The sequence below is a fragment of the Equus przewalskii genome, chromosome 2 (assembly GCF_037783145.1).
Source record: "Equus przewalskii isolate Varuska chromosome 2, EquPr2, whole genome shotgun sequence".
In the NCBI taxonomy this organism is placed as follows: domain Eukaryota; kingdom Metazoa; phylum Chordata; class Mammalia; order Perissodactyla; family Equidae; genus Equus; species Equus przewalskii.
Window position 1 is genome coordinate 119,423,452 of NC_091832.1, and position 288,358 is coordinate 119,711,809.

The following is a 288,358-nucleotide window of genomic DNA, read 5'->3' on the forward strand; positions in this document are numbered from 1 at the left end:
TGCTTTTTTAAAAATAATAAAAAAGACTTGGAAAAAATGATGGTACACAATGCTATAAGCTTCCAACCTCAGTTCAATATCCTATTGCCACACTAGTGTTGAGGTATATGACAAGTAGGAGCATCACTCAAACCTTTACGAATTCTTAGCTCACATTATGATATATTTGTCGCAGGCTGAGTAGCACCATCATGATGTGAATTCTGTTTCAAATCCATATATATATATATTTATATATATATTTAAATTTTTTACAGTACTAAAATACTAAAACATTGCGTTAAAAAAGTTTTGTTTACAATTTAATTTACTTACTATACATCTCTTTCACTTCTTTATACAAATTAATGATTTAAAACCACCACAGCAAACCAGCTGCCTTTTTTTTAATTAACAGATTCACATGGAACTAACCCTGTTTATTCCTCTTATGCGGGCATCCGTCTGCTCAATCTTCCTGGTAAAGAGGACACTTAAGCTAAGAAATGACAACATCACAATGTACAATTACCAACACAAAGGCAGACTGCCACTCGGTTCGCTGACGAGCATACAGATCCAAAAAATAGCATCAGCTGAAGTGAACTAGCTTTGCTGAGTCTGTAGCATGCGGTTGATTATTACCTGCAGTTAACAGAAAATTCTTGAACCTCTACGTATTTGAGCAATGAACTTGTCATACAATTTTGTATAAAACCATTTTACAGTATAGCATGTGAGATGAGCACCAGAGAACGTGTGTTTTGTGGACTAATGTATTCCCTTGAATCCAGTAAGCCCCGTTTTGGATGTAACTGGCTGTATTAAAAATGGACATATTGCTCATCAGCAGATGCATGGCTAAAAGCAAAAATATTTTAAAAGCTTTCCTTGTTTCCTTAAAAAAAATCAACTTTGCATTCTAAAATGAAAGTAAACTTTTCTTTTAAACGTCTCAGTACCTTAGCATTGTTCAAGTTGTCCAAGCTTAGGTAGACAAAGTGCTTCTAAAACACCATTTAAGATATCTATACATACACGTGTGTGCACATATACATATGTGTGTGTAGATATGTACATAGATATGTTTAATGTCCTACGAGGACTGCACTGGATGAGCAAAATCCAGAGGCCTTTGCAATGTCCACATTTTAAAAACTAAGCTTGTGTAAGAATAGGTAATTATGATAAAAACTTGGATGAAAAGATACCCTATTATCAAGGGCATTGCAGTACACTGATAGCATCTTGATGATATAAAGGCATTAAATTTTCAACTGTTAAAGACACCATTTTCTTAGCACCATTTCTTAGAACATCCAAACAAATTCAGTGTTTTGCTGTCTATTCATTTATGCTTCCTGTAGCTATTTTGATAAATAAAAGTTAATATTAAGATTACAGTAAAAACTGCATGTTAAAAAGCCATAATTCCAGTATTTCAATACATCATATGTTCAGCACCAGATGGTATGTTAAAATTCCTGCCACTGTAATACTACAGTACTTGTTTGATTTGTGTTCCATGACTATGCAAACTTGTATTATTAAAAGTGGTCACAGATGTGTGGAGCTGTAGGGGGAAGAAAGTCACCTTCACACATCACCTTGTCGGATAATAGAACCAGTGTTTAGAAGCGTAAATTGTGCAACACTTTCTTCCCCACCTTCTTCTGGCATAGAATGCTTTGGTCTTTTACCCAGATGCCACCTGTGGCCACTCAGGACTCAGTGGAAATAAGTGCTATGGTAAGATGACCTCTGTTTTTGCTGGTGAGCTGAGGTTCTTCCCACCACATTTGTCGTGAACACCGTGTCCTTCCCCCACTGCCCATGTCATGAGAAGTACACTACGGACAGGCTGGTTGTGGTCTTTTCACATGAGGTAACCAACACAAGGGGCGACGTCATATGTATCTGTTGTACGGCCCTGTGACCCGAGTGAAGGCATATGGAGATGTGGTTACGGTGGAGTCTGTGGTCACGGACATGGTCCTCTCCGTGAGGGACTTGATGAAGCGCAGGTAAGTGGGCTCGGAAGATTCATGCGGCTCAGAGGGCTCCCGTTTCACTTTTTTGCCATGGGTTTTCTGAGGCACGTAGTCTGGGCCATACTTCTCACACTCTTCCTCTTTCTCGCGGGCTTTTTCGGCCATTTTGGCTTCCCAGAGCGCCAAGCCATGCTTTGGCTCATTCATGCTCTTGTGCTGGTAAAAGACAAGTGAGATCCTGGTGGGGTGGTTCCTGTTGGGGTTCTTTAAAGGGGTCGTGGCATGAAGCTCTCGCTTCGCACACTCGATGAGAATTGACCCGTGAGTTGGAGCCACTGCCACTCCCCCGATGTCAGGATCCAAAAAGCTCTGCTCGCTGTCTGACCAGACCTCGTCATTGTCCTCGGCGGCAGAAGGCTGCTTTTCTTGACTGCTGTCATCCGGTAATTTGTGTAAGCCTTCTTGGACAGAGGCAGTCCTATCATGGTTAAGAGCTGGAAGCATCTTAGATAACCCAAGAGCTGTGTGGGCAAGCATGTGGTTCTCCTGGTTCTGGAGATGCAGGGCATGAAGAGAGCTGTTGAACAAGCTCGGAGCTGCACTGTAGTTATGGATGATGTGAGAAGATGGGTTGTGTTCATCGTTTGTATAGTCTATGCTTGGATTGCTCAGATTGGGCGGCAATCTGGCAGCAGCTCCCATGCAGTGGCCATCCATCTCAGGAGTGGAATAAGGAGGGAACGTCCCCGCATGGTGTGTGTTCGCTCTAATCGTACAATTGCTGAAGGCGCCTCCCTGCACGCTTTGGTTTCCATTACCTAAGTACTTAGAAGTAAAACTCTGGCTACTTCCCAACCTCGGCTGGTAAAGTGTATGGATGGGTGGTAGATTCAGCTTAGAGAGAGGGTCTTGGTTTGGATACCTATACAGATCCATGGGCTGAGACTGGGAAGAATAGGAACCCAGATACAGGGAGCAGGTGTCCATTGATACGTTTCCATTGCATTGATATGATGGATGCTGGTTATTCTGATTCAAAAGCCCAGGATAAGGGTTCATGGGACTAGAGGAATTCAAATATGAAGCTGCAGCTTGGGAGGAGGTGGAATAGAGGTTGAGAGGGTTGGTGCCTCCATAAAGATCTGAAGTGTGCGACGAGCTTGGATAAGGACTAACTGGATGGGACCGTCTTATGTACAGATTGGAGGATCCAGAAGAGTAAGAGTTGACAGGCTCTGACTGAGGGTCAGTGGTCAAGGGGTGATGCAGTGGCTGCAGGGGCTGCTGGGGTCGCTGCGGCTGCGGGGGCTGCGGCTGCGGGGGCTGCTTCTGTAGTTGCTGGGGTTGGGAGTGGGGCGGGGGCTGCTGGGGCTGCTGGGGCTGCTGCATGACTGGTCCTGAAAGTCGCAAAAGTTCTGTGGACAGGACAAGAGAGAGCAGGGACAAACACGCCTGATGAGCATTTTATGAAAGCTGGTGAGATGCTTAAATGTACATGAGGACCACCACCAGGATTACACAACCCATCAGAAAAGGACAAGAGCAAAGTCAGGGTTCTGATTGCTGTCTGGCAAAATTTTTTGTGCCTACAGCATTAGAAATAAAATGACGGAGCTTATAGTAGTACAATCTGGTAAGTGAAGAAACATGTAAGAACATCCAGAAGCCATTTCATCGTGAGCATCACATCCTCTGGAGCTTCTGTGCTTTGAGTGTGCTCCACTGCCTGCCTGAAGGGCCCTCCTCCCTCCACCCCATCCCCTGCCCTGCCTGGGCACAGTGGTCCCTTCCTGACCTCGTCTTCCAGTGCGTTGTGATACCCACTGCAAACCTAAGTCGGATAAGTGACAGTCATAATGTACTGTAAGTATCCATTTTTGTCCCCTCCTCAGCCCACTGCAAAGTAGTTCCTGAGGGAAGGAACCATGGCTTGTTTCACCTCATTTCTCCATTGCCTGGCATGCCATAAAGTTTGTTAAATAGTTAAAATAAAGCAGGATGAAATTTGTTATGGAAGATTCAGCAATGCTATGAGAAAAAGAATGACATTCATTTAAACACCCAAAGCATCTTAGATAATTGGCAAGCCCTATTTCATTAGCACACTTACCTGAAAGGAAGTTTATACAGTTGCCAATAAAACTTGAAAGAAAATTTCAGCTTTGTAAGTGAAACTGTTAAAAGTCATACTTCTGTTTCATGACCTCACTTAAAAAAAAAAGTAATATGAGATAAGAATAAATGGAGCTGCCTTGGCAGTCCTGAGAATCGGAACGGTTATTGCGGACACCAGTTAGATGGGGCCAGAGGCAAAGTTCCATCCGATTTCACTTTACGGCCCGCTCAAAGGAGCTGCCGGGGAGAGAACAGGGTTTACCTCTCTTAGTGTGAGTCAACCAGTCAACAAATATTGATTAACCATCTTTAGCATATTATTCTAAATTAGTTTCTCTGAGCTTTGAAAAATCAGTAGGGGAATTTGACTTTGTGAAGCAAAGATGGTTGGTTGTAAGCAAATTGGTGCACTAAACTTAAAAGATATACATTTTTCTTTTGATAATGACCTGGCCAATACCAGCTCTAAAATTTGGATACAGACATTACATTGTATGATTTTTTTACAGTATTAACTGCAGACATAAAGCAAGGGATTTGCAAAGAAAACATCAACTTAGTATTGATAAATAATGCCCTCCTGCTCCTGCTGTAGATGTGATCTATTTTGATGGCTACAAGCTTGTGAGATAACTACATGTGGATCCCCTTGCTAAACCTGAGACTCAGTATCAATGAGGAAAGAAATCGTGTTCTCGCCTCTGCCCCCATAAATCCTATTTCAAACTTCTTATTTCAATAAATAGTACTGTTTTGATTATCTAGGCTTAAAACTTTGTTGTCATCCTTAAATTTTTATTCTCCTTCATTCCAAAGTTTTGTCACCAATGTATTGATATTTATTTTGGAAGAATTCTCTTCTACCTTTTTTGCTAACTCTTCATTGCTACCACCTCCTTCAAGCTCTCGTGACCTCACTCTCGGTGTATCGCAGCTGTGTCTCTTCTGCATCTCCTCTAGCTCTAATCTGGCTTAACCACTATTGCTAGATTAACACTAGTTCCACCATATCACTCACCACCTATCACAAAACTTTGCCATTCATTACAGAATAAAATCAAAACTTCTCCATCAAGCTGGGGTCGATGGTGCAATGTCTCATTGTCACCTCCAAGAGCAAAGCCTGGCCCCTGCTACTGGAGAGAAGGTTCTGGTACAGAACTAAGACCGTGATTGAATGTAACCTTCCAAAATTAATGCCTTTCGTTTTTAACATAAGTGTCATATGGCACGCGTCTCCACAACGCGTCCCGTTAAGTTTACCTGCCAACTGTTTAGTCTGGCTTCCATTTTCAGTCTGCTTAGTACGAGGTAAGGCTGGCTTTTCCTTCTCGTTCTTGTTTGCGCTGCTCTCCAGAGAGGAAAGCTTCTCAGCTGCAGCTTTCTTGGCTTCTAGTTTCCTTTGTCGGCACGTCTTGACTGGCTCCGGTAACATCCTGACTTTCCGCCGAAAAGAACTCAGTACCTGGATGGCACCATTCCGTTTTTTCTCCTCCTGCGCCTCCACACTCCCAAACTCATCCACATCAGAGACTTTGTAGAGAGGCAGAACGTGGAGCTGCTCGTCCTCGGGCTTGCCTCCAATTTCTCGATTGTCTTCCCTAGTGAGGGTGCACACCTGGTAGGGAAGGGAGACAGGACAGCCTCAGTTTCTGTCCAGAGGAAGAGTGGGTGTGTTCCTCTGTGTGTGTGTGTGTGTGTGTCTTTCTCCCTCTCAGGATTTAGATTTGTAGTGGTGGCAACTGGACCAGATTAGTGACGTGCCTGTCACCATAAAACCACTCCTGCCCATGGTTAACGAAGGTTGTGTCAACACGGTACTGGGGGATAGACGAGTTCATGTTGACGTTTCTGAGTCTGTCAGGAACTGTGACCTGCGGTGACTCTCTTCTTCACAGACATTTCTGACCCTGAGGGAAGGAGTCTCCCCCTCCTTACACTTCAAACGCACCTGCGAAGCTCTTCAACATGAGGCCAAGAGTTTCTTCCACCAAATGGCTGCCTCTGTTTGGTAACATCACGCTCACCTGGTCTTGTACTTTTGTACACAGAGAAATTTCACACCTTTCCTCGTGCCTAACTCTCATTCAGTGTGCTTAGGAAACTTCCACAAGATCCCAAAGTGAAATCTCAATAACGGGACATTGAAGACTCAGCTGGCACAGGTCACATGTAACCTGACCCTGTTTCTCCCCTCCCCCTCCTTCTCCGTGCTCTGTTAGATCTAGCTGACTTGTGTCTCTTCTCTCTCATTTCTCCTCTGAAATATCCCTCCTTACGAGGCAGTATCCTGAAAAGGGAAGAAAGCTCCTTCTGTTGCTTTGATAATTTAAGGGCACTTTTTTCTCTTGTTAGCCAAAATCATATTGGTTTTGATGAAAGATTATTTGTTGGTTTTAAAATACTAGCCTTTAGTATTTAGTATTTTTGATTAACGGAGAAAATGTGACCATGGTTATTTAAAACCTAAGGTAATATAAAATCACTGGAAGATACTCTTGAAAGGAATGTGTTTGTGATTATAACAGACTTACCTTTATAAATAAGTTTAACATGAGATGGCATTAAAACGAGTTTTCACTTCTTACACATAAGAGTCTTCCAAATCCTCGTCTCTGAGCACGTTACCTCTTCCCACGCCAATTCACCCCTACGCGGTCGTCCTCATCCAGCGCTGCTCTCCCTGTCACCTCACAGCACCCGTGACCCATCGGGGCAAACTCCCCTCCGTTCGAGTCATCCTTCTCACCCTCTGCCCTCTCTCCATCACCTTGCTGGAGTGAAACGTGGTCATCCTCAGGACCTGCAAGAGCGCCAGCTACCTTCTACTTCCCAGAATCTAGCAGAGCCCTCCTAATGATGAGCAGGGCTCCATCCACGATGAGTGACAGGTTTAGATCTTGCGGATGACAACCCTGGATCAGAAGTCAGCAAGCTAAGACGCGAGGCCAACCTGCCTCACAGCCTGGTTTTGTATGGCTGAGAACTAAAAATGGCTTTTCCATTTTTAAAGAATTTCTTATTAAAAAACCCCAAACAATGTGACAGAGACCCTACGCAGACTGCAAAGCCTAAAATATTTACTATCTTGCCTTTAATAGAGAACTTTTCCGGCCCTGGTCTAGACCATTAAACCAATACCTTCTGATTCTCAACAAACACTTCACAGCAGCTTCAAATCACTTCCACTACTGTCTACTGCCTCCTCAAATTGTTTTCTGCCCTAGAACATCACTTTAGTGTCTGTCTTCTAGCCTTCATCTTAAGTCTTATTGATCATCTTCCTCAACTCACCTACATCCATGTTGATGACTCATTAGGTTATTAACTTATAGTTTCCTCAAGTGAACTTTTTGATTCTTTATCTCCCTTTGGAGCATCCCTCTGTACACAAAGCCTCACCCTAGGATCCGTCAGTGTGGGATGTTGCTCCACCCTGGGACCAGATCCCTTTTCTCCCTTTACCAGCCTCCAATTCTAAGGCCCAGTCCATTTCACCCACTGTCATATGCTGTCACAATGGGCTTTTTCGCACTTGGAACATTTTACAGTGGTGACTCTGACAATGACGATGCATTTTTCATTTATACTTGTCTCTGGAAGGTGAGTTGGCATCTTGGCTTGTATATGGCCTTGTGCTTAACTGACTATAACCTACCAGATATCTGATACTGAATTTTGAAGGGTTTTTTGGGCAGCTAATTGTCGCTGGCAATGCATAGTCACTGGTTTAGACTAGCACCAGGAATTTCCATGATTTTCATGTGCTTGTCAACACAGTTTTCCACTAACGTGCCAACCTTTTATGAGAATACTAGTTCTGCCAAACAAGGTCACGTTGCAACAGCACTTCATTCATGAAAACACCGTCGGGCACGACACCTGCAGAGAACATGCTGCTCCAACCAGATGCTGTAACTTGCAGCCCGCCACTCTTCAACAACACGTGCTGCCAATCTGCCCTCGGCCCACTTACCAAGGTGCTGCCGTTCTGCATGTTGTGCAGGTCTCTGTGGGCGTGGGCACAGAAGTCCAGACAGGCAGTGACCCCTGAGAATGGACGGCCCTCCTTCAGACCCAGACGGCACTCTGGTGCTCTGTGTTCATATTCGATCTGAAAAATAAAAGTGTGCGCTAGTGGTAAGAACTTAGGCATTTGAGATTCTCAAAGAAGTATAAGGCCTGTGCGTTGAAGGTCAAAAAGACTCCTTAGTATTTAGGCTATTAGGACTTTAAAAAACACTGCAGGGGGTGGTCGAGTGGCACAGCAGTTAAGTTCGCACGTTCCACTTCGGAAGCCTGGGGTTCGCTGTCTCTGATCCCAGGTGTGGACATGGCACCACTTGGCACGCCATGCTGTGGTAGGCGTCCCACATATAAAGTAGAGGAAGATGGGCACGGATGTTAGCTCAGGGCCAGTCTTCCTCAGCAAAAAGAGGAGGATTGGCAGCAGTTAGCTCAGGGCTAATCTTCCTCAAAAAAAAAAAAAAAAAACCTGTATATTTTCTATCCAGAAATACAGCAGAGTGACACAAAATAGAACATGTACCTTGACATGGTAGAGTTTTCATTTTAGAGTGTTATTGAGGTCTAACTGACTTACATTAAATACATACCATTTAATGCATTTTGACATATGTATACATCAAACCATTGCCACAATCAAAATAATGTATATATCCATCACTCCCAGAAGTTTTCCCATACTCCTTTATAATTCATGCCTCTCCTTTGTTCCCAGGCAACTACTGATCTGCTTTCTGTCGCTACCGATTACTTTGCATTTTCTAGAATTTTATATAAATGGATCCATTTTGAGTTAATTCTTACGTGTGGTGTGAGGTTAGGAGTCACAGTTAATTTTTTTCCATATGGCTATCCAGCAGTTCAAACACTATGGGGTAAAAAGATTATTCTTTCCTCATTGAATTGTCTTTGTTGAAAATCAATTGACCATACATACTGGATCTATTTCTGGACTCTCTATTTTGATCTTTTGGTATATTATGGTGTGTTGGTGTGCGCCTGTATGTATGTATATATATGCCAATACCAGCTGTCTTGATTACGAGTAAATACAGATTTTTAGTAAATCTTAAAATCAGGGAGTATAAATCATCAAATTCTGCTCTTTTTTTAAAAAAACTATTTGACTATTCCAGGTCCTTTGCATTTCTTTCTATATATTTTAGAATTGCCTTGTTAATTCCTTTAAAACATCTGGTAAGATTCTGATATGTCATTATTGAATCCATTGATTAATTTGGGGAATACTGACATCTTAGCAATATATAGTCTTTTGATCCATGAACGTGGTATAGCTCTCCAGATATTTAGGTCTTCTAGAATTTCTCTCAGCAATGTTTTGCAGTTTTCAGTGCACAGGTCTTGTACATTCTTGTCAAACGTATGCCTAAGAATTCCATATTTCTGATGCTATTTTAATTGCTCTTCATTTTCATTTCAATTTTAATTGTTTACTGTTAGTATATAGAAATACAATTGATTTTTGTATTTTGCAACTTTGCTAAACCATTTATTAGTTCAAAGATATTTTTGTATATTTTTTGGGACTTTCTATGTAGACAAGCATGTTGTCTGCAACTAAGTTTTATTTCTTCCTATCCACTCTGTATGCTTTTCATCTCTTTTTCTTGCCTACTGCACTAAAATTTCCAGTTAGATGTTAAATAGCAGTGGTGAGAATGGACATCCTTGTCTTGTTCCTAATCTTAGGAGTAAAGTATTCAGTCTTTCACCATTAAGTATGATGGTAGCTTTAGGTTTTTCATCTATGCTCTTTATCAGGCTGAGAAAGTTCCCTTCTATGGATGTTGAATTTTGTCAAATGCTTTTCTCTATCTATTGAGATAATCAAATATTTTCCCCGTTATGCTGGTTAATATGGTGATTGATTTTTGATGTTAAATGAACCAAGCATTCCTGAAATAAATTCCATCTGGTCATGATATATTATCCATTTTACACACTGTCCCATCTAATTTGCTAAAATTTTGTTAAGAAGTTTCACATTAATATTTATGAAGACCATTGGACTATAGTTTTCTTTTTCTTTAATGCCTTTGTCTGGTTCTAGTATCAGGATATTTCCAGCCTCAAAGAATGGGTTGGTAAGTGTTTACTCATTTTCTATTTTCTAGAAGAGTTTCCATTGAATTGTTATTATTTCTTCCTTAAATAATGGGTCAAATTTGGCAGGAAAATCATCTGGCTTGGAATTTTCTTTTTGGTAAAGCTTTTAACTACAAATCAATTTCTTTAATAGTATAGGACTATTCATGTTATTTATCTTTTTCTTTAGAAAACTGTGGTAATTTGTGTTTTTTCAAGGACTCTGCCCATTTCATCTAAGTTGTTGAATTTACTGGCATAAGGTTTTAATAATATGTCTTTATTTTTCTTTTAATGTCTGTAGGATCTGTAGTGATGTCTCATCTCTAATTCTTGACATTGGTGATTTGTCTTCTCTTTTTTCCTGTTGGAATTGACTCAAAGTACCAGATTTTGGTTTCATTGATTTATTCTCTTGTTTTCTGTATTCTATTTCATTGGTTTATTTGCTTATTTTTATTTATCTTCCTTCTGCCTTTCAGGGCTAAAATTGCTCTCCTTTCCCAAGTTCCTTAGGTTAGAAGCATAGATCATTGATTTGAGCCTTTATATTTTTCTACTATAAGTGTTCAATGCTTTAAGTGTCTCTCTAAGCAAGGCTTTATAGCTCCATCCCACTAATTTCAATGTTATGTCTTCATTTTCATTCAGTGTGAAATACCTTCTAATTTCCCTTGTGATTTATTCTTTGGCCAATAGGTCATTAGAAATACGTTGATCAGTTTCCAGATATTTAAGGATTTTGTAGGTATCCTTCTGGTACAGATTTTTGATTTAATTTGATTTCATTGTGGTCACAGAACATACTTTAAAGCTTTTACATTTATTGATACTAGTTTAATGACCCAGAATATAATCTATCTTGGTAATTCATCCTTGTACCCTTGAAAATGTTAATTCTGTTGGGTGGCGAGTTCTGGACATGCCAATAAGGTCAAGTTGGATAAAAGTGTTGTTCAAATCTCCTCTCTCCTTACTGCTTTTTTGTCTGCTTGTTCCAACAGTTATTGAGAGAGATGTATTGAAATCTCTGACTATAATTGTGGATGCATTAATTTGTTTGGTTCTATCAGTTTTTGTTTAATAAAATTTGAAGCTCTGCATAGTTAGATGCATGCATAGTTAGGATTATCATGTTCTCTTGAATTGACCCTTTTATCTTTATTATCATATTAAAGGATCCTCTTTATACTTTATAATATTCTTTGCTATGAAATCTACTTTGTCTGTTGTTAATATAATCATTCCAGCTTTCTTTTGATTTATATTAGCATGATATTTCTTGGTTCTTGCTTTTTTCAACATCACAATTGTTCAGTATCGATGTGATTATTCAGTATCACAAGCTCTCCCTTTTAATTGGGAGTGTTAAAAACCATTTCCATTTAATGGGGTTTTTGATATGGTTGGGATTAAATATACCATCTTGCTATTTGTTTTATATTTGTCTTATCTTTTTTATGGTTCCATATTTTTAAAAATTTTTTTGGTTGATTCCATTTTCATCTTTTTACTGGTGCATTAGCTATACACTGTTTTTTAGTGGCTGCTTGCTTTAAGATCTACAGCGTACTCTTTAACTTTTCACAGTCTACACATCCAAGTAGTATTCCACCACTCTCTGCGCAAGAACCTTACAACAGTATTCTTCCAATCCCCCAGCCTCTGTGCTATTTCATTATTACATTACTATTACATTAGAAACCTCAAAGTACATTGCTAATATATTTTTTAAAATAGCATTATTACATTACTATTACATTAGAAACCTCAAAGTACATTGTTAATATATTTTTTAAAATAGCAAATTATCTTTTAAAGAAATTTTTAGATAAAGAAAGTCTTTTTACTCACATACCTAGTATTTATGATGTTTTCCTTCCTTTTAGTCAATCCAGATTTCTATCTGATGTCATTTTCTTTCTACTGGAGCGCTTTCTTTAACATGTTTGAAGTGTTAGTCGCTGGTGGTAAATTATTTCAGCTTTTGTATATGTGAAAATAAATCTTTCAATACTTTAAATATGTTTCTCCTCTATCCTCTTTCTTGTATTTTCCTCTGACATGAAGTCTCTTGTGTTTATTATCGTTTTCTTCACTATATGTACTATGCCATTTTTTTCTCCATCTGCTTTTTGCATTTTCTCTTTATCACTGACTTTAAGCAAACTGATTTCAATGTGCCTTTATCTGGTTTTCTTCAAGTCTTCCCCTACCCCCCTGGTTGGGGCTTGATGAGTTTCTGGGATCAATGGGTTGACAGTTTTGAACAAATTTGAAAAAATTGTGACCATTTCTTTAAATACTTTTCAGTACCCTACCTCCTTCTGGGACTCCAATTACACATATATTAGTGTAATAATATTGTCTCAGAGGCCTTTGATCTATTCATTTTTTTCATTTTGCCTTTTCTCTTTATTGCACATTGGAACATTTCTACTGCTATGTATTCAAGTCCACTAATCTTCTGGAATTAATTCCAACTAGCATATTTTTTATCCAGACATATATTTTTCATCTCTATAAATTCAATGTGGGTCTTCTTGATATCTTCTTAGCTTTCTTTATCATGCTCATACTTCCTCTGTTGTCCTGAATAAATGGAATATATGTATGAGAACTATTTTAATGTCCTTGTCTCCATATTCTTATCACATGTCATTTCTGGAACTATTTCTATTGGTTGTTTTTTTCCTCCTTCTTCATGATGGGTCACAGTTTCTTATTTCTTTGTATGCTTGGTGAGTTTTGATGGGATGCTAGACATTGTAAATTTTACCTTGTTGTCTGTGGGATTTTAAAAAAAATTTTGTTTTGGGATGCTGTTAAGTTATTGGAATCAGCTTGATCCTTTCAAGTCTTGACTGTAACCATTTCTAGTTTGGACCAGAACAGCCTAATCTACTTCTGTACCAAGGCCGTAAAATTCTGAATACCCTACTTGATATCTTGTCTGCTAGGAGGTCTTTTCCTTCTGCATGTTATTAACAAGAACTAGTCCAGTTGTGTATGGAATCAAGGGGTTGTTCCTCCTGTTCCTCTTTTTTTTTCTTTTTTTTTTTTAAGGTATGTTTTTTGGTGAAGAAGAGTGGCCCTGAGCTAACATCTGTTGCCAATCTTTCTCTTTTTTTTCCTCCTCAAAGCCCCAGCATGTAGTTGTATATCCTAGTTGTAAGTGGTTCTAGTTCTATGGGGGATGCTGCCATGGCATGGCTTGATGAGTGGTGTGTTGGTCCGTGCCCAGGATCCAGACTGGAGAATCTCAGGCTGCTGAAGCAGAGCGTGTGAACTTAACCACTTGGCCACGGGGCCAGCCCCTGCCTATTCCTTTTGATGGCTCCTTCCACAGCCTTGGTGATCTCTTCACATGCACGCACTGTTCAGTACTCAGCTGACGACGCAAGCAGAACCCTCTACAGATCTCTGAAGCTCTTCTCAATGAAGCGCTCTCCTCTCTGGTACTCTGAATGGTGAATTCTAGCACCTTGGCTTCCCCAAATTCTGAACTTAGTCTCCTTCACACGGAGATAACCCTGGGGTCTGTTTGGGTTCCCCCTCCCTGCCCTGAGCCTATCGTGCTCTTCATTTTTTGGAAGTAAGCTCAGGTAATCATAGGTTCACCTTTTTCATTTCCTTCCTCCAAGACAGTGTTACTATCTTGTGGTTCTTATTGTCCTATGTCTAAAAGCCATTGTTTCATATATTCTGTTGTTGTTTTTTTTTAATATGTGAAAGTAAATCCAGTCCCTGTTAATCTGTCATGGCTAGAAGCTGAACTCACAACTTGATAAAGTTTTTGATGACTTGAATATTATTTACCATCAGGTTCACATAGCATATTTATATACTGAAACTTATAAGACTCTGGTCAAAAGAAAGTGATGGTGTTGACCACTGTATGACCACATAGCTGTGTGGTTTGTGACTGTTTAGTCCATGCCGTGTTCTAGATCACTTCATTCTGTTCCTTGAATAAAAATGTGTACAAAATCTAGTTGATCATTAGACAGACTTAGGCTATCTCACAAGAAACACCATGAAGGGGTTTGTGAATGGATTACTGGAGAGACATCTCCATGTCTGGAAGACAATCTAAGTGCATGGCTTTCTGAGGGTGTAAAGCTGTGCTGTTCAATATGGTAGCCACTAGCCACATGTGGCTAATTAAATCTATTAAATTAAAATAAAAATTCATTAACTTGATTACACTGGCCACATATCGAGCACTCGATAACCACGTGTGGCTGGCAGCTGTTGTGCTGCACAGTGTAGACAGAGAATATTTCCACTGTCATAGGAAGTTTTCTTGGACAGCATTGGTCTAAAAATGTCATCTCCACATCTGATGCAAGCACATGATTTTGAGATCTGAACCTGCTAATTCAGCCCTAAAGTTTAATGGTAAGATGATAATAGAAAAAGCAGAGCAAAAATGAGTCTACTGGATAGATATAAAGAAAAAAACGTTTAAATTGAGAAAACCTATGTTCTAAGTCCACGGGGTTGACAGAAGATATACTATGAAGACCCAATGAAGCTTAACTTTAGCAATAAGACTTTGACTATGAAATCAAGAAGTAAAGCAAGGAAGAACATTCAGATATGAGACATAAAGATATTTTATTCAGTTGAGGGAAGGAGGCAAAGATCAAATGGTAGGTTTTGACAGCACCTATAACCTCAAAAGGTCTTCCCATATATTGTGTGGAAAGATCACATGGCTGTTTTTTGGATTTTTAAACTCTATCAAGACATATGGATGAACATTACCAATAGTACCTACCATGCAATATAAAAAACACCACATCCATTCATAGCCATTAGTTGATTTAATTTATATAGACATTACACCTATTTTATTTTTTAAATTATTTTTTTTTTGAGGAAGATCAGCCCTGAGCTAACATCTGAGGCCAATCCTCCTGTTTTTGCTGAGGAAGACGGGCCCTGAGCTAACATTCATGCTCATCTTCCTCTACTTTATGTGTGGGATTCCTACCACAGCATGACTTGCCAAGCAGTGCCATGTCCGCATCCGGGATCTGAACCAGTGAACCTTGGGATGCTGAAGCAGAACGTGTGAACTTAACCACTGCACCACCAGGCCGGCCCCATTACACCTATTTTTAATGTATGAATGTATGTATATATTTAATTTATTGTGGTAAGAACACTTAACTTGAGACCTACCCTTTTAACAAGTTTTTAAGTGTCTGATACGTTATTGTCGACTACAGGTACAGACGCTGTGCAGCAGATCTCCAGAGCTTGTTCACTTTGCTTAGCCGAAACTTTGCGCCCATTGATTAGTACACCTACACATTTATGCTCGTATAAACACTGAAACACACCTAAGAAATTATACCTAATCATCCTGTTATAACTTAGAAATTTTGGGCATTTCAGATTTGGGAAATGCATGAAACACTCCAAACAAAATCTACTAAGTAGAATATAAATGCTTAGAAAACCAGGTGTGTATGAGACAGTCTATAATAAGAATAACAGGATTAAAAAGAAGATCAATGCTTTGTTGTTCTGTCCCTTTCCCCAGCTAAGCCCATTTGATTAATATACCTATAAAAAAATTCAGTCAACAGAAAATGGCCAAAGTTGAAATCTAGTGACATTTAATATCTTCAATTCATTTTCTTATCTTCATCGCTTGATTTATTGTGTTTCTCACCTAGAATTATTTTACAACAGTACCAAAGCATTCTTTATACTTTTCTGTGATAGTAAAATAGGTAAGGTTGTAAAATAGCTATTAATCCCACTATTATTAACAGCATTTAAAATAACTTTTATAGACATTCACATATATTTCTAAAACCCTAAGTTGTGACATAAAACAACTTATAAACAGACCATCATTATTAAATTTGGCTCCTTTGCTCCCAATAAAAATATATATATTGAGGTTTGGGTGGGGAAAGTATTGAAGCCCACAATGGAAACAAGAGGAGCTAAATCATTGATTAGGATTGGTCCCCTGTCCGTCTCTGTCACGTACACTGATCTAATCCCACTGGAGTCTTCCATGTTATTAAGCCAGCGACAATGTCTGCAAATGCAGTGCCCTTCACAAGTCCATGTGCCCTGCTGCTGTGCACTCTGCCCTGCATGACTTCTCGTCGCCTCCAGCTTTCCCCCACCTGTCAGTTTCCCTCTTCCCTTAAATCTTTAACCGCTTCTACCCAGCACTTGCTTCACTGGTTTCTCTTCCTATACGCACCCCCAAAATGTGGCTGTGATCCAGAGTGCATCATTTAGCCCTCCTCCTCTTTAGAATCTCCACTCTGAAAAACTGCATTCACTTCTATGTATTCAACTTCAACTACTTCCTGCATTTTGATAACTCCCAAATCTACAGCGCTAGTCTGGATTTTTCTCCTGACTTTCCATCTAATTATCCTAGAAATAGGTCAAACCAGCATATCCAAAATGAAATTTATCATCTTCCCCTTCTCTCCCCCAAACTTACTTTCCCTTACTGATTCCTGTCACCAGTTAACAGAACCACCTGTCCAAACCAGAAATTTGGTGGATCCTCAAATTCTGTCTTTCGCTCATCCTTAAATCCAACACTGAGTTCTGTAAGTTCCACCTCAAATATTTCACATTCTTATTTCCTTTTCTCCATCACTACTGACATTTCTTTAATTTAGGACTTTATATCTCTTGCCCAAAGACTACAATAGCTTACTTCTTCTTTAATTTAATCTTACACTAATCTAAGCTATGTTTCATTTATTTGGCTTGTTGAGTGACCTTTTAAATTAAATCACTTCACCCTCCCCCACCCCCAACATACACTAAAAGCCCCCCGTGGCAGTGCTCTCACCTACAGGAGAAAGTCCACAGCTCTTTGCATGGCCTCCAAGGCCGTCTCTGACCTTACATTTATACTCTACACTCAGGAAGAATCTTTCTCTTCCCTCAGAGATGTGTGCACACCTCTACCGTAGCTGTTACTGTGTTCTTCTGTAATGGTATTTTACATATCCGTGTCTCCTCTACAGAAGGAATTCCTGAAGACAGAGAGGCTACACTGTTCCTCTTTATGTCCGCAGAGATTAAACACAGCATCTGGTTCAGATCAGGTTTTCATGTAATGCTGTTATGTTGACACTACTGAAGCAGAGGAGACTCTACGCTCTTTTGCCTGCTTCCTGAGCACTTCTGAACCAGCTACTCAGCCTTCTAGACAGGCACAGTCTAGAACACACTGTTAAAACAGGGAAGAAATAGTTTTGCTTAGTTCATGGAGCCAAGGCCAAGAATAGAGAAAAGGATCCAGCCAGATCGGTCATATCTGGACTCAGGTATGTGCACTTAACAAATTAGTACACCCATAGCTGTATACGTATAGACTTTCTGTGGAAACAGTTGTAGATAATTAGAACCTATAGTTTGGGCCACATAATTTTAATTAATTCCTGGATTCTGCTTATAGAGACAAAATTATCTATAGGAGAACAAGATTAATAGATAGAAACAGCTTGTGAGCCTTAAAAGCTCATTATCTTTACAGATTTAAAAGACCAAAACTATGCTCTTTTGGATGGTGTAACTTTCATATCCCAGAAACAGAACACTGCAGTGGCTTCGACAATTCGGGAGAGACAAAGTTAGACAAATAAAGGAGGAGCATTTCTTCAAAAATAGTTTTGGAAGTAGGTAGGTCGGTCATCAATAATGAGCAAGTGAACTGTTTCGATCATTGTCAATAATTATTTAAACTTACCTGATTATTATATGCATCAGGTGCAAGTTTCTTGTACGTTGGTGCCATAAGAGTGGATAAGTTTTGTAAATGAGACTCCAGTTTCTCTTCCTGTATAAAACGAATAATTCTACATATTAAATTCTAAATCAATTATCTCTGTATGTGAGAGAGGCTGTCAGTTAGACATTTTCCCCCTACATCTTGGATCCAAAACATAATGTATAGTGTCTTTCTTATTAAATAACTAAAGCATCTTAACATGACTATTTCTAAGTGAAAATTATAGACCATATATCACCTATATTTGTATGTGCTATTAAATATCTAGCTCTTTGGTATTTCATCAGATTAATCAATTTTCTACTTTGCATGCAAATATTTGACAGTTTATGAATATAAGCCCATGCTAATAGCAGGGTTAGGAGAATGAAGCCATCTGGTCTTAAAGAGGTCACATTCTCCACTCCCTCTCCAATGAGCTTCCAAGGAAGATGAGCTATTGAAAGGATTCATTTGGCTTAATTGGTCTATTTGCAATCTTTATATTTTTAAATGTTTATAAAAATAGTACTTCAAAATTTGAAATGATCTCTCCACTTACTAGATGCTTCAAATATAGATAAAATTCTCAGACCTAGAATGTGGTATATACAAAGAACTTTGTAAGGCTTACTTGAAAGGAAAAATGTTCAGTTGCACTGCCTTCTTCCCATAAGGAACAGATTTTCCAAGTAATATTGCTTTTTAAAATGGTAGGTGATAATACCCAGTTGCTGTTCATACTTAGAAGCTCTCATTTCATATTACTATTTCTCTAAAAATCTTAGGAGACAGAATCGCCGGCAGAGATGTACTGGTTCGTAGTTTAGGAGGTAAGGTTTCTGAGTGCAGTCCTCCTGCCCACCTGAGGGGAGACGGCACTAGCCATCCCCCGGATCTGGTTTACATGAAACATGGTTGGAATGGTAAACATTTATGAAATAGCAGTGAGAAAGCTCTCCAGTGTGGAAAATTAAAGTGGCTGACAGCATGCAAAGGTGCTAGTCTTCATTAGGTTTACTAAATATTTGTGTTTTTTCCCGATGAAAAGAGGACATCTAGCATGTTTAAGTAATATAGTTTATTAACAATACTGTAATCCTATGAAAAAAATTTATATTGTGATTTCAAGAGTTTTTGCACTTTATTAAACTGCTAGTTACTATTATAGTCACAAACAACAAAGCTAACAAGTTTTATTTAGAGGGACATATCAATATTATAATATCCACAGTATAACTGTATATTTCAATTGCATTTAAAATTTGAAAGATAATTATAAGATGCATAGTCACTAAAAATTTGGTCATATCTAAATGCTGAATATACTGAGGTTTTCTGATTATTCAATTAGTACACTCTAGAACACATGCTACCTAAAAGTTTTAAATTTGATACCAATCTGTAAGTTATATTTTGAGAAATATGTATTCTAGAGAAAAGACAAAAAACCAGTGAATTCAATGAGAAATCAATGTTCATTTATTTCCATTACACTTTTATGTTAAAATCTAAATATATTTTGATTACTTGAATGTGTTCATTACGGTAACTTTAAACTATCAAATCTCATGGTATGAAAATGTGACTAGAAATGGTCTTTTCTGATCATTGCAGTAATGAACATGACTTCTATAATTCAAGTTCAAAAGATGATAATTTTAACACATAAGCGTTAACATTTAGTTTTAATACTGAAGTGACAGCTGTTTAAAACTCTGGAATTAACATAAAAATGAATAAATATGAAAGGCCATAGGTATGAAGAACTTATGTTGTTCAAACTTTATCTATTACTTTGTTATCACATGATTATTATGTTAACTTTATAAAATATTATAATGTGACTCCAGTTTAGGCAAAATTTTGTTGACTCATCTGTAATCTTGTTAATGAAAGTGTGACGGAGTACGTCATATTGTTCACTTCATCTATGCTCATTAATTCTCCATGAAAAATAAAGAGATTATACATCAGGAAGTAAACAAACCTCTTTTGGGTCATCCACAAGCAGCTTAAATTTTCTTGGGATCTTGCTTCTGGCAAACTTACATCCATTGTAGTACATGCTCCAAGAACAACCAAAGGAGAAGGAGGCACCACACGTGTCTGGGTCCAGCCCTTGACAGGCACAGGTTCTCCTGAGAAATCAAAGGACCGAATTCATGGCTATGGCTGGCATTATCTAGGCTACCAATCGCAAACTCTGGCATCCGCATGTAAAAATGAGCACAAATTAGTTTTAAAAGAAGTCTACTCTAACTCTATATCAAGCTGTGCCGTAACCACATCAGAAAGGAACTAGTTCAACTGACTTTAAATCACAATTTAAACAAACTTTTCATTATAGTATAATACATACATAGAAAAGTGCACATAATTGTACAGCTTGCAAATGCTGATATATGAAGCATGCCTGAGTAAGTAGCATCCAAACTAAGAAACAAAACACATGTCTGTGCCCAAATCTCCTCTTGTACCTCCTCCCAGGCATTTCCCCCCAACAGTCACTTCTACCAGAGGAGATGAGTTTTGTATATTTATATAGACAGATAGATTTGCCTACTTTGATACTATATATAATAGAATGCACACACACACACTATACTAAACACACTCATACATGTATTTGGAATCATACCATATAAGCTTATTTGGGTCTTGCTGTTTTTCTTCAACACTGTTTGGGACACCCACTCATATGGTTGCGTGTAGCTGTACGTTATTCATCAAGTACAGTTTTCCATCATACGAATATGCCAGAAATTAACCCTTCTCCCACTGATGGGCCTTTCAGTGCTTTCTAGTTTTTGGCTAAAATACAGTATTGAGACTTTACAGCTCAAGTCAGATATATCCTAAGGGCAATAAACAAAGTAACAAAGAAACCAAAAAACAAAACACGATAAAACAACCTACTAGGAAAACAATATTCAGTAGGTATTTTTTCAGCTTTATTGAGGTACAACTGACAAATAAAATGGTAAGATATTTAAAGTGTACAACGCGATGATGTGATACATGCATCCATTGTGAAAGGATGCCCCCAGGCAGTTAATGAACACAGCCATCACCTCACATAGGTATCTTTTTTTGGGAAAGAACATTTAAGTTCCACTCTTTTAGCAAATTTCTATTGTACGATACAATGTTAGGAACTAGAGTCACCATGTTATACACTAGATCCTCAGATCTTATTCATCTTGTAACTGAAAGAGTGTACCCTTCCACCAACCTCTTTTCATTTCCCCGACACCCCGCCCCCCGCCTCTCACAACCACTTTTCTATTCTAAGTGCTCAACTTTTGTTTGTTTTCGATTCCACATATAAGTGACTCCGTGCAGTATTTGTCTTTCTCTGTCTTACTTATTTCACTTAATAAGTCACTTATTTCACGTAATACCCTCCAGGTTCATCTTGTGTTGTTGCAAATGGGAGGATTTCCTTTGTGTAAGGTTGAATAATATTCTTGGGTGTGTGTGTGAATATACACATAGCACATCATCTTTACTCTTCATCTGTTGATGGACACTTTGGTTGTCTCCACACCTTGGTTATTGTGAATAACGCTGCAATGAAACTGGAGTGCAGATATCTCTTCGAGATCCTGATTTCAATTCCTTTGGTTATATACCCTGAAGTGGAATTGCTGGATCATATGGTAGTCATATTTTAAATTTTTTGAAGAACTGCCATACTGTTTTCCTTAACAGCTGTGTCAGTTTACGTTCTCACCAACAGTGCACAAGGGTTCCCTTTTCTCCACATTCTCGCCGGCATTTGTTACCTCTTGTCTTTTTGATAGCAGACGACCTAACAGGTGTGAGATGATACCTCATTGTGGTTTTGATTTGCATTTCCCTGATGATCAGTGACGCTGAGCACCCTTCACGTACCTGTTTGCTCTTTGTAAAAATGTCTATTCAAGTCCTTTGCCCAATTTAATTGGGTTATTTGCTTTCTTGCTATTCAGTTGTATGAGTTCCTTGTATATTTTGGATACTAACCTCTTATTGGATACGTGGTTTGCAAATATTTTCTCCCATTCCATAGGTTGTCTTTTCATTTTGTTGATGGTTTCCTTTGCTGCGCAGAAATTTTTCAATTTGATGCAGTCACATTTGTTTATTTCGCTTTTGTTGCCTTTGCTTTTGGTGTCAAATTCAAAAAATCATTGTCAAGACCAACATCAAGAAGCTTACCTCCTATGTTTTCTTCTAGGAGTTTTATAGTTTTGGGCCTTATGTTCAAGACGTTAACCTATTTTGAGCTGATTTTTGTGTGTGGTGTAAGAGTGTGCCAGTTTCATTCTTCTGCATGTGATATGCAGATTTCCTATCACCATTTGTTGAAGAGGTGGTCCTTCCCCCATTGTATAGTATTGGCTCCTTTGTGAAAAATTAATTGAACATATTTGCATGGGTTTATTTCCGGGCTCTGTATTTTGTTCCATTGATCTATGTGTCTGTTCTGACATCAGTACCATACTGTTTTGATTACTACAGCTTTGCAATATAGTTTGCAATCAGAAATTGTGATGACTCTAGCTTTGTTCTTCATTCTTGAGATTGCTTTGACTATTTGGGGTCTTTTGTGTTTCCATATGAATTTTAGGATTGTTTTTCTATTACTGTGAAAAATGCCATTGGAAATTTGATAGGGATTGCATTAATCTGTAGATTGCTTTGGGTAATGTGGATATTTTTAACAATATTAATTCTCCCAGGCTATGTACATGTAATATCTTTCCATTTATTTGCGTCTTCTTCAATATCTTTTCATCAATGTCTTACAGTTTTCCACATACAGATCTTTTACCTCCTTAGTTAAATTTATTCCTAGAGGTTTTATTCTTTTTGATGCTATTGTGAATAGGATTGTTTTCTTAATTTCTGTTAGTTCATTGTTAGTGTACAGAAATGCAACTGATTTTTGTATATTAATGTCGTATCCTGCAACTTTACTGAATTTGTTTATTGGTTCTAACAGATTTTTGGTGAAGTCTTTAGGGTTTTCTATATTTAACACCATGTCATCTGCAAATAGTGGTGGTTTTACTTCTCTCTTTCCAATTTGGATGCTGCTTCTTTTTTTTTCTTGCCTCATTGCTCTGGCTGGGATTTCCAGTAGAATGTTGCATAAAAGTGGTGAGTGGGCATCCTCGTCTTGTTCCTGATCTTAGAGGAAAAGCTTTCAGCTTTTGATTGTTGAGTATGATGTCAGTTTTGGCCTTCTCATATATGGCTGTTATTATGTTGAGGTACATTCTTCCATACTCAGTTTTTTGAGAAGTTTCATCATGAAAGGATGTTGAACTTTGTCAAATGTTTTTTCTGCACGTACTGAGACAATCCTATGATTTTTATCCTTTATTTTGTTAAAGTGAAGTATTACAATGATTGATTGTGTATGTTGAACCATCCTTGTATCCCTGGAATAAATCCCACTTGATCATGGTGTATGATCTTTTTAATGTACTGTTGAATTTGATTTGCTAATATTTTGTTGAGAATTTTTACATCTATGTTTATCAGGGATATTGGCCAGTAATTTTCATTTCTTGTACCGTCCTTGTCTGGTTTTGATATCAGGGAAGTGCTGGTCTCCTAAAATGAGTGTGGAAGTGATTACTTCTTTTCAATTTTTTGGAAGAGTTTAAGAAGGCTTGCTATTAATTCATCTTCGAATGTTTCGTAGAATTCACCATTGAAGCCATCTGGTCCTGGACTTTTGTTTCTTGGGAGGATTTTGATTACTGATTCAATCCTCTTACCAGTAATTTGTTCAGATTTTCTAATCTTCATGATTCAGTCTTGCTTAAGTCATATGTTTCTAAAAATTTATCCTTCTTCCTGGCTGTTCAATTTGCTGCTGTACAGTTGTTCATAGTATTCTCTTATGATCCTTTGTACTTATGTAGTATCAATTGAAATGTCTTCTCTTTCACCTATAATTCTATTTCTTTGAGTCCTCTCTCTTTTTCTTGGTAAGTGGAGTTAAAGGTTTGCCTATTTTGTTTATATTTTCAAAAAAAAGGCTCAGTTTCAGTCATCTTTTCCATTGTCTTTTTAGTCTCTATTTCACTTATTTATCCTCTGATGCTTGTCATTTCCTTCCTTCTGCTAAGTTTGGGCTTAGTTTGTTCTTCCTTATCAGGTTCCTTGAGGTATAAAGTTAGGTTGTTTATTTGAGATCTTTATTTTTTCTTACTTTGGTGTTTATCACTATGAAGTTTCCTCTTAGAATTGCTTTTGTTGCATCCTATAAGTTTTGGTATGTTTTTCTCAACATATTTTTCCTTGAATAAGCTTTCTGCCCCTTTCTCCTCTCTCCTCCTAGGACCCCTATAAAGTGTATATTGGTCTTTTTATGGTACCCTATAAATCCCTTAAGCTATCTTCACTCCTTTTCATTATTTTTTCTTTTTGCTCCTTTGATTGGATGAATTCCCCTGCCGTGGAATTCACTAATCCTTTTTCCCACTTGGTGTAGTTTGCTGTTGACCCTCTCCAGTGAATTTTTCAGTTTAATTACATATTCTTCAGCTCTTATTTCTGTGGTACTTTTTAATATTTTCTATCTCTTTGTTGAAATGCTCATTTTGTTCATGCATTGCTCTTCTGACCTCATTGAACATCAGGAGTCTTATTAGCAGTAATGATATTATTTTATACTTATGTATATTGTGACATGAATAAATCATTGTTAATGTCAAAAAACAAGAATTTCAGTGTAAAAGATAAGTAAATATCCTGTAATCCTAACTACGAATAGGAAATAACAGTATGAACCCATGATTTGAGTTAAATAGCTCAAATTTTCAATTATGAAATATACAAAAGAAACAAGAAAGTATGGTCAACATAGAGAAAGAAAAGCCATCAATAGAAGCTATAACTGAGTAAGTCCAGACGTCAGACCACTAGACAAAGACTTTGAGTTACTACTTCAAGTATGTTCAAAGAACTAAAGGAAACTAGGCTTAAAGAACTAAGAGCAAGAAGATAATGTCTTATCCAATAGTTGCAATAAAAGAGATAGAAACTATGATAGGAAACAAGGGACAATTCTGGAATGGAAAAGTACAAGAACTGAAATAAAAAATTCATTAGAAGAGTTCAACAGTAGATGTGAGCAGGAGGGAGGAAAAAAGGGGGGAAGAGAAGTTGAAGATAGGTCAATTGGGATTATCCAGTCTGAGAAACAAAAAGAAAAAAGAATGAAGAAAGATGAAATCTCAGAGACCTGTGGGATACTATCAAGCATACCAACATATGCATAATGGGAGTCCCCAAAGTAGAGGAGGAAGAGTAAGAGAGTGTGAAGCAGAAAGACTACTTGAAAAATTAATGGCCCAAAACTCCCCAAATTTGGTGAACATTAATCTACACATTCAAGAAGCTCAACTGACTCCAACTAGCATAAACTCAAAGTGCCCTATATCTAGAAATATCATAATCAAACTTGAAATCCAAAGAGAAAAAGAGAGTCTTGAAAGCAGCAAGAAAGAAAAGTAACCCATCATTTACAGGAGATTTTCAGTAAGATCAACTGATGACTCACCAGAAACAACGGAGGCCACTAGGCGCTGGGGTGATGTATTAAAGTGCTACAAGAAAGGCTGCCAACTGAGACAGTCTGTACTACCTAGTAAAACTACCCTTCAGAAACGAGTCCTAAGTTAAACTATTCCCTGATAAATAAACTGAGAGTGTTTACTGCTATTAGGCCTGCCCTACAGGAAATACTAAATGGAGTCCTTCAGGCCGAAAGGAAAGGACACTAGACAGGAGCCTGAATCCACATGAAAACATAAAGAACACCAGTAAAAGTAAATATATAGGTAAATAGAAAAGACCTTACATATGAAGTTTTTGTTTTTAACTTCTTTTTCTCCTATCTGATTTAAAGGTAACTGCATAAAGCAATACTTATAAATCTATGTTAATGCACATACAATGCATAAAATGTAACTTCTATGACAATAACAGAAAGGAAAAGGAGGGAATGGAGCTATATAAGAAAAAGGTTTCTGTACACTATTGTAATTAAATTAGTATTACATGCAAACAGTGATCAAAAGAGAACTGGAGTGGCTACACTAATATCAGACAAAATAGAAATTAAGACAATATTATTACCAGAGACAAACAAGTACATTTTATAATAACAAAAGTGCCAATCCATTAAGAAGATGTAAAAATTATAAACACATATGAACCTAAGAACAGAGCACAAAAATACATGAAGTAAAAAATGAACGAATTAAAAGGAAAAATAGATAATTCAATACTACAGTTTCAATAATGGATAGAACAACTAGACAGAAAATTAAAGAGGAAACAGAAGACATGAAAAACACTGAAAATCAACCAGAGCTGACAGACACCTAGAGAACACGCCACCAAATTACAGCAGAACACACACTCTTGAGTGCACATGGAGTATTCTCCAGGAGGGACTGTGTGTCAGATCATAAAACAAGTCTAATTAAATTTAAAATAATCAAAATCATGCAAAGTATGTGCTCTGAAATCATAAATGAATGAGAAGCAAAGTTGGGTAATTAATAAACATGTGGAAATAACACACTCCCAAATAATCAGTAAATCAAATAACAAATCATAAGGGAAATTAGAAAGTACTTTTTGATAAATGAAAATGAAAAATCAACACACCAAAACTTTATGGCATGCAGCTAAAGCAGGCTTAGAGGGAAATTTATAACTTTATATACCTATGTTAAAAAAAAGTTCTCAAATCAATAAACCTTCCATCTTAAAAAACCAGAAAAAGAATAAGCTAAATCCAAAACAAGCAGAATGAAGGAAATACTAAAGATTAGAGTAGAAATTAATTAAACAGAGATAGAAAAGCAATATAGAAAATCAAAGAAATCAGATGTTAGTTCTTTGAGATGAACAAAATTGGCAGAACTAGCTAAACTGACTAAGGAAAAGAGAGCAGACTCAAATTACTAAAATTAGGAATGAAAATGAGGACATTACTACTAACCTTATAAAAAGCATTATAAGGGAAAACTATAAAAATGATATATCAACAAATTAGATAACCTGGATAAAATGGACAAATTCCTAGAAGGACACAAACTATTGAAACTAACTCAAGAAGAAACAGAAAATCTGAATAAATCTACAACAAATAAAAAGATTGAATGAGTAATCAAAACACTTCCCACAAAGACAAGCCCAGGAGTACTTTGCTGGTGACTTGCACCTAACATTTAAAGAATTAGCCCCAATCCTTTACAAATTGTTTCACAAAAAAGAGGAAGCACTTCTCAATTCATTCTATGAAGCCAATATTACCCAATACTAAAAACAAAGATGCCACAAAAAAACCCCACTATAGACCAATATCCCTTATCAACATAGATGCAAAAATCCTCAATAAAATATCAGCAAATGGAATTCAGCAACATACAAAAAAATTATACACTGTGGCCAAGTGAGATTTATCCCAGAATGCAATGTTGGTCCAATGTCCAAAAATCAATCAATATAATATACCACATTAACAAAATGAAAGAAAAAAACCACATCATCATCTTCTTAGATGCAGAAAAAACATTTGAGAAAAGTCCCATACCCTTTCATGATAAAAATACTCCACACACTAGGAATAGAAAAAAAACTTCCTCAACCTGATAAAGAGTATCTACCAAAAACCTACAGCCAGCAACATACTTAATGGTGAAAAAATGAAAGTTTTCTCCCTAAGATGAGGAACAAGACAAAGACATTTTCTGTTGCCAACTCTGTTCAATATCTACTGTTAAGTTCTAGCCAGGGAAACTAGGCAAGAAAAAGAAATAAAGGCACCCAGATTGGAAGGAAAGGGATCAAACTATCTCTATTTGTAAGTGACATGATCTTGTGTATAGTAAATCCTAAGGAATCTTTAAAAAAAAATTCGCACTAATAAACTGGTTCAGTAAGTTTGCATATACAACGTTAATATATAAAAATCAATTGTATGAATGTATACTAGCAACAAACAATCCAAAAATGAAATCAAAATAATTCCATTTAAAATAGCAACAAAAAGAATAAAATACTTAGAGATTTAACAAAAGAAGTGTAGAGCTTGTACACTGAAAACCATAAAACATCACCGAAAGAAATTAAAGTCCTAAATAAATGCAAAGATGTCCTGTGTTAATAAATTGGAAAACTTAACGTTGTTAAGACGTCAAAACTCCCCAAATTATTCTACTGATTCAAAACCCCAGGTGGGGAAATAACTTGGTCCTAAAATTCATAGGGACATGAAAAGGACCCAGAGTGACAAAACAGTCTTGTGAAAAGAAAAGCTGGAGGACTTACATGTCCTGATTTCAAAACTTACTATAAAACCATGGTTATCAACGCCATGTAGTGTTGGCCCAAGGATAGATATGTAGATTAATAGGACAGAAGTAAGAGTCCCAAAATAACCCATACATTTCTGTCAATTAATTTTCAACAAGGGTGACAAGACCATGCAATGGAGAAAACATAGTCTCCTCAAGTGGATAAGCTCAAGAAAAAGAATGAAGTCGGACTCTGATCTCACGTCATAAAATTAACTCGACAGTGATCAAAGACCTAAATGTAAGAGCTAAAAAATAATACTCTGGGAAGAAGACATAGGTATAAATCTTCAAGTCCTTGGATTAGGCAATGGTTTCTTAGATATGTTGCTAAAAGTACAAGCAACTAAAAACAGATAAATTCAATTTGATTAGAATTGAAAACCTTTGTGCTTCAAGGACGTTCGTTATCCAGAGCATGAGGAGACAACTTACAGAATGAAGAAAATATCTGCAAACCGTGTATCTGATAAAGTTCTAGCATGCAGAATATATAAAGTACTCTTACAACTCAAAAAACAATTAACACAATTTAAAAGTGAACAAAGATTTAAGTATTTCCACTTAAGAAGGAGGCATTTCTACAAATAAGATACATGGATGGTCAATAGCACATGAAATAATGCCTAACATTATCAGTCATTAGGGAAATGCAAATCAAAACATGAGCTCCACCTCACACTCACTGGGGGGGGCGATAATAAAAAAGACAGACAATGACTCTTTTGGGGAGGATGTGGAGACACTGGAAGCTCCATATACACTGGTAGGAATGAAAAATGGTGCGGCTGGAAAGCTATTTGGCAGTTCCTCAAAAAGTGAAACATAGAATGACCATGTGACCAACAATGTCACTCCTAGGTATACATCCAGGAAAGCATACGTCCACCCAAAAACTTGCACACAGATTTTCATGGCCCCATTATTTATAATAGCCAAAAAGTGAAAACCACCCAAAAGTCCATTAACTGAAGGATGGATAAAGAAAAGGTGGTATATATACACAATGGAATATTATTCAGCCACAAAAGGGATAAAGTACTGATTAATGTTATGATGCGGATGAACCTTTAAAACATTATACTAAGTGAAAGAGGCCAGACAGGCCGGATGTTGTATGACTCCACTCATACGAAACGCCCAGAACAGGCAGATCTACAGAGACAGCAAGTTGATTAGGGGTTGCCATTTAGGGGAGAGGAGAATGGGCGGTGGCTGCTTAAGGGGCTGGGGGTTCCTTTCGGGAATGATAAAAGTGTTGCACAACTTTGTGAATAGACTAAACCACTGAGTTATAGAGTTTAAAAGGGTGAATTTTACGGTATGTGAATTATGCTTAAAAAAAATCCCTACATCACAAGGTGGAGTGACTTCAAGGTGATTTCCTATATGAAGTGGCTATGAAAAGGCGTTTTTATTTCTATATGGGCCTTTCAAATATTGGTAGAGTATTAGCACACGGCAGCCTCATTTTAACATGACTCAGAATTTTGCTCATGTTTAAATGATGAATCAGTGGAACAACTACAAAAAACATTCATCTATAGAACGGATTTAAAAAATAGTCTCAACCTTTAAGTTACCATTTGGACATCTAACTGTAAAAAAAAATTAAACTAAAAGATCAGATATTCAAATTTACGCAAGTATAGAAAAACTAGCAAAATTAATTTAAATGAATATAACAAATTCATACATCAAAAAATGAGAAAATTATCAATTTGCAAACTACAACAAAATGACTGAAACATTGATCATCAATGGAGGCAATGATCATCAATGGATGCACTAAACCATTAGGTGAAAGTTTTCTGGAAACTTCAGAACGATGGACCAAGCTGACAATGTCTGACTCACTGAGCGCTCTGAGCACCACTATAAATAGGGCCGAGCAGGTATCATGTCCCTCCTGAGGGACAGGAAGAACTAAGCTTATTTCATGACCACTTACGGAGCATTTTAGCCAGTATATTCATACACATACACATACACCACTTATTCAAGGCTCTAACAACCAGTGTGCAGGAGACACTGGGGAGAGAGGAACAAGCTAAACAAAACAACAAGGATGCAGTCAGCCAATCCAGAATGTGGGAATTGTACAGAGCAAATCCTACAGTCCCTTTAACAAATAAAGTCATAGAGAAGAGAGGGGGAACTGTTATAGGTAAAAAGAGGACTGTGAATCATGTCATTTACCTTCCAGACTGGAACAGGTGTGAGGGAAAGGAAGTTCTACACTCTTTATGCTGGACAGTGGCACGAATGGGACCTTTCTGCTCAATGCCTGAATCGAAAGCACGGTGTGGGCTGGCTTTTTCTCAGTACATTTTTACTTTTGATTCTTTCTTTTGGAAACAGGGTCCAATTAGGGAATTTTACCATGGTGTGAACACTAAATGATATTAAAGAATCACTGTCAATTTTGAGATGAATGATAATGACACCGTGACTAGGTTTTGTAAAAATCCTTATCTGTTAAGAGAGACAAATTCAAGTGTTACCGGGTAAGATGATAAAAGTCTCTGAGTTTTTCTTTAAAACAATAGTGGGGGTGGGGGTAGGAAGTATGGGGAGAATCTACAGGACAGTGTTGATAAAAGGTGGATAAACATTGAAGCTGTGTGATGGGTCCTTGGGGATTCATTATACTGCACTCCTCCATTTATGAATGTTTGAAAATTTTTATAATATAAAGTTTCTTTAAAAGTTTTGCATCACCCAGCATGGCAGAAGGCATTTCTGGCTTTGACTTTCCTATCCTGACAGATACACTCCCACAACTCTTGCTTGCCAAAAAAATACTGGTTAGGCTTAGACATAAAATAGAAATCTCAAAGGGAAATCTTTAAAGGAAAAACAGCTGGTTTGGCTCAAAGGAAATGTAAAATTTCATTTTTGACTTTCCCACAGAAAGATGCTCTCAGAGGTCTTTCCTGGCCTCCCAGGGAGTGGTTATGGGGCACGTGGGCACCGGGATTTCAAGGACTCCGTGATGAGGTTCACACAGCTTTGAACATTAAAGTGAGTCACTGGCCCCAATTTGAGATTATCCTGTTCTTGGCAAAAAGTCATAGTTTTAATTTCTGCCAGACGTAAAATAAAACTTATTTTAAGGGGTAGAAGAAACTTCAAAAGCTGTCTTGGAATGAAGTCTCTGTTGCCATTGGTTAAGTGTCTATGTTATCAGGTATCTCAAGTATAGTTTTTGTTTTGGGGGACTTTTTCCAAGTATGAGTAGCACAAACCTAAAACTTCCTGTAAATAACTACTCATCTTTGCCTTGAAATTCTAGACAAATATAAGCAAAAGTGTGCAGGTTGGCCTTTAAAATGTCTTAATATTTGAAGAACGTCTTTTAATAGTTTTGTACTTGCCTTCTATTTAGACCAGTTAAACAAAATATAACTTTTCTTAGATCCTAGCCCAATTATTGTTCAAATTATGGTTTTCAAATGCAAAATGATACAATTTAGGAAAGTTCTTTACATAGAATTTCTTCCTATATGTCAGATTCCATTCCAGGCAATGGCGTAATAGGAATTAAAGAAAAGCTTTCAGGGGAAAAGTACCAGAGATGTATAATATTAGAATTAAATCAATTATAAGAATGTAAAATATAAACTTCAAGAAATTTAAAGCAGCAACTGTCATTTTCACAAGAAATTCTTCAGTGGTTTAGAAGTTCAAGCCATCAAATCTAAGAGGAAGTCAGCTTTAAAAACAAGGCAGTCTTACTGAGTTCCTGAGAAAAATGCTATCACCAACATCAGCTCAATGTGCCTTAACTTTCATTTTCTTTCTGATTAGAGACACCGAATGCCTTTTTCTAAGAAGGAACAAGGGAACTTAGGGTAAACCAAATAGTATTTTATACCTAGAGCAGTCCATCGTAAGATTATGAGTCATGTGTTATGAATCAGCAACTTCTACCTTCCAACATATTCGTAAAAGTGGGCTTATGGCAGTGACGTACACACCGTGACATTTTTGGGTCATAATTATGGTAGAAAGCCAACTCACACTTTCATATAGGAAAAGTGACTTTCCCAGTAGGTTATGGTTGACTTGTACCCCTCATGACCCAGGGAGTGAACCTATGTTAACATACAGCTGGTGAAACCATGCCAGTTAGAGTAGCAGTCAGCAAAAACCAAAGTTGGTTAGCAGTAGCCTGTTGCAACGAGCAGTACAGTATTTCCACAAGTGCAGTAAACTACCGTGTAGACTGGAGGACGGAGAGGAAAGCAGATTAAAGGAGGAAGTGCAGAATTAAAAATACTGTGAGCAAAACAACTACCATAGGCTTTCAGTGTAGCACTGTGAATTTTCCTGTACTCTTTTAATATTGTACAGGAATAACACATCGGGGGAAGAATAAATATGAAGCTTTCTCCAAGCGAAGATTTAAACTTCCTGCAAGTGAATGACGTTAAAGAAGTAAAAAACACAAACAAAATCATACTAGCACTGACGCACTAAATCTGTTTATCCTCACACCACTGCTCTCCTATTCCAAATTTTTATATTCCTGGAAAATAATGCATATTCATAACCACTCATTTCTCCATTATCTGGGATTAGTAAAAACGGAAGCAAGTTTGATGACTATCGTCACTGTGACTATTATGGAAATAATGAACTGGATTGGACTGAAGTCAAGATCAGTTTGTTTCTACAGAACATTTACAAACCCTGTGTTCCACATTTGCTACACATATACGAAGGTCTTTGACCTGGGAATCCTACGCTTAAAGGGTTCTCATCAAACTCACTTTCTGTTTCAGATACTGCAACACAGACACGGTGTCAATACTTACTAACGTGGTGGCCAAGCACACAAAGAGCTGTCACCTGTAGCAAGTGGGTACACAGATACTTTCAAGATTAAGTGCCTGTGGGTACAGACGCTCAGACTTCCAGCGAGCTGCTCCCAACTAATGGCTATACTGTCTGAAGGTACAAAATATTAAAGAAATCACCTCAAATTATCCACATCAGCAAATCCGACTTCCCATTGCGGGACTGTGAAGCAGGCATTTGACCCCCATTTTACAACTGCAGAAACGCGCGTTCCACTCTCCTCCCTGACACCCACGCCCCGCTCTCCGGCGGGAGCGGCGAGGGCCCGCGCGCTTCACTTACTCTTCGTTGTGGGCGCAGCGGCGATTGGTGAGCGCGCCGTACTTGCGCAGCGTCTCCGTGAGCTCCGAGTACAGCCTGTCGGCCAGGGACAGCGGGATCCCTTCCCACACCAGGATCAGGATCACAATCACGGCAGCCTCACAGGTGTGGCCGGCTCGCTCCCGCACCAGACACAGCAGCTTCTCCTCACTGCAGCTTCTGCGGACCACCTGTGCGGGTCACCATTCCACCCCAACACCCCCCACCCCAACCAAAACAAAACACGGTCACTTGCAGCAGATGAGAGCACTGACTATGCACTTTTCACGTCTGGGTCACGATTAGCGCGACATCTGCCAGCACCCGCAACTTGCCTTTGGCCGCCCATCCATCACGTGGGGGCATACCCAGGGGTCAGAGCCCGGAGAGGGGACCAGACCACACCCAGCCAGTGGGGGCAATGCCCCTGCGTTAAAGCAGAGCCGGATGGAAGACATGCGGGCCTCTCATAAAGTTCAAGGTTTCCGTAAATGACAAGATAAAGATTAACTGAAGGTCGTTGAAGGATGATGGACCACTTCTTCCCATTCCAGGGAGAATTACACTTTTAGCAGGCACTGAATGGACCTTCTCCTCACCATTACATTCTCTCAGTTAAATACAGTTTGCACGTGATTTTTAAAGCTAATCTGCCTTTTTAACAGAGAACACATGATAAAATAAATATAAGCAATGTTTCTTTCAACTGACATAAATGACCCTTTGATGTGGGAAACCCAGTTCTCAGGGTTAAAGTATCAAAATGCCCCAGAGTGAAGCCCAAAGGCCCTGTCAGGTCACACTTACCCATTTAGCAATCGGACATCCCTGAGAACTTTTCCCTTCTTTCCCAGTATAGACGACTCTCTCAATCCTAATAGCTTTACCCTTTTGTCCAAACCTTAAAGAAATCCACAGAAACACACACACACAAAATTAGCAAGTGAATATAAGAGGCAACCAAGATATTGAACATTTGAGCATAATTTTATTCTATGACCACATCCTGAGAAATGAATGGTTTAGTTTATTTTTTCGGAAACAGGACTAAGCTAAGCAAAGTGGGTGATAGACTTTAAGCCTTGTATTTTTTCAGTATCAAAAGATACTGATAATTGCGATGAACTATGTTGAAATTATATGCTGGGTGTGAGTAATGGGAAACTATTTTTATCCATCATTCCACAAAGCACAAAGTTTTTTAAATTTGCTAAATTCAGTCTTCTAAGATATATTACTATTTGATTTTTGTCCTTTTGTAATTTAGCTGTTTTAAAACTTGGGGACTCATACCAGATTTTCGTTAGAACGGTTCCTCAAAGAATCTGTCATACTTTTAAAAGGAAGCTGGCAAATAACTAGTATCTAGCAATCTTGAAAATATAGGATAGCATTAGAATGTATTTTACCTTATGATTAATGCACTACTCACCACTTGCTAATAAAAAAAAGTCACTTAGGGAATTCGTGATTTCTGCCAGGCTACTAGATGATTATTTAGTGAATTTCTACATACTTATTGGACATGGGGCAAGAATGATACAGAATATGTCCTTGCTGCCTACCACTGCCTGCCTCTTAGAGAAAAGGCAGCCAGCACGGCAACAGCTCAGGGCTGCAAACAGCTATCTGAGAGTGTCTCTCTGCACTGATTATCTCGCTCGTAACAGTCTTCTACACGCAGGAGTAACTGTGTGGATTCAGGTAAATACTTGCGTGTGTGTGCTTAACAGTAAAAAAAAAAAAAAAAAAAAAAAAAAAAATTGCAGCTATAAATAGAATCTGTCTCTATTTCTGTTCAGTATATGGCACTTGCCCCTGCTCATACTCAGGGACAACTTCTTAAAGTTGACTGCTCACTTACGACCCTGGGTGAACCTGACTCAGTGGCTCCCTTCTTACACCACAGCCCCCCCGTTTCCTCTTTGACGCCCTCCCATCAAGCAGGAAAGCCAGGGCGGGGCCTCTCCCTGCAGTCTGGGCCACACCCCGTGCCTGGCAGGCTGGCTGGCTGGTTCCTGTTGGTGCCTGGGTTTTCTGGCATTCGCCTCCCAGTGGGCAGCCTGTGCCAGCTCACAGACCATCAGTCCTGTCAAGTCTGGTGACTCCCTGGTGAATAGCACAGTGTGTAGTATTGGCAACCTGGGATAGCTAAGCCTACCAATAATTACTCAATTTACAAGTGTTTACTGCGTTGTATGTGAAAGCTGGAGAAACTCTGACATATACAAAAGGATAAACGTTAGTCTGCCCTGTGCCTTTGCGTTAATTACCTTTCTTCCATGATTTCTCTAATAGCTGCCACATTAGGACCTGCTCCTAGATGGGTATAAAAAGGACCTTCATCTTTTTCAATAATTTGCTCTGTTGAGATAATAGAAGATTATTATTTTAGACCTCAATTCTACTAAATATAAAGGCTACATCCACAAAGCTTATCCCCCACTGCACAGTAAGGGCCCTAAATGTGACTGTAAACATTTTCTTTCCTTTAAAATGAGTAAATTGATGGACTAATGTATTAGAAATTGTGCCAAATAATTAAGTATATGTACATGCTAGCTGTTGGATAAAAATATATTAAATTACATTTCAGATATGGGATAAGAAATTATTTCTTTTAAATCAAGTAAGTGGAACTAAACAAAGAAAGCAGTAAGGGAATTAGAATATATTATATGTAATAGCAACTACAATCCAATTTTTTAAACTGAAAATTTTTTTTACAGCCAAGTAGAAGCCTGCCTGCTACCTGGATGAGGAGAAAAAACGTCAAACTTCCTGTCTTACCTCACCTGCAGGACACTGCTCTGTGTCAAGACACATTTTTCTCCTCGTTTCCCCACAACATGTAACTACTGTTTTGAAATAACAATACTGAATCCAGACCCATATTTGTACATACTTTAGAATAATTTATGATGAGAGGAAATGCCAGGGAGAGGGCCCAGTGCAAGAAAGAGGCTGCTGCACACTGTCAGAGACGAAGAGTGGGAACAAAGGCGAGGGTGATGGGACGAGGACTGGAGGCGAGTCTCGCTCACCCATCACTGTCCATGACATGGTGACACACTGGCCCGGAGGGGAACCCAACTTTAACCACATACAGGGCAGTACAGCTCCTCCCTCCACTCCTCTAACATGTGGGGTGTCCGTTGTAGGAGGAATAACGTGGGCGGGTGGACCATCAGCCACATTAGTTTAACATCTGTTTTTCCAAATGTCTTCCACTGCATCCAAGCTGACTGGCTATGATTAAGATCTTCATACATCTCTCTCTCTCTGCATCCATCAGCAAAATGTGTCCCTATTCCAACAGATCTATCACGTACCTTGAATTTTAACTAAAAAGTGTTTGTCTAAAAAAAGAAATACCATAATTTCTATTTAAAAAAAATGAAACTTTAAAGAGAAAATGGAATCCAAATGAACATGTCACAATATTTCAAGTTTATACATGAAGAAAGGGCAACCTTATGAGTCTTCAGAGCTTGAGCATCACCATTTGCCCCAGCTCTCCAAGACTGGAGAAAATAATTCCCCTTCTCTAGAAATCAATCTTGTAGAGCCACTAACACATTCAACCTTGAATTAAAAAATATTTAAAGTTCCTATAATTAGTTTGCACAGGGCAGTTATTCTCTCGTTTCAATAGATGCTTTTACTGCCTGGCTTTCTCTGCAGAAGACGACATACAAAGAGTTACATAGATTGATTAACTTATAACAGATAACTTGATAGTTTAAAGGGTTTGAATAGAAGGGAAAATGAGCATGCACAATTGTTTGAATTTTTTGGAAAAAATTGAATGTGAGTGAAGTTCTCTCTTGCGCAGCATAAGCATCTGTAACTTAAAGACAAGAAATGTAAGCTTCAGGTTTTTATGAGCCTTTAAAAATTGCTGCCAGACTCAAGATTAAAAACAGAAAGAAAAATCCCATATCTGAAGATAAATTTGCTAATTCTGGATAAGCACTGTGTGTCTCAGTACGTTCCTGGCACTTACCTACACATCTGCATGATGGGAAATCATACTGAGTCTTGACAGGTGTATCCAATAAATTTTTTATAGGCGTATCTAGTAATTTGGAAGGTGACTCTAAGAAATTATTGAGAACAGAACCAGCTGTTCTCTTGGTTGGCGTCTTTTCTGAAGGAGCTGCCTGCTGCTCTACAGCTGGGGTGTGGCTATCAAGTTCCGCCGCAGTGGTTTGTCTAGTTAAAACTGTGACTGGCCCTGACATTTCAACTTTTACTTGCTTCTGTGATTTGAGAGTAAGTGCCTTATGGTCAAATAATGATTTGACCTGAAACTGCTTCAGGTTTTGCTCCATAGTCTCGAGGATGCTCCTTGGCTGCACGTTGTCGCAGCTTGGAGGTGGGATCTCTTGCTTCGTTATCTTTTGCCACGTTTTGTTTTCTGGCTGTGATGACGTGGGGCGCATACAGGCATGGGGCTTGGATCCGGGTTCAACTTTAATTGGCCTGTGCATCTGATTCTGGCAAGATTCAGTTTGGGGGTGCTGCGTTTGCTGCTGCTCTTGCTTCTGTAAGAGGTGCCACCTTAGAGCAGCGTGCTTCTGAATGTCCTTCTGGGGAGGGGTCTGACTGTGACTTCCTCCCTGGTCAGGCACAGGAAAAGCATTTGCTTGGTTTTGCATCAGGTACCTTTGCTGAGCAAGTTGTGCAGCTTGGTGACCAGACACATCCTGGCTTCTGCTTTTGTATCCCTGTAGAACTGGAGCTTGTTGAGGCTTCCGCTCTTGTTCTTGAAAGCACCTGTGAGGAATATCTTGCTTTGGGGTCACATTATTTGGAAAATATTGCATGTGATGCAAGTTTTGGGTCTTGTTTCCTGCAAAGAGTTCAGAATTTATAGACTGTTCTTTTTTCCCTGGAACTAGGTGTATACTGTTTGAACAAGAAATGTGCACTTTGCTTGCATTTGATTTCAAGATCTGACCATAGGGGGAATTTCTACTATTCATATTCTGCACTTGCTCCAATCCCATTTGGGTATTATGAGTCTGGAACTCACTTGATTTTGAATACTGATTTTCACCACGAAAACATTCTTCCACTTTAACCTGGCTAAAGAATGATCCTTCTCTTTGCTGATCATTGTTGCCTTGGGGATGAGGAAAAGTCTGGGACCCTTGTTCTTTGTTCTTCATTTGTAATTTCTGCTGCTGCTGCTGGTTTTGGGAGAGAAGCGAATTCTGGGATGGTTGCGTTTGTGCTGCCTGTTTATGAGGCTTCTGGTGCAAAAGGTGTGAGTTTGAGAACGGCTCAGTCTCTGAAGCCTGTGAATTCAAGTGCTGTTTTAATGTCAGGGGCATGAGTTTCTCAGTTTGGGGAGCTGGTCTTTGTTGAAAGTGAAATCTAGGGGTGCACAATGACTGCACGTGAGCTTCAGGTGAAGGGTCTGTCTTGGAGAAGCGCACCTGGAGTGAGGGTTTTTGGAACAGGAGATGCTGGTCCACTGCACCTTGAGACTGCCCTTGATTCATGTCAGCTTGGTACCTCTGTGGCCTCTGCTCCGGCTGCATTATTTTCTGGATGTACGCTTGCCCTGAGAGCCCCCCAGGCAGGCTGGGATTTCCAGTGTATTGTTTGGAGGTTATTTGATGGGAGGGGTTGGACTGATACTGAAGAATTGACCGCAGTGATGCCTCATTACATTTTGGATGGGATTCTGCTTTGTGAAAGTAAGGGGCCTTCAGTTCAATCCATCCTGGCTTCAGATAGGGCTGTATTGAGAGCACAAGATCTCGTGTTTGTTCCTTGTCTCGACCCTTCAGAATTTCTTGCTCTTTGTGTCCCATCAACTGCTGGCAGTGGTTCTGTGGATCTCCACTGCTACCAAGAATTGGCGGGTTATGTTTGAGATGTTCTGATATTTGTCTTGTTTTCTCAGCACACAATGGAACAGTCATTGTCCCTGGAGTCCATATGTCATTCTTGTCAACACAATTATTCTGAGGCCTTTCTGGAAGCATCAGAGAGGGGCTGGGAACATGTGTAGGTGGATTTGGACTCTGGGATGGTGGTGCCTTGGTTTGACCCTCTATTTTCACTTCTCTTAAAAGAGTTGTGTTACTTTGGTTGGGGTAGCGATGGTGTTCTTCCAAAACTCCATCATTCAGAGTGCTTTTTCCTTCTGAAGGAAGCTGAGGAACTTGTGGAAGAGGAGGAGGGGGAGGAAGAAGCAGTTGTGATGGTGGTGGTGTGGTAGTGGCAGAAAAGGAATCCTTGGTGAACACTGAGCTTTGCTTGAAGTAAGCACCATTCATTTCATTTTGCTGTAAATACCGTTCAGAGCTGCCACCAGGAGCCTGCAAATTGCTGCTAGAACCTGAACAGAATTCTTCACCAGATACTAGCTTTGTGGTTCCTTGGATGTTATCGTTTTCTGCAGGAGCTGGGCATAGCTCAAAAACCGGTTTTTGTTGTTCTGGTTTCTGAAAGGGACAGGTACCTATTAGCACCGCAGCTGGTTTACTGGCATTATCAGCATCACGGGCCTCAGGTGCAGCTGCAGCTGGCTCTGGAGGCAGCTCAGAGTTCGAGGTCTGTGGAAAATTGATCTGCCCTGAGGTATGCGATGGGTGAGTGATCTCACAGGACGACTCATTAGTAGCCTGACTGTTAATGGCATGTATGTGAGATGTGGTTTTCTGCACCGCAATGGAAACACAATCTGGATAATATTGAGACAGTGTTTTTTCCAGGAGTTCACCACGTGTGTTTTCCATGGAAGAGGCAGAAACTGTAGCACCATTAGGCATTAGCACTGCGTTGTTACTAAGAAGTAATACAATGTTCTTGTCACGGGAGTTAGCACGTTTCTCCTCCTGCTCATTCGTTATCTGAAGCTCTGGATTTTCAGACCCACTGCAGTTGTGTGTTGAAAAACCGGTGATATCTTTAACTGCATTTTCTTGGGCTACAGAGCTCACAGATTCTCTCTTGTCACTCAAATCGGAGACATTTGGTTGACTGCTGCCTTGGCCTGGATTTCTTTCTTGGCTTTCCCCGAAGTTATTTCTTTCTCCGTTAGCCTGTTGGTCTTGTTTCAATTTCTTATTCTGATGGAGCCCAGAGAGAGAAGGCTCACTAACTGTGCGTTTTATTCCTCCATTTTGCAAACACTTGGAATACCCTCTGCCTTCTTGTATAAAGTCTGGACTCACACGACTTTTCTTGCTTCCTTTCATATGGGGTATTCCATAATAACTTTCGAAAGACTGCCACTTGGTATCTCCATTCACTTCTGGATACAGTCTCTCAGTTAATGGGCTCCCATTCTGTAGCTTTATAGCCAGAGGTTCCGTCTGGCCAATGGGAGACGGAGATGGTGTCAGGAATGGACTCAGTCTGTTGCCCTCAACATGGTTGGTTCTGTCCTGTTCCATCAGGCTTGCTTCGGGGCCATCCACAAGGCTGCCCTCTGAATGAATTCTAAAGAACATGGAAACAAAAATTAAAGTGCATTAATTTACATCTAACACTAATCATACATTTTAGAGAATAATCGTGGCATTAATAATATTGGAATTCCCAGACATAGCAAACTGTGATATTCATTTTCACGTTTCAGAGTGACAACCAATAGCTACTCAGAAAATGATTATTCTTGTCTTCCCAGCAGCTCTCAAATATTTATGGTCACGGAGAACAAAGATGATGAAAATGATCAGCTAATGCGGCAGTTCATACCATATCGGTAAAGAGAGTATCAACTTCCTTCCCAAACGATTCTTTGTCAAAATGCTAAGAACAGCACAGGAAGACTACCTCCTGTCCTTCTCCTCTAGCACCTTACGTATCCAATCACTTGCTAGGTTCTACCAATTCCATTTCTTATATATGCCTTGAATTATCTTCTCTGCTACTTGGTAGCCAGATATATGTGATCTTGCATCATTATCCATTACAGTAGCTTTTAAAGGGCTTCTCCCTAGCCCAGCCTGTCCCCTCCCCAGGCCCTCAAGGCTCCTTCAAATCGTTATCAGAGGGAATGTGGTAAAATGCAAATCTGGTGTCATTCCTCCTTGAGACACTTTACTGGCTCCATGTTGCCTGGTTAGTAGTTCTCAAACTCTTTCACCCAAACGCACCTGAAAGACAAGGCACGCTCCCTTTAGCATTAACATCCTAGGAGTGTCAGAGGGCTGAAAAGTGTAGTTTAAAAAATTCCTTTTCTAGGGGCTGGCCCCGTGGCGGAGTGGTTAAGTTCGCGCTCTCTGCTGCAGGCGGCCCAGTGTTTCGTTGGTTCGAATCCTGGGTGAGGACATGGCACTGCTCATCAAACCACGCTGAGGCAGCGTCCCACATGCCACAACTAGAAGGACCCACAATGAAGAATATACAACTATGTACCAGGGGGCTTTGGGGAGAAAAAGGAAAAAAATAAAATCTTTAAAAAAAAAAATTCCTTTTCTAGATGATTCTATGTTTATCTCTCCCAGGTCGGGCTGCCCACTTCTATTGAGAATTCTTGCTTTATATAAATGATTTTTCATATGCAGGTTTCTATTTTTCTTTCCTTCTACTTCCTCTCTCAGTTTATATTCCAACTATAATAACGGCTGTTAGACACCCAAACACGGTAACCTGTGTCGGACCTCCACGCTGCTGTCCTTTGTCTGCCCAGATGCCTTCTCAGGCCCCTTATTTGCCCAGTGACTCGTATGCATCCCTTTAAAACTCTCAGACGTCACTTCCCCTAGGATTCCTTCTTTGATTTTCCAAGAGAATTAATCACTCCCATTTCTATGCTGCTTCCATATCTTGCATATGATCTATTGCACTCCACTGTGTTTTATTTATTGTCTTACTGGACTGTGAACTCCTTAAGAATACTCTACTCTTTTCATTTTTGTGCTTAGTATAGAGCGAGCATCCGATCAGTTCCACTAAATTGATGTAAATTTGCTCATCTTATGATCATTTCTTCACTCATTTATTCTTACATTTTTGAGACCAATCCAGATGGAGATTTCCAAGTTCAAATGACAGGGAAAGCAGGAAGAAATGGGCACTAACAATGTAAATAATCCATTCTATGAAGTGAATGCTGCCCCATTCATGCTATAGTCGTGCTTTATTTTCCCACAGTTTTTCTCATTACAATTATTTTAAGGATGTAAGTAGAAAAAAATCAAGATGAGTTTCCTTTCAGGCTATAAAAAAGCTCTATTAAAATAGCCATTGCTCACATAAGCAAGACAAATGAAGCAGAGGAAGAAATAAGATATGACATTGGACAGCAACACTGAAGTTATCCTCTGCAGACAATAAGACTGTATACTGGCCAACCAAGAGATTCAAATGACAAACTGGGACAGTTGATGAGAATTTAGTAAAGTAGCTGAAGAAAAAAATCAACAGCCTTCATACATTAAAAAAAAAAAAAGACAGTCAGAAGCTTTAGTGGAATAAAATACTGTACTAGAAAATATATTTTTAGAACACTAGGAATAAATTTAAAAAGAAACTTGGAAAACCTATTTGAATAAAACTTTAAAACAATACTGGGGCATACATAAACACAAAAGCAAAGCAAGTAGAAGGGCATAATATGTTCCCAGATAGTTGTCTGATTAATCTGGTCATTTAAGGTGCTCTCAATAAAAATACCAGTGGGATGTTTTGAGGAATTAAAGAAGCTGACTCTAAAGTTCATGGGGAAAAATAAGCAAATTGGATAGTCAGCAGGAATCTAACAAAGCTTTGTAAAGGAGGCTGGACAGGGCAGCAGCCAAATTAAAAGAGACTAAAAACCAACAAAAGCTATGACACTTAAAACGGCCTGTCATTGCACGCCAATAGACAATAGGGTGTTAAGAAGACCAATGGACTAGAAGGGGATGTCCAGAAATAGGCCCAAACACACACAGAAATATGGTGTGAGGCAATGACAGCCTCTTGAATAAATACGATATTGGAACAACTGGATGTTCTTCTGAAGAAATGATAAAGTTGGATCTATCCCTTGCATCTTAAACCAAAATGCCTTCTGGATGGATTTAACATTTGAATATGAAAAATAAAACCTTAAAAAAAATTGTAAAAGGTCTGAGAAAACTTAAAAAAAAACAAATCTAATTACTGGGTAAGTTCTTTGTGACAAAAAATCCAGAAGCCATAAAAGATGAGAAAGTTCACAAAAATTTATGCATGCAAAAATAAACCCCTAAGCAAACTTAAAAGTCACATAAAGCCTTTCTTGATATATAGGACTCACACAAATTGACAAGGAAAAGACCAACCACTGAATAGAAAAATGAGCCAAGTGTATGAATGGTTCACAGAAAATTAAATGCAAATGGTTCTGAAATATTGAAAAAGATGTCCCGTACCATTCATAAAAAGAAATGCAAATTAAAACTACAACAAGAACAGAACAGATTTTTCTCAAATTGGGAAAGATCAAGAAGTTTGAAAATACGCTATGTTGGCAAGTATGTGAGGAAGAGACACTCCCTTGCCTGGTTCTTGGGAGTCAAAATGAGTGCAAATATGATGGGGGACAATTCAGCAATACCTACAGAATTTCACAGAAACTTTCTTTGACCCTTCAGTTTAAGAACTTATCTAACAAATATACTCATGTTTATGTTAAATGATGTATGTACAACTTTTTGCAATAGTAAAAGGTTAGAAACAACATATATTTTCAGATAGAATTATTTCCAAGTAATTAAATGAAATAAAGTAAGCTGTAGAACAGTATGCATCAGAATGTCACAACCTGAGCATTTATAAAAATAAACATAAAATTGGGATTGAATTGGAAAGGAAGAAGTAAAACTACCACTATGTGAAGATGACACAATTTTATATATATAGAAAACTCCAAAGAATCCACTCAAGAACTATTAGAAATAATAAGCGAATACAGTAAAGTTGCAGGGTACAAAATCAGCATACAAAAATCAGTTGCATGTCTATACTCTAACAACAAAATAGCAGAAAGAGAAATTAAGAATACAATTCTTACAATCACAACAAAAAGAATAAAATACCTAGGAATAAATTTAACCAAGGAGATGAAAGACCTGTACACTGAAAACTATAAAACATTGATGAAATTGATGAAAGAAATCAAAGAAGACACAAAGAAATGCAAAGATATTCCATGCTCATGGATTGGAAGAATAAACATAGTCAAAATATCCACACTACCTAAAGTAATCTGCAGATTTAATGAAATCCCTGTCAAAGTCCCAATGACACTTTTCACAGAGAGAGAACAAAGAATCATAAAATTTATATGGAACAACAAAAAGCCATGAATAGCTAAAGCAATCCTGACAAAAAGAACAAAGCTGGAGGCAGTGTACTTCCTGATTTCAAACTATATTACAAAGCTATAGTAATCAAAATAGCATGGTACTGGCAGAAAAACAGACACACAGATCAAAGGAATAGAAATGGTGTTGGGAAAACTGCACAGCCACATGCAAAAGAATGAAAATAGACCAGTATCTTACACAATACACAAAAATGAGCTCAAAATACATTGAAAACTTGAATGTAAGACCTGAAACCATAGAACTCCTAGAAGAAAACATAGGCAGTACACTCTTTGATATCAGTCTTAGTATCTTTTTAAATATCATGTCTCCCCAGGCAAGGAAAACAAAAGAAAAAATAAACAAATGGGACTACCATCAGACTAAAAAGCTTCCGCACAGCAAATGAAACCATCAACAAAACGAAAAGACAAGCTACCAATTGGGAGAAGATATTTGCAAATCACACATCTGATAAAGGGTTATATCTAAAATATATAAAGAACTCATACAACTCAATAACAACAAAAAATCAACCCTATTAAAAAATAGGCAGAGGATCTGAACAGACATTTTTCCAAAGAAGATATACAGGTGGCCAACAAGCACATGAAAAGATGTTGAACATGACTAATTATCAGGGAAATGCAAATCAAAACCATAATGAGATATCACCTCATGCCCATCAGAATGGCTATAATCAACGAGCAAGAAATAACAGATGTTAGGGAAGATGTGGAGAAAAGGTAACTCTCATACACTGCTGGTGGGAATGCAAACTGGTGCAGCCACTATGGAAAACAGTATGGAGATTCCTCAAAAACTTAAAAAAAGAACTACCATGTGATCTAGCTATTCCACTTCTGGGTATTTATCAAAAGAACACGAAAACACTAATTTGAAAAGATATATGCACCCCTATGTTCAATGCAGTGTTAATCATAATAGTCAAGACTTGGAAACAATGTAAGTGACCATCAACAGATAAATGGATAAAGATGTGATATGTATATCTTCTTGTGATATATATATATATACATATATATAATGGAATACTACTAAGCCATAAATAAGATGAAATCTTGCCATTTGTGACAACATGGATGGACGTTGAGGGCATTATGCTAAGTGAAGTAAGTCAGACGGCGAAAGACAGATACCGTCTGATCTCACTTATATACAGAAGATAAAACAACAACAACAAACAAATGCACAGACACAGAGAGCAGACTGGTGGTCACCAGAGGGGAAGGGAGGTGGGGGGGAGGGTGAAAGGGGTGAAGGGGGTCATTTGTATGGCAACCGACAGAAACTAGAGTTTGGGTGGTGAGCACTATAGTCTATACAGGAGTCTAAATACATTGATGTACACGTGAAATTCACACAATGCTGTAAACCTCTGTCCCCTCAATCAGAAAGGAAGAAATAAAAATTAGCTCTGGGAGAATCTACCACAAACTGGTAATAAAGGAATGGGGAGGCTGGAGAATGGGAGCAAGATTGCTTTTAACTGTTTGTGGTTTTTGTAACTTTTAAGCATGTGTATTACCTAACAAAATAAAACAAATTTAAAAGTCATAATTCCTTTTGGACAAAGAAAAACAATGGAGCAAAGGGGTGTCTTCATTTCTGCTAGACCCACTTCCTCCCAAATGTTAAGAGACGGGCAGAATATGAGAGGCTTGAGTCATCTGTGGACACCGAGCCCTTGAAATGTGGTTGGTCCAGATGAGATGTGCTGTAAGTGTAAATACGCACCGGAGTTCAAAGACCTTAGTGGGGACAAAAAAGAACATAAAACAACTCAATTTTCAAAAATATTTCATACATGCTGAAATAATAATATTTTGGATATATTAAGTAAAGTATATCATTAAATTAGTTTCAAATTTAGGGAAAAAGGGAAAATTTTTCCAAAGTTAAACTAAGTGTTTTTCAAAGGATCGTAAATTTTTGCTTTTGAGATATTTTTATGTGACATTCAATTTGCTTCTCAGAGATTATGAACAGAAATAGTTTTTTTATTCATATCTGCTCTTATAGGTGACTGATATCAGAAATATTTTGAGTTCTTATAATCAATTTCTTCTAGATTGAATATCCTTTATTTTTCCCTGCACCGGAGAACATTTAGTTAATACATTGTGCAGTGCCCTCAGGACACTATTCCCTTGCGCAGCTGAATATTCAAACGCTTTGTGAAGTAACGCCAGCTTTTGGAGGTTTGTGCATGGTAATTTATACCAAGCAAAACTGAATCTATAAAAAATCAGGAGAGAGAATTTTCACTTTAGAACGAGACTCAGTTTTACAATAGGGACAATGACTCACCTAGGAGGACATTGGCCAATCGAAATTAAGGCAGCACTTTTTTCTTAAAGCTGTTCACAAGAGCACAGGCAGAAGAGCCTTTGAGAAACCTGGAAAGCGTGATTGGTTCAGCCTTCTCAGAGATGTTTTTCCTGGCATCAACATGTCATGCACAGCATTTAGCTACAATTTCAAAATGAATAGTGAGCTTTTAACATATTCCTTAAGAGAGGCTCCTTGGGTCCTGCTGATTTCCAGCTATCCAACTCCAGCTCATGAAATTCCTGAAAATTTCAGAATCTGCTCTTGTAAACTGTTAAGAGCTGGTTCTAAGCACACTACTGTGACAGGTACCAAAAATTAACAACTCATGTTATTTTTTGGGGGAGGGGAATAGAAGGAAAGTTCCCTGAATCAAATATGTGCCATACTACTTTGGGAGTCTTCCTTTTTTCCAGAATAGGACTGGACCAAGAGCTCTTGCTCAGAGAATTACTGAACAGCATTTTAAGCTTTTGGAAGGTTAAGAAATTTTAAAGTGACACATTCAAAATGAGGGATAACAAGTGATGATGATGGCCCTAACAATGTGTAAAACATTTCAGAGTGTAAGAACGGCTCTCGTTCCATTCTTTCATTGGACAGACGTACAAACTGAGCCATTTTCTCAAGGTTGGGCATCAAAATAACCCCTCCCACAGGGCGAGTGCAGCCCCCAGCAGCCCTTCCTGCCACCTACATGAAGAAAAGTGCACAATGCAGGGACTAGGTTTCACTTGGTTATAAATTCACACTTTGCCAACATTTGAGTTTTTTTCAGGCTTAGGATGAAAAAAAAACATTCTTGTTACATATCTGTAGCCCTGTACTATCGTGATAAGGGCATTTTCCATGTATTTCATCAACGCTTCATTTCTTTGTGTGCATGGGATAGAATAAAAACAAAATGTGATCATTTAGCATGTGGAACTTGAAGTTGCCACAGTTGTTCTGATCCATTCTTTGCTACATTTCTAGATTACCTCTTCCACCAACACTGGGCTGCTGATGATTTTTCTCTAATATATTTGAGGACAACTTACAATCTCCCCTGGTAATGTCACTGAGAGAACTGGAGCCTAATGCTCATCAGTGAGTTGGTGTATTCAGTCAAGCATTAGCTGAATCCCCACTCCACACAGGTGCTGCAGGGTGGTGCTAACACCGAGCTGTAGCGTCCTGCAGCGCCCTGGACTGCTACGGTAAGGGGGTAACCTTCCCGCCTTGTGACTGCTCAGGAGCCAGGGAGGACAGGAGAGGGCAAGGGCACCCTGGAGCTCCAGGGTCTGCAGACCATCAGCCCCCATGAAATCTAACTTCATTCCCTCTTGCCTCAGTGAGAGAGAAAATATATGCCCCACTAAGTCAAAGACAGTTTTAAAAGGATGGCAGTGGATGCTCATCAAACATATCTATCACCATCCCTGAGGCAGAAGAACTAGTGTCATCACGTACAGAGGCGACCATGTGAAAACTCAATGGAGTGCATTTCTTTAAAAACTAGTAATAGTCAACAAATGACTTAGGGAAATTTTTCTGACTATTGAACCCTTAACCTGGAAAAAGACACGGTGTATGTTTATCCACTCTGCTCTGAGTTATCTTTACTAATCAAAACATAATAAATAGTTCATTATTTAAATTGTACACACACACGTACAGGGTTTCTGATTACATACAGCACGAGGTTTCTTCATAGGTTTACCAAAAAGGCAACAAAGTGACTTACACTTCAAGAATGGACAAAATATAACACAAATTCTAAAAGCAGCTTTGGCAATTTTTTAAAGCCTAAAGAGGCTGTTTAAGAAATTATTCACCTAAATGACAGGTGCTAATTAAATCACAATTTAAAATGTTAGAATTTAGATCTTACTAGTCACATTATTTACATTTATCTCTTTATTCTATTAGACTAATATTCCCTATAAAGTATGGCCTTCTAAGAAACCAAAAAGACTAGTTCTATCAGCTATAATTACCACAATTTCTTGGGGGGGAAATTCTAAATATCAAATTTGTAATGTAGTAATATAAACAGGAACGTGCAAGAATATGTTATGGCCACTCTATGATTCCAGCTAAGCTCCAGAACAATTTTTCATAGGCTATGAGGGGAGGCGTTAAGAAAGAGAAAGAGATTGAGAACTTGAAGTAAGAATGCCAAGGACGTCAAGCTTCCCCCTGTGTGTCAGAGGCACACGTCGATGAAGCGTGTTTATCTCAGGTGCAGGTATCGGCCTTTCGACCAGCTGCTGACATCTAGATTCCCTCCCACCAAACAGGTTTCAGCCACAGCGGCTCTCCTTGGGCGTTTGATTCAGCTCCTTCTCCCGCCTCTCTGACAATAATTTATTATGAATTCAAGTCACACTGGCAGCATCTGTGAGACAATTACTGCATCCAGGACTGACTCTGCAGTCTAATCCATCATAATTATGACAGGCTTCTTTGAAGATGCTATGATGCATGACTCAAAAATAGCACATTAGTGTGCAAATGGATCTGCATCTCATTTCACCAGGATGCATTTAGGGTTGTAATTTAGCTCAACACCATTTGACTCTTTGAATCACTCAGAAATGGTGGCTGTATCTCTCACCGCAGAAAGCTGTAGGTGACGCTCAAAATTTGTGAAGAGGGCTTTCTGTTTTTGCTTTTATTTGTTGGTTTATTGATTCTATTGGTGGTGTGTCTTTTATTGCACTAAGAGGAAAAAAATACACATCATTTAAATCTCACGTCAGCTTTTTCAAGGAGACAAAAGAGTCAATTTACAGATCTGTATAGTTGTCATGCTATAAGGCAACACATTTTTTTTCTATAAAAAACCTTTGACTTCATGCTCTAGTATTAAAAGTATATAAAATACTCTCCATCATCGGATGAGTCCTGTTTATTGATATATGCAAATTATTGGGGGTAAATTCTTAAGATGATCCCTTGCAGGGATGGCATCTCCTCAAGTCCATGAGTCTCACCATCAGCCTTGGGAGATGACTGCAACATCTCTGTCACCTCTCCCGACAGGATTGGCCCCACTGGCATTTCAGGGGTTAGGAATTAATTACTTCTTGACATGGAAACAGTGAGTCAAGATGACACATTTGACCACACCTCCTGTGTAGATGGCACTATTCTCCAAAACTATTTTAGATTCTTCCTACCAAAATGGGACAAAATTTGTGTCAATTATACATTTATTTCAAGATACATGTATGATGTGGGCCTCAGTATTCTCTATTGAATGTCCCTGTGGACAGTGGTCTAAGATCTTGACCAAAACATCGGTTTTAATCCCTATCTTCTATATCCATCAAATTCCCTCCGTTCACATTGATTTCTTTCTTAATTAACGTATAAGATTAGCATGGTTGTTATTTAAGCCCCACTCTGGTAGTAAGCCACGTGTTTTTTTATAGGGCATTACTTATGAAATTAAAAACTATTCTTCATTAATATTAAAGCTAAAATTTTGAAGGAAAACAGGCAATCCAGAACATATATTTTCAACAGCAAAACTAATGTATCCAAGCTACATGTTAAGCCAGGAATATAATGCTCCGTCGATGCATTCAGTATGGGGAATATGAGATAAATTAGCAGTTTATAGCAAAACTGACGTTTATATTTCTCACATTGTAAGAACTTTTCATCTTAATATTAAGAAATCTGTGAAGATGTGCCTCACAGCTCTTGAGAAAGGACCAGTGAACACACAAACATGTCAAAATCTCAGAGGAAGTCCCTGCATTTCCAGAAGAGCATTAGCTTGCGAGGAGCTGCACACGCGGGACGCACACTCGGCTGCTCTCACAGAGTGTCACATCCTTACGGGGAGCTGCACACGCAGGATGCACACTCGGCTGCTCCCACGGAGTGTCACATCCTTAGGGGGAGGCCTTGTCAAATGCTGCGTGACCCTCAGGAGATACCATCTAATTCCAATGTTTGAAGTTTTAAAATTTGTTTCTTATCTTAGAGTAACAGTATAGACGCAATTTAATAACATGGATTATCAGAGGGAGGAGAGTGAGAAGGAATGTCGCTGAGGATTAGAGGCGAGGTTTACACACAGAAGTCTGCGTGTACAACGTGGAGACACCGGCAGTTCAGAAACAAGTCTGCGACTCTAGTCAACCACTTTCCCAGCCAGTAAGACGGGAATGGTCGTTTGTGGGTTCTCAGCTATCCACATGTCTGTTTATCCCGGGACTGTTTCTTGAATTTGGGCTCAGTCTAGGTCTCTCTCGAACTCTCACCAAACTAACAAGTGCTGAGGGAAGAGATCATCAAACACAACTAGAAACGCAATCTGTCACAAGCACTGTTTGTTTCTCATAAGGCATAAACACGATTCGGATTTTTCTGTTTCAGTCCACTCCCATCATCAGAATGGCTAGTTGTGAGCTGGTTGTTCTCCCTGGGATACGCCTATTAGGACACACTCTATCCAATGCTTGAAATTTTCAACTCAAAAAATGTACTGCAGAAACTATAGTCGTTTGGGTCTGATCTTGCTGATACCCTATCTGAGAGTCTGTCCAGAGGGCAAGCTGACCCCAGCAGAAAGAGACTGCAGGGTGGACTCTGGGCAAAGCTGAAGTGGGTGTGGTGGTGGAGGGGAGGAAGAGGAGACAGATGCCCACCAGGGAGCTGGGCAGGAAGAGCCCTGCAGGCCATTTGGAACACCCCATGTGGCCGAGAGGCAGCCAGTATTTTGATGCCTGCCCCATACAGGGCATCCAATGGCCCGTCAAGGTCAGCCACCAAAATAGCAACATCCAAAGTCTTGCAGCCTTGTTCAGGCGAATAAGGAGCCCTAAGCTTTTTCCATCCTTCCTTAGCCCTGCCCAAGTTCCTAGTGGCTGGTGCTTAAAAGACACGGGCTGGGAGGAGACACTCAGCGTGAGACCCTCCGACTCTCAACTCCAAGTGCTGGAGCCAGAGGGCAAGCCTGTGCTGGGGGAAGAAGAGGATTTAATCACGCTCGACTTGGGAGTTTTAAGGGAGAATAGGACTGAGTTTCAAAGACTGGAGTGAAATAGTTCTAAAAACCAAAAGATGCTGCAAAAATTATGGAATCTAGTCAAGAAGATACCGTAAACACAGTGGGGTTCGGGGGAGACTATCATAGTATATTTGAGGCGCAATTATAAGGAATAAATGCTTTCGTTTTTATACCTTGAGGTATGATTTTTCTAATAAAACTGTTACATGAATACAATAAAATGGTTTCTAGTAATACATAAGAACTTTACGTAATTTCTGGCAGGGTTCATAGTCATTCAATGTTTTCACATAATGACAGCGGTAGCACCATAAAAATAACCTGTCTATGCATTCATTCTTTCATTCAACAAATGTTTACTGAACATATCTTATGTGCTGGGCACAGGTGTAGCCAACAGCATATATCATTGAACAAATGAGACATACTCCCTGCCTGACGGGACCTGATATTCTCGTGGGGAGAGAAGCAGTAAACATAACAAGGGAGACATTGTACGGTATAGTAGGATGATGCCGAGTGCTAGAAAAATACAGAGATACCAGGGATGGGGGATCTGGGGAACCAGGGAGGGGCTTCAGGTTGCAGTACTAAACACCACAGTCAGAAGAGGTCTCATTGAGATAGTGAGATCCGAACAAAGAGCCAAATTATATAATAATCACCCAATTCACCACATGATCCTGATTAATCAATGTGTTAATTCTGTATTATTGGATACATTGTCCACGTCTCAGCCCTAAAATCAAGAATGGAAAAGGGAACAAAACTATCAAGATGTAGAAGATAATTATATTAGAGTCAACTAAACTGTCACATCCCCAGGGGACTCTAAAATATTAATGTGAAACAAACCAATAACATACTGAACATTTTATTGAAATATTCCATTCTAGGGATCCTTGTGGGACAAGCATTTTGGCAATTATGCCCTGTACTGTATTCATGGAATCTGATCCTTCTCAAAGGTGTTTTGTTCCCTCTGATTGCCTCAAAAGGCACACCATCTGCGTTTCTGAGAAGTTTTGTACAACCTTGAACAGCTCCGTCTTCGTACCGGTCTAGTCCTAATCTGCTTCAGTTACTATGACAACCCAATCATTCTTCTTCCTCCTTTTTTGGAGCAATTAATGGTTATTGTGTTTCAGTCAACTTGTAGGGTGTTACAAAGTTCTTCTTGAGGGTAAAATGGATATCCTACTCAAAGATTAATAATGGAGATGCTGTTAAACCCATTACCTATCAATGGCTATCAACGTAAGATGCTTCAATATGTGTCAGCCCTAAAGAAAACTGCCAACATTATTTCATAATATAAATAAAATAATTTTAGTCCATCCAGAAGAAAAAAAAGAAAGAAATTTTCTAATGGGTAGGGCATTGGGAAAATGAGAAATATCAACTATGTAGATGTTTTAAAAGAAGATCATATAACCACGTATTCATCAGAAACAAGCTCCCATATATTATGAAGATTACTCTCATCTTCTCTCATCATCTGTGTTTTGTTAAAAGATCTGATGAACACCTTAGATTACCCAAAATTGTAGTGCACATTTTAAATGGTGTCAAAATAGAAACAGAAGGACTATAAAATTTTTTTTCCTCAAAAAGTTTCTTACCTCTGGAACCACAATCTATGGGATCCAGAAGTACTATCAAATATGGTCTCTATCTTTAAGGATTTTTAAGTATTTAACTGGCAAGACAAGACATATACATACAAGAACAGCTATTCAGAACAAGAAAGCTGGTTTCTAGTTCTGGATATGGATTTTTGACCAAGTCACAACCTCCACAAATAACAATTAAAAAAAAAATCTAAATTGTATGTGAGGGAAATGAACAATATGACGTCTAAAGTCTTTTTGAGTTCTAAGATGCTAGGATTCTCAAAAATTGGCAATGATAAATATCTACAGGAGTCTCCTTGAAACAAGTCATCACAAAGACTATTTTTGGTCTGGAAAGTATAATTTTCATCTGATTTTACATATAAGTAAATAGAAGCTAAAAGAGTAGCCTGGCATTGCTGAGACAAGGCAGAGGCAGATGTGAAATGCAGGCCTGCCCAACTTCTGAGCCAAAATGTAGACAGATGGGGAGCGGTCGGTTCAGAGCCCAGTAGCAGACCTGGCGCTCCTTGTGTCGCTCCTCATCCACAGAGAAGCGCTCCTTACACTGTCCTGGGAAGAGAAACTCTGGATTGGCCGATATGAGTACAGTCATTAGGCAAGCAAATTCTACAGACAGGGATGACTATGAAGCTTTCTTCACTGAGGTCTAGATAATAAATACCCCTGGGGCCAGCCCTGGGGCCCAGTGGTTAAAGTTCTGTGAACTCTGCTTCAGCGGCCCTTGTTTGTGGGTTTGGATCCCAGGCGTGGACCTACTCCACTCATCAGCCATGCTGTGGAGACCTCCCACATACAAAGTGGAGGAAGACTGGCACAGACATCAGCTCAGGGGTAATCTTCCTCAAGCAAAAAAAAAAAAAAAAAAAAAAAAGAGGAAGATTGGCAATAGATGTTAGCTCTGGGTGAATCTTCCTCACAAAAATAAGCAAATAAACACCCCTTAAAATCCTCCACCTCCAAAAACATTGGGTTTCCTTAATGCAAGTACTTTGGACAAGAGACATAAATCATATTTTGATCACTGGAAATGTGAGTTTCTGGTTATGAATTGATAAATGTATACATTTATTTAAACACCAACTTCACGTGAGTTTGAGTAAAACAAATCACTTTCCCTCAACCCAGTCAACTCTGAGGGAAGACAACATTGGGTTTCCGGATTTTCCAATTAAAGGACACATCCTAGAGAGGGTATCCCCCCGCACTACTATCATCTTGACACCTCTATCAAGTCTTTTTACAAGTGCGTTGCTAATAAGCTTGGGATGAGTTTGTATGCACAGGTGCATGAACACAAATATGCACCACACTATCGGAACAGCCACATCTCATGTGAGGCTTCAAACACCAGATATTACTACACTAGTAGTAATATCTACTGGATATTAATGTGTACTTTTTAAAAGGAAGGGCAGGGCTGAGGGAGAATAAGTAAGGGAAACTTGGTTAAAAATAAATTTAAAGCTTTAATGAAAGGCCTCAAAGTCTTCAATGTCATCATGGGGTCTCTAAAATGGGGCTGTGATGTGTAGCATTTCCCAGGTGTAGCTCGGGTGCAGAATCACTGTTTACAGAGGATCCTCCAAAACCAGTATCCCATGGACTACCGCTTGCTGGAAAACCTGAATTCAGGTGGCATGCGAATTTGTGCAGTGTTAGCATGGCAGTGATGAGAACTTGTGGCCTAGGAGAATATGAATTCCCATCACCACCCCTAACCCTGTAAAGAGCCCTGAGTCCACCTCCAAGACCAGGGACATGCACATACGCGAGTCATGCTTTAACCTCCAACTGATCACGTAGCAAGTGAACTATTGTCCTCGTCTTATTTCTCCCAATTATATTACCATTCTAACTATCCAAACTCTTCCTTACAAAAGGCTCTTGCCTCTAGCTCAGAATCTCTTCTGTCCTGGTGAAAATATTCAGAAATAGTTACAAAATCTCACACTGAAATACGAGTTTTGAAACAGTAACTCATAACTCTGTAATTAATAGTAACAAACTTTTTATGATAACTTTAAGAGTAGCAGTCATTTAAGTAACGCCAAAAGGGATTTTCCTCACTTATACATATTTTAAGAGACAAATGAGTGCTTAGTTTTAAGATTAAATCTTGTAAACACAGTCTTTGTGATCTCTACATTCCCACCTGCCACATCAAGAAAGCCACACCTAAGTGTTCAATATCAGGTCACGGAAAAATGTAATGGAAGCACGAGGACTGACATAAGGTAAGCTTTCATATACTAAGTATAAGTAATAGAAATAAAATCAGATTAGAGTTGAGAAACTACAGTAATATAAAGAATCCAATTAAGGGTGATATTGAATAAACAGGGACAGAAAACTTAGCTTTTTATAATTATTTTCTAAATATCAGAAATGCCAGTGTGTTCGTATATTAAAAAGAAATAATTTTCCTATCAAAGACTTCTTCAGCCTTGAATTAACAATTAAACTTTTGATAATATGACCACAAAAGCTCTGTTTTCTCCAAATCCTTCCAAATATGCCATGTATTAGATAGATCAGTCTTTAGTACTAGGGTTTAATGCAATATAAAACAAGCCTGAAGCATGATTTTAAAAATGAAACAAAGAGAAATAGGGAAAGTCATATTGCCAGAATAAATTTTATTTATACTAAACACTCCTGTGTAATTCTTAACTTGGCCCAAATACACAGAAAATCATTAAATTTTTTTTGTATGAGTTGAACAGGCCATTTAAGTGATGTCTTTAAAGTTAAGAGAATGGTCTGCTCTCAGGGTATAGTCTGGGTGGCTGTGCCCTTAACACAACATCGTACTGATCTATGTCTGCTTAGGGCTGGCCGGGAAGGACAAGAAGAGAAAAAGAATATTAAAAAAAGAAAAGGATTCTAAACTCAATAAATCTAAGCATTGAGAAAAACTAAAAATATACTTCTACATATGTCTGTATTAAAAATACCATTTGAATTCAAAATAACACTAATTACCTACAAAGTAATTTCCATATAACCATAGCACTATTTAGGGGGTATTGCAAATCCACGCGTCTCCATGGATGATGGACAATGCATTTAAGACTGATGTGGCCAATGGTTTGCCCAACACACATAGCTATGCATCTGTTATCATGACTGTAACTAAATCTGCTAAGAGATGAATGAGCTTTTTGTTTGAAAATAGCTCCAAATTAATAGATCAGCGAATGAGCCAAGCTTATGGCATTTGTCATAGAATCAAAGTAGAATTTTCTAGAGAAAAAAACAATAGAAAATAGCATATAAATTTTCTGTCTTGCGTCAAATCATTACTTTTATACTTTAAGTATATTTGAACATAGTATAAACAATGTAAATCTGAAGCAATGTGCACTAAAATGTCACCAATCCCCTAAAAGCTGTAGCTTTCCCTGGTTCCTCCTCTTTCTTTTCCATCTTTCAGTGGGTATAAGAACTATGATTTTAATTGCCATCTTATAAATATGGCACCATAATTTCAGTCCACCAGTCAAAATAGCACTGAATTAGGATGAAGAAAAAGAACCTCTCAGATTAACTCAACAAGTTACAGAACTGTAGTAACCAGAAGTGACAACGTTTCCATGAAAGGACTTTGTTAAAATTCAAAACAATATTTCCTTTGAATTCTCCTCCCCCTCACCTGTTGCAAAGAATTACGAAGAAATAAACACATTTGAAACATTCATTTGTGTTAGTCTCTGGCTTTAAAAATATTAATTTCTACTTTACTTATCCTCTTCCAACTCCCGCAGAAATTCCAACCAAATTCCAAGTCTACTCACTCTGATATTCAGTGTGGGGATGCTTTACACTGTCGTCTAAACCCACGCTTAGCAAAGGACATAAAATGCTCTGAAGCTAAATTCATTTTGTTTGAGGGGAGAACATTGGTAGAAGGAAATGGTGGTTAGTCTCGGTTGCTTTAGTCACACATGGAGAAAACAGAACTAGGAATTATCAGACTTTTCTATTCAAAGGTATCGACTTGCAGTTAAAGTGTTACTGAGGCCACCCATTTATGCTATTGCAGGAAAATGCAACAGTGCTCAGCTGACAGATGAGACAGGGCAGAATCCCAGAACTGAGCTGGCATGTGGTCCCCTTTCAGTTTCCTACAACCCAGGGCAAATGCTTTCCCATGTTTAAATGTTCTCTTTGAGGCAAGATGCAGCATGAAGAGATGGCAGAACCACTGCAGCCAAGAAAACTGGCTGACCTCATCTGAATTGCAGTTCACGCTTTGAGAAGATGCTTCATGTGGCATCACGTAAGCAATGCTGGGGAAACGCCATGTCCCTTTCTGTGTCTATTCAAAATGCTTTCAAAACTCAAGTCTTTCCTTAGAAGCGACTGTGGCATTTCCGGCTTTGGAAGGCTGCTGCAGAGCTACCAATCGCATAAAGATTTAGAGCACCTCCTAGCCAGTTTAAGTTTTGAATAATTGAAATGATCATGTGCTGAATAAGAATTCAGGCTTTTGGGTAATAAATATAAGTCAAATGTCACAAAGTTTAAAAAGCTCTTTCAGTAATTTTCTTGAACATATATTTCATGATCTGGCAAGTGATCACAAGATGTTACTATAGAGAGACACTGAAATAACCCATTCTTCTCAGTTTAAATGCTACTTAGTTGAAGAAAATTAGATTTCATAAAAAGGTCTCATGGCATTTTCTGTGAAAGTAGGCATTAAATCTTTACTACTATACATGGCAAACTTCTATGGTATGCTTTCTGACGCATATTTTCAAATCTGTAGTTCGGCTCATTGTTTATTGTGCTGGGAGCTGAGTTCTGTGCTCGGTGGCCACGGTGCTCTCCAGGAGCTTCTCCTGAATTCAGAGGTAGATTGTGGAGTTATAAGAAGATAAGTGCCACCAGCTCACACACCCTGGAATGATGGGGACACACTTCAAAATGGAGATGATTTTGGTAGAGGGCCTTAAGAATTTTTAGGATTTCTTCAGCTGCAGCAAAAGAAGAGCATCCTAGACAAAGAGAAATTCTTTGAAAATTTATAGACAGAAGACAAAACAGACATCTTAAAATAACAGGAAGTGCACTTGGTCAACATAGGAACATGTCTAAACCTTACCGTGACACAGTGCAGGTGTGACAGGAACAAGGGCATCATTCTGAGTAAGGCTATTTGTGATTGCCTCTACAAGCTTTGCTGCATAATCACTCAAATTGATTAAAACTGGCTTAAAAAAATTTAGTATGCTTGTTACAGATTTTACTTCTTCTGAATATATTTGAAAAGCTGAGAATCTTCCTAAATTCGACATTTACAACCTTATGATAACCAAGTAAACATACTGTTGAATTTCAGCAGGTTATGTCAGTATTCTTACAGACATGGAGTTCCAGACCTAAGAACAGTCACTGTGGACTGCTTCACATGGCAGCTGGACAATTCCATGTCAGAAGGAGGGCTGAGTTGAGTCAAGATTTAAACTCAGATTTGATGTAATTAAAAAGAAAATACAGGCTGGACCCACGGCTGAGTGGTTAAGTTTGTGTTCTCTGCTTTGGTGGCCCAGGGTTGTCTGGTTTGGATCCTGCATGCTGACCTAGCACCACTAATCAAGCCATGCTGTGGTGGCATCCCACATAGAAGAACTAGAATGATCTGTAACTAGGATATACAACTATGTGCTGGGGCTTTGGGGAGAAAAAAAAAAGAGGAAGATTGGCAATAGATGTGAGCTCAGGGCCAATCTTCCTCAGCCCAAAAAAGTGCACCTTTAAAAAAATAATAGATGAGCACATGCATTTGTAAAACACGAATTCCATGGAGTCTTTTGGTGGGGGCTGGGGGGTGGGAGGAGAGGAGAATGAATGCATTTCCTTTTAATAATGGAAAGTTAGAAAATTGGGACTAATAACATTAATTCCATTTTTATCTAAGCTGGAAAGAACACTAGAAAATATAGACAGCCTTCACAATTTCAATTTCTAAAATTTTGGGACCCCTACTTTGATTTAGGGTACACAAATGGATAATTTCACTCTAGTTTAAAGTATAGCTGTGCAAACGAAACTCAAAGCAGAAGGAAGGAAATAATAAGATTAGAGAAGAAATAAACGAAATAGAGAACCAAAAAGAAAAAAACAGAAAAGATTTAAAAAACTAAGAGTTGGTTCTTTGAAAAGCTAAAAAAATTGACAAATTTTGGCTAGGTTAACCAAGAAAAAAGAGAGAGGACTAAAATTTTATTAAATAAATAAAATTACAAATGAAAGAAGAGACATTACAATTGATACCACAGAAATACATACTATGAACAACTATACACCAACAAACTGGACACCCTAGAAGAAATGGATAAATTCCTAGAAACATGCAAACTACCAAGACTGAATCATGAAGAAATAGAAAATTTGAACAGACCAATAATGATTAAGGAGATTGAATCAGTAACCAAAAACTTCTCAACAAAGAAAGGCCTGGACCAGATGGTTTCGCTGGTGTATTTTACTAAACATTTAAAGAAGAATTAATGTCAATTCTTCTCAAACTCTTCCAGAGAATTGAAAAGGAAGGAACATTCCCCAAATGAGGCCAGCATTACCCTGACACCAAAGCTAGATGAAGATACTACAAAAAAAGAAAACTACAGGCCAATAACCCTAATGAATATACATGTGAAAACTCTGAAGAAAATAATAGCAAACCAAATTCAGCAGCACATTAAAAGGATCATACACCACGATCAAGAGGGATTCATCTCTGAGATGCGAAGATGGGTCAACATACCCAAATCAATAAATGTGATACATCACATTAATAAAATGAAAGATAAAAATCATACGACCATCTCAGTAGATGCAGAAAAAGTATCTGACAAAATTCCACATCTGTTCATGATAAAAAACTCAACAAACTGAGTATAGAAGGAATGTACCTCAACCTAATAAAGGCCATGTCTGACAAGCCCAAGGCTGACATCATACTCAATGGTGAAAGGTTGAAGCTTTTCCTCTAAGATCAGGAACAAGACAAGGATGCCCACTCTCGTCGCTTTTATTCAGCATAGTGTTGGAAGTTCTACCCAGAGAAATCAGGCAAAAAAGAAATAAAAGGCATCGGAATTGGTAAGGAAGAGGTAAAATTGTCTCTATTTGCAGATGACATGATTTAATATATAGAAAAATCCTAAAGACTCCACCAAAAAACTATTAGATCTAATCAACGAATTCAGTAAAACTGCAGGACACAAAACTAACGGACAAAAATAAGTAGCATTTCTATATACGAACAACGAATTAGGTGAAAAAGAAACAAATAAAATAATCCCACTTGCAATTGCATCAAAAACAATAAAATATTTAGGAATAAATTTAATCAAGGAGGTGAAAGATCTCCACAGTGAAAGCTATAAAACGTTAATGAAAGAAATCAAAGAAGATGCAAATAAATGGAAAGTTCACGGACTGGAGAAATTAATAATGTTAAACTTTCCACACTACCCAAATCCGTCTATAGGTGCAATGCAATCCCTATCGATTCCAATGGAAGTTTTTTACAGAAGAAGAAAAAACCATCCTAAAATTTATAAGCAACCACAAAAGACCTCAAACAGCCAAAGCAATCCCGAGAAAGAAGAACAAAGCTAGAGGTATCACACTTCCTGACTTCAAGCTATCCTATAAATGTGTATTAATCAAAACAGTATGATACTGGCATAAAAACAGACATGCAGATAAATGGAACAGAATCGAGAGTCCAGAAATAAACCTATGCATATATGGTCAATTAATTTTACAAGGGAGCCAAGAACACTCAATGGAGAACAAGACAGTGTTCAATAAATGGTGCTGGGAAAACTGGGTATTCACACGCAAAAGAACCAAAATAGACCCCTATCTTACACCATCCACAAAAACTAATTCAAAATGGATTAAAGACTTGAACATAAGACCTGAAGCCATAAAACTCCTAGAGGAAAACATAGCTCCTTAACACAGGTCTTGGCAATGATATTTTGGATATGACACCTAAAGCACAAACAACAAAATCAAAAATGGCCAAGTGGGACTATATCAAACTAAAAAGCTTCTGAACAACAAAAGAAACAATCAACAAAATGTAAAACAACCTGCAGAATGGGAAACAATATTTGAAAATCATACATCTGATCAGAGGTTAATATCCAAAATATATAAAGAATTTATATAACTCTATAGTAAAGAAAAACAAATAATCCAATTAAAAAATGGACAAGGGATCAGAATAGATATTTTTCTGAAGAAGATATACAAATGGCCAACAGGTACATCAGAAGGTGTTCAACATCACTAATCAATAGGGAAATGCAAACCAAATCACTATGAGATATCACCTCACTGCCTGTTAGAATGGTTATCATCTGAAAGACAGAGATAACAAATGCTGGCGAAGATGTGGAGAAAAGGCCACACTTGCACACTGTTGGTATGTAAACTGGTGCAGCCACTTTGGAAAACAGTATGGAGGTTCTTCAAAAAATTTAAAATAGAACTACCATAAGATCCAGCAATTCTACTTCTGGTTTTATATCTGAAGGAAACAAAAACACTATGTTGAAGAGATGTCTGCACCTCCATGCTCATGGGAGTATTATTCACAGTAGCCAAGATATGGAAACGACCTAAGTGTCCATCAATGGATGAACAGATAAAGAAAATGTGATGTGTGTGTGTGTACTGGAATATTATTCAGCCATAAAAAATAAGGAAATCCTGCCATTTGCAACAACATGGATGGACCCTGAGGGCACTATGCTAAGTGAAATAAGTCAGAGAAAGACAAATACCATATGCTCTCACTTACATGGAATCTAAAACAAACAAACACACCTGAACTCACAGATACACAGCACAGGTTGGTGGTCACTAGAGGTGGGGGTGGCGGGTGGCGAGGTGGCAAAATGAGTGAACGTGGTCAAAAGATAGAATATAATGTACTGCATGATGACTATATTTAACAATACCATATTGTATAATTGAAAGTTGCTAAGAGTACATCTTAAAAGTTATCACACACACAGAGAAACTGTAACTATATGAGGTGATAGACATTAAGCAATCTTATTGTGTGATCATTTTGCAATATATGCACATACAATGGGGTCCCACATTAGTGAAGTTTATTTAGATAAACAAGTAAATAAGACAACCGCAGATTGATAAGTGCTGTGAAGGAAAGAAATCTAAACAGTAGGATAGAGAGGGACTGCAATGGGACTGCTAAGATAGAGAAGTTAGAAGACTCTGAGTTGCTGACATCTATCTGAGGTGAATGACAAAGCCAGTGGTAGATGAGCTCGGGGGAGAATGGTCCAGTCAGAAGGAAAGGAAAGTACAAAGCCACCGAAGCATAAATGATCTTGGCAGATCTGAGGAACAGAGAAATTGGTCTGGTTGGTTCTCAGTGAGCAAGAGAGAGAATGAGAGGTTTCAAGATGAGGTTACAGGTATGTAAGGGCCAGGTAGGGATACAGTGCTTCCATTGCTACTGAAATCCTATGGGAAGCCATCAGAGCATTACATGTAGAATAGTTGCATGATCTGATCTGGAGTCTTCAAAGATCACTCTGGCAGTTTGTGAAGAATGAATTAAAGGCATTGAGTAGATGCGTCAAGTTGGGAGACTGCAATAACCCAGAGAAAGGATACGACATCCTGGACTAGGGTGACAGCAATGGAAATACAGAGAAGTGGGGGATTTAGGATATATTTTGGAGGCAGAAACAAAGCAACCTGGTAATGGATTGGATGTGAGGGAGTAAACGAAAGGGAAGACACCAGGATGATATGTTGAGTTTTGGCTTAAGACACAAGGTTGGTGATGGTGCCTGCCACTCACTGAGGCAGAGGTGAATGGGAGTAACAAGATTGATGGGAAAATTATGAGTTCCTTCTGGAAAAAGCTAAGCTTGAAATGCACATTATCATTCAACTGGGTGTATCAGGCAGGCGGTTGAGTATAAATGTCAAGAACTAAGAGCTCTAGGCAGGAGACACCTTTGAGCTGCGCCAGCCTACCAACGGTGTTTAAAGCCATCGGAATGGATGAGCTCACTCCCAGAGAGAGAAGAGAGAAGACGGCCTGAGACTGGGGCCAAGAAAACTCCAGAATTTAGAGAATGCAAAGAGAAAGAAAAGTCAGCAAGGTGACTCAAGAGATGGCCACAAAGACAGTGGGGATGATTTGCTGGCTGACCTATTTAACTCCCATGAGCTCAAGTTGGAGATCAATCCCCGATCTCCTTCGAGTCCTCACTAGAGTCCTCAATTTGAATTTGCAATTATCCCCTAGTCATCTGTATATCCAAAACAGAACTCAGTGTCTTTCACTCCAAACTTACCCTCTCTTGGATATTCCCTATCAGAGTGAGCGGTAATGTCATCTACCCGGTTACTTAGGAAGAAACCCTGGATGTTTGATTCTTTCTTCCATCTTGCAAACATCCCATCAAATACCAAGTATTATTGGTTCTACCTTCTCCTTGTCTCTGGAATCCATAACTCGTCCACATCCTCACCCTTACTACCAGAGCTCCTGCCGCCCCCATCTTGTTCCTGGATTACCACAACAGTCCATTAAACGGACTTCTTGCCTCTAGTCTTGCTCATCTTCTACCTATTGTCCATACTAAAGCCCAATGCTGAATACCATCATTCTCTACGTACCTCCCACCCTTCAGTAGATTCTCTTAGCCTTCCATACCCTTTAACATGACCATAACGCTATCAGGATCTAGCCCTGGCCCTCTCTGCCACCTTTTCTCTCATGCCCATTTGCCCCAGCCTCTTGTTGATATATTTGTAATTTATAGTTTCAGCACACCACATTCTCTCTTGCCTCTGTGCCTTTGCCATGTGGTCCTTCTCACTGCAACACATCTTCCCTATCTCTCTCCCTTTCACCCTTCCCACTCTGAGCAAATTAACTCTCGCTAATTCTATTCAGGTCTTAGTATAGACAATACTTCCTCTAGGAAACCTTGAACGACTTCCCAAGAGGGTGTTAGATGCTCCCCGGGATGTTCTAAGAACACTGGATATTCTTCCGCATCATAGCACTTAACACAGTGTCCTGTAGCTGCCTTTCCTTATCTGTCTGGGCTTCAGTTCTCACAGAGTACGAGCTGTGTCTATTGGCTTCTTAGTCACAACCTTACCACTTAACTCAGTACCTGGCAGAAAGTAGACACTCAATATTTGTTGAATGAATGAATGACTTTGTATACATATCCTCTCTCCTACTGGTTTATAGGAATTTTAAGATGTACATTTAAAAATTATGCCTTTTAACATAGAAATTTATTTTAGTGACTAAGTGCATTAAGAAATGGATCACACAACACTTCCATAAAGAGAAAAAGTACTATGAGGTACAGATAAAAAACTACCTAGTCATTGAACTAGCAATTGAGGAAAATAAGTTTAAAGTCTCTTCCTGTACATGTTTATTTTTAACCCAGGTCCCAGCACACAAAAAATAAATCCTCAAAAACTACTTTGACTACAACAAAAATGATTTGTTTATTTTTTAGCACATAGATAAAAGTGAAGGACCTCTCATAGAGATTTGGAGCCCTAGGTTGCCTTGGTGACCCCCTCTGCTTATCAACAAAGTTTGTCCTTCTTTGACTCAGTTATTTCTGAACTCCCTATGGGCAAATTCCATGTCTTATCTACCTTCCCTCCCCATCTTAAAGCCTCACACAGGTATGTGCCTGTGGAGTGAATGAAAAGAGAATAGATATGCTTATTCTTGATAGGCTCCACTGTAAACAAACAAACCTGATGTGTCTATAACTAAATATTTGTAGCTAAATATTTTCTGCCAATCACATGGGGGGAATCTTAGCATTTTGGTGTCCCCAATGGTTAGAAATAAATTCTGACTTATCTGTTTCTGTTTAAAATAGCTACATCACAGCTAGCTACAAGGTTAACACTTCTGAATTTTCTTAAAGACATCTTTTATTAACAAACTATCTTCACTGTGGAAAAGTAAAACTACTATTTAATTCCATTAAGAAACACAAACAAATATGGAAAAAATCTGCTGTCAGATTTCTGTTCTGTTCTGTTCCCACTGTGACAAACCAACCTGGCATACGTACTATTTTAGTTAAAAGAAAGTCACTGAAAGCACATCATATTGGCCGTGGACCTGAGTCACTGGCACAGAGCACTTAGACCTCCAACCGTGGACGTCAGCTCAGCTGTCTGTCTAATGGGGAGATCCACAGTCAGCGTGTTCTGTGTCCAGGATCATCCAGAGCAGCTCAGGGAAGAACAGATACTTCAAATTTCTTTCCAGATAAGGTTGAAGACGTGTTTTGCTCCAGAAACCTGTTATTACACTTGACTCATCAGAGAAAAAATTCAAACTTCAAACTTCAAATATTGCTAATCATATGTAAACTTATTTTGGAGTTATACTGGTACAAACGTAATCACCCTGGCTGAATAACTCAGAACTGGAATGAAAGCAAAGGTGAGCGTATAAACAACATTCATCCCAGTGTACTGAGTTTTGTTGGAAGCGGCTGCCATCCAAACATATACACCATGCATTAGGCGTAGATTTGTATTTCTGCTCTGCAAGTTGTAACTTACTAAATACCAAACTTAACTAAACTGGCATGAGTTTTAATCATTTTCCAGCAGATGTTAAAATTTAATATCTCTGTCCCTTTATTCCTGTTTCACTCTAAAACACTTATCACTACTTGAATTTGAGATTCCATTTGCTGACACTTCAGTTCTTGGTGGAAGGAGACTGGTTTTAATTGGTACCAAGTTTCCTGCTGTTTCCTCTTTGTTATGGCAGGTCACCATGTCAAAAAAACAGGAAGACACCAAAAAATAGAATTAATGCTAAATTAATCCCAAACTTCAAGATTAATGGGAAACACCACTTACTCACACTACTATTCTTCCTCTTCATCCTATAAGCTAGGAAGCCAAGCTGGGCACATTCAGCACATTTTCTGTGATTGGAAAAGAGTCAAAAAATATGAAAGGGTTAAGTGGTAAAACAAAGATGCCCTAATTACATTTTTTAGCTTGTTGCACATAAAAATAAATCAAGTCTCTCTGTGTCCCTTATACTTAATGGCAAGTGAAATAATTAGATGATAAAAATAAATGAGAAAACCAGAGTTTCCCAGTTGAGGAAAGTGACTCCCGAGAGGTCTCAAAATGTAATTTGGAGGAATATGTAGGGCAGTCCTGCTCAACGCTGGCCAGTTGGATTGTTCACAAACTGAACAATCTGTTCAATTTTTGTAGGAAATTGTTCTATCAGTTCCCACCAAACAAAAAAGCTTATGAGAAAATTCGGCTACGTCAGAAGAGCAAGCCTTATTTATTCCGCTAATGCCTAGCTGCATAATGAAATATTTATAGCGTCTTCGACAGCACAAAAGGCTGTGTTAAGAGGGAAGTGTCCCCTTTGAAACCATCAAAGTATGGAGTGGCCACCATGGCCAATCCTTTCTGGTCCTCCCATGTTCCCTTAATACATCACCGAAACTGAAGCCACAGCCAAGACAAGCTGAATGTGCTCTCCACTCGTCTTTTAAAACTCCCTCCTCCTTCCTCTCGAGCACACCAGAGAACTATGCAATACAGGGTCCTGGTTAAAATCTGTGGGTTATTCTGGATACACTTGGAATTACTGCAAATCCAGTTTCAGTAAAAGGAGAGTTTCCATGCTTAAAGTCCTCATGTTTGTGCTAAAGCCACCTCTTGTGGAATCAAGTTCATCATCCAAACTAGAAACTCATAAGATGATGAATTCTTGCCTAAGTTTTCTTACACGTTTACAGCATCAGTCCTGCAGCTTTGAGATCCTGTTGAGAACCTTATGAAAACAGCTGGTTCCCTCTTCTACCAAAATTTATGTAAAATTTCCAGTGAGCTTATAGATTCCCATAAATTAATGCTTAGAATCCTTATTAGTTGAAGGTTTTAGCTCTTCAGTTTCATTTGAAGAGTTCAAATTGAATTAGAAATGTAAAAAAAGTTTACTCCAGAATCTGTTCTGTAAGATTTGGCTTATTTTTGTCTTTGTAAGACTGGCTGACAATTGATTCTCTCTTCTGGAAAGCTTGCTTTTTACTTGGAATTTCCTTGACAGTGGCATCCAATATTAAATCCATTTAAGGAGCTAATTTTCATTGTGTTCATGAACAAAATTAGGCTGGAGAACTTGTAGAGAAGCAGTGACGTCAGAGCAGACATCCAAGCCCTCTTCCCAGTAAACAACTGAAATAATCAGAGAAAAACAAAAATTGGAAGATATCCTGCATCAGCAGCAAGATACCAGGGAATAGTGCCAGCTGGGAGGTAGAGAGTTTGAGGACTTTCTGGATAAAATGCAGGCAAATCCATGTCAGAGGACGTCACTGAGAGTCCAAGCACGGCCCCCTTGCGAAGCTGGTCATGGAACGCTGCAGAAAACGACTGAACAAACCCAAGCCCACTGCCTCGGCGCCCTCACTGGGAGGGCAGGGCTGGGGTGGAAGCACCAACAGGAGGGAGGGAGACGTGGCCCCCGAGCCCTCCGCCCCCGAGCCGCAGCGGAGGGGGAACTGGAAACATCACGGAAACCCAACTCTGCGCGCCGTGTGCTGGTGCAGGAGGCTCACCCTGACGTGGGAGGCTGTCTCCCCACCCCAAGGCGCCCTGCTCCTGTCCAGCAGCAAGAGAGAGGGCGAGGGAGCTCTGGAGAAACAGGTATTTACGTCTCATTTAACCAGCAAGCAGCCAAAGGCAGCAGCCCCGGGGAAGGAAAGATGCACAATCTCAGCGAACAGCACCTGTGGGCGGCAGGTGTGTCTCCGGTCTGGCCTCTCACTCCGAGCGGCTCACTGGACAAGTGCTCCAGTCCCTGAGCCGGTAGGGGGAGGGGGGCGCCCGGGACAGAGCTCTTCCTCAACCAAAAAGGAAAATCAGACACAACCAAATTACGACCTGGACTAGAGGCCAGGGCAAGTCAGGGAGAGACCCGGGGGGGGGGGGGGGGGGGGGGTGGGTCTCTTGAGCAATATTTTCAACAAACAGAAACAAGCTTTGCAGTGATAATGTTCTAAATGTCCCACTGAAAGAATGTTTGGAACAGAGATCCTATCACGCTTTGTGGTACTGGGTGACTCAGCCCGCCTTGAGGATGTGCGAATAGACTGGTACCTATAATGGCACCAGATGGTATCCACTGTACCTATGAAAAAAAGAACTTCAACCAAAAGAAGAAGAAACATATGACTGAACAGAGAACAGCATGCCTTCAGAAGTGATTTGCTTCGTGTGCAAGAAATAAATCTTAGACCTCATGTGCCTTGTCCTGGCAAGTAAAGTTCTCAACTCTTCAAGACAACAGATTGATGATTAAGTTAGGAAATAGACTGAAACTAAGAAGTAAAGGAAAATAATGCCAGGGAACATAATTCCATAGCAAAATATAAGACCGAATGAAAAGAGGCAAAACAACAGAATTAATAACAGTAGTCAAGTGGAAAAAAGCTTTAATGCTGCAAATAATAATACTAGTCAAGTGGAGAATAAGCTGAAGAGATTTTTGTTTCTTTCTTTCTCTAAACAACTTTTTGCTGAAAGAAGAAATGAAAACTTTAAATATAAGAAATTTTGAAAAAATGGTAATGAATACAGCACATCTCAAAATGCATGACTGCAGCCAAATTATAACCAGACCCTTAAAATCCTTTTATTGACAACAGAATAAAAATAAATGACACAAGCATTCTAACCCAATAATATAGGGAAACAAAATAAAACAAACTTCAGCAAAGAAGGGAAAATTAATAATAATGAATTAATTAATAATAATGAGAGAATTAATTACTAACAAAAACCTACATAGTAGGCTTAATAAATAAATCCAAGAGTAAATGCTCTGAAAAGGAATACAGTGGATAGAAAAATCACTAACTAAGGCAATGAAGAAAGCTCACATAAAGTAGCGTGGACAGAGGTGCTGTATCCACAGGCACAGGGAACATGAAGAGAATAATAAAATGCCATGTACTTTAGACCAATAAACTAGAAAACCTAGATAGAGTGAATGGTGTTACGGGGAAATATATATTACTAAAATCAGCTCAAAGGAGTTGTAAAGCCTAAATAAGTTTATTCCTTTGGAATACTATCTTTAAACTCTTCAAATTGTTATCCTGCAATGAGACTCAGAGCTTAAGTGTTCCCTCACTTTCAATTTTCCAAGAAACATGTAACTTTTAGATTATTTAAACTTTACAAAGCACAGAAAAAGGGATCCGTCCATTCGTAAATTATTCTGAATAACTGAGAGCAATTTTTCTATTGACCACATGCCTGACATTACATGGGGTCTACACTTTTAGGCAACAGTAGCAGCCCATGATTCATTTGAGTATCTTACATAGTGCCTGGTATGTACTAAGGATTCAACATTCTTCTTGTCCCTTAGGAGGAGAGACACTGTAAACATCCTGAAGAAACAGTGTGATTAGTTTTCTAATAGATTATATATAACACGCTTTGGAGACATAGAAAAGAAAGGCGCTAAACTGGCCTAAGTGTGTCGGGGATGACTTCACAGAGGTTGTGTGTTCCTCATTGTAATTAAAACCTACTCAGATGTTGCCCAAGACACTTCCTCAACATCCCTCACCACGGCTCTGCTTCTCCTTGGTATCGCCTACTGCTGCGCAGCATCAGTCCTGCAAGTGAGAGTTGAGGGAGGGTGCTTCCCAGGCCAGGCACCGTGTCCACGTGATGAAATACCCTGATAGACACATAAAGATCTTTCTCGGATACAAAGCACATTCACTTCCCAGCTGCTCACAGTATTGCTTAAGATATTTTAAAAGTTGGAAATATGATTATTTTCCAGTAAATCCATAGCTTAAAACCCTCTCCTACCACATCATTTTCCAATCATCTTCTAAACTAATTGGGTGCTTTGTGTATTCTGGAGAAATTATATGGGCCAAATACAAATTTATTTGGTCTACGTAAGAATGGAAGTAGTTCTTGCCTTATAATCATACAGCACTATTTTTTCTCTCACGTCTTATATAAAACGTTTCAAAGTAACTGACTTGATATTGATAGCACTTTCCCAACTCTCTTCTTTGTCCAGTAAATCAATGATAATCATTATCATTTTCAGTTTACATAGATGACCAAGCAATTCAAATGTTTCCAGTGACATTTCTTATGACATTCATAAATATCAGGTGGCCAGGTATCCAGTTACATTTGGTACCTTTATTTACTCACGTTCTGCTTGGTTTCAGAAAATGTTTGTATTTCCTATCTCCATTTTGCCTGCTCTAGTTAACAGTCATTCCATGTCTTCACAATCAAATCTTCATGGTGTGTTAACAGAGTCCACTACTTTGTCGAAGGTAATCTTACTACAAAACTATGGGACCTACAGGCTGGCACTTCCTCTTCAATAAATTATAAATAATAATAATAATAATGAAAACCCAAGCCTCGTTACAAAAAGTAAGTAGAAATATGTTTCAAAATAAGGGCTTAATGTAGCCATTGATTAAAGTTATGATGTTATTAAAAATACTAAATGTCATTTAGAAGAGGCCAAAAAGCTACTGCCTTTGAGGAAAACAGAACTTCAGAGAAGAAAAACAAGCACTAATGTGTCTGAGAACAATGAGTAATTAGGAAAATCTTTCCTGTATTCCTTTAATAATAATGTAGTAGTTTATGAGAAAGATTAAAAAGAAAAACTGAATTACAGATTCTTTAGCGGCCATACAGAGCGGTGGGATGAGAAATACAGAGAACTGGAGAGGCGGACTCAGCACCACCCAGAAATCACGCTGCACCCTGAGTCACCTCACCTCACAGAGGACTCAGTCTTCCCAAAGATAAGGGCTGGGAAAAACAGAATTCATTTGATTCTCATCTTGTTTTCAGCATCAGCTGTCCATTAAGTAAGGTTAGTGTATGTTATTTATCCACAGTTTTTACAAGCTTTCTGTAGTAATAACATTTGAAGAGGTAGCTATGTAGGGACGTATTTATATATATTCGTAACTCATGGAACCGGTTCATTGGATATATACCTGTGTTCATACTGTGTCAAGGAATGAAGATGCTGGGGACGGGTGCTATCTCACAAATATGCAGTAATTTCCATGGCCACTCGAACCTGGAGGGCAGGAGTTAGTCAGGCAGAGATCTGGATGAAGATGCTCTGTTAACAAAACCACATTGGACTACACGGGCAGGAATTCAACCCCAGCCCCAACTGGGAGGTGACCTTCTGTTGCTCTATACTTTGCTTCCTAAAATCTGTAGTAAGTAGTCCTGAAACCCTCTAGGTAAAATTAAATTTTTAAAAAACCCTCACAAATAAGCAATATCTCCATTTACTAAAGTGTCTGGCTTACATGTTATCAATTGATAATTTTATTTACTAAAATCTATTGAACACTGCAATGGAACAAAAATAAGCATATCACCAATATACTCACAAGTTATCATTTTTTAAATCTTTTCTTTTTTTGCCTCACATCTATTGTGTTATTTACTATCAACGCATGAAAAGAGAGACTTACACTTTCTGTAAAACTTTTAGGAAATACCTTGCATTAAATAACAGGGCAAATAAGATGTATAAATATGAACCACTTCAACAGGAAAAGATTTCTTCTCAATTATGTAATTGGGAAAAAATGGCAACTTTTTTGAAGAAGAGATGATTTTGTTATAAAGAGCAATTCATCCAACTTTTAAAAATATACCAAATGTAATGTTTCTAAATTAAACTCTTGATTTGCAAGTATTTAAACGTTCAGCTAAATAACTGAATTTAAAGAGAATTCTTCCTAGTCTTTCAAGGGTGGAAGGGTTCAACAGTGGGGATTTCAATTATAGTATTATCAAGTGTCTCTGGACATAACTATCTTATGAACATAGAACTTGGAGCTTGAACATGAGAAAAGCAAAACATAGCACCCCAGTGAAGTCAACCTTCTTTCTCATTTTGATTAGATGTATGATGTGGGTACTGAAACTGTGTATGCACTCCTATCAGACACGCGGCTGCTGATGTGCTGAGCAGCAGGAAGCAGTGTTCCTGGAAAGGGAAGAAAATGAGCACAGTTCAAGGGTGGAAGGGAGTAAAGGAGAACTCAGTGAAAAGGTAATTAGGTCGTGGTGGAGTGAACATATAAAGAGGAGGGATGCAGCAGAAATTTTTCATAAATATGCCTTTTCCTATGTTCACAAAACAAAATTCTTGAAGGAATTTCCCAAATAGAAATAATTGATGAACAGGGCTTAGGGAAACAGAAAACTTAGGGAAGTTTAAAGATTATTAACATTTTTTTCCTCTAACATTCTCTAAAAATAAATTCCCAGCTCTTCCTGTCAGTGTCAGCTGTGCTTATTGTATCATTCTGACCCTCAGATTCTAGTGTGACTTAGACCAGTCTCAGATTTCCATAATCTATGATCAAGTGTATAGCTGCCATTCCTGAGGAACTGGTTATATGGAAAATAAGTCTGTCAAAGGGTCAGAGATGAGAAATGCATTATCTGCAGAACCAATGAGACAGCACTCTTTCTCCCTGAGTAAAGGCAAAAGTCGCCACAAACTCAGAAGCGAGACCACTGCTGCTGCGTGCTCAAGGCAACCTTCTAATACGTCCTTAAGTTCTCAATTCCTCATTGTGCCCAACTCGCTGAACAAACGCCCTAAAGTACTTCCAGTGAGGCCAGGCCGTTTCAGGGTTGCCCCTTTGGGTGGGCTTGTGGGGGGAGTGCCTCTTAACCTTCCTCAGCTCCTGCCCTGATGCGGAACCTCCCGTCTGTGGCATGCATCTGATTACGCTGCCAGCTGCAAATACAAAGCTGACTCTTAAGGTTTGAAAAGTATGGTGTTACATCATGAAAGTCGATCCTTTTCTCCTGTGAAGTAAGAGGGACAAGCCCTCTACTTTGCAGAGGAGAGAGTTAAAAATAGAGAAGATGAAGGACGTCAGGAGTGAGAGCTGTTCTAAGTTTTAGGTAAGATTTTAATTTAAAAAAAAAGTATGAATTGTTCTCTCAATGATTACTTTTAAAGAGAAATTATATAGACATTTTAATCAGTAATATCAAAGAAAACAGAAGTCATGATTATAAAATTTATAGAGGAAATGAGAATGAGAGGGAATAAAGAGACAGCCTGTGTATATAACAATTCATGAACTGGAGAAAGATTTTTACAAATTTGCCTAGGCTTAGAGGAGGGTCCAGAGTAGCAAGGTGGATTTTAACAAATTACATGTTAAATCCTCAGCGCTTCTTTAAAGAATCGCAGTCACAAAGCAAGAATGGAAGAGCTTTGGTTTATCAGCTGCTTGTGTGAAAAGAAGACAAAGTGCGTGTGCAAACCGCCCGTGATGGAGCCGCGCGTTCTCGGGGCGCAGAGCTGAGCGCGCCCGCGGACCGTGTTACCAAACCGCCCGTGATGGAGCCGCGCGTTCTGGGGGCGCAGAGCTGAGCGGCCCGCGGACCGTGTCAATAGACCGCCCGTGATGGAGCCGTGCGTTCTGGGGGCGCAGAGCTGAGCGGCCCGCGGACCGTGTTACCAAAGCGCCCGTGATGGAGCCGTGCGTTCTGGGGGCGCAGAGCTGAGCGGCCCGCGGACCGTGTCAATAGACCGCCCGTGATGGAGCCGTGCGTTCTGGGGGCGCAGAGCTGAGCGCGCCCGCGGACCGTGTCAACAGACCGCCCGTGATGGAGCCGTGCGTTCTGGGGGCGCAGAGCTGAGCGGCCCGCGGACCGTGTTACCAAAGCGCCCGTGATGGAGCCGTGCGTTCTGGGGGCGCAGAGCTGAGCGCGCCCGCGGACCGTGTCAACAGACCGCCCGTGATGGAGCCGTGCGTTCTGGGGGCGCAGAGCTGAGCGGCCCGCGGACCGTGTCAATAGACCGCCCGTGATGGAGCCGTGCGTTCTGGGGGCGCAGAGCTGAGCGGCCCGCGGACCGTGTCAATAGACCGCCCGTGATGGAGCCGTGCGTTCTGGGGGCGCAGAGCTGAGCGCGCCCGCGGACCGTGTCAATAGACCGCCCGTGATGGAGCCGTGCGTTCTCGGGGCGCAGAGCTGAGCGTGCCCGCGGACCGTGTCAACAGACCGCCCGTGATGGAGCCGTGCGTTCTCGGGGCGCAGAGCTGAGCGCGCCCGCGGACCGTGTCAACAAACGTGTGACGTCTGGAGGACCGGGGTAGGGGAGCCCTATGATGGTCTGATCGTTTCTGAAATACCGAATACCAAACAGATATTTAAGGGACCTTTACGTAATAAAGGGATTCAACATTCTTCAATATACGCAGATTCTAGCGCAGCATGATACTGAACAATAAGAACTTTGTAAACATGTACTAACGCAGTGCATCTCCCATTACTGAAGAGTCCAGTCAGGTGGGAGATTAGCCATTTGTAGGAAGGCAGGAAAGAAGATTCCTGCATGGCATGGGAAAGGAATACCATTTTCTTTAAGCTTTAAAATATATAAATTGGGGCCGACCCCATGGCAGAGTGGTTAAGTTCGTGGGCTCTGCTTCAGTGGCCCAAGGTTTCGCTGGTTTGGATCTTGGGTATGGACCTGGCACCACTCATCAAGCTGTGTTGAGGGGGCGTCTCACATGCCACAACCAGAGGCACTCACAACTAGAATATACAACTATGTACTGGGGGGCTTTGGGGAGAAGAAGAAGGAAAAAAGAAAAAAAAAGAAGATTGGCAACAGATGTTAGCTTAGGGCCAATTTTAAAAAACATAAAAACAAAAAGTAAAAATAACAAAATAAAATATATAAATTTTCTCTCAGCTGATAGCAGTAGCAATTTCATAAACATTTTGAGTCTCACAAATTTAGGAAACTGTCCTTTGTTATCTCCTGGCCACTTCTCTCCCCATCTCTCCCCTTTCTGCGTTCTCTGACTGGCGCCAACAGAGGTTTGAAGCAGGCATTTTATGATGTATTCCAGTTGTACAACCCATGTTAATGAAGAGACACGAGTCTCTGCTACATCATTAATAAAGACATTTTGATCTGAACTCATCTTCTTTCCTATAGGATGATAACCCCATCACCCAATCAAAAACCACTGATTCAACACTGAATACATGCCGTGCACATTCAGACAAGCTTTTCTACCTTTCTACTCTAGGAGGACTTACTAACAGCATAAGCATCATAGTAATTTCAATTTCTAAAATGTCTGGAAAGTAATTCACTCTAAGAAGGTAGAACTTTTTGAAAAAGGACAAATAAAATACAAATTATACAAACAAAACTACTCTCTCTTACCTTAAAAGGAAAGTATGAAACTTAATAAGAGAAAAAAATCTTTTTTGAGACCATCTGCTTTTATACTTTCAATAAATATATGACAGAAGGCTATAAATTTTTGTTCTAAATGAAATACATTTAAAATGCCTGAGTATTCAATTCTGCATTTGATGTGGGATGTTTATTGACTCTCTTCTAAAGCTATGGATTTTAATAATCACGCTACTGTTTGGTTAGGGAGCCTGGAGCTCAGAAGTCTTCCTAAATGCCCTCTAGAGGTCCCGCCTGCTGATTTAGCCCTGTGTCCTCGTAACATCACGGAGCCCCAGGACAGCAACCCCAAACACTGGCCAGCGCCTGCATTCCAGAGCACCCGACCGCCCCCCTCCTTCCACCTGAGGAGGTACTGCTGGAAAAGAAACCCTACCATCAACTAAACTTTCTGGAATTTGCAAAACATTTCCTACGTTCACATCTCACTACACAGGTATTGGGGGTGTTTAGTCATCAAAATTATCACCAATAGACATCAACTATCATCCACCATAGCTTTCAAACTTCTCTTCCTATCATGAAACATTTATGCTCATCAATACTCCTGAATGCATCCCTGAGGTCTCCCCAAATAGCCAGCAAAAGCACAAATCCCAACTTTAATAAATCTAATTTGAGTAGGACACTTTAGGAAAAGAAAATCACAAGTATCAAATGTAACTTATCCAAGTGTTGGTTCCAGTTGAGTATCTCTGAGGTTCCAGCTCTGAAATAACGTAACTTTGGACATGAGATCACCATGCCTAGACCCTTGAAGTTCTAACCACCTACCCTCCACAGCCCCTCACCTCCATCCCTTAAGGGGTAGGTGCTGTATCTATTTTAAGAAGGAGCCAGAAGTGACAAAGAAAAATAAAGATATGAAAAGGATCACAGAGTGAATTTGTTCTTTTGAAGAGTATGAATAAGTGCCTACTATGTGACCAGACACTGTGCAAGATGTTAGGAACAAGAAGATGAGACACAGCCTTTGACCTAGGGACTCTAGAGTTTGTCGAGAATACAGGCACAAAGGACTACAGGAGGTGCGATGTTTGAGGAACAACCGAGCCACAGACACGAGGCCTTGCTGATGAGAAACCTGAGCTGAGTCTTGACGGCAACAGGGCAGTTAACTGGGAGAGGACAGCACGCACAAAGGCTTGGATGTGTGAACTATGATGCTATGTTCAATACCTATAAAGAGCTGGGAATAATTACATCAGAGAGTCTGGGGGACACTATGGTGACCAGGAGGTGGAAGAGTAGTCAGGAGCCAGATGAGGAACAGCAAGCACAGAGTTTGATCTACTTCCTGTAGGCCAATGGCTTTCCACACTAAGTTCTTCCGATACCAAAGGTTCGAGGAGCTGCTCAGGGTCACGCTGGCTGAAGAGGCGGGTAGGTGAGGGGCCCTAAGAGCCCCCATGTTGCACCCATCTCTGCACTGACCAGATGAGCTCCATTTTAATGGCAAAAACTTTGCACAGTGGGGGTGGGGGTGTCTTCTACTGCCTTAACAAAGTTTGGCAATGGGTATCCATCGAAGGTATCAAGAAGGGGTGCACTTGGTCAGATGTGCATTTAAGAACAAGCACGCTGCGGCACTTTAAAATGACCACAGAAAAACACAGAACTGAAGCAGAGGGAAGAATTAGGAAATGATTACCTCATGGAGAAAGGAAATTCTGAAGAGTGCTAAGAATAGGCAGAGGTGGGGATAAGCTGGATTTGGGGGTGTAGGTGGAAAAGAAAGTGGTTGAAGTTCTTGCCTAGCAAGTTCAATGTTCTCAACAAAGCAGGAGCAAGTTGGTTGGGAGGATTTTAGGAAGGATGTTGTTTGCATGTGTTTGTGCGTGTGCACATGTGTATGCACATGTGTGAGTGTGGAGAGGGATTCAAAATCTTGAGAACATAGCCAAGGTTTTTTTTTGAAAGCCCTTCCAAGATTCCCACCAAGATTTAAGGACTGTCCGTGCCCTTGGTTGAGGATTACAGAAGTGTTATACACATATGCAATGTCAACTACATGACCGCAGACTCTCCAGAAACCCATCACTTGTTCTGTCAATCTTTCAACATAAAAAAGGCCAAGATAACACAGTAATTTCACATCTTGAGGAAAAGGTTTGGTCAGGTCAACATCTGCAAAGGTGGGTACACATTTATAGTGCCCTTATTTGCATGCACCTTTCTTTCAGAATACGAAGTGTTTTCATCAAGACTCTTTCATTTCTGCTTAAAATATCCTGTGAGATCAATGGAGGCAACTGACACTTCATCTTTTGATGGGGAAACCGAAACACGAATGACGAAGATAACTTTCATAGAGTGCAGTCTGTTTTAGCGTGGCTCACTGGTTCTAAACTCAAAGTACGTGTCATACGCGCATAGGCATTCGTGCCCAAAATACCACAGTGCTATGTGTGAATTTATGAATTGCCAACGTTTGCAGCAGAGTCCCATGAGAACCTCAAGTCCTCCACAATTCATTCTCTTGGGACATAGAGGCTATGAGACCAATGTGGGCCTTAAAATGTACACCAGACACCACATATACCAAAGGTTTTACTTTCACACAGTTCAGTCATGACTTGTATCATGGTGGGCATGTGTAATGGGGAGAGTAGAAAAATACATAAAGAAAGAATTGTAGCACTCTTGTAAATAGTAAAATAAACACTTTCTCTTTTAAATAGATTTCTACTCACTTGCAAGATAAATATATTTTATTAAATATAAGAAACATTTAATAACAAACAGATGGGCTACAGAAGAATAGTCTGAGGAGACCACATTGGAAGAGCTCCAGAGTCTCTGTTTGAAGTCTTATGACTCCAAGGATAAACGGACCAGGCTTGTTGGGACAATGATGATGGATTTCAGTTTATAAGGTTGGTCTGTACGGAGGGGACACTTGAAGCCTTAATTTTAAAGTCTAAGTGGTGATTTAAATTTGAGATAACAAAAGTCATTTTTCTTCTAAAAGATAAACAGAAAAAAAGTACAATGATAGAAATAACTATTCCATCTCAAACTATTGAAGAGATAGATGACTTATTTTAGCTCAGGAAACATCAACCATGACCAGAGGTGGGAGAATCTAAGCATATTCAGACAAGGACCCTCTTCTCATCTTGCCAAGGCTTCTGTGACCCTTTCTAAACCAAGTAGAACTGTTTCATGAGAGAGGGTGAAAATGTCCCCATTAATTAAATAGCTACAAGCCAATGCTAACAGGTGAATCCAAACCTTCTAACTCTGCTCTCCACAAGCAGCTGGCATAACACTCATCACCAACACTTCTCAAAGACAGCATGGGTTGGGGGGGGGCGGTTCTCAACATGGAGACTGGGGCCAGGCCAGGCTGATGATGGGACCTTAGGGAGGTCGCACAGCATCTCGGGCACCCTGACTCCCTCTGTCCTTTAACACCAACACTTAACTGGTCATTTTCAAAGTGGAAGAGAAAACTTTATGTTCTATCTGCAGTTAGCGAGTCAACTCTCATGATTTTTCCTTAAAAGATATGAAATCTATCTTCCTTTTTCTTATCTCTATGATCATAACCCATATTCTCGACTTCACTCCTAAACCACTCCAACCACTTCCTTCATCTCCTGACTCTTCTAAACTTGTCAGAATAATAATATTGCTGAAGACTTGAATTCAGCTGGTTACTTGCCTGCTTCAATTGTTCCTCAATATTTGTAGGATGGCATGTAATAATCTTTAGCTTAGCCTTACGGTTTTACAGAACTTGGTGTCACCTGATTTTCCATCTTCTCCCCCATACCTGCCACTCCACACAGGGTCACCTTCCTCTGCCTCTCCCCCCCCCCCCCCACTCCTTTGCCCAGCACCCCAGCCCTCAAAGCCAACATCCTCATTTCACTCCATCTCATGCTCTTTCTCCTCCACTTCTCTCCACTGGGATGCCATTCCTTGTATTCTGTTTGTTTGTTTGTTTTATGGCTGACAGTGTGTGGGCTATGCAACTGTGATGCATATAAAACTAACTTTAATTAGAGCTTTTTCTTTGGAGGTCTTTTTTTTCAGCTTCATTGAGGTATAAACGACAAATAAAACTGTAGGATATGTAAAGCATACAATATGATGATTCGTTATACATACACATTGTGAAAGAATTTCTCCCATCAAGTTAACTAACACATCCATCACCTCAAATATTTAGTTTTATTTATTTATTTTTTTCAGAATACTTAAGTTCTATTCTTTAAGCAAATTTCAATTTTACAATACGTTATCAACTATGTCACCATGTTACACATTAGATCCTCAGACTTCATTCATCTTATAACTTAAAGTTTGTACCCTTTTACCAACTATCCAAATTCTTCCTCTCCGTCAGGACCCAGGCCACAGCCTGCCGCCTATCTCTGCAGTTTCCTTTTAGTCTGGGTGGACCTCACCATTCCTTGAACTTGCGCGGTTCTTACCTGCATCCCTTCTCGGGTTTGTGTGTAAATCATCACTGGTGGCACGTGACCAGCTGCCTAAGAGGTTCGGGTTCTCTCTGAACCACTCTGGATAGCCTCCTCCTGCCCTGCTGGCGGCTTTTCTCCTCCGCCTGGAACATCCCACCCCGCCCCCTGTAACTTCAGGGTATGCTGGGATTCCTTTTTCACATTTTCACTCAAAATATAATCTTCTCATGAGGCCCTTCCTGACTACTTCACCTTCAATTACCACCTCATCATGCCCCCAATTTCCTTTGTCTGCTTTACATTTTCATGCTCAGCACTTCATGGCATTCAACACACTAGACATTTTTATTATTTATCTTGTTTATGTCAGTCTCACACTCTAGATCCTAAGCTGAACAAGGAGAGGGCCTCCAGCTCCTACACAGAACCTGGTATTTGATAAGTGCTCAAAAAATACAATTTGAATGAATTCACCATTAAAAACAGAAGGCAATATTAATAATGGTGATGAATAATAATAAACAAATGCTAATATAAAATTGAGAACATGCTATGTGCCAGGCCCTGCACATATTATCCATATAATACTATATGATCCCATTACTATTGACTATGACCTATTTTCCTTCTTGCCAGATAAAATGAGCCTTAAAGAGGTTTAAAATTTTTCTCAAGAACACACAACAAATAAATATTACTAAAAATAAGTCCTAGGCTTATTTTTCTCTGAAAATACATCTAGGCTGAGCTTATCCAACCGTAAAAAACTAAATGCAAAATAAGATTCATTTTGGACATGAACATGGGAAGAACTCCTCTGAGACTTACTTGTAACGTTTTTTTTAACTAACAGCTAATATTTTAATTTCCTGTCCTCTCTTCTTAGTAATTTATCTTACACTTTTCCCTCAACTTGTACTTCCTTACCCACCCCTCACCTCCAAGAAGAGAAAATCTTTTGACTAGCGTTATGACTTTACTGAAGAGATAAAAATCCCATCTTAAAAACACGCCTCAATCCTCCTGGTCAGGCCAGGAACAGAATGAGTAGCCTGTCCCCACAGTGAGGGCGAAGCATCCAGGGAGGGAGGGGGGAGAGCACAGAATGCTTCATTCATAATTACCTAAGATTTTCCAGCAAGAGAGGGGAAAGAGGAAGTCTATTTTCAGTGACAATGATTACTCTAAAAACATTAGCATGCAAGGGGAAAATTTTCATTCTGAGAGTCACTGCTGTGCTGAGCGCTTTCCCTTACCGGGTGACCTAAAACACCCAGGGCAGGGCCGTAATCTAGACAGATGCACTCGCCCCGGATCTGCGAAACGGCAACACCCAGGAGTCCTGGGAGTTTACCCGAGGACGTGCCGGGAAGGACTTCTCAGCAACAGCCAGGCTCTGAGAGGTATCGAGTGGCAGAGCAGACACTTACACCCTGGGCGTCTGCAGCGGATGCAAGTGTCCACTCTGCACGGGATTTTTAGGAAACATGTTATGCTGAATGCATGAACAAGACTCAGTGAAACTGAAGCTGAATTACCTGCTAAAAGGAAAAAAAGGCTCATTCTTCCTTTCCTCTACCTAATCGCCATTTCTTTCCTATGATAAGAAAGTTATTACACCCATAACTTTGACTGGTTTATAGCACAGGCAAAGGTATATGCAGAAGAGTTCATTCCAGTGCTCACTTGCAATATTTTGGAAACAAAATACCTCAGTTCCTACTTCTATAGATCCATATAAATGACAATGATACGATAAATGAGCCCTAGGCTGGGACAGTCACTAGCAGGTGAGTAGCATTCAGAACAAATTGATCTTTATTGAGATCAACTATAAGAACATGATGCAAAGTATTTGGTATCTGCCTGTCAAGACCTCTATTTGTATTTTCAGAAAAATCATGGGAAAAATGGCTTTCCCGAGATCCTTCATTTAAACTTTAGTTCTCTGCTAGTTTTATGGGGCCAAACAGTGATGGCACCCATGCCTAGACTCAGAAGGTACTCACTTTTCAGATCAGCAAATAACCACAAGTATCACCTTTTTGGTCCTCAGCAAGATGGAGACGAAGCGGCCATAAGTGAGGTAAAAATGGAGGAGAGAAACACCGTGACCAGGGGTTACGGCGAGCACATTCTCTATGCTTATAGTCATATTTGAATGGTTCTTATCTCTCTCTGTTTTTTAATGCACAGACATCAAGAATCTGATGAAAATCTTCCTTCTCTCCAGGCAGAGATGCATACACAAATAGTCGGCACACGACTTAGGGGATTCATACGTCTTACACTCTAGCCCACGTGTTCTGAGCATAGATGCTAAAAGTATTTGAGAGGGTAGGGAGTAACTGAGAGCTAAAGTCGGGAAGAGAGACTGGCTGGTAAACCGGGACCAAGCACTTAACTGGCACAGTGAGCACCCGGTGTCCCACGGTCTTACCAGCGGCTCTGTCCCTCACTGCTCCTGCTGGATCATGACCTGCTGGCTGCTGCTGGGCCCATCTCCTGCTTCCAAGCGTGGTCACCTGACAGGAGCAAGGGCAATGGACAATCTTGAGAGGGTCTGCTGTTGAATGTTGGTCGGCCTGTAAGAGACACAGAGTTCGAACATTTTTAAGTTAGCAAAAAGAACAAGGCACCTACATCTGTTACGAAAGCTATTACGTAGAGTTTAAAAGAGTTTTGATGCCCATAATTGGATATTTCCACTACACCTGCTAAAAAATTCAGGGGTAGAGGATCTTTCTCAAAGCAATGAAAGTCCCAAATGCAGCATAACAACACTGTCTGATATTTGTGGAGCTCTTGGCCATGCCCGGGCATCTCTGCCTGCATCAGGTCCTCATGTCTCAACCGTGGTGGTCAATCAGCTGGGACCTGCCGGCTTATACTACTCCACCTGCTGCACCCGACGGTCCTCAAACTTGGTTGTATCAGGACGGCCGGGGTGTGAAGTGGAGGCCTCGTGCTCAGAGATTCTGATTTGTGGGCTGAAATGAAACCTTATTCCCCAGGGGACTCTAAGGTGTGGCCAGGATTGAGAATAATTAGCTTAAGCCCTTGCGTTTGTTGACGTGTAGCACTAATGACTCATAGATAGTGAAGGTTTCCTTAGAACATATTGTATCAAGGCGATTGCCAAGTGCTATGGAAAAGGTAAAGCCTCATAACATGTGGGGCTGTGTTGGGGCTTTCATTTAGCTGGCGAGACTGGACACATCCCTTAAAAAGATCTAGGAGATACATACTTTATAATAAATAACCAAAGTAAGGCTTCACCAAAGATGCAGTGAAAATCTTGGAGGCTACAAAAAGTAGAGATGACCATGCACTGAAATAAGGGAGAAAGTTTCATGCATGAGGAGCTCAGAAGACTGAGCTCTAAGGGCAAGGTGAAATTCAGAGGGAGGGGAAGGGGAGGGAGCACTCTTTTCAGGCAAAGACAGCTGCAGGAGCATCACGGCAAACAGAGGGAGGCTAACAAGCCCTTTCTGACTGAAGGATTTCTATAAAGGAGCATGAGGAGAAGAGGCAGATTTGAGCCAGAATGTAAAGAGCAGAGCATTGGTCAAATGCAAATGAGTTGGGCCGTTTTCGGGAATATCTGGAAATAGTATCTGGAATAGTGTTGGAAGCTGTTGAGGACTCACGTCCCGAGGGGTCTCAGTAAATCTACTGGTTTCTTAGTAAATGCCAGACACTGCGCCACACGCTCTATGTATGCTACCTCATTTAATACAAACATCTGGTGAGATGATTATTATTATTCACATTTTGCAGAGTTGGAAGGGGGGTCACTTAATTTTCTCAAAGTTACAGAGCTAGAAATAGTAAGCTGAGCCTAGGGCATGCTGTTTCATGAGCATGGCATCCTAAAAGTCATGTCTGAAGATTCGGGGTTTTTAAAAATTAAGATATAATTCACACATCATAAAATCCATTCTTTCAAAGTATACAATTCTGTGGGTCTCTGTATATTAAACTTGTGCTATTATTGCCACTATCAAATTTCAGAGCAATTTCATCACTCCCAAAATAAATCCAGTACCCATTAGGAGTCAGTGCCTCATGCATCTTTCTTTCAGAGAATTCCTTTCTACCTCTATGGATTTGCCTAGTCTGGATATTTCAAATAAATGAAACCATGCAAAATTTGGCTTTTCTTGTCTGCTTTCTTTCATTTAGCATGTTGTCAAGCTTCATCTATGTTTTCGTGTGTATCAGTAGTCCGTTCCTCTTTTTACAGCTGAGTAATATTCCACTGTATAGATACATAAAACTTTCGTCATCTATTGTGATGGATATTTGGGTTATTTTTACTTTTTGGCTATTATAAATAATGCTGCTATGAACATTCATTTATAAGTCTTTTTACATTGTGGTGAAATATATGTAACATAAAATTTACCATTTTAACCATATTTTAAGTGTACAGTTCTGTGGCATTAAGCACATCCATACTGCTGTGTAACCATCACCACCACCCATCTCTAAAACTTTTTCATCTTTTCAGACTGAAACTCTGTGCCCATTAAACAGTAACTCCCCATTCTCCCCTCCCCCAGGTCTCCGGCAAACACTCTTCTACTTTTTGTCTCTACGAATTTGACTATTCTAGCTAACTCATATAAACAGAATCATATAATATTTGTCCTTTTGTGTCTGTCTTATTTCACTCAGCATATGTCTTCCAGCTTCATCCATGTTGAAACATGTGTCACAATTTCCTTCCTTTTCAAGGCTGAGTAGTATTCCATTGTATGTATACACCACACTTTGTTTATCCGTTCATTGATTGATGGACACGTGGGTTGCTTCTACCTTTAGGCTATTGTGAATAAAGCTGTTTTGAACATGAGTGTTCATTATGTATAAGTTTTTGTGTGGACATATGTTTTCAATTCTCCTGGGAATGGAATTCCTAGGAGGTGAATTGCTGAGTCAAATGGTAATTCTGTTTAATCTTTTGAGAAACTGCCAAAACTGTTGTGCAAAGTGGCTATGCTCTTTTACATTTCCATCAGTAATATATGAGGGTTCCAATTTTTCCACATCCTCGACAACACTTGTTATTGTCTGTTTTTTATTGTACAGCCATCATAAGAAGTATGAAGTAACAGAAGTTTTGGTGTGACAAATTATGACTTGCAAGTTATTGGCTTATTGCAGTAGTTCAGAAGGAAAGTGAGAAGAGTCTGAACAGGAGGGTGGCAGAGGAAATGAAGTAAAATGATCAGGCAGGGAAATATCACCGATTGAGAAATGGGAGATACTAATAACCCTCTCGATGTAGAGAGAAAAGAAAGACTCAATTATAGTAATAAAGCTTTGCATCTGGTTGCCTGGAAGAATGATAGTTATTAATCAGAGAAATAGACAATTCTAGGAAGGAATCTGAAATGACAAAATAAATTCTTGACATGATGTATTTGAGGAATCTATGTATTCCAAATGAATAGTTATCAGGCAGGCAAAGTTCAGGAGGTCGGGGTTGGAGACAATGAAAGATCTCGTGTGTTTAGAAGCATTGGTAAGACTAGAAGAGGGTCAGTGTCCGGATACACTTGGAGTCCTAAGCCTGGGTTAGCATCTTAGGGACACACTGAGGAAGGCAGACCAGCAGAACTGTACACTCACCTTCCTGTCTTCCCTCCAAAACAGTAAAACAAAACTTGAATAGTGAAAACATATTCTTTCCACTCAGAGTTTTAAGAGAATGTTGGCTGTAAGGCCCTTGATTGGTAGCAGATCTTTAGACTTTGGGACGACCAGGAGAGTGGCGCCGATGCCTCACTGTGGTCTGAGCAGGCTTAGAGGGACTGCCCTGGAAGCTGGCCCAGGACGGGGAGTCCGGAGGAAACGGTGTCACCTCAGGCAGATATCTGGTCGGCTGGGAACCAAGCTGGCAGACTACTCAGGAGAAAGACAAACTTCCAGTTTTCTATCACTCAAGCAGCCCCGCAACGAGAAGAAGCCATCCCCAGCCAATAACTTGTACACCCGCAAGAGACCGCCGTCTCCTGTTAGAACACAGCTCCTCAGTGGTCAGTGACCCTGGCTTTGTTCAGTTTGGGAAAATCCTCAATCTGATAACATTCAGGAATCAGTACAACGATAACTCATGTGCTTGCTACCTGCTTTGGAAGAGAAGCTTAATGATACTAGGAACTAGAATGAAAGCTTAGGAGCACATTTAAATATTCTCACTCGCACATACATCTACATTTTTAACTGAATGAAATAAACCTCACGGTCAAAGCTGCAATCTTTCTGAGGATAATGTGATGCCAACATAGATTTTTCTTTGTTTCCCTAAATTGAAGCCTTTTCTGGTAATATTTTATCTTCTTCAACTATTCATTGTGCTTTAATAGGATAGTATCCACATTCTGCAATATTTTCCAGATTGTAGATGAAAAAATAACACTAACAACAAAAATGGCTAAGATTTATTAAATGCTTTCTTGGCCATTCTATCTTCAAACACTACCAGTCATGACCTTGGCACACCTTGTGGGCACAGGGCTGCCTGAGCCCATGGTTCCTCCAACATACATCAGGGCTCCACTGGTCCACGGGAGACTCAGTGAAGAAAAAAATCCCACTTTAGTGAAGGTAGATTATTCTATATTTCAAACCCTAGAAGATGACACTTTCTCTCAAAGACAAAACTTCTCTCTACAGCCAGTCACTCCTCCTATAAGCATGTGTTCATAAATCCAGGCTGTGTATCGTACATAGAAATCTTTCTTTGGGGCCTTAAATAAATTCTGCTCTCAGTGGATGGATCCATCACTGATCAGAAGTCACTGAATACTTCTGGCCCAAACGGGACCATGTTCCTCCTGCGGGATCTGGTCCTTCCTCCCCCTCCGTGCGGCTGGCCCACCCTCCCTGAGCCCCTCTCCACAGCTCCCCAGCAGGAGGTGCCTCCTGGCAGCCCGGCTGCAGCCTCGGCTGCCTCCCTGCTTCGTGTGCTCCTCCTCCAGGTCCAAATGGGGTCAGGCTGCAGTTCACACAACAGCAGGTTCCTGACCTCAGCGAGACATGCCCACAAATTAGCTCTCCTCCCACTTCTCTCTGTCCCTCTCTCTCTCTCTCACGTACACACACAAGACCTGTTTCTGCAAGTAAATGCTCCCAGCTGCCCGGTGCCCGAAGGCAAGTGCTGTTTCAGAACGTCAGCTACCTGGCAGCAACGGCCGTCCTACTAGTACTCAAAAAAGTCTGTACACAGGAGTTAAAGCTCTAAGAAGAAAACTAAAGGACGTCCCCTGTGTATTTACTCCCCGCTTTTCCTGACACAGACCAAGTGGAGACTCCAAAGAAAATTCAGTAAGTGTGTACAGAACAAATTCCACTAAGAGAAAAACAAATATACGCCAAACCAGGTTGTTTCTAATCAACAATCTTTATAGAACGAGAGCTGCCAAGCAAAGCTGAAGTACCAGGCAGCAGTTACAAGCCATTTGGCAGAGTATGCCCACTGCACAAAGAAATTATTTAAGAACTACACACAGGAATGAGGAGGTGCAGGTATAAATTCACTGGGCATTGTGTGTGGATTATCAAACCAAATTACATACCTTCCAGAAACAAACAAACAAAAAATTATGAGGGAATATTTTTAAAAACCAAGACAGAAAACCCACATTAGAAAAAACATTGAGTAAAAATAAAGCAGAAAAACCATATATAAGCTCCTGCGTCTGAAACACAAGGCATTTCTCTGACTCTCCGAGGCTGTGAGCACTTGACCTCTTTGCTCAGAGGCTGGGCTGTTACAAAGCAAAGGAGGTGTGCCCAACACTCAACTCCAAACAGCCAGCAGACGATATGGTTTATTTTCATCCATGAAAACAGGAAACAAAATTCTCTACAACAGAATCGCCATTCCTAATGCCCAGACACTTTGGGGATCCCTTCTAGAAACTCCACCTAGTAGAGGAGAGGACAGGCTGAAGAAGAGTACATGCACTGACATTAATGGTACATCTGCTTTTTCCTTTTTCTCCACACAAGGAATTGTAGGTATGGACGATTACATTTATAAGGTTGACTGCAGGACAGAAATTCTACTGGGAGCTAGGTTTTGAGTTGAACCTCAGAAGAAACTGCTCTCCCATAACTCTCATAAACCCATGAGCAAACTAAGGAAGCAGGCAGGTAGAGAAGATAACCAAGCTACAAGCCCACCTCAGGCTCTAATTCTGACGCTAACCCTCCATAACAGTGTGATGTGGAGCTGCTCACGAAGGGTTCTGAGGACTGCAGCAGTCTACCAAATGTGGGGCTGTGCCATCTCTGTTCCAAATGAGGCTTAAGCCTTTATGATCCTATGACTTAGATACCGTTCAATTTGATACAGATGGAACAAATACATACATAGGAAAAAGAAGTATTGTACAAATGAACAAGGTGTAAAACATGAGCAAAAACGTATTGGTAGAATTATCCCAATTTAAATACACTTACATGATGATAAAACTTTATGATGAGTAATCCTTCAATTGCAATACGTAACTGTAACTGATAGTCACAATGCTCACTATTGATTCCAAAGAAATTTTTACAGCATATATTCTACTCCTTTAGATTTGGAATTTCCTCTTATAAAGTAGTGTAATGGATTTTTCAGAGTAATGAGGCTCCTCCATGGTTCATTTAGACTGAATTGCTAATTACATCCATTTGTGACAGCCATAGGTTGAGGATCAATAACCTGGTAGACTGTAAGTGCTTTTTAAAAAACTGCTTCAGATCTCAAGATTAACCTAGATATTTTAAAAATGAGTCATTTTTTCCTACTTTTTAGGAAAATTATTAGGTATATATTAAGCCCACCTTGCCATTTCTTTAAGACAGATGGAAGGTAAAAAGAATGCATTTTTAATCATTAATTATGATATAAATTATTCATAGCCCTAAGAACATCTTCACGCGAGGATGCTGTAAGTCACATGAGGTATGTGAGCTGAGGTTTAAAGCCATTAAATTAATAACATCAGTACAAACACCAAAGGATCAATGAGAAAAGTTCTGATGCTTGATGAGATGGCAAACTGCCGATAAAATGAAATCTTATCCTATACTATAAAACTGCTAACACTTGATCTATCACTATTTTTAAAAAGCAACATTACTTCAGTTATAATACTGTCTACATTTTTCATTCTAAAAATCTAAATAAGAAAATTTCATCAAATCTTATTTCCAATAAAAAGGCAAAGGAAAGAGAGTGGAAAACTCCACAAGTTTTCCCAAAATCCTAATTTTATCTTGTTCCTTAAAATGGAATATTACACTGAAAATATTTCAGAAGATATAGGAAAACTCCAGTTATATTTACCTGGATTGTTAAAGAAAAATTATCTATTTTGTAAAATTGGAAGTGTCATTAACGTGACATAAAATACTTCTATCATGAGATATTCTTAAAAACAGGTTAGTAAATATCAAGACAAAATATTGATGGTCCTCTTGCCGTACACACAAGTGATAAGCAAAATACTTAACAGCTGGCAAGAGAAAGCACGGGTCCTGGTGCTGGAGGGGGGTCCCGGAGGCCACCGCCAGGCCAGGCTCTGTTGTTTCAGCTGCAGGATTGCAGGGAGGTCCAGTGTGTCTTGGGCAGGTAGCCTTGGCTTAGGGCAGCAGAATTCTCTGGCCCCTTGGAAACATTTTAGTAAGCATCAGCATGGCCACACTCACCCACACCTGCCACGCCTCAGCTCTGGCTGTTCGTGTGATTCCTGAATAAGGGCTAAATAAAGGCATTGAGTAATTGCTAAACGTCTTTGCAAATCTGTCACTTGCTATTGGAGAAAATGTAACTATTAACATTGGCAGTAGCTGGAAAGCAACATCATGGGTGAAATTTGATGGAAGAAATAAAAATGTAAGTAGGAAAGATTCTTTTAAATTTTCAAAATTATACATGAAAATTGTATTAAAATTTTTTATATTATTAAAATTATTTAAAAATTAAAATATGAGGCTAAACCTTCAAGTGAACTCAAGAATGAAAAATTTAAATCTATTTCTCCCTAAATAAAAAAGACATTAAGTATAAAAAGCTGTAAATTCAATCACACTCAAGACCAGAGAGTCACAAATAAATGAGAAATCCAAAAGATATTGTAATAACAAAATTTTGACACATTTTTCATAAAATTATCATTTTCATATTAAACTAGACTTTCATATGATAAATTTCCTGGAGATGGTGTACAAGTATTGCTACTTAGAAGCTGATTTCTTATGAACAAGCAAATCATAACATTGAAAAAATGGCAGCATAATTTAAAAATATTTGCTGGCATGTTACAGAGATGTAGGAGGTGGTCTACACAGAACCGCACATTAAAAAATGTTTTCAGTCGTTTTCTATGTGCTAGATCTTCTAGGCGGAACATACAAATCTATAGAGAGCAGGACTTCGCTGTTGTTGTTGACTGTCCTCTTGTTGAAAGAGATTAAAGTCACCTAGCAACCCCTGTGTTGTAGAGACCAAAATAAAAGAGCTGATCATCTCCACCAGTCCTCCTAAAACGGAAGAATTCAAGCAAATGGAAAACACTATTTGTGCTGTGGCGCTTGACACACAGCGTTCATCACATGACCCAGCAAAAACCATCAAGAAATTCCCAAGAAAAAGAAACTTCTCTAAAAGCATATATATTGTGACTAAATCAAGAGTTTACAAACACAGCCACACAGAAAGACAGACAGAGACAGAAAACATACACACTCCAAAAAAGAAAATAACAAAAGTCTTGGCAAAGAGTATGCAGATCGTAGCTTGGAGAGGGGCTGAATAATGGAAGCTTTGTTAAGGGTTTTAAAACATCGTAGGCAGAAATACAAATAAGCATAATAACGATGACTTACAGAACCAGAGGCTTTATTTTTAAACTTACTTTTGTAGAGGCAAACGAGGAATGAAAATTAAAGTAGGACAGGAGGTAGTTAAGAAAGCAGTTTCAATATGGAGGCGTAAATATGAGGAATTGAGTTATAAAGAATGATAAAAGGGAAACATCAATTAGAATGTAAAACACTTTGTGACAGTGGGATAGAGAGAAGTAAGTGGTAGCAAATATTGATATTTCAGAAAGGTAAAGGACTTTTTTCTATGTCACGATATTCCGGAGTGCAAAGAATAAGCTCTGAAATAAACACACATAACTTAGCTCCCTAATAAAACAAAGAAACTATATATTTTAAAACAAAAGAGCTCAATAATTATAGAACATGTGTGCATACATTTTATACATGTGCAAGTATCAGTAGAAAAAACAGGTATGTGAAAATATGCATTTCCTCTACGCATTAACGACTGACGTTTTGGAATGTGGTGCAGTATCTTAAGACAGCGAAAGACTAAAATCACCTTTTCCAGGTCATCATTGAGCAAAATGAAGTTTGAGGAAGAAAAGGAGCCACTGATTCTGCCTTATGAGAAGGATGTCTGGGGGAAAACCCTTCATGCCAAGCTGAGTAGGGTTCACGGGCCATGGAAATCAACGCCGAGCATCCTGATTCTTCACTGACTGAGGGGACGAGAAGCTAAGTGGAAACTAACTCTTACACTCAGAGATGTGAAAGTGTCATTTCTAAGAAAGGTCAACTGTCAGCTGACCAGAGAGGCATAACCACTCTGACCTCCAAGGATGAACCAGTAACAGAGGAGGCAGGAAGCGAACAAATGCACAACCGTTCATACACGCAAGTTATTTCAGCTCAGTAGCCGTTAAAAGCCAGATACTCTGCATGGCAGAAAAATCTTTCCTTTTGGGAAAGATGAGTAACACAGAAGAACCTAATAGTGGGATAAACTTAGTCCTCACTAGGAATGCAGCTGCTTGACACCGTAGACAGTCTTAAAGTGGGACGTCAATCTTCCTCGAACAAGTGCCACTCGAATGACTCAACACTCTAGGTTTACGCCAGGTCAGTGTACACAGGTCATCCCCGGAGCCATGAATGAAGTCATGCTTTATCAGAAAGCAGGTCAGAGGTGATGTAAATCACCTAAGTGGAACAGCTGACTGAAAATAAGTTTCTATTATAAGCAGACATTTCCTAAATGAAGAGGACATACACCTTCATTTTTGAGGAGTGATGAGGGGAGACATCTTGCATAAACCAAGCAAGACTTTTTCATCCTGAACTCTGAGAAGAGGCATGGAGTCTGCAGGTACATGAATTCGGCTTGTAGCTTTTGACATCCCATGGGCACAAGTCAATTAAATTGTGCCCATTGACTGCCCTCTGGACATCTCCTATGCCCTCCTCCACTCATCTTTTTATGAAGAACCAGTGCTAAGTGTTCACCGCAAATAAGGTTGTGGGTCAATTAAGGAAGAGATTAGGTTATTTTTCCTTAACCTCAGGTTGGAAAACCAGGCGTCAAAGAGGACTTGAATCGAGAGCACTATAGCTGCTGCCCATCAGAAAGAGAAGACAGGCTTTTAATACCTAGTTTATTTTCTTTGTATAAATGTAAGGGTTTTTTTCAGGTCTCCTTACATGTTTTTTAATGAATAAACTTTATATTTTATAGCAGATTTAGGTTCACTCTAAATTTTAGGGGAAAGTACAGGGATTTGTCATACACTTCCGTCCACACACATGCACAACCTCTTCCATTATCTTCCATTATCCCCACCAGCATGTGCATTTCTTTCCACTGATGAACCTGCATCCACATCATCACCCAGAGTGCGGAGTTTATATTAGGGCTCACTCTGGGGGCTGCACATCCTATGAATTTGACAGATGTAGGAAGTGGATCCATCATTGTAGTATATTACAGATTCGTTTCACTGCCCTAAAAATCCTCTGTATGCTGCCTATTCATCCCTTCCTACCCTGTAATCCCTGGAAGCCACTGATCTTTTTTGCTTTCTCCAGAGTTTTGCCTTTTCCAGAATGTCATACAATTGGAATAAAACAGTGTGTAGCTTTTACAGAATGGCTTATTTCACTTAGTAATATGCATTTAAGGTTCCACCATGTCTTTTCATAGTTTATTTCTTTTTAGTGCTGAATAATATTCCATTGTCTGAATACCGTAGTTTATCCATCCATTCACCTACTGAAAGGTATCTTGGTGGCTGCCAAGTTTTGGCAATTATGAAGAAAGCTGCTATAAAACATCCCTGTGCAGGTTTTCGTGTGGACATAAGTCTTCGGCTCCTTTGGGTAAATACAAGGAGTGTGATTGCTGGATTGTATGGTAAGAGTCAGTTTACTTTTGTGAGAAACTGCCAAACTTTCTTCCAAAGTGATTGTACCATTTTGCATTCCCACCAGTAACGAATGAAGAGTTTCTGCTGCCCCACATGCTCACTAACATTTGGTGTGCCAGTGTTTTAGCTTTTGGCCATTCTAATGGGTGTGTAGTGGAAACTCACTGTTGCTTTAATTTGCAATTCCCTAATGACATATGATATTGAATATCTTTTCATATGCTTAATTGCCATCTGAATATCTTTTTTGGTGAGGTATCTGTTTAAGTCTTTTGCCCATTTTTTAAATCAGGTTTTTCATTTTTTTATTCTTTTATGAGTTTGAAGAGTTCTTGGCATATTTTGGACAACAGCCCTTTATCAGATGTGTCTTTTGCAAATATTTTCTCCCAGTCTGTGGCTTATATTTTCATTCTATTGACATTGACTTTAGCAGAGCAGAGGTTTTTAATTTTCATTATTGCTTTCAAGGATCATGTCTTTAGTGTTGTACCTAAAGAGTCATCTTCATACCCAAGGTCACTTGGGTTTTCTCCTACATTGTCTTCTAGGAGTTTTATAGTTTTGCATTTTACATTTAGTTCTATGATCCATTTTGAGTTAATTTTTGTAAAGAGCATAAGGTCTGTGTCCAGATCCATTTTGTTGCATATGGATGTCTAATTGTCTCAGCACTATTTGTTGAAAAGATTGTCTTTGCTCCATTGTATTGCCTTCAGCCTTTGTCAAAGGTCAGTTCATGATATTTTGTGGGTCTAGTTCTGGGCTCTCTATTCTGTTCCACTGATTTGTCTATCCCTTCACCAATACCACACTATGTTGACTGTTGCAGCTTTACACTAAGATGTGAAGTTGGGTTGTGTCAGTCCTCCAACTTTGTTCTTCTCTTTGAATATTGTGTTTGGATATCGGGTTTTCTGCCCCTCCATATAAACTTTAGAATCCATCTGTCAATATTCACAAGATAACTTGCTGGGATTTTGATTGAAATTGTGTTGGATTTATAGATCAATTTGGGAAGAACTGACATCTTCACAATATTGAGTCCTCCTATCCATGAACATGGACTATCTTTCATTTTTTAGTTCTTTTTTGATATCTTACATCAGAGTTTTGTAGTTTTCCTCCTATAGACCTTGTACATATTTTGTTAGATCTATACCTAAGTATCTTATTTTGGTAGACACTAATGTAAATGGCAATGTGTTTTCGATCTCAAATTCCACTTGTTCATTGCTGGTATATAGGAAAGTGATTGACTCATATATTAACCTTGTATCCTGCAACCTTGCTATAACTGCTTCTTAGTTGTAGGAGTTTTTTTGTGGATTGTTTCAGATTTTGTACATAGAACATCATGTCACCTGAGAGAAAAGACAGTTTTATTTCTTCCTCCTAATCTGTATACCTTTTATTGCCTTACCGCAGTAGCTGGGACTTCCAGTTCTGTGTTGAAAAGCAGTGGTGAGAGGAGACATCCTTGCCTTGATCCCGATCTTGGGGGGAAAACTTCAGGTTTCTTACCATTAAGCATGATGTTAGCTGTAGGTGTAAGTGTGCATTCACTGTATAAATCCCACTTGGTCGTAGTGTATAATTCTTTATGCATTGTGGGATTCGATTTGCTAATACTTTGTTGAGGAGTTCTGCATCTATGTTCATGAGAGAGATTGGTTTACAGTTTTCTTTTCTTGTAATGTCTTTGTCTCGTTTTGGTCTTAGGGAAATGCTGGCCTTGTAGAGTGAGTTAGAGAGTATTCCCTCCCCTTCTCTTCTCTGAGAGAGATTGTAGAGAACTGGTATAATTTCTTCCTTAAATGTTTGGTAGAATTCACCAGTGAACCAATACGGTTATTCATATATGTTCTAAAGTTATAGAACAAATTCAGGTCCTGGGTGAAAACAGAATTAGCATGTAAAGCTCATGTTTATAATAATTTTGTCAATGTGTATGTTGACAAGGAGATGTATGATCTTTTGAAGTCATTGCTACCTACTATTAAGAAACGATATACACTATTTTTATAGGTGTGAGTAAAAAGTTTTATATTTCCATGTATACATCTACCCTCAGTCAATATTTTGTTAAACTGAAATGCTGAAGAAGTCTCAAGGTTTTTCCTCACCAGTATTAATATCTGTTGAATTATAATCCTGTTTATACTTCAGTCTGTTAAGAAGAGTTCTCCTAAGGATATGAGCCTGATTTCAAAGATGTTTTAATTTAACACGTAATTATTATCTGAATAAATGGGCTTTTACATTCACTAAAGAGTAGAGAAAATAAATCAGTGAGTCTTTTGAATTTCCTAGTCTCATCAACTTGTCTTGTAGCGGATCCGTCATTTTCAAAACTAGACTTTATTTCCTTTACTTAGTAAAATGACTCATTATTATCTCAAGTTTTTCAATAAGCATGAACTTTTCATACAAGATTATTCCAGGAACTTATGACTTTAGTAAATTGTACACAGTAAATAGCAATTTTATGCACATTTCCTTTAGGGATTAAAGATAGGTAGACTTTTCATCCTTTGTATTGGCACACAGGAGTGAACTTCCTCTTAAGAATAAAATCTATATTCTTAAGTGGTCTGAGAAGCAGGATTCTTTTTCACATCGCCTATTCTCTGAAGGGATATTTAAAGTTTGGTTTATGGAAATAAGAACAAAGTAACTTTGCTCTCTGCTCTGTCAGATAAGCAATATTATTGCATAACAAGATAACAGCAGCATAGCCAACTTAGAAAAAAGTGTTAATTGCCCCTATCAATTTCATTACCAAAAATGTATCATCTACTAGAACACCTTTTTTTTTTTTTTTGAGGAAGATTAGCCCTGAGCTAACTACTGCCTATCCTCCTCTTTTTGCTGAGGAAGACTGCTGAGCTAACATCTATGCCCATCTTCCTCTACTTTATATGTGGGACGCTTACTACAGCATGGCTTTTGCCAAGCTGTGCCATGTCCACACCCGGGATCCGAACCGGTGAACCCTGGGCTGCCGAACAGTGGAACATGCGAACTTAACCGCCGCGCCACCAGGCCAGCCCCTACTAGAACACTTCTGATGAATACACCTTCCCTCACTGAAAGATTTTCAAGTTTTGCAGATGTCAATCAGTTTCACATCTTAAGACCACTAATATTCTCACATTATGAGAAATATTGGAGAAAGTGTAAAGACAATCTGTAAGAAACCCTGAATTCAGTCTTCATAGTTCTGAAATGTTTCTCACAAACACACAGGCATTTGGATGTAATACTATTATTTTTCCTTAAAAGGAAATAACAAGTTTACTTACAAAATGCAATGAAACAAATATTTATTTAACATCTGTGATATGCTACAAATAGTAATATATAATATATATATATATAACTATGCTGAATTTGAAGTTCAGTGAAATTTCAGAAAATGTTATCTTGTCCAAGTCTTTCATTTTGCAGATGAGGAAATAGTAAGCCTCCTGCCCAGCATCACATGAAAAAGTCACAGATCTCGTTTAAAGTCAATAATGCCCTTTTGCAAATATGCTCTAATCCTGTTTGGCCTGTCTGAGAAATGCATGCTACGGTCATATGAAGGAAATGATAAGACTTGGAAGAAGATTAGAAAACAGACTTCTGAAACAGGGAAAGACAAGCATATGAAAATGAATAACACAATCTGGAAGAAAGAGCCTAATCTATTTCTGTAGGTCTCTCCCCGGGTATGAATGCTGCCTTACCTTTTTCAACATCCCAGGTAGCACACTGTCTTTTCCACTGTAAATGGGCAGACATAACACTGGCAGCAAAGATGAGCATCGTTTATCAAGAAACAAGGCAGCGGAAGAGTTCACCTTGGTAGCACCAGCATAGAATATAAGGATATCAGAAGATGCCTCGGTAAGTTATACTGTTTATTTGAAGAAGATTTATTATTATTATTATTCTCATAGTCCTGCCATTTTTAAAGAATAAAGGACTACTGGCTTCTGTTACTTGGTTATAATGGTTACATATTATTAGGTCAATAAAAGATATTAAAACTCATAAGTCAATTCTTCTCAGATTTCAGAAAGTTCTCTATATTTGGAAGAAAAGTAAAGAAAGAACTACTTTATCAATGTACTCCATTTCACCGGTATCGAGTAGAGTATTCATCATCATGGGTTTTTTATGCTACTGAATCTTTGGAATGAGAATTTTCTGAAAGTGTTGGTCACCATTCAACAAATACGGATTGTGGGTTTACAGTGTCCCAGGCACTGGGCTAGACATTGGAGATTACACTTTGAACAAAACAGAAATAGAGCTCCCATCATGGAGCTTACAAATCAAACCCAAATTCTGCTGGATTTTGAGACTTTAACAATAAAAACAATAGGAGCAGCAATAAAAATGCACTCAAAATACTATGGAGTTATTTTACCCAGTTTTAAACTGAATAAAGAAGGTATTTCAAAACCAGTGGAAAACTTGCGTATGAAGAATCATCTACTGTTTTTCACTATGAAATAAATGCCAAGGACATTCGAACTCAGAACTAAGGAACTAGTCGAATGATATTATCTCATCATGATCGTAGATACTAAGAGATACTGGAAACACTGCTCTTTCTCCTGCCCAGGAGGAAGTCGGAAGCCACACAACTGAAGAGAGGAAGCAGAAGGAAGAGCACAGGCGTGTCCATCTTTCAGGAGACCCGAGCTCCAAAAGCATATTTATAAAGCAGTTGTTTAAAACTCAAAGTAATTTTGCAAATCATGTTTACATTCTGAAGTAGCCACAAGTCTTTTAAACACACAACACAACTGAAATACTATCCTATTATAATAACATCAGAAAAGAGTACAGTTGCCAATATGCATGGTATTTTGGCTACAAATGTTTCCTCGGCCCCAGAAACTCCTGGGAGGTCGTCTCAGCTACACCATGTGGATCTGAAAGCATTATTCACCTCTGTGTGCTCAATGAATATCAATCAACATTTCTGATATTTCTGATGGGGAGAAATAAGGAGAGAAACACTGGTAGCCTTACAGAGAAAAGCAGTAAAAGTAAAATTATATCATTGCCTCCCTTTTTTCTTTTTTTCCCCATTTTCATTTGCTCATACGTTTGCCAGATATTTACTGAGGGCTACCATGTGCAGCTGCCGTTCCATGTGCTGAGCCACACGTCAGTGACCAAGCAACATCCCCTTCTCAGAGAACTCACATCGACTGGGGGAACAGACAATAAACAAATCTTTTTAAAAAGCAGCAAAAAAAAAAAAAAAAAACCCAAGTAAATACTCTACCAGGTGATGATAAACCTTATGGAAGAAAACAAGGCGAGGTAAAGAGTGGCAGCTCCATGAGGTAGAGCAGTTAGGGACACACTCCTGAAAGAGCAAACCTCCCAGAGAGAGCAGAGGAAGGGAAGAAACAACACAGGAGGATGTCTGCAGGAAGAGCATTCCCGGAAGACGAAGCAGCAACTGCAGACCCTGGAGGAGAGGGGATGCTCATCTTGGTGCCAGGACAGCAAGAAAGCCGTGGGGATCAGCGAGAGTGGAATCAGAAGTGGGAACAGTGGCCAGATCACCTGAGACCCTGTAGACCATGGAAAGAACTTTGGCTTTTAGTCCAAGTTAAACGGGGATCCATAGATGATTTTAAGCAGAGGAGGGGCGTGATCTGACTTAATTTGTAAATGACCACTTGAATTTCTGGGTAAGAAGACCATGGTGAGGTGAGGGAGGTAAAGCAAAGCCAGAAGCCGGAGACCCCCTAGGAGCGTATCGCAAATTCAAGGGGGACACGAGGGTGGCGTGGAAGAGTGTGGACCTGTGGGGTGCTGGGAAGCGGTGCCATTGTGGACATATTTCAAAGGCAGAGTGAATATACTTTTTGCAGAGATGGAATATTCTTGTCTATCTGCTATTTCTACTGCTCCCTCCACTCCCTGAAGTTAGAGACGTGGGGCTCTCAGAAAAAGATTACATGCTTATGGATTCTGCTTTTATTTTTAGATTGCTGGGCAATGCAAAATGATGAACTTTAAGTTTTACCTCATTTTCTTACTTTCTAGTACCTGTTACTGAGCAGCAAAATAGGTAAAAGATAGGAAGATGAACAAAGTATCTTCAAAAGTCCAGAAATCAGACAGTCAGTCAACCCTGGCTCTGACAGGATGCACCTCTGCCCTTGGGTCTGACAACCACAGTCAGTGATGATGCTGTGGACTGTAGGACTGATGCTGAGAGGGGGATACTGAGGGCTGGGCAAACAGCCACACACACCAAGCTTTGAAAACTGGTCAGTAATGGACTCCAGCTCTACTGCCAGTATTTTTTAAAGGAGTACAAATAAAGTACCAGTGAAATACCAGTATAAATTTACCAGTATAACTCCATGTATACATTATCTATGTACATATAACATACATGGTGTACACACACACACATTTTTTTAAGGTTGGTTGCCTTATTTCTTACAGACAGTTAAGATAAAACTTGACTTTTTCTTTGTTTCTCTAATTTTCCTACAAAAGTTAATAAATTCCATAGGATTTGAGCTGCAAAACATGTTGCCATTAAAAAGAATCAATCAGGGGACATAAGACATTTTGGAAATTAAAATTCAATTGTTAACACAAAAAAATCATGAGAGTGGGGAGAACAAAATACAGAGAGAAAACAGATGGAAAATATGAGGGAATTTAATACACAAGAAAAATAAATTGAAGAGGTCAACTGTACAATTAACATGAGTTCCATAAAGAGAGAAAATTAAAAAATGGAGGAGAAGAAATAGTCGTGGTCAGAATAGAAGGACGGTCCCTACAGTGGAATACGGCGCTTGTTTCCAGCTCCTTTGGGCTCACTCAGTGCGAGAAGGTGCATTTAGAACCAGCCTTGTCTAGACACGCTGGACTGAGAGTTTCCTGTAAGCTTTTAATTTTCTGGTGGGATTTCAGAGCTGAAAAAAGATCCTAATAAACATTTAAATAAGAAAAAAGTTATCTAAAAAAGATGGAATCAAATTTGTATCGGATATCTCATAAACAACACTAGATGAAAGATAGCAATATATTAATGTCTCCCAAGTTTTGAGGGAAAATTACTTTGACCCCAGGATTATGTACACAATAATTTACAATTAACTCTGAGAAAAAATTTAAGGCATTTTGGACATGCAAGGACTCAGTTTGCCTCCTACACACCATTTCTAAAACAAACAAACAAACAAAAAGACCTTGGGATGTTTGCCAGTAAAAAGATTTAAATACAGAGAAAGACATGGGGCTACGGTAATAGTGGGCCTAATCAGGAGAATAATGAAAAGAAGAAAAGAATCAGAGAGCACAGAGAAGAGCGACTTTAAGAAGAAGGTACATTTCATTCGCCAAAGGGCATAACTGACAAATTTGAAAAATCACCGTGAAATGATGAAAACATATGTTTCTTCTACCAAGAAGAACAAAAGAGATTAGAATTGTCAAGAAAAATTAAAAGTTCACAGGAAAGTCTAAATCCAAATGTGAAAGAAGCTAAAATATGGCACAATTTTGAAGAATTAAAGGAATTTAAGAAAACAGAATCCATTTTACCTTGATGCTTAAAATATTATCCTTGGAACAAACCAAGTTTCAGTGCTATGGGATCATTTTTTCCTCCTCTGTATGTTCAACCGTACCACTTGGTATCATAGTTGATTCTATTTATTATAACCACAACATTGTAAATGCTGCTTTGTGTTTTCAATTAGCCTTGAGCAACAAACACAGGAGAAATAGCTCTAGATACAGAACAGAATATAAATATTATAAACTGAGCAATACAGAATAATGGTATGGAATACAGAAGTTGGCAGAAGGCAGGGGAGAAAAAGTAGATGGAAATGAGGAACACTAATTTTCGCATCTTACATGGTGGGGACTCAGGAAGGTATGGTCTGACATGGATAATTTTGAAAATTGAATGTGTTATTGAAGGAGAGAAAAATAAAGACATACCTCTGATTGTATTATTTTAAATCATTTTTTTTCCGTTGTTACCATGTACCTGTAGTTTTTGAAAAGTCCCTGTAGAAACTAACCAATCAAACATCTCCCTTTTGCGTTTCTTATTTCCCAGAAATGATGGTTCAGACTTAGGATGGTACTCAAGAATAATTCCAACCTATATATGGCAACCAGCCTATCAGGAAGCAAGTATGTATGTATGCTGAGGGTCTCCTACTCACTGGGTTGCATGCTAATTATTGTGGGGTATTAAACAGACACATAAGATGTGATCCTGGCTCTCAAAGAAACTTCAATCTTGATGAATGAAAGTTACTGATACATACATAGCTGATAATATTTTAAACTGTCAACTAAGTGGGAGACACTCCAAACCCTCTTTCACATGGGCCCTAAACCCATGACACCACCATGTAAGGAATTTTCATTCTCATGGGAAGCTCCCGGGATTAGTACCACAAGACTATCATCTATCTTTAAGTATCTGTTCCTGTTCCTAAAAATGGGATATGAAACAGAGTAAGAATAAGTAACATCTACAATCAGTAGTAGTTTTTAAATCATACATGCTATCATTTTGTATTTCCATGGACAAGCTTGTATCCTTTCAGTGTACTTAATAAAGATAGCAAAACATGATTATGAAGAGATGACACTATGGGCTCATAATTTATATCCTCGTTGACACAATAAAAGGGATGGAAAAAATCTTTCATCTCTTCTCCCTGGAGGCATTCTTCAGAGACTATGCTGCCAGTCCCGTGTAGTCTCTGTCAGGCCCGCCTTGAGAACGCTATGCCAACTCCGGCGCTAGGGTCATGCAGGCAATTGAGGAATCCCACCTTTGGGCAGAGGGCTGGAAGCACCCTGGGAAATTCCTCACGTGACCAGTCTGTGAATCCTACAATTTCCATCTCCTTAGGATTTCCTTGATGCTTTCCTATGAGCCTCTACACTCCACAAGGGCAAGGACAATGGCTCTCTTCTTTCCTAAGACATAGATGCTCAACATCTGGTTGAGGAGTGAATAAATACTCACCCAGTCATTTCAATTTTGCCAAGAAATATGCTACATGTTTTACTGATGTTAAGTCATCTGACCCTCTCAGCAGCACACAAGATAAGAATGATTAGCTGCTCCCATTTTACAGATGGGGAAGGAGATGAAGAGGCTAAAGCTGCTACACTGAGGAAGAACATCCACAGCGTAAAAGAAGCAAAGTCAGGATTCAAAACCAGATCCTTCTGACTCCAAAGACCAGACTGTCCAAAGACATCTAGCTGTTTAGGAATGGACTTTGATCCATTAGATATAAGGAGCCAACGCAGATTCCTTTGGGGAAAAAATATGGCGAAATGCAGAAATAAATGGAAGAGGATGTGAAAAAAAGCATAGAAGTGAGAACACCCAGGAGTACAGGAGGTGGGCATCCAGGTGGTGGTATCTCATAAGCAGTTGGAAACATCTCTAGTTTGTACAGCTAGGTCTAGAATATAAAAGCACACACATATATGCATACACATACATGCACACACATATAGGCACACACATATACACACGTACATGTGCGCACACATACACATGCCCGCATGTACACGCACACATGAACACATACATACATACACAGAATTAAACCCACAGTCCAGAAAAAAACTGTCAAAAATTCAAAGGAAAGTGGGTGAAAAAGTCTTTGATAATTTGTTACAAGTAGGAAAGAGAGTTCGAAACAGATCTTTAAAATGCTCATAATTTGTGATAGGGCATTTATTCACTGAAAACTCTTTATATTCTCCTTCTTTTTTTAAACATGTTTTCCTTTCACTGTTTTAGGCTCTTTTCCATGTTAAACACAGTTGCTGGTATTTACTTGAGTGAATACCACCACTTCAATATTACATATTTTCCAAAATTATCTCTTACCTTTTCTTTTCCTTTCTCATGAGTCTACCAGAGCAGACGGGTTTTTTTTCCCATATTGTTGCAAACATAGGCTCTTAAACAGATTATAATGTTAAGCAAAGTAGTTCTATACAAACATATTTAGAGATTTTGGAAAGCATTTCTATATATAGTAGGCATGGCATATTTTAAAAAATGAAACAGAAATGATGAGTGAGAAACAATTCTAAAACAAGAGAAAATGGCAGCTCTACCTCAACTGAGAGTTCCCACACAGGTACATAGTAACATTGCTGTGATGGTTACAAGGCCATAATAGCTTCCCCAACAGCTGAGTCAGCTTGGTTACGACAGGCAGTGACACTCTCAAGAGCTTCGTCAGCCAGTCCTTGGTTACTAAAGCGCTTACTCACTTGTCCTGGTTAAAAGCTACTATTTTAAGTTCAAAGTAGAAAGCTCCTTTTGGGTGGTAACGACAGTTTAAAATAAACAGTGCGGGGGTTGGGGGCCGCCTCGTTCCTGCACGGCCATGTTCCCCCCAGCTACGTTTCACTACAATCAGTGCTTTCTTATTCCGTATCAAGACCCGTGACCCAGGGCATCAAAATGAGATACAGACGGCTCCTTCTCCCCCCACGGTTACATCATGGGTGTTCAGGATTCTGGAGCAGTGTGTGTAAACACTCCAACCACGTGTGCTTGACCACATGGGAAGGCATCTGGGTGACCTGGATCCTACGCAGGAGGGAACACGCTGGCGCCAAACTTCACATCACTGAGCGGCTGTGTGTTTTTGTGTGTCACTCCTATCTGATATGGCAGCTGTCTTCTAAAAGGACCATCTAAAAGCAGTTTATACAAAGGACCCCGATGATTTTGTGCAACTTCATGATGTTTGGAAAGATGCAGGACATCAGTATTTTTTCATTTTATATTCATAGACAGAGATTTTTGCTATGGTTTGTTTAATTAACCATTTCTACCAATGAGGACTTAACTCATATATCAAGAGTCCAAAACACATGTGAGCAAGCACGCCCACGTGCACACAAACACACACACACACACACTCAGTAGTAACTGAAAAGGGATAAACAACCTAAATTTCCACATTGCTTCTTGGTATATATCTCCCATATTCAATCTACCATCTTGATATTTTATAATGCAGACACAATTGCCACTCAGTCTCATCTCTAAGAAGGCAGCCCAGCCATCGAAGAAATCAATCTTTATTGCATGCTTACCACTTCAAGTGAAACTAAAGTGCAGTCAAATGAAAGTTATATTTAAATCCCTCTCTTAGCTGAAATGCATTAACTTGTAGCCTTTATCAAATTCTCAGCACTTTCAGCTTATAACCATATATGATTTACTGTCCAATAAAGGTAAAAGAAGAGGGTAAAATATTAATTTTCTAGTATGGGATAAGATGATTCTTGTGAAAACCCAAGAGTGTTCAGACATCACACTGCTCTTAATAGGAAACTATACTCATAAGAAATTTCACACAGAATTTCACTATTCGGGTCTAGGGTGATTAAGACAAACACATCATCTTCAGGCCAAAACAATGAAAAGCAAGCAAACGAAAAGAATCTTTTCAAGCCTATAATCTACTTTCACCACATCTTAATTCAATGTATTAGAAATGTACAATACCTTATAACTGATAAACCCTGAACAAGTTATATCTTTTCAAATCCAGAAGGAACTTTTACTCAGCAACAGAGAGGAAAAACGTCCATCCTTAGATTTCATTGTGTTGGTTAAATGAGTCACTCTTCTGACAATTTCTTCCAAATGCCAGTAGATTCAGATGTTAAACAGCTAAACTTAATTTCTAAGTCTCATAAGTAAATAATGGGTTTGGACAGATAATCTCAAAATTATTCAAGATCTAAACTTGTCTTACACCAAACATTACTTAAACCAAAATAGATTTGGTGCTTGGTTCATCTCTTGGAAAAAGTTCCTTTATTTTTAAAAGTTAAACAAATTCCTTTCATTTATAGTACCAGATTTCAAAGGTTCTGATCTTTCCTCTCTTTTAGAAAGGTAGTGTAATTACAAAAGTATATATATTCTATGAAGGAAGAGTTCAAACAGGCCAACTTTTTAATTAGCTGCAAGTTCATTTTTTGATGATCTAATTTCAATTCTCTGTTGGGCGAGAAGGTTTCTATTTTTGGGTAATAGGTGATGACATCCATCTAAAACGATCCTTAGGTGTGATACAAAAAGAACTCAAAATTTACTCATATTTTAAACATTCCAACTGGTCAGCTTACAAGTTACAATGAAAAGCACCAGGAAATAGATACCAGATACACAGGATTAGACACTTGAATTCTTGGCACTTTAATTTTTTAAAACTCAAGGTTTTCTTTTTATTGATAAATATAAATGAAAAACTTAATATCTAATCTTGGAAAGGAAGAACAATTCCCTAAGTATAGAAACCAATTTTCCCTTTGACCCCAGGTCTTGACGCGGAATTAGACATAGTGGAGGGGTGAGGGGGGAGTGTGGCTGGGGGACGGACGGAAGGGAGGTGGGAACAGGATGGAATGAGGAAGATGATCAAATAATCTTCTTCCGTGTTCTGCGGCCGGAGTGTCTAGTCCGGCAAGTCAGATTATGAATTCCCTTGCATCTGAAGATGCTTACAAACATGAAAATGCATTCTTTTAGAAGAGGCGCTGCGAGGCTGGGCGGCAGGCTGCGCTTCAGCCACAGTGGCCCTGTCAATCACAGCAGACCCGAGGCACGACCTGCCTGCACCGCCCAGAGTCACAGCAAAGTTTGGTGCAACTGGTGCCGTTTGCTGCAGGAGAGGAACAAGGATTACTCCTGAGGAAGGCACAGCCTTTGAGGCTTGGGTAGGAAAAGCGCACACTGGGCGGATCCTGACGGAGACACCTTGATCTGGGGCTCGGGCTCGGGAACAGCACTGCTCTCCGCCCACTCTCAGGGCTACACGTCTCAGCCGGCACGTGTTTGTAAACAGCGCGGCCATGCGCACCGCGCCACGTGTCCACTGCTGACCGACCACCGAGGCCACAAGGGCAACCAGCTCCGGACAGAAAACTACTTCTTTGGCCCTAAAAATGGAGCATGTGGGCGAGAAGGAATTATTTCTAAGGCTGATTTACTTTTCTCTTCTTTTCTTTTTCTTTCCTCCCCCCACCCCTACAACAAAGAGAAAAATTAGTGGAAGGTAGGACTGGAGGAAATGACCAAGCTCCACTGCGCTCCTCTCCTCCTCTAAGAGCTCCTGACCCGAGGACAGGATCAGAAGGAACGGCCGCGCTAATTAAATTGAGGGCAACGCCTGCAATCTCGTCCATGCATTCTGAATGCACTCAACCTCCTCCCACCCTGACACTTCTTGCTTTTCTTTCCTCATTTACTTCAGTGTGAACTGAAATATTACGAGAGGTGCGATTATGCAATCACTAGATACACCAAGTAGCAAAGGGTTTGCAAAGTAACAATTTACATGCACACAGAATTACAGCATGAAGCTTTTAGTAAAAAGTATCCCGTGGCTTTGTTTGGGTGAGGAGAAACAATTTAGTATTTTACCTGTCTTATTATACATCTCATCCTCACCTACATTCACTGTATCTTTTACAATGGGGTTGTGAACAGAAATCAAGCAAACTCCATTCCTTAAGGAGGCTGACTTCTTACCATTAGAGAAAAATGACAATGTCAATAACTAAGTTTTTTACCCCTAAATATGACACACCATAACTTTTAAGATTATTTAAAGTATGAAAAATTATAACAAAGCAAAAAAAAAAAAAAAAAACCAACCTGAAGGAGAACTGTCAGTAGTAAATTATGCTGGTGTTTTTAAAAATACTCTGACTAACAAAATCTCATGCATGGTTTTTTAGTCATTGAAAATGCCACATGCCATATCTTTTATACACTTGATAAAAATGTTTTTAAATTATATATTAAAAATTAGTTGAAGTCTATAAAATTTCCTACTTGAAATAAGAATCACATTTGAGTAAACAGGTTAAGTTTCAAAATATTGAAAATTTAGTGTCCAAAGTTAATAATAACCTTTTGAATTTTGATTTTCAGTAGACACATATAATTGAATCATAGCCACTAAAAAGGTAAGCCATTAGCAAAATGTCTACTAGCTTTGTTTTCTGCCAATATGTTTTTCTCCAAGCTATAATGTGGTAGACATTCCAAAATTAAATACAACTTTGTCTTAATTTCAATTATATATATATATATATATACACATATATACATATGTATATATATAACTTTGTAGGAGAAAAAGTAACCATTTAAAGTGGCTGGATTGGAATAAAGGTAGATTAAATCTAGAGTACAATGTTTAAAATATGTGCTTTCCTTCTAAAATGTACCTGCTTCTCTTTTTACCAAAACAAGTAATTTATATGATATTTTTAGATTGGAAGATTTGCTCTTCCCTCATGTTTGGAAAGTATCCATATATGATTTTTTTCTTTCACCAATTATGTTTGGTACATTAAAATGTGAATGTAAATGAATTAATGTTTTATAACTGAATTTACTTTTTAAGAAGTTCACTCTAATTTTATGATCGATCAGACACTTTATTTGCAGAAATGATTTCTTGTTCTGTTATGATATATGCAGTAAAACAAACAAAAAGCTAATAATCACCCAAAGTAATTAGAGGGTGTCTATAAGTAATCCTTTTAATGCAAAAATCATGAAAGGTTATAAAAGAGCTGAGAGACTTTATAGCTAATGGCAAATATGAAAATTCTATAACTTCAAAGTAAGAAACTTCAAACAAAAATGAGAAAAGTGCTGAAAGAACAAACAGATTAAAAAATAAATTAATAGGAAGAAGACAGTATGTTAGGGGTGGAATCTGGGTGTGGCACCAATTGTACTATTTTCAGATTCTAGTGCCTTATTTTGGAAGCAGCACAACTAATAATTAAGATATTTTTTAATGAGTGCCCTTGTTTCTGAGTGCAGACAGGGAAGAAAACAGGAGGAATAACTCAGAAACAGGTCGTGTCATATCCTCTGGGTTTCACTATCAGTCTTTAAGCCTTTTTTCTTCTATATTGCAAGATGAAAAATACCGCAATTTGAGGAGAAATACTATAATAAAAACCCATCTTGAGAGTTGTGTGAATAGTTTCCATTAAAGTATAATCCAGACATAGATTTAATTCTCTATCAAGAACATAAGCGAGTCAATAAGGCAGGTTTTCTGTAATGGCTAATGGGACATGACAATAGTAATTAAAACTATCATTCAATTAGACCATTAGCATCCACAGAACAAACTGTGACAAATTTCAAAATAGTAAAAGTAGCAAATGTAAAACATTGACACTCTGTTTGGCGTACCCTAACAGGAGATCTGCTGTGTCTGCCTGACCACACGCAATTCTGCCCCTGGAGAACAGACCACCAGCAAAAATTCACAACCCAGTGTTTGTCTTTTGAATATAGTATATCCTCAACAGTAATTATTTATAAAAAGCAAAGCTGAAAATACAAACAAATCAAAATATCCCATTCTCTATATTTCTAATTTGTTCGAAAAGATTTACAATTTTTGGAAATACATTTAAAAAGCAAAGATGGAGTACTACACTCAAACTTAGTGAGCAACTTTTCAAATATTATGGCGATACTACTATAAAAATCTATTATCAGCTGAAGTGATTCACAAAGTGTTAAGAGAAACAGGAAAGGGTAAAAACAAGCCAGCTACTCGATTCTCCTGTGAGGACAACCAGACCTTTATTCTATCTTATTGCTTTCTATGACAACCACATGTCCACGGCTGGATGGGGTGAAGGTTCTACCACGAGTGTCTAACTTGTGTCTCTTGCAAATACCATATAGCAAGTGCTGTAATCAGACTCCTACAAAGTAGAATTCTGGGTCATTTCTACAGTTATTGCTTGAGTCCAATAGCATGTGTACATTATTAAAGCTGAATGCTTCCAGATCACCGAATCTCCTCCACCTGGTGATCAGCCATGGTCCCGAGCTATGGGGTCTGGTTGGCAGCAACCAACATTCTCATCAGAATAAAAAGGAAGAGAACCATTGCTCAACAAGAATGTCTGATGTCTAGAACTATGTAAAGTTAGAAATTCAAATAAAATTCAAATAAAACCAACCCCAAATAATTCACCCTGTGTGTCCAAAATTACAAATCCTAAATTCATAGGGACTAATGCTAAAAATCTGCCCTCATTTTACCATTAATAAGTCTGTAAAAATTCTGCTGGTGTTTGTAAAGACTGCAGCCACTTGTAGTACAAGGAGAGCCACCAACATTGTGACCCTAACTTTCCCACTTTTCTGGGCATCATAAAGACTGCTGAAGACCAATTTCTTTCTCAACCTTATTTTACATCTATAATGTACTACAATATCAGCACACAGAGACACAATTCTTTGCTTTATCCCAATGAGATGCTTTGTCATTTCAATTTTAAAAACTGAGACATGATAACAACAATGGAGATATAAAATTAACAAAATCAAAGTTTGGAAGCTTACTCTATATATCCTCCAATGTCCTTCTGCTTCCACACAGACAAGAAATTTTAATGAAAAAAAAAATAAATAAAAAGGATAATTTAGCAATTTATGTCATTGAATTGGAATCTAGAGATTTGTCCTCATTTCTAGATTAAACTATATATTTGACAGCAGTTTAATCAAGAATGGAAATTTTTATAAACATTCCTTTTAACGCTTGGGTTATATCTTCTGAATTAATTGGAAAATGGCTGAGTAACTGAATATATTTGAGAAAGCGTCTTGCAATTATACATTGAGCCCTGTTCGCCAAGTCCCTTGACCTATCACCTGTCAAATGAATCATCTTGTAGAAGTCCTGAAGGCTCTTTTCACCACTAAACACCAAAGTGAACTTTTGTCTAATTAAGTGTCCTCATCTATGAGAGAAAGGCAACCACACAGAATGCACCGGCGTCATATTTCCAGAAAGATATGCTCAGCCCCATACAATTCAATTCAAACAACACCTACATTTCTTTGCATGAGACATGAGATACTTTCGGAAAGCCAAATATCTTGTCAATTGTATGTAATTTTAAAACTTTATTGAGATATAATTCACATACATTAAAATTCACCCTTTTAAACCCTTTTTTTTTAAAGCTGGCACTTGAGCTGACAACTGTTGCCAATCTTTTCTTCTCCTTCTTCTTCTCCCCAAAGCCCCCCAGTACATAGTTGTATATTCTAGTTGTGACTGCCTCTGGCTGTGCTATGTGGGACGCCGCCTCAGCATGGCTTGATGAGCAGTGCCATGTCTGCTTCCAGGATCCGAACCGGTGAAACCCTGGGCCACCGAAGCAGAGCGTGAGAACTTCACCACTCGGCCATGGGGCTGGCCCCAAAATTCACCCTTTTAAAGTGTACAATTCAGTGTTTTTTAAAAAAGAGTTGTGCAACCATTACTATCTAATTATAGAACATTTTCATCACCCCCCAAAGAAATCCCATATCTATTAGCAGTCAGTCCCCCAGCCCCTAGCAATGACTACTCTACTTTCTGTCTCTTTAGATTTGCCTATTCTGGACATTTTATATATGTGGAATCATACTATTTGGATATGTGACCTTTTGTTATTTACTTCTTTCAAGGTTCACCTCTGTTATAGCATGTATCAGAACTTAATTCCTTTTTTCTGCTAATATTCCACTTATGAATATACTACCATTTACGTATTTATGAGTTACTGGACATTTGGGTTGTTACAATTATTGACAATTATCAGTAATACTTCTATGAATATTCAGGTGCATGTTTCTGTGCAGACAATTGTATGCAGTTAGGTCTCCTTTTATGACTTGCCTTACACAGCCTACATTAACTTATTATTAATGGTATGAGGCAGTGGAGCATAGTGGCTACAAGATTAGGCTCTTGAGACAGACTGCCTAAATTCAGGCCCTTGCTCAGCCACGGACTGGCTGTGTGACCATGGACAAGTCACTTAGCCTCACTGAGCTTCAGCATCCTCACCAAAGACGGGATGATAGTAATACCTCCTTTTCTGGAGTAGTGATGAGAAAGAAGGGCATAACTTACAGGGTCATAAAACATTAAAACAACTTAAAATATTTTGAACACAAGGCCATTTGATGCAGAAAACTTTTAAGTAAAAAAAAATATTCTGAGAATATTGTGATAGGAATTGTGTTAAACTTTCCTGTTTTCAGGAAAAAAAGGCTTTAAAATACCTGATCATGTCATAATATGGTATAGAGCTAAATATACACACACCCAATGTGCAAGTCAAACTGGAGAAACCTGAATAAGATTAGCGGACTATCGCAATGTCAGTACCCTGGTTGTGATGTTATACTATAGTTTTGCAAAATGGTACCACTGGGGGAAATTTGGCAGAATGCTTGCCAAATTATTATTTTCATACAACTGCATATGAATTTACAATTATGTCAATAAAAATTTCAGCCAAAAAGTGTGTGATCCCAGTATAAATTTACTAAAAGCCATGAAACTGTATGCTTCCAATGGATGGCTTTTATGGGGTGATTGCCACAGCCTGTAGAAGTTACATTCAAGGAAGAAGTGCCGTCATTACTACAATCATCACCATCACCAAGATCTTTTACATTATTTTTCTCTTATGCATTGAGAATAGATTACACATTTTCTAATTAAATAACATTGTGTTTTGCTAGTTCTATGTCATTCATTAGATCTTTTTCTCCCCCTGCATTCATTGAGATGTAACTGACATATAACATTGTGTAAGTTTAAGGTGTACAAAGTAATGATTTGATATATGTATATATTGGGAAATTATTACCACAAGATTAGTTAACACATCCATCACCTCACATAGTTATGATTTTTTTTTAAGATCTGCCCTCTTGGCAACTTTGAAATATACAATACAGCATTGTGAGTACAGTTGCCATGCTGTCCGTTCCATCCAGAGCTGACTCGTTTCATAACTGGAAGTTTGTACACTTTGACCACCTTCACCCCCAACACCCCTACTCATTAGATCCTGACTGCGTACGACGCCACTAGGTTCTATCAGGGGATAAAAAGACATAGAAATCAGTGCCTCTTTTCCAGCAGACATAAATCTAACTTAAAAGAAACATTTATAGTGTTTTTAGTGAAGCAACCAGTTCATTTTATATTCTAAATTGTCCTTCAAAACCAGTTAATCCCTATTTATTCATCTCTTAATTTAATTCTCAGACTATGTGAAGCTTGATTTTAAGTCAGTTTGAGTAACCACCCTTTGTATGTATAAAATATTGATTTCCAAATTCTTAAAACTGCAGGTAGCTTGACATTATCAGTGAATTTATTTTTACACAAAATATTGAAAATCTACCTACTATCTATTTCTACTTCCTGAAGCCTGCCACATTTAACTGTGTATGACAAGTGGAGAAAGCATAAATCAAAGCTGATAGAATCTACTATTTTGGAATGGGCAAGCAAAATCTGTTTTATTGAGAGAAGATCGTATACCTATCTTAAGTGAGGGATTTTCTGCAATGTGCAATCTAGGATCAGAACAACCAGGAAATAAGCAGATCCATACAGTTCTTTTTGGCTTGCAGCCACAATGAGGCACATGCTCTCACGTCACCCTCTCTTCTTCTGGAACTCTTCTCTCCTACTAGATATCAAACCAACAGATGTACTATATAACCTCCTTAAATAATGTCACAGTGTTCACTGAGTTTGGGCAGTGAGTCAAATAGAAATTGGAGATCTAGACCAAGTAAATACTGTATATTTGGCAAAATCATGTGTGGTTGTGTTCTTTTGCACAGTTTCCAAGATAACCACCAGCTCAACTTGGCAATCCTACTCTCCCACAGTTAAGGCTCCAATTGTAAAGCTGGCTGGTGAGGGATTTTCCTGCTACTGGCTTTGGTGCCATTACAACTCTTAAGAATTTCTGTGCAATGGTGGCATAATCATTGAGAAAAATGTTATTTTGATGAACCAACACTGGCAGTTGGTCCAAAGTTTTAACCCATCCCCATAACAGGAAACAATTATAGCTAGACTGTCTACATGGATGTTTACAAAACAAAGAAGACCCCCTCTAGCAATTAGAGATGGCCTGGTAAGACTATTAAATTCTATTAAACAACAACAACTGAACTTGTAACAGAAGCAATCAGACCATAAAAAAGCAGATCTAATATTTTCTAAGTATAAGACATTGTAAAATGTCAAACATCCATGGGTTTTGAAGACATTTTATTTCAAGATAATGTCATAAGAAGTAATAAGAATTTACTAACTTGGATTTGGGGCAGGATGGAAAATAGAGTTTTTGTTAGGTGTGTCTGTGAATCATAAGAAGGGTTTCTTAATGAGGTCAGCAAACAAGGAAATACATTTCAATAGTGACATTTGGCTTACAACATTGCGTATGGGTGGAGCCTTGGGGGCATTGATAGAGAGACTCTAATTTCAGCAAGTGAAACCAAAACATTAACTCCAGTTTTTGTTACCTAATACCAGTCCAGTGCCCAAACAGGACTTTGGAAGTCTGTCATAACAACTCCTCAGCAGGTGCATTTCACTTGTTCTGGAAGGCATGTCGACTTGCCAACGTCTAGGTCCACATGTCACTGCATCAAAATCATATCAACCACCCTGGCTCCTGGCATGGACCAGCACAATGCCAGACGTAATTAAAGCCTTAAGAAGAGTGTGGTAAATGTGTGAATTTAAACAAAACAAGGACTTCTCTCATTCTAAGTGAATTTCTTACTAGCCATTAGTTCAATAAGAAAATAAGCAAGCAATACTGGAGTCTAAGAAAAACTATCTATCTTGTTATGGTCCACTATCACTCCCATAAAATTCAATTACCCAAGAGAGTTCTATCTTGGAAATTTTTGGAGCACGCAGGAGGTACCGACTATCACCAATATGGTAAATGAAGAACTGAGGTTATGTCTTTTTTAACTACTCATTGTCTACTGATTCAAGTAATTCCTCTGTTCTAATAAAGGAGAAAGTGGTATTTTTACTCATATTGGTGGATAATATGCATATCTCCTTATAATTATTGAAGCCCCTCATATGAGATTAATTAGCAGCTATTTTTGGCACACAAATAGGATGCATAAAATAACAAAAGAATCATAAAATAATAAAAGAATCTTTCCTATGATGATAGGAAAGAACAAGACTTCATGGTCACATTCAAAATCATTAACCAATGTAGGTATTCTTATTTATCAATGTGAGTGGAAAATAACATATCTACTGTTAGTTGAACAGCTTGAAGACAGTATATAATACAACATTTGAAAAGTCTCCCCAAAGTAGTTAGATACTAGTCTGTTAGCAAAAGGAACTGCTTATTTTTAATTCTGAGTTGCTGGAATAATTAAGCATAGTTTTCATAACAAATAGCAAGCATTTACGCTATACTCAAGTATTTTCTTTATTATTTTAGGACAAATAAAAAGTAACCAAATGAGCTGTTTCTATTTCACAGAGATGAGTAATACTTCTCCCTCGTAATCATGTGAAATAACCTCTAGCATCAATGAGTAAAGTAAACTTAACTGCTTTTCCAGAGATCAAAATAGAAAGAGTTACAAAGTGAACTACTGAGGACAGACAGTTTTGGAAATCTGATTCATGGAGTAGTGCCCATTATGATGATATTCCTTCTGACCATCTTTTAATCACATACATGCCTTCTAAACTTAGCTTTGACTTTCTAATCCTTCATTAACACTTCTCTGCTTAATAACATAAAAAAATCAATATTTGTGGTGTTGAAATTTATATTCTACTTCAAACCTATTATGAAGCACACATGCAAACATGTAAAAGAATGTAACTCCCCTCTAGTGTTTCAACTTTCCATTAAAATGCAAATATAATGATTTCATTAGCCAAGCAACAATACCCACAGTCTTAACCAAACCAAAGCAAGCCGAGTCAATATCTTTCCTCTGTAGATCCCAACTTCCCCTAAGGTACACTTAGTTGGATCATTTGTTGATGAATATTTTTGGATTTGGATTTGCCATTTACCCCTGTTTGGAGAGGGAAAAGCACAATGTGCGATTTGAAATTTTAAATTTATGGATGTATCTTTCTCCCTGGACAGGCAAATATAAAAATATTTAACTAAATTTTAAGCAAGCAACCGGAAAATAACCCTTTTTTTCAATTCCTAAACACTAGATGAAGAGGCCGGGAAATCGCTCAGTGTAATTAAAAGTGTGTCATGAGCGCGACAGCCAGCCAAGAACACATACTCCATTCTCGACCTGCCCCGGAGTCTACCCAGGCCACACTTGATTTCACCGTAGCGACGTAGGGAACTCGCCATACAAACTCTGTTAGCCAAATACAGTAGACAAGTAGCCCAAGGGAAAAGCTTCGGCAAGATTCGAGAGAGTGTGTGTGTGTGAAGAGAAAGGCAGAGAGATAAAAGACCAAAGAAAAGAGAGCAGCCGAGAGAGAGAGATTTGGATGGGACTGTTAGAAACCCGCTCTCTCCGTCTCGGTCCTGGGCTGGGATTGGGTTTCACTTCTTGGGCGCCCCTGACCTTGCAGTCTGCGCTCGCAGGCCCCTCCGCCGCCCGCCCCCTCCCCGGCCTGTGCCTGCCTTTGTGTCTGCCTGTCACTTACCGGGGACAAACGAAGCTGGTCGCGAGCACAAAGCCCGGACACAGATTTGCCCACAAATTCTCTTACACATACTCCCCGGGCTGGAGGGCATAGCCCATCGTAGGGCTGATGTACCTTGAGAAAAGTGGGTTCTGGTCCTGTCTCGGCGACCGGAGTAACTACTCTTTCCTCTCGCGCTGCGCACCCCTAACAAAACGTGCGGACTTCAGGGAAAACATAGCCCCACCGGTGGACCCCAGTCCCACTCCCCGTGACACCCGCTTTGGACACCCCCAAAGGGGACAGGGGGCTGGGAAGCGGCGGACGCCAACGCAGACCCAAACCCAGACCCCACAGCAGCTAAAAGGGGGGAAGATCCTGGGCCGCACTCTTTCCGGGGGGTCGGGGGAGACGAGAGGCTCTCGCCCGCACCAAGGAAGGGGGTGGGGGGAATAAAGGGAAAAGCAGTGCCCCCCAAAGCGGCATTACTGGAGAAAGGAAAGGCAAGAAAATTCACTTTCCTGAGGGTGAAAGGCCGCGAAACCGGCCGGTCGGAGTCACAAAGGTAAGTTTTCCGGGCAAGGAGGGGACGAGCATTAGCGGAGACACAGAACTCCAGGTTTAAAGGGGAATTAAACTATTTGTCAGCCATGTTGAAGAGGCTCCAGTAATTCGCGAGCTTCCCTCTCCCGGGCATCCGTGGGTGACACGCGGGGCGCCTGGGCCGGGGCCGCGGGGGGGACAGGGAAGGGGGCCCGCGGCGCGGGAGGAGCGCTCTGACCTCGTCTGTCCCGCAGCCTCGCAGCGATCCGGCGCTCGCGGTCGGTCCTTCTAACAAATCCTAAAGGGCAGCCATCTTGCTTCCTTCTGCTCCTCTACGACAGCAGCCTAGCCTCCGCATCAATATTCATAAGGCACTTTGACGTCTGTCCTCATCGCTGGCGGGGCCGGCGTCCCAGGGCGGCGCGCGAGGGGGCGGACGTGACTCGCATGCGGGCGGGCCGGGCGCGCGGCGCGGCGCGGGGGTCGGCCTCCTCCGGCTCCCGCTGCTCCTCCCGCTCCTCCTCTGCCTCCTCCCGCTTCTCCTCCTCCTCTGCTCCCGCTCCCCCTCCTCCTCCCGCTTCTCCTCTGCCTGCTCCCGCTCCTCCTCTGCTCCCGCTCCTCCTCCTGCTTCTCCTCCCACTCCTCCTCTTCCTCCTCCTCCTGTTCCTCCTCCTCCTGCTCCTCCTGCTCCTCCTCCTCCCGCTCCTGCTCCTCCTCCCGCTCCTCCTCCCGCTCCTCCTCCTCCCTCTCCTCCTGCTCCTCCTAAGCCTCCTCCTCTTGCTCCTCTTTGGCCTCCTCTCCACCTGGCCTCCTCCTCCTCTACCTAACCTCCTCCTCTCCAGCCTCCCCTACCCCCCGCCTCCTCCTCCGCCCAACCTACCCTGCCCTCCTGGGCCCCTCACCCCTGGCTCCCAGGGTATCAGCCGCCCCCACCCCCCACCCCGCCCGGGGTTCCTGCACAGAGGCCAGCGGCACCTGGGGGCTCCAAATTGAGGCCCAGCTGCCCTCTCCTGTGGAGTGGAGCAGGAGCTGTGTGCTGGTACGAACGTGGGGAAGGGCCAGCCCTTGGGCACCCTGGGGACCCCCGGACGGGTCTCTAGCTCCGTGATGGAGGTGGGGCAGGCTTGAATGGGGAGGTGGTCTGGGTGCCTGGCACAAGGATGCGAGACCCCAGATTTTTTTAACCTTTATAACCTAGTTAACCTTTTAAACATTTCGTTGGTACCGCACTCCACCGCTTCCTTAGAGATATCTGCGCACCACCCCACCTGCGCTCACCCTCCCCGCCCCTGCCCCCTACCCCACTAGCCCTTACTGCCCCTCCCCCGCACCCCACCCCCGCGCACCCCTGCACCAGCCCCTACTTCCACCCCCTGCAGGAACCCCTGCACTCCCATCCCCGCCCGCAGAGGCCCACATCCCCACCTCCTGGTAGGTCCACCGTCCCCGCCTAACCCTTGGTGTCCCCTCCACACGTCGCTCTAATCTCGGTCAGCAGAAGCAGTCCCCACTTTCGCTGAGGGCATGCCCTTAGTGCTTAGAGACCTGTAGTTTAAAGACTCCGCAAATTAGGAAGCTGACGGATCCTGCCTCTCCCCGCCCCGCCCCCCTCCTGTTTACTTTGGCCACGTGGGCGGGCAGGAGAGGATTCTCACGATCCTCCACGACAGGACGCTGCTTCTCCTGGGTTTGCTTGTAGGAAATGAACCTGCGCTTTCAAATGCTTGGGTTTTCTTCCGTAATAACCTCTATTTTGAAAAAAAAATCCATTCTTATAATTAAGTAATGAAGAAATCGACCCACAAACAACTAAATTCGGAGTGACGGACACTCGATTTTCCCGGACGCTCGGGGTCTGTCACTGCGCCCTTTCATTGACAGTTTTTCCACCGCCCAGGAGTTTTACTGCTCTTTTTAATGCCCCTTTTTCTAATCACACATTTTTTATTTGAAGATGAGAAGAACAAAGCCCGTATGAATCACTATATCAAATAGTAGTTTTGGGATTCACCTTTTCTGTGTCAGAAGTTCTCCCTTGCTGACGCTCACGCTTTCAATAGATACCTTGAGCACAGCTCTTACGCAGCACTCAGGGCGACCACAATACACTGAAGCCATCGCGAGTTATTTCGTGTAGCCCACTTTTTTTGTGTCTGTATTTTCTTTAGAAGTGAAGTCTTCCCTAGTTTTATGAAATCGGAATATTTCCTCTTTGAAAAAGGTTAAAAAAGGGAACTCCTTCTATGTGTCACGTTGTTACTAAGAACGCTTACAGTATCTTTTAATGAAACATTGTTTATTCCATGCTGAAACAAAGTTGACTCAGATGTCCGACTGTGCGTAGGCTAAGCAAAATCGTTCGTTTTTCCCTAAGAATTTCATGTGAGAATGAATTTCTGTCTTTTCTAATGTGCAGTGTACATTTATTCTGTACACTAATGTGTCATCGAAGTCTTGGCAATTGCGAACGGGCTTGAATCTGTTTGGGAGGTTCTTTGTAATTTGTTTTTCAAGTCTGAAAGGAATCTGAGGCTGTGACATACATCTATGTCGCGCCCGGTGCCGCGGAACTGCGGAAAGCAGCGGCTTTGGAGCCCAACAGGCCCGAGAGCATCTTGACTCCATCCCGTGTGACCTGGTGCACCCTCCCAACTCTGTGCACCAGTTGCCTTATCTGTTAAACACCCCCTAAAACAACAAGGTTGCTGTGAGGATTAAAGACGACACAGGTAAATGCCCAGGTGGTCATTACTATTACCAACCATAAGCCATCTGCTTCCAGGAGTTTTTCTTGATTGACTAGAAATATAGAAGTAATTATATGTCTTCTTACATTGAGTAACATGTGGCAAATATTGTGTTCACATGCGTTTGATATAAACATCTGCATGTCCCTTAGTTATTTATGCGATAGTTGGGAAAAGGATCTTTAAGGTCACCTCCTCCTCATTTCATCTTTTACACCCCTCTCTCTGTTGTAGCAGGTGGTTCTTGTCTGTCTGGAGTCATACTTGGCTCACAGTTGGTTTTGCAACAGGGCCTGAACCTTTTCTTGCCAACTTCTTTCTCTGCACCCCCACCCCAGCCTTAACCACCAAGACATTTGTTAATTTAAAAGAAAATACATTACTCCTCTTGGCTATTGTGACTTTTCAACAGCAAAAGGAAATAAAATTCTGAGGGTCTCCAAGTGTAAAATATTTTAGTGTAAATTTTTTAGTAAGATATTTAGAGATATTTTAGTGAGTATTCTTGATTTAAAAGACATCTTTCTTGGTTGCTATTTCTGGGAAAGAAAAGAAACAGTGCACATCATGAGTTGTTTACTGGACATTAGTGCACGTTTGTGTGAGTGCAGAGCCAGCTTTTATTAATTGTGTGCATTCTTGAGATTCCTCCTCCTATAGGTGTGGATAATCTATTTTTTAAAAATAATTTGCTGTTTTAACAGTCAATTGTTATCAAATTCCTTGATGTTTTCTCTCAAACTAGAAATAGCTGCACAGCTTCCACACAGAGAAATTCTTGCTTCCTTAACAGAGAAAAGAGATGAAGAGAATGAGTTCCACAACACGCTGTTCTGGGTTAGAAAACTGGCTTGATCAGCCCGGGCACCTGCTGTCTAACTCAGTTGCTGGGTCTCTAAGCCTCTTAGGGTGGAGGCAGCTTCCTGTCTGCTCTGCCCATTGAAGAGCTGGCAACAGCAGCTTGCTTTACAATGCAAATTTCTTGTATTGTACTAACAAAAAAAATAATAGGTGATTCTTAACTTCCTCCCCACCTGCAGCATAGGAAATTTTCTTTAAGGACTTGATTTTCTCTTTAACAGAGAGAAACAGTTGTGACGCATTTTGCTTTGAAAGAATTATAGTGGTTTAACAAAAACATTAAATCATAGCCTGTTGTTTCCCATCTCTGCAAACATATTTCTGAAGTATGACATGATGAAGATTCTCTGCATACTCAGAAGACAGTTGACCTTCAAACAGCACAGCCGTCATGGCTGTGAGGGGGCTGGACTGTTTCCTTTTGTCTGGTGACATTACTGCACACCACACGAAGGCACATATTTAACATAGGTAGAATGCTAACTTTAAAAATCTCCAATAGATGAACCGTTCAGCTCTAACACTTTAACTTATTGATATAAATTATTATGACTAATAAAAAAATTATTATCTAAAGCCAGGGGTCACAATAGCATCTGGGTCTTGATAGATTCTCTTTTATTAGTATGATTTCTATGTACTTTTTTTCTGACCTTATTTCATATGGTTAATTTCTCTTTCTATAATTTGGAAATTTTAAAGACATAGATACAAATGATACAATCCTAATTTACTCAAATCATGAGCTATCCAATGTGTGTACTAATTTCATGGGGGCAAAATGAAATGTCAGATGAAACTCAAGAGTCTAATCCTGTTAAAATATTGCCAAAAGCATTATAAAAAAAAAAAAAAAACATTAGGATCATTAGTGGGACAAACGTCATGGAAATGCCTCCAGAAGTATTGCAAATATGTTGCTAGTATCCATCTCTTTTCTTCTCATAAATCCAGTAAGACTCTTCTTATTCTCATCCAAATTTGGTAACTCACTTAATATCCCACTTTCTTTTGAGAGAATATTTTTTCAACTTTAATGATGAACTTCAATCATGAATAAATTTTAACTAGAAGTAATTACCTCAGCACCACTTTACATTCATATAGGATTTTATAGTTTTTAATGCATTTTTGTACACTATTATGTTTTATATGGTGAAGTGTACATATTCTGTTTAATATTCAAAGTCATATGCCATACCCAAAATGGCATTAATTTAATTCCTGTCTTATCAATATGAAAAGTGAGGCGAGATGGTTCTCCCAAGCCCATGCAGCCTGTGAGTAGAGGGGCCCCTCTCAGACCTGAGTCTTGTGAACCCAAGATCAGGCCTTGTCATTACACCAAAACGACCCTCATAGCTTTTCCTGCTCATCCTCCTCTAAATGTATTAATACTGATTGATATAGGAATTTTCCCTTCAAAACTTACAATGATTTTCCATTATTCTCTGTTAATTTGAAAAAAATATCAGCAACTACATTTACTTATTCTTAATACTCCAAAGGTAATACTATGTGTTAAATGCTGGCTGTGGACCAAGTGTTGGGATAGTTATTTTGCATGTATTATCTTTTAATTTAATGCCCATTACAACCAAACAAGGTAGGTCATATCTGACTGAGGATTAAGGGTTGAGTAACTTGGTTGGGATGAAAGAGCTGGAACCAAGGTCTAAATCTATGTTTATCTGATTCTAAAGCTCATGGCTGTGCAAGCAATACTGTGCCGTCTCCCCAGTTAATGCATGTAGAGATCTATCTTTATGCCGGGTTAAGTTTTTCATACAGTTAGTAGGGTTTTTATTTGTTGTTTGTTTGTTTTAGCAATAACATCAGTGTTCCCCATCTCTTCCTCATATATATATGTATACATACATATATATATATAAAACTCTTCTGTCTAAATTTCTACTTGATTTTTCTTATCATTTGCTTTCTACTCTGTTTCTTTAGTTTCAAACTTTATGCTCAGACTTTGGCATACTTGAACTCTTTGGGACAATGATACATTTGTGTAGTAAACAAATTGATACCACATCCCTGCCCACCTCCACCGCTTTAACATATGTCTTACCCCACTAACAAATTGTTTAGAAGGATAAATTCTGGTCTCTGTTTTCGGTATTTGTGTGGTGAGAGGGAATTGCAGCCTTGACCCACTTCTGACTTCCTTGAATGACTTAGAGTTTATTCCCTCCAAACAAGGAAGCTGGCAGGCAGAAAGAGCGCCACCTACTGAAACCGTAAATAGGACGTGGGTCTTTGAGGATAAAAAGGGATCAGAATGGACAGCACCAAATCTTTCCATTGGGAAAACGAATGCGAATCCCCTATGGAACTTTTGAAAAATAACTAGGTTATTTTTCCACTGGGTTCCACTGCTCTACCCCCACCAGCCTCTTGGAGATTCTGATTAGTGAAGTATGGGCTGGGGCTGGAGTAGCAATATTGTTCAAAACATTCATGGACAATCAGATGTACAACTCTGCTTAAAAATTATTGGTATAGCTTATGTGTAAAAATACAATAAAAATTAATGTTTACATCTAGTATTGATAGTTAATAGGCACACAATGTTTTCATTCATGGGGCGCCCTGTGAGCAAGAGTGAATGGCGTGCATCTCCCTAGAGTCTGGTGGAGCCGTCACACCTTTGCAAAGATCCAGCAAAGCGGCCTGTGACTTGCTTTCTGTATTTCAGGTTGGTTACATCCTTCTGAGTTCTCTTGTGAGAGGTAAACAATAAATCTCCACTGAGGAAGAGATAAATAATTACAGCCAAGAACAACCCAGATTATCAGTAGAGAAAAGGAAGGAGCTGGAGAAAATGTGAGCAGTAGTGCTGATACCATGCAGTGGGGAGAAAGACGTGATGGAAGTTGCCTGAGTTCAATTTGTGAAGAATATTTTGGGATTTTTGTTCTCATGGGAAAATTCTATTGGTTGAGTTTTGTCACATTTTTCCAAAAATATTTAAACCATTCTTTAATCCAGGCAATTAGACAAACTGATTCTGATTTGTTTCTTTTCCCAAAATAATGGCCATGCAATAGTTTATGAGTGTATTTTATAGCATCCTGCGAATGATTAGTGCAACTCTTCCTGGAAGAAAGAGCTGTAGAGATTAACCTAATTTTAGCCCCCTGTGAGTTAAATTATTCCCTTTCTGATAGATATTCCATATGGAAAAGAAAGAAAAAATAAAAAAGAAGTAGGGTAGCCATTATCTAACATCCAATTTCTTCAAATATTCTAAAGTGTGTTTTCATGCTTTCTAGAGATGCGCGAGGAAACCTAATGAGATCTGACTCAGAGCCGACTCAGCGCCTGTGGGAGCGTCAGGGGCACAGTCGTTTCCTGCAGGCTTTGCACTACCAACCCGTGTGTAATTGTTTTCCCATTTTATATCTTAGAGTACACGATTCTCACTATTTGGCAGAAAACCTCCTCGACCTGTCAGTAATTAGGCATGCCTCTAAGTCGGACATGGGTTGATTGCCAAGCAATTGTTCTGCATTTCACAATGACTTTTATCCCCAAGAGAATAAATTACATCCAAGCAGTGACCACAAAATAGGGGTTCCTGAAAAAAAGGTTGGAGTAGAAGGTGAAAAGAAACCAACCCACACACACGCACAACTCAGAATATCAAAAACAAATCCTAAAGGAGCATTTCTTTGGGAGTCCTAATTTTTATTTCTCTGAAGTCTTATGATCACTGCTCCTAGTTAGACTGGTAGGACAGGTAAGGAAGTGAGACTGTTGGAAGAGGGTGTGTTTAGCAGGTGTGTGTGTGAGGTGGGTATAATCCTGGTGGTGATAGGGGTATATTTTGATGAAGGAAACTTTCCTGAATCTCCTTAAATGGTAAAATGTCAATAGCCACTGTCTACTCGTGGACAAAAACTAGAAAAGTCTCTCTCTCTCTAACTTTAAAACCCAAGAAAGAATAAAGTCATAAATTTGAGGGGTGAGGCCTGCTGGTAAAGCTAGAGTAGTATGAACTCACAAAATAGATGTCCAGAAAAATTTAGAAAGAGAAACTAGTAAAAGCATACTTACTGGAAGTGTTAACCTCAGTCTCATATAAGTAAATGAGCTGGTCCAGGATTGTAGTCTAGACTCTGCTACTGAAAACCTACCAAAAATTTTAATATTCCAGATGTCATTTAGTATTTACAATAATCTTGAAAATAGGTAAGACTTATGAATACCATTTTATTTTTTTAACACTGAGGAACATGTGTTTAACATATGACGGGACATGTCAGAGAGATTAAGTAACTTGTCCAGGGTCACACAGCAGGTGATAAATTCTCAGACCTAAGTCTTCTTTAATATTATTTCCACACACCAAAAGGAAACAAATAAACTGACTTCAATTCCTTCTTGGGGGCAGAAAACACGCTCTGATCAACTTGTGACATTGTATCTTGGGCTGATCCATTTTCCTTCCTTGCCTGTGCTCGCACAGACAGTGGAGAATGCTACAGTAACACAAGCATTTAGGAAAAGTGTGCTTAGCGTATTTTTTTTTTTTTTTAAATATGGGCCATCCACTGTGGTAGGAATTCTGTTTATTCCAAATGTGAGGTTAAAGTGAGCCTATTCCCTAAAAACATTTCTAAGGGAACAAAACAACAAGTTACTCAAAGGTATGAAAGGTAAAATATTGGCACCCTTCCTCGCCCTCTCTCTTCTCAAGCCACAGAGAAAGATGTCTGGGTATGAGTGAGCGTGCGTTTGTGCATTTAATGAAGCAAAATTGTTGGATAAGAAGACATACACTTACATTTCCATGAAAAGCAGATAATTTTTAAAACTATCTGATATTAATTGGTGCAATGCCCCTTTTACTGAGTAGGGCTGGAGAGGGTGGGGTTTGGTGGATTTAGATTAAGTCAGAGTTTCAAACTCACAGATTTTCGAATGAAACCAAAACTCAGAATGAAACTCCTTACAGACAATCTGAAATGAGTGAAATGTTTTGCTCTAAACTTTTTCATGAAAAGAGAAGTTTCATACAATTCTAGTAAATGACAATGCTATCCAGCAAGGCTGCCTACCAAGTAATAACGCTTTATCACGTGTCCTATATTTTTAGGAAAAGAGCTAATGTAGAATACATTTATTATTGAATTGTTAATTCTTGGTGACAATAATTATTTTACTTGGTAGCATAAATTTTTACTTTTTTTTTTTTATGCTGAGAAAGAGTCACCCTGAGCTAACACCTGTTGTCAATCCTCCTTTTTATTTGGCTTGAGGAAGATTGTCCCTGAGCTAACATCTGTGCCAGTCTTCCTCTGTTTTGTATGTGGGTTGCTGCCTCATCATGGGTAATGCATGGTGTAGGTCCATGCCTGGATCCGAACCTGTGAACCTGGGCCACCAAAGTGCAGCATGCCAAACTTAACCACTCATTTTTACTTTTAAATTTTTAGATTTCATGCATGGCAGTCTTTCTGGAGGGTGTTGATTTTGGGAGTAATGCATAAAATTCAAAAGAATAGCTTTGAGTGGCAAAAGAAATAATTAGAGGTCTCACTTTTTGGTTGGGACCTTTTGAATTGCTTTGCTTATCAAAGGGTTGTGCTATGAATTCAGAGGTTGGGGAGAAACTTACCAAAGGATTTGAGATGATTGAAAACTAACCTAGTCAGTTCACCTTCTCAGAAATGTTTTCAAAAAAACTTTAGAAATGAAGGACTGTTAGTCTCATTTTCCATCGCAAAACGGTTTGTCTGAAGTTTCTAATCTATCATAGTTTATGGTGGTGCTCGAGAGACCGATGTGTCATTTGTGTTTCCATTTTCACATTCTTGAGAGGCAGTTTAATCAGTGCGTGACCATAACCAAACCAAGTCGGACTGTGTCGTTGTGGGGGTCTGCTCGGGAAATCCTCAAAACTCAGAAGGGTCAGAAGTGGAAAGAAATACCACCATGGAACATCCCTGCAGAGGCATGATAACCATGATGGATCTGGTCACTCGTGTCTCACGTTAGTGGTGGCATCTCACAGCTCTGCTTTTCCAGCCCTGTTCTGAGCTTAAAACGAAACGTCCGTGGTCATGGCTCACTGCAGTATTCTCACTTCAATATTCTCCTCATTTCTTCTCTCATTCGGTGATGTAGCAGTGGACAAGAGGTGGCCCCTGACCTCACAGAGCCTACGGTCAAGTGGGAAAACAGGCATGTGGGTGGGCGATGATGGAACGCTGCAAGTCGTGTGGAGACAGTGTGCCTGTGCAGCAGGAAGGGCGCAGGCTCAGAGGAAACTCCCGTGAGAGTCACATTTAAGCTGAGATCTTCAGGATGAAAGAGAATCCTTCAACCCAAGTAGGAAGTCAGAGAGGGGTGCTTGGTGCAGATAAACGAGGATATGAAGGACGGGGCTTGAGGGAGCGTGACGTGTTTGAAGGAACAAAGCACATTCCAGATGATGTGCATGGAAGTGAAGAGGGAGAGTGGGCCTCTCAGGCTGCAGTGGGGTGTGGGGACCACATCCCGAGGGGGAGTGTAAGTCGTGGTGGGGGTTTGGAGTATGGCCTCAGTGCAATGGGAACTGAAGAATGGTCTTGGAAGAGAAGGTAATGATCAGATGCGGACAGCGGAGAGATCTCTGTAGGGCAGCGGGGAGCACGCATTGAGAGAGCTCAGCAGCGGAGGCTGGGACCCCAGTGGTCCGGATGAGAGATTAGGTACCGGGGAGCAGGGAAATGGAGAGACTCCCAGATGTCCTCAAGCAAGAAGGAGCGGGGAGCAGCAACTGCTCTGAAGCAAGGGTGGGGCAGAGGCAAGGCTCCAGGGTGTCCCCGGGTTTCTGACCTGGCCAACAAGGGGACTGGCCGCGACCTTCACTGGGGACACAAATAACAGGAAGAGAAGAGGACCTGGAACAGGAGTGGTGGGAGTTGTGGGAGAAAAGATGTCAGGGATGAAAAAGTTAAGTTTGAGGCCTCTGAGGGACATCCGTGAGGAGATGTGCAACAGGCAGTTGAGTATCTGAGCCTGAAACCTGGAAAAAGACTCAGACTGGAGTTACAAATGGTGAATCATCTGCATAAAGATGGCGGTTGAGGACGATGGCCTTACGCTCCGAGCGAGAAGAAAAGTGGAGCTCCAGGACAGAAACAGGAGCCCCACCTCAAGGTTTGAGAGGACGGAGAGCAGCCCCAGAAGGAGGAACGCAGGGGTGTGTGGTGTCGTGGGAGCCCCGGTGAGGACGAGCTTCACGAAGGAGGGCTGACCTGTTAGCAGTGCCGCATGCTACCTGGCTGTCCCCTGAGACGGGTCATGAGGGGGCCCCTCGGCTGCAACGCAGGCGCATTCGCTCCAGCCTTTGGCACAGTGAACTCCAGCCAAGGCGCAGTGGTGACAGAGGCCAGACTGCCTGAGGCTGAAGGATCACCAGGAAGTGAGGCTGTGGAGATGGGAGTGCAGAGGGCGACGTGAGGAAGGTTTGCCAAAGAGAGGAGGAAGGAGATAGCCAAGTAGCACAGCGGGATGCGGGACTGAGGCAGACGTGAGCATGTTTTCCAACAGGAGAGAGCCAACTGAGGTGGTGGGTAAAGATACAGGAAAGAAAAGAAAACCTATAGAAGAAGGGCCCTGAATGGTGGGTGCTTTAAGGATGATTCTGCTGACCAGCTGAGGCAGAGGGTGGGCCTTGCGGAGGAGCGGGCCAACTTGTTCGAGTCGAGTTTTCTTCACAGTCCCTGTGGCTCACGTGGGGGAAGCCCACGGTCACTGACACAGGCTGGGAGTTCATCTCATTGTGCCCTCCCTCCATCTCTCTCCTCGAATGGGCCCTGTAGACTTTTCTCACAAGGGTTACCATTGCCTTAGAGAGAGAGGAATGGGTCTGTGAAACATATTATGAATTAAATGCTGATGTTTTGGACAAGGCTGAGGTGGTGACTGTAACAGAAAATTCCAAAAGTCAGAGCTTCCTTGAAAGCCCAAGGGTGTGTTATAAAATGCTCGAGGTAGCGAACAGATGCAGGTATCCTGCACGCAGGAGAGTCTCCTTCTGGGTGTTGTGCCGTGACGGCCGTGGTTTCTAATCCCTGCTTTTTACTATAGTGATGGTTCTGTGATCCAAGGGTAAGCATAAGCATACATACCAGAGGCCGGCCCCGTGGCTGAGTGGTTAAGTTCACACACTCTGCTTCAGTGGCCCAGGGCTTTGCTGGTTCAGATCCTGGGTGTGGACACGGCACCGCTCATTAGGCCACACTGAGGCAGGGTTCCACAGGCCACAACTAGAAAGACCTACAACTACATACTGGGGGGCGTTGGGGAGAAGAAGAAGAAAAAAAGAAGATTGGTGATAGATGTTAGCTCAGGGCCAATCTTTAAAAAAAAAAGAATACACACCAAATGTTGATTGCCTGCTGAGTGCTAGGCACAAAGTGTATTATTTTTATTATCTTACCAGAATCCTGCAAGGTAGGTATTCCTATTTTTAGTTTACAGATAAGTAAAGACTCAGTGAATAAGTAAATTTCTACCATCAAAGAGCTGGTAAATGCTGAACTAACACTAGAACCCAGGTTTGTCTGTTTCAGGGCTACTCACACTGAGTACCATGGCGGATCCTTCAGATACATCTAACTGAAAATCACTTCGGCTCCAAATGTCCCCCATCATCGTGTGTTGTTAGACATCTAAATATCTCCTCTGTTAGACTGTAGTACGACCAGCAGAGGGGAAGAGTGGCATTGGAGTACAAAGGAGAGGGGGTTGGACGAGAACCAGATCCAGAAATAGAGAGCTTCCTGGGGGAAAAACCTCATTCTCTCCAGCATCACATATTCCCTCAGCTCACCTGTTTGTTCCTGCACTTCATTTACCCAGTCAACGAATAATATTTTAAAATTTACAGACTAAAATTACTATAAGTAATCATACAATTAAATACTGAACTGCGATTATGACAAGCACGTCACAGGAGGGGTTTGGGGGCTGTGGGGTGAGATAAAAGAAGGATGAACCCAGTTCAGAAGTCGACTTCAGCTTTCCTGGAGGCAGTGGGAATGGAGCTGACCTTTGGAAAACAGGTGGAAGTGCATCAGTCAAATGACGCATGAGGAGAGGAGGCTCTTCAGGCAGAGGGAGTTGCACATGGGAAGATCTGAAAGCAAAAAGGGACATGGCTGAAGGCCAGTGAGGCTGAGGCCCAAGGAGCAACTGGGAGAATGCGGTCAGGTGGGCTGGTGAGGCGGGCAGGCCTGTAGGTCACAGTAAGGAGTGAGTCTTTTTCTGTCATTATCCATTGATTGCACCGCTCGGGTCCCATCCTCCTTTGTCAGGTAATGACACTCTGATTTATCCTTGGAGATCCAGCCTTCAAACCCTGAGGCTCAGGGAGAGCTAGACCGCCTCCAGCTTCAAGGTGGGCACGTGTTAAACCAGCCTTGACAACCAGAGAATAACCTCTTCTCCCCACAGCGACTGTCGAGAGGGAAACAGCCCAGCCGGGCCAGTCAGAACCAGACTCCGGGCCTTTGCTCGTGCTCGGACTGACAGGCTGTGGGATGTGGACCCAAAGCCACGGCAACCAGAAAGGAAAGCTCGATTCTCTCACAGGAAGTCGGCTGGAGGGCAGTGGAGCTGCGAGGGGAGGAATCGGCCGGCTGATTCTGGGGCAGGTCCACCGTGAACAGGTCAGCTCCTCTCACCAAGCAAGCCTGTATGAGACACATTCTAGTCACTTAGACCTGGAAGAGTCCTGATTTATTTTTTAAAAAGTAGTAAAGAATTGAAATGTGGAAAGTAACAGACTCTGAAATGTGGAATTAGCCGAATCCAGGCAGGACGGAGTGACGAGAACCTCTCTTTCTTTATCTGAGAAATTCACGCGATCGTTGGTTGACTAGCCATCTGCGGTGTCCTGGGACTCAGAGCATGAGCCGTCTGAGACTGGAGATTACAGGATGTGTTTGAAAAGACCAGGAAGGTATCGGTCCCTTCTTGCGAGGTTTGGTGAGGTCCTTTATGAAAAGGACAAACTGCAGTTAAAGCTGCTTTGTCTGGAAGCAGTGAAAACACTCAGAAAAGCTCTTTAGATCTGATCCCGAAATCTGAAACAGCCAAGAGTCAGAAGCATTTTAGCTGGAGTTCCAAAAGTCATCCTCTGCTCCCATGTAAATTTAATGCTAGCAAAGGTGTGGAGGGTACAATGAAATTGGAAAATAAGATTGAAACCAAGAGCCGGACCCCTCCCTGTTGACAGACCATCAATGCCAATTTCTCGAAAACAGAAACAACGCATTAGAATCTAGAATCAAGGATTAGGCCTCAATACTAACTCAGGCTTTTGTTGCTAATTCACTGGAAACAAATAGATTGTAAGCTTACTAACCTTTTAAGGAACTTGGGTTTCCAGAGAAAGTCAAACACCCATAAACTCAGGGCTATGATTGCTCAACACCAAGCCAATACTCAGGATCCTGAACCCACACTAACAGAAACAGCACTATTAGTCGGGTACGAAAACCGGAAAGTAAGACTCCCCAGTGCCTTTCTCAGCCGTAGCCACAGAGGACAAGTTACAAGAGAAACCATCCCTATGACAGTCCAAGGGCAGACGGAGGGCTCCCCCAGAATTCCACTCCAAAGCCAAGACAAGGGGTCCCTGTCCTCCTGTCCAGCAGGATAATAATGTAAACGCTGACAGCGTATCACGTGCCTCCCTGACTCCCATTTCCCCTTTTTCAAGTAGAAGTTTTTATGGTAGTTACTTTGTTTCCTCTTCATAAATGTATATTACATTTGTTGAAAATAGTTAAATGTATCATTTTGCACTGGTTTCTGAATCATGAGGAATACACATTAACAAGAGAATCTGGACTCAGGCTGGGTGCAGTAACTGGACAGAACTTGCGTGGTGCTGGTACATGTATATATATATATATATATTTTTTCTTTTTTGAGGAAGATTAGCCCTGAACTAACATCTGTGCCCATCTTCCTCTATTTTGTATGTGGGATGCCACCACAGCATGGCTTGATGAGTGGTGCGTAGGTCTACACCCAGGATCAAAACCCGTGAACCCCTGGGCCACCAAAGCGGAGCGTGCAAACTTAACCGCTACACCAACAGGCCAGCCTCAGCTGGTACATATATTTTTGATTCAATATGATATTATTGCTTAACGTAGACATGGGGAATTTTGAATTTTTAGATATACGAAAAAGATATGTGGATGTTGTGCAGCCAAGAGTTGAGCTGTGATGAACATCTGTGCTTTGGCTGATCCAGAGTCCATTTCTCCCAGGTCCACTCCCTGATTTTCCCAGGGGGACCACACTCCCCTCCTCTTTCACTACATGTAACTGGGTGCATCTGACTTCACTTTCAGCTTCAGAAGGCCGAAGTCGACCAGACCCACCTGTCAGAACACTGTGAACCTGACCTTACTGATTGATTCTGGACATCTGAACCACATTGTCACTTCTAGGCCAGTTTGGTCAAAAGCAAGGAGAGAGTTCTGGGGCTGGGGAAGGGGTGTGTCCTTTCTGCCGGGATTGCTGCAAACGCAGAATAGAAGCCTGGGGTTTCTAGCACCTGTCGTAAACAAGGAGGCTGCCTGACCATGGAGCTGAAACAGACAAAGTGAGAACAGAGACACTGAGTGCGCGACCTAGTCCTGGTGACGTCGTTTGCACTGCTTCATCTAGCTCAACTTAGAGATAATCTGTCCTTGAAATTTTTCATTAAGTGAGTCAATCCCCCCACTTCCCACTTTTTTGGGGGCAATCTAGTTAATGTTGGGTTTGTTTCCTCCCAAGTGAAAGGGTCTTTAACCCAAGAGCAATAGGACGTCATGGCATGAATTTAATCAGCGGAGGGATGTGACCAGATTTGAGATTTTTGAAGAGCGAGTTTTGACTGAGTAACTCTTCTTGAAGGAACACCACTAAAACCTTTCCCATTTTACCCCCAAAAAGTAATAAAGAAGAAGAATGAGCTGGCTGACTGGTTGTACTTATGTTTGTACCCAGTGCTTATAGCAAGACCAGGTGTCGTTGTGGCTAGGGGTCATCACGGCGGACAAGGTAGAAGAATATTGTGTGCCCTCACTTTCTCTGCTGTTTACTGTCTACTGTTTGATCCCCTTCACTTTGCACAGAGTTCTATCCATGCATGCTTTACACATTTACAGAGCCAGTGAGCATTTCACAGATGAAATGCCTAAATTTCTGGCTCATTCTCTGGTTGCAAATTAAAACTTGAGAAGACAGCAGTAGAACTCCTTTTTCTTTTTCAAGATAGGAATACCTTAAGCATTTTTCACAAAAAGATGGAAGAGAATAGGCCCACAGTTGCTATAATTATCTATAGCAAGACTAGGAATTATTTACTAGCATTGGTTATGTCACATATGCATACATATATTAATTGAGACTAAGAAGAAATGTTGAGAATTTTATAACGAAGTTAGAAGTGTTCTGGCTGTCTTCTGGTATATCATATAAACTACTCTTTTTCTTTTTTAAATCTTCTTTTAATTTTAGCCCGTGGGTAAAACTGAAGTACACCACTTGTGGATCCCATTTTAAAGGAATTTAATTGCTTTATCTGCTTCCCCACTGCCGGATTGTGGACATGATGGAATGAGTCGGTGTTGACTGTGGGCTGTGCAGATGAGGCCGACACTTTAGAGAAGGCAGAGCAATAGGGTGGAAGTAACTTGGGTCCCTAGATGCCCTCCTGGGTTGGGGCTGCCTCCCTACCTTGGACCATAGGTGAGAAATAAGTAAAACTCTGTTTTATCTGAAGCATGCTGTCATGTCAGTTTAGCTTGTACGCTGACTACCCATCCATCAAACACAATGGATTAGGGTTTCCAAATGATCAGTTGTGTGCGTGTGTGTGTAGAAGATTAGGTGACCAAAAACTGAGCAAAATCCAACTTTTCCTTCATTCTCATGATACGTACAGAGGATCCTCTCTGGCGATGGTTGTCAAACTTCAGAATGCATAAGAGTTTCCCAGGAAGCTTATTTAAAATGACAATTTCTGATTCTACTCTGAGAGCATCTCATGGACTAGGGCTGGATTTTGGTCCAGGAGTTTGCGTTTTTAAACAACGTCCCAAACAGCCTTGATGTCAACGGTCTGAGAAGCTTCATGTCTAGAAAGTCTGTCGACACTGTCCATGAAAAATTGTGTATGCTCTATTAAAAGTAGAAATAGTAACAGAATAACGAGAATTGTTTCTAAATTCACAATTTTTGACAGAAAAATTTGAATTTGCTTGGTTAGTTTATAAGTAATGATCTTATAAACAGTTACTTTTAAAATTATTTTGAGTTTAATTCTATCTAAGATATACACAGAACTTGAAACATTTAATCTGCATGTTCTAAAAATGGTCTTGAAATATGCTAAGATTATAAATAATGATTGAATTATATAGTGTCTGAGAATCTGAAATTTGTATTAGAAAGACATAAAGCAAGATATAGATTTTTTTGCTGCAATATTCAGTTCTGGATGGAAGAAATAGAAGTTCTAAACTTTAAATTTAAGCAAATATACATTTAAGGATAGAATGACAAGCGTAGTACTTGTTTCTTGGATATTTTCATAACTTTCTGAAGCAGTAAGAGGTAAGAAAACAGATAAGAAAAAGGAAAGGAAAGACTCTAGTCATCAGGGAAATGCAAATCAAACCCACAATCAGATATCACCTCACATCTGTTAGAATGGCTATCCTCAGGAAGACAAGAGACAACAGGTGCTGTCGAGGCTATGGTGAAACGGGAACCCTTATACACTGTTGGTGGGAATGTAAATTGGTCCAAGCACTATGGAAAACAATATGGAGGCTCCTCAAAAAATGAAAGTAGATCAACCATACGATCCAGCAATTCCACTTCTGGTTGTATACCCAAAGGAAAGGAAAACAGAATTTTGATGTGATATATGCACTCTCATATTTATTGCAGCATTATTCACGATACCCAAGATATGGAAACAACCCAAAGGCCCATTACCAGATGAGTGGATAAAAATGATGTGGTATATATACACAATGGAATATTTTTCAGCCGTGAGAAAGGAGGATATCCTTCCATTTGCAACAACATGGATGGAGCTTAAGCACATTGTGCTAAGTAGGATGTCAGACAGAGAAAGACAAGTACTGCATGATATCACTTACGTGTGGAATCTAAAAAAAGTCAAACTGATAAAAAACAGAGGGTAAAATGGTGCCTACCAGATGGATGGGGGAGGTGGTAAGGGTGATGGTGTTGAAGGGTACAATGAGTAGTAAATAAGCCATAGAGATCTGTGCACGGTATAATGAATATAGACAACAATATTGTGCTATAATGATGCAATGTGATAAACATCGCCTCAATGGCATGTCACATATTACAATATTGTAATCATATTACAATATGTAAATGCATCAGAGTAACACACTGCATGCCTTAAACTTACGCAATGTCACAGGTCATATTCATTCAGTATAAACACCCCTCAAACTCTAGACTTTTAAACTCCTTCCTTCATTTTTGTTGAATTATGTCTTCTACCTCTAGTAAATATTTGCTGTGAAGAAAAAAGGGCCTATTTTTCAGCTAAGGATTTATTCTACTTTCTCAGATGCAAGAAAAATACAAAAAGAGGAAAGTTATGGCTTAACGCAAATTTCCCCTCAAGGTAGCTGTGCTCATTTCACGGCGGGAAGTGGTGGACACAGCCAGGCCTGGGCTGCGGCAGAGAAGCATATTTCTCTCCCAGACAAATGGCTTTAAATGCCTCTCTCGCTCAAAGGAGGAAACAAGTTACACTTCACATTTATGCAACTTGGAAATAAAGAGGTGAAATTTTTCACACATTAGTTTTTTCGGTGGGTTGTTCAAATGGTTAAGCAGTTTGCCTGTAATGAACATTTTAAAACATTCTCCTTAGGTGTTTTCATTCCAGGGGAAAGAATGAACTTTACACTGTTATATTAACATTATTACTGAGTATAAAACCTTCTCCCCAAGAGACTCAAGAATTACTGTGTATAAACAGATTTCTAGAGCCTGAAGTCTTATTTGGTATAAATATAAATTTAAAACGTAACAACCAATTGACAATATCAAATTTCTGGACAACCTGCTATGTATCGGGATTTGGGTAAAATACTATTATCTACTTTTTATTGCAAAGCAAAAATTGAAAATTAAGTGTTTACAGAAAGATCCTCATAGTGCCACACCACACCACTATGAGGAATAATTGTGTAACACAATGCCAACAATGTACTATGTTTCTTATTGAAGACCTTTGGGAAAGATAATTTTGAGAAAAGGAGACAGCTTTTTTCTGTATTGTATTGGTTTTCTGTATTGGAATGGCTTTCTGTATTATTTTAAAATAAATGCTATTGATATAATTTTTTACTTTAAAATTAAGTAGCATCTTTTCCCTCATTCAATGTTACCACCACATTACTATCTTCTAGTTGTGAAATCTCATAACCTCATTGTCATTAGAAAAATTTAGAAAGTTCTAATGGTATAATGCCTGCCTTGGCTTCCCATTGTTGTCTCCCTGTGTTAAGATACTAACCTGTGCATATATTTTGGTTTATTACCTTCCATCTCACAATGCTTTTGAGCCACAAGATGTTCTTTTTCCTTTCTACTTCTCATATTTGACTGAGGAAGAGTGACCTAAAATCCTAGATCACTGAATTTTGTAGGTGAAATTTTGCTTAATCATTGACTAAAAGATATTTGCGTTAACAAGTTTGAGAATATTTTGGGTTATTCATTGGACCCATTCCCAGAAAAGAAAATATCTTCTTGAGACTATGTATTCAACAAGTTCACCTCTTAGCCTTCTAAAGTTTCCCTTTGAGCAGAAGATGGTGAGCATGAAGCCTAATTTGCTGTTTGACAAAGTTTGTTATTCAAAACCAGGCTTCTGTGGCCACGTCTAAGTGGCCGAGGTTTGGGGTAACCCTCTTGTGGTTTTACAAGTGATTGTCCTGAAAATCTCAGATTCTTCAGATGAATCCACATATGCATCAGTGAAGACCACAGCTTAAGAGTAACCTCCCCATCCCTCATTCTGTTCTAACCAATAGCTAAGTGTAAGTGTAGCCACAAGAACATCCGCTGCTCCCATGATGTTATGGCTCCAGGGACCCCTGCCAACTATTCCAGAACACGCAGGGTGTGGGCTGGCAGCAGTGAGCAAGTGGGGTTTAGCTTCCAAAACTCATTTTTAAGTGCTTTCATTTCTACTATGCTTCCTGGAATCTGATTCAAATGCATTTTACAATAGTGTGGTTACTACCTATTGATCTCTGAAAAAAAGACAAACACTTTACTTTTTAGAGAAGGAAATGTTCTCACTGCATTAGGTTAAGGTCAATTTATGAACTCCAAGTACTTTTCATTTCAACTTAGATTTTTCTGTCCGTCTCATGAACAACTTGTTTGGCCAAGAAGAACATCTACAAAAGCAAATATTTTATTAAAATGTATGGATTTCTTTAGAAAGAATAAATAATTGAATTTTCTGAAGTTGTGATCATGGTTTGTGATAAAAGAGACATCCGTTTCCAAGGATTGTCCAGAAACCGTCCCCAAACACCTTAAGTGAGAGACTGCGCTGCACGATTGAACAGACTTGTTCCGTAAAGGGGTACAGAGTAAGTTTTCTTATTAAAAACATGTGCTAAGGATTTTTTCTCCATCTCTGTATATTGTTACCTCTTGGAAAGATATGTGTGTATAATTTCCTTCTTGGAACTGCTTAACAGTCCTTCTCAGCCAAGATAAACCTTAGAAATCAATAATATAAAGCTAACAAAGTCAATATCTATGTTACGTAAGTGGATCTTTTTATTTTATTTGTTTGTCACATTCTTTTTTGAAAGAGGATATTTTGATCCATAAAACGTAAGACCTGTCAGGACTTTCAGAATTTTTATTCTTGCTAGAATTCTTTCGCATAAGTCCTAGAACATGGGAAAATATTGACATTTAAAGTTTTTAGATTGTTTCAACTTTTAAACACCTAGCAACTTTTCTATGATGCTAATTTTTTATTGAACAATAGTTATTGGATACAGAAGGCATGCCCCTGTTAGGCCCCTTTGTAATTACATGAAGGGATTTTTAGTTTATGAAATTCCAATGAATTCTTATGCTTATTAGTCTACTTCTTAGGTATACCACCCTATCATTTGATAGGTACATGCTCAGAATTATCATTCCTGAAATAATGCTTCCAGGAACATAGTCCTTAACTTTTTAGAAAAATCCTAATGAAAGAGCTGTGAGTCAGAAAGGGTCCCAGCAGGAAACAGAAGGAGGATTTGAGAAGTGTTTAACAAAGAGAAGTTACAGACATTTGGAGAAGGTTTATGGACATCACAAAGGAGAGCACTGTTGTCTTCTTTCAGCTTGAAAAACCAGGTGAAGGAATGGCTCCCAGGGAGCCGTGCGCAGAGGAAGACTCCTTGAGAGGAGCTGTGACCTTGGGATGAAGGGCAAAGCCAGTGCAAGGGGACCCCACAGGGAAGGAGTCAGGAAAAAATATCCCAAACTTCCTGTTTGCCCTCTCTGTGATCCATTGCAAGGGCTTCTCATGGGCTCGACTGTACTGCTTACTATGGTCGCCTGGTCACAGATGGCTACTGAGCACTGTAAATGTATTTGTACCTGGAAAACACACACCAAGTTTTTAAAACTTACTATAGAAAAGAATGTAAAATAGCACGTTAATAATTTTACACTGACAAAAATAAGAAAGATGATATTTTGGACATACATATTCAATGAATATATTGTTAAATACTAACATATATTATTAAATATAAATTTATATATAGTGTTATGTATAAATAATAAAGATGTATTCTTAATACTAATTTCACTTGTTTCTTTTTAATTTTTAAAATGTGCTACCAGAAAACCTAAAATGTTTAGAAAATTATTAAAATTTACAAATACATTTATACATTATCATGTTGTATCATACATCAAATCATTTCTCCTGGAAAGCACTGGGATAACCCCCCAGAGCTTCGAGGACAAGGAGCCTGTGATGCAGTCAGTCACAGACCTGCCTCCTAGGACAGAAAGTGGGATGGAGAAGGAGGGAGAGTGGATCTGGATGGGCCAACAGAGATGTCTGGCTTAGGCTGTTATAATAAAAAAAATTAACATAAAAAGATTGACCCTAAGTAAGAGGGTATTTTTCTTGGTGATTTGTATTGTTGGCTTGTGGAATAATCTGTTAGCCAACTTGTTGGGACATTCCACATCGGTCAAGACCAGCATACAGAAATCCCTGAAGTGGAAGTATCCTTTGGTCTTTAAGGGACAGCCACAGTGGTCCCGACAAGTGGCAGACGTAATTTAATGTGGTTTTGCAGGATGTTGTTTTCGTAAAAACATTTGATAAAAAATTTGATTAAACAATTTTGATAAAACTTTTTGATTAAAGAAGATCTGACAAAAAAAGTTTTGATGAAAACTTTCGTTTAATTTTAGGTATTTATCTATTTATTCAACAAATAATAAGTTTGAGCACCTTTTATATCCCCCATTGGGCTTACCGTCTAATATTAGGAGAGAGAGGTTTAGCAGGTAAGCAAGAAAATAAATAGTATTAATTTCATAGAGTTTTAAACATTATGAAGGAGGAAGAATGGGCTAGCGTATAACGATGACTGGACGGTGACTTTTTTCAGACGAGGATAGTGAATTAGTTTTCCATTGCTGTGCAATGAGTCACCCTGACTTATCAGTTTCAGCATCACCGTTAATGGTCTGGGGCTCTGTGGGGAGGAGTCTGGCACTGTGTGACTAGGGCTCTGCTCGGGGTCTCACAGGACGAAACCTAGGTGTTGGCTGGGCTCTCTCTCGACTGGAGGCTCTGTGGAAAAATACGTGTCCACACTCATGGCCGTCGTCGGCAGAACTCAGTTCCTCGAAGCCGTAGGACTGACGTCCCTGCTTCCCAGCAGCCTATCTGCAGGCGGCTACACCCACCTCCCTCAGTTTGCCCGCAGTCTTTGACTTCCTCCATCTTCAAGTCAGCAATGGCACGAGAAAGCCTTCTCGTACTTTGAATCTGTGACTCATGTCAGCAGCCAGAGAAAATTATCTATTTTTAAGAAGCTCATATGATTAGGTAAGGCCCACTCCGTTCATCTCCCTGTTGTAAAGACCTTGATTCCACCTCCAAAATCCCTTCACAGAGAGAGCCAGATTAGTGTTTGACTGAGTAACTGAGAGAAGACATGCGTGTGCCACAGGTCCAGTCTTAGAAGTCTGCCTACCACAGATGGTTGGGAAAGAAAATGCCTCTCTGAGGAGTTTCCATTTGAACTAAGATAAGACCTGAATGAGGAGAAAGAAACAGTCATACAAAGATCTGGGGAGAAAACTTTCTAGACAGAGAAAAGCCGAGACCCCGAGGCAGAGCAGAGGTTTACAGATTCAAGAACAGAAAGAGCCGGTAGGCCTGGCCTGTGGTTAGGGAAGTATCAAGAGATGAGGTCAGAAAGCAAGCTGAGTTGAGGCCTAGGGAAGGCACGTAGAATTTGTCCTAATTGCAATGGAAAGCTATTAAAGAGTTTAAGTAACTGGGGGACATTTTCAAGTGATTTAAGATCTTTTCTGTAGTGCTCTCAATAAAATGCATGTTTGGCCAAATTCTGGTGTGCGGATTCTTTCCTGGTATGCCCAGACTTTTTCCTGGTGGTTTCTCACACAGAAATGAGATTATTGTGTCCTTGTCTTAATGAGTGCGAGACATATTTGAAAGACATTCCCTTAAATTTGTTTTTATAGTTTTCAGTGCTATGATACACTACTGATTATAGTTCTGCAAAGTGGATAAAAATAAATATTGTAAAGAGAACATTAAAAATTAGTCTTTAATTTCCCAATTGTATAGTCTTTGATTAAAATGAAGTTCAGTCCAATTAATATTGGAAAGATTATTCTTTAAAATCTCTTACCTTATATAAGCTTGAGGGAAAAAATGGGATTTTCTCTTGCATGAGAAATGCATCTGCTTTATCTAGATTTTGAAATTCATTGATGCAAGAGGCTACTTCACTTGACTTCTGCCATTGGGCAATTTTCTGCATGCAACGTGCTGGATCATCTGCGGGGTATACCAACAGCTCTGATATTTGAGATGATGTGCATCTCAAACTGGGAAATCCTCAAAAAATTGTAAGAAGAATACCATTTCAAAAACTCTCAGAGCCTCTGGAAGCCTACAGACCATCAAATTGTAGAAGTCAACAATTGCTATGTACATACGTCTATCGTGCAAATTGATTTTAAGTATTAGCCTTTACTAGAGAAGGATCAACAGTGAACAACCTCTTTAGGGGGCTATGCTTTCCATACTTCCCCAAATTTCTACTCTCTTCCTCTTTTTTTAGGCTCCAACCTTTGGTTTACATTCCTCATGTATCTTCTAGTTCCATCTTCCTCTTCCTTTTCTGTCGCCTAGACTTCATCACCATGTTAGGTCTCTGCATGATCTTTCAAGTAATCCCACATATCTAGAAAAATTTTATTTTTTATCAACACTGTACCATTAAGCCAGAGGCCAGCTCTAGGCAAAATTAGGGAAAAGTATCCTTCACGGTCCCTAATTTGTTGCTTTCAGTCCTTGCTGACCTCTTTTTAGTACATCTGCTCTATCAAGCATCCACAGGTCTCAGGCCTTCTCTTCCTTCTCCAACATTAAAGCTCAGATTCAGTGAGATCATAGTGGAAACCTCTCATATGTATTGAAGTTTAAACAATTGCTGAGTAGTTTCCTCTGTGTTGGGAGTGTCTGCATTCTTACATGGGGTCATTGGTTAATTCAAAGGACTGAGGACTTAATCATGAACTGCTCAGAACAATCAGGTTGGGTGCTGGCTGTGCCCAGTGTTCCTGTGAGCTGCTCTGATCAGGGAACCAGCGCCAGACCCTTTGTGCGTCCTTTGTGCAGAGTCGGACACTGATTTGACCAGAGTGGGCACCTGGCCAGCGAAGGCCCAGCCATAAGAATGTCAATAAACTATAAGATTGATTGGTAGAAAAGGTTCTGCCCAGGAAGGGTGAGATAATTTGCTAAGCTGATTAGCCTATCTCCTTCCAGAGTTTTGTCTGGGGATTTCGGGAATTTCCCAGGAAGGGTGCAAGAGCAGAACGAGCAGGCGAGCAGGAACACAGATGCCAGAGGAGAACGACCAACATAATAGAAGAGAAAATAATGGTCCCCCAGTGCTTTGGTTATCGATTGTTCTACGACAAATGACCCCCAGACTTCATGCTTTCAACAACAACTTTATTTGCTCATGATTCTGTGGGTCAGGAATTGAGGCAGAGTTTGGTTGGGTAGTTTTTCTACCCCTCGTGGCATGGGCTGTCTTGTTCACTCATTTGCACTCACCTGGTGGTTGGGCTGGACTGGAAGGTCCAAGCGACCTTTGCTCACACATGGCACTTCGGTCTGCTCCACACCGACTCTCCACCTTGGGGTTTGCTCAGGCTTCCTGTAGCACGGTGGTCGCTGGGTAGCTGTACTTCTGACACAGTGGCTGGCTTCTTAGAGAGAGCATTCCAGGAGGGCAAAAGCAGAGTCTGCAGATCTCTGGAGACCCAGCCCCGAAGGCGACACCGTCACTCTGCCGCGTTCTCTCTGTCAGACTGTGCTCGTCCCGATCTGCCGGGAGTAAGCAGACCTCACCTCTTCACGGGAGGGGTGGTGACAGTTTGATGACACCTTCGAGTTACCGTAGCAAGGTTGTCTTAGAGACACATGGCTTTCCAGTTCCGAGTCTTTGTACTGTGCAAATGGAAGGTCCCAACAGACGGTAGACTTGACGTGGTGGTGACAGCTGCTTGCTGTTCAATGGCACTTAAGTCATAACTCATGATAATCACTATGCTTGTTAGTAAAGTTTTGGTTAAACTGTGTCATATATACAATCTCCCTCTAGTCTAGGGATATAAGTAAGAACTTTAACTTTCCTTAAAGCTCTGTTAGCAATTATTTTCCATGGGATCCTCTTTAAATGTACTGAAAAAGTCTTATTAAGTTAATAGAACAGTAAAAATATAAAACTGAAAAATGTAAAACAGATCTTTATGGAAGGTTTCCTTAAAAATTTGTGCAGGGGAGAAAAATAACCTCGAGGCTTACGGTATGAAGTGTAAGAGGAGTGAATGTGTGATGCAGAGGAGATCTTACCAGATCAGGCAGACTTTATTGTGCCCCATTAATCAACTGAGGGTACATGTAACACACGTGAGTAAACTCTTTCCTGATTTATCTTAAATGACAAGGGCTTTTCGGAATAAATGCTGCTTTTACACTTCATGGGCTGGACATATATTCAGAGAGCACATGGCATTTGTCTCAGGCACCTGGGTGGGGCGTGGGGACAGGAGGCACACTGGTGGCCAAATTGGAATGCTCAGGGGAAAGATGTGCTTCTGTTAATTTGTGGGGAAAACCCAAGGCACTTGAGGACCAGAGAAGGTCACAGTAGGGCTAGAAGACTTCAGTTTTGGACTTTTCATTTTTACAAATAATTCTAAGACAGGTTCAGGAACTTACCCAGCTCACTTGGGCACAGCCATTTGACTTCCTGTAGCCACCACACCACGCATGCAAGTCACATTTTGGACCGTCCAAACCTCACCTCTGGTTCTGTCAGCCTTTGTGAGCTGCTTCCCTGTGTTTCCTGTCAAGGCAGGCTTTGATGTTAATTTTAAAATGATTTCGCCTGTTTTAAATTAGGTTTTCAAACTTTAATGCGAAGACTGATTCGTTAGTCTGAGATTGTGTAGTTCTCACAAGCTCCCAGGTGATATTATGATGCTTGTCTATGGGCCACACTTTGAATAGCAAGGAATTAGGTTATTAGGGTTTCAAAACACATCCCTGAAAGACCAGTGGAAATCACCAGGAAATTAATATTAGGTTTAAACCCTACTTTCCCAGGCTAGCCAAAGATTTTTTCAATTATTCAAGAAATATTAAAAGTTTATAATATGCTAGGCCTTGTTCTGGGCAGAGAAAAGATGAAATTTTTACTGTCATTCCTATTATCATAATAAAACAAAGCACCAAACTGTGCTTCCCTAGAAGTCACTTTGGATGTGCCTGAGCAGAGTTACTTTCTAATGCGTTTTGGATATAGGTTATATCTATTGAAAGGCCTTTTCCAGGAATAGACTCTTTTACTCTCTTAGTATAGTATTGTTTGAATTCCTAGAATTTAGAAATACTTTTGGTGACTACTTGCAGTGAAATGTTGCTTCAAAATAAAACATTTCACCAATTACACAAGAGGAAAAACACGTTTACTTTTAGTCCACAGGGGGAGACCAGCTTGTGTCGTATGGTACTTGAACTTGAGAAATGTGCACAGACGCTTGTGTGACCCTCATGCTAGGATGGCTAATTTGCTCCACAGCTGCCCCAGGTGGTCTTTTGTGACATAATCCAGGTCAGGTTGACCTGCCAAATAACTAACACTGCAGAGTGCCAACCAAAAAGAGCAAGCTGAATTATTTGGTACTGCCTTCCCTCATTGCAAGGGCAACAACCTCAGCATTTATTAATCTGACAAGTTGCTCACTTTATAATTAGCCTAGGAGCTACATCAAATGTCTAATTGCACCCCTGACAGCAAGAGGGGGAGCTTTGCAGAGCCTTGGAGCTCTCTCCTCGCGTCCTTAGGAGGTGCAGCTTTGTAGCTATCAGTTGGTGGCTGTGCAAGTGAAAACCAGCAGTCATGCTATTGCAACAGTGATTGCCCCAGCCTCTTTTTCAGTTAATGAAGTGTTGACAGTTCAAAACCTGTTATTGGTGGAACTAAAAAGAACCAAAGAAATACTACTTGCTCGAATGAAGGCTTTGGGATTTAAAGCTTACTCACAGTCATGCTATCAGGACCATATTTTGTTTGCATTTACTAGTTCCCTCTAATTTATTTACTCATGCATATCTTTTTATCACATGAAGTGTAAGCTGCCTGTGAGCAACGATGGTGCCAGCTGCTTCTCTACCACGCTGAGTAGAACCTTGTTCAACATAAGTGCTCAGAACTGCCTGGCGAATAATGACAGGGTATGGTCTGCATACTTGTCTTCCTTATTAGCATCAAATCTTCTCTGCTTGTTCCAAAGAGGTTTTCTGCCCTCTTCTTGCCTTTCTGATAATGGCTGGAGTTGAAAATTAGACTAGTCCCTCAACACAGTTCGACGAATACCCACTTTCCACAGTTGACTTTTCTAAAAGAACAGAGAAGTGCAGGTTACCTAACAAGTCTGAGTGTCTTCTGAGGTAGTCCAACCCTGAGTGTTGGCATTGGGAATACAGCAGGAGCCCTCAGAGAAGTGGACTACTTTCAGCACTGGTTTCAAGAGGAGCAAAATTTACTTTTCACTTTCCCCACAATCATATATGTTCTATGGGACTCAAGAAGTGACATATCTGGATATAACTTTGAAAAGCTTTTCCTGAAAAACCTCTCACACCCCTGTTGTTATATTACTTAATACGATATCCTATATGGCGGTAGAACTAGGGCACCGAAGATGTCTTCAAGGGATCTTACCCATGAATATTCTGGCTGTAATAGAAATGATTCTAAATATAGGAGCAAGGCCTACAGTATGAAAAGATGTGCCCTCTTCTGACCATCCTCATACCCCACTGCTTGTTGTGTCACAGAGGCAGATTACAGAGAAGCAAGAGCAATCCTGATGTTCACCTAGCGCCACGCCACGCTGGCACTGTGCCGAGAGCTTCGTATGCTTCAACTCACTCAATCTTCGTGACAACCCTTTGAGTAGATATACTTTTTGTACTTCTTTGCAGATGGGGAAGCAGAAGTACATAGAGATGTTAAGGAATTTGCCCAAGGATACTCAACTGGTATGCACAAAAAGGATTCAAACCCAGATTTATCTAATCTTAGAGCCTCATTCTAACCTCTAGTGTACTGTGTGTCTCCTTTAAACCAACTTCCTCTAAGTGACAAATAGAAATAGAAGGGTTGCCAGTTCTAAAACCACACTGTAAAGGTGAAAACCTAAAATAAATGCTCTCGTCAAACCAGCATAAACAGTTTTTCTAATCTGTTTTCATGTCTTGAAAAGATGTTTTTATAGCAGAATAGGCTAAGAATAACATGTTTAAGCAGAATACGTTAATAGGGATTTAACATAATTTCATATGGACAGAGGTGAAGAGAGAATTTATGTTTATTGACATCCCAAAAGACACATCCAATAGGGTAGACTTTGCTGCATGCATGTCCTGTCCTATTTAGAGAGCCATCAACATGAGTCCACTCTCATAACAATGGCAATGGGGAGTTTGAAGGATAAACCCTACACCCAACCTGACTTTAGTCCAGCACATCAGCTTCTCCTTGTGCTTCATGACTTCACAAAGCGGAATGATAATTTTTAATTCTATACACTTCACGTGGCACTGTCTACTAGCATTTTCCCTCTTCTTGTGTAGTCTTACGGTTTGCAAAATATTTTCTGTGCTGAACGTTGATGTGCATTATGCAACATTTCACCATTGTTGAGCATTTTCTTTCTCTTTTCCTCTCTTTCTTTTAGTATAAATATCTGAAATGACTATCTTACTATATATAGCTCATCTTTTCTTCCTTCCTTCCTTACCCCCTCCCTTCTCTCTTACTCCTTCTCTCTCTCTCTCTCTTTCTTGAGATAAATTGTGAGAAGTGGTCAAAGAAAGAGAATATTTTTGCAACTCTTGAAACCTCTTGCAAAATTATTTATGAAAAATGTTGTCCCAATTTATGCTGAAATCAGAAATATATGTACTATTTCTTTTCATCCTTACCAGAATTGTTCATTATAATTTTAAATAACAGGATGCTTCCTCATTAGTGAAAATTCCCCCATTTGGGAGGGTTTCTTTTAAAGATTTTCATCTTTCACATTGTTAGAGAAGCTGATGTTTTAATAATTAAAACGTGCTCAATGTACTTCTCATTTTCGAGGTAGACAACCAAAGTAGGTCTGTTCTCCACCATCTATAGCTGCCCCGAGACAGACACGTGGCTGCGTCGGTCACATTAACCACCTCGTTTGTCCTCGCAGGACTTTACGCTTCAACCTTGTCTAGGAAAAGCAATCCCTCTGGGCTAGCTTTTTTTTTTTTTTTTTTCCTTTTCACCACAGGCTGAATTTGCATTGAGGGTCGCATTTTCTTTCCCTCTCTGTTACCCAATAGAGGCCACAGAGTAACCGGCCACAGAGAACTCTGGCAGCTCTAGTTACAAGAGGACGACAGCATTCTTCAGGGCAGAAGTCATCAGCGCCAGTCCTGACTCGGTTCCACGCCATGTCCCCCTTGAGGAAGGCCTGGGGAGGAGGAGGATGGAGGGGGGGAGCATGGCTGAAAACTCATCTTTTATAAACAGCATCAACTTATTTATTCAAAGGTTATGTGTGAATAATGATTTTTTTTAATTTGAGAAAATTTTTTACTTTTAAAGATTGGCACCTGAGCTAACAACTGTGGCCAATCTTTTGGGGTTTTTTTCTGCTTTATCTTCCTAAATCCCCCCTGGTACATAATTGTATATCTTAGTTGCAGGTCCTTCTAGTTGTGGCATTTGGGACGCCACCTCAACGTGGCCTGATGAGCGGTGCCATGTCCACGCCCAGGATCTGAACCAGCGAAACCCTGGGCCGCCGCAGCAGAGCGTGCGAACTTAACCACTCGGCCACGGGGCTGGCCCCAAGTTTTTACTTTTAAAAAAGGTCAAATCTACAGCCAAATTACAGGAATAATAAATACAATGAACACTCGTAGTTTGTGTGTCTGCTTTCACCGCTTGTCAGTATTCTGCCATATTTACTCTGTCTCCTTTTCCTTGAATTGTATTTTTTCCCCTGAACCAGTTGAGAGTAAGTTGCATCTTATCACTTTACTTACCCTTAAATACTTTACGTGTATCTCCTAATAATAAGACATTCCCCCACACAACCACAATACAATTACCACTCAGAAAATTTATCACTGACGTAACCTTGTTGTCTAACATGCAGCCCATACCCAAGTTCCCCTATTGTCCCAATGCCTTTGTAACTGTTTTTTTTTAAATCTAGGATTCTGTCAAGGATCATATATTTTTTCATCTCCTTTAATCTAGAACAGTTTCCCAGTCTTTTTTTTTTCCCAGTTTTTCATGATATTGACATTTTTGAATATTCTAGGCCTCCCCCCACTCTGTTTTTTGGAATATGGGAGGTATCTTTCTGACTGTCACGTCAATCTACTTTTGGCATCATTTCTCTTGTATGTCTTTTTTTTTCCTATGTCTCTGTACTGTCCCTCTATTTATCTAGAAAACCCCTTTCTTCTTGTTCATCAGTTTGGGGCACTTTTTTTGTTTTATGTTTATTTTTTCTCTTTCCTTTTCTTAACCAACTTTCCCTCCCCTGTAGGCGCTCATCTGTTTCCTTGAGATAATACTATTTTTAAAAATTGTAACTGGCTTGGTGTTATTTGTCTTCTTTCTGACTCTTTAGCACCTCCCTTCAAGAGTATGTTCTCCCTGCAAAGATGACTGTCTCACAGACATTTTCCAAAGTGTCGTGTAAATTCTGCTGTCAGTGTCACACTCATTTCTCTCATCTCTCCAGCTCTCTTTCTTTTATGTAGGTCTCTATTGAAGTCCTCATTTTCCAAGTTGCCCTAAACTAGAAGTTTACTCTCATTAAAATTATGTTCATTAGATGGAGTATATTATGCTATCTTTGACTCTTTGATAGAAAAATGCATTTTGTGGTATTTCTAATTCAACGTTCATGAGATTCTGACTAATTTGTTAACACAAACCTTGGATTTGAAGTTTAAAAGCAGGAACATGAGCTTAACACACCTATGCAAGCACACCTGTTGAAATATCGCTGGTATAGAATGGCATTGCGATCATTTCACGATAATACCATGGAACACAGCAGCCTGGAGAGGATGCGAGACCTGGAGGGCCTCAGACATAATGGATTTACTCCCAAATCATTTAAGGTACAATTGGTTGGTGGCAGAGACTGCCACCAGATCCTGATTCTCAATTCGAAATTATTTCTTTTGCTCTCATTGTGTTTCAATTTAATATTCTCCTGGAAATAATATTCAGATGTATAACAGAAATCATTAGAAAGCATTTGGAAATGTGTGACAACACAATGTCAAGAGGGCCAGTCACAACCTCATTAGCTGTATCCTGATGACTTTAAAAATATAGTCTTGGTTTTACGGCTATAGCTGCAGACCTAACGTTTACTGAACTGCAGGTGTCCCCCCTTACCTGTGGGGGAGGTGTTCCAAGACCCCCAGATGGATGCCTGAAATGGTGCTTAGTACCATGTTTTTTTCTACACATACATACCTATGATAAAGTTTAGTTTATAAATTAGGCACAGTAGGAGATTAACAATAATTAGTAAAAAAAAAAAAAAAGAACAATTATAACCGTATACTGTAATAAAAGCTATGTGAATGTGGTCTCTCTCTGTCTCAAAATATCTTATTATACTGTGCTAAACCCTTCTTCTTGCCTAAAAGTTGGCATATTATCATCTCTGTTTGCAAATGCAAAAGCTGAGTTGCAGAGAGCTTGAACAACTCGTTGAAGGTTACTTACTGATTGTGTCGGAGTGGGCTGCAGACTTGCGCAGCGAGTTCCAGGGGCTTGCACCTGACCATTATGACACATGGCCTGTCTTGTCTCAAGGGCTGCAAACACAGGTGCACTCTGTCTTTCACAGAAGAGGAAACTGAGGCATAGATAGATATGTTTGAATGATTTATTTATTATGACCCAGGCAGTGAGATGCCAAGTGCTATCCAAACTACCTGTGCCTCGAATTGGAACTTTCCCAGTATCACCATGTGCTATATTATCCATTTTTTTTTTTCTTTAAAGGAAATGCCTCTTGTTTTTTTTGGCGAGGAGATTGGCCCTGAGCTAACGTCTGTTGGCAATCTTCTCTTATTTTCTTTTTTTTCCTCCCCAAAGCTCCAGTACATAGTTGTATATCCTAGTTGTAAGTCATTCTAGTTCTTCTATGTGGGATGCCGCCTCAGCATGGCCTGATGAGCGGTGTGTATGTTCGCGCCCAGGATCTGAACCAGTGAACCCCAGGCCGCCGAAGCTGAGCAAGTGAACTTAACCACTCGGCCATGGGGCCGGCCCCTATGTTCCCCATTCTAAGGGGATTGCTCATGAGACTTCCAGTAGAAATTTTATTTACAGTTACATTAAGTTGTCACATTGTTTCTTCCTGCCCACGTAATTGGCAAGATGGCTATCTGTAGTGTATATTCTATCCTCTCTGATTGTGGAACTGTTTTTGTTCTGTGCAGAACTAAGTTACTTTTATCTGCTAGAGACCAGATATTTATAAGTAACTAACACATTCCTTTTAAAAATAGAAAATAACACTAAACTACATTCTGCATTTGTGGTTAATCATTTTCATTACAGTGCTAACAATGTCAGTATGGCTATTACTATGAAAAAATTTTTAAAAAGGTCATTGGACTAGAATAAATATGGTCAATAACTAAGTGGATAATAGAAAACTGAATTTTTGGCTGAGAGTATGATATATGAAGTAAATCATCGATTGGAGTTGACCTAGCCATGGGCGAAGTTTTGAGCTGATGACCTATCCTGGATGTTTTAGACACCTCTGAAATGACGACTTTGGTGTATGACAGATGATGAATAATGTATGACACCATAGTGACCCTCTATGAAATTTAAGGCAAGTAGGAAATGATATTTAAAAATTTGGAAGAATTGGGCTCAGGTCGTGCTTCTGTCTGCCTCCTTCTCAGGGTTGGCCGGCAGAGGAAGACTGCCTCACGGTGAGGAGAGCTGCGGGGCCCCTGAGCCTGGCTAGGGACTGAGGACTTAGAGCTAACCTTGAACTGGGTGACCCCAACACATGATTTTTCCTGACAGTTTGGAGAATGAGAATGGTCGCTAATCTCATGAAATGACTGCGTATACAACAGGCGCTGGTGTCTCCAGTAAGATGCCTCTGCTGTTTGAGGGGCAGCCCACACAGCAGGTAATTACAGCCTGGCCGGAAGGTAAGTTGGCCAACAGCGTGTGTTGCTTGGAAAATGAAGCGTCGGAGTCGAACTCAGGAGAGGGATTGGCTGAGCAAGTTTCTGGGGAGTCGACCTGGAGGGAGAGGAAGAGACGTAACATGGAAGGGGAATGCCAAACGCAACCCTTCTGGTCTTGTAGATGCTGCGCAAAATTCCAGACTCACACCCGTGTCCACCACAGAGCAAATTCTAAAGGGCAGCTTGCGTGTGAGTCTAAACACGCACGCGATGCCACACCTTTGTTCACAGGATTTATTGTTGAAGAACATGAGAATGTGAGTTTGTTACGCATGGAAAGGCTGGGATGCACCCCGATACAAGCATTGAGCGGTTCACTAGATTCGAATGAGCAGTGGTTTCAAGTTCTCAGAAGCTGTTTCTCAAGGGAACGGTGACAAAGGAGTCAGGAGTGAAAACTTCTGCTGGGAAAAGGTAGACAAGGCTGGCGATTTCTTCTATTTAAAGGGTGACATGTTTTATCTTACGGGTCTTATCAGTGGGGGCCCTGGAACACTGGGGAAAACTACTATGGGATTAAAAGCTCGATGTTTTAGTTTTAGAAAGGAAAACAAGGATTGAGATAGAAAAGGTGGATGAAAACTCTGAATGTGAAGCAGTTTTATTTTACACAATTAATTTTTTTTGACTTATTAATGAAATTGCATAAACTTGGGCTGATGCATGTCAGCTTGGGGTTCAGATGGCATGTGCACCCCTCCGGGCTCTGGATGAGTCCTGACATGACTTGTGAATGGCACGTGGACGCGTGTTTGTTGTCACAGGAACCGTCTTCCTAGGCTGCTAGGAAACTGCTCCTCCTCTGGTCTTCACCTTTGCAGTTCACAGCAGCTTACGACTCCAAGAACGTGGGACGCAGCATTCAACTTTTGGATGGTCCAGCTTTTCAGCTGCATGGTTTTAAGTCAAATTTCTCAGATTCACCTGGGAACCTGAACTATGGATTTAGTGAAAAAAATTCCACTTTTTTGGTTTGTTTTGATTGTCATGATTCCAATCAACTGATTTACAAATGCATTTTGGAACACATTCTGTTTTTAATGTGAGTGTTAGTGAAACCCTCCTCTGTGCGTTTATGAAAGACGCGTAATACGCTGTTCTCTATCAAGTGTAGACACTCTGGGGACTGCCAATGCTGTGTCCATCTGGGCCTGTGGAAGTGTGTTCACTTAAAAGCTTAAAAGCCAAGGCTTGCTCTCCTTACTCTTGGCTAATGCCGGTGGAATTACGTATCTCACTCCTGGCATTTGACTCAATATCTCTCTTTGGACCAAGTGAGACAATTTTCATGTTTATTTGTCGTTCCTGTGAGTGCCAGCGAATGGACTCCGACTCCTAGCGACCCTGTGGACAGCAGAGCCGAGCCCTGTTGGTCTTGCTGCTCCCTCCTGTTGCCTTCTGTGAGACAACGCTCTGCTGCTCTTCACAGGGTTTTCATGGCCAGATTTTTGGAAGTGGGTGGCCAGGTCTTTCTTCCTAGTCTGTCTTGTCTGGAAGCTCCACTGAAAACTGTCCACCATGGATACCCCTGCTGGTAGCTGAAATCCTTGTGGTGGCACAGCTTTCAGCATCACAGGAACACGCAGCCACCATAGTGTGACAACCGACAGATGGGTGCTGTGGCTCCCTGACCAGGAAAGGGACCCAGGCCGCAGGGGTGAGAGCACCCAATCTTAACCACTAGACCACCAGGACTGGCCTTTCATATTGATGGATTTGCTAAAAGTAAATTTTCCAACTACTTATAATTTAATGAGGAGATTTATTACTTCAATATTTAAAACATTTCCAGAGAAAGTTCCAGAAGCTCCCTTAGCCATTCAGATCTCCCCAGAGACTCCTCAGCTGTCACTGTTGCCCGGTGCTGCTGGGCCCTCACGGATTTCCCTGTTGTGCACCCAGGACAGAAAGCCAACGCTCTGCTGGCACCCTGGTGGTGAGGAGGCACAGGATTTATTCCCTGGCATTGATGACTTCAGTTGATTTCCTGGTATGCCTCAACTTCTCTAGATTTCATGAGTTTCTATCTATCCCTTCCTTCCTTTATCCATTACCAAGTTAGAACCAGGCACTGTATCATTTTTCCGTGGCCCCAGATGAAGAGAGGAGGTGGAGTCAGCCTCTGGCTGGGTTTCAGGGAGCATCAAATAGTCCATATTCAGCATCGACCATTATTACCTTGTTTGGTGTCTCAGGCAGGAACAAGGATTCAGAAACACAGATGACACGTATCACCCTGTGGAACGGGGCCTAAGACAGAGAAGAAGTCCTTGTTCCTTATGTTCTATGGGAAGCTTCGGCAGGATTCCTGAAGCAGGGAGCTGGTGCCATGAGCTCAGTACTAGGGCGAATGAAGGAAAGATGTGTCATGTTGGGTATTCAGAAAGTAAATCCCAGCTTGCACTCGAAACACGCTTCCTGGAAAACTACACATGGTGTCCAGATGGCTGTTGTTGTGAGGACCGTCTTCCCGGCTGGTAGGAAAGTTGCCCTCCTGGCTTCCCACCTGCAGAGTTCTCAGCAACTTAAGATTCTAATACCCTTGGGACTCTAAGCTCAGCTATTCCTATCTTCTGTGTCCTTTACAATGTAATCTTGGTACTCATCCATCAGCAGGTGGGGTCTGTTTTTCTTCCCCTTGAATCTCTGCTTGGCTGTGGCAATTTTGTCCAACGATTAGTAGGTTTTTAACTACATCATGGCTCGATTAGTTTCTTTGACTCACAGAACTTAACCACAGATATTGTGAAGATAGATGTGCCAAGCTCCAAATAGTTGTATCCACAGACTTGGCCACAGGAATTGGGCCGTGTTTGATGGATCCAGGGCCAGTGATGATTCATCTAGTTGCTAATGTTTCTTGTTCAAGGATAATGGGAAGAGATAATTTGCTATTGTGCTTTGGGCTTGGTTTATGAGGCAAAACTAGGAGAAACAGAAGCAACAGAAGGATGGAGGTCAGTGGGAGGAGACTATGGCAGAAACGCAAGCAGGGCAATTTGTGAAGATGAACAGCAAACCGGATGTGAGGCGTCTTGGACACTCAAGTCAAAAGAGAAGTTAAAATAAATGCCAATAAATAAGAAAGAAAGAGGAATAAGAGGAACTGTCCTGAAAAAGACAAACCACAGAGATGTGTCCTCAGGAAATGACCAGTTGAACCAAAAGCCCTTGGATGGGGCCATCTGGTCGTAAAAGAAATTCGTTGAATAGGAGAAATTTGTGGGGACTTTAACAAATGTTCATGTGTTCCCAGAAGTTGAGTATTTTCACTGCGTGTCTGTTTTATTATACACGAAAAAAATACAGTGCAGATCTATGTTTACTACCATTTCTACACTCCTCATGGAGTTTTGTAGCAAAGAATTGGAAGCAGATAACAAACTCCTTTACCTAGTTATTAAAGACTCAAGAATCTGCCTATAAGTCAAATTATTATCTTCCTCACATTTATTAAATATTATTGTATTGTGTATTATAAAAAGTGATGAAATGAGGCGTGGGCCTTGAAACTCAGGAATTTAAGGTTTGACTCAGAATATTAAAGCATTTGGGGACAGTTGAAGTTACAGAGTAAGCAAATGCACATACACACACACAAATGCAGTCCTGAACCATGGTCTTCAAAGAGGCATTGTTTTTTTCCACCAAGAGAATATTAGAAAAAAATTTTATGAGCTAACCTAAGTCCTGATTCTATTAGCTTAAAATTTTAGTGGCTCTCCTGAAAAGAAAAAATGAGTATTCCCACAAGAGAATAGCGATAGCATGAAAGCTTAAATGGAAAGGTGGTGGAAGGGGGAGAGTGACAGGAATAAAGGGGACAACACTTCATGCAGTCATTTTCTCATTCATTTTGAAATTGAGCACTGCATAGATTGTCTTATTTTGTTTTCAAAGATGGCTACAACAATATTTCCCATCTAACATGCTCTTTTATAGTATAATCTTGCTACTCATCCATTAAGAGGTGGAGTCTGTTCTCTTTCCCTGGAATCTTGTCTGGCCTGTGGCAATTTTGTCCAAGAGTATTGGCAGAAGTGATGCTGCAACTTTTGAGGCTGGGCTCTAGAAGACCTTTAGCTGCTGGCTTTATTGCATGGAACCCAGCCACCATGCTGTGAGGAAGCCCAAATGCGCCATGGAGAGGCCCATGTGAAGGAGAACCAAGTCCCCTGGCTGACAACCCCAGCTGAGCTCCTGCCTGTCAACAAGTGGAGCCATGTTGTATTTCCAGTTGCCCTAGTGCCCCAGATGACACTATTGAAGCAGAACTATCCAGTAATACCACAGAATCAAGAGAAATTATAAATCTTTGTTACTTTAAGCCACTAAGTTTGAGGAAGTTTTGTTATGAAGGAACATGTAACTGCAAGTGCTTACTATTTGCCTGTCATTCGGCTGGTGGAAAAAATACATGTATTCTCTTTCAAGAAACTAATAGAATTAATAATCCAGTGGGAGAGAGACCTGTATTTTAACTATGCATGTGATAGATGGTAATAAGTTCAATAGTAGCATATTTGTGTACAGAGGGAACACAATGAATGAAGTGATGAATACATTCTGGTATTTAGGGTAGACCTCCAAGGGAAGATAACATTTAGCCAAGGTATTTAAGTAAGGCATTTTAGGTTGAAGCATTATATGCATATCCGTTAGGACACGTTTGATGGCCATTGAAAGATAATCTGAATCAAACTAGGCTAAGCTAAAAACGCAAGGTGTTGGTTCCTACACGTGAATGGCCTAGGGTGGACCTGGCTTCTGGTTTGGCTGCTCACATGGTCTCAGATGAGGTCATCAGTATCCAGTTCCTTTCTCCCCATCATTCACGTTGCTTCCTCTGCGTTGGCTCCATTCTTGGGGCTATCTCCTATGGTCTCTAGATGGCTGCCAGAAGATCCAGAGGTTACACATTCCTGCGTTTGTGTCCAGTAGGAAAGCCTGAGAGTTCCTTTCCCAGGGTCCCTGAAAACAGAAATCTCATCACGTATCACTGGCTCTGGTTGGATAGAGCCTGTTCCTGGGACAATGACTATGCCTAATTGTATGTTCTTAGTCTGGGAAAGTGGGAGAAGGTGGTCCCCCAGAGAGAACTTAGAGTGTAGTTTCCAGAAAGGAGAATGGATACTAAATGCCTACTACAGGGTATTGGGAAGGTTAAGCTACTTGACATTTCTAGTGCGAAGTGGCTTAAGGATGAAAAACGACATGAAATGAGGCTGGAAACATGGGCAGAGACAGACTGCCCAGGGCCTTGTAGACCATGCCAAGGAACTTAGTCGTTGACCTGGGGGTGATACGGAGCCACTGGAAAGCTTAAAGAAGAGCAGAGACGCAGCCTGTTTTTTCAAAGCCTGTCTTGGCATTAGAGAAGAAGGTTTGGAAGGAGGGAGGCTGCAGTCAGGGGGACCAGATAAGAGACACAGTTCAAATGATGGGTTCAACAGACTCTTGGGAAGTCGAGTAAGCTGGATGTAGGGACCGATTGGCTGGGAACAGGTGGAGGAAGGCTGCAGAGGTGTGAACTGCACAGCAGTTTTCTTGGCCAGGGGGCTTCTGTGGAGTCAGAGAAGGCCCTGGGACAGAAGGCAGGAGGACGCTGGGGTTAAGTAGCAGCACAACCTACAGGTTCTGTTGTCTTGACTGGTCCTCAGACTGTAACTGATTCTTATGTTCTCCCGCTTCCACCGGCGATGCTAGATGTTATCATCCTCAGCCACATGTAAGCTGGTCCAGCTGCTCGATCCCTTAGGGACAACTATGGGTGGAGCTGCTCGATCCCTTAGGGACAACCACGGGTGGAGCTGCACGGTGGCAGCAAGCCTTTTTGTCTCACATCAACATACAGAGCTAACTGTGAACAGGCCCCAGATTTCTCTTCCTCCATGAGCAGGAGGACATGGTCAGGGCATAACTGTGTGTTGAGGGAGAGTCACCGGGACACTGGGACAACAGGGGCAAGTGACGGAGGGATCATGACCACATATTCACGTGACTTACTTGTACTCTCTAGACATTAAGGCCTGACTCCCAATATACTGTTTCTATTATATGATTGATTGGAGCTGTGCAATCAACACCCAGCTCACCAAATTTGGTGGCTGTCACGATATCCAGCCCATGTGGGAGATCTGGTTGCACAAGCACTTGTGCTGTGGCGAGTGGCTCAGCCTTTACTGCAGAAGGAACGGCCGTGCTCTAAAAGCAGAGGACTCTGTGCTGAGAGTGCCCTGTCGAGGCTCACCAGAGCCCCCACAAAGCATCCTTTCTACCATGATATGTGGCTTTATCACCACTGGGTCTTTGGGGTCTTGTGACCTGAGTGGTGGGGACCTCGTAGCCTGAACTTATTGCTGAGTCCTCTCTTGCTCTGAGCCCACTCAAAAGTTTCAGCCTTTTTAGGGAGATGATCCCAGGAAACCATGGAAAGAGAGTGGGAAACAGAAGGATGCCAATAGAGGGTTTCTTTTCTTTTTTTTAAAAACAGGCTTATTGAGATATAATTTACCCATTTAAATGTATAATTCAATGGTTTCTTAGTATATTTACAGAGTTGTTCTACCGTCACTATAACATAATTTTAGAACATTTCATAACCCCCAAAAGAAACTTGATCCCCATTGGCAGTCATTCCCATTCCTTGCACTCCTCTTTCTACTGCCCAACACAGTCCTAGGCAACCGCTCACGTCGACTTTCTGTCTCTAAGAGATGTGACAATTGCGGACATTTCATTTAAGTGGAATCATGCAGTATTTGGTCTGTTGTTACTAGCTTCCTTCATTTAGCACAATGCTTCTAAGGATGATCCCAGTTGTAGCATGTATCAGAATTTCATTTCTTTTTATTGACAAACAATATTTTATTGTATGGATATACCACATATTGTTTATTCATTCATTAGTTGATGGACGTTTGAGTTGTTTGCACTTTTTGACTACTATGAATAATGCTGCTATGAACATTTGTGTACAAGTTTTTGTGTGGACATATGTTTTCATTTCTCACGGGTCCATACCTAGGAATGGAATTGCTGGGTCACATAATAACTTTTGTTTAATATTAAACAGTTAACTGCCAAATTATTTTCCAAAGTAGTTGCATCATTTTACATTCCCACCAACAATGTATGGGGTTGCAATTTCTCTGCATTCTTGCCCACATTTTCTATTGTCTGACTTCTTGATTTAGTCATCCTAGTGAAGGTGAAGTGGCATCTTATTTGGGTTTTGGTTTGCATTTTCCTAGTGACTAATGATAGTGTGCATCTTTTCATGTCTTATTGGCCATTCAGGTATATTGCATCGAGAAATGTCTATTTAAATTTTTTGCTCATTTTAAAATTAGGTTATTTGTGTTTTTTATGATTGAATTGTAAGGGTTTCTATATATATTTTAGATAAAAGTAGTCTCTTATTAGATAAATGAAATGAAAATATTTTCTTCCATTCAGTAGGTTGTTGTATTGGTCAGAGTTCTCCAGAGAAATGGCACCTCTCTCTATAGATAGATAGGTAGATGATAGATAGATAGATAGATAGATAGATAGATAGATAGATATTTCTACATCTATACATGCCCCCTAAGTAGGAAGTGGAAAAGGTATGGCACAAATAGAAGTATGCAACACCCAAACTGAACTGCAACTGAGAGTTCTGAACAAAATCTGTTGGTTACACAATTGGCTACTTCCTCCCCCGCGGACACGGGCTTGTCTGGGAGACGAGGGATTAAGGTCTGTGGCAGAATCGGCGATGTCTCTTGGAGCTGGGAATGACCTCCCCAGAGCTTTCAAAGCCAGGCCACTGGCTCAGGGCAGAGACTTCACAGCGGATGCAGCAGACCCAGCAAGATGGCCGTGACTGCAAGGCCCTGGGCAGCGACCTGGGTGCACATCGTGAGCTGGGAACACTGGCTCTGACCCGGGTGGAAGCAGTAGAGGCCACAGGTGAGGGTGGCTGCTGCGACCAGGCAGCCTGTGGGCACCACTGTGTTCTCACAGGTCTAACAAAGGATATAGGTGGATGTTTCTGTATACCTGTCTGTCCTTCTATCTATCTATGTCTGTCCATCTGTCTATCTATCTATCTATCTATCTATCTATCTATCTATCCATCTATCTATCATCTATCTATCTTAAAGAATTGGCTCACACAATTCTGGGGGCTGGCAAGTAGTGCAGGTTGGCAGGCTGAAGATTCTGGCAGGAGTTGATGTTGCAGTCTTCATTCTGAGGCAGAATTCCTTCCTTTGTCAGGGAACTGAGTCTTTTCTCTTAAGGCCTTCCACTGATTGGATAAGGCTCACCCACATTAGGGAGAGCAATCTGCTTTACTCAAAGTCTACTGATTTAAATACTAATTACACATAACTAAAAAATACTCTGACAGCAACACCTAGATCAGTGTGTGACCAAACCACAGAGCACCATAGCCTAGCCAAGTTGACACATAAAATTAACCATCACAATTGTCTTTCCATTTTCTTGATGGTGACACTTTAAGGACAAGAATTTTTGTAAAATAAATTCCAATTTATTATTTTTTTTCTTTTATCACTTGTACTTTCGGTGTCATATCTAATAAATAATTTCCTGATCCAAGGTCATGAAGATCTACTCGTGTGTTATTCTAAGAGTTTTATAGTTTAGCTCTTTAGGTGTCTGATCAATTTTCAGTTAATTTTTATGTATAGTGTGAAGCAAGGGTCCAAATTCACTCTTTTGCGTGTGGCTATCCAGTTGTCTCAGCACCATTTGTTGAAAAGACTGTTCTTTCTGTGGAATTTTCTTAGCAGCCTTGATGAAAATCAATTGAGTATACATGTGGGGGTTACTTCTGGAGTCTCTATTCTATTCCATTGATCCTTATGTCTATCCTTATCTCAGGACCACACTGTTTTGATTACTGTAGCTTTATGGTATGTTTTGAATTAGGAAGTGTGAATCTTCTAAATTTGTTCTTCTTTTTTGAGATCATTTTTCTCTATTCTATGTATCTTGCATTTCCATAGGAATTTTAGTATTGTCGTCAATTTTTGCAAAAAAGCTGGTTAGGATTTTAATAGGTATTGTTTTGAATATACAGATAAATTTGGGGAGTACTACCATTTTAACAATGTTAAGACTTCTGATCTGTGAACATGGGATGTCTTATTATTTAATCTTCTTTAGTTTCTTTCAACAATGTTTTCTAGTTTTCAGTGTGTACCTCTAGCACTTCTGTTAAATTTAATCCTATTGTATTCATTTTGATGCTCCCATAAATAGAATTGCTTTTAAATTTTATTTTCAGACTGTTTATTAATAGTGTACAGAATTACAACTGATTTTTGTATATGATCTCATATCATACAACTTAACTTTCAACTTTATTATTTCTGATAGTTTTCTTTTGTGTGGATTCCTTAGAATTTTCTTTAAATTTCACGGTAATCAACCATCATCTACAATGGTGTTAACTGGACAGCAATATGAGGACCATAATATTTGTGTCCTTTACGTCTTGATTGTAGCGTTAACCTTGCATTTTCATATGGATTGTGGTATTGCTTCTGATTTACTATCTTGGCTGAATAGGGGCAGTTTCAAAGGCTTATCCTTGGCCTTTCATAAAATAATGGCTCTTACTGCACAATTCAAGGAACCATGTGTTTTTTGTTAGCTGCTGCGTGTATCCATCCCAATTATACACACAAGGACAGGGGAAATAACAACAGAACAGGTCTATGAACCCACAGTGAGAGAAGGTTTAGTCAGGATTCATCTACCTTTCAAATCCCCACTCTAACTAGGGTAGCAGGGCATGAGGGCATTTCACCTCTCCTTGTATGTGTGTCAGCCTAGAAGCCTATCTAATAGTTCTTGCAAGGTTAGAGTGGTCCTCTGGTCCTTTCGGTAGTGAATCGGGAGATGTTCATTGTATGTGCTTGTTGCAGTAATATACTTTCCTTAAGGATATCTTTAAGGATCCTTCTTTAAGGGGGAGCTGTTCTTCACTTTAATGATTGGCTCTTTGAGAACAGGATCAGATGTTAAAGCCGGCTGAATAATTGTGATTTTCCACTGTGAAGGCTGACATAAGCCTTCTGCTCGCCAGCCCCAACTGCCCATCTGTCTCACCCCGTGGAAACACCATGGTCAATGTACCCTATACTCTGCATTTGATGCCCATTATGGTGATCACTTCTGCCGTGGTCTGACTACTAAAGGCTACAACCCGGTCTCTGACATTTTGAGTTCTATCATCCCCATTGACACAGTGGAAATGAGCTCCACCTTGGCATCATTTCCTTCTATCTACCCTGGCCTACAGAGAAGAGCCACCACTGAAATTCTCAAAGACCTAATGGAATCTCATAAAAAGTTTGTTCCTTATTGTCTTAGTAAAGGGAGTATCCTCTGGGTCCTCTTGCGAACACGGCTGGGATGTTTTCTCTCCCACTTCCCGGAGCCTTCCAAATCCTTCTCCAACACTCTGCTGAGGCGGTTCTGGTGTCTCCACCTTTATTACTCTAAGCCATAATAATGACTAAGCTTCAAGGAGGCATCCCAGTGCTGGGTTAGGACTGGGTCCAGATGTTCTTGCCGAGACACTAAATCCTGAGTCATGGAGAGTACTTCAGTGTCAACAAATCTCCCCTTTTCTGGTTTACAGGCAGCCTCCTAATCTTAATCCTCAAAATCCACTCCCACACATGTTCTTCCAATTCCTGACAGTGTGTATAAACCAGTACTACCTTTTCTGAAAAAAGCCATTTTCTTCTGGAGCAAGGACTGTATTTCCCCACTCAGTGAACGCTGAGTCATGACCTTAGTTATTGGTTTGTAAACCATAAGGGGAGGCGATGGTGGGTCTTGCAGAGACAACGTCATCTTGCTAGGCTTCTGCCTCAGGTGCCGTCTTGATAAGATCTTCAGGTTAGGGAGACTCCTCTCCTCCAGCAGTGGAGGGAGCTGCTTCTGCCAATCTGGGGTATCTGGGAGAACCTGGGGTTCGATCTACTTCAATGGATTCACACAAATGTCCCCATATCAGGTCCCAGGGTTCTACTTTTCTATTATGGCCACATCTTCAGCTTAGGAGACATTTCAACACTGCCCATTCAGTATTTTCATCAGGTTGAGATATTTCTCCTGACTTCCAGCATAGACTACCCTCTGAGTGTAGGAGTTGCAGGTCTTTTTGAATCCTCCTATGGAAGCTTTCTGACCTTCACAGTGCGCCCTGAGTTAACAGCTAACCTGAGCCTGGTATTTTATTTCTACTCCATATTCTATTCTGTTTTTTCAAGGCTTTTAACAAAAGTCACTCAATTCTGTAATCCTTATAATTACCCTCGCCTGGTAACATTCAGGGCAATGCTCTTCCCTTCCCCATGCTTTATCACATCCACATGAGTGCGAGTCTTAGTAATCGCCTGCTACATCACGCTAGGTCTTGTCAACATCCTGCTTACCACCAGTAATTGGATTATCGGTATTATCTAAGTGGAGACAATCCAGCTATAGAATCTCATTTTGAGGGTCTGCCTTCCAGGACCATTCCTGGTACCAGATGCCTTTGGATTCCCCTAAAAGCAGTGCCTGAGATAAGAACTTGGGTATAGGTAGTTTCTTTGGGAAGTCATTCCACAAACATGAGTGGCCAAGTAAGGGTGAGATAACGAAGGAGGAGATCCTGGGTAAGGGTACTTTCTGGGGTTGGTACTCTGGGAAACAGGGGACTTTTGAGAAGAACAAAGAGTGCCTCCAAGAATTAGCCATCTGAAAGATGGAAGTCTGGAGCATTTCTCTACTGACTCCCCCGTTGCCAGCTGCCCTTGTTTAAGTGGGCAAGCCAGCTCCTGTGGCGTTAGAGAAGGCCCTGGGGGCAGAACATGGGGAGACCGTGCAGCAGCAGGCACTTGAGGTGGGAGTTTGGCTGATGAGCTGAGTTGGAATTGTCCCTAATAACCATGGCAGGCTACAATCAAGATGGGCAGCTGAAGATGCAAGGCCATAGGAAGGAGGTTTAGGTCAGAGACACAGACGTGAAAATTACGTAGAGGTGGTACTGGAAACACAGGAATGCGTGAGATCATCAAAGAAGTAGAGAAAACAAAAGAACACCTGTTCTTAAAAGGACGAGGGAGAGAATTGAGGAAAGAAAACTAAGAATTGATCTGAGACGTAAGAAAATCAGGAGAGCATGGTATTACGGTAAACAAAAGAAGGGAAATTTCTCAAATGAGGTGGGTCATCATCTTCAAATACCATAGAGAAATCCAGTAAAATAAGTACTGGGAAACATTCACTGTCTTTATCAATAAGTACATCATTTTCACCACTGTCTTCGTAAGTTTCAGAAAGGTAGTCAGGACAGAAGCCAGATTCCAGCCGGTTAATAAATCCCAGGAGACGGAGCAGAGACACTGAATACGGCAACACTTTCAAGGGGATTCTCTGAGAAGCCAAGAAGAAGTACGATCTTCAGGATTAACAGGAAACGGAGGAATTCTTGGGTGAGTGTTCAGGTTCCAAAGCTGTAAATTAGTCACTTCAAAGATTTCTTTCTTAAACTAGTTTAGTTGACTAATTCTTTATTGAGGAGTTAGTTCTTTAGCCAGTTAATAGGAGTCTCAGCTTCTTTAGGAAATGCCATCCTTTTATTTATCCCACCACTTCCTCTTGCAGAAGGACAAACTTGGTTACAACTTGGTCGTGTTCTCCTCTAACCACCAGAACTGAGTGAGGGCCAGGTTGTCTAGAGCCTGGAACAAGAGGAAAAAGTGATTAAAATAAACACAAAGCTTGTTTACATATTCACAGGAAACTTCCCACGACATATTAAAATGGAAACAAAGAGATCAAATTCAAGAAAGGGATGCAAATGTTGAATTTCTCTTAATCCATGGAGGCCAATTTTCTTTACAGCAAAAAGCCCTGAAAAAGAAAATTAGCCAAAAGCATCACTGTTTTCCCTGGCTGCCAGCTTGTCAGCATCCGGTCACATTGTTGCTCTGATTTTCCCCCTTATTACAGGCAGGCAGGAGCTTGAAATTCCTGCTGAAGCAGAAGGCATCCGTGCAGATGCGTATCATAGGCAACTGCAGAGTGACTCACCCCGAGGCTGGGGATCTCGGGAGTTGAACTGAGGACAAAAGGGGAGGGATTTCCTTCCCTGGGCTGGCCTCCAAGAACTCACTCTCTCCACTCCCCTGGAGCTCCCTGCTTGGTCAGAGAGCCTCGTGGAGGCTGATTATGAGGCCTGCAGGGAAAGTTAGTGCTTGTGGCTGGCTTTCCTTCTTGACTCTCTTTCTTGACTTTGTGCTTTACTGTGCTTTGTTGTTTTTCCTGAAGTTCTCAACTTTATATATGAGTTTATGAAAAATTTTATAGCTGAGATTGGTGATGATGATCCGGCTGCTCAGAATTCATAGAGCAATTATTACAGGGGAGGCCAAAGAGCTCCGTGGATCTTCGACCTCGGAACACTCGTTAGGAGATGGTGAGAGATATGACCAGGGTTAGGGCTGACACCTGATGGCAGGAAGAGTGGGTAGGCAGCTTTTCCTCCCCCTCCCACACTTCCCTCCACCTCTCTCCCCTTCCCTTCTGTCCTTTCCATCCTTCCTCCTCCTTCTCAGTGCTCCTATGTCTGCCCTGATAGCCTGCTCTTCTCACAGGGTTATTACGAGATTAAATAACACATAGGAAACTATTTCAAATTTCATAAAACCCTATGGTATTGTTTTGTGATTATAATGATCACTCCTGGGCTATTTGGGATGAAGATCAAAGATGGTAGGTATCACTGATGGAGACACAGCAATTGACTCGTGAATATTTCTCTCTTTTACCTGCACATGAAACTTAAGTAGCAGTGGACTTGTCATATTCTTTTTTAACTAATTGATGATAACAGTACTTTTTGTCTCAGTTCTACCTGTATCAGGCTGTGTGTGTGTATCCACCTCTACAGCTACACCTACGTGTGTATCTGTATCCACAGCTGCATTTATCACAGATTTTTAGGATTGCTAGTCATAAATTCCATTGGGTTCCTCAAGCTGTTTACTGAGGCCACAATCATTCGTAGTCTGTCTGTAACCTTCCTTCTTGGTCTCACCTTCCTTCCCTAGCAATTCTCAGTGTGCTTACAAAAAGACCTGCCTCTGTCCTGTTTCTGATAGAAAGGGCCAATCTTTTCCCCTGAAGTCTAAAACCGTTAGGGCGTCCTTGAAGCTGTCCTCAGTCTCTGAGGTCATGGTGGCTACTTTTTGTGTATTTCTCAACATTCAATGAGCAAGACATTCGTGCTGCAGTATCTAATACAGTATACTTTCAGGATGTTAGGTGCTATCAGATATCAGACACAAAGCTGATCTAGTTAATACCAATGGGCTTCTGGAATCAGCTGGAATTGCTCACGTGCGTATTTGGGTCATTGTGCTGGGCTTCAACCTCAGGGTCTTGTGGAGGCTGGCACACTTCTCAGGTGAACACTGTTTGCCGTGCTCTTAGCTCAAAGGCTTCTCTGAGCTGAGGTGCTTGCTTCTTGCATCAGGGACATTATTGAGTTGGCCAGGTCTTTAGATGGTCGGAAAGACAGAAGTGAAGTAGCACCTCTCTCTGTTGGGCGACCTTTGACCCTGGAGCGAGTTCTGTCTTCCTTCCGTTGACAGGTGGGATTTTCTGTTGCCAGATTCCTTTCTTTCTCTCCTATCCCACAGGAACAAAATAACACATCAAAAATATGACATTTTAGATGCTCAGTCTCAGCTGAATGGTCTGCAGGATATACAGCTTGCTCAGGGACCGAGCGCTGCAAGAATCTGTTGGCTGTCCACCTGGGACAGACCCACAGACTGAAGCAGAAAAGGTCTGCACCACCTCCAGGGCTTTGTGGATCTGTGCTTGTCTGACAACCAGATTACCCCCTCCTGCTAAACCCTTCCACCGCATCCGACTGTACCTGCAGGTGTGTCTGGGTGTCCCAGGTACAGCAAAGAAGCTGATGTGTCAGCCGTGTGCATCACTTTGGAAGGCTTCCCAGCATATGTGCTTCTGGTTCTGTAATCTCATTGACTACTGGATTATCTCTGTGGAATCTGTTTTCTTTGGGATGCAGTTTTAAGAATTCCTTTGGGACAGAGGAGTTGCCTCTTGTTTGAAAGGAAAGCAGAAAAGAGACTTCCGCCCTCTCCCTGGCAGGAAGAGGGACGGGACCCTGACACTTCCCCTGGGACTATTATCCCCATCCCTGCAAACCAGCTCAAGGTTTCATTGTTTAATCACTTCACACTCAGTGTTGTAGAGATTATAGTGTCACCAAGAAAAAAGCGCATGAAAACATTCAAAGTGACAAATGCTAGACAATTTTATGAAGCTGGAACCTAACCATGGCACTCTTGGCTACACAGCAGAATTTTCTTCAAGGAGTTTTAGCTTCATTGCTGAAGTGATGTTGCGTGAAGACTATCAACCTTTAAATAATACTCCATTCATGATTTAATTTTACTTCAAGACCAGTGGGTGTTCAGAATGAAGTATAGAGCTGAAGTCTTTATTTCTAGGAGAGTGGTTGCAGATGCTAATTTAAATTTAGGGAGAAAGACAATGGCCCATGGCGAACTAAGCAGAGCATTTGGGAGGCCACTGGAGCCAGGGCGACATCTCCTAATTAAGCTGTAGGCTCCTTTTCCTACTGTCAAGACCCAGCGGTTGTTGTTTAGGACAGATAACTTACAATTTGTTATTGATTTCATTTTCCCCTTTCAAGTTTTCGGATTTTTATTTCTGCTGGCAAATTCTGGAAATTATCTAATTCACTGGACAGTTCTTCCCCTAATGGGGATATAAACTTCAGTTAAAAATTAGCTTTTGCTTTTGAGCTCTTTCCTTTAATGGGTACAGGACAGAAGAAGCTTGTCTTAATTTTCCTTTTGTGCACTGGCCAGCTGACTCTTGGGGATGCAATGAGAATTGTTAGGGAAGGAGTGGCAGACACAGGCACTGTGCTGTCATCTCAAATCCTCAAGGGAACCCCATTAATATGGTGGAAAGCTAACTCTTACAGAACTCACCCATCCTGGATGCCATTCTAATTTCATTTTGGATTTTGGCTCTCTCCTGTGCTCCCTGCTTTTTCCTAATTCACTAGCACTGGAGAATTCCTTGGAACTGCCCACAGTCATATTTTATAGCCAATTGTCTGGGTTTAGGAAGTACCTACTTATTGATGGCCAAGGGGGTTGTCTTATCAGAAATGACAATGATTCTCAAGAAGCTGTAGGGAAGTGATTGAACTGTTCACAGTGCTGTTTCCATGGAGAGGGCAAGATTGATGGAGATAGCAGGGCAAGATAAGAAGACACTGCCAGCTCTTCCCAGAAGCTCCTATGATGGAGGGAAGGTGATGTAAGCAGTTACTCTGAGGACTTCTGTTGTCACAGACTAGTTGTACTGCAGTCAAGTCGTTCCTTACTTTCGGCAGTCTCCGATTTTTCCTTCCTCTTCCTCTGCTCAAGTGTAGGTTTCCTGTTGAAGAAACAACACAGAATAATACATTAGGAGACCAATAGTGAGTGTTCTCTCATGTAAAAGTCTGGCTTAAGACCAGTGATATGCTGCTAAATGTTTAATGACTGACTCTGGGTAAAGAGTCCTGACTTGTAGTATTTGCTGATTTCCATGGTGCAAATACTCCCATCAAGTCTGATTTCAAGCTACCAATGTGAGGTCACTGAATGCAGAGTTGGGAAGAGATGTGGATAATCAGCTTTTGCAAGCTGGTGTTAGCCGGCTCTAGCACACCACTAAATATGTGTTAAGTGCTTAGAACATGGCTTAGTACATGGCAAATTCTAAACAAATGTCTTTTTTTTTTTATGAGGAAGATTTGCCCTGAGCTAACATCTGTTGCCAATCCTCCTCTTTTTGCTTGAGGAAGAGTGGCCTGAGCTAACGTCTGTCCCAATCTTCCTCTATTTTGTGTGTGGGATGCCACCACAGCATGGCTTGATGAGAAGTGCTAGGTCCCCGCCCGGGATCTGAACCTGGAAAACACAAGCTGACGAAATGGAACACTGGACCCCAACCACTACACTGCCAGGCCGGCCCCACGAATGTGTCTTTTTATCAATCATTATTCATTACCATTGGGATTATTATAGTCCTCTGTATCTCTTCTTTTTTTGAAGAGAAGATTAGCTCTGAGTTAACAGCTGCTGCCCTAATCCTCCTCTTTTTGCTGAGGAAAACTGGCCCTGAGCTAACATCCGTGCCCATCTTCCTCTACTGTATATGTGGGATGCCTACCACAGCATGGTGTGCCAAGCAGTGCCATGTCTGTACCCGGGATCTGAACCGGCGAGCTCCAGGCCGCTGAGAAGCAGAACGTGCGAACTTAACCGCTGCGCCACTGGGCGGGCCCGCTCTGTGTCTCTTCTTTATGTTTGTATGTGCGCATCCAGCAATGTGCTAGAAAACTCTTCAAAAAGCCTTGATTTTCTTCATTTGCCAATTTCCAGGTAAGTACTTGTGCAATGGGTGGTTTCAAGCTACTGATGGATTAACATTTGGTTTGAAAAATTCCTGAATATTTAGTAATCTCCCCTCCAAGTCAGGAGGAACCTGCCCCAGCACACAAGTGTTTTCAGAGCTAGCTCCGGGGGTGTCTGTATTGTCCCCAAGATTTTGTTCACAAACATTGAAAGGACAGGTTGTAATTTTTAGGTCCTGTGTAAGTGAATTTTTTCTCTTCTGAGTAATAAGCTGTGAACAAGTTTTCTATTTCTCTTTCTCAACTCTTCTTTCTCTATTTGAAAAATTTTACCTCTCAATTTACAAAAAATATTTTAGAACAAAATCTTATATCACACAACTCATCTGATATCCACTAGAAAATCCTATAAATTTAGAATCTTGGACTAAAACTTATATATTTACAAATTAGATTGCCATTCTGGCTTTTATTTCTTTTTCTTTTTTTTCTTTAAAGATTGGCATCTGCGCTAACATCTGTTGCCAATCTTCTTTTTTTCTTCTTCTTCCTCTCCCCAAAGCCCCGAAGCACATAGTTGCACATTCTAGTTGTGAGTGCCTCTAGTCGTGGCATGTGGGACGCTGCCTCAGCATGGTTTAAAGAGTGGTATTAGGTCTGCACCCAGGATCTGAACCCACAAAACCCTGGGCCCCTGAAGCAGAGCACGCGAACTTAACCACTCAGCCACGGGGCTGGCCCCTCCTTCTGGATTTTAATAGTTGCTAGCCTTGTAATTTTGGACAAACTCCAAATCAAGGATAAGAAGAAAGATCTCAAAGGACTGTTGTGAGATCTGTGAACGGATGGTACAAATTGTGCATATTTAAATACACGGCATGGTCTCATTCTCTCAAGAATCAGTATTGTGGCTAATTTCACGTCCGTATATGCATGAAGGCAGTGGGCAGATGGATGGTATGGCTTTTTAGTGTCACAGAATGAGAACGAAGGAAGAGATCATTAAGCTTCGGACAGTTTAGACAGAAGCTGAGACTAGGGAAATATTTTAGGTAGATAGAAAAGAATGGAGAGGGCATCATAGGTAGAAGAAGTGTACAAATAAATGACCAGAAGTGGAAACAAAATCAGTAATACTCAGGGGGAACCTTCATTCGACACACACTCCCTGGTTGCCATATGCTAGACAGCGTGTGTGGTGCTAGAGCTGTGGAGTAATATGACAGAACTCCTGTGTTCGTAGGCTCTGAAATCAAAGAAAAGATTCTCTAGATTGGAGAAGACAGTTTGGGAAAAGTGCAAATTAAATTTTGTTGGGTAAATTGAGGTCATTTGGTGGAATAATATAGAGTTTGTAATTATCAGATACACAAAAGAAGTCACTGTAGAAGTGTTAGTAGGCGAGTGACAATTAAAATGGCATTTTGCAATGATCATTTTAGTTGAGATACGCAGAATAGACCAGGAGGCTGGAGAGAGGGAGAGAGAAGAGAATATGAAATCACTGAGAAATGAGGAGGGTCTGAATTGAGATTATGGTAACACATGGTCCCTGATTGTACAGGATGAAGAAACAGAAGAATCAGGTTTAGAAAAAGGATTGGCGAGCTTTTCTGTGAAAGCCAGATAGTAAACATGTTCAGTTTTGCAGGTCACACAGTCTCTGCTGCATCTGCTCAGTTCTACCGTCGCAGTGTGAAAGCAGCCGCAGACTCTGCAACCATGAATGAGTGTGGCTGTGTCCCAATAAAATGGGGGTGGTGGATCTGGCCCACTGGCTGTCCTTATTTGACCCCTGTTTTAGAGCACAGAGAAGATGATAGGGGTCGTTGTTGAGGGGAGAGGATTATAACCTCAGTTTTAAATATACCAGGTTTGGGTGATGAAGGGGAAATCTAAGTGGAAATATGGAAATTTATGGTTGGATTTTGGATGAGAGATCAAGCTTCGATTCAAATTTGAGTTATTCACTGTTAAAGTTAGAAAGTAGAGGTACATTTAGGGTCATACCAGGAACACAGAAACTGGAAGCAATCTAATGCAAAGAACAGATTAAACAGGTGATGACGGAGCTAAGGAGACAAACGAGGACAACATGGAGGTTAGGACTAGCATGTGGCTAGGACCCTAACTTGTGGCTACCATGGAGGTGGTGCTTTTGGAGCTCAGGGCCTGGGTGAGGCAGAATGTTACAAGAAGGGGCCCCAATGAATTACATTTCCTTGTGTTCAGGCCCTTTGCAATGTAATATTGCTGCTGTTCTCATCAAGAAACAAAGTCTACTTTTTATCCCTCTGAATAGGGGCTGGGCTTGTAACTTGCTTTGACCAATAGAATGTGATAGATGCGATGTTGTGTGAGATCTAGAACCCACAGGCCTTAAGAAGACTTGCAGCTCCAGTCTTGCCCTTTAGAAATCTTCAGACCACCGTGCTGTGAAGAAGCCTGGTCTAGTCTACTGAAAGACCAGAGGTCACAGGGAGGAGAACCCAGCTACCAGCCAAAACAATTGCCAGACATGTGAGTGGAGCCATGTGGAGCCATCCAGCTCCAGGCAAGACATCAGAGACGCATCCAAGACAGAGAGAGGGAGGGAGAGAAATACCCTGGCTCCTCCCATCCTTTATCCTGCCATCTTCTTCAGTGCCTCTTGCCAGTGCCTCCTTCCTCCCTCCAGTGCCCCATTTGGTCTAATTAAAAGAGGCCAGCTGACAGGGGAGCCTGGGAAATGAGGCCTGCAAAATGAAGCCTCACTGGGAAGAAGCCCAGGATTAGCAAAGGAAAGGAAGCAAGAATGGAGGAGAAAAGCAAGCAAAGGGTGGAGTCCAGTTTCGGCCACGGAGAAGGGAGGGGAACTCCTAGAGCAGCAGAGGTGGACCAGCCAGGTGGGCTGGAGAGGCAATAATACCAGGTTGGCCTCAAGGGAGAAGGGAGAGCATTGTAAGGAAGAAGGAGGGGTCTGATAAATGGGGTGAAATAATACAGAGACTTCAAAGAGGGTGACTGGCAAAGAGACAATTTTATTTGGTGACATATGGTAATTAGTGGCCCACGAGTGGCCTGTGAGTGTTGATTAATTTTCCCTTCCCAAATTGTGGTTTGAAAATCTTCAAAGGTCTGTGAAAGTGTCATAGGAGATTCATCATTAAAAATGGTAATGGCATCTGTTTTTGCTTCTAGTATGTTTAGAAGATTATTTATTCAGATGGTAAGTTTATATAAATTTTCAAATGCAATACATCTCTATTATAAAAAACCATACAGAAATGCATAAAGCATTAAGTTAATGATCTCTAATTCTGTTTTAAAAATGTCTAAATTAAATGATGATGTGGCTATTTTTTCTTTCCAACCTGAACACTTTGAGGGTCTTGCAGAGTGTATTGAGTGGGTGCACACCAATTATCGGGCACGAGATGATTACATTTGTGACTCAGTCACCCAGTTGAATACCTCTAGCCATTGTGTTGATTTTGATTACCAGAGAGCTAAAAAGTCTTCTTGTTCTTAAGCACCTTTCAAGTTTAATTTACATCCATGACGGGACCTTTCATAAACACAAAAAATAAAATGAATACTGAAGTGAAACATAAGTTGGGTGTAAAAATGATATTTCTCTAATTTGCTTTAAGATGTCCTAAACAAGATTCTTAAGTGTCATTAATTTAACCACAATTTTTATGTAGCACACCAAAAATCTCTCTAGTCCTTCTAAAACCAGGGTAAAAAGGAAAAAAAAGCAGAGAGAGAAATATATTCAATTTAGCTTTTTTACTTATTGCAAATAAAGATAACCCATACCTCTAGTGAGACATTTTTAAAGAAGTGCTACCTTAGATATTTTTCTTGTTATTTAAAAACAGAATGTAAATACTGTATGATTCTGTTTATATAAAACTGTGAAAAGTGAAATCTAAACTCTAGTGACAGGAAGCAGGGGAGGGCACGGACCCCAGCAAGGGAGAAGGAGGGGGCTCTTGGGGATGATGGAAATGTCTGTGTCTCAATGTGGAGGTAGTTACACTGTTGAATTCAGTGAACTGTACATTTATAATGGGCACAGTTAAATATATACATTTTTTTTTTTTTTGAGGAAGATTAGCCCTGAGCTAACATCTGCTGCCAATCCTCCTCTTTTTGCTGAGGAAGACGGGCCCTGAACTAACATCCATGCTCATCTTCCTCCACTTTATACATGGGACACCTGCCACAGCATGGCTTGTGTGGTGCCTAGGTTTGCACCTGGGATCTGAACCCACGAACCCGGGGCCGCCAAAGCAGAATGTGCGAACTTAACCACTGCGCCACTGGACCAGCTCCATGTTATACTGAGTGTAAAACAGATCTCGAAGTAGTAGATTAAAACCATATATAAATTTCATAAAAATAACTCAGTTTATTTTTTCTAACGTTCAGTTAGATAACTCCAAACATTAGGTCACAAAGCAGGGTTTTATCTCTAAGGGCCGGGACCAGGGTGGGGCCCGGGAGGCCCCAGGGCACGGAAACATCGGGGCTCCCTGTGGAGTTTCTGCAGATGCACATCTGGTTTCCCTCCTTCAGCTTTGTGCCCTGGGCATCCCACTTGCCTCCCCCTGTTGGATGACCTAGTGGAAGTTAACATTTCATTCCATCTTTTAATATACATTTGGTGCCTAAACCGAATGTTATAGAATACGCTGTCATTAAATTTTACTTGTTGCCAAACACATTTTTTTAATCCTGGCGTGATTTGTTGGGCTTCTGGAGTGGGAGGACAGTTCCCTTTCACTCCTGGAGAGCTCTGAGCCGCTGCCTCCCGGCACGTGGCCCCCGCCCTCCCTTCTCCCTCTGAAACACTGAGTGGTGTGTGTGGGAGCCGCTCCGTCTGGTCTTCCTGTTCTGCGTCCTCTTGCTCATCTCCTCCACCCCTCTGTGCTGCCCTTACTGTGCGCAAAAGCTTGAGTTCCCTCTCCTCTCGTTCTTCACCTGGGGCTTATCCCATCCATTGATTTTCTAATTTCCATGATTATTATGCTTTTATTTCTCCAAGTTCTATTTGTTTATCAAATCTGCCTGTAAATTTGACATCCTCTTGTATTTCTTTAAAAATTTAAACAGACATTCTTCACGTTTTAAATATTGATTGTAAATATCACTAAAACGGCAAGATTTCGGCTTTTCTCCTTGATGTGCCTGATCCCAGGCACTAAGGATCTGTGCTAAAACAGGAACTCTGTAAATATTTGTTTTAGTTCGTTATTAGCCATCTTCGCAGCTCAGCTTCTGTTGCTTGTTGTTTCCACTGACTCTTGCCAATGGCAGCATCTTTCCTTGGGCGGCTGTGATTTCTTTTTCCTTATTGTGAGCTTATGTTTCCCGGAACTTCATTTGAGAAGACTCTGTCCTGGGTTTAAGGTGCTTTCCTTTGGAAAGTTTCTACCTTTGCTCTTTCCGGATGCCTCAGAAGCACTAACAACCATGCGCCACTTTAAATTCTCAGTCTGGGATTTCATGGCGCACACAGGTGGAGCGCATGAGCTCCAGACCGGCTCTGAGTACGAACACTCACGGGAGAACTTTTGGTTTCTTCACACAGGACCCAGGCAGGATTTCTTGCCAATTCTCCTGAAGGTAGAAATGAAGGCTTGAGAAACTCAAGGTCGTACCAGCTGGAAGAGTGAAGGGTTAGGACGAGTGCCTCGATCTGCAGGACTTTGAAGCCCTTGCTTTTCGCTTATCCCAAAGGTCTCCAAATGACTTGTGTGGACAGGTGACCCTGCCTGAAGCCAGCTCTGGAGCGGCAGACGAGTCAGAACGTGCAGGAAGCCAGGCACAGGCAGCTGCCTGAGCGGAGTCCGAGCGGGCCGGGGATGGCGGTCTGCGGGCATTCCTGGTTCCTTGCGGCTACGGCCTCTGTGGATTCACCATAAAGGGTCTGGCGGCGGCCTGGGGTGGCCACTGGTCCGCAGAGCAGGCAGTCAGGTAGGGAGCTGGCCGTGGACCGCAGAGAAGCACAGACCGGGGCCTCGCGGTCTGTCTGTCTCTGACTCGAGCAACCACGGTCCTCGGTGCACAGCGGCTGGGGCTGAGCTCTGCCTCCCAAAAGTCACGCGAACGCCCTTGGGGGCGCCGACCCAGGACTATCCGGCGAAGGGGATTCTGGGAAATGTAGTTCCCCCGCGTCTAAGCCGACCAGAAGACGAGCCCCAAGGGAGGGAGAAGCTGGCAGCCCCCAGCAGCGTCCTCTCCCGCCCCTGAGGAGAGGGACTGTCGTGTTCGTAGACTGCATAAGTGACGGCCAGCTGCCTAACCTTCTTACCGCACATCTTGTCACCCTGAGAGGGAGCGTGGGAGGTGGCGTAGACAGTGTGTCCCCTGTTAAAAGTGTATTTATTTTTCTGGAGTGTTGGTTTCAGAAGCAAAAATATACCGTAGTTTTTGAGCCATAATTCCTGCCACTTTTTAAGAAAGCAACTGTAAAATCCTTAGTTCCTGTAAGAATGGAAAGCTGTGGACTTTGGGCAGAGAGATGCTAGTGAACGCGAGCCGCTGCCTGGCGGCCCCACGTGAGGCCGTGCAAGCGCCTGGGCGCCTGGCCCTGGAGGGACGGGCCTGGCGGGTTTGCAGAGCCCCTGTGCTGTGGGCGAAGCGCCTCCGAGCCCTGCAAGCTCGCTGAGGGGCGGGATTGTCCCTCAGCCCGCTCTTTGCTTTTGAAAAAGGCTCTCAGAAAGATGGGACTTCAGTTCAAGGTCTGCGGAGCTCCTCTTACAGAACACGTGTCAGTGTGTCTGAGGTCCGCTCCAGTCAGAGCGGACTTCACTTCTTCAGACGGGAGTACACGGCCTGGGGGCCTCCTTTCCTCCAGGCCAGAGCATCCGAGCCGCGTAGCCTGAGCGCACCATCTACGCGTCTTCAGCCCTGCTGGGCCAGATCCACTATTTTCAATAATAATAACCGTCGTTATTATGTTTAGTAGTGTGATAATCATTCTATAATTGTTCTTGTTACTATGATCCTCTTCTTTCTGATGCTTTTAAAATATGTCACTATTTGCAGAGCTCTTCACCAAGTTTCCTGTTCCCTGGTCACAGCAGCCTGGGAAGGGAAGCCTTGTCGCCTCCACTTCAACATGGGGCCGCAGGAGCTCAGAGGGGCTCAGTGAGCGTGGGGGCTCTGATGAGCAGTGTGGGAGCTATTGTTCCACTCTTTCATGTTTTTGTCATTCTTTCTATTTTTAACAGGGATGGTTGTTCCTATTTCTGATGTTTGGTCGCTTACACAATATGAGCGCTTTAGGAACTATAGAAAAGCTATCAGTTTACCCAACATTACCTGCTAAACAGTGAACATGTGACAATGACTTCCTGGACAGATTGACGAATTTGTACCCTTTGTTCATTCTCCCTTAAAAGTGATGTTTCAGGGTGAGTCTTCTAGGTAAATGACATATTCTCAAGAAACTGATGAAATATGGGAACGTTTTGACTTCTTAAAATGGCCAGCCCACAGAGATGGGTAGTGGATATTTCCTTTTGCCCACATGGAACAGAATGAAAAATGATTTGTCATGCACTGATAATTACAGTACAAAAGAAATGTGCCTATTTTTAAAGCACCATTTTTCTCTGTAAGACCCAAAGCTTCCCAACCTCTTATAAAAATCCATTCACCTGATATTAAAAGCCCTGCTCCCCGCACCAGACCTCAATCTCTGACCTGAAACATAATGGTGAGTTCCAAGAAAATGAGGCAGCCGCTGCCACAGCCGAAGTCTTTGTTGCTGGCACTTATCCTCCCACGCAGACATCTCTGAATAGAGAGGCAGGTGCTGTTGGATGAAAAGCTGGTCCCCGCAGTAAACTGAACAGCAGTCAGAGCACATTTACATTTTTTTATTTTCTGAAGGAAATGTTAGATGAGTTTGGGATCTTGCAATATTCTCCTGCAGTTTAGCGCCCACCTGCCTTCAATGTTGACCAATTCCAGCATTTTAAAGCTGTGTTTAGGCATAAATTCATAAAAGTTGTTCAGATGCAGGGATCCCAGTAGATGACAAAACAATGACAAAGAGAAAAGTGATTGTATATTTCAACTAACACCCTGGATTTAGAATTAAAGACTGTGCTTGCATATTCCCATTTCTTATTATTTAGGAAGGTTCTTTGGAGTTGCTCTTTGCAGACACAGCAAATTCATTGACAGGATTAAAAAAATTTGGAGCTGGATTTTAGATGAAAGTGTTGCTGTCTGCATAGCAATGCCAGCGGCAGATCGGCACACACAATTGTTCCGTCATTAGCGAAGCCCGTGAGGGGAGCAGGCCTAATACGCAGCCTTCTGGCGCTCTCATCGGGTTTGTTTGCCTTGATTGCATCCCGTTACATTTACAATCTGTTTTGAGTTATCAGCACATAGACTGACAGACTTTTAAATTCACATTTAGAAAATTTGAGAGCAGTTTTCAAAAAACAAACACGCCCCCAAAGAGTCATACGTCAGCAGCATTGACTTACACTGCCGATAAATAATATTTAGCCCCAGGAAACCAATAATCGGATCCAGTTAGAGAGGAACCCGAGGATACGAGGGACCGAGTTCCGCTAAGGGTTTGCTTGGCTTCACTCTCTGCATGTGGAGGTGGCTCCAAGACTACAGTTCTGTTCAGTATCCAGGGCCACCGTATGTGCTCCTGTCTCTTCCAGAATGCAGTAGACGAGACTTAGTCCTTTCCCAGCCTTGGTCCTCTGAGATGAAAGGTGCTGTGGAAATGCAAAGACCTACTAAAATTGTGAGTTCCAGATGCCGTCCTCCTTTGGCTCAGACACGTGAAGCAGCAGTTGCATGCACAGTGAACAATGACCAGCGCGAATTCCTCCTTCATAGGATTTATTGAGTGCTGGCCATGTGCTGAGCGCTCCACATGTGCTCTTCCCGTTCCTTCTCACAGCAGCACTATTATCTCTGTCTCACACACAGGAAGCTGTGGTTAGGGGGGTGCAGCAGCTTGTCCAAGGTCACGCAGCTCAGTGTCACATGGGATTCACACTCAGGCCCATCTGTCTCTGAGCCTGTGCTCTTCTCCGTGACATGAGCTCTGAGAGCCACTGGCTGGGCCCTGTTTTCTGGGTATGTTTTGAGATCTGGTCCCCAAATCACATGGCTCTTTACTCTCACGCTTGTTATTGGCCGTCTCCCCACGTAGGAGGGAAACTGAGAGATGGGATCCTGGGGTGAGAACTCCCTGTCGATCTCCGTAAGCCACATCCATCTTCTGGCCAAGAAAAGAGCTAAACAACTTTGGGTTCCCAACAAACAGAAGAGTTTCAAGGCTTTTGAGGGAGCCCTTCCATTATGGTGTGCGTCCCACAGACTAAAGAGACCATGTGTTTTCTTCTAACATTCTGATTTGTTCTATCAGAATAACCAGAGAAGTCGCAGAAAAATGAACCGAGTCGTTTGAGATTTCCTGTTCGGCTCAACGTGTGACAGCTAAGTGCAAGGCAGTCAGACCTCATTCTGGTGGTTTGGGGATGAGGTGAGTCAGGCGTGAGAGCTGCCCTCAAGGAGTTCACAGTTTAAGTGAGAAACAGGGATCTAGGAACAACTCACTGCTCAAAGCATTGTGGTGTTGACAGAGGAAGGGACAAAAATCTCTGTAGGCTTTTAAACATGTAATATAGGAAAAGAAATTTTTATTGGAAACAATTATTTAAACTGAAAAATTTCTGTAATTCTTAAATGAAATTCACTTTAAAGTTTTCAAAAAATGAAATACACGAGATTCTGGAGTCAATCACTGGTCATTTCTGATAATTGACTTCCTTTGGAAAAGTAACCACCTCTATAAGCCTCAATTTTCACATCGGAAGTGGACAAGGGTTCCTACTCCAGGTGCTCCTGTGAGCCGGAGGCAAGCAATTGTGAGGTGCCTGCAGTCGTCCCGGGCACAAACCATTGCTCAACAAATGTTCGCCTCGTCCCACGACCGTCGCAGCCCTGGTTTTCTTCTTCTGATTAAATGCTAGGACAGAGGCATTTTAGTTTGTAATAATAGTTGTGAGGCAGAATACATTTTGAGGTCGTGTCTGTGTGAGCTCAGTGCATCCTTTGTTCTGCCTCGTGCTACTTAAAATATAAAGTGCGTGACACTGACTTTGGTGAGAAACAGGGGTTGTTGTAAATGCAGAGAGGCAGCCTGCACGTCCACCTGTCACACGTGGAATTGGGGTGCTGTGTTTCCTTGACAGACACTCAGGCTCCGCTTAGTGCCCTTGCATTTGTGCAGTGAACACATAGCTGCCGTCAGGGGCCCTCTCTGTACGGGCTCTGAGAAAGGCCTCTCCGTGTAGATCGGCCTCCAGTTCCTCCAACAGCCTTGTGAGCAAAAGACGGAGCAAGGGCAGAGTTGCAGAGTCAGAGGTCGTCTGATTATGAGGATTGCGAGCTCTCTGTTTCTCTCTTTACAGGCGCCACTTCCTCTTTGGGGTCTGGAGGCTCCTCCCCCAACATCATCCACAGGACTTTCTCCCAATAAATATCTTGCACGTGTAATCCTGTCTTGGTGTCGGCTTCTTGGTTGACCTGAACTGATACAGTTGATACCAAAAGTGTCTGATAAACCAGGTGTGAGGTGAGTTTGGTGCCTGGCTCACTTTCTGCCCAGCAGGCCGGGAGGACCCCATCCTGAGAGGAAAGGAGGGCACAAGATAGCAGCCCACTTGCTGAACGTTTCCCCAGTAGGGACTTGCAGGAGAGTCCCGGTAGAGAGCACCCTCGCAGGTGTGGTGATTCTGGGGCTTGAAAGATATCAGGACAGGGTGTGCAAGGACAGCAGTCGGCCGGTTATTACCAAGACTTACTGATGCTCCACGGTGGGATGGTGAGAAGCTGAGGGCTGTTAACAAACCAACAGATACCAACAGGGGAAGAGAGCCTCTTTGGTAGCTTACAAAGAGGCCCTCTTCTCCTGCAGTGGAACAGCGAGCAGCTCAAGAGCAGAATCAGAGCCTGACAGAATTCTGGAAGCTCCACAGATATTTAGATGCCCAGCCAAGGCAGGTCTCTTCCAGGCCTCGACTGGGAAAACCTGGGCTCTTGAAGCGTGTGGTGGACACGTTTGCACAGGTTCCCCAGGGGGCTTTGGCTCCATAGACCTTGCTGAGTGTTCCAAGTTCACAGGGACAGTCCAGTCCCTACAGTAAGAGCCAGCAGTCCCTGAGTGTGGGAGACGACGTTTCAGGGACCCGACACTTCAGACACACTTGTACAAGTGCAGTGGCCAGGGACGTGGTGGAATATCCCTCCTGAGTAAAGGTCAAACGGCTGCGTCTCTCAACCCCACCACGAGGAGGGGCTCACTGCTCCTGGTAGGTCTTGTCAGGTTCCCGGGGCAACACCTTCCACAACTAGGAAGCCTGCTCGGCCCCGTGTGCGTGGCTCCACAGGAGGCCACCAGCTGTGAGCAGGCGCCAGGCCGGACAGAGCTCCACAGCAGGTCTGGGCTGCAAGCGTCCTTGGGCTCTCTGGCCCATCAGACCCCACGATGCTGGAGGCGTCAGTGGTGGGAAACTCACTGCAGGCCTTTGAGAATCAGCAGCACGGCCGTGCCGTCCGCAGTGAACTGCATGCTTTCTGAAACACAGCTCTGGAGTGGCATTGAGGCCTACTAGAGACGGAACTGTTGACCACGGGACGCCAGCTGACCTGCCCATTAGGGGCTAATTTCTGTCCGACTGACCAAGTCATCCACGCGGATGGGCCTGGCGCAGTCCATCGTTACACAGAAATGTGGCAAGCAGCGACAGCCAGGGTAAACGGCGTGGGCGGACAGCCCTGGCCCCACGTTGCTCAGCACACGCACATCGGTGACAGCCCTCAGCTCGCACCTGTGCCTGTGAGGGCTCTGGACAGTCCACTGAAGGAAACTGGAAACACCGCGCTGGTTTATAGATGAGTTGGCTCAGGGTGTGAAAATGGAAAGTGGCTGTATTACAAGTATATTTAGCATGGCTACAACTTGTGGGGGAAAATCTGGCTGTAAGAGGAGACACTTTTTTTTTTTTTACTTAAATATCTGTCAAAATTTATAAATATATAATTTTTTGAAGTTTTTTTCTCCTAAAAGAATTTTAAAAAAAATTTAGGAAATGAATTATTTGGGTTACAGTTATATTCTCATACTTTCTCTCTCTGATCACCTAACTTAGGATAATTAGGTTTTTAGTCTTAAACATTTCCATCTACCCAGCAACTGGGGTCCATCAGGAATAATGCACTTTTATCAAATTGTATGGGTAACTCAAACCAGGATCCCTCATCTGAAGAGAAAATAGTTGTTATTGCATAGGTTTCACACATGAAAAAATTGATCTATAGCTGTGAAATGAATAGTAGGGTTATTTGACCATACAGTTAAATGAATGTCTTGTAAATTATATAGTTGAATATTTTGCATTATTATTGCCATTTTCTCTGGATTTCTCTTTGGGAAGTCCTTTATACTTAGAATTTTTCTTCACTTTTCATTTTTCTATTAAATAATAAAAAAGGCTGTTTTGTCAGTCCGGGGTCGGTAGGCGGTCTCAGTGCTCTGTGGATGTGCTCGAACAGCTCCTCTCACGGCAGATTCTTGGGTTTAAGGCAGTGCAGGGCCGACCCGAGTGGCGATGGAGGCAGCCCTCAGGCGCCAGCGCTTCACCGCCTGCAGAGGGTAACCGCTGATCCAGGGTGCCCCGAATTCATCTCCCTGTGGGCACAGGGACACGCAGCGAGCCTGGTGTCCCGGGCCTGGGGTGGCTGGGCTTCTTCCCTGTATAAATGCTGTGACCTCTGGAAGCCACTTAACTTATTTGTGCCTCAGTTTCCTCATCTGTCAGATAAGAGGGTTAGAGTAGATTTATTTTCTTCCAGCTTTGCTTTTAAACTTCTAGAAGCCAGATTTTTGAATACAATTAAGGCTGACTGAAATGAATATCCAGCTGCCCCAAAAGAACCTCCTCCTAGAACAGTCTCTGAAAACGCTGTTTGAAGGTTAAATAGATTGATATACGCATAGTGACTTCGTCTTCTAACAATCAATTGTGTGAAGTCCTCATTATTAATTCTTTATTCTCCCTCCAACAAGATGACTTTAAAATATCCCATTGTAATATTTTTAATTCTCTTCTGCCAGTTAGACCTTGAGAGATATTGATCATAAAGTCAATTATATGAATACAAGGCACATGGCATCATTTGTCTATTTCATACAGAGATTCTTGAAGGATGTGAACAGGATTTACCATGTGTGGTCCTTTCTCCTCACTCCCTCCATTCTACTGCCAACAGTGGGCCTGCCTCAAAATTTATCCAAGGATTTAAAAAATTCATTTACATCTCTAAAATCCTTAAAGTGATAAATTTCGTAAACTCATTACATACTGGTGAAGTAGTAATTCTCGTATTGCCTCATTCATTTCATTCTAGGATTTGCCCATGTTCCTCATATCCACTGATTTGAGGGTATTTTTTGTTCTCTACAGTGATGAGAAATAAGCTTCGTTTTGAGAATTCACCATGGAACAACAGCATCACAGGAGGGCTGACGCTGGGCAAACCTGAGGAATCACAGGAAGAGTCCTGGTGTAAGAATGTGCACAGGCTTCTAAGCAAGAAGGGAGCACACCATGACCTTCCCAGCTCTAACATGTACAACAGGACCTGTGCTGGAGAGAGCACTCAACAGATATTTGCTGAACAAATTAAGGGATTAACTTAAACAGCGAGTTGTGGGACTTCTTTAAAGCTCAATGCAGATGGTGATTGTCAGACAAAAAATATTATCTCAGATATTTCCCGGCCAGCAAATGTCACCACATCCCTCTCCTAATTTTTGAGATTTTATCATTCCTGGCAACAATACTGTGGGTTAAGATCTGCAAACCATTTTGTTGGTTATAAGGCCCTGAAAATATGATAATTAGAGCATCTGGATACTCTGTCTTCCTGTTGGAATTATATCTTTCATTTCTGTTTGTTTCTCACAACAGCATTCCCATCCTGGCAAGGAAGCAGAGCTTCTCTTGTTATGGTCATTTCACAGTTGACTCCATCCTTTGACTTCCTGTTTTCACAATTTACCAGCCAATCAAAGATATCTGTGGTTTTAAAGCATGTGTCAACTGAACAGATATCAAGAACAAAATGCACGTATACATCCCAAAAGACTTGTGTCAAAATCAGTAAGATTGCACAAGGCAGGAACCTCAGAGAGCATTTTAACAGAAGAAAATTGTCAGAAATTAGTTCATTCAGTCCAGTATCTGAGGTTTAATAAACCATGTCTTATCTCCCTTGGCCAGTGGACAGCTTCTAATTGGGAAGGCTCCAAGGTAAGGCCAACGAACGCAAGGAGACTTGTCCGCCTGGCTTTGTACATCGCAAGATAGCCTATCAGCATCAACGGACAGGCTTCACGTCGACAACAGGAAAAATGTGACTCAGCTCCTAGGAAGGGGAAGTCCCGCGCTGGGCTCTAACAATGGGCCTGTCATCTCACTGCTCTGCTGGTCTGTCCTACCTTAAGATACATGGGGTGGAGGACTCAGCATTCTTCTCTGGGTCCCAGACAGGGACACTGAATCCGGGATCGAGGAGAGCTTTTATTCTAGGGTGAGAAGAGAGCAGAGGAAATTCTGGGAGCCCTGTGGTCAGGCTGGCACAATGACCCTTAAATTCCAGGAGGGGTTCATTTGGGTGTGGAAACAAGAGAGGCTCAGCAACAAAGCAAAAGCAGCTTGAAGTCCTCCTTAGAATGGGAAGCCTAGTGAATGAATAAAACAAAGACAGCGTCTCTGAGGGAGGTGCTATTTTCTCCTCCCATTCTCACACATCTGCAATTCCTGCTGCAGAGGAGAAACCCCGTTTCAGTCAGTAACCCCTTGCTCATCGATGCAGAAACACTCTATGATAGGATGCCAAACCCGCCACGTATGTGTGGCCCGCGTGTTGTGTGAGTTGAATTCTGGGGGATTCTTAAGATCTCTCAGGCTGAAGAGAACTTTGTTTCCCAGACAGCTGGGCTCCATCTTATGTAAATCATGCCACCATCCAGTGGGCAGACCTCACTGTGGACTCAGAGCACAAATGGCTGGCTGTCTACCAAGATCAGGAGGCCTGTGGTCTCTGCAACCTGCCCCCCACGTCCCTCTGCTCATAGGGTCCTTGGTCGCCACCTCAAGGCTTCACCTTGCCTCACTGTTTCCGGTTCTATTGACTTTTGTGACACTTCCATCCTCTCCCTTTCTGGCGGTTCAGTGATAACATGATAAATGTGGGTGATCAGGCCTTTCGTGAAACACAGATTTACTGACAGGAACCAGGAGGAGGTGCTGGGGTTTCAGAGCTTTATGGGAAAGACAATGACAGTATTAAAATGATCATTAGTAAGAACATGAGTTTTCTTAAGTTTTACCCCTTTAGATTCCATTTAAAAACAGTTTATTATTTTTGACTGAATTATTTCTAGAGTGTGACAAAGCTGTTTTCTTTTCTTGTGACTTGTGGTCATGATGTGCAGCCTGGGGCACAGTAACACCCTATAGGTCATTCAGGATGGCTTCTCCCTACTGATCGCTGTGTCCCCGGTCCCTTGTCAGGACCGAAACTTGTCAATCACTTAATAAACATGTTGAATTGAATGAATAAATTTTCAACTATGTTTTGATTAGCTATGTTGAAAAAGCCCCAAGGAACAGAGAGATAATGTGATAAGACTGGTAGAGAGCAAGGATTAAAACAACAAGACTGGAATTCCCTCTCCTGGGCCAGAAATTCTAGTTCTGATCACTCTCCTTTGGATGCCCCAGAAAATAGAAAGAAGGAGAGGGCCGGCCTGGTGGTGCAGCGGTTAAGTTCGCACGTTCTGCTTCTCTGTGGCCCGGGGTTCACCGGTTCAGATCCCGGGTGGGGACATGGAACCGCTTGGCAAAAGCCATGCTGTGGTAGGTGTCCCACGTATAAAGTAGAGGAAGGTGGGCATGGATGTTAGCTCAGGGCCAGTCTTCCTCAGCAAAAAGAGGAGAATTGGCAGCATATGTTAGCTCAGGGCTAATCTTCCTCAAAAAAAAAAAAAAAAAAGAAAGAAGGAGAAAAGCCAGCTGAAGTCTTTACTGGCAGCAAAGAGACTCTGTGAGTTTTAAATGTCAGATTTAGATAATTTAAACTCATTACAGGGAAGAACATTCAGGAAATAGGAAAGGTCTTGACTTCATATTACCCACAAGATTTCCAGAGCCGTCCCTGATCTCAGAGTAGAGTGCAGCTCCCTCTGCTCCCCACCCCCACCCCGTTCTTGAGTCCTGTGCTGCTTCTCCTTTCTCTGTTCCTGTCTTGGCCTCCCACGTCACAGTAGCAAAATGACTAAAACCTTACTCACTGAATTTACTGTGTGAGCCAAAGCAAGTGCCCTGGCTGCTCGACAGACTTCCATATCTTCTGAGCCCCAGGGCAGCACTGGCAGAAAGGTCCCTGTGGAGTTGGGAGAAGAAAGTGTGATCCATCTTTTCTCAGATACCCACCCGGCTAACTCCATCACGTCCTTCCGTCTGGTCCAGTCTCCCCTCCTCAGTGGGCACTGACTGCAGTGAGCGCTGACTCTGCTCTCCGGAGCTGACACCCGCCCAAGCCCCAACCCTGTGTCCTGGCACTCTGAGTCTTTCTCACCCCACCTTTTCTCTTTCCTACGGCATTTGTCATCTTCTAACATGCCAGCGTGTCTACTTGTTATATTTGTTTTCTGTTCCTGTCTGCCAGATGAACATAAGCCCCACAAGGGCAGGAACCTTCTTTCTTCGCTAATTGTCCCAGCCCCAAGAACTGTGTGCAGCACACAGCCGCTGCTCCATAGTGATTCGTGGAAGGAATGAATGACTCTCAGTCCACTGCCCCTCCTTTTGCTAAGTTTTTGAGTGGGGCAGCTCGAATGTCAATGGGATTTCATAGGGCTCTGTAGAATTGTAACCAAGGTCCTATCATATACTCACCCAGCATGACAGGCCACACATGCAATAGAAGGGGAAGTTCAGTTAAATCCAATTCTTTAAGATTTTTTTAAATGGCTGTTCTGGTCCAGGAACTTTGCTGGGTGCTGGAGAGACAGAGATGAATAAGCTGTTGCTTCTGCTCTCAAAGAGTTGACCATCTATTAGAGAGATGGATAAGCAAACAGTGCCTCACAAGACAATGTGGTTGGTGCTAAAATAGCCATGTAAACCGAGAGCAGTGGAACGAAAAGTTCCATTGAACATAGATCACTTCCACAGAAGAGTTCTCTGTCTTAGTAAGGTAGCTGAAGTGGATCACAGCAGAGGGCTGCAGGTATGGAGGCATCAGGAAGAGACCCTACGTGCACTATCAGCTTCTCTTCCCTCAGGGAAATGGGGTCTTCTCATTATGGCCTTCTCCTGTCTCTGATATTATAAGCTGAGCCAGCACCTGGAGTTGGAAGAATGCATTGGTGAACTGGAATTCACCTGTTGAGTCTCTTGGCTTCCAATTCTCTGGTTGGTTAAAGTATAGGCCTCCTTCCCTTTTCTGTATCAATTACTGCTGGTTTGGGGTCTCACAAAACCTGTATCTGCCCAGCCTGCTCAGCAGGAGTCTGAATCAGTCTGGTCTGCTTGTGATATCTCCTCATCCACTTCATCTTTCCTGCTATCGTTCTAGAAAACAGCCTCTTTTGCATTTTCTTGGTATCGCTTTACTCCTGGTTATCTGTACCTTGGCTTATCTTTTCTGAGTGAGGAGCAGAGGGAGATGACTCATCAGTACGATCATTATGAGTCTCCTTGCTGCTCATAATTTCAGATTCTTGGCCTGGATGTTTCTTACCACTTCTGCTTTAGATGAGTCACGGGACTTGAGGCGGTGGATTAGAATCACTGCTTTCTCTGCCCTAACTGGTTCCGAGCATCCGCCTTTGGGTCCGATGAGTGTCTGGAAGTTACGCTGCTGGGAGACGCTTCCCAGTGAGGAGAATGGGGGGCAGTTCTGTTTTCATGACGTCTTATCTCGATTGTTGCCGAAAGATTATTGTACTGGTCATTACCCTAAATATTCCAAAGCCATCCAAAGACTTCAGGAGTGAAGACAAAGTACATCTTAGGTGTCTGCCCTACTTATTGTGTTCTCTGTGGCTTTTGAAAGTAAGGAACAAGAGTCACATCTCTTCTTTGTGAAGCTTTTATGGATATCTTAAGACATAGGCTGGGGAACACAAGGGGAAGTACCTGACCACCTGCCCGCAATGCGCTGGTGTGCTCCTTTGGGTCACATTAGTTTTTGCATACCCAGCTCCTAAGAAGCGCTGCACACACAGTAGGTATCTAACAGGTGCTGTGAATTAGAGAACAGAAGAAGGCATGAGTTGCCTGCTTAACTCTATGACCAACAACATAGAATCTGGCAAGCCAGTTTCTATGTCTGTAGGAAGGAAAGATTATGCTAGTCAATGATCTACGAATGAGAAATACTTAGGGTAAGTTGAACAGTTGACATTAAGTTCAACAAAATACGTGAATATCGCATTTTTCCGAGTTTACGGGAAGGGGAAATTGCCTTAGGAGTGTGTTGAGTAGGTACCGCCCACAAAGTACAATTTGAGGGATCCAACTCAGTCTCTGGGACACCTCCCACCACACTGCCTTCCCTCTTACCCTCAATAGACTGGTTGTCAAAGTCAAGGAATAAGAATCCTTGTAGGGAGCATACATCAATTGGAGAGAAGACACAGTGCTGAGGATTTTCTCCAGGTTTCTCCTGTATAGTTCTTTTCCACCTCACCTAGACGTGGGCAAATCTAAGGCAAAATTTCCCAAGTTATATTCTGTGTATTCCTGTATCACCTGTACTCCAGGCTCAGCTGTCAGTGTTCATCTCCACACCCTGCTTCACGGTGTTTACCACTACCTGACATTGTAAGTTATTTCATCTTCACTATCTGCCTCCATCACTGAGAGTGTAAACTCCTGGAGGGCAGAGACAGGTCCATGACTTCTCAGACATGAATGTAGTATTTAGCCAATACTAGCTACTCCATGAATATTTGAACGAATGAAGGCATGTCATGATGTGAAAAAAGACCTGCGGACAAATTCATTTTGGAAATGCTGGATAAACACAGAGAAGCAGGTTTATCTGCTGGAAGACTCATTGGGCAATTCAATAGAGTCTTGCATATTATGAATCTCAAGAGGGAAAATGTGCCATGTTCCCCTGACTTCTTTGGTCACAGAACCTTTTTTTCAGCAGTATTGCCCTAATGTAACGACATAAGTAATTTCAGTGGGGAGACCGGAGAGGGAATGGAGGAGAGGCTTACTCCGGTGGCACAAAGGCCTTCTGGAGCACTCTAGGGATTACCCTGCAGGCATCTCTAGAAGACGGGAACACTGGCCTTGTGCAATGAGATCTGAGGATGAGGGAGGCTGGGAGGAAACATCATGAAAAGAGAGAGGGTTTGCAAAGATAGACTTTGCCTACCTCATTATGCTGCCCTTGAATGTGCTGGAAGGTGACACAGTCTGCCTGATGCAGCTTGGAAATTACAATCCCCGACCATGTGCCAAAATTTTGGGGTTTTTTTCCTATATAAACTTTTTATATATTGGGACAGATGAACAGACCATCAATGCAGAGCGTGATGACTTTTCACGAAGTAAACATACTCATAAAACCAGTATTCACAAAAAAACGATATTACCAGCAGCTACCTGTTATCAGTTTTATCTTTCGCCATTGTCGATTTTCTGTGTCTTGCACTTGGTTTTTTAATTTTTATCTTATCTGTGTTTTTTTTTTATTTGGTTTCTTTATATTTATTTTTTATCTTTTTTGAGATAAATATTTAGAATTATTGTGGTAAAATATAAACTGAGGCATATTTAAAAAAATTAAGAGTTTATTGGAACAAAAAATCTATTCAAATCAGGCACTGCCTGACCAGAAGTGGTTAAGAGCTTGCCATCACCGGTGCTGGGGAGAAGATTACAGAAGAGGCGGGAGCGAAGCAGGGAAATTATTTGATTGGCTCTTGCTGAAAGGTTTGCTTTGTTTGTGATTGGTTGTCCTTAGGTTCTGATTTCCTAAGCTTGAAGCATTTACAAGCTTAGGTTTTGGTTTGTTTACTAGTCTGCTAAGGAATTAGAACCCCCGCAATGTGATGGCTTCCTTATGTAATTTAACGCCTGCTCTTTAATCTTCATTGATTAGTTAATCCTTGAAACTAATTTCTTTCTAAATACTTCCTAATCTTCACCCCACGTTTTACTATATCATATTTTCTTTATCATTCAGCCTAAATGTGTTTGAAATGTTAACAGTGAGTCTTTTCTTTGAACCATGGGTTCTTCAAGTGCATTGTTTAGTTCTCAAAATTTGGGTATTTTCTAATTATCTTTGATAGATTTGTAGCTTAATCCAAGTTGTCAGAGCACATACTCTGATTTATTTCAGTTCTCTGAAGTTTCGGACACTTGATTTATAGGTCATTTTGCTAAAAGTTACACGTCCATGGGGAAGATTGTGTGTCCTGCACTTGTTAGGCCTATGATATGTACGTGGCAATTAGGTTAAGTTTGTCTTTTTTTTTCCTATAAATTTTTGAGATAAATTATTGAAATCTTCAACAATGGTTGTGAATAGGTCTGTTTCTCTATTTAGTTCTACAACTTTTGCTTCGTATATTTTGATTTTACGTTACTAGGTACATACAAATTTAGAATTTTGTATCTTTTTCATGAAATACACTATTTTGAAACTGCTATAACTTTATATCCTCTGTCTGTCTAATGTGTTTTACATTGTTTAACATCAGCACTGCTGCAGGAGCTTTCTCTTGTTAGCGTTAGTACCATAGAGATCTTTTCTACCCTTTTACATTTAACTTTCCTGTGTCTCTGCAGTTAAGGTGTTTCTATTTTAAGAAGAACGTATTTTGGTTTTAGTTTTTTTTCATCGTCTGTCAATCTTTATCTTTTTAATTGGAGCTTTTAGTCTATTTGTGTTTTATGTAATTATGGACATTTTAGACTATTATTACCATCTTGCTATCTGTTTCCTATTTCACAAGTTTTATTTTTTTCCCTTTCTTCATTGCAGTCTTTTTGATTGTTAGAATTGTTTTAGATATTATTCTTATAATACTTATGCTATATGCCTTATAGAGAGATGCGTATTATCTATCTCCATTTATATCTGTACTCTAGATCCACTGTTCTTTGAGTAGTTACCTTAGAGACCACATGCATGGTACTTCTGTCACTTCCCAAACAGCGTTAGGACAGTAGAAAACTTTAATTCCACTTATCGTCCTCCTGCCTTTTGTGTAATTGTTATCATTCATTTTAATTTTACATGCTTTTAAAACCCCACAAGACATTATTATAGTTTTGTATATCTCTATACATTTAGATTGATCCACATTTTCCCCCTTTCTGTGGCTCTTCCTGCTTCTCCGTATTTCTGTGTTTTCATTAGGATTTTTTTCTTTTTTCCTGAAAAAATTATCTTTAGTATTCATTATAGTGTGGGTCTGCTGGTAACACATTTTCCTCAGTAATTTTTCAACTGGAATGTATTCATTTCACTCTCACTTATGAAGCATATTTTTACCTTGTATAGAATTTTACTTTGGCAGTTATTTTCTTTCAGTACTTTGAAAATATCATTGCATTGTTTCTTGGCTTCTATAGTTTCTGTTAAGAATTTAGTTATATCTCTTATTATTCTTTCTTCAAAGGAAATGCCTCTCTTCTTTCTGACTGTTTTTAATATTTTCTCCTTAGCTTTGTCGTTTAGCATTTTTTACTTTGATATGCTCAGGCATGATTTTATTTGTGTTTATCCTGCTTAGTTTATAGAACTTTCTGAATCTGCATATTGATATCTTTCACTAGTTTTGGGACATTCTTGATCATTATCTCTTCAAGTGTTGCTCCCATCATATTGTTTCTATTTCTCCTCCTCTCCTTGAGACTTCAATTATAAGTCATTTAGAACTTTTCAATGAGTTTCATTCACTTATGCCTCTCCTTTTTTTCATCTTCTTTGTTTTCCATACTTTGCATGGATATTTTCTACTGACTAATTTTCTGTTTTACCATCTTCTGTTGAGTCTAACTTTCTGTTTTGTTTTCACTTTCAATTGTTGAATTTTTTAGTTCTAGAATACCCATTTGATTCTTTTCTGAATTTCAGTTCTCTGATGAAATTTTCCACCTTAAACTCTGTTATATATATTAATCAATTTTTTAAAGGCCATGTCTTTTTTTCCCCCAGGAGAAGGGAGTTTGTTTTGTTTTTTGTTTTTCTAACTAAAGGTCGTGTCTTATCATTCCAATGTCAGTGTTAGCTGTGGCTTCGATTCCATTACCTTTTTTGCCTCTTGGTCTTGTTTCTTGGAGTTTCCAGTAATTTTTAAATTAAGTGGTGGGTATTATGTATGAGAAATTATGCAGTCTTTTGATCACCTACTAGTAGAAAGGATTATTTGTATGTTTTTATAGGCAGCTAGTGTAAGAGCCCATCACCTTAGTAAAAGTGGGCTGTGGGCTGACTTGAGGCTGGATGGAAGTTTGGATAGGGCTTGGTTTAGTTCTGTTTTGCCACCACTACTGAGGTATAGCCCTGTAGCCTTCTCATCTTAAAGCATGGAGTGTTTACTAAGAACCCTCCTTCTCGGTTGGTCCTAAGCTCCGATGCTGTCTCCTCAGCACCATGAGATTGCCAGTGCGTGTGCTCTGCATTGCAGGAACCTCCTGCTTGGCTTCCTGGGGAATCCTCGGAACCTTGGGCTCGCTTCTCTGCACTGCCCCTCCCCCTCTCTCTGGGATTTTGACCTCTCAGGTCCTGGTTACCTTGGCACTTCAAACTTCAATTTTTGCGTCTTCAGCATTGGGAGATCTCTATAAGCTCTGCTGGGTTCATTGCCATTCCCCCCCAGTTTCTTGCCTACTACCAGGCTCTGATAGGACGGAGCTACGCACAGGGTGCCAGATTGCTTCTCTGGTAGTGTTCGCAGTGCTTTCACACCATAAGATGTTATCTGGGCTTCTTAGTCTCTTTCAGCTGGAGGGTGAGTCTGCTGTAGCTACTCCATTATACCTACCTACCTAAATAGAGGTGCTAGCCAATTAAATTTTGTTTACCATTTGTTTATTGAACACTTAAGTGCTGGAAAGTGTGAAAAAAGCTTTTCATATCCATTCGTTTATTAAACAAACATTTGTTGAGCAACTAAGTGTTGGGTGCTTTTTAAACACATGGGGCTACATCAGTGAACACCACCATCAACACGGGGTCCTCATAGGTCTTCGATCCTGGGGCATGAGATTGAAGATAGACAATCTTCTCAGTCTTCATCTACAGACGATAAAAGCAAGACACAGAAAGATTTTTTTAACTTGTTCAGTCAGATAGTTAGTGAGCACTAAAGCCAGAGTTGGTACTTGCGTGGCTCTCTGAAGCCCTATACAATTGTGTACAAAGAGTATTTATACTTATTTGACCTGTCCTGAGAGTGACAGCTTGGCTATTTATGTACTTTGAAAATCTTGGGAGAATTGCCTATGTGGGCTCAAGATATTATTCGTGAAATAGGAACTCTCCTTTGTGAAGAATTTTGTAGATAACTGTCTGTTCTATGATACTTTAAATGGACCTTTTTGCTTTTCAGAACCAAAAAGTGAGACGGGCAGAGGTTCCGGTGGAGGGCTGGCCTGGGTTTGCAGTCCTCGTCCCCGCTCCTTTGTAGATGCTACAGCCAGCTCATCATTTCTGCTCCTCTTTCCCCTGATTCTTGACCAACACCCTGGCTCCCTGCAATCACTGATGAGTGGCCTGGTTGCACTTCTCTGCTTGACTCCATAAAATCCTCAGGACCTCATTTTGGCTTTTGCCTTCCAGCTCCACATCCCATACTTACCTGCAGGTAAGAAGCCCAGCTCCTTGCAGCCTTCCTACCCTGAGACCGAGCAGCATTAGCTGATATTTAAACATTCCAGCTGCTAATTCAGTCCATGAGTCACATTCTTTGCACTTGGGTTCCTTTTGGCTCTCTAGACACACAGTAAATTGTCTTTTAATCTGGCATTTATTTTCACTTGACTCATTTTTAAAGTCGTCTTCATTTTTTTTTTTCCTGTTCATTTGTAACTCTATTAGCTTGGAGACACTATTCATTTTGTAAGCAGTGCTTTAAACACATTTCATCTATCAGGATTAATTTTGCTGAATGCACCACCAAATAAATACATTAAAAACAAGTGTAACACTTCATTAATCAAAATGTCGACTTCCACAGATGTGAAATGCCTCCCCACCTTTAAAATTCTCTTCCTTTGCTTGTGAGTGCTTGTCTGTTTGACTAAAATATAAAAAGTGATATAAAACAGTGTCATTCTATTAGAATATGCATGCAAGATTTGAAGCTGCAATCCATTATAATTAAGGCTAATTAATTATTATACGGTCAAATGAGCAACAAATGCACATGCAAAATCTAAAAAGTTAATTATTTGAAAATTGGTTAATCAGTTGTGCATTCCAATGCACATTTGTTTCAGCATGCAGACACTTTGCCCTTTTACAAGGGGTTAGTCTAGATAAAAAACCGTTAAAGTAAAACATTTTCAAAATATCTCTGCTCTATGGGGAAAATAAATATGTTAAAATCAAATGGATCTGATTCTTGAAAATCAAACATTTTTTCAATAAACAATCTTCAAAAGAAAGAAAAAATATTAGTATGAGTACTCATTTAGAATGACAAAAAAAAATCAGTCCAGATTACCCACTGTGTGGGAGGCGTTCAACTTGAACATAATTAAAAGGGAGTCTCCACGATAGTAAGTGGGCTGCCACCTGCGTGAAGTCTCCCTGAAGGCTGATATCCAGATGGAATTGCTCTCTTTTAAAAGCAAAACTAGAGTCATTTAAGGATGTACACACTCCCAGTCAGCCAAACCGTTTCAAGCAAGCTCTTTACATCTTCAAATTTCACAAACCGTGTAACTTAAAAAAAGGGTGCAACAAGAAAAGCCCACAAACTGCAGGGGAGACATGAGAAGAACGGCTGCTGAAAAGAACCCACAGCACGTGATACCCACTCCTTTGTACGTTGTTCAGGGAGTCACATCCCCTGAAAGAAGAGAAAATGTTTCCTTGGCTCCTGAATATCAGAAACAAGATTCTGTTGTTCCTCCAAGGTGATTCTAGATGTCCTTGAGAAGGAGCGAAGTTGCTGAACTGGGAGAGGGTGAGTGAGTGGTGGGCTGGTGGAGTGGAAGCACAGAGCTGGAGGTTAACTTTCTTCACGACAACAAATGTTCATTTTTGGAGAAGAGACAATTAACTTGGATCCATCAAGGGCATCAGATTAGAGTTGGCTCTGAAAGACAGTCTCACGAATCGGGACTCGATGTGACGGGTGGTGGATAGTCATTGAAGGTTTCTCACTCAGAATTAGGACTTCATTTAAGCTAGATTTAGAAAAGCTGAATCTGTTTAGGAGAGACTGGGGAAAAGCAGCATTTGTGACAGGGAGCATTGTTAGAGGTTGCATAGTTGAGGTAAATACGTCTGAACTTTGAAGGAGGAGGAAAAATGAGGCAATGGACATTAGAGACATTTCAAAGATTGAATCAACATGACAGGAATGGTTAGAAATGCCTCAAATATTTAATGCTCTGAGACTGGAAGAACCAGGAAAATTGGGATAAATGATGTATTTGGACTTCAGATGATTAAGTTTAGTTTTGGAAACTTTGAGCTTGAAATGACAACAAGGCAACAAGTACAGCTATAGAAGTTAGGAGAGCTGCTCTCGTTGCCCTGGGGGCTGTGTAGATGAGAGTGGGTCTGCTCAAAAGAAAAGGCTGAGAGGAGGGGAACTCTCAGGAGACAGAGTGTGAAAGGGAAAGAGGAGTAAGCTGAGAGAGGAACCAGCAAGAGAGGCAGGAAAAAGACAAAAACATCGGAGGATAACTAGAATAGCATAGAATGATGTGAGCCAACGATGGCGATGAAAACGTATAACAAACCATCGCCATAGCGAGGGGCGAGGAAGAACAGAGTTTCTTTGTGAGGGCAGTTAATTAGAGTTTAAAAGCAGAGAGATCAGTAAGATTAAGTTACAGAAAGGGTCATGGGATTAGGGTTCAGGATAATTGTCAAAGATGTGATGTCATTAAGCGGAAGGAGTTATGGAGAACATAAGTAATGAGACAATCAGTTAGTTCTTGTCTAAACAATTAACATTGACTGAGCATGTTGTATATTCAAGGTTCTAGGCCAGGTGACATGAGACATGATTCATATTCTCAAGGAGCTTATGCTCTGGATTGGAAGAGGGAAAGAATAACACAATGCAGCAAGTGATCCTAGTCAGAAGAAAGAGGCACAATATGCTAGCTGTTAACAGTTGATGCATGGAAAGACAGCAGGCTCCACGGATGAGGGATGATGCCGGCAGCCTTAACAAAAGGTAGCCCTAAGCTTGGACTTAAGGGGCATGAAGACCTATGTAAACAGATGAAGGGAGAAGAGAAGATCTTCTAGGTAGGAAGGGTGAGATGCTGAGAAAGCGCCAGAGGTGACAGCAGACAGAATCTAACGCCAATTCAAGGTGAATGCTCCAGTTCCCTACGTTCTGCTCACAGAGCCCACATTCACTCAGGCAGCAATGGAGAGCTTCTGGTCTCAAGTGGAGAAGGGCCCTATCCTGGCTTCAAGGCATAGCTTGTGATTGGTCTAAATTAGAAATGAGATTCTTGTGCACCTTTCCCATTGATCCGAGCAGGGTGGCCAGCTCATGAAGTTCTGCCGAGGAGAAATAAGAGAAAGTTGACTTGACTTCTTAATAAACAGGGGCAGACTCAGCTGGCCCATCCTTTTGTCCTTTTGGCTTTTCCTCTTTGTTCGGCTTGTAAAATTGACAAATTCCTCAAGAAACAGTAGCTAACCAATAACTTGCTTGACCTCCTTGCTGATAAGCAAGGAAGATAAAAGTCAAAACACTAAATCTGGCTGAGAAGAGAGTAGAAAGAGCCCAAGTCTTTGTCATTGTCATTGGGCAGCAGCAGTGGCCTAGGAGACCTCTCTCCAGACTTATTATTTTGTGAGAAAAAGCAATTCTTTGTAGCAACTATTTAATCATTTTTAAAAATTATTTGCAGCTAAATGATTCATAACAGAACTAGATTTTGAGCAGTTATGACAATAGGACACTGACAAGTTGAGTGGAAAAAGGCCAAAAGAGATTTCTGGAGAATGGCAGACTGGATCTCCAGCCCCACTGTCCTCTTGAGAACAAGATGCTGAGTAAAATACAGGAAGACACTCTTTAATTGTGTTCATTAATGGCAAGAAATAGGAACACGTGGGCCAGAGACTGTGGTGAGCCTGTACCCAGACAAGCTCGTGGTGAACATTCAAAGCAGCCTCTTTTTCGAAAGCCTTAACCACACCGTGAGAATCTGAGCATTGGCCTTTGTGAGACTGCGAAATTCAAGGAAGGGAAAAACCATTCTGGAAGCCACCTAAAGTGAGAGTCTAGTGAGAAATCCCTTACGTAAGCTGGGGTCACAGAGGGCTCTACGCCCAGAGTGTGGATTGACTACAGACAAATCTGCCTCCTCTTTCTCTTTGGGAAATTATAAAAAAAATTGCCAGTCTCAAAACTTGGTATTTAGTAGAGACATTTTAAAAGTTATCCTTCAATATTTGTAACCACAATTCTGCTTTGTGACCCAAATTCATGCTACCTGGATAGCCAAAAATCCAAGTTGAGAATTCAGTTTGAAGTGCTCCCGGACATCTGAATGGAACCAAGACAAATTGTTTCTGGAACAACCTGCCGGCAAACCAGGCATTAACATGTTTCCACAGATAAAGTTCTGAGGCATATGAGCAGTGTATCATAAAAGACATCATGGAACACAAGGAAATAACCACCCCAGGTGAGAAGGGAAATAGAAACACACTCAAACTTCATATTTTGGGATTATAGGACACAGAATATAAAGAAGTGAATATCTTTCTATGAATAAAATAAAATCTGAAAAAGCACAAAGCAGAACTCCTATAAATAAAAACTATAATTATTAAAATGAAAAACTGAATAGACTGGTTGCATAACATATTATACACATCTAAGAAAAAAATGAGTAAATCAGAAAAATAACAACTGAAGAGGTGATCTTAGTAGTCGAGAGAGGCAGAGTGATGGGAATAGCAAAGCTCACTCAAATATAGGGAAACAAACAGAAGAGGCCAAACACAGATACGTGCAGATATGTATATTTAGTTGAAATTTCAGTTTGAAAAGAGAGGGAATGAAGCAGAGGAAATATTCCAGAAATGATGAAAGATACTAATATTATTCAACAAATTCAACAAAACTGAAACCAGGAAATTTTAAAAATTCACACCTAGGTGCACCATAGTAAAACTGAGAAACATCAAAATCATCCAGAGAATTACATGCCTTTTGAAAACCACTCTTGGTATGCTACTGGGTGATAGTAGAAATGGTGTGCATGACTATGTCTGGAACTGCCCGTCTTGAGCTGGGGTCTGCCAGACTCTTTGAGACGTACCATTGCGTGGGGCCGTCAACATCTTACTTGTAGGATGGAAGTGGAACCTCTGGGTTGGAGGACGAGCAGAGGGCAAAGCAAGCTGACTCCCATCTCACTTGCCATTGTTACACCAGCAACCATTTAGTGCACAATTTTGGTTATAATTTAATTACAATAAGACAATTGAGGAAAACAAAGCTAAAGCTTTAAAGGTTTATGAATGGGTCAGCTTGGTATGTTGGTGCATGCCCCAAATGGACAGCAAATTCACTGCAGCCATACTCAGTGGCTTTGAAAGACAGTAGTGAGGGAAAATCCCACCAGTAGGCAGAGCTTTGGATGATGTATATGGTCATATACTTTGGATAAAGGAGTATATGGACCTATTGACAGACAGTGGCTTGTAAGAGGAAAGACTGGATGGTCAGAGATCAAAAGGCATGGGGTAGAGCCACATGGACGGATATATATGAATGGGCACAAAGTTTAAAGACCTGTATATTACTTATTAACCCCTGTCAGAGAGCAGCTACCACAGAAAGGACACTAAAAAACAAACTAGGTCAAATAACTTGGCTCATTGACGTCAACAAAGTGTCCTCGGCTACCCAGTGCTAGGATGACAGGCACCTGAACAAAGTCGCTGTGGTGACAGGGGTGGAGGTTCTGCATGGAGGAGCCCACTTAGTAAGACCAATCTTACCACTACTACCATCAAAATTCCAATCTGTCAGCAACACATACCAACATGAGCCTCCAATATGGTACCATGCCTTGAGGAGACCAACTGGCCATGTGGTGGCTTGAGGGGTCAAGCCACCCGTCAATGCTCAGAGGGCACCCTGTAGCATTTGAGGCCATGGCAAGGCATTGGTCATCCTAGCCCTGGGTTGGCTATGCCACAGTATTTTCAATAGGCACCTCTGTTGGGGACTTCTTGCCCACTCCCCATCAAGGTACTGAGTGTTTCTTTGGGGGTTGTCTATCTGCTATGGGTTGGGATGATAGGCCTGTGGGAGGGGAGACTGACTTCCCTGCCCCAGATGGACCTGCGGTTTTCGTTTTGCACTCGGCCCTGCAAAGTTTGAAGCTGTTCCTGCCTGTGAGAACTTACAGGAGCAGGCCCCCTCACACCGCTGATGGTTGCTGAAGTAATATGACTGGGGATTTGTAAGCAAAGCTCTCACCTCAGTGCTCGACAAAGAGTGAGTGACCCCAAATGTTGTCTGTTCTTATTGTTATCATGACTACTACAGAGCAGAAACCAGAGGAAAGCAATGCTAAGTGCTGTGCAGGAACAGGCAGGACGAGCATAAATGTGCATCCATTAAGCAGGTATCCGATTTTTATCCAGGTGCAGTACAATCCAACAAGGGGCAGCAAATTCCTCTCCTGTCTAAATTAGGGTACACAAGAGCATGATTTATTATTATGCACTTTTCTTTATTTTAAGATTGGCACCTGGGCTAACAACTGTTGCTTTATTTTTTATTTATTTATTTTTTGCTGTGTCTCCCCAAACCCCCCTGTACATGGTTGTATATCCTAGTTGCAGGTCCCTCCAGTTGTGGGACATGGGATGCCGCCTCAACGTGGCCTGATGAGCGGTGCCATGTCCGCGCCCAGGATCTGAACCCTGGGCCGCCACAGCGGAGCGTGCAAACTTAATCACTCGGCCACAGAGTGGCCCTATTATGCACTTTTAATTTAAGGATTTGATTTAGTTAAAAGGTTTGCACGCTCTAGAAACTCTGTAACATGAAAAATAAAATCTGTCAAAATTCTCTACAAAATGAGAACAGCAGGTTGGAAAGAGAAAACTAGACCTGAAAACATCAGGCCAGAGTTAAAATTTTAACGTCATCTAACTAGAGGGAGAAAGGAATTCTAGAAGTTACTTTCTTTTGAGGAAAGTGATATAGCAATTGTGTAAGGCTGGTTCAAGAAAACTCGTACGTGGACAGTGTGAAGTGTTGATCTAAACGGACACAAAAAGATTATTGACTTGCTTCCTCTTTAACTGTCACTCAACAAATATTTACTGTGGCCTCCTGTGTGCCAGGGACTGGGGACACCTGTGGGCCCGTCAGGTTCCTGGTCTCAAGGGGCTTACCTTAAAATAAAATCCAGAGAATTATCATAATATATTTGGACAAAGAAAATTTAGTTAAATAACAAGTGATATTACTTTTTTATTATTAAAATATGCAGATCATATGTAACTAGCTTGCTAAATTTGTATATGTCTATACCCATGTAAAATCATCTAGATCAAGTTTTAAAACATTTCAATTTTTTTTTAAGACAGTTCCCTCCCATCCTCCCAGGGAACGGCCATCCCTCTCCTCAGTGGAAACCACCACTTGCACTTACTATTATTTTTGCCCATTATTGAGCTCTCTATAATGAAATCATACAGTATGTAGTCTTCTGTGTCCCACGTCTTTTGCAAAACACAATGTCGGTGAGGTCAGCCATGTTCCTGCAAGGATGTTTGTCCTTCTCTTTTTTTCTTGCTGAGTAGTATTCCCTTCTACCTGAATTCTCCCAGAATTCACCTCAGTTGCTTTATCTCCTCTCACGTTGCTGGAAGCTTGGATTGTTTCCTGTTTCTTGACCAGTCTTGCCAGGGTTTTATTAACCTTATTAATTTTTTTCAAAGGTCTGCTGTGACTTTGTAGATTTTCTCAATGGTTCATATGTTTTCTTTTTCACTTATTTCTGTGTTTAAAAAAATTGTGTTCTTCATTCTATTGTCTTTGGATTTAATTTGATCTTTTTCTAGTTTCTTGAGGTGGAGATTTGGATTTTTGATTTTAAATCTTCTTCTAATTTAAATTCTATAAATTTCCTAGTAGGCACTGCTTTATTTACATTCCCTAAATTTTATTATATGTTTTATTTTCATTATGTTCAAATATTTTCTAATTTCCCTGTGATTTCCTCTTCAACTAATAAGTTCTTTGAAATGTAATGCTTAATTTCCAAACAATTTTGGATTTTCTAGTTTCCTTTTTATTATTATTTGTTAGTATAATTCCACTGTCATAAGAGAGCATATTCTGCATAATTTCAATGCATTAAACATTTTTTTGACTTGCTTTATTTACTAGTATGTGATATATTTCAGTAAATGTTCTCTGTGCACTTAAACACTATACATTTTGCAGGTGTTGACTATAGTATTTCATACATTAAACCTTGGTTAATAGTGTTGTATAGCTTTTCTATATCCTTACTTTTTTTTTTTTTTTTTGCTTAATCTGTCAATTACTGAAACAGTTGTGTTTAGATCTCCAGCTATCATTGCAGGATTGTATACTTCTTTTAATTCTACATTAAGTTTTGCTTCATAAGTTTTGGAAGTTTGTAATTAGGTATATGCCTTGGTGGATACACACAAATACTTACATTTAAGTCTTTCAGGTGAGTAGACTTTTTATCGTTATGGAATATCCCTCTTTATGTCTGGCAAGATTCTTTATTTTGAAGCCGAGTTTATCTGACATTAATATAACCACAGTTGCTTATTTTTTCCTGATTAGTGTTTGCATGGCGTCTCTTTCCATTCTGTTATTTCCTCCTTGTCTATGACATTCCATTGAAGTTGCGTCCTTTGTAAACAGGATGTGATTTGGTCTAGTTTCTTTACGTAGCATGACAATATTTTCACTGGAATGTTTAGTCAGTTCACATCTGATGCAATTACTCAATATGAGTTTAAGTATAGCATCTTGCTATTTTATTTTTTATTTGTTCCATCTGGGTTTTCTTGTCCCTTTCTCCTTCTTTCTTCCCCATTTTGGATTGAGTATATTTCTATTATTGAACTGTAGCTTTTCTATTGGATTATTATTTTCATTATTTTTACAGGTTAGTTTAAACTTTTACAATACGTCATGAATTTATCGTAGTCAAACTTGAATTAATATTGTACTATTTCACCCATAATGTAAGAACGTCAGATGGAATAGTGCCATTTATCTCATCTCCTGTTCTTTGTGCTTTTTTGGTCATATGTTTTAATTCTCTATATTTAACAACACAACATCATTATTATTATTTTGCTTTAAACATTCAATAATCTTTTAAGCAAATTTTAACAAACAACTTTTTATATTAACTCACATATTTACTCTTTTCTGTACTTTTTATTCCTTCCTGCAAATTTAGTCTTCCATCTAGGATAATTTCCCTTCAGCCTGAGTTGCTTCCTTGAGTATTTCTGGTAGTATCAGTCTGTTGGCAACACATTTCATCAGCTTCAGTTCATCTAGTCTTTATTTTACCTTCATTTTCTAAGAAAAGTTTCACTGTGTGTACAAATCTCTGTTGAGAGGATTTTCCCCCTCGCGTCTGCCTCTTTGCATATTACTTTTTCTTGGTTATGGGTCCCATTCCTGTTTTGTCCAACGTCTCAATTTTTTTTATGTACATCACACTTTTTGTGTAAAGATTAGTAGAGACTTCACTAGATAATATTTACCCCTATAAAGGACCTGGTCATTTCTTTTGTGGGCAACTATTGTGATCTCTTTGATGGAATCAGTAGTCGAGTTGGGTTAATAGTCTTCACCTATTACGTAGATTAGCTTTCTATTTGCTTTCTCTCTTCTTAGAAAGTCTTTTGATGGTCCAAGTTATTTAAAAAGCTGCTTAAAGAAATTTGCCTAATGAAATTTTATCTTTTTCTTACATGGTTCTGTAATAAGTGAAGGTAATAAAAATCATTCCATTATCATTAAAGATGGACTCAGAATCATTAAATGCACCTTAAGTGCATTCTGTTCATTGTTGTAGTTCACAGTGATGACATGACAATATCACGCTCATGGGCATTTGTAACTTTTTTGGCTCCTCAGTGTATAATTTTCCTTCCTGTTTGGGAGATTGTCCACTGTATGAATTGGTGTGATGTGGAGTCTGCTTCTCTTTACCCTCCCTATCACCACCACCTGTAAGTCACGAGTGAGGCTCAGCCATCTGGATGCGTGCACCAGAATTTTGAATGCGAAGGTAGTGAAACAAGGAACTGGAAATAATTTAAAAATATGGAAAGCCCAGTAGTGGCAGGACCGCATGTCCATAGAAGTGATGTCCAGCAGGCATGGGGTACAGGCCAGTGGCAGCAGGTGACTGTTCTTGTCTTGTCTTGTCTGTTCTTTAGTCTTGGTTCTGCTGCCCCGAATCCATTGGCTCCTGAACATTTCCCGAGCTTGTTTCTCCTTCTAGGCTTCTCCTTAATTCTATAATCCACCCAATATTTTTACTAATGCATTTCTTTTCTGATTAACTTAGCCATAGGTTTTAGAGGCCTTCGAGCAAGAACTTTCACTGATATAGGCACCTTCTAAACGCCAGGTACCATTCTAGGTGCTGAGGTCATAGAGATGAAAGATATGGTTTCTGATTGTGGAAAAGTACAAGATATTGAGGGGTTGGATATACTAAACAAAAAATTTACAATGGTGAGTTTAAATGTGTACTAATGCTTCCAGGGGCTATAGCGGAGGTATGTGTGAGGACAGGAGGAACAGAGAAAGAATGTGTGCTTGCCTAGGGAGCGAGGCCCTTTCACAGAGTGGTGACTCTGGAGCTGCAGAGGGACAGCTGGTGGAGGATGGCAGCCATGCAGAGGAGCAGGGAAGGGATCCTAGACAAAGAGGAGAGCACGTGCTGCAACAGAGAACTGTGTCGGGGAACAGCGAGGAGTCACCAAGCGATGGGATAGGTACGTGGTGGGAGGACGGCAGGAGGGAGGCTGAACGTGTAGGTGGTCACGAGACTAAGGGATTTAGAATTTGGAGAAGAGATTTGTTTTTCATTTTTTTTTTTTTTGAGGAAGATTAACCCTGAACTAACTGCTGCCAATCCTCCTCTTTTTGCTGAGGAAGACTGGCCCTGAGCTAACATCCGTGCCCATCTTTCTCTACTTTATATGTGGGACGCCTACTACAGGGGCGTGCCAAGCGGTGTCATGTCTGCACCCAGGATCCGAAATGGCGAACCCTGGGCCACCAAGAAGCCGAACGTGCGAACTTAACCGCTGCGCCACTGGGCCGGCCCCTGGAGAAGAGGTTTGAAAATTATTAGAAAGATCTTTCTAGAAAGGAGAGGGTGGATGAGAATGATGCAAGAGATGGAGAAGTCTGTTGAGACTGTGATATTTCTCTTAGTAAATTTCACATTTTAAAGGGTCAAAATAACATCTTTCTTCACATCTCCTATGTTCCTTTTGCCAACTCGAAAGTATAATGTCTCAGTCGCAGACATGGCTTTTTCGACTTCCAAATATTAAGAGCTAAGTAAATCTTTTTTATCTTTCATCTTAGGTTTGTGTGTCATGATATTTCCATTCTTCCCTTCACATGTTATTGGAAAGCAATAAAAAAAACTACCTCATTAGTATGAATGTTGAAACAGAACTTTGAAGTATCTGTCAACAACCTGAAGAGTCAATATGTTGGTTGTGTGTGTTGCTATTGCATTTCCAAAGGAATGGGTGAAAGGAGAGGTGGGGAAAGGCAACAGTTAGATGCAAATGACTGAAGAGGTGAAATGTGCACTGGACAAGGAGATACAGACAATGAGATAGTGATGGTGTAACCGAAAGCAACAGGATGTCTCAAGAAATTTATTAAGAGATAATGATCAAAGCAAAGTGGCTCAAGTATGCGGAAGGCAACACACACAGCCAGAAATTCTGCAAGGGAAAGACTTTTCCCCTCCAGTTACTGTGTTCCCTTCTTACTCTGAGCTAGGTTGTAGCCAGAAGGATGATGGGGAACAATTCGCTTGTGATCTTTTCTTGTTAAAGACTACAGGAGAAGCCACGTTGTACCTCGTGTTTTAGTCCCAGAGCACTCCTCAAGTTCTGTTTTAACACATATTACAGCCGAAACATTATGGGAAGAGGAAGTCAGGTTGGTGGTGACAGTAGGAGGGCAGGAATGGAAGAAAGGGAAGGAAAGGAGAAGAGAGGAGGGGAGAGGGGAGGAGAGCGGTGAGGGGGAGGAAGAAGAGGGAAGTGAGGAGGACCTCACAGGTCCTGAAAGAAGACAGGTCAACTCAAGAGAAAATCATAAATTGAACTAATTTCAGCTACCGGTGGCTTTAAACGGGAATTGTGGGTCAGCCAAGCATCTAAACACTCTTTACAGCAATTGTTCCAATCATTGTTAAGCGTTTGTTAAATTAAAACAAGTTAAATAAACTTTTGGATTTTAAAGGGTGAGGGGAAGGGTAGGGCTGCCGAGAATAGAAAAGAGCTGACGCAGGAAGAGATGGTGGAAACGAGGAAACACGGCGGGTCTGAAATAAGGAAGCCGGTCATTTATTATAGATGAGGAGAAAACCAGGAAGTGTGGATGAAAAATGTGAAGCTCAGAGAAGCTGCGCTCCTGTGCCGTGGGTGACATGCGTCATGTCGCAGGGAAGTGCAGAGATCAACCTGTCCTCCGCAGGAAGCACAGCTGCACAACACCTCTGGTCCTTTCCAGACTCACAACACACGATTATGCTGGTGCTGTTTACTTTGTATCTTATGAGATTTAAGAACTAATGTTAACTGTATCTTGGTTTAGTAGGAACAGAGTTGTCCATGGCTTTAAAATATACACAAATGCATTTTCGAAAGGACACGTTGCAAATTGTTCACAGCAGCAAATTTGCGGAGTTGGGCGTGGGGTTGGGATGAGCGACACTTTCACCTTTTCACAAATTTTTGTAATTTCTGGTAAAGTTAAATTTTTAAAGTTAATATTTTAAACAATTCTCCTCTTCATTCCCTCTCCCATCCTTCCACATTTGAAGTTTTTCTTAAAATTCCAAAATCGATACATGCTTGTTGTAAAGATTTATGGTAATTTATTTAATCAATTCTTATTGACAAATTTTTAGGTTGTTTCTAATTCTTTGCTCTGACAGCCACTGTTAAGGCGATGCTGCCTGTCTGTTTCATATGCTTTTGCATTACTGCAGAATAAACTCAGAGAAGAAGAAGTGCTGGATCAAAGCAGTTGTTCACTTTTGAGAAATCCTGCTAAACAGATTGTTGAAATGTTGTAGCAATTTATTCTTCCACAAAAGTGCAGGAGTGTGTAAATTTCCCCTTATATTCACCAACACTGGATATTATTGCTATTTTTGATCTCAGCCTATCTTATAAGTAAAATTTATTTCTTCTTGTTTAAATTGGAATTATTAGAGAGGCTGGGAATAGTTTTATATGCTTAAGGTTGCTGATGCGATCTTTTTAAAAAGTTGGTTTGTAAGAGCTTTCTATATAAAGTGATATTTACCCTCCACCATACATTTTGGAAATATTTTCTGCCAATTTGTAGTGTTTTTCACCTTTGTTTATAATGTCTCTTTACATAAAAGCATTGTGAAGCTTTTCTGAAGTCAAATGTCTGAATCTCTTTCTTTCGGGCTTCTGGGTTGCATATCATGATCAGAAAGAATTATAACAAAATAGTCCCATCTACATTGCTGCCATCTTATGGGTGAATAGTGAGGACTCAAAACCTGGTTCTAAAATTCAGGAATATTTTACAGAGCTATAAGTAATCAAGTTGACAGAAAATATTAGCCACCTTAAAATTATTAAAAACACCTCTGTCTTTTCTAACACTACAGTCTCCAGTGAATATTACATGCCACTCAGAAGGCTAAGTGAAAGTTAAAACATATTTCTATGACAAAAAAAGGAACAAGTTCTCACTTTGCACCCCTGTCATGAATAATACAAGGTGCATCTTCTTTTGGAGAAGAGGTCCTGTTGTGCAGACCATTGATGGGCATATCAGTTTGCTCCCATCTAAGGAGCTAGTCAGGATGGAGATGTGTATTTGTGTGACTATTGCTCTAACAGCCGGTGATAGTCCCTTCCTGCATGTACCTTTGCTGGATATCAAGCCCAATATGGAAGTAGCCTCATCATTATTTCCCAAATGAATATGAGGTCACCAAGACTTGGAGAGAGAGGAGAAATATAAATTGCTCTCAGTGACCACATTTGGTCACTCATACAGTTATGTCTGCCGTCTGCCCACTTTCCTGTCCTGGCACGTGAGCCCCACCTGTCCTTCAAGCCTCAGCTCAAACACATCTTCCTCCGTGATGCCCACTGTAGTCTCCCTACCCGGGACTCGTATTTCTGCTCTCTGAGTTCTCATGGCCCTTTCTGTGTCCATCTCTTCCCCAAATATTTCTGCTTGTCTTGCTTTCTAGTTATTTAAGCAGCCCTGATTTACTCCTATTAGAACGTAAACTCACGAGGAAAAGATGTTGGTCTAAATTGACTCGGCATTTCCTCACTGTGCTTCTTTTGATGATCTTACTCACCTGAATGGATAAAAACAGAACTAAACTAGATTGGAGAGAAATATAGAAACTCAAAGTTAGAACCTGAGAATATGGAAAGTTTTAGAATCAGAAAAAAGGGCCCATAAAATTCTTGAAAAGCTGAGAGCTAGCCCAGGTAACACAACGGCCGTGTCCGGCCCACAGAAACAGCACACAGTGAGGCTCCCTTGCTTTCGCTATGTGAATATTTGGGAAAAAAACATCACCTCAGATTATTATGACTTAGAATGGTCTGTCCTGCTCTCTGAGGGCCTACTCAATAACCAAAAAAAGAAAAACCATTTTAGAAGCAAAATTTTTTCAAGTCACAGCAAATAAGAGCACACAAAGTAGTTCACTGAAGGAGGAAGGAGGGGAAATTCCCATGTCTAACAACTGATTGTACTTTGAAATTTATGATGATTCTTTCCGTCTGGATGATATTTGTCATCTTTTAAAAATTCGGGAAGGTCCATACTTCACCTAAATATAACTAATCTTTACTGATTTTCTTCAGCATGAACTTTTAGTCTAATACAGTAACTGCAAAGCAAAAAAAGATGCTTTGTATTAAAACAGAATTGAATCTCCTCAAACAAGAGCTAGAATTATGTTTTACGTTGTCGTTTTATTTGACCCACGGGGCTGGCTTTGGGTCTTTGAAATCGGCGCTGCAGCCACAGACCCGCTGGGCCGCTTGTGCAAGTGTCCCTGATTTCCTTCGATGGAGAAAGAACTCATCAAGTTGCTGTCATTCCTCAACCATCAGCAGAGAGTAGCCAATGACTGACCTGAGAAGGGAGGGAGCAGCTCACAGAAGCCGGCGCTGATTTTCTATTTTATAGAATCTGCCTCCTGATGATTAACACAGAGATTCCTCCAGCGATTACAGACTGTTATAAAGGACTGTCTCATAATTTACGGCGTGCCAGGAGCCACTTCAACTCAAACGTGTGTGTAAATTCACTCTCCTGGCTGGTTTCCATCACCCCCCCAGTCCAGACTCTCCCCGCACGCGAAGGGCTCCACGCTGAGGGCGTATGTTCCCCTCTGCCAGAAAAATCGGCTTCATGGAGAGAATACTGGGGCCGGTTTCCAAGGATGCATTCTAGTGGAAAATGAGGATACTCTCGAGAAGGGGATTCCATAAGTCTGTCCTCACATTTCATTTCTAATCACTGATTTCTGCCTCTGAGGCTTCCTACCAGTTTCCCCTCCCATCTTTCTTTATTTTTTTTTTAAACTATCAGCGTTATGGGCAAACAACTCATTTAATAAATTTGAATTTTAGTTCCATTTCTATTTGTATTTCCCCTCCTCTAGTAGGGATGCTAATGATCTGGGAAATGTCCAAAATATGGGTATTAATAGATAAAAGAAAAAAATGATGTGGAGACCATATAAACTAAATCCCTCCCTGAACAAGAAGCTCTTTTTTTTTTTGAACATTTTTTTTTTTAACATTGGCACCTGAACTAACATCTGTTGCCAATCTTCTTCTTTTTTTTCTTCTTCTCCCTGAAGCGCCCCAGTACATGGTTGTATATTCTAGCTGTGGGTCCTTCTGGCTCCACCATGTAGGACATTGCCTCAGCATGGCCTGATGAGCTGTGCTAGGTCCACACCCAGGTTCTGAACCAGTGAAGCCCTGGGCCGCTGAAGTGGAGTGCGCGAACTTAACTCACTCAGCCACGGGGCCGGACCCCCAAGAAGCTCTTGAACAGAGAATCATATTGAAATTTTCCAGCCCCATAAAAGATACGTAATTTGTCTCTAATGTAGCTCTTATCTTTGCTAGTAGTAATATTTGCATTATTATTAAATGGACCGATTTCTTTTCTACTGTGCGTGGCGACTGTGGGCTGAGGAAAAGTGGACAGCCATATTAATAGCACTGGCCTATAAGGTAGTTTACACTTCCAGGAAGATCATTTATTTGCTAAACATGTATTGTGTGCCTCCTTTTTCAATGCACTGCACTTTGCCAGGCTCCCAAACATGGACTTGGGTATGGAATATGTGGGGGGGCGGGGGGGGGGGAGAGTATTATGACCAGGCAAAGATATTGCAGAAGATGTCCTATCATAGGGGCCAGCCAAGGAGCCACACAAATGGAGCCAAAGGGGTGCATCTGGGACCAGTGCTCAGTTGCTACACGTTCAGTTAACACCTGTGATGGTCTAGACTGTGGGGCAGGTCCTGGGGATACAGCCGAGAACCCGAGAGAGTCACTGTGTCCCCCAGAGCGTACAGTCCAGCACAGAGCTGGGAGAGGCAGCAGCCAGAGGAGACGTCAGTCCTGAGGACAGAGTGAAGCGTGGTGAGAACTGGGAAAACGAGCTTCGGGCCCCAGGCCCTGCATGTGAGCGCTCCTTTCACACGGCCCCACTGGGCTGTACCAGGTGAGGACAAAGATAGATGTGGCAAAAACTCAGACGAGCTCCTTGAATGCAGGTGCTTAGATCTAGAGGATGCCACTGCAATGTACAAGGATTACTATATGGTAAGACAGCATGTGATCCACGCCGGTGGAGAGGGAGGAGGTAACTGAGAATTTGCTGAGCGCCCCCCCTCCGCTACACCACATTCTCTTCAATGCCCAGCTTCCGTCTTTGATGAGGCTGCCTTGCTCTCAGCTGCCAATGCAGAGAAGCAATAATGGGCTATATTTTGCACAGATGTGGCCTGCGTTTAGACTGGCAGCATATACTGAACCCAATCAGCCAGTCTATGGCCTAGTAGGTAATACACGGTGCAGCCTGGCCTGAAAATATGAATTGGCCAATTGGATTACTTTTCACTGGAATTAAGCTCAGAGCCACAAAGAGAACAAAGCAATTAGCACGAGGAGGTAAAGTGAGCTGTGATCAGAGAGGCAAGGGGGACTGTGCTGTCCGTGAAAGAAACAGGACGGCGGGACAACGTGAATGGAGAGGCAGGTCCTGGAGCGCAGGGCGCCCCGCCCCCCTCCTGCCTCTGACTGACCAGAATATGACTTACCCTCGAGGACGGTACGGAGGAGACAGAGCGGATTCGGAAAAATAGGGCTGGTACAAACCTAAACTGGTTCACGAAAGAAAAGAAGAAGGAAGGCTCAAAGCAGCAAATACAAAGGATTGTTTTGGGAGTTTTGCTGCGAAGGGAAAGAGAGAAATGGAGCTGCGACTAGGGGGAAAAGTGGGGTAAAGAGAGGAAGTTTTTTCAGATGGGAAATAGCAGCATATTTTATGTTGGTAGGAAAGATTCAGTGGAGAGCCGACAACGACGATGCAGGAAAAAGGGACAGAGGTTCTAGAGTGAGGTCCTTCGGTGAGTGAGAGGCAGCTGGAGCTGGTCCACCAGCGAGCTCGTCCTCTGCGACGGAAAGAGGGCTGGACGTGGGGCCAGCCACCCGCAAGTAGGTGGAGGTGGCAGTGAGAGCTCATGGACGTTCTCTTCTGATCCTTCCTGTTTCCTCAGTGAAATTGGAAACAGCGTGAGCAACCTGAGAGTCGAGAAGGATAGGAGGTGGAGGAAATGCAAGGAGAGTGACGAGGCACAAAACTGTGGAGTGAGGGGCCGGCCTGTGGCCCAGTGCTTAAGTTTGACACTCTGCTTCAGGGGCCCGGGGTTCGCTGGTTCCAGTCCTGGGCATGGACTTACACACTGCTCATCAAGCCATGCTGAGGTGGTGTCCCACATAGAAGAATTAGAATGACCTACAACTAGGATATGCAACTATGCACTGGAGCTTTTGGAGGAAAAAAAAAAAGAGAAAGGTTGGCAACAAACGATAGGTCAGGGCTAATCTTCCTCACACACACACACACACACACAATTGTGGCATGAGAGAACAGAGGGACTGCAGAAACGTGATGGCAGGGCACCATTCAGGGCTGCTTGATGGTCAGTGGTCACGTCTAGAGGGAAACCCGTCGAAGTCAGCTGTGCTGTGGGTCTGGTGTAGGTGTAGACGTGGATTTAGTCCTGTCGTGAGGGGCTAGGTGAGGTCTAGAAAGGGAGGTAGATGTGGGGGGGGGGGGCGGGGGGCAAAAGGGAATGGTTACAGAAACCAGCCTGGAATTGGGCCTCGTCATTAAGTTGTGAGGTGGTGAGAGGCAGTGGGGGCCTCGCTGCAGGAGTGAGGCAAAGGTGAACAGAACGAACGGTTCTCACATTCTATCAACATCATTGAATGTCTGTTTCTCCCACTGGATCAGGGTTTCTCAGCCTTGGCACTACTGGCATTCTGCAGTGGACCAGTCTTCACTGGGGCAGGGAGAGCTGTTCTGTTTGTATGGTAGGATGTATAGCAACCTCTCTGGCTCTGTGAAAGCTGTCAAGACAGAGGCGTCTCCTGGTCGGCTTCCTGCCCTGCTTTCCTCTGTCGGTTCTCATCTTCTCTTCACTCTTCCACCTGGCCCCTCACTACATCCCTATCCTACACGACAAATATCTCCACTAACTCCACCATCTCAAGTTCAAGCTTTCTACCCTCTGCCCATCGCCTCCTTTCGTTCTTGCTTCCTCTGTCTGGTACCCTGACTCCAAACGTTCCTCACGTCGCTGGAACCTATAATTCTGCATCCTTCTTATTGTCAGTTCTCAACTCTCTCAGGTTCTCACCCCGTCTCTTATCTAGTTTAACTCCCAGCCCCTTCTTTCTTGATGACTCCTACAGAGCTTTATACTCTACCCTGCAGCCAGGGGTTTCCAGGTGACTCATTTCTGGTCCTTAAACTGTTAGTAGAAACCTGGTGGGGTTTGGGGGGGTTGCGGGAAAGCTTTGCTGTGCTCCTTCCTTCCCGCTGTGTCCTGCCTCAAATGAGGTCGCGATGGCTAAAGCCTTGGCAGCCAGGCTGCAGCCACACATGAAAACCTGAGGGAACTGCCAAGGCGTGGGCTGGCCCTGATACATTGGAGCAGCTGAACCAAAGGCAGCAACTGCATTCCTCTGGATGTTTTTATGCAAATTGCAACCCCCATTTGAGGTAGAAAGCATTCCTCAGTAATATGCCCCACAAAAAATGAGGGGAGTTTTACTGAATCTGTGTCCTTTAGAGTGTTTTGTGCTATGGTGAATGTTTTCACCAACATCCTACTATAGGCAGTGGGGAGAGCCAATGATGTTTAAACAAAGGAAAAACAGATTTCGATCTGTATTTTAGAAAGAGCCCTTAGTTGGATGCATGGGAGAGGACAGAGGACAAGCTTTTCCTTCCTTTAGGCAAGTCTTCCTCGCTCCATATGGTCTTGGTTGGGGTTAAAACCAGACGCCGATTGCATGGCCCTAGTAATTACCCCAGGGAATGAAATGTGGACCAAGTGTCAATCAGAATCCATCCTTACGATTGCTCCAATCAGAGCTTGGGGGAGAAGGCTGAGCCCTGATTCTGGCATCATGGGGCTGGGATGCTGTGAAGACCTGTCACCCAGGCCATGCAACCCACTGTCACAGGGTGGGGTCCCTGAGGCAGACAGAGATGGAGCTTGGGGTGCAGGTGTTTATTAGGGACCAAGCCTGGGAAAGGAGTGGAAAAGATACACTGTGGGCCAGAGGGAGAAGTGGAACTGTGATGCTAGTTTGACAAAGCCCAGCCAAACCAGCAGGGAACTGGGAGTGAGTCAAGCCTATCGGTGTCTGGCATGGGCACAGAGGGGCTGGCCAGCCTCACTTAGTCACCAGATGAGGCTGCAGTGGGAAAGGTGTGACCTCGAGTGAGTGGCTCTCTCCAGCTGAGGAGGACGCCAAAGGAGCTGACAGCTAGAGGCTGCTGGCTCATTGCATTCCCCACAGCTGGCAGCAAGTGCTTTCCGGAAGGGGAATTCGGCCAGTGCATCTCCATGTCTACCACACCTGCCACGTGGAGAAAGTCTGTCTGCAACAGGTGAGAATAGGGCCAATATCTTGACAAAGCCAGAGCTGAGGGATGGCAAAGGAAACCTAACAATACACTTGAGTCTATAGACCCAGGTGAAACTGAGCTACTCTTACCATTCTTAGTTACTGGAGCCAATAAATTCCCTTTTTTGGCTTAGCCATTTTAGCCTTGCCAGTCAGGGTTGAAATAGTTCTGTTTAAGGCAATCATTGATATGAAGGAACAGTGAGTGGTAGAGAGACCTTTACAGAAGTTGGGGAGATTGATGAGGCTCTAAGATGCAGCAATGGTGATGCACAATGGTCCATGGAAGAACTGACAGGCTACGAGGACTGGTTTAATGCAAGGACTGAGGAAAGCAAGAATCCTGAGAAAACTTCCCAGCCTTTGGTTGAGGTGACACCTTACCATCCTCCCAGATTTATGTAAATAGGGGATAAAGGAGCAGGTGGAAAGCGGGAGGCACTTATGGGTCTAGTTTTATAACATACTATATTTCAAGGGCACACAATGGACTTACTTAAAATCTAGAATGCTAGCTAATACATTTTCAATGAAAAATATCACTACCGAATGGCGGGAAAATTTAAAACAGCGATCAGCTGAGCAGTCTTTCTAGTTAGAATGGCCCATTTTTGAAGCTAAATTTAAACTAGAAATTTGCTCAACTCAGAATAAAATAAGTTAAATGATGCTTTTTAATTGTCATGAAGTTGTGACACTCATCTTCACCACAAGGATAGATTTGCCAAGAAAACTTGAACATTTTGTCAGTTGGCAAGGAGGTCCATGCCCTTAAAGGTAGGAGCAAAAACCTGGAAAATACTTAGCCATCACCTCTTTTTATCCCCAAGACTCACACGGATTTCTTTGTCTGTTTATCATTACATCATTATCTCATGACATAAGTACCAATCTTATACTCTACCTGTTTTAAGAAAATTACTTTCTGACAATATCTGGGGGTGGCATTATATAAAATTACCTTACAACATGGATTACTATCAAAATGAATCTTATTTACATAAATCTTCATTTATAGAAAATGGCACTGGTTGACCCTTTCTCTACATTTTGGTGCATCTTCCTCAAGTGTCAATTACCCTTATTTTACCATCCATTATGGGTACATAAGTAGAGGGCATGAGAGGAAGGCAAAAATCGGGGGGAGCCCAGGGTGGTCTAGCACTTGCTTTGTTAGTTTCCAGCCCTGAGAAGTGAAGCCGTCACATGCTATCTATACTCTTTAACTTCCTCATTTCATCTCAGATATAGAATTGGCATCCATCCGTAGGAGAGGAATTAGTGATACACACAGCACCTCTTCCAGGACGACATGGAGTCATTCCACAATTGATGTTGGTGTGAGTTAGGTGCTGCCCAAACTTTATGCCTGTCTAGAAAAGAATGTAATCTGAAGGCATAGCCAAAGAGAGAACACGTGGCCTAATTGTGGGCACTAATCATAATTCTTCATACCCTGCATCTGATGCTCATGGCAGTGCCTCTATCTCCCATCCTTCGACTCACTCCTTTCCCACTGAACTCACAGCCCTTACTTGTCATTTCCTCACACAGTCTGAAGGCACATTCTATACTCACTGGGACCTCTTGCCACTGAACCCTTCCCAACTCACCCCAAACATGAATTCTTAACGGGAGCAATGTCACCTCCAGAGGGGCAAGCTGTTAAGTACATCTCAGATATTTGGATGGTTTATGTCCCCCCAAAAAGGGCCATGGGGGGAGTGACTAGGAAAACAAATGTCTAAAAAGGCACCTTAGGGAATGATAATGACAAAAAGGGACAAGAAACATTGACCTAGAGCCACCACCTACCTGGATGCTCAGTGATGTCAATCCCGACCTCGTTCCTACCCTATGCCCCGCCCTGTCTCTGATTCTCTGTAGTGTCTGGACCAACGTTATCTAAGAGAAAGAAAATGCGAGCCTCAGTTCTCTAGTAACTACATTAAAAAAAAGTGCAAAACAGGTGAAATTAATTTGAATATATTTTACTTACCCCAATATGTCAAAAATCTTCAACATATAATAATTATTAATGAAATATATTACATTCTTTTTTGCGTGGGCTAAATGTTCAAAATCCAGTGTATGTTTTGTGCTTATAGCATGTTTCAATTTGAATGTTAATTTTCATTGAAATTACTGTTTTTAGATTTCATAAAATTTATGGTTAAAAAGTAGAATCACATACTCGGGTTATTCTAAACATATTGAAGCATTTCCAATAACCAAACAGAGTATCTGGTATTTAAATTTTAACTTAAATTAGTTAAAATTAAGTGAAATAAAAATTTCAGTTTCTCAGTCACGCCAGGCAGATTTCAAGTGCTCAGAAGCCCAGCTGGTGGCTACGCGCTGGGACAGGCAGGTTTTGTCTGTTATTTCCTCACAGTTCTCTTTTCCTTTTTTTTTTGGATTGATGGACACAAACGAATAAAGATGTGGAGTTTTAAGATGCTGGCTCAGGACAGATAGAGGACGTCAGAATTCACGTAAGTCCTCACTGTTGTTAGGCGATCACGTGGCTCCCGTCTCAAGGACGTCTTTGCACAGGAACAGTTGCCACATGATACCACCATCACAGCTTCTCTCTTCTGACGTGGGGCAGACATCACAAATCGAAGACAGTGTTCTTTCCACTGAGCTCCAATGCCGCCTCAGAATACTTTTATAGGTTATTTCAACTATGCAGCTCCTCCTAGGAAACTGTTTCAGGCAGCCAGAATGAGTCAGTTGGAGTCACCAGAAAGAGTGAAAGCATTCTGCCATCCTTGTCTTGGTTCATTCCATCATAATCATATTCAGATCATGTTTTAAGTGAACATGATAGTTTCAGGTGGGATACAAAATGACTCCTGCGCAGTAGAAGCAAGCACCCACAGCTTATGGGTAAAACCCAAATGTCCTGTGGTAAAAGAGACTTGGGGTTGGGTCTGCCTTTACCACTTACCATCTTACAATCTTAGGCAAGTCACCTGACCTCCCTGAGCCTGATTTCCTCATTTTAACAATTGGAGTATGCCACAACTAGAAGGACCCACAACTAAAATATACAACTATGTACTAGGGGGATTTGGGGAGAAAGAGCAGAAAAAAAATAGATTGGCAACACTTGTTAACTCAGGTGCCAATCTTTAAAAAAAAAAAAAACATTGGCAAGTTGTTAGCTCAGGTACCAATCTTTGGGAAAAAAAACAATTGGAGTAATAACACTCGCTTTGCAGGATTATTATAATAATTTAAAAAGATGGGACATGCATTTGGCACAGAGCCTGGCACATAGTAAGCTTTCAAGTTAAATCGATATCTATCATCTTGAGCTAACTAAGTATCTTAAATTATTAGCTAAACATTCAGTGTTCATAGTCTTTGGCTTCTTAATTGGCTTGTTAACATCTTGGAAGGAAGAATTATGCCCCATTCCACATTTTTATCCTTTCCAGAGGTTAACAAAATTCTAATCATTGGTCTGACCTTCAATGGCTACTGAATAAATGAACCAATGTACCTGTAAACTCATAATTACTCTCATAATATTTAAAAGATGAATTTGCCTATTTAGGTCAAAATAGCTATTAAATACAGGCTGAGCAAATTTCTAGGATGCCAGACCTCAGTCTAAGGACTGTAGGTTGGGGCAGTTTCAAAATTCTAAGATTATGTCAATGCATCTTAGTCTACACTATTGTACTGTTTTAACTGGAGCTTAGGTCATGGGGTGAACACAGCACATGGAAAGGACTTGGAGAACAGGCAGTTTCACTGAGCAATGACAGCAAACCGAAAGTTGCAGCATCAGAAAATAGGAAGTAGTGAAGTGGGAGTTATTTAGGGACAGGTGTGCTGTAGGCAAGAAGTCCAGGTCCCAGGAGGTGAGTCCAGCGTGTCATGGCTGGGGACAGCCAGTTAGCCAGTCAGGAGAGGGACGACCGGCAATCAGTTGCTTTCAAATATATTTGGTATCACGTAGTAGAGATGCAGCTATTGAGACTAATCTGGAGTAGCCCTTTAAGATCTAGAAAGGACTGGGAGGGGTAAGTCAGGAAACAAATTCTAAGTGAAACTCAAGAGTCGTCAGTAGACCCAGAGAAAGACTCCCTGCCATAGCGTAAACTACCATGATCTTTTACTTGAATTACGGTAATAATCTCCTAAACGGCCCCTCCTCCTGTCTTCCTCCCATCGTTTCCATTCTCCACATGGCGGCCGGAATGAGATTTCCAAAATGCAAACCTGATCTTAGGGTTCCCCTAATTCACACCCTTCAACGGCTCCAAATTGTTCTAAAAGTTCAGACTCTACAACCAGGCCTACCAGCTCCTGCGAATTCTCCTCCTCAGTCCTCCGACCTCACCTATCACATGGCTCGACACCAACTGAAAATCCAGTCACAGAGAACTCCTTCCAGTTCCTCCACTAGGACCCTGACACGGTCTCTCTTTCTTCTGGGTTTCTCAAGGCTTTTCCTTCTGCCAGATTATTTTACCTCTTTTCTGTGCCAGGAAAGCTTCCTTGCATTCTTTAGGTACTGGTTGGAAGGCATTTCTTCTGGGAAACTCTTGAATCTGTCCAGTTTGAATTAGTTTTCCCTGAACTTCCTTCCGTGGATGTCCTGCTTCCTCCTTGTCACTCCACTCACCCCAAACTCTGTCAGGAGAGTGATCAAATATGTCCTCTTCAGTTGTATCTCCAGGGCCCAACATGCGTAAGGTATTCAGTAAATACTTGTTGAGAGGATGAATGAACGCTGGAAGCTTATTTATAAAGAACAACGCTGGTCTCTATTCTGGGCAGTAGCACCATAGGGCAAGCAGCTAGATGGGCCAGCTGTGAACTCCGGGGCAGAGGTTACAGGAGATCTCCTTGATTATGTGCAGAGGCTGGGAACAGGTAAGTTAAGAGGCCTGTCTCTGAACGCTGAGGAGAGAGAGGAAAGAGCCAAGCAGACTGTTATGAGTGTTTTGTATGCTGTAGTTGTGATTGGGATGGAGCCTGATGGTTGCCCATCCACACATTTTTTTTCTCTAAGCTACTAATAGAATATTAGTTAATTATTGTTCACTATGTTAACACTAGCATTCATAGTGAAAGAAAAAGAGCATATGATAAAGGTATCTTATAATTGTCATACAATTAGTACACATCCCAATAGTGAATGTTGGTAGTCTTTCTCTCATCAAGATTAGTTTATAAAACACAAAATGAATAAACATTTTAGCCATTGGCTGATAAATGGAATTAATCTGTGGGAAGAATATAAGCACCATCTTTTCTTGACCAGAATTAGACAGAGCAATTATCTCCTTTGCTGTACCTCAACCTGCTTCTCTAGTGAATTTTACTCTAAAATTCCAATATTTGCATATATAAAAAATTGTATTTATAGCCAATTTTTTCATTTTACTGATGACCCAAATCCTGAGTGACAGTCAATATGAAGTACTTTGTCCTACTACGTGAAGACAAAGGATGGCTTTTGCCCCTGGAAGATACTTATTGTGACCTTGACAAATTATGACCCATGGCGTGATATGTCATATCATACAATTCAGACGCATTAAAGACCCTTAATTAGTCATATACTTCCAAAGAGTCTGCCAAATTTCTTTCAGCCAGTAACACAGCATTGAGTCACTCAATTTTCTTGCTAACTCTGTGGCTGTGGTGGGAACCCTTCCTCCTGGCTCTCCTTGTACTTCTCTTGAAAAGTCCTCTTGTCGTGCTCTCCTAGCACTCTGTAGTTTTTCTTTAAAGCAGGCCAGAATGTACATATTTATTGGTTTACTACGTTTTATAATGTTTCTGAGTTTATTACAAATGAGCACCGTCAAGGCAGAAGTTTATCTATTTGGCTCCTCAAAATGTCTCCTCTAGCACAGGACCTGGCATGTATCAGGCATTGAAAAATATTTTCTTGAATTACTGAATAAATGCGCTGAGCTTTTTAATCCTGTGTGTGTTCGAGTTTTGTCAGAAAACAGAAATCACTCTAGTATTTTGGGTAGCAATAAAAACAATTCAGAGCACTGGTGAGAGAAGGCCTGGACGATTACTTTCCAGCAAACTCGAAAGCGCAGGATTGCAGCAGAACCACTGTTAAGGACCCGGGCGCGCGGAGGACTGAAGCGGGCAGTTCTCAGAGGACAGCGAAGCCCCTGGGAGCTTGTGCTGATGATCCCAGCTGCCCGCTCGTGGCAGGTGATTCCTGCGAAGCGCTGAGCCGAGGATGCTGCCAAGGATGACCTCACGGGCCGCACAGCTGCCGCGGGAGCAGGCTCCTCTCTAATCCCTGTGCGCGCCTCGTGGGCGGAATCCAACCCCGAGTGACCCCGGGAAGGGGTTCTGGGACCTGTAGTTCACAGTGTGGACAGGGATGAGAACACCATTGGTGAAAGGCGGTTCAGCACGCGGCCGTGGGGCCGGAGCTCCTGGTTGGAGGGAGAGGCAACTGCTCCGCCGGGGGCGATTTCAGGGTTTCTAAAGGGCACCTCCCGCAGCACCCGGTGCTTTGGCAGCCGGGCTATCTGAGCAGCACAGAGTCACACCCCGTCCAGCGGACGCCTGTTTCTGGAAGGGGCTGCCGACCGACTTTTCTCAGCTTCTCTTGCGTCTAAGCGGGACCACGTCACTCGTTCTGCCGTGGACAGAGCGATGTGCGTCTGTCCGGGCCGCGGTGGCGGGGTGTCAGGCGCTTGTCTGGCTGGGTGCAGAGCGTCCGGCAGACGCCTCTGGAGAGGTGAGGACACGGCAGTGACTGATGGAAGGATCCGGGACTGCGTCAGCGCTTGGCTGGAAGGTGCGGATCAGGAATGATGGACTTTGCTTATGGACTAAATCGTGTTGTGCAAAACCGATGACATTCTGGGGGCGCTTTTTACAGCAGTCGGCCGCTCCTAAGTGCCTAAGAAACAGTCGAGGAATAAATGAGTGAAGTGGAAGGGCTTGCCGCGCCCTCTGGGAAGTCCACTGTGGCCCTGGCTTGTGGATGAGCTCCCGCTCCAGGCTCCATTCTAGCGCTTGCTCCCACAGCAACCTCTCCAGGCGGGAGAGGACTGAAGAAGTCTAGCGGGTCCCGGGGCTTCCAGTCTCCCGTGTTTCATGTTGTGGTGGGTGCTCAAGGGGAGGTGGACCTGGAAATGACTCCAGGCTACCTGGTGGTTCTGAAACCTGGTACATTGGGATCTCCTGGGGGGGTCTTCAAAACCCATACAATTGCCTGACTCTGACGGGACTGCGAGGCAGAGTGAATGAGGGTGCACGATGAAGAGAAGACTGAGGGGAGAGATGGTGTCTGGAAAGACCTTCCCACCAATACTGCTAATAACTGCCAATAAGCTGTGTGCTGGGTGCTGTGTAGGGCGCCTGGCATGCGGAGGCTCCGAAGGCCATGACTGCAGAGGTCACGGTGTGTAAAAGGCAGCAGCAGGATGTGAACCCAGCTTGCTCGTCTTCAGACCCTGTGTGTTCTCCACCACCCTAGAAAATGGCCTCCAAGGGAGGCCCTGTTTAATAGGCGTCAGCTGGGAAACAGTCCACTGTCTAGAAGGCTCCTGCTCCGGGGCTCCTGCTCTGTTCTCCAAAATGCAGACTTGATGGATCATCTCCCTGAAGGCAGACCCCATTTTCCCTCTTCTTTCCCACTCCCCCTCTGCCCCAAGGCTCAGGTGACCATAGCTGTGGGTTGTGGAAACACTGGAGATGGGCAAGGCTTGTTTTTTCTTAATCCTTATCTTGCAATGCTCAATAAAGTGTAAACCTTTTACTGACATAGTTATGGCATTAAGGGTTGGATGGCTTGGTCTTCAAGGGAGGATGAGTCGTGGAAGAAAACCCCTTGGAGGTGAAGAGAGAGAATTGCAAAGAGTATGAAGACGTTCTCTTCCCCTCAAGAAACAGGGTGAAATATTTTACACTGGGCAAAGACTGAGACGTAATGGGTGAAATTCCTGGGCTCTCTCCAGGTCACCACTCTTTACTCCTCTCCTCTTCTTTTGTTAACTCCTTTCTTTCTTTTTTTTTGGTGAGGAAGATTAGCCTTGAGCCTCCATCTGTGCCAGTCTTCCTCTACTGTGCATGTGGGATGCCTCCACAGCGTGGCTGATGAGTGGAGCAGGTCTGCACCCAGGATCCGAACTCATGAACCTGGGCTGCTGGAGCCGAGCACAGAACCACTTGGCCATGGATGGGGCCAGCCCTAACTCCTTTCTTGATTGAAGTTTCGAGGAGAGGATTGATGTTCCACGGGTGGAAGGGGACCCTCGAGGTGGGGGAGGCAGGACGAAGGACTGAGAGCTGAGTTAGAAACAAGGACTTAAGAGTCTCGAGTACCCTCTACCAGTTTCACCCTTGAGGTCGGAGGTGGGGTGGAGTGGGAGTGGGTGCTAGGAGGAGTCTGCAGCAGGCCAGAATCAGCCAGAGCCAACCCGGCTGGAGTGGGCCCTTCCTTTCCCTTTGGGGGAAGTTCTCGGTCCCACCAAGACCTAACTGAGGCTGGAACGCCAGGTTCCTTCTTCCTCTGGTGAGCCAGGCCTTTCTGTGCTATGAGGAGGTTTTCTGTATCCGTGAGTCATCTCTCCCTCCCGCTTTCCCCTACTGGGGAGTTCTGCTGGGCTGGCTTGGCTCCTGAACCACTGTTCCTCCTGGTTGTTTCTCTCCTTGGAGTTGGCAGAGGGGGCGAGCCCTACACTTCGCTTCTTCACCTGCTTGTGGTGTTTGTGAAGAACACTGACGAACAGTGTGAGCTCAGCGTCTGCATCTCTGAAGGAAGCGGCAGTTTGGTTTGCTGCTGCCTGAGGAGTCGGGCACCCTGAATGCTCAGGGTGTGCTTGGAATATTGTCTGGACGGCTGTACCTGTCTCCAGCATTTCCAAGGCTGAGGGTTACACATTTGGGGTCTATCGGTCTCCGTAGCAACAAAGGAAAGAGACTGGGGTGCAGGGAGGGACAGTTTCACTCCTTATAGTTTGGGCGCTCACCATGACCTCCACCGTCTCCTTCCCAGCCCTGCCACGCCCCTGCTGAGTTCCGTTCCTATATCCTGAGGTTTGCCTGGATGTAATATATTTTTTAAAAGTCTCTTTATTTTTCAAGAGCTAACATGCAAACGTCCTGAAGAACTTTACAGTGACTATTTGTGAGTAACTGTGTAACTGTGTTTACATGAGGTGGACACCACACTCTGGGTTGACGGTCATTCACTTCCCTCTTTCCAACTCTGAGACCGTCTGTCATGGGGCCTGAAAGTGACGAGCACTTTCCCAGCTTCCCCTGCAGCTGGAGGTGGCCGTGGGATCTCATTCTGACCAGTTAGATGTAAGGAGTATTGTCGGAATTCCAGGGAAAGAATTTCTGATTAAAAAGAGAGACGTCTGTCCTGGTAGCAGCTGTGGTTCCATGAGGTGGCCATTCTGAGGATGAACGCCAACCTTCTTAGGACAAGGAATGGACGAGTGGAAAGTACCTTGGTCCACCGAAAGGCGTGGATGACCGCGTCTGCCTGTGCTTATCACATGAGGCTACAGAAGCTCCCTTTTTAGAGCTAGTTTTGGAAGTATTCTGTGATTTGCTTCCTGACTGACAGGCTCTTATGTCACAGCTTACCTGTTTTTGAAATCTGTATCTTGCTGTGTTGATTGGTTGACTGAAATATTTCCTCAAGTGCATTTTATTAGGAAGATTGCAAGAGTGGTGTGCAAAAATTCGAGGAAATAATAGCTGAGAACGTTTTTGCCTTCACACGTGAATAACTCGTTTCAGTACAGAATTCTTGGCTTACAGTTTTTCCGAGATTTCCATACAAAATGCCCCATTGTTTTCTGTCATCCAGTATGCTCATTAAAGAGCTCAGGACCAGACTCATTTCTTTTTCCTCCTCTGCTCCCACCCCCAATATTTCACCATGATCTAACAAAGCGTTTGTTAGTTTTCGCTATTTTTCTTAGCATACCATGAGCCCCGTTAGCTGCCTGAGGGTTTCTAAGTTTAGGAAAGTCTTCTCCTAATATCTTTGTACATACTATATTTTGTTTTAGGCCAAGCACAAAGATGTTCAAAAACACTTAGTAAATGAATATCTGTTATTCATATATTAGATATCTGGTCTGTTGTTCATATTTTTTGTCTACTTCATTCGCTGTTATCTTTTTAATCTAATTCTGAAAGATTCTCTTCAGTTTATTTTCCTTAGTTGAATCTGATCTTTGCTGCTTCTCATGCCATTTAAAATGCCACTATTCCAGGGGCTGGCCCTGTGGCATAGAGGTTAAGTTCAGCACGTTCCGCTTCAGCAGCCCAGGGTTCACGGGTTTGGATACCGGGCATGGACCTACCCCACTCATCAGCCATGCTGTGGTAACATCTCACATACAAAATGGAGGAAGATGGGCACAGATGTTAGCTCAGGGCCACTCTTCTTCGAGGAAAAAGAGGAAGATTGACAACAGGTTAGCTCAGGGTCAACCTTCCTCACCAAAAAACATAAATAAAAAAATTTAAAAATGCCGCTATTCCATTATTTGTTTTCTTATTTTTTTCCCCTTAATGTTAGTGATCTTTTCATCTTTGGTCTTTGGTCTTGTGTATTCTGTCCCCATCTCTGGTCTCATTAATTTTCTTTAATTTCCCTGGGGATGATGCCAATGGCAACTGACTCTTCCTTTTTTTTTTTTTTTTTTTTTTCCGCTAGTTTGCATGCTTCTCCCTATGTGTTCACAAACTGGAGCAGATCTGTGGTCGCCTCCTATTTCCCCCAAATGGTGAGTATTTACATGGCTATCCTTGGCCTCTTCCTTTTAGAACTTAAGGCGTTCCTCTGAATGAATTCAGTTAAATTGTCAGTCATTTGTCAGCCTAAGGGGACTGGGGGGGAGTAAACGTGTCCTTAGGAGAACATGGTCTCTACAGTTAGGTTGTTTGAAACTGCTGTCCTAGGGCCATATTTCCTTTACTCCAGGTCTCCAATGCCAGTAGGGCCAGCCCTGCCTTGTTGGTAGAAAGGTGGAATTCTCTTCTACACAGGAAAGCATACCTCAAGTGGGGAAAACTGCCCCCCTAATGAGAAGCCAGATCAGAAGACATTCCGTCGCAGACTTTGCCTGGTGTGGCCAGGATCCCTCTCCAGGTGAGGTGGCACAGCCTGTGCGTGTGCTGGTGACAGGATGCCAAGCTGGTGGTGCAACCTCTGCTCTAGCCCGTCCCCTCTCATCTAGAGGCGTTTATGTTTTCCCCGAGGCTTTCCTCAGTTCTCTCCTGTCTCATTACCTACCTTGGGGAAAGGGATCACAAGTATGTTCCTATGAGCCCTGAAAGCTCATCTCACTCCATCACGTCTAACAGCGTTCCTGGGGGCTTCTGCCCTGCCTTGTTGAAGGGGTGCCCGTGTGCTTGTGGATGACCTGGTGGACTGATGCTCAGTGCCTGTTTTCACTATTTCTCATGTGCCTTTCTGTACGCAAGAGCCGAAACACCAGGCATGACGTTTCCTGGACTCCCTCAGCTAGGATTCCAGTGTGACTCAGGTTTACGTTCAGATGCACCCACATGAGGTTTGGAAGGAAGAAGTGAGGTGTGGGCTACTCTTCTGGCTTCTGATGGTGAATGCCATCCTGGGGTGTCTAATTTTGTGGTGGCTTCCTGATTATGGGGTGGCAGCTTCCACATTTTGCAGGTGGATTCCTAATGACAGAGCTACCATTTCCTTCATACCTCGGTTCTCTGTTGTGGTTCTCAGTCATTGCTGAGAACAACTTGGAGTGTGTTTACTCAGTTTTCTAATGATTCTGATAGCTATCTGAAATCATGCAAAAAACATCTTTTGGCCTAAGTTAACTAGAGTAGCTCATTAGCTGCCACTGGAATTGACCCGTGTGAATTCCAATGCAGGATTTCCCCTGTTCTTGTTTTACCTTTGTGATTTGCCTGAGTTTCCAGGAAGGACTCGGGATAGCTGGTGCCATGCCACCATCTTTTCTGAAGGTCTGTTTCGTGTATTTCAGATCAGTAATAAAATTTCAGATGTCGATGTGATCAAAGCTGTCTCTGCTTTTCCTCCCGTTGCCATCTTCGGGAGCTTGCCTAGGAAGTAAGATAATAGGTTTTTGGAGATTTCCTACACATCCCACATCTTCAAAGCCTTGTTGGTAGTATAGATTCCAGTCATTTCACTATAAACCAGACATCTTCCTGAATCATTTTCTGCTGGGGTATTTTGTAAAAGAAGGTTCGATTTCATAACCGTCCTGAGATCTTGACGCCACATGTTTCTTTTCTCCTAGTTTCACTTTGACGTTTGCTCACTTTATTGCTGTTCACCATCCTGCCCTCGCGGAGCTCAGTGACCTGGGAGAGACCGAGGTAAAGAGACCCACAAAGCAGCCACGTGCTTTCTCCGTGTTACTCTATTTCCATCTACCAGATCTTCAGTGCACCTGGAAGCTTGGGGGTGGAAATGCACATTTCCCATAGGGTGGATATTTAAGCTGATTTTGAAGAAATTGTAGGCTTTAGCCTAGTGTGAAGGAGGGGTGAGGTGCTCTAGGTAAACGGCAGTGTTCTACAAGTGCAAAGACCCCTATGTGAGAAAACATGATGGGCTCTGTGAGCTGCTGGCAACTTAGGAGGCAGATGAGCTCGATGGGGTAAGGAGATGTGGCGGCCAAATTTTAAAAAGTTGAGGACCAAACAACAAAACCTGAGTTTAATGTTAGAAGTGAAAAGGACTGAGTACACCGCTTCCTCGGGTATAAGATTCAGGACATGAATTGGATTCCTAGAGCAGAAATGGTTCATGCATCCCAAGCTTTTGCTTCTGCTTCTGCTTTTGATTGGAGCCACTATTGGAGCGGGACAGACATTATTTTGGTCTGGAAGGATTTTAAAGCAGATGTTTTTCTATTCACTTTTGAGATAGAAAAACAAATCCTTATGGGGAGACCGGGAAGCCTGATTCTAAGTATGCTGTCAAGACATGCTTATGCCGTAATATGCATTTCTAGGTAACTGATGTGCTATATGGTACAATCTTACAGTGACCAATTGACTTTTGAGAAAGTTTGCCCATGATGATGATTTAGGGTATATTGACCCTTTCTTTCCTGTGACAAATTGCGGCGTCCTCCTAGTGGGTAAAGGAGTGCTCAGTCAGGCATAACAGAAAGACACCCTGTGAGGGGCTGGCATCTAGTGGATGGGTGTGTGGACTCACCAAGACCTGGGGGAAGTACCTGCACCTGCTCAACATACGAGAAACACAATTCCCTTTTCCCTCTCCAAAAGGTACTAGCCCCCAGATGACACTTGTGCTGCCGTTAAATCTGAGTGTCATGGTGAGCATAAAGGAGGAACCCATCTATCACCAGGGGAGCTTCTTTTCCACTTTCCTTTCTCCTTGGCTGTGGTTTTGTGATTCTACTCAGATCGAGAGAGACAAAACCTGAGCTTGACGGTTGGAAAGTTCTCATGGAAGATGCAATGTTTGAAGGAAGGATGCTTGAGTTTAGAGAATAATAATCAGGGGTAATGGAGAAATGGCCAAAGCTGAGAGATGTCACGAGAATGTCCGTGAGAAGAGGGAGCCGTCCTTGCTGGGTAAAAAGACCCTCCACTGAACTAAATTAACCAAACCCGCTCACTTCTGAAAGGCCGCTGGGGATGCACAAGCTACCAGTCTGTAGCGAGAAGTGAAGGGTGGACTATTTGATGGCAAAACTTAGTGATTCAGAAAGCAATTATGTGTTTCACATTTATTCATTAGGCTGAAATTTTTTGCTATTTTTATGTTCCAATTCTAAATCAGTTCCCCTTTTTATTGTCCTATGGTGTTGAAACGTATTTATTTTTAACATTTCGTTAACATTCAGTATCAACGAATCAGAAATTCCTTCGTTTCACACGTGGAGGGACTGATTCACAAGTATAAAAAGGAGAAATTAAAAAAATGTATTTTATCACAACTAGAAGGACCCACAACTAAGATATACAACTATGTACGGGGTGGCGGGGGGGGGGGCTTGGGGAGATAAAGCAGAAAAAAGAAAAAGATTGGCAACAGTTAAAAAATACATTTTATAAGAAAATAGAATGGCTGGTTTTTTTGGTCCCTCTTGAAAGTGGGAATATTCTAAAAATAATTTTATCTGTATCTTAGAATTGAAAATAGATAACTGATAATTAGACTTCAGTGGTTTAGAAAAAACTCTTAATATGAATTCTAGATCATCGGCCAGGTGGCAACAAAGATACATTTTTTTCTGAAATTATATTTTTAGCAGGAATATTTTCATGCAAAGCATCTTGTTTTTTTCTGAAAGTTATGCTTTTCCCAGCAACCAGTAATTTCACTTCAGCATTTTAATCAGTATTTTTCTTTTTCCCACAGTCTGTCGAGAGTGGTGGGAAACTTGAACTTGAGACTCTGTTCAGCCATATAGATCGTGAAATTAGTGTCTTTCTCAGAGGGGACATCATCAAATAAGGAATCAAAGTGCTGGTTCAGTCTAGAAACACTGAAGGAGGCTTTCCTTCTGACATCATAAAAATTCATAATGAAAATTATAAAGAAGTTACAAGGGAAGAATTCTTGAAGTCCAAGCCCTCCAGAAAATTTTGATGAAACTGGAGAGGTAGTCCTCCCCACGGCTGGGAATGGCTCCCTGCTGAGTTAAGCTTTAAACTGAAAAGAAAGCGTTGCTGCTTTTCTTTTCTAATTTCACTTGCAAAGTGAAAAAAGAAAATCAACTCGAAAATAAATCAAGTGAAAAAAATGTAAAGGTTTTTAAAGTTCTCCAGATGCTCCAATGTGCTCTGGAGGGTGAGAAGTCCCTCTTCTTGATGAGGCGGCTCTGCCAGATTCCCGGAAGTAAAGCATTTCTTAATTTCATATTAAGCCAATATTAAACATGGGAAATATCTGTGTCTTAGAAATTCTTCCAGGAAACAGGAGTTTTTAGCCACTGTACCTTGACTCTTCTATTCTCCAGCGGTTTTCTGTGAATTACTCCACCTCTTTTGTAAATTATCCTCTATTCTTCCTGCTCCCAATCCTTCCCCAGCTCTCGATTCTGTAACTCTACCATGTTGACAACTGTTATTTTTCTCCCCTGCGTTTGGTCCCTCCCCTCCTCCTTACTCTGTAAGTTAACTGAAGCATTATCTACACACAATGAAATTTGATGTCATGAATTCTTAGAACTGAGGTATAAGAGGGGGTGCTCTAACAGTGAATTCAAACATACCTTGTTAATTATAAATAACAATGTATCATGTAGTTGGTTATGAGATTAAAAGGTGAATTTCTCTTTAAATAGAGAGTGGTGCTTGTTTTCACTTGTGGCCTCTGTTTCGACTTGGACCGTCCTCCCTCTCTGCATTGAGCAACACTGCTGCATCACAGTCTCATGGGCTTCCTTCTGCCCACTCGCTCCACGTTTCAGCTGCCGTGTGAGATCGCAAAGCTTTGGCTCCCGCCTGGAGAAACTTCCGTTCTTCTATTCGTCCTGCCAGATCCGTGTTCTCATGTCGGATGCAGTGTGAGTTTTCCCTCCTGATGAAATGACGAAAATGCCAGCTACCCCTCCACCCCGATCAAATGAAAACCAGCCTTTGTAATAGAGGACACATTTCTAGAGAATATGGCTTGGTTTTGTAAGTGTTCCAAGGGTACCTACCCCATGATGACTTTAGAAATCCTCTGTGAAGACAAAAGAATCATTTGGAAGTATCCTTTTGCTATTAAAACAATCGCGTCAACTTCCTGAAATCTTCGGGATGGACACCAAGGCTTCAGGGTCGACAACTGCATTATGTTTTCTCCAGGGAATTTTGCGTAGAGTTTTGTTCCCTGTGTTTTCTCTTGCCGTGTCTGGGCCACTCCGACAGTGAGTTAAAGGACTTTAATGTTTTCTAACACCACCTGTAAAAGGAAACAAACTCACAAGCATGGAGTGGGCCCTGCGGCTTGGCCTCAGTACCCGTGAGAAAGACTTGAGGGTGGTCACAGCATCAGCGATGAATCAGAATGGGACTTTGATTTGAAAAATAAGAGAGAGTATCAAAAACGGGGCAGACGGTTTTTCTCTCCCTCAGATTTGATTAGGCAGCCCCGGTGGCTGGTGGTTAAGATCTGGTCCTCTCACCACAGCCGTCTGGGCTGGTTTCCCGTCAGGGAACCACACCACTCGTCTGTCCGTTGTCATACCCTGGTTGGTGGCTGTGTGATGCTGAAAGCTGTGCCACCGGTATTTCAAGTACCAGCAAAAAGACGGGGCAGGATTCCCTCTGCTGTCCACAGAGGCGTGAGGGGTCGGAAGCCACTCGGCGGCACTAAACGGTCTTGACTGAACTTCATTTGGAGTGTTGTGTTTGCTTCTGCAGAGCGCCGAGTTCAGGAGAAGATGTAGACATCGTGGGAGGTCCACCCAGAGCGGCCAGGCGGAGGGGGAGGTGTGCGTGGGGAACAGGTCCGCGGAGGGGCTGTTTGTCCTCGGAAGAGAGAGCTCACCAGTTTCGCTGTTTTCAAATACCTGAAGGGCTCTTGTGTGGAAGGTGCTCACAACTTGTCCTGCGGGTACTAACAGGGAGAGGCTACGGACACCGGGTGTGTTTAAAAGGGTTTGAAGAGGAAGAAAACAAAGTCATGACATAAAAATCTCCATCTCCAAGGAATTTTTCTGATATTCTAAGATTTACAACACTTTTCTACATGTTAATTTCTTAGTGAAATGCCTCCCAGTGATTCAGAATTTAGTAACAGGCTTTTAATTTCTTGACAACAAGTTACATCATCTTAGGTTATTTAATTGTCTTGGACTCGGTTTCCTCATCTTACCACAGAGTAAGCCCCATGTAAATGTGAGACGTTATCATCATTGTTGCCTAGCAAAAATATAAAAAATCGTTAAATCCTTAACATAATTACTGAGTTTTAGAAAAGAAGAATGACTTTAGCTCTGCGGTAAGTTGTTCTGAAAGGCAGGTGAATGGCAGGGTTAATTTTCCAGCATCACAGCCTTATCTGCAGATGGATTAGCTTGATGGATATTTCAGGGGAATATCAGTGTCATCACTCAGGGCTGTTGGAGGAGCAGAGGCCCAGTTATTCCCCGGGATGGGCACAGCTGAATTTAGGTTGGGCATCTTCTCTTGGAAGGTTATTCTTTTCTTAGCCAATGTGAGGTAATCATAAAAAAAAAACTTTATTTTTCGGAATGTTTTTTAACTTTTCATTGGTTTCTTTTATAACTGATTTTAAATGTGTTGCAAATAATGAGTAAATACTAAGATTCCCTAAGTTAGGAACATCTCTGAAAACATTATGTGTAGACAACATCCAAATAGGTGTTAAGAAAACATTAAAAAGATCAAAGGAAAAATTAAACCCTGCAATTTTAGGAGCATTGATAATTGAGAAAAAGAAACCTTGGCAATGTGCACATAGACAAGTACCTTTTTTTCTTATTAAAAGTGATTGTCCAGACTAGACATGCTGAATGACCCTCCCAACTGAAACACCTAAAATGCTGGATAAAATGGAAAAAAAGGCTTGTCAGAAAAGTGGAAATTTCAGAAACAGATAAAGGAAAATAGAAATCCTATGCAGATAAAATTGCTATTAATATACTCATGTACTTTATTATTTACCTCTATGCAGAAATGCTCTGGAAATCTAGTTGTTTTCTTGCAGTGTGGGTTTAAGAGGCCTGGCTCAAAGTTTTTTAAATACCTTGAACTTTCCATTCTTCCCAGATTCTTAGTTTGGTAAAAATATATAATATACACATACATGTACCTACCCGAGCTCTTGAACCATATCCCAAATGCTTATTGGACATTTTCGTTTCAATGTCTGATCTCAGACCCCCACCGGCTATCTCTGACTGCCACCTCCTTCCGCCTTCTCTGCCTCCGTCTGAGGCTCTCTTCTGTTTCTTCTTCCATGATAAAGCGCTGCACCCCCCTGCTACCTTGAGCCAGTTATGTCCAGGCTCTCACTGGCTGGCAGGGCTTCTGTCGGTGACAGACTCCTGGCCTTCTCCAGTCCCGCCTTCTGCCCTGCAGTGTACCCTGCTGGTGACTGGCCGGTGGGTTTCTTTTAAGCTGTACTTTAATTCCTTCGCTTCCTGGTTTTGCCATTTCAAAGGTCTGCATGCTTTGGCCCAAGCCTTTCCACCTAACAATATTTAATCCCATTTGTTCTCTTTCTCCTGGCAAGTCTGTCCTGTGTTCTCCACTGCTTGCTTTAACTTGGTGGATTTAGTGATTCCCGAAGTTGACGCTTTCCACTGGTAACACTTGGGATGACTTTAGGTGGTATATGAATAAACTCCAAAAATGTTTAGCTATATATTTAAGTTTAACGTAAACTAGAAAAGTACAATGTACTTCAAATCCATGATTTGAAAGATTTTTATTGCTTAGATTGAGGCTAAAGTAAACAATAAAATTTTTTAAAGTATCAGTTTAAATAAGGTACTAAATACGTAATATGGAAAAACTGTGAACGTGATACAGGAATAGCTGACGTCCGTAAAAAGAATGATTTAGATTATTTTCACCTCCTGGAATAAGGTGGGGCAGACTCTACCCATCTTTTCAGTCCTAATTTAACTTCAAATTCTCCGTAAAGTCAACCATGCCAGAGCTGCTGGAAAGACGTAGGAGGAGGAAGAACGAAAACAAGCACCATTGGTTCTGACGGAGAGCACTGGTGAAATGCGGAGGTCAGGTTTTACCCAGTGGTGAGAGTGGGCACTGACGTGGCAGCTCCAGATAGCGACTCTTGGAAGATAAGGAGAAAAAGAAAGCTGGATCGGTACTAAAGAGCACGCCTGGGTGAGCCCAGCTTTGCTGTCAACCGCCATGGAGGCAGCAGTGCCTCTAAAAGTTGGACAAGCACAGAGTGGGAAACTCCAGTGCCGCCGTCCTCCACCCCGTCTTCTGATGACGCCACCACTTCCTCCTCTTCCTCGGACGTCCTGTGCTGGCTGCACCCTCCAGATGGAGACCAGGCACGGGTGCCGGTCAGGCGTGGAGGGTGCGAGGCACAGACACAGGGCAGCTGGGGACAAGGAGCCTGCTGTGGGCTCTGGCGGCTTGTTGGGCCCTTTCTTGCTGCTGGAAAAACCAGTCGCCGGGCACTTTGAGGAAGAATCCCAAGTGGCAGTTAATGTTACTCATCCTCCCGCACTCAGTAAACAGAGGCTTTCCCGTGCTTACATCACAGGGTGTTTGTTTTTCCGGCACATTTTCCTCCCAGATCTCCTGCACTCCCATGTCCCCCACACATGTGCCTGGCTGGGTGTCAGTGGCAACCAGCATCACTGTGCTTGGAGGCATCCCTCTCCTCCCTCTGGAATTAAATGGTCAACGGTGAAATAGGTTTTTACACATCAGTTTTTAGTGGTTTTACTCTTTATCAAGCAGGAGGAAGAAAGTCAAGTGAAATCAAGGTGTCTGTGTGTGTTAGTGAAAACTGAAGTAGGGGTTGGGTGTCGGGTTTCCCGTTCATCTCTGCCGGTAATAAGCCAAGTGGTGTGGACTCGGTTTCCCCATCAGTAACAAGGGGGGTGGCCTGACAGGCCTCTGGTTGGCCCCTGGCTCCACGAAAGTGAGGGTGCCTTTCTCTTAAGTTTTCTTACAGTGTTTCCCAACGTTTGGTGTTTCCTTTAGCCTTCTGTGGCTGCACTGCCAGACACACACAGCAGGTCTACCAACTGATCTATGCTTCACTAAGGAGGCCGGTGGGTAGGGCTAACCCAACTGCCGCAGCGTCCTGGGTGTTGAGGGAAGAGCTGACTCGTTTATCAGCTCCTGGTTTGAGTAAGAAGTGGTGACTGTTTTGAAGAGTTGGGAGCAGAAAGGGGTAAAAAGACGTTATGAAAAGTGAAGGTAGGCTGCTGGTTTACCAAAACAGGGATATCAAACCTAATGAGTACGGTCACCACAGATTGCCTTAAGAAGATCGAAACACGGCCCACTGGACGTTTCAAGCTGAGATCTGAAGAAATCTGGCAGGTTGTTTTTTTGCCTCAGGGAAGCCTTATATTTTAACATCTGGAGCTCCACCTCCTGCTGAATACTTCAGTTTTAGAGAGCTCGAGACACTGTGCGCCTGACCGATCCATTTCCAGAGAGCACTGACATCCTACTCTGTGTGCGTGTTTTCCAAGGAGATGAGAAACACTCTGATTCTGTCTATTTGGGGTGTGAGTGGTGGGAAAAGTCTGCAACTCTCCATTTTCTTTCTCAGGGAAAGCTTAGCATTTAACCAAAGGATGCTCTGGGTGGTACATCTGCTTGTGCATCTGACAGGTTAGAATTACGCTATGAGATTTTAATGTGTCATTATTAATTTTTTCCTATATTTTCAACCTTGATATGAGATCCTTTATGATAAATCATTGTTTTCAGGAATGTGGAAGTTGCAAGAGCTGTAAGAATGATCATTTCTACAGACTTCTTTACCACAGGCTATTTCTGCATCGACGCTCAGACCACACATCATTTTCCCAGGAACATGACTCAAAAAGGTTCACTTCAAGAACATGTAACACTGTCTAACATTCTGGCTGAAAAGAAGGGTTTTCCCCTCGTGTATTGTGTCCTCCATTTCCAAGGAAAATGTTTGATGAAAATTGCTTTGGAAGAAAAATAATCATAACATGAGTCTAGGGTTATAATTACTTTTTCAAGGTGTTTAGTGCTTCCTCAATATAAAAACAAACCACCATCATGGGATCTTTATTCTCTATTTGTAGGAACAGCAGCAATAACAGCGGATACCACTTATCGGGCAGCCACTGAACCCTAGGAGTTTGGCATATTAACCCATGTGGGCCTCCGAACAACTCCATAGGATTGTGACTCTTGTGAGGCAGATCATGAAAACGAGACTCTTAGAGGTTGAGAATCTTGCCGTAGTTCATACACTAATAAGTGCTGGCTTCCTACAGTGTCAAGCTTGTACACCTTTCCTTATGCTACATGGATTATTTTTAAAGTACTCTACCTTTTCTCCATTTATAAAGAATTTTACAATTGTTTAAAGAACAAAAAAAGTCTATTTTCAAGTTTCCATTAGAAATGCCTTTTTGGAATTAATTTAGAATACAGTTAGAATAAGCCACACACATGCGTCCATGATTTGGAAACACAGTGGGTAGGTTTGGTGTAAGAATTTAGGTTCTCATGGGGTCACCTCATTGGCTTTTGAAATCTCATCAAAGCATCAGGTGTAGGGACTCCTGTGCCTTCGCCCTTGGGGGCGGCTTGAGCTCATTTGCTGGTGGGACAGGCGGAACTTTCCGTTGCTGGACAGCTTGGATGACTGGGAAGAATGCCTCCCATTTGTCTGCTCTCTGCAGTTGATGTGTTACTCAGCTCTCTCACTCGTCTTGTTTCATTTAGGAAAGCTGGTTTGTATTTTGAGTCCAAGGCTGTTCTCCCATTAACTTCAACTTGTAGGAGCAATGGAAATTTTTTCTGTATAACATAGAATGTAAATGAGGTGGCACCAGTTTTGGGGTGAACAATTTCTAGTTTAATATTCGTGATGTGGCATCTTTTTGCTAAGGTTGTTTTGGTGAACATATTCCTTATAGATTTGACAATAATGAGTCTTTGCTTTCCTCCTGTATGAAGCCCTTCTAAAGCTGCGAGACCAAGAGCTTTGCTGACACAGCTCTGTAACTTCCACCCTGGAATGAAAAGAGCAGCGTGGAAGGCAAAATATTTCTGACGAATGGCAGTAACTTAGCAATAAGTCTGTCTGGATGGAGAATTGCAAAGTAAACCCCTGGTAGCTAAGATCCTTGCTTTAGTTTTAGAAATTTAAATTTTGACTTGATTTACTTGTTAATGCCAATGTAAGTAAAGCACACAAAAGAACTTTATATTACACATCCTTAACCTCACTTCTTGTGCCTTTCAAAGACACATTCTGAGGGCTTGATGACTAGAAAAAACACAAGCCTTGTTTTCTCCTTCTGATTTGGAAAAAAAATGTACTTTTAACTTAGGACCTCTATATATAGATAAGATGTGTCCTTATTTTTTCCACTTTCCTCATCCTTGTGTGTAAAGTGTAAGTGTGCAAAAGGGAGTGGGCAGTCAAATATAGTTCAGACATGTGTATGCAAGACATGAGTAAAGTCTTAATTTTACTATGCCCAGCTCTAATTCCTACACAACCCAAGTCTATGGAACATAGTGTGTGTCCTTCAGTTAGGAAAGAACCAACCACACTGTTGGTGCAGCTTTCCCCTCAGCTTACATTCCCATAGTTATTATTTGATAGGTAAATTTTACCTTCTGACTCGTGGGCAAGGATGCACCGTGCTCATCCCTAATTTTACCTGGTCTTTCACTGTGTCAGAGAAGAGTAGAATAGTCCGACAGGACTTTACTCAACAACGCTTGTTTCTTCTAAGACTCTGCTCAACGGGTTTGCAAATTGATGTTTTCCTAATTATTTTTCTCATTTAGAAATATCAGTTATGTCTAAAATGATAGCTATCCCTTTTTCTTTAAGGTAGATTAGCACTGAATCAACTCTTTCTCAGCTTTCTAGCCTGCCTCTGTTAGTCATGTTTTCTCCAAAACGGTAACTGGTGGCAAGTCTGTGAGAGGCATTTACAAAAATTATACTGGGAATCAAAACATGCTGCATATTTTTATGTACTGAATTTATGTGATAACCACAGTCTATTGAGTGTTTTGTACTGGTCACCAAGTTTTAATCCTCAAGTCTGAGTTAAGTGGCATTCTCCCCATTGTACAGCTGAAAAGACTGATGGTCGGAGTGATTAACCTGCCTGGTGTCGTTAGTAAGAGATCTGTACTCAGGGAGTGGAGCTAAGTACTAAAGGAAAAGGGAAGGTGGTGAGGGGGTGGGGGAAGTCCACTCGAGGGGCACTGAGAAGAACTGGCCGTATTCAATCTGAACCATATTGAGATGGGGACAAGTTACTTGTCTTCAATTAACTGAACATCTGTTGAGGACAAGGCTAACAGTTATTCTTGTATAGTTCCAGAGGGAAGGAAAAGATGAGCATATATATAATGACATGGAGAAAATATGCTTTAGGAAGCAGAATTCTACCTTCATCCCCACCATACCCATAAAATGCCCGTACATCTGAGTTTCCTGAAGAAGGACTTACCAATTAGAATTGTTGTAAGACAGACAGTTGAGACCATCTCAGTTACTCCCTCCGTGAAAGTGCCCCAGTAGACACAGAACCGGCTGTCACTGATGCTGTAGACTTTCTTAGTGTTGGACACTACGAAGAACAAGATGCACACAGTCCCTCCCCTTCCAGAGCTCGTACTGAGAGCAACATTTGGGAGAGCTAGAGAGCAGAGGAGACAGAAAAGCAGAGAGTCATCAGGGAAGTTGCTCAGAAAGAGGGCAAGGCCAGAGGGGAAGAGATAGGCTGCTTCAGAACCGCAGCTGGGAAGCGACGGCTTCCTCCAGGTCGCGCTGGGTGCACAGTGCTGGACAGCAACACGCCCTCCCAGCTCACAGGGAGCTTCCGCTCCAGGTGGGAGACACACTCTAGAGGAGGAGGAGCGTTGGCTGGTCCCACTGGGGATTCATCCCTCGGGAACTGACCCATGTTCCTCTGTGTGGGTCTCATGGTGCGTTGTGAGTTCTTTTGGTCTGTCCTAAATTCGGGGCCCTCAAGCTTGGGATGCATACACTGTGGCACTTCTTAGGCAGGTCAGCATTTCGTTCATCCCAGCATTTCCTGTGAAAATAACAAACCACAGTCTCTGAGCAAATCCGTCCCAAAGTGTAATAACTGTGTATGAGTCTCAATATTCACATTATCATTCAGTAGAGACAACAAATGCATGTATAGTAAGTGTGACACTTATTCAGTTCTATATTTGCATTAGAGATAAACTTAGTTTTAAAAATTATGATGACCAAGATGTAATTTGACCTCTTTTAAACATTTTCTGTTGTTTTACTTATGCACTAAGTTAATTAAATATTTCTGATTTTCATTTCCAGTGCTCTGGGTTGTATGACTAATGTCCAATGGAGCACAAAGCAGTAAATTTCCATTTGTTGTTGTTGTTATTATTTACTGCTGAGACATGCTCCATTAAACAGACCCTGTGTCATTTCTGAAACAACTTAATATGATTTTGCACGACTAATGGCTTTCATCAGCATTCATCATTGAACTCTTCTCTGCATAAGAAATGGGGCTAGTATTCTAAATGTTGTCTGTGCTAGCATGGGGAATCTTGTTATCAAAAAGGTATATAGTAAGTTTTAGGAGGAAACTAATTTAAATCAATAAAATGTTCTCTGTAGAGAGTTACATGACAATTATAATAATGTAGTGTCTATCCTTCTATACAGGAGATTAAATACCAACTATTTTCTCTGCTACTGGCCAAGCAGAAGGGAAGAACACTTGGGTTTTGGCTTGCAGTGGTGAGGGGGCCTGTCTGTGTACAAGAGAGCTGAGCTAGGACGCAGATGTGGTGTAGTGAGGCTGAGCTGGGCTGTCTCTCTGGCCATCTTCAATGAGCTGCTTCCTCAGTAAAACGCGAGGAGCACTGGTGTTCCTTCTAACTGTGCTTCAAGTCCTGATGTTTTGTGGTTATCGCCTTATCTCCTGGCCGTCACAGAACATCTTCCATCATCATCTTTGGGATGACCTGGCAGAATTATGTGAAGGAGACATACTCCATTAGTGCCTCACCCTTGCTGAACTCCAGCACTTGAAACAGAAGGAGGTCCTGCTCCAGGAAGGATCTGTGGGCTCTGACCACTCGTGTTAACAACATGAGGTCTAGGATCTGGAGGAGAGGCCAGTGGCAATGCGAGGTGGGGAAGCCAATGTGAATAACTGGGGCTGGAGGTCTGGAAGGGGTGTGGGTCTGAACACAGAGCCCCATAACGATTTTTGTTAGTCTACCCTTCCTTGGGTGCCCCGAGACATTTTTCCTCAGGGCCTGAACTGCTCTCTGTGGCCCTGATGAAAGCCCTCTGCCCTCTGCGGGTCTGAAGGAGCAAGTGCTGAGGGCTGAGTCTTCATCCCAACCCCTTCGTCCTTCCTCCTTGTCTGGGACACACAGGGGCTGTGGGGAGGCTGGAGGAAGTGTCACCTACCAGCTCTTTCTCAGAAACACAAGACTACAGCACTGGCAACTTTCTCTGATGGGCTTTCTCATCTGTCTACTCGAGGAGGCAAATATTTGTTAGAAATATACTTTTTCTTATTAACACTAAAGCTGAATATACACAAGGCAAAAGAGTTGTTTTTAAACAATCGTACATTAATTAGCCTGAAATCTTCTTTCCCCACTTTGGTCTTGACTAGGGCAAACACATGAATTCTTGTCTAAGAATTCCATATAAGTACTCTGGTCTTTTTCTTTCTCCTTTTTTGGTGAGGAAGATTGGCCCCGAGCTAACATATGTTACCAATTGTCCTCTTTGCTTGAGGAAGATTGGCCCTGAGCTAACATCTGTGCCAATCTTCCTCTATTTTATGTGGGTTGCCATCACAGTGTGACTTGATGAGTGGTGCTAGGTCCATGCCTGGGATCCAAACTGGCAAACCCTGGGCCCTGGAATTGGAGCGTGTGAACTTAATTGCTACACCACTGGGCCGGCCCCCTCTGGTCTTTTTCCAAAGGATTCTTGGGAGGCTGTGTTAAGAGAAGGTTTACTCGTGGAGGTCAAGGGGTTACTTAGAGGGTGTGAGATCACCCTGAGATTAGGGGAGCTAGTCCTGGGGAACTAACCTTGTACCTTGCTCATCGCTTTTGCCTGGTTTCTTGTCTACCAAAGTTTGGGACTATACTATCTGTACCGAGCCATGCTGGGTTAGCTTATCCGGGTGTGCCGGAAATCCTGGGGCCTTTGGTGGTGCTGCTGGAAATGCTGATGCCTTGATGTAGCGGTGACAACAATGCTGTGGCCCAGGAAAGAGCAGCTGTAATCCTCCCCAGGACATCCCGTCTTTGTGAATGTGCCTCGTGGACACTGCCTGACTCTGCCTTCCCCTGTGTGCATTTGGAACAATGGGGCCAGATTTGTCCCAGAGCTGTGCAAGAATATTGACTTTCGTGGCCAGAAGACCAAGAAGACAATGGAGCAGAAGGATATCTAGAAATCTAAAGACTAAAAATGGAAAACTGAGTAAAATTTAAAATAAAACTAGGTTTTATGATAGCAAAACAGAGCAGACTGCCAATTCAAGCACTGAATCTGAGGCTATTGCTTTCTGAGAACACTGTAAATGTACACAAGGGGCCTTGTATCGTCAGTTGAATGCAAAGAAGAACCGTAAAGCCCGGCACTGTTCCAGGAGCAGCGGAGGGGAGGGGAGCGGAGGAGGAGAAACAGCCCCCATTCATTGCTCTCTGGAGCTGCCTGCCTGGCTTAGAACCTTGGCTCATCCTGTTACCTTAGGCAAATTGTCTAAACACCCTGTGCCTCAGTTTCGTCTTCTCTAAGGAGGTTAAAAAAGGGAGCTTCTGTTCCCAGAATGGCCATGTTGGATGTGGTGGGCACAGTCCGTGCAGCCATGGGAGGGAGGCTTGGAAGGAAGAAGTCAGTGATGGTCCCAGGCCCCAGAGAGGGAGCCACGAATACCATGCAGGACCAGGGGAAGTACCAGGTCTTGCTCAGGTGGCAGAGGACAGGATGAAGGGGAAATTCTGGGCCAGAGCCTTTACTGGGGTTTCTGTGGGAAACCCTACGGAATAATCCCCATGGGCTTAGGGCTATGGGGGTGACTCTTGTTGCCTGGGACCTGGCCCCGGGGTGGTTGAGGCCAGAGGAATGTTGCTGGGTGTGTGAGAGTTAGATAAGGAGGTGCTGGGGCAGTGGTTGGTTTGTATGTGGGAGATGGGTGCCTCACCGAGCCTTTTCCTATCGGAGACTGGGCTAGCCCTGGGAGGGGCATCTCTCCGCAGCTCTGTGATGCTCCCAAATACCCAAGCATCAAAAATGCAGGAAACAAGAAAATATAGTTAATATAATTGGCCCTATGACCAATGGATGCAAAATAGACACCTACAGAATCCAAGAAAATAGAGCACCAACCTTATTGTGAGGTTCAATGATTTAACACGTATGTAGTCCACTGGCCCGAACTGGTCTCATGGCTTCCGGCTAACTGCGCTGGAGGCTGAGGCATGGAGCGAGCACAGCTGTGTCTGCCATGAGTAGACAGGGCCCAGAGCAAGTTGGGCCTCACAGAGGATGCAGGAGAGTTTGGAAAGCAGTTGGAGAGTTAAACAATGGTCCATGATGAGTGGCATGTTGGGCTTGTACAGAACAATTAAGTGGAAACAATTTATATATGCACATGATTTTCACACAGCTAATTAATTTTATAAAACGTAGGTCAAATAGTGTAGAGCATCAAATGGACTAAAAGTTATTTACAGAATTTTGAACATTTTACTTGGTTTGGTGGGCATTTTGTTGATATTCAGGAAGAAGAAAAATATGATATAAGAGGAAATACACTAAGAAGAGGTGATTTCTTTTACATAAGGATAGAGATCAGCAGTTACTTAGGTTGACGTGTATTGGACACAGCCACAGTGTCCGCACTGAGGGTGATGCTGTGGGTGTGACACCACGAGGGGCAGCTTTTGCTGTCTTCGCCACCATGTCTGGGAGGCTGAGTTAAATGGTGGGAGCGTTGGGCTTGGATGTATAAGGCCTGGGTGTGGGTCTGGCTCTGCCACTTCCCAGCTCTGTGACTTTGAGCCGTTCCCATCTGTAAATGAGAACAATGATTTAGTAGGATGGTTGTGAGGTTTCAATGAGAATGAGTGTTTTTGAAAGTATTTCCAGTGAGAGTCATTCTCACTATCTTAGCTTCTGTTTCCTGTTATAATTGCTCTCCCATGAGCATCCCTGGCTTGTTATAGAACTCATTAGGAAGGTAGATAATTCGATCCTGCCACAAAGGGGGACTCAATTCTTAGGTTCTTTCCTTGTGTGTCAATGGGGAAGAAGAGTTCAGCTATTCTTTCTGTCTGACTTCACTCCTGTATGCGTTAACATTCTCATCATTAAAATGAGGATAATGATAGCATCAACCTTATGGGTTGTCATGATAATTAAATTAAATTACACATGTAGAGCACTTAGCTGAGTAGCTGACACATAATAATCACTCAATAAATGGTTGCTATTATTAGTTCCATTTCATGTACACACAAAGGAGTTTGATCTACAGTTTTAGGATTCAGATACAAACTAATCTATGTCTTATTAGGAGAACCAGTGAGAGAAAAGTAGGAGTTAACTAACGTTACTAAGTAATTATCGGTCTAAAGAGCTGCTGTGAAAGGACAAATGAATCTTCTGTATCTTTCAACAAGGCTCCACTGTAACTCAGAGTGTTTCTTTGAGGAAACGTAACACTCTAATACAAACTTATTGACTCTTTGGAACTAAAGAAACCTCCAAATTCCTTACGTTTCTTGATTAACAATGAACTCTTATTGTTACTACTGGCAACTTAAAGTAATGTTAGTGACGAAAAGGAAACTACTGTTTGAGATGGAAATTATTAAGAAAGAAATAGTATGATGACTGTCCAGTCATAACTCACAAGCATCTGTTATTTCCTGGGCCCTGGAGCAGGTGTCTCAGGATCTGTGACAGTCAATAAGAACCAGTATTTATCACGAGAAAATGAATTTAAAACAATTAGAGCAGCCTGACATTCAGTAAGAGCTCCTTCCTTCTCTCAAGGAACTTTTAAGTGTTATAGAGAGATAAGACATATAGAAAGTAAAATTTAGTACAACAGAGAGTTGAAAAAACCCTCTCATTGAGTAGTATCTGCAGTGACTGCTGTAGAAATACCACTGGTTCATCTTCAAAGAAAGCTTCTAGGGGGAGGCGATTTTTATGTTGGTGTCTGCCACACAAGTTGTGAGATAATGCTTGGTAATTAGCATAAGCTTGAAGCCAAATAGCTGGAAAAACATGTTCCAGAACATTGCAGATCAAATCATATTTCTATAAAAAGAAACTGCTGGATGTTCAGCTGACAGATCATCAACCATAAAAGGACGGTTTAATAGATTTCAATCATTATCTGAACACAAAATCACAGAGCCAAGTTTGTGCACACTGTTAATCGTATGTTGTGAACCTGGCAAAGGAAAAGGTAACAGGAGCATCAGAGGAGATGTTTTTCCTTTTCTGATTTTTAAATGGCAATATTTGAGTTTTGAGAATCACTAAAAGAGAATGGTTTCTTGGAGGAGTTGCTCCAAAGGATGTGCGTGCTTTCAATGGAGAAACAGAACAAACTGTTTTGGTGCAAAAAACAGTGAGCGCTTCATAAAGCGACTGAACTCTTTGCTCTCGCTGATGTTTAATTCCAGAAGAAAACACGTCCCAATCCAGAGGATACGTATGCATGTGTGTACAGGTGTGTGTGTATTTTAAACCAGGAGTCACTTTTTTCATTTTACATTATATTGATCACCCAGTCGTTTCCCGAATTATTTTGAATCAACTAATCTTCTTCGAAAATATTGAAAAAATGATATATCTTGCAGACTTGTGAAAGTTTTAGGAAAATGAAGGTATCCATTAAGGTGGATGGTTACAAAGTAAATAAGAGGAGTAGCTTTCTGATATGCCATATTCTTACAAAGAAAATGTAAAGGGAAAATATTCGACTTACATTTATGACTAAATAGAATCTAATATCTAGAATACTCTTAACAAGAAATGTGCAAGAGTCAGATAAATAAAATTATAACATTCTACATAGTTGCATAACAAAAAGATTTGAGAATATGACAAAAGATTTGAATAAATGGAGAGACATGCCTTAGAAAAAGTAGGCTTAATTTTTTAAAAAAAAGATCAATTCAGTTTAAATTTACGCTATGTCCCTATGGTGGGGAGGATGGTGAGAAACTCGACAAAGCTATTCTAAATTTCACTTTGAAGAATAGCGCTATAGCTGGAAGAATTCTGAAAAACAAGTACACTGAGAAAGACCATTGCCTTACCAGATGTTAAAATGTGTCACAAAATTGCTGGAGTTCAAACAATTTGGTACTGGCTGAGAAGTGGAGGGTTAAGAAACAAATTAAAACGCCCATCCTAAGACCCAAACGTGCATAGGCATTTAGCATCTAGGAAAGTTAGAATCTTGAGTCAGTGAGGAAAATATGCATTAGTGGATTAACATTTGTCCAATATGTAACCATTTGGGAAAAAATGTCATTCCTACAGTGCTCTTTACACTATTTATACTGGTTAAAGAAAACTGTAAAAGTAACAGAAGAAAATGTGGGCAGATTTTAAAGATAATAGTTGAGGGGAGAATGCCTTTCTGAGTATGACAGGAAAGCCAGAAACAATAAAAAATAAGATTGATAAATTTAACTATAAAAATTAAAACTTCTGTATGGAATAAACACTCCAAGCAAGACTGAAAGACCAATGGCCAGCAGGAAAAAGTGTTTCCACATACGAGATGGAGGTCTCCTACCGTCAGTGTACAAGAATCTCTTGCAAACATAGGAACGTACACCCTGACAGAGTAATAGGCAAAATACCAAAATACAGCGTACACAGAAACACTCTGGCTGTTCATGAAAATTAGCAGGAGACCAGGATCAGAAGAGGAGAAGAACTGACACAGACTTAAGAGGTCAACGTACAAAGCTGGGCTCTCACTAGAGGAATAATAAATGTTTTTGTTATGGCTTGAAGTAGTTCAAATTTACTATGTTGCTTACAGAAATACCTGTGTTATATGCTGAACGTGATTCTCATTCACTAAAGGTGTTTTTAAATTAAACTTTAAAAAAAACTTAAGCAAAAAGGGTGATAATTGGTTCCCATACCTGGAGAGCCCAGAGAGTACACTAGTTTAGGGCATGTTGGATGCGGGTTCATCTCTTGCCTCCGCGTTCCTCTGTCCTGACTCCATTCCCTTACTGGTTCAATGTGGTGGGTCCTGTCGGTTTAAGCTCCATCCCAGGAAGCTGAGCAACCTCAGGACCCAGAGCTTCTTTCCTCCGCAGGTCAGTTGTGTGTCACTGTACCAACTCGAATCGCGTGACCCTTCCTGAACTTGTCACTGGGGTGAGACGGACTGTGCTGGTTGATCAGATCTGATTACATGTCCACCGTGAAGCCCGAGGTGGATTAGTCCATCTGAACCACATGGACTGAGAATAGGGAGAGGCGGCTCAAGAAGCATCTGGGAGTTCTGAGGGGAGGGAGAGGATGCTGGGCACAGGTCGGAAGCCAGTGTGGAATCACTGTGCTCCCATAATTCCTCAGGCGAGGAGCTAAGGCGGGTCCAGGCAGAATTCCACGAAGCAGAAAGACTTCTCCGGAAGTTTTGGGACAAATGCCAGCTGACCATCTGGGGACTTTTGACTGCACTCTTTCATGGTTATATGAATGAGTTTGATATTTCTTTTTCTTTAATAAATATATGCTCCTCCTAAATGCAATTGTTGCAAAAATGATTAAAACAAAACCTCCCAGGAATGCTTTAAAATAGTGGTATGACTTAAGCCTACCTTTTTATTTATTTTTATTTTATTTTATTTTTTTAAAGATTTTATTTTTTTTCCTTTTTTCTCCCCAAAGCCCCCCAGTACATAGTTGTATATTCTTCGTTGTGGGTCCTTCTAGTTGTGGCATGTGGGACGCTGCCTCAGCATGGTTTGATGAGCAGTGCCATGTCCACGCCCAGGACTTGAACCAAAGAAACACTGGGCCGCCTGCAGCGGAGCATGCGAACTTAACCTCTCGGCCATGGGGCCAGCCCCCCTTTTTATTTTAAAAATGTTTTTTGCCCTACTCTCACTTTCCTGAAGGAAAGGATTCCTTTTTCTGGAACTGAGGATAGCTGCAGTCTGATAGTCAATGTTTTCGAGAAGTAATTTATTATAGTAAATTAGGAACCTTACACCCCTGCAGCTGAATCTCACCAACACAGAATTTTAAAGCACATCTTTATTGGAGCCCAATAGGCTACTAACGCAACCTGGCTGAGCCAACTGACAAACTGCGCAGACGGCGCATTCGCATCCATAAAACATTTTTATTATAGGATCTCACACACTTCAAAAACAGAGTAGAAAGTTGTAACAATGTCAGAGAACCTGAGTGATACTTGTAACAACATTATTGTAAACTAATATGCATCGAGGGCCAGCAGTGAGCCACACTTTCCATAAAACACAGCAGCAGAGCCAGGACCTGCCCTGAGACAGCCACCCTGTATTTCAAGCCAGTGTTGAGGCCTTTCGTTTCTTTACAAAAGCAAAGCAGAAGAAGTTGTCATTGGGGATGGATAGAATGATTCTGATTAAATTAAAGCTCAAAATTTAAATTAACTGTAGCACCATGCCTTACGTATCATAGTGAGTATTTTTGATTGATAGATCTAGTCATGGACCATTTATTTAAACTTAAAATTTCATCAACCAGTTCATATAATTTATTTTATAATATTTATTAAACACTTGTCCTATGCAAAGCCAAGTGGAGAAAAGAGATGAAGGTAGGGAAATGTGTGATGTTTGGGGCAGTGATGAATTTTCCAGGGGGCTGCAATGCAGGCATGAAGCAGAAGTTACCAGATAGGCTGCTTTTGGCTGCAAGGAACAGAAAGATGAGTAGCAGCAGTTCAAATAAATAGAGGTTTGTTTTTTGTCACAAGGTAAGAAGCAAGAAGCAAGAGGACGGGAGACTGCTGGCAGTTTCTGTCGCTCACGTGACAGTCAAGGACACTGGCTCTTTCCTGCTTTCCACTCTGTCTTCGTTTGCTGGCTTTTCCCTCCACGGTCCCACAACAGCAGCCATCACATTGATGCAAGAAGAAGAGGGTAGGGGGTTCCATCCACATCTGTCCCTTTTATCAGGAAGTCCGGTCACTCCTGGTCGAAAAGGAGGGTGGAAAAATGGCTCTCTGGCAGAGGAAAGCAGCATCATGCTTCTTGTCCTGGAGGGATTGCGTTCACCCCCTGCAGAAACAGGGCAAACTGGCTGCTGGTGGGTGCCTCACAGTATCCCACAGAGGGGAGGAAAATGAAGTTGCTGGCAAAGTTTGTAGGCCTTTTAAGTATTTAGGCTTTATCAGCAAAGACGGAGTATTTAATATGTCTCCAACTAATGGCTTAGGTCCTTGATTGTCATGAACCCTGGAATGCTTTTAGAGTTTAGGTTGCATTGTGACTATGAAAAATTTCTTGGTATTCCAGTTTTACATCCTAGAAAAAATGCTTGCCAAGTAGGCCATTGAGAGGGAGACTTCTGTAACCATTTTAGCAAAATAACCAGGAAAATGTAAGAAAAGAAGGACCCGTTATCCATCCATCAGAGGCCAGATTTATCCCGGAACAGCCTCTATGGCTTCAGAATTCTGTGAAGATTAGAAGGAGAGAGACAAGTGTGCCCTACAGCCCGGCAGGGCCACATGACTGGCAGGCTGCTTCCCTCCAGCCGTGGACTGCCTACCTTGAAGAGGATTTTCAAATATTCACTTAGCCAACACAGGCATACTCAGCGCCTCAGGTCTAAACACAACGGAAAATAACAATGGGATGTTTTTGGAACGACGTCTGTATACACAGAATTTGCCTAACTATGTCTCACCATGTTATGGTTACAGTGTTCATTTAATTAACTCTCTCTTAAACTGTATTTAACTTACCACTAAAATACTGATAATCTTTGGCCTAATATGGCAGATACTGGGAGGTTTAAAATACCGTGATTTATCATTTTGGGAACAAAATTCCTTTTAAGGAAAGTTTACAAAGAAAACCTCTCTGAGGCTTTAACCAGGCGTTTCCCACTTAGAGCACATGCGTGTGTGATGCGTGTGGTATCGGATCGCAGACTTGGTGGTGAGCTTGCTTCTATTGTTTTCAGTCTCACTTGGTGCTAACTTTTAGTGATTATGTAAATTAGCTAAAACTTGACCTTTGGAGGTTTGTATTCTTTTTTTGTTGTTGGTTTTCACGAGTTTGTGATAAGTTCTAGATATTTGTAAGAAATGTGACCGCTCTCAGCATCGTTTTTTAAAAGCTGAAATCCACAGTGGTTTCCTTATTGACAGATGAGAGGATATAGGGACACAGAGAAGAGACCCAGAGAGCGGTTCAGGAAACAGGGGGGTCGATACGCCCTAACGTGTGTTTGTTAGACCGTGTTCCTTTGCTGCGGGAAAGCGTGAAAATGTGGTGACTGGTTAAGACGTCTTCACCAGGAAAGTGGGTCCCTGTGGCCAGTTCTCGGAAGCAAAATCATACTGCTGTCACTCAGACAGATTTAATCAACAGGAGCCCAGGCTGAGGCAACGACAGACAAACCAAGCTCTAAGTCCTGGTGACATTATAATGAAAGCATCTGGTGATTTTTAACTGACCTTAAGAGGCCAGCTAGAAGCGCTTTATCTAGAGCATTTTACCTGGAGCATTTTCTCGGGAGTCCTGCGTTGTCCTTCTCGCTCAGGTTCTGCTGCAGCCACTGGAAATCGGGGACTTGAAGTCGGGAGTTAGCTAATGCAGCTTAGGTCTAGAATGCCCAGTTTTGGAGCAATCATACTAGGATCTACCCACAAGCATTGCAGCTCCAGATGAATTCTGTAGGTCATCTCAAAACCTCTGCATATCCAAGTTGCCTGTTGTACACTATCTTTCTCTCTTATATTGAGACATTTCTTTACCGTTATACTTACATACTTATTTACCTTTTGTTTCTGTGGTAAAGCAATCTGCAGGATGCTCACTTCAGTTTTCAGCGGATTATTTAAGATTTTAAGCCCAGATGTGTTTCCGCTAGTGGCGATGGCTGCGGTTGGGTTAGATCCACGTGGAGGTGAAATCGCGGGCTGTCTCTCCGGTGTTTCGGAGCAGGACCCACACGGATGGTTTCTTCCTCCCCCTGCCCTTCCTTGCTTCCTAGATAGCTTGCGTGTCCTCTTTGGGTAGACATTTTTAGGAACTGTTTACACTCTTAGAATTATACAGTGTTTGTCAGAGAAGAAAACGGAACACTGAGAGGCTCGGAGCCGGGAGTTAGAAGCAGCCATCAGGTCTGCCCACTTCTGGCTCAGTGCACGTTCCAGCGCTGCTTTCTTTCAGGTACGGGGGGACAAAATAAAACAACACAGCCTTCTTGTACTGACGTACGTCGTTTCAGAAAGTATTCAGCTGAACTGAGACTGTAATGTAGGCCACTAAGAACATTTTGTCTAGGAAGAACATTTCCGCGTGCTCTCTGTCTAGAGAGTCTACCCAGAGAAGGGCTCCGTTCAAGGCCGCCTCCCACCGAGAAGACACCGAGGGGGTTTTAGCTGGGCTCCACGAGCGAGTGACCTCTGCTTTGAGAGCCCGGGATTGTTTATGAAGGGTGTTGGCCCATTGGAGTTACATAACAATCAGCCAGAATTTTCACAACGCCTTTGTGTTCAAGTAGGTAAATGTCAGCACCGTGGAGGCACCTCACGCTCCGCGGGAAGGGTCGGGGAGAGCCCGTCTCCGGTTCTCTCTTAGGAGCTGCTCTGAGTCCACGTCTGCACACTGCGAGGGAGGAGAAACACCTTCTCACAGATGGCAGAGCCTCATGTTAGGATTTCTTAATGTGCTTGGGGCTCACGGGCGAGCCTTCCACCTGGAACAGTGTGAATTGTACGTCGACAGAAAAAGGAACCAGTTGTGGGATTTTCTAAGCTGCTTGACACAACCTAGTCTAACTTGTACTTCAAACTTGTCTGCCTCCAAATCTCTCTTCAACAGCAGAGCCATGTGTCAAAGTGCCCGTTTATTTAAGATGACTGGTCCCAGGAGTGATGCCCACCATTCCATCACCTTACTGGAGCAATCCAGCAGGACGGAAACGGGGTCTGTGTTTGTGATGGGATTGGTGCTCGAGGCTCCTGCGTGCTCTGGGGCAGGCATCCTGCAGCTTCCAAGCCCAGAGAACTCTCCGCTGCCTGAGGGGCAGCAGCTTGATGCACAGCAGCAGCAGAGCCCGAAGGAAAACTCACGCTGGTTCTGGCTCACTCTGGAAAGCAGTCAGCCAGCGAGGCTGTCGGGAGCAGCTGGTTGAAAGAGTGTGTGTGTGTGTCTGTGGGAGTGTCTGTGTGTGTGTGCAGGGTGGTGTGGCCCTCATAGGGGTGTGTGTGTTTGTGTGTGCAGGGTGGTGTGGCTCTCACAGGGGTATGTGTGTGTGTGTGTGCAGGGTGGTGTGGCCCTCGCGGGTGGGTCCTCTGTTGCGCCGTGGGCCCTCCTGGCAGAAGCAGCCGTGTGCAGTGGGGTGGGGTCTCCAGGCGCCTTCCTCGCTCTCCCAGCAGCGTCACGCCTGCTCCCAGGTGTCACCACGCTTCTCTCCTGAGCACAACAAACAGGGCAACCTCCCTCCAGTGCAATCCCAACCCCCAGGGCAACTTTTTGGCCATCATTTACGTGGGTAATTACAGGTATTCCTGCTGTACTTGTACCATTATCGGAAGTTTAATTTTCTCAGTCGTGGGTGTCCATTGCAGAAACTCGTCTGACTGGTCCCAGGGCTTCCCTCTTGAGTCTATTGTTATCTGTTAATCTTTGACTGTAAACCGCAGCTCTGTCGTTTCTGCCACCACGACGGAGTGGACGGTAGATGAGGCAGAAGAGTTTCACCTTGAAGCAGGAATGAAGGCCCATTGGGCCGTCCTGATTTTAGTCTAGCTGAAGTGTTTGTGTCTGTTTTCACTTATTTAACCTCTGGGCTTCAGCGGCAGACTGGCAGTCCACCACAGGCCTTAAAGATGTGCGTCGTGAGAATAAAGCTTGTGGTTTCTCCCAGTGTGTTTGTTTAAACAGAAGGTTTCAGCCAAACACGATTAAAATATAAGTAAAGAAACAAGTGGTCGAGTTTACTCGTGCTTCTTCCCAGAGGTGAGAGTTTCTTTCATCGTGGTAACAGCGTGTTTTTTTCTCTGGAGTAAATCATACATTTCTTATCAGAATGTCTTCTGCATAAAGGAGGTTAAATCGTTAGACGGTTTTAAGGAAGTCAAAGTAAAAATGAATGCACTACTGGAAACACAGTCTGAGTGCAAACTGCGTGTGTGTGCTTAAATTTCCCATCGATTATTTCACAAGAGACTAATCAGAGTCTTTGGTGATAAATTGTTTGAGTGGAGTAAAATATGGCTTCTTTATAGGGAGCAAAAGTAACGAGAAATTGAAAACCCATGCCGGTTTCACCTGGGGTCTGGCATGACCAACTTAGGTAAGAGGGTAAAGTTGACACGAACATTTTTTCTTAATTAGATAAAAAAAAAGAACCTCTCTTTGGCACAAATATAAATGAGATGTAACCCCAAGTGACCCTAAGAAAGAAGAGGGAGGCAGTGCTGGTTGCTATTTTTAAGTTATTGTTATTATTAATGTTCTCAGGAAGAAATCTTCAGAAATACTTTAAACAGGACCAGTCATTTAATAAATAGAAAATATTGGCATTCTCCCTCCTAAACCTTTCCTGTAGGAGAAGAGAGGATGCGTAGCATTATCAGGGCTGACATGTCCTCAAGCAGCCCTTGTTTTGAGGATTTTTTCCCTGCCATTTTTTTTGTGTTTTAGCTCATCTCTTTGAGCTCATTGAAGTAGAATTTTCTATATGATATCTTTGTGTCCTGAAACTATTAATGCGTCTCTTTTCTTTAAACCAATAGTATATTCTTTAATTACTAAACTAACATATATAAGTTAACATGTGTCTAATATAATTTGTCATATTAATAATTTTAAGCTAGTAATGTTAATTTTTAAAGTGGTAATGCATGCCCACTGCAGATAACTTACAAGACAAAGGCATGAAGAAGCACTGGCTGTTTGTAGTTACCTACCTCTTATTTCTCCAAATTAAACACAACAAGGTGAAGCGTCCACGTGTGGAGCTAGTATCTCTCCCTTGGGGTTGCCCTCTCCCGCGAGTCCATTAGCCTCCAGGCCCAAGCAGGAAGAGCCTGGTGTTGGATTTCTTGCTGCCCTGTTTCCTGCAGGGCCTGTGGCTCTGAGCACTGACTGTCTCTCTTTGGACGCCCCCCACTCTTTGATGCAGCAGGACAGTCTTGCACTTGCAGCCCTTGCTCCCACGTGCACCCGGGACGTGTTAACTTCAGTGGGTTGGCTCTCCTCGGAGCCCATGGTTTACAGTCCTTAGTGCCCAGTGACTTGACTCCCCGAGTCAATGGTCTTTGAAAGGGCTCTCGCCCCCAGAAGTCCTGGGATAAGACTGGTGAGCCATCTGCCCAGTGTGGCCTACAGCCAAGTCCAGGTTTTCAACCCTGGGAAATCCACCTAGCCACCAGAGGTCGTTCCTTATTAGCTCTCAGGTAACGAGGATTCCTCAGTGACTCACCTTCCACAGACCCCCTGCTGTTTGCTTCACAGGGAAGAGAAAAGCAGGACACGGATGGAATCATTATCGCGGCACCCCATATCTCAGCAGGTAAAGACCACCCTTGGTCACCCGGCCCACAGAGGGGCAACCCCAGCAGAGTCACGGCGAGCAGCAATGGGTGCTCCCCTCGGTGGGTCCGTGCCGCTGGCTCCTCTTGGGGCTGTGCCCTGTGCTCTGACCACCACTGACACGTAAGCACTGCCTGTCAGTCTATTTTTCCAAGCACATTTGAAAGTATATATATAACTTTCTAGCAGAGCGTTTTCCCACAAGTGCCCTGGGTTCAGGCGTCCAGGACAGAGGCAGTCAAATGACCCTGGCACACGCCTTGGTACCAGAGTTTAGATTCTGCCAGAGGAAAATTGGGCAGCCTTTTGGCATGGAAGTTACGTAGGAACAGGGGGACTGCCTAGGAGGAAACCTCAGCCTAAGATGCTTTTCCTGTTTCATTTAAAAGCTATTCAAACCTGTAGGATGGACTGGGCGATGCCGATCAGGTTCAGATGTCAGCAAGGAGCAAATAAAGCTGATGTGTGGTGAATGACACATCAGAAGGGTGCAGCTAAGGTGAACTAGTGAACACGAAAATGTATCAAGGACGGTTTGAAAACGGTTCTGGTTCTACAAGGAGCCTGACTCAGAACCTTTTGGATTCCTATATTTTTGGAATGGAAGTGGGTGTGTGCGTGAATCCAAAGAGTTGCAGCTTCGGGCGTTCAAGCCAGATTTGAAAACAGGCATCCTCCCTCGTAGTGAAGGCTTCCTTTTTCTGGGCCAGAGTCTGAGCTGGAAGGTTAAAGATCAGAGCAACATCTCAGTTCCAGCCCATCTCTGAGGGCTGCCTCGGCTCTACTGCTAGCCGTGGTGGCGCACGAGGACACCAGGGACACCAGCCTGTGGTCCCTTCAGGAGGCACCTTAGGTTGGCTTGGCTGCCAACTCTGTAGCACTGAAGACAAACAGTAACACAAAAGGGGGTTCTGGAACAGCCAGCATCGAGAGATCCGCCACTGTGGAGACGTCCAGCCCAAGAGGGAACATTTTGTTTTAGATCTGAGGGCCAGACAAGAGCAAGCAAGGTTGATCCTTTGGGCAGGAAAAGCACAGCGGGAATGACTGGACACACTGGAGAGAATTCAAAACCAGCCCAGAGACCTGTGGTTGCACGTTGACATTTTACTGCAGTCACGCTGTTTGTATCTCAAGCTGTGGAGAAAGATGACAGCAATTACCTGTCCAAACTCATGGTCATATGCACAACTTTACATTGTGCCTATTTCTCAAATCGTTGAAGGATTTTCAGAATCATGAGTTTGAATTACTTCATAATAGTCCATCCTGTGGATGGGAGGAGGTACATTTTCTAAGATGCTCAATATGCAACAAATGAGAAAAATAACCACATCGCGGGATCTAGTCCCAGGTATGACTTCAGGGCACACAGCGGACAGAATGCACGCCGAGGGTTGGACCCATGTTCCAACCTTCGTATTCCTCTTTTTGGCTGTGTGATTTTGCTTAACTTACTTAAACTTTCTGAGTCTCAATTTCTTCATCTGTAAAATGAGCATAATCCTGTATCTGCTTTGCAGGATGTGTGAGGGTGAAATAAGATAGTGTTTGTGAAAGAACCAAAGTAACAATGGGCAGCCACTACAAGGCAGCTGTTGCAATGTTTCCCACATGGGCAAATTCATTCTTCGACTTCTCATTTCAGCAGGGTTTAAATGTATGCCATTAATGTCACAGTTTAATAAGGCACACACTTTTCAATGATTTTTAAACGTCCTTCCCGTTCAAAAAGAAAATGCCCGAAGGAAAAAGAAGAGCTGAAAACAAGCTCGTGCTGTGATGCCATCTCTCTCCACACATCTTTCACAATGGTTGGTTTGCAGCATTGCATTGGCTTAAAAAAGGCAAAATAGAAATGCAACATGTCAAAACAAATATTCTAAGTAAACAAATTGCTTTTATAATCCTTACAAGTCCGTGTGGATAATACCACAACAGAAAATCTTAAAAGATAAATAATCTTTCTTTAATTTTGCTTTTTAAAAATTTAAGTTCGAGTTCACACATAGAGTATTTCTTTTAAGCTAGATTTCCAAATTGGAAAGCAGAGAAGAAAATTAAAACAATTATTAGAAAAACAGACCTCTTAGGATCAGGGTGTCTGTGATTCTCAGAACAGAGACGCCCTCGGCTTGGCGCCTGTAAGCCAGCTCATGCCATGGATATGGCTTGTCTTTTGTCTAGAGTGTTTTTTTTAGGACAAGTAAATCTAGCATTTGAAATCCTGAACAGTCTATTTTTATTGATTGAAATATATTAGTATTTGCTTTAAAACATAACACATTTTAAAAATCATTATAAAAATATATGTTCTGGTAGAAAACCTGCAAAATGCAGATAAATAAAAAGAAAGTAAAACTACCCATAATCCCTCTAGTCAGAGATAATTACTGAATATATTTGAGTTTTTTAAAAGATATATTTATACTGACTTAGTTCGTTTGGGCTGCTATAACCAAGTGCCATTTCCCAGGTGGCTTATAAACAGCCACAGTTTATTTCCACGGTTCTGGAGGCTGGAAGTCTGAGATCAGGGACCAGCACTTCAGATTCTGGCAAGGACCCACTTCCAGGACGCAGACGGCTGACTCCTTTGTGTCTCCCTACATGGTGGAAGGAGCCACTCAGCTCTGTGGCCAATTCTTGTAAAGACACTAATCTCCTTCATGAGGACTCCACCCCCCTGACCTAATTACCTCCCAAATGCCATCGCTTTGGGGAGGAGATTTCAACATGTCAACTTTGGGGCATGCACACACTCAGTCCGTAGCACTGCCTATAGATATATGCATATATTTAAAGCAAAAACACAATCATACATTGTAATTTACATTTTTTCAACCTGGCAATGTATTTGGAACATTTGCCCATATCACTTAATATTTTTTCACTTCATTTTAATATCCAAAGCCTTCCATTATGTGAATAAACCACAATTTATTTAACCAATCTTTCATCATAAACCTTTCAGCTTTTTACTAATTTTCATCGATTATAAACAATATTTCTACAAACACTTTTGTGGCTCACTCTTTGCACACATCTGTGGTTTTGTTTAGAAGGAAATTACAGGTCAAAGGCAATATGGAAAAATACTAAAAATGTTTGATACTTGTGCAAATTGCCTTCCAAAGAAAGCAACAAAATAACGTTTCTTCCTCCAGTCCTTCAGGGCAGCACTCCCCAAATTCTCAATACTCCTGATTATTATTTTTCTTAAAAACTGTTTACTAAATTGTTAAGACTAAAATGCATATGATTTTACATTTGTCATTATTTAATTACGTGTGTGATTGGCTATATTTTCTTATCCATTTATCTGTTACTAGCTCGTAAAGGTATCCCACATGAGTGCGCGAATGTTAAGTGCTGACGCTGAATGCTGGAGAGAAAAAGGAATTTGCTCATTTCGCTCTTTACTGTCATTGAGGCTGTACTTTCCCCAGCCCCCTTTCATACAGGCTCTCACACCATTCCTTACGTGAAGCAGACATATTTTAAATTACAAGGAAGGGAAAATTGATTCGACCTGGAAGTTTGAATGGCAGATCAGATTCACGGTTTATGCTCTTCAGAAAAGTCTTGCTCAACTTCCAAACTCCATTAACATATGTCACCGCTCATAACTCCTGCACCTTCCACCCACAGATCAGGGGGCGTTCCAAAGGAGTGAATGTGGATGTTAGGATTCATCACTCAGAGTCTGGAATGCTGAGCGGAAAGGGCCTTGGGTGTCTAGTTCAACAGCCTGGTCAGTTCACAGAGGAAGAAGTCACAACTCGGTGAGGCAACTGGGTGTCGTGGGACCCTTTAGACTCTAGAGTAGAAGCTGGGTTCAAACTCTGATGCCCTCACTGCTCAGATGTATGTATGAAAGTGGACTCAGTCTCCGGGAGCTTCAGTTAGCCGTCACTCAGACACGGTCAACGTTGTCTGGTTCACTTGACGATTGTGAGGTAGCTTCTTTCTGTCCTTTGATGACTTGCCCTGGGTCCCTTAACTAGTTAATGGACAGAGCAGACGAGAGCCCTCACCCCTTCATTATTCATCATATGCTCTGTTGGCTAAGTCCTGGCTCCTTTTCTGGTTAAGCATTTTGAAGGATGACACATGTTAAGGTACATCATTTTAATTAAAAATAGCCTAGAGTGAAACAAAGGTGTGGCAAGTACTCTCGTCTGGTTGGCCCGCTCCTCTGTCAACGCCTCCCAAGACCGCCAGGAGCACCTGTGACTGAGCAAGTAGGATTTCTTCCTGATGCAGGGAGGGGCCCATGCACCATGGGAAACGCGGGGCATCTCAGTGGGTGTATGAAAGGTGATTAGAGGATCCGGGCTCTGTTAGCTGACTTCTGGAGAGGGTTTTAGGAAATGGTTTTGCTCTGGATTCGATCTGTCAGGAGCTGGGGTTAACTCCATGACTGGATGTTTTAAAAATCTTGTGTCTGAGGTGGGAAAGATGAAGTGAGGGCAAGGCTGCACTTGGGAAAGGAGCAGCCACAGCTTGTCCCACCTTTGTGGGAAAGGTGCCACAGTAGCGGGTCTGGAGATGTGGGGTCTTGGGTTTGCGCGATGATCTAGGTTCTGCACTGGCACAAGAGGCTGGACCTGTCTCTTCTCTCTTTGTCGTGGTCACTGACGGTGCTTTGGAAGCTCGCTTACGGGAACAGACGAAGACCAAGGCCCACCCGTGATGCCACGCTAGCTCTCCGCAGCCCTGCGGCTGGCGGCACGTGTTAGGACAGCATCTGAGTGTCAGAGGCTGCTGTGCTTTTTTCTCTCTGCATATCCCTTCTCTCTTGCCACCTTTAGGCCAGCAGTGACTCTGGGACAAAATTTTGGCCAAAGAGACACAAACAAATATTTTTCTGGGAGCTTCCTGATCAAACATCTGCTTTCAGAGGCTGGCACCACCCCTGCTCACTGCCCCGTCCTCCTCCTCGATGGAAAGGGGACGTGACTGCAGAAGCTGCAGCAGACTTTTTGAAATTGTGAGGGAAGGTCAGGGAAATCTCGGAGTCTTTTGCGTGACTGGTCTGCTGAACCAGCCCAGCACGGCAACTCTGGATTTCTCATTATGGGAAAGAAACACTTCCCAATTAAAAAACAAAAGCCACTTCAGCTAGGCTGTTTGTTACCCACAGCTGAGAGCATTCCTGAAGTATTAGGTGTTCATGTCCATTATTTACTAAACTAGACACTCTCCTGGCAGCCAAAGTTTTGTGATGGCTCAGAGCGTGTTCCGTTTGGAAACAGAGTTTACCAGTATCCTGTTTTTTTTTTTTAAATTAGGCTTATGTTAGGCAGATAAATTATTGCTTTTCCTGCTTCATAAGTTTTATCATTATTACTTCATTCAGACACAACTGCTTCCTTGTTTTCAGAAACCTGCATAAAAATGGAAGCTTTAGAAACCTTCCAGATTAAGTTCTGCAGAAAGAAGTGTGCGTGCATTTGTAGACTTGATTATTGAAAGGGTAAATACAGCTGTAAACCTAATTGCTGGATAATTGTGACTTCACCACTGCAATTTCTGTGCTTAGAGAAATGAGTCCCTATAGCCATTGTGATTTGTTAAGCTTAACGATGTATCGGTTGGTTTTAATGATCGTTGACTTAGAGGTAGAAAGAACTCCTGTCCTCAGAGGGATAATTCCTGGTTACTCTGTGCCTCTGTGGTTAGCAGCTTAGACTTCATAGTACGGAATCAATGCCCAATGGAAAACTGATAATGTGCTGGGAGGTGAGGACGAGGACGGTAGCTAATTACAATTACTTTTCAGTTTGCAGGAAAATTAACCACAGGGCCAGTAGGAATCCAATGTCTGCTAGGTGCTGGACGAGAGTCTTAATAAAAGGTGAGCGAAAAGTTTCAGGGAAACTTCATGTATCGACAGCCAGGATTTGTATATTGAAAATTATGTGCCTGTGGTCAGAATAAATTTTACTCCATCCACCAACTGGCAATTCTACAGGTGTTTCTTTTCTTCTCTTTCTCTGTACCTTACATAGCAGGTGCAAAATAATTGTTCTTCAAGAAATGGTTGAAAATGTGTTAAAGTTGGTCTCTGCAGGATGGCTCCACATTAGTGACAGTAATAATTTATCAGATATTCTCTATAAACAGCAAATTATTTAGCAGAGCACAAGTCATATATCACAGATATATTACTGAGTAAAATGTGTTAGTGTTCAGTGGGGTAAACATAAAATATCCAGATGCAGGGAAATTTAATGATAGATGAGGAAGATTCCTCCACTTAATCAGGGTGTGGATCTTGTGTGTTGTGCTTGTACCAGGAAAACGTGTCAGTGAGTGAGACAGACCAGTGTACCTCTTCTTCAAGAAACACTTTACAGTAAACTACAGCAAAATGATTTCTCAGTACAAGTTTAATGCTCTATACTCAAAATGTTTATTAAAAGACTGCTTTTATCCTCCAGTTTTTGTAGGCAGATGAAATAAATCCATCCAGATGGAATGATTCATGTAAACTTAATCCACTGGTGGGTTATTTGTTGCAGGTGTGTGTTGAAGTTGTAGGTACCATATAGCTTCACAAGTTTTTAGTAAATTCCAGAAATTTACAAAAGAGGAGCCTGCAAAAGCCTGGTTTTGTAGAAGCATGATCAGTATGTAGAAGCATGTTCAGTATTTAGAAGCCATGCAGTATGTACAAGCATGAGCAGTATGCAGAAGCCATGTTTGCTATGGAAAAGCACGTTTGGTACAGAGAAGCGGGTTCAGCATGCAGAAGCATATTCACTATGTAGAACTCATGTTCGGTATGTAGAAGTGTGTTCAGCATGTAGAACTGTATTCACCACGTAGAAGCCATCCTCAGTATGTAGAATCATGTTCAGCATGTAGAAGCGTGTTCACCATGTAGAAGCCACCCTCAGTATGTAGAAGCATGTTGAGCATGTAGAAGCGTGTTCACCATGTAGAAGCCACCCTCAGTATGTAGAAGCACGTTCAGCATGTAGAAGCGTGTTCACCGTGTAGAAGCCACCCTCAGTATGTAGAAGCACGTTCAGCATGTAGAAGCGTGTTCAGCATGTAGCAGTGTGTTCAGTATGCTTCATCCCATCGACTTCTCGGGTCCCCTCCGTTCTGGTTTCTCCAGGAAGGATGCTCTTTGAAATGAATAGGAGATCCACGCTGGGAAAGATGTTGCTAAAGAGGTTGAGAAGCTGGTCTGGTTTTCCTCTTTGGGGTTTTTTGGCATTCTCTATCTTCGCACAGAATTAAGTTCTGGTGAAGTGCACGTTTCGGCGGACTTGTTTTGAGAGAATGAGTGGATTTAAGAGAGAACACTCAGCCTTTGTTTACAGTGAACTTACTCCTCGGAACTGCTCTCTGGCTCTGTTCAGAGCCACAGCGAGGACAGGGCAGGGGCGGTTGCCTTCAGTGAGGTAGGAACTAAGTTGCAGGTGTCAACTCTGCACTAAGAACCAGAGAAGGGTTTCCAGAAGGAGCGACCTCATTTTCTCAAGTGATGTTTGCGATGGCTCCTCAGGGAGAGGCAGGGGTTTCCCAGACGGGTGAGGAGAGGGAGAGCAGGACAGACAGCTTCCTACTGCGGCAGTGATGTTCCTGAATCAGGCCTCAGAATACCATGGAACCCCAGAAGAAGGTAATGAGTGTGTTAGATTAGGATTCTTAAGGCTTTTTTCTTCTTTTTCTGGCAGAGAGAGATGATATTATGCAGGCTGTCCAGAGCTGGGTCGTGCAGGCACTGAATGACATGTTAAAGAATTCAGATGGTGCCCGTGGTCCCTGTACCCTAGGATCCTCTGGAGCAGTGTCCAGACCTGCCTCCAGCAGGGCAGCCACCCTGGTTGCTGGGAGACGGCCTGACAGTCATAGGTGCCGAGTGTGTATTTCTTAAGTGAATGAGTGAGCAGCCATTAAAGAATTTTGAGAAAAGCAGCAATCAAATAGGTTTTAAATTTTGGGGGGCTGGCCTGTGGCCGAGAGGTTAAGTTCACGCACTTCCACTTCAGCATCCCAGGGTTTCGCCGATTGGGATCCTGGGAGCGGACATGGCACCCCTCATCAGGCCATGCTGAGTGGGCGTCCCACACAGAACAACCAGAGGCAGTCACAACTAGAATATACAACTATGTACTGGGGGGCTTTGGGCAGAAGGAGGAGGAGGAGGAGGAGGAGGAGGAGGCAGAGGGGAAGGGGGAGGGGGTGGGGGAGGGGAAAGAGGGGGTGGGGGAGGGGAAGGAGGAGAAGGAGAAAAAAGATTTGCAACTGTTGTTAGCTCAGGTGCCAATCTTTAAAGAAAAGATTTAAATTTGGGGAACATCACAGACAATAGTGAGAACCTGGAAGAGAAGGGCATATTTATTTTCCATTGCTGCTGGAATAAATTACCACTCGCTCAGTGGCTTAAAACTATGCAAATTTATCGTCCTGCAGTCCTTGGGGTCAGGAGTCCGACATGGGTCTCCCTGGGGTAAAATCAAGGTGTTGGCAGGGCTGGTTCCATTCTGGAGGCTGCAGCAGAGAATCCATTTCCTTGCCATCTGCAGCTTCTAGAGGTGCCTGCGTTCCTGGCTCACGGCCCCCTCCTCCATGTTCTTCAGCCACATTGCAACCCTTGGACCCTTAGTCCACCTCCACATCGCTCTCTGACCACAGCCCGGAAACGGTCTCCATTTTAAGGGCTCCTGTGATCACACCGGGCTCACCTGGATGGTCCAAGATCGTCTCCCCCATCAGGTCCCTGATTCTGATCACATCTGCGGAAGCCCCATGTGAGGTAACGTGTTCACGGGTCCTGGGGAATGGGAGGCCGTTATTCTGCCCACCACAGGGTGTGAGGGTCCTTCACAGTACTTGCTGCAGGCGACCAGTAAGGAAGGAGGTCCTGGCAGGGTAGAGCTCATTCACTAAACCGTTTTCTTTTCCTCTTTGGCAGAAAAGTAGGCTACATTCTGCTTCTTCTTTGAGCTTACTTGTGACCATTCTAAGTTATGGCCAGTGAAAGTCACGTGTTCTTTCTCCAGGCCTGGCCCGTAAAACACCGTCCACTCAGCTCTTCGTGCTCTTTCTTCCTCTCTTCTGCTGGCTGGATGTGGAGGGATCTGTGTACTGTGAGGCCCTGGGGGAGGGGAGGGTTCCAGCTAGAATCAGCTGAGTTCCTTCGTGGAGCAGAGACCCCCTACAAAGCACCTTGCAGCATGATTTGCATGACGTCAACCTTTGTGGTGTCAGCCTCTGAGATCTGAGAAGTGTGTGCTCCAGCAGACAGCCCATCCTGAAAATATGGAATGTGTACCTGGCAGTGGGGAGCTGCTGTAACGACAGCAAGTGTGGCCTTGACTCAGTGTCCGGCCAGGTGGGCACTGAGGACCCTAATATTAGGGGCTTGAAACAGTAACCCGCGTTGTGAGGGGAGATCTTGGATAAGCTGTTGTCTGGAATAACCTGGAGGGCAGTATTTATGCCCAGAGGTCTTACAGCTTCAGGACAGTGACTCTTAACCCTGGCTGCTTATTGGAGCCACTTGGGGAATTTTAGAACCATCTATGCTGGGACTCCGCGGCAGAGATTCTGGTTTAATTGCTGGGTGTGTGTGTGTTGGGGAGGGCGGGGCATTTGCATTAGTGCAGCAGTTTTCCGGGTGATTCTAATTTGTAGCCAGGCTTGAGAGCCAGAGCTCCAGGGCAGAGGTCAGCAGACTTTTTCTGTAAAGACAAAATAGTAAATATTTGGGCCTTTGAGAAGCAGCACCATCTCTGTTGCAAGTCCTCAGTTCTGCCGACATAGCATGGAGACAGCCGTGATGATGTGTGAGCAAATGGCTGTGGACGTGTTCCAATAAAACTTTATTTACAAAGCAGACAGTGTGGGTTTCACCTGTGAACCAGGTTGCTGTCCTCTTCTCTAAGACAGTGATTCTCCAAACCTTGTTCTTCTCAAGGCTCCTTTACTCTTCAGAAGCTACTGAGGATCACAAAACACTGTTGTTTACAGGTTATATCTAGCAAGAACTAACATATTAAGATTAAAACTGAGAAGAAATATCAGTGAGTTGAAAATAATCATAAATCCATTAAGTTAACATAAATAACATTTCTATAACTGTATTTTCAAAAAATTTAGCAAAAAGAATGACATTGTTTTTATTTTTGCAAAACTCTATGCTGTCTGCTTAGAAATCATCTGATTTCTCATTTGCTTCTTCATTCACTCTGTTGTGATCTGCAGTCTTTGAAGAGAATCTGGCCTCACACAGATGTGTAGGGATTTCTTGTTAGAAGACAAATCTCCTTCTTTTGAAAGAGCATTTTAATAGTCTTTTCAGATAATTGTGGCTATTCTTTGATACTGTGTAATAACTCAACAAATGATCATTTCTTAAAAGTTGATTTTGATGTGGAATCTGAGACCGCATCAATAACTTCACACCTTATTACATTAAAATCCATTGGTTTAGTTGCTCTTTAAAGAGATCTTTTACCTACATGTGGTTTTGTAATATATTACATGGGTTACTTACAAAATAGCGTTTCATTGAGTTACACTGTTGGCACATTTCATTATATAATTAAAAAAAATCACATTTGTTAATATCACTGCTGATCTCTTCAGAAAAGTTTTTAAAAATTCAGAAGCTGTCAAGCTTATGGTGGTGAATATAAGTTTTCCAAAATTCTAATTTTCACTCGAAAGCTCAAGTTTATCATTGGCAACAAATACTGTCAGTTTGTTCGCCTTCAAGTGACAGGCTCACTTCATTTATTTTCAAGAAAATGACTGACTGCCAAATATCCAAGTCTGAATAACCATATTTTGTTTATCACTTGTTCTCTCAAGTTAGAATGGTTCCATGAAAAAGAGGCAAGTTCAGTTTGTAGCTAAAACAATTGCGTGTTGCTTTTCCTCAAGACGACCTTTGTGTTAGGAATGAGCAGAAGGGCTTTACATGTTCTTTTCTTGTGGTCTCACAGAATATTTAAAAGACTTGTCCTCAAGGGTTGTGATTTAATAAAGTGGATAATTTTTCCTGTTTCATCAAGGGTGTTCTTAAGTGAAAGTGGCTTTAAAAAAAAAAAAAACCTGTGAGTACGCGGTGAAAATATGATACAATGTCCAGTGATATGATACAATGACAGTTTGGCAGTGTTGATTGATTTGTGTTAAAGTACCAGCAGTTTTACCCACCATTGGTTTTGTAGCATTGGTGCAAGAGTCAACCCAGTGAAAAAGGCAAACAACCTCTTAGTATTGTTGTGAAAGTATTTTTGACCTTGTGAATTCTCAGAAGGAGTCTTTGGGCTTCCCAGGGTTGTGCAGACCACACTTTGGGAAATACTGAACCAGAGTGTTAGTGTGTAAGAGCTATTGTTGGCTTCCTTTGGTGGGTGTTTCAAGAACGAGATGAGCTCAGGAAGAACTGGCCAGTTTAGCCAAATAGACAAAAATAGAGTCCAAAGACTTGGGGTGAAAAATGGTTGGAAAGCCAACTGCTTCCAGATCCCAAATGGAGCCACAAAGGGCCAAAAACACTTCAGTAAAACATGAACAACATGATTTAGCTCTGTAGCAAAGATCAGATTAAGGGTGTGGCCTCCCAACAAGAAGCAATAATCAAAGTGGCTGCAGTTAAGGAGAGGGAGTCAGGGAGGAGGGAGAGGAGAGAAAGATCTGAGAATGATGGACGGAAGCAAGCACAACAGGAGACTACCAAGTTTTGGAAGAACTTGTATCATTAGGGAATCCAAAATATCAGACTAGGAAACCTTTGACTGTTTGAGCTGTAAAATCATCTTTTGACTTTCAAACTTTTGGTAACACTCATTTCGGCTGTGTCCAAAGGGAGTAAATAGACAACAAGAACTCTTAAGAGCTGAGAGTTAAGGAGGAAAGGGACAACGGAATTATTCCCAGAGAGCAGAATTAAAGTTTAACCAAATAACTCACCCTCTCCCCAGGGTAGGGGACTTCGTAAGGTCTGCCAAGCAGGATTGCAATGGACTGGTGGCCACTGTGTATCTCCCATTGTTCCCTTTTATGAATGGGAATTTTAATTACATTGATTCCTTTCCTGCTCCACCATTGTATGCAGATTAAGCCTATAACCAAACTCCACCCTCTCTCTTCTCTCATCTGCCTACCAGCTACAAGGATCTGATCGGGGACTCTAAGCCACTAGGAGGTGGTGTGGTCACGAGATGAAAGAAGGCTGGGTGCCCAAAATGGAGCAGATCCTGCCCAACAACTTGCACTGGTTTGATTGTGACAGAGTGAGGAAAATATCTTTATTGTGCTAAACTGCTGAGATTTTTGTTCCCTTTGTTACAAAAGTTCTTCTTACAACGTTTAGACTACCTCTCCGAATAGTGTAGAGGCTGTTTCGTTTATCTGCACATGAGGAATTGAACTAAGGCAGAGGCAACAAGAATGAGAAGAAATAACATAGTTTAGAAGTAGAGTAAATAAGCTTTCATAGACTGGGGCATGTGAGAGCAGAATAAGGGAGCAAGGAGTCTGAGATGAGATCCAGCTTCTGTCTTGGGTCAGAGTGGGTAGAAGTTTTGGATGGTGCTCATGGAGCAATCCAGTGAAATTGTCCAAAGGCAGGAGCAATATGGTGGTTCAGAGCATGGGACAGAGGTCTGGATAGGAGGTACAGACAGGGCAAACATCTTGGGGGAGGTGATGGCTGAAGCTGGGGGAAGGAACAGTGGTGGATGGACTTTGTTGGGAAGATAATTCAGAGTGCAGAGGTCATTTAATTAGAAGAGAGAATAGAGTCTGCAAAAGAGAGTGATAATGAACACTCAGAAAGGAATAAAAATGGCAGAAAAAGGTAGGTCACAGAAACCAAATGAGAAAACAGTTTGAAGAATCATGAAATGGTAAAGAATCAAGTATTGCAAAGAGGTCAAATAAGATAGGAGCTAAATGTTTATTAGATTTTAAAATTAAGAGGGTATTCATGACCTTTATGAAGATAATTTCAGTGGAGCATTAATGTAAAATTCAGATTGTTGTCAGATAATTGTCTTACGACTTTATTGATCAAAAAGCAGACTGGAGGTATGAAGGTCTGACGAGGTCCACAGCAAATGTCGAGCTTGGCTTTGAACTCCTGGCTGTCCAACACCACAGTCATGCTCCTCCACGCTTCCAAACTGAATCTGGAAAGTGCACTTGACTGAGATGCTGATTCAGATATACTTTTGACATAGTGTTGCTAAAGTGGGATAAAATAGAAAGCCTTTTGAAATCATAAGGATCGGTATTTTCAGAGAGAAAGGTATAGAGAGGTTACTAATTTTCTATAATATTTTCTGAGAGATGATTTTCCCCCCACTTTCTTTCTCTTAAGCTGGTCTTAAGCTGATTACGTTGGCAACTGGGAGTTAAAGTTTGTAATATGAATGGGTGTATCAGGGTCATATTTTTAAAAATAGGGTTATATTGGTTTTAGAATCTAGGGTATATTAATCTGGTAAAATAACTTCTTTCTAAAACTATAATGTCTGAGTAAGTTGGCTGATAGAACTTGTTCTCTCTGAAGTCTTATAAGACTTAATTAGCAAGATCAAAGGTATGAGAGTTTAATCACAGCTCACCCACCTTCTTAGTAATTTGGTATTTAACGTATAATCCCAACAAGCCAAAAACAGAGCCAAATGTTTTTTAGGAGATTTAACTTATGACTTTTTTCCCTTAATAAACGTAAAGAAAAACCCTAAATGCTGTCATAGAGCACAATTTCAAAATAAGTTCCTTAGTGAAGTAAATGAAAGACGTGTAGAAATCTGAAGAAGCATTTATTCTCGTGAGCCAAGGTGTCTGCAAATTTTGTGCAGGAAATCTCACTCTCTTTCATTTCATATAAAGAAGTTTTGTATGAAATGAAGGAAAGTAATTGGTGTTGTTTGAGTCCCTTATTCATTAAATTTTACTATTTTTGTACAAAGAAGCCTTTCTTTGGCATGTGCTAATTTCCTAATCTGGAATGCTTGCTAAAATATTTTCATTAAGACGTGCTATTTTTAGTAGTAAAGGACCTTCCATTTTGGGACTCAGCACATTGAATTTGGAGTATACACAAAATCAAGAGTATTATTAAACATGCTGCCCCACTTCCATTGTAATTTTTGATGGCATAATTCAGTATGATTTATCCTCTTTGAAACGTGTACATATATATGCACACATGTTTGATGTATGTCAAACATGATTTTAAAGACATTAAACCCTATCTGATTACTCACATTCTCTTAAAACAGGGTGGCAGATAATAATCTCTTAAAAATTAGTTAATTGAGAAAAAAGAAACAGCCAGCCCCATGCTGAAAAATCCATGTCACTTTTAAGTTGCACATGTGGATTTCAGTAAAATATAAGTAGAAAAATATGGCTATCACACACCAATTTCACACGTTACGTACGAGGCAGGGACACATTCTAACAGAAACTGCTCTGCAACGCACACTGTCACATAGATTTAAAGAGACAATAACAACCCCCTCCAGTTTATGAAAAAACAAACTAAGCTAATTTTTGTTTCCAAACCAAGCTTATTTCTTTAGCCATTTTAAACATTTTGTTTGGTTGTTCTTATCAAGACTTAAATTTATCATATCCCAGCAATGAATTCCAAAGATCCCCAAGCTTTCAGCTTATGAAATTGAGGACCTGCAGAGGTGCAAATTTTGAGTGAATGTTTTCTAGAATCTATTATAGGCTGGAAAGATAGCATCACAACTTCTGAATCCCGTATCAAAAGTCAGCACTGTTCAATACACTTTATACAGACCAGGAAAACAGGAAAATTACTCATGGCTTCTAAGTTATGCATTTCTGAAAATTTTAAACAATGAACACCCGAGTTTTGTATGCAGGTGAAACAATAAAGCTGAAACTTTGATTTGTAAAATTAGAATAGTCTTTCATGGTATTAGTTATACACAATAAAGACAAATGAAGTAAATATTTGGTAATTCTATATTACTAATTTTATTCATTCATTCATGGAACAAGTTAGAATTATTTACTCTGTGACAAGGTATTACACCTACATCCCTGGACACATAACGAAGGGTCAGCCCCTTGACACTTTCTGAAATTTCAGGACACATTCTTATGATCAGTCTGAAGTAAGACCGTTTGGCTCATATACTGAGCAAAAGAAAAAAACAAAACAAAAAAGTTTGCCAATGAATTACAAAAACTGCTGTTTAACAGGGTTGAGACCAAAGGTTGTTAGTGGTGTTGGCCACAACTATCTGAAAAGAACTGAAATGTCAAGCTGACCTCAGCAGCGACCAGCTGGATACCAGGGGTCAGCGGTTTATTCCTGATGCTCACCCGAATATTTGGACGTCTGTCCAGCATTGTGAGTTAGAGCTCTTTCTTCTACTAACATAGTTTAGAAAAGTGTAAAGTGCAACTTGCTGTTGAAATTCATGGTTCTATTTTTATCATTATGTTAAACAAGTGAAAGCAGCTCATCTTTTGAATGTATTCCCTTTTCTTAAGTTCATATGGGGTTATGTCTCATGATACTAGTTATTTATGAATCGTTGTTGATAGCAAGAATACAGATATTGTCAATTCATAACTTGCAAGGCAGGAAATAAATGAGATCATTACTGGTGGCGACATGCTCTGTGAGAGTCAGAAATGGGTGATGCGGATGAGGGGCTGGGCCAGACAGGGCAGGAGAGGGGCCAAGGGGATGTGTCTGAGGAGGTGACACCGGCACTGAGGGCTGGAGGATGAGAAGTTGTGGGAAGAAGCAGGGAGAGTCTTCTGGGTAGAGAGAACGGACTGTAGAAATGGGAGAAAGGAGCTGTGGGTTAGGATCAGGACAAAGGGGCTTAACCTCCCTGAGAAAGGACAGTTCTGACTCAGATTACTTCCTTTCTATTGAAGAATGTGCCCTGCTGTCAAGGGGACACGCAGCAGTCCCCAGCCACCCGAGCCTCGCCGCTCTGAACAGCAGCACTGCCTTCTCACTCCCTCGAGTCCCACGTGGACTGGCTGGTTGCTCTGCTCACCTCAGGGCCCCGGCTGAAGGAGCAGTCGCTCTGGAACACAGCAGTGCTGGTGACCGAGGGCAAGGAGAAAGCCCAGCACAGGAGGCTCTTACAGCTCCCGCGCATGTCGCTTCCACTCGCACTTCACCCGCAGAAGCCGGGAGTCGTCTCGGGTCAGCAAGGGAGGGTGATCCTGCTGTGGGCCTAGGGGGGAGGCACGGACGGGAGTGTTGACGAGCTGCAGTGGTTCCGTCAGTGAACAGACTGGCGCTGTATGTAGAAGCTGTATGTGAGTGAGTGTGTGCGCACGCACCTTTTCCACGTCTCCAGGGAAAAGGTCCATTGCTTTAATCAGATTCTCAAAGGGCTCCGTGACACGACAATGATTAAAAACTGCTGGACCAGTTGAAAACTGTCATGTAAACAGATAATTGCTTTACAAGGCAATTTGCAGCCTGAGTGAGAGGTCGGGATGATTAAAGAATTGTGTGTGTGAGCATGCAGGTGTGTGCAAGGTGATAAGGAAGAAGTTGAGCAAATTTGTAGACCAAAGGGTAGAAGCCAGAGAACAGAGAGTGATGGATCGAAGACACCAAAGTGTGAGGGGAAATGATGGATGTCATGAAGCCCCAGAAGATGCCTGAGGAGATGGGGTTCAACGTTCTCCAGACGTGCTAACTTTGGGGATTAGCAGAGAGAACACTTCTCTTGGAGGGAGGGAGGGAGGGAGGGGGGAGGTGTCCCCAGGGGTCAGGCTGCAGGTGGAGGGCAGGGAGGGGACCTCTCTGTCTGTGATCTGTGAACAAGGTCATCTGCTTAGAGTGAGGGGACCCCAGAGCATGTGGATGGTTTGAAACAGCTGAGGGAAACCTGACACTGAGCTGACAGGGACAATAAAGGGCTGCCAGGAGCATGAGGGCCCGGCTGATGCTGGAATGTGGATCAGGGCCAGTGAGCGGAGCGACGCGGTTTTTCTCTCCATCCACACTCAGCTGCCTGGGGGCAGGAGCTGAGAAACCTAATGCTGGACTGGTCTGGGCCTGGGGATTGTCAGCAGGTGCAGCCACATGTTTTGCCGATAATATGAAGTTTGGGGCTCTCTGAACAGGCAGAGAGGGTGAGTTTTGCTTTTAATTTTTAGAAACAAGTTGGTCAGGGAGGTGAGAAGCAGCTGTGTCCCTATAGCCATGCTCTTTGGCTGTAGTTCTGGCCCCTGTGCACCGTGTCTGCGTCTGAGCCCATCACTGACCTAACCAATATCACCAGAGTGGTTCAGGGAAGCAGCGTAGCGTGTTTCTTTCTGCTTAATTAAAATTAATCATGCTGCGGGCACAGAAGATTTTATGTGATCCTAATGCTCCTTCCTCCACCAGTAAGACTGGACAGAAGAAAGGTAAAAGAAAAAATTAAAGCTCCAGAAATATAATTACATACTCGGAGACAATTGCTTGACTAAGCATCTTGCTATTAATTAGTACGCTGTAAATTTTGACGCCTCTCCTGATCCTAAGACATTGTATTTAGAGGAACCATTAAGTGAAGACAAAAGAAAAACATCTGGAGAAGCTCAGCTCCTGTGCAGACTGCATTAATGCATTTCTCTTTTTCCTGCCAAATCCCTGCCTTTTCCTGATTTTGGTGAGGTTGCATCATAAGCATTTGATGAACACGGTGTTGCTGTTCACAGAGGCTGCAAGTGCTGACTGAAGGCAAACACAGCCGGGATAATAATTCTTGTGGTTTACTGAACGACTTGCCTTGAAATCTGTCATTTTATTTTCCGTTTCCCCAGAATGGAGTTTCGTCTCTTAAGTGTCTATTGATGACTGACAGGTGAGGCGAGCAAGCTGCGTCTGATTGTTGAGAATTATGTTTGAGGCTGAAATTAAATGAGATTTTCACATCTTTCCTCAACAGAAAGGAGTTAGCAGGAGGCAAGCAAGTTAAAATTCTAAAAAGAGAATGTTGCTGCAAATGGCTCTTCCCCAGAAGACCCCCTCAGGATTTCAGCAGTTGATAACTGGCAGGTTTTATCTCCAGGAACTAAGATAAGTTTCCTTGCTTCTGGCCTGCCAGCCGTAGGCTGTCTTCAGCTGAGGCTGCGCTGCCAGAATGAATAGCTAGAGAAGCTACTCACTCTATTTATTTTAGAGTATGATAATTGAGGGAAAATTTAAATTGTCAGTTTTCCATTACACCCTACAGCTCTCGGTGCTGGTTATCTCATTAGACCTCACGAATATACTTCTGCAGAAAATCGTGTAAACAGATGGAAAAGCCAAGAAAAGGGAGATTAATGTCTTGCCAAAGGCCACACCCCGAGCTCAGGTGGGTCTGGGCTGGGAGCCTCCTGACTGGTCTGAGGAGGTCTTTCTGTTGCAGCCCCAGGACAGGCGGCCTGCGGGCTCCGAGAGACATGGACAGAGACGGGGACAGGGCTGCCCGCGAACTCAGACACTGGGACAGGGCGGCCTGCGGGCTCCGAGACCGGGACAGGGCTCTGCCTGGACTCCAGCTCTCACATGCAGAGGTTGCTCTGTAAATAATTGTTGAATGAATAAATTAATAAAGCTGGATTAATGAAGCAGGTGAGCGGGTGAGTCTGCGAGCGACGAGGACGCACCAGTAAACAGGTATAAAGGCGTGTGGGCTGTCGGTTGTGGAAAGCGTATAGAGGAGTCATTTGTCGTCATGCTCAGAAAATTCTTGCAATTCATGAAGACTCTGGACAACTTTCAGAACCAGAGTTACAGACATCCGACCTGTGAACTGTCCTGCCCTCTTCCTAACGTGTGTAGTTGAATCCCTGATGAGTTCAGACAGCACGTGTGTGATTTCCCGCCACGGGGTGTGAGGCCCTCTGCACCAGTTGCTTGGAGAGTCTGCAGGTTTCTGAGCCTTGATGAATACTTTCCAAGGATTAGATCTGCAGGTGATTCAAATGTGTGCTAAAATTTGAGAATTACATAAAATCTATAGAAAATGATGGGACTAGAGTAGAACAGGATTTCCTACTGTGGCATAATTGTTCCACAGTTGATAAGATTGCAGTTAAAAGAGTGTTCCTTGAGTTAATAAATTAGGGTGGCACTGAGTTAAATGGATTGTTTTGTGAAGGAATTCTCAGAACTTTGAGTAAGTAGACATTACTGTGAATTCCCAATAGTAGGATATAGATGGAGCACTCAGCTTTTTTTCGCCATGGGTATCTCTTTTTAGACACCACTTATTAACTTTTAGGGGAGAGGTTTTTCTTTGAAGAAAATGCCCGGGCATTTCTGTCATAGGTAGTATCTAAAATTCATTCTTGATTCTAACAATCTGTAATTCTTTCAATTCTGTTTTCCCTCCAGTTACCTCCCTTCACTTTGTAATCTAATTGGGGTTTTTTACACCGTGAGAAAACGTATGAAGTAGGATATCTGTATTTCTTGGTTCCCAGGGCCCCTCCTTGCAAATGGAAAAGGTCTTTTGTATTGTGTGTGTGAGAGAGAGGATGGATGCGGTCCACAGAACAGCGCACATCTGTACACCTGCATGATGAGCGGTCTGCTTCTTCAAGTCAAAGTTGGTAGATGAGTAAGTGAGGGGTCTGTCCTTTGTGTGCTGTGCCTGTGTTGGTGGGATACACACACATCAGTATTTCATGGGGCGTAAGCTCTCACGGGATCTGGTTCTCCTGTATTGATCGCCATTAATCTATTCCTTATGTCGCTTTCTACTCCTTTGGCATGGCCCCTGGAAACAAGATAGGTATGTGCCTGGAATAAACAGCCTTCCGTCCCTTGGAAAGCCATTCGAGGTCTACAGCACATTACATTCTTCTGTGTAATGGAAGTATCCACACATGGGCAATCGCTGTCTGCAGGCATAATGAACCGAGTGGGAGGTAATGAGAAGTGACTGTCGCACCATCTCTCGGGGCCCGTTCCTCCCGCCACACAATTACACTGTGACCCCAGAGAACTGAGAAGACTGTAGCAGTCTCCCCTCTCCTGATGGTCTTGAAATCAGCCTGCACTTACCAGGGGAGCGGAGAGGCAGCTTGCTCATTTGACAGTCTGAGGGTGCCCGAGGCGGTGTGTGCCGGGAACACGGGGCGGCTCTGTGCACTCACATGCTCTCGCCTCAGCGCTGACTCAGCCTCCTGCCCGGAGATGCCAGCAGACGAAGACAGTCCTCTCCTGTTTCTCTGGCCCATGTTTTTGGGGTGAGGACTGTCACCTCGTTCACAGCAGGAGAGTCTGGGAGCAGGCTGGTGGGCAGAGCGGCGTTTCTATGAGAGGAACCCATGCTGGAGATTTACCGAGAGAGGCTCTGGTACATACTGACGATGAACGCGCTGGTAACAGCCCCTGGGTGCTCTGTCCCCCCCGGTCCTGTTCCTGAGTTTTGTTTCACAGATAGCATTGATGACAGTGACCGTTGCCGCTGACTTTTCCTGCGGTGGGAGGGAGGCGGCAGGGTTGGGGAACAGGCAGAGGTTGCAGATGAGTCAAAACTTCTAGAGCCAGAGCCCACAGAAAGCACACGGAGATGGAAGCCTTTCAAGTGCCTGTCCTGGGCTGGGCCTCGCCCACGCTCTGCGGGAGGTCGGCCAGCTCTCGCTGAGTAGTGATGGGACAGCTGGGCTCAAGCTGCCGGTGAGAGAATAGCGGGCTGGCTGGCGGCTGGCTGGGCGACACCACCTTCCCCTCCTCTGCGCCCCTGCCTTCAGGAAGCCCCGGTGGCTTTAGGGAGAATCCGTGTGAAATCAGGGGCCAGCTAGCTTCTCACCACTTGTAGACGGCAGCTCAGGGAAGCCTCTCCTTCCATGCGCCTCACGTCTGTGGTGCTGACGGTTCTCATCGGCCAAAGCAGATTTCAGTCATGCTGTGTTGACAGGCTCGTGACTCCTTGGTACCCCCCCAGTGCCTGCTGGTTTGTCCTCTGACCCTGCCACTGGCAGTTCCTTCCTGAGGGGACCTACAGCACCTACATCAAATCTCCTTTAGGATCAGACTGCTTTAGTGTCACCAGGAGAAGGCAGAAATTGCTCCTGACCCCATCCATGTCTGTTTACAGAATGGGTTCAAAGATATGCCACAAAGACGGAAAAAATAAAATCTACCCTGTGTTTAAATGGACTCTCTCTCACAGCATTCCTAGTAGCTAATATTTTTTGAGTGCTTACTATGTTCCAGGCATTGTTCTGAGCACTTTACAGTTCATTAAATGTATTCTGTGTAGGAGAAAACTGAGGCACAGAGGGGTTACTTTTATTGCTTAGGACACACAGCATTTGAATATGGGTCATCTGGATCCAGAGGCCGCACTCTAAGTATTAGGGCATTTTGCTTTAATTAGTCAATTACCTAGTTGATTTCTGGATTAATTCAACAAACACTAACCAAGCACAAACTCTGTGTCACTAACTACACTGGAATTTCTTAGTCCTCACTCCTTTGATTCCCACTTCCATCTGTCAGGAAGTATTTGTGGATACCTCCAGTCTCTCCAGGGTTGTGCTCATGTAGATATGGGAGAAATGCAGAGTGTGACCTTGCCGTTGAGAAATTTACGGATGTGTAGACCAGGGTCGACAAAATTTTCTCTATACAGGGACAGACAGTAAATATTTTTGGCAGTGAAGGTCACATGGTCTCTGTCCTAACAAGTGTGAAAGCAGCTGCAGACAACGTGTAAGTGGACAAGCATGTGTGCATTCTGATAGAACCTTACAGAAGGAAGCAGCAGGCCATATTTGGCTCACGGGCTGCCTGCCATCGAGGACAAGAGAAGCCCTAAGAGAACCAGATAGGACGCTAAACAATGACAGTGTGACTGAGCGCAGACGAGAGAGTGTCAGGGAGCAGAGACCTGTGTGCCTCCAGGACGAGGCGGGAGGCGGGTGGGAGCCTTCCCCGAGGGATGGGAGCAGTGGGTGTCACGGGCCCGTCCACAGTGCTGATTCCTGCGGGCAGCAGGCACCTTGCTGGATGAACATCCTGGCCCCTCTCCTCCTTCGCTGACAGAGGCTCAGGTTTGTTTGTACCACCACGTACTCAGCTCCACGCCATGACTCGTCATTGATCAAAGTGCACCTTCATAGTCGCGTTCTCTAGTTTCCCAGCCGCATGACCTGAGGCTGATCTGTGAGGAGTCAGAGATGCTGCTGCGGGAGGTGGAGAGGGGCATTGGAGAAACCTTTTGTTCTTCTGAGCAAAGGGACAGTCAAAGCTAGTGCCAACATCCCTCATGTTTTCCTGCCAAGTGTGCACATGAGGATGAGCTGGGACAGCCGGCTTGGGGCCTTGAAGGAGTGAGAATAGGACAGAGGAAGAGCCAGGGCGGTGGACGGCTCCTGAGGCCCTCACAGGGCTGGGCTGCCTGCACCCGGCCTCGTCAGAGCTAAGCAGATCCTTTCATTGCTTTAAGTAGTGTTAGGTGAATTCGTAACAAATTCGTCTTTTAAAATAATCCAGGAGAAGTTGCTAGAACTTGCTTACTTCTAGAAGTTCTCCATTTTCTTAGATATTTCAGAAAATTGTACTAAATCAGGTGAGAATTATTTCTAATACTTTTCATTTTTTTGGTAATCTTCTCCAATATAGTGGTTAGGAGGGAAAAAAAGCATATTACAGACAAGTATTTACCTGCTTTTATTTAAATATTAGCATAAATGTCTTAAAATATGTACAATGAGGGGTTAATAGTGGTTGTGCCTGGGTAATTGATTCTCTCTAGATGGTAGAATTAGGAGTGTGTTTTTGCTTTGCTTTGTGTATTTGTCTAACTTTTCTGTAGAAAATATATAAACAGAAAATAATTTAAAAATGACACTGACCCAAACCAAATTAATTTTATTTTTAATTCAAGCTTCTTTGCTGTCTCACACTATTTTCCTCTCCTTGTTTTTCCTTTGGCTCTCTAAGCTTGTCTCTCATCAATTTTCTTCCCCATATTACTATTTTTTGTTCATTTGTTTTATAAACTCTGTCTTTCCACACATTTTCCTTTTTAATGTAGTCCGTAGGATGCTGTTGCAAGTGTGAAGTATGTCCTTGAAGTCTGAATCTCGTGTTACTAAGTTTCACCCAACTGTCTTCTACATTCACTTTTTCATTTCCTAAATGAGTCATAAATGTTGTTGAGCAGCTACTATGTGGCAGCCGCTATTCTACGTGTGACGACAGCGTTAGGAGGAAGGAACATTTGAAACTTTGTGCTCTTCTCTCTTACCCCTCTTTCCTTTGGGCTGTCTCACATCTACTTATTCTGTAAGACCCAATATAAAGGCTATTTCCTCCGTGAAACCTGGCGTGACCCACTCATTGAACTATTGACTCACTCCTCTACGTTTCCGTTACGTTGTTTCCACCAGTCTTTGGTTGTTTTTGTACTGATGGCACATTACGTTTGTTGGTATACATCCTCGTCTGGTCTGGGCATTCCTTAGGGAAGCCCCCGGGTCATTTTAACCTTCCCCTAGTGCTCAGCCCTGTGTCGCTTCTGTAAACAGCCTCCCCTCTAGGTACAGTGGGGGCCACAGGCCACGTGAATGACGTGATCAGATACATGCCCTCCATGGAGGAGTCCTGAGCTTGACCTGTGTCTCGTCACACCTCACCCTGGCTGTCAGTTGGTTCTCCCAGACACCAGTACCACTCACCGTGGTCATTTTGATCTCTTCTCCATTCTGCAGGTGCACCTCACCCCTTGTCTTGTCTAGACCACCTCAGCTGTGCCCCCTCCCAACTTTCTGACTTTTACAGGGAGCTCAGATCCTGGAGAGGAACCTGGAAGTGGATCATATTTTGTACTCAGCAAGCCTTCAGCTAATGTATTTAATAAACAGGTGATGGGAAAGTGAATGTTCATAGGAAATAGACGTTTAAAAATGATGCTTTTAATAGTAAGTTGGGGATGGAAGAGAATCAAAACACCATTGGCTGCTGGTGGTATTTATTGAAATGTGAGAAGGCACACAAATATGGCCTGAAAAACCCTGTTGTGGCTCATGAGGCCAGTATTCTCATGGTCACACAGGCTTGTTGGTGTAGTAACCCTCTTTAAATAAAGGGAAAAAGATAAGAAAACACAACTCTTTTCCAACTCAACTTAGATCAGGAAATTGCGGCAATTTCTAGAGTGTCAAGAGTAAAAATAAGACAGGAAGAATTAATCGTGCTAGCCCCAAATGAGAAGCTGTCACCACCAAAGCTGTAACTCTAAATGAGTATAACGCCTCTGAACACTCACAACTGTGCCGAGTATTTACATGCTCTCTGTGAAAGTGGCTCCAGCAGCAGGTGGTTTGGGTTGTGAAGCACACCATCTGTGTGACTACCCACCCCTTGCTAGAGTGCTCTGAGCTCAGCAGTTGTACAACAGATGCCTTTAAATATACAGTATTCCTCCTCGCACAGTTCAGAATGGGTGTTAGGAACTGAGGGAAAACAACCAGCTTCCTTGAAATTCAGACTCCATCTGACGTCTTTCCAGACACCTTCCATCCCCTGCTACATGCGATCCTGCAAGATAACGTTATCGTAGTGGATTTACAGATAGTTAAACGGGTCAGCTTGACTCCGAACGTCAGAGCTGCCATCACAGCCGTTAATGAGTCACTCAATCTGCAAGGTGAAACCAGATCATTGCCTGGCTTTCATTTCAGTGGAATCTGCGCAGTCATGGGGAAAGCAAGTCTACGGAAGTCGGATTGTCCCTGCTCCAGATAGACCAATAAAAACGGTCCTGCTGTAAGTCATCACGACCATATTATATATGTCTCTTTGGAAAGATAACACCAGACTAGATAGTTTTTGATAAAAACATGACATCAGGAAAAAAAGATTGAATTCCATCCATAGCCCTTATAGGTTGTTTATTTAAATGTTCCGCAGGCATTCACCAAGATATTTTATTTGGGGATTAGTTCATCCTAATTGCAGGAATGAGATCTGAAGTTGCATTTATCAGAATGTGCATTTTAGTAAGGGCTGTTAAATCCTTCTGAATTACGTTCTCACTTGCCTTCAACTGGATGAGGTGACATCGTGCTCTCTCAGGCTGGTCATAAGCCGTGCTGGCGAGGGACCAGCATTCCTCATGTAAATGGGTCAGGGCTTACATAAATGGCCCACAGGCCTCTCTCCTGTTTTCCCAATGGCAGTGGTTTGTGGGAGGCAGAGGTGTGGTCAACATTGGAAAAGATCACACTTAGGAATGGTGATATAACCTAAGGAATGTAAGGGAAGAAATGGATGAAAGAGGTGTAATCTACATTTATGTGATCAAATTCCAAACAGTAAATTTAACAAGACCAGAAAATGAATTGTCCTTGATGTTTTCCTGCTAACTCTGCATGAGACTTGCATTGTGACCCTCACCATGAAGGGCAACCACCATTGAGGGAGTCGCTGGAATCCAGCAGTTACAGGAGGAAGCCTTGCTCGTGACGTAACTGGCATCATGTGCATGATATTAGGAAACTGCATAAGCAAGAAGACCTACCTTGTATCAAGACAAACAGATTCTGAAGAGCCTGGGCATTCTGAGTCATAACAACATTGCTACTTTTTTCTCTTAGTGGGAAAAATAAGAAAAACATTACTTTTGAATTCAAATTAGGTCAGGAACTAGCAACAATTTCTGGAACCTCAAGACTAAAAATAAGAAATGGAGAATTAATCCTGTTAGCATAAAATGCAGAGTTGTCACCATTGAAAGGTAATGACAGGATGGTTCCCAGACCTGAACAGGAAGAGAAGAAGCCTGGACTCTGTGCAGAATCTCTCCCTGCCCTGGGTGGACAGTGAGCAGATATATATGTCCATCTTCTCTACCTAGGATTTTAAATCTTTACTAATAAATCACTACACCTCACATGGACCTTTACATTTTCAATTAATTTATTTCTATAGAGAGGGGCTCTGCAAAAAAATATTTGGCCAGGACTGCACATGGCCAAGAGGTGGCCTGACCGGCAGAGACAGACTAAGGCCTTGGAATTTCATTTGCTAGTCAATAAGTAAACACTGACAGACTGTTTAGCATAATACAAGAACCTAATTTTATTTCAGAACTGTAATATGCAAAAAGACCACGTAAGAAGATTTAGTGAGTATGAAAGAGCGATCACAGGCCCAGGAAGCCTGGGGACCAGTGCAGTTGCCCGAGTGAGGGCTCGTCCTCAGGGCAGGTAGAGGGAGCGATGCTTCAGACTTGGAGGGCAAGGAGAATGCTCGTGTCTTTAACAGAATTAGTGACATCTGAAGAAGAAACATGTTCTTTGAGGGGAAAGAAAAAGCATTTGGAATTTTATGCTTTGGAACGTTGGTTACTGAATTTGAATTTTAAGAATGATGACAGTCATGGAGCGTCTCGCTAAATTTTGCTTGTACTGAGATCCAAAGGTCTTTTGGCAGCAATTTCTCAGACACATTAATTAAATCTTTGAATAACCAGAAATCTTATTTAGACATTGTTAGAGTTGTCTCAACCTGCCTTTGTATAAGCATTTCCAAGTCAGTTTCCCCAAACAAGTGGGAGAGAAGTGGTCTGGCTTTCCTGTACTTGAAGCTGTTTCCATCCTCATCTGTGCACAGCACAACTTTGAGATCCAACAGAAGACTATCGGTAGAAAAACAATCCAGGCAGTTTGGATGTTTCTGGCTTTTTTCTGCTGAGGAATGTAAAGTTCAGACCACATCACCAAGTGATCATTCAGAGAGTGCGCCTGCACGCTCATGCTCCCCAGAATGGAAGCGGGCCCAGCTGATGCTCACACATGGGTAAAGGAACATTACTAAGAGTGAAAGGGCGTGTCTCGGGCTGTGTATGTGTGTGTGTGCACGCGTGTGTGTATGTGTGTGCGTGCGCGTGTGGGTGAGCACAACTCCCCAGCTTCCTACTAAACAGAAGGAGGTGACAGGGGCAAACAATTCAGTATAAAGCAAGGGCATGGGAGATAAAAATAGTCATCGGTGGTTATCAATGTTTGACTAATAGTTACACTGTAGTAATAAAGGCCCCAGACAGCCTCGGTGACTAAGATTCTCAGGGAAGGCTTGCTTCCTTTACTGGGTTGTGGGTTTTCATACGTGCTGGCCAAGTTGGCGAATCTCTGTTATGTATTGCAGGCGGATTAAAGTGGCCCAGAGGAGTGTCAGTGGCAGGATTCCACTCACAAAGAGTCACGATATGTTGGGTTATTTTGGATTTTTTACATTTAGTAATAAACTGATGTAGTACAATTTTAAATTAATGTTTTTGGAAGAATTCACAATAATAATGAACTATTTAACTTTTTTGTGATGTGTATAAAAACTTTTTTCCCAATGTTTTCCTCATTACATGTCCATGGTGTGGCTATTAGAAGTAATCATGCTTAGATCATGAGGAAGTTCAAGCACAGAATTTAAGGAGTTTTCATGCATCTATTTATGTCCAAGGCAGAAAGAATAACTAGCATCCCCAGGACTTTCCACTGCATCACACTTTCCCTCTATTCACTTTGATTCTCAATTCATCTGAAAAACTGGTGTAGTTGGTGAGGTTTAACAGACATAAAACCAATTAAACTAAAGGTAGAGACCCTCAAAGAGATGGAGTCATCCCACTGTCTGAATTCCTTGATTACTGAGAGTGAAACTCGTGCTGTGTGTGTCTTCACTGTTTCTCTTTCACCTAGAGGGAAGCATTCTTTGAGGAGGTTTGAAATAAGGATAAATAAATAATTTAAAACAACTTGTTATACGACTGTTGACAGTTACCTATGTTGTGTAAGGGGAAGGTGTGTTGACTAGACATCAGGACTAATTCTAGACCCATTCTCCCATTATCTAGTCAATTGTTTTAGGAAAGTCTTTGTTGCTTCCCTCCCACCCGCCCCTCCGCCCCCTCTCTTTCCTTCTTTTCTTTATGAATCCCATTGTTCTCCTCCGACCAAAGTTCGGGGATAACAAGGCCTAGCACACAGCTCCTCGAAGAGCTATTGGGATGACGTAAACAGTCCCACCCCTTTCCTCCCGTCTTGGGAACTAGTACCAACATTCAGCCAGCTCCTCAGTAAGATCTTCAGTCTCCCTGATCCTATTCTTCTCCCCTAAACCTGTCCAATTGGGAGTCCTTCACAATGTCCTCCATATTTACTCCCTTCACCCCTTCCCCGCTTCTGTTCCACCGTGGGCCATCCAGACGACTGTAACAGCCTCTAACTCTCCCCCTGCTTTCTCTCTTGACCTCACTCAGAGTATACTCTATCCAGCAGCCAAAAAGATCTTTTAAAAACAGAAATAAAATCATGTCATTTCCATGCTTTAAAGCTTCCAGTGATGTCCCGTTACACTCAGAAGATGCAGAATGCTTACCATGGCCTCTGGGCAGATTCAAGATGGCCACAATTCTTTGCAGCTCTTCCCTTAGAGAGCAGGCGCTCGATTCTCCTCCCTTGGAAACTGGGCTGGGCTTACTGCCTTGTCTGGTTAACAAAAAACAGCAGAAGTGATGTTCAGAGACTTCCAAGAGCAGTCATAAGAAGGTCTGAAGCTTGGGTCGAGGCTTGCCCTGGGGGAAGCCAGGTTTCATGGAGAAGTCTAACCACCAGGGGAAGACGTGGTGCCACCTCGTGAGAAGAAGGAGCCATTTGGAGAGGCCCTAGAATGTGGGATGCCATGTAGACAGAGAGAAAGGCCAAGGAGCACTGAGGCACAGACACCAATGAAGAATTCCCCTGCGAAGTGGGTTCTCCAGCCTCAGCTGCCCCGGCTAATCCCACACGGACCAGGGACAAATTGCCTGGAAGAATTTTCCCATATTCCTAATGTGCAAATGGTGAGCAAAATATACCCTTTGTTTTAAACCACTGTGTTTTGGGGGTAATTTCACAGAAAGAGAGAGCCCAATAACTTCTGATGTCCTAACAATGTGGCTCTCCCCTCTCTCTCTGGGCCCATTCCTTCCACTTCCCTCTTCCTTCCCACCAGCAGCCACACTAGCTTCTCTGGCGTGAAGCTTGTTCCCGTGCCAGCACCTCTGCTCTCGCTCTGACCCAACTCCTGTCATTGTCATCTCCTTCTTGTCATGGAGCTCATGACACATTTTTAGCAGGGCCTTCCTGATCACTGGCTCTGCACCAGCCTCGCCGGACCCACACCACGTGAGCCCACCACCATCTTTGTTGTGCCAGCCGAGGGATGGGGTTGCTTTTTTATTTCATACTCACTGGCTCTTTTGGTAATAGACTGTAAACTTTTGAGACCAGGGTCTTATCTGTGTCTTTCACAAATGTGTTCTTAGTGCCTTTTATATTCAATATTTTTTAAATTATTGCACGTAGAAGTACTTCAAACTAATGGGTTTCATTATTATTGCACCACAAGAAACTATTGAAAGAAACCCCTGCGTGCTAGGAAATGCAGGCTGGGATGTACGCAGACATGAACCAGTGAGGTGTACCTAAAGATCCTGAAAGTTAGAATTCTCTACAACTGTAGGGAATTGGAAATATCCCACCATGTCAGTACCTTTACGTGCTCTCCACTCAGTCGCAGCGGTGCCTCTCGATGCTAGTTTCTCCTTTCGAACCTGGCAGCTCAGGTGGATGGTCTCTCTTCCTCCTCGGCCTCTGGCTCAGCCCTCAGTTCTCAGCATCCACCCTTTAGTAATAAAATGAAAAGTAAGGCATTCTCTTTGGTTTACCCATCCACAAAGTCATTGACCAAAGAGTTCACGAGAACATCAGATGTGTTAACCGTTCCACGAGGAGGCCTCCGCCTCTTTGAAAGAAGAGAAGTGAGCTCAGGGTCCTCTTTGTGTAGATCATGTGAAACCACATTTGACACCCGGTGACCACTCGGGGAGCAGGCTGCTGAGCGATTTGTTTTAGGCTAACGAGGGGGACAGAGCTCGACAAATCTGTAGAAAGATCATCTCTACAGGGATTTAGAGACAAGGAGTTCGATTTGATTTGGCTTTGATGAACTTATTGGCGTGATAAACTATGTAATTGTCAGCATGTCTCGGGAGAGTACGTTCAGTGCATGTTACTGTAGGACATATCTTCCTCCAGCGAGCTGGAGTAGCTCACTGCCTAGCGAGGAACTGAAATGTTGAAATGGAAATCCAGGCTTTGAGATTCCTAGAATCTCTGAAACCATCTTGCATCTTTCTCTCCATCTGCCTGTCAACACGACTTTCTGAAATAACTAATCTCGAAGGAATATTTTAGAAAAAAAAAATCATGTGAATGTGGTTTTTTTTCCCCTTAATAAATGCCAATCTTAGGCAGTGTTTTTGTCAGGAGTCTCTGTTCCAGCTTTAAAAGCCAAAAGAAAGATGAAAATGAGTACACCAAAATGTAATTTAAAATGCAAATGCAGATTCTTCAGAAAAGCAGCAAAAGCTAACTGTAGTTTTTCTTCATGTGTGTGTTGTTGTTACGTCTCCCTGCTGGGAATGCCCAGACCACAGCTGCACTGCCACACTGTGACCTCTCAGATAAAACACGTTTGACCTAAAAAACCCCAAACCCCAGTCACAGAAGTCAATAGGAACTTAACCCGATGCATTACTGGGTGGAAAGGCCACCATATGTGACAGTGTGGCTATGAGCTCATGAGAAATCCCCAGAACAGAGACAGCCATGGCACATTATAAAGAAAGGGCAGCGAGTCTATATTCTCCCAGAGCTCACGTAGTAGAGGTTAAGAAAAATTCCAGCCCCAAATTAAGGACAGCATGTGTTTTTAACTTATCAAGGCTGCACAAGTATTTCATACTTCGATGAACTTGGAGTCAATTCTAAAATGTGCAAGTTTAGCTCCTTTTGGTTGTAATTCTTGTCATAGCCAGATTCTAACAGGCTGTGTGTTATGCTGAGCTTCTGTAAGGATGTTATTTGCTGCAAAACCTTGTTCACCCTTTTAAATCTCTTGTTTGTGGATCCTAATTTTTTTACTCCATCCTCCTTTTCCTTGAGCAGATGGGTGTTATAATAAGTTCAATCAGCATGTTGTCACAAAATGTGAGTGGTCTTGCACAGGAGCAAAGGAGAGCCTGCTCAGAGGTGGTGGCTAGAGTCCAGGAGAAGGAACACACTTATCAAACAAAATAACTGCTAGGAAAAGCTTGAGTCAGTGGCAAAATTAGAATTTTGAATTTTTTTAATGATGCTTGGACTCAAGTGGGGTCCATACTCCATTATGTATGTTAAGTAGGACCACAAATCCTGTGGACAGAAATTCGTTCGTAATCCTATCCCTCACTAGCAAAATTTCATGGACTCAGTGAATAGAGCCCATTGGCTCTTCGTGACCTTTCCTGCCCCCTAGAGCATGTACCACTGCGCAGGAAGGGGGCCAGACAGAAACAAGAGGGAGGCTGCGCAGAGGGGAAGCCGGGACAGTCACCTTAACCACAGCAGAGTGTAGCGTGGTCCCTGGTGTCCACACACGTGCCGAGGTCCAGAGCGGTGGGACTGAGCAGGGAGGGAGGCCGTGGAGACCCCCTGTTCTGGCTCAGCCGGCTCTCAGCCTTGGGGCCCCCTGTGACTGCATCCTGCTGGTTTGTACCCACCTCTCTCTCTCCTTCCGGGCTTGGCCATCCCATGGTACCCTGCCTGGTAGCTCAGGCCTCCTTTGAGCAGTACGTATACTTTACAGCAAAGGGCAGAATCCTTGGTCCAGCCCTGTCGGTTGCCTTCCACGAGGAATCGCACCCACCTGTTGCATGTCTGATGAGCGGGTTTGAGGCAGAAAGCACGTGAAGAGGAGGAAAAGGAGTCGAAGCTCATTCTGAGCTTTGTGAGAAGTATCAGTTTACACAAAGAACAAGTTTTAAAGCAGGTCTTCAGGTATCAGTCACGTATATGCCAGTCTTCAAGTTTTATGGAATGAGTCAGACTATGCGAAGGTTCCTCATGCAGAACTACTTTCGTTTTCTCTGCAATTTCTTGCTTTTAGTTCCAAAGATTTATTTTTGAATTCCTTTTTTTTTTCCTGTGGGGGAGGGAAGGAAGTGAACTCTGAGGTCCCCTCCCCAGAAGCCTTATGCCTGAGTTCATCTGTGAAAATAGAGGGAAGAAAAGACTTTCATAATACTACTCAGAAATATATTTTTTCTTTTAGTAAATATTTTTGCATGAATATTGGAAGTTGTTTTATAAAGTGAAGATGGGAGCCACCCTTTCCTGCCTGTCATGCAGAGAAGGGGGGCACATGCTCAACTCATTTGTTGACTGTGTTACTTCTTTATGGAACATTATGAACATGATGCATATGACATCAAATTGAAAAAGGAAATTTCAAGTAAATCAAAGCTAAGGGAAATCCAGACGCAGGAGGAGGACAGAGGGTCCCTCAGAAGCAGGAAGATGCTTGGGGAACCTGACTTAGGGCTAACTGTAGCCCCATCTTCACCATGGCTAGTGCATCTGTTGTGTCTTCTTGGCCAGCATCACTCTGCATCAGCAGCTCCCTCCTCCCGTAAACCCGAAGCTTTATCCCTCCTTCCCTCTTGTCATTATTTCTGATGTCAGCCTGGCAGTTGGAGTGAAAAAAAATGGTCAATTATTTTGCTCAATTTTACAATAGTTGAAAAAAAAAAAGACCAATTTCCTTTTCTGTGTTACCCGTTAAAGACGACTCTCTATTCAAAATAAGTGGTGGATCTGAGACCCTATTAGATTTAGGCTCTACGTGATTCTCAAGTACATTTCCGTTTTTCATGATTATCTGAATTCCTTCTTCCTTAGGACCCACACATTGGAGTGATCCCATTTATGGAAAATTACCTGCTTCTGCTGCCTCTGCAGAATGACTGTAATGACATTAATACTAATAACACAACTACTCCTGATGATAACCATAGCAAACACCGGTATTTCTAGGTATTGGGCACTAAGTGCTACACGTGAACTCACTTATCCTCTAATAGCCCTGTAGGAGAGGTGCTGTTATTATCTCCATTTACAGACGAGGAAACTGGGGCACAGGTTGGTCACACAGCCAGCGTGTTTGAACTGTGATTCAAAACCAAGCAGTGTGGATCCAGAATTTAATGTTCTTAAGCACATGATGTGCCATTTTTCTGTAGTAATTTCTAAAATGTGTGTCTTTACCACCCACAACACAAAACAATACACTGCCATCACTGTCACTGCAGAGGAGCCGACACTCCCCAAGGCCACATCATGCCTTGACAGCGAGGTGCCTGGAAAAGCACGTTCATCCTTCCAAGTCCCGGGGAGGTCTGCATAGGACTCGTGGCCGCGCAGTGTGTCAAATAGACGCCTTGGTCTGAAGAAGTGACTCCATGCCAGAGAAGCTTTGCTCAGATGTCCAGATCCTGATGCGATCTGATGAGGCTTGGCGCCCGCAGGTGTCCAGCCCCAGACTGAATGTCATGACCTCAGGCAGGTCAAGAAACCTCAGATTCTTCCTTTATAAAAAAGAGATAATTCTGATCCCAGGCTGCTGAAGACTATCTCAGAAACTGAACACTGTCATTGTGTGCTGTAGGAATGGAGGTTTTGCTAGAGTTTTAGAGGAGAAAAACAGTGGTCGAACTGTCGTCATGTTACCTAAGAGTTTTGGCAAATAGAACGGAAAGCAGCTGCATGGTCTGGTGTCGCATCTCAGGCTGCGGGTGGACATACAGCATGTAGGAAGGAGCTCCTGTGCGTCTCCTTCACTTGCACACACAACACTTCTGACACCAGATGTGTGAGTTTGTTCTCACACCAAGCAATTCAGCAATACCAGCTGGGTGTCGTATGCCTCACTTCAGCTCTGACACACTCTACCTGGAGTTAGTGCAGACCCCACAGTTAAGGGCTGGGTCCCCCGTGACCACCCCTGCTTCAGACAGCCATCACAAGTCCCGGGTTGTCTTTGGTACTTCTGGCAAATAGCTGTAAATCAGGGTTCCCAAGACCCCTCCTTGGGTTCTGCAATTAGCTAGAACAGTTCACAGAACTCAGCAAAACGCTTAGGTTTTCTGGTTTATTCTATAAAGGATACAGATAAACATCCAGATGAAGAGAGCTATGGGGCAAAGTCTAGAAGGGTCCCAAGTGCAGGAGCTTCTGTCCCCACAGATTTGGGGTGCAGCATCCCAGCATGTGGATGTGTTCACCAACCCAGAAGCCTGCTGATCTCCATGCCCTTGGGATTTTTACGGAGGCTTCATCATGTAGGCATGATCAATCATTTACTCAGTCTCCAGCCCCTCTCCTCTTCCCAAAGGGTGCAGGTGAGGCTGAAAGGTTCAAGCTTCTAATCATGGTTTGGTCTTTCTAGTGACCAGCCCCTGTCCAGAAGTCCACCCAGAGTCACCTCATTAGAATCAAAGATGCTCCTCCTACCCAGGAAACTCCAAGGGTTTTAGGAGCTCAGTGTAAGGGGCTGGGGTCAAAAGGCAAATATTAGAAAAACTATGCTCCTAGTGCTCTTATCACTCAGAAAATTACAACGGTTTTAGGAGCCCTGTGCCAGGAACTAGGGACAGAGACCAGTATATATACTTTCTATTATCTCACATCCAGAGGACACCATCTTTTTGTGTACCAAATGACAATAATTTATTGGCAGTAGATGTTAACTCTTCCTGATTATATTAAGAACTGCTTTAGATTTTTAAAATGCAGACTTTAAAAATATAACATGCAATAAAGATTAATAGCTGCCTACTCCAACATCCATTTTCCTTTCTCACCTTAGTAACAAACCCAGACACATTGTTGCCTGGAAACCAAAACCAAGCAAACAAATCTGTACTTCTCTTCTTCCGTTGCGACTAGGCATGGCCACATGATTAAGTTCAGGCAAATGAGATGTAAGTGGAAGTACTGTGTCAAAATTATGGCAAGACTGTTTAAAGGGAACTGACTCAGTGGGGAGGTTCCTTTCCTCACTTTGCGTTTGCCCTCTCTTCCCTTCAATGTGGATGTGATGGTTGGAATTCTAGTGTGAGCTCCGTGGACTATGGGATGACCTTAAAAATGGAAGACATAATTTCGGATGATGGAGGAGAAATAGAGGAGCCTGTATTCCTTTTTTTTAATTGAGACAACTCTGGTTTATAACATTATATAGATTTCAGGTGTACATCATTATAATTCAGCTTCTGTATACACTACATCGTGTTCACCACCAAAAGTCTAATTTTCATCCATCACTTTACAAATGACCCCCTTTACTCATTTTGCCCTCCAGCCACTCCTTCCCCTCTGATAATCACCAATCCGTTCTCTGCATCTGTGTGTTTGCTTGTTGCTGTTGTTTTTATCTTCCACATGTGAGTGGAATCATATGACATCTTGTCTTTCTTCATCTGACTATTTTGCTTAGCAGAATACCCTCAAGGTCTGTCCACATTGTTGCAAATGGCAGGATTTCATCTCTTTAATGGCTGAGTAGTATTCCATTTTGTATATATACCACATCTTCTTTATCCATTCATCCCTTGATGGGCACTTAGGTTGTTTCCAAGTCTTGGCTATTGTGAATAATGCTGCAATGAACGTGAGAGTGCATGTATCTTTTCAGGTTAGTGTTTTTGTGTTGTTTGGATAAATACCCAGTAGTGGGATATCTGGATTGTATGGTATTTCTATTTTTAACTTTTGAGGCATCTCCATACTGTTTTCCTTAGTGGCTGCACCAGTTTGCATTCCCACCAGCAGTGTATGAGGGTTCCCTTTTCCACACATCCTCTCCAACACTTACACTTATTATTTCTTGTCTTGTTAATTATAGCCATTCTGATGAGCATGAGGTGATATCTCATTGTGGTTTTGACTTGCATTTCCCTGATAATTAGTGGTGTTCAACATCTTTTCACGTGCCTGTTGGCCATCTATGTATCTTCTTTGGAAAAACATTTGTTCAGATCTTCTGCCAATTTTTTAATTGAGTTGTTTTTTTGTTGTTGAATTATATGAGTTTTTTATGTATTTTGGATATTAACCCCTTATTGGATGTATGATTTGTAAATATCTTCTCCCAATCAGTAGGTTGTCTTTTTGTTTTGTTGATGGTTTCCTTTGCTGTGCAGAACTTTTTAGTTCGATGTAGTCCCATTTGTTTATTTTTTCTTTTGTTTCCCTTGCTGGAGGAGACATGATATTCAAAAAGATAGTGCTAAGACTGATGTCAAAGAGCGTACTGCCTATATTTTCTTCTAGTAGTTTTATGGTTTCAGGTCTTACATTCAAGTCTTTTTTGTGTGCGGTAGAAGATAGGGATTCAGAATCATTCTTTTGCATATGGCTTAACAGTTTTCCCAACACTATTTATTGAAGAGACTTTCTTTTCTCCATCATATGTTCTTGGCTCCTTTGTTGAAAATTAGCTGTCCATAGATGTGTGAGTTTCTTTCTGGGCTCTCAATTTTCTTCCATTGATCTTTCACCTTCTTTAATAACCTGCTTTAATAAAAGGTTAAATTTATTCCTAGGTGTTTTATTCTTTTTGTTGCCATGGTAAATGGGATTTTCTTGATTTCTCTTTCTGGTAATTTGTTGTTAGTGCATAGAAATACAATGCATTTTTGCATATTGATTTGGTGCCCTGCAACTTTACTGTATTTATTTATTATTTCTAGAAGTTTTCTGGTGATTCTTTGCGGTTTTCTATATACAGTATCATGTTATCTGGACATAGTGACAGTTTTACTTCTTCCTTTCCAGTTTGGATGGCTTTCATTTCTTTTTCTTGCCTAATTGCTCTGACTAGGACTTCCAATACTATGTTAAATAAGAGTGACAATAGTGGGCATCCTTGCCTGGTTCCTGTTCTTAGAGGAATAGCTTTCACTTTTTCACCATTAAGTGTGATGTTAGCTATGGGTTTGTCATATATGGGCTTCATTATGTTGAGGTACTTTCCTTCTGTATCCATTTTATTCAGAGTTTTTACCAGAAATGGATGTCGAATCTTGCTGAATGTTTTCTCTGCATCTGTTGAGGTGATTATATGATTTTTATTCTTCATTTTGTTAATGTGACACATCACATTGATTGATTTGTGGATGTTGAACCATCCCTGGTATAAGTCCCACTTGATCATGGTGTATGATCCTTTTAACGTATTATTGTATTCAGTTTGCTAATATTTTGCTGAGGATTTTTGCATTTATGTTCATCAGTGATATTGGCCCATAGTTTTCTTTTTTGTGTTGTCCTTGTCTGGTTTTGGTATTAGGCTGATGTCGGCCTCATAAAATGAGATCAGAAGCATCCCTTCCTCTTCAACCTCTTGGAAGAGTTTGAGAAGAATAGGTATTAAGTCTTCTTTGAATGTTTGGCAGAATTCACCAAAGAAGGCTTCTGGTCCTGGGCTTTTATCTTTTGGGAGGGTTTGGGCTACTGTTTGAATCTCTTTAGTTACGATTGGTCCACTCAGGTTCTCTATTTTTTTCTTGTTTCAGTTTTGGGAGGTTGTGTGATTCTAAGAATTTATCCATTTCTTCTAGGTTATCCAATTTGTTAGTGTATAGCTTTTCATAGTAGTCTCTTATAATCCTTTGTATTTCTGTGATATCGTTGTAATTTCTCCTCTTTTTTCTCATTTTATTTATTTGAGACTTCTCTGTTTTATTCTTAGTGAGTTTAGCTAAAGGTTTGTCAATTTTTTTTATCTTGTCAAAGAATCAGCTCTTAGTTTCATTGATCTTTTCTATTGTCTTTTTAGTCTCTATTTCATTTATTTCCACTCTGATTTTTATTATTTCCTTCCTTCTACTGATGTGAG

General features: G+C 41.7%; 1 protein-coding gene and 3 long non-coding RNA genes across 8 annotated transcripts; 3 read left to right on the plus strand and 1 right to left on the minus strand.

The window, feature by feature from the left end:
- Nucleotides 1-729: 729 nt before the first annotated feature.
- Nucleotides 730-117,625, minus strand: TET2 (tet methylcytosine dioxygenase 2). 5 transcript variants are annotated; one of them, XM_008531365.2, is made up of 11 exons: nt 117,238-117,625; nt 83,070-83,214; nt 37,528-40,982; nt 35,795-35,885; nt 34,329-34,422; nt 33,504-33,712; nt 19,976-20,126; nt 17,965-18,054; nt 8,062-8,199; nt 5,349-5,703; nt 730-3,385 (listed from the first exon to the last, which is right to left on the minus strand). In XM_008531365.2, exons 3-11 carry the CDS (start codon nt 40,934-40,936, stop codon nt 1,887-1,889), a joined length of 6,036 nt encoding a protein of 2,011 aa, XP_008529587.1. In that variant the 5' UTR covers nt 40,937-40,982; nt 83,070-83,214; nt 117,238-117,625; the 3' UTR covers nt 730-1,886. The 5 variants fall into 5 exon arrangements, 3 of the variants coding, with proteins under 3 accessions (XP_008529587.1, XP_070465495.1, XP_008529593.1); XM_070609394.1 differs by lacking the exon at nt 35,795-35,885 and having other exon boundaries at nt 33,504-33,701; XR_011537304.1 differs by lacking the exon at nt 35,795-35,885 and having other exon boundaries at nt 2,965-3,385.
- Nucleotides 117,626-163,175: 45,550 nt separating this feature from the next.
- On the plus strand, nt 163,176-175,239 carry LOC139081857 (uncharacterized). The gene is made up of 2 exons (XR_011537305.1): nt 163,176-163,303; nt 173,864-175,239. It is a non-coding gene; the product is annotated as an uncharacterized lncRNA (long non-coding RNA).
- A 2,453-nt stretch (nt 175,240-177,692) lies between these two features.
- Nucleotides 177,693-178,818, plus strand: LOC139081858 (uncharacterized). The gene is made up of 2 exons (XR_011537306.1): nt 177,693-177,802; nt 178,734-178,818. It is a non-coding gene; the product is annotated as an uncharacterized lncRNA (long non-coding RNA).
- A 44,310-nt stretch (nt 178,819-223,128) lies between these two features.
- On the plus strand, nt 223,129-229,683 carry LOC139081859 (uncharacterized). Its single transcript, XR_011537307.1, has 3 exons — nt 223,129-223,231; nt 224,385-224,463; nt 227,415-229,683. It is a non-coding gene; the product is annotated as an uncharacterized lncRNA (long non-coding RNA).
- The last annotated feature ends 58,675 nt before the right edge of the window (nt 229,684-288,358 follow it).

Coding starts and splice junctions, on each gene's coding strand:
- TET2 (XM_008531365.2), bottom strand. CDS start 40,936: ATGGAACAGGACAGAACCAACCATGTTGAGGGCAACAGACTGAGTCCA. Junction 34,423..35,794: donor AGAGAAATCATGGAAGAAAG/GTAATTAACGCA, acceptor GATTTCTTTAAG/GTTTGGACAAAAGGGTAAAG. Junction 8,200..17,964: donor CTGATGCATATAATAATCAG/GTAAGTTTAAAT, acceptor TTTATTTTTCAG/ATCGAATATGAACACAGAGC.